At 46.0% G+C, this 288,358-nt stretch overlaps 1 protein-coding gene across 2 annotated transcripts; it reads right to left on the reverse strand.

The window, feature by feature from the left end:
- Window positions 1-27,581: 27,581 nt before the first annotated feature.
- CENPE (centromere protein E) lies at window positions 27,582-234,200 on the reverse strand. 2 transcript variants are annotated; one of them, XM_069743664.1, is made up of 61 exons: window positions 234,107-234,200; window positions 225,327-225,412; window positions 210,784-210,873; window positions 210,586-210,704; window positions 202,821-202,940; window positions 202,590-202,671; window positions 190,920-190,987; window positions 189,806-189,880; window positions 189,545-189,684; window positions 189,296-189,425; window positions 186,688-186,813; window positions 186,413-186,568; window positions 186,131-186,290; window positions 185,881-186,034; window positions 180,554-181,037; window positions 177,397-177,456; window positions 177,138-177,305; window positions 171,551-171,625; window positions 170,577-170,696; window positions 170,365-170,499; window positions 169,098-169,275; window positions 165,919-166,073; window positions 165,487-165,768; window positions 164,142-164,228; window positions 163,198-163,506; window positions 162,471-162,617; window positions 158,085-158,360; window positions 157,814-157,954; window positions 157,616-157,726; window positions 137,421-137,529; window positions 137,221-137,342; window positions 136,905-137,150; window positions 131,815-131,964; window positions 129,947-130,153; window positions 129,181-129,285; window positions 128,813-129,085; window positions 124,876-124,980; window positions 107,900-108,106; window positions 107,134-107,238; window positions 106,766-107,038; window positions 100,567-100,644; window positions 97,551-97,655; window positions 80,559-80,765; window positions 77,297-77,401; window positions 76,924-77,196; window positions 72,408-72,512; window positions 72,032-72,304; window positions 55,156-55,470; window positions 54,127-54,291; window positions 53,140-53,304; window positions 52,817-53,032; window positions 52,333-52,557; window positions 52,040-52,249; window positions 46,822-47,022; window positions 41,536-41,739; window positions 40,652-40,764; window positions 40,449-40,546; window positions 40,203-40,359; window positions 37,624-38,138; window positions 29,996-30,040; window positions 27,582-27,923 (listed from the first exon to the last, which is right to left on the reverse strand). In XM_069743664.1, exons 1-61 carry the CDS (start codon window positions 234,160-234,162, stop codon window positions 27,823-27,825), a joined length of 10,068 nt encoding a protein of 3,355 aa, XP_069599765.1. In that variant the 5' UTR covers window positions 234,163-234,200; the 3' UTR covers window positions 27,582-27,822. The 2 variants fall into 2 exon arrangements, with proteins under 2 accessions (XP_069599765.1, XP_069599769.1); XM_069743668.1 differs by lacking the exon at window positions 100,567-100,644.
- Between the last annotated feature and the right edge of the window lie 54,158 nt (window positions 234,201-288,358).

A 288,358-nucleotide genomic window follows, 5' to 3' on the forward strand; every position in this document is an offset into this window, starting at 1 on the left:
CATGCGAGTGAGATCGCTTGAAATATTGGATGAGTACCGTATATACTCGAGTACAAGCCGAGATTTTCAGCCCAAATTTTTGGGCTGAAAGTGCCCCTCTCGGCTTACACTCGAGTCACGGTGGGTGGCAGGGTCATACTCACCTAGTCCTGGCGCTCCTGGCGCTCCCCCTGCCGTCCCACGGTCTTCGGGTGCTGCAGCTCTTCCCCTCTTCAGCGGTCACGTGGGACCGCTCATTAGAAAAATGAATATGGACTCCACTCCCATAGGGGTGGAGCCACATATTCATTTCTCTAATCAGCGGTAACGGTGACCGCTGATAGAGGAAGAGGCTGCGGCACCGAAGACCAGCTGTCCGGGAGAAGGAGCGGGACGCCGGGAGCAGGTTAGTATGCAATATTTACCTATCCCCGTTCCACACGCCGGGCGTCGCTCCATCTTCCCGGCGCCTCTCCGCTCTGACTGTGCAGGTCAGAGGGCGCGATGACGCATATAGTGTGCGCGCCACCCTCTGCCTGAACAGTCAGTGCGGAGAGACGCCGGGACCGGACGCTGAAGAGCTGCAAGCAAGAGAGGTGAGTATGGCTTTTTTTTTTTTATTGCAGCAGCAGCAATGGCAGAGCTTTCTATGGTACATCAATGGGGCAATAATGAACGGTGCAGAGCACTATATGGCACAGCTATGGGGCAATAATGAACGGTGCAGAGCACTATATGGCAGAGCTATGGGACAATTATGAACGGTGCAGAGCACTATATGGCACAGCTATGGGGCAAGAATGAACGGTGCAGAGCACTATATGGCACAGCTATGGGACAATAATGAACGGTGCAGAGCACTATATGGCGCAGCTATGCGGCAATAATGAACGGTGCAGAGCACTATATGGCACAGCTATGGGGCAAGAATGAACGGTGCAGAGCACTATATGGCACAGCTATGGGGCAAGAATGAATGGTGCAGAGCACTATATGGCACAGCTATGGGGCAAGAATGAACGGTGCAGAGCACTATATGGCACAGCTATGGGGCAAGAATGAACGGTGCAGAGCACTATATGGCACAGCTATGGGGCAAGAATGAACGGTGCAGAGCACTATATGGCACAGCTATGGGGAAATAATGAACGGCGCAGAGCACTATATGGCACAGCTATGGGGCAATAATGAATGATGCAGAGCACTATATGGCACAGCTATGGGGCAAGAATGAACGGTGCAGAGCATTGTATATGGGGCACAGCTTTATATGGAGCATCTATGGGGCAATAATGAACTGTATGGAGCATTATATGGGGCTCCTGATTCAATATGGATATTCAAAAACACTTAACCTACTGATGTCTCAATTAATTTTACTTTTATTGGTATCTATTTTTATTTTTGACATTAACCGGTAGCTGCTGCATTTTCCACCCTAGGCTTATACTCGAGTCAATAAGTTTTCCCAGTTTTTTGTGGCAAAATTAGGGGGGTCGGCTTATACTCGGGTCGGCTTATACTCGAGTATATACGGGTATGTATTTTTTTTTGGGGGGATTAGTTATGGCCTTGAGAATTAGGAATTTGAGGGGTTTACCTTTGTTGATTTCCACCTCCAAGTCGAGCCATGCATGCTCATTCTGGTCTGACCACCAGGACGAGCTCTGTTTTAATAAAAGCGTGTTATAATGGGCAGTGATATTCGGAAGATCCATTCCTACGTGTATTTTTGTTTTGTAAAGGGATCTGGTGTTTGTTCTGGGTTTTTTGTTGTTCCAGATAAAGTTGTTCAATCGTGTTTGGATCTTCATCAGGGAGGATGTGGGGATGGGAAGGGGTATGCATCTAAGGAAATATAGAATTTTAGGTAGTGTAAACATTTTAACTGTCATATTTCTCCCCCACCAAGATAAGCTTCTGTCATTGAAAGTGGTGCAGTCTTTTATAAGTAACTCGTCGAGTTTTTCCAAATTTGATGAAGCAGTTTTATCAAGATTTTTGTTAATAATAATCCCTAAGTAGGGAAATTCCTCGTTACACCAATTAAATGATGTTGAGTTCTTCAAGAGGATGATTTCTTTTTTGCTGACATGAATGGGCAAAATATTTGATTTCAGGTTGTTAATCTTGAATTTGGAGAGGCCTGCAAAGCATTCCAATTCTTTAATGGTTTCCAATGTGGAGATTACTGGGTTGGTAAGAGTTAAGATTATGTCGTCGGCAAATAAGCTAAGTTTGTGGTGGCGTTTATTAGAATTTATGCCCGAGATGGAAATATTTGGTCTAATACGTTCTACTAGGGGCTCAAGAGCCAAATTAAAGAGCAATGGGGAGAGGGGGCATCCCTGTCTAGTACCGTTGTTGATTTCAAACGGATCTGAAATATGATTGTTGCAGATGATTTTAGCTGTGGGGCCTTTATATAGTGACATAAATGTGGAGATGAGGTTGTCGTTAAAGCCGAATTTTTGAAGGGTCTGTTTAAGGAAGATCCAATCGATACGATTGAAGGCTTTCTCAGCATCAAGGGAAATAAAGACTGTCGGGGTTTTAGATTCGTTAGTGAGCTTAATTGAGTTCAGAATCCTTCTAGTGGCGTCTGCTGGTTGTCTGTTTTTAATGAAGCCCATTTGATCATTAGCTATTAACCTAGGTAGGAAGAAATTGAGTCTATTGGCTAGTATTTTTGAAAATATCTTTATATCTGAATTCAGGAGAGATATTGGCCTATAGCTACCAGGGGATGTGGGATCACCTGATTGCTTAGGAATGAGGACGATAGATGCCTCCAACATCTCTGGTGGAAAGGAGCCCGATTCAGTGGCATAGTTGAACAGTTTTACCAGATGGGGGGTTAAGTTCTTCCCGAAGGCTTCATAATATGCATTGCAAAATCCGTCTGGCCCAGGAGATTTTTGCACTTTGAGGTGGTTGATGACTTCTTCAACCTCTGAGGAGAAGGGGGCTGATAAGGATTCTACTTCTTCTTTCGATAGAAAGGGAAGATTAACGCTAGCAAGGTAGGATTTGATGTCCGATTCTTTTGGAGGGGAAGAAGATGGGTCTAAGTTTAAGTTATAAAGTTTAGAGTAATATTTAGAAAATTCATTGGCTATGTCTTGGGGATGGGATAAAATAGTGTTATCTGTCAGGGAGGAGATTCTGTTTATTTTGTTGTGGATTCTAAATTTTTTTATTCTATTTGCCATGTACTTAGTAGGCTTGTTCAAGGAGTATACCTTATACTTAGAAGAGCTGAGAGCTGCTTCGTATGGGGAGAAGAGAAGGGTTCTTAAGTCTTGTCTGAGGGAATTTAGGTCAGATTGGATTTTAGGCGAAGGGGAGGGGAGACCGATTAAGGTTTTTTCCATGTCTCGTATATCTTTCTGAAGCTTTTGTATTTTTACCCTCTTTTCTTTTTTGATTTTTGTGGAGATATTTATTAAGGTGCCTCTGATGACAGCCTTATGGGCACACCAATTGATTGAAGGGTTAGTGGTTTCAGGGGGATTTTCATTGAAGAAATTGGTTATGGCGTTTTGGACTGTGGCCGCATGGATGGAATCAGTTTTTTAGGGAAGGGCCAAGGAGAATTTCTCCAGTGACGGGGGAATGGTCTGACAGAGTCCTGTCTCCGATACTTACCCTTTTTGAATTTCTCGAGAGAGAAGATATCTGAAAGTATCAGATCGATCCTTGATGCTGATTGGTGGACTGAAGAAAAATGGGTATATTCTCTAAATGTGGAATTGAGACATCTGAAGGTGTCATAAAGCTCATTCTTGTCCAGCCACCAATTCAGGTCCTCTGAGGCTGGTCTAAGGCCAGAAGAGGAGTCTAGAGATTTGTCTGGAGTGGCGTTAAAATCTCCCGGGAAAATGAGGTTACCCTTTTTTACCTTATTAATTTTCCTCAAAAGCTTAGACAGGAAACCAACCTGTTTTTTTGTTTGGGGTATATGTATTGATCAAGGTACAAGCTTGGCCATTGATATTGCAAACCAATATGTGATATCTGCCTTTGGGATCACCATTTTCCTCAAGGAACTTGAATGGGACTGTATTTCTGATCAGGGTAATCACCCCCGCTTTTTTACTGGAGTTGCAGGCTTCAAAAATATGGGGGAAGCTGCGGTGTTTAAAGTAGGGGTGGTTTCCTGCCAGATTTGACTCTTGGATACATGCAATATCTGCTTGTAGTTTAATCAATTCTCTCCATAGTGCATGCCTTTTTTGGGGACTGTTTAGTCCTCTGACATTATAAGATAAAACTTTAAACGACATTTTAAAGAAACAAAACAACTTAAACACTAAGAGTCTTGATGTTGCTGTGACTTAAGGTAGAACACATGCAAATGAGGAGATAGCCGCAGCAAAGACTCAAGGTCCTTAATGTAACTTTTCCCTAGGAAATCTTTGAGTCAATCGAATCTTAGTAGATACCTAAGGAGGAAACTATACCGGTAGGTCGGCTGAGCTACCTGGAAAGAAAAAAGGGGGGTTAATACAAGTGGACGGGAATAGGGGATATATCCCAATATGAGTCGAAAAAAGGAGACCCCTAACATTACGAAAGTGAAAAAAGAGAAAGTGAAAAAAGAGAGGTATCCATATGTTGGATACGTAGTTGTTCAGCGGTCCAACGATCTGATGAAGTCCATGCCTTCTTCGACTGAAAAAATCGGGGGTTTTTCCTCAATGAGAGATTAAGAGTTAAAGTGAGAAGCCCCATTTGTAGTTGACGCCCTTGTCATGGAGGGCTGAAGTAACTGGCCTAAATTCTCTGCGACCCTCCAGGGTGTCTTTTGAGAAGTCAGGAAAGACTTTTAAATTTTTGTAGGGCTCCAGGAAGGATTTCCTATCTCTCAGGTAGGAAAGTATAGCTTCCTTTTGTTTTGAAAAAGTGAACTTTAAGTATAGTGTCCCTTGGTAGATCTGCGGGGACTTTGGCGGGGGCTTGGGCAGCCGATGGGCCCTATCAATTGTTAAATCCAAGTCCGAGAGGTCGGGCAAGGCTGATTTGAATATGTTTTTGATGTGTAGTGACAACTGATTTTGGGGCATGTAAAGAAGCTGCGGAGACACCATCACGTGTTTCTCGACGCAAGCAGTGAATAGCCAGGCCTTTCCCCGGGAAGGAACAACCACGGGAAGGGCAGCATCCTATGAAGGAAAGCCACCTATGCCAAGCATGGTATCCATCCACAGACAGCTGTTCCGGGGTTTTTGCCCCTCATCAGTGTGGAGTAGGAATCTGGCTATTAGGAGCAGTGCCTAGTAAAAAGGCTATAAAGGCACAGATGATTGGCCTCGGGGAGACCAAAACATCCAACACCGCGGAGACACCATCACGTGTTTCTCAACGCAGTGATTCCAGAACACTGCCCCCATCCCTTATGGGAAATATGCAGATGCATGTAAAGAAGCTGCGGAGACACCATCACATGTTTCTCGACGCAAGCAGTGAATAGCCAGGCCTTTCCCCGGGAAGGAACAACCACGGGAAGGGCAGCATCCTATGAAGGAAAGCCACCTATGCCAAGCATGGTATCCATCCACAGACAGCTGTTTCGGGGTTTTTGCCCCTCATCAGTGTGGAGTAGGAATCTGGCTATTAGGAGCAGTGCCTAGTAAAAAGGCTATAAAGGCACAGATGATTGGCCTCGGGGAGACCAAAACATCCAACACTGCGGAGACACCATCACGTGTTTCTCAAAGCAGTGATTCTAGAACACTGCCACCATCCCTGGAAGTGTTCTGGAATCACTGCGTTGAGAAACACGTGATGGTGTCTCCGCGGTGTTGGATGTTTTGGTCTCCCCGAGGCCAATCATCTGTGTCTTTATAACTGATTTTGGGGTACATCCTCTGGGATTCCCCTTATTTTCAGGTTATTCCTCCTACTTCTGTCCTATAGATCAGCCATCTTGGAGCGTAGGTGTCTCATCTCCATATTAACTCGATCTAGTTCGTCAAAGGAGATTGATGACCTATGCTCAAGTCTCTTAATCCTCTCTTCATGCTTAGACAATTGTCTATCAATGTTATCTAGTTTGTCACAATATTTCTGGAAATTGTTATCCATTTCCGTTTTCAATGTTTTGACAAGAAAATTTAGTTTTTCGTCCATTTTGGTCGTTAATTTGTTAAGCAGGTCTTCATAGTCTGGCGGGTTAGAACCTGCATGAAGGACTGGGCTATCATATTTTGTTTTGCTCTTTAAGGGAGTTGGATTAGGAGAAGTGTCGCTGGAGTCGACCTCCTCCTCAGTTTCCGAGTAGTTTTCCGGAGAGGTGTATTTTTCACTTGTTGCTCCTGGGCTTGGTCTCTTTAAACTGGAAGATGAGTCCATCTTAATAGGAGAGGATTTGCTGATTGGGGATTTGGTAAATGACTCATATTCCAATAAGTTAGGTAGGTCTCTCCTGGGGGATCTGGATCTACGTCTAGAGGAGGAGAGAGTATTATGTCTGACTCTTTCCTGATCCCTGCGGCTTTGGGTCTTGTCTTGTTTTTGGCTATATTGGGATTTTGTTGAGGTAGTGGGGGCTACTCTCCCTTTAAGACTTGTGTTATTCATAGTTGTAGTTGAGAAATGTAAGGAGAGCAGATTCTTTAGAGTTGAGCTGAAGGAGGTGTAATACCCCGTTTGTTACGTACAGCTGGGATATAAGGACAAGTTCCTTCTCCTCAACACGTGTCGGTTTTTGTGTAAATAATAAGGGGTGTACGCTTTTTTAACCCCTTAGCGACCGCCGATACGCCTTTTAACGGCGGCCGCTAAGGGTACTTAAACCACAGCGCCGTTAATTAACGGCGCTGTGGAAAAAGTAAATAGCGCCCCCCAGAGTCGGATTTTCTCCGGGGTCTCGGCTGCCGAGGGTAGCCGAGACCCCAGAGAACATGATTCGGGTTTTTTTTAACCCACCCTGCATTTGCGATCGCCGGTAATTAACCGTTTACTGGCGATCGCAAAAAAAAACAAAACGCGATCTCTTTTTAATTTCTCTGTCCTCCGATGTGATCGCACATTGGAGGACAGAGAAAAGGGGTCCCAGGTGGCCCCCCAATACTCATCTATCTCCCCCGATGCTCCTCGTGTCTCCCGGTGGGCGTCGCCATCTTCAAAATGGCGGGCGCATGCGCAGTGCGCCCGCCGGCCGGCCCCGCGAGAATCTTTGGGGTCTCGGCTGCCGGGGGTAGCCGAGACCCCAAAGAGCATGATCGGGGTCGGTTTTAGCGACCCCTGTTTTGCGATCGCAGGTAATTAACTGTTTACCGGCGACCGCAAAAAAAAAAAAAAGTCAAAGTGTAATTCTCTGTCCTCTGATGTGATCGCACACATACTCACCTGTGTCCCTGGGTCCTCCTGCTGCTCCTCCTGGCCGCCGGCTTCTTCCTCCGGTAAGAAAATGGCGGGCGCATGCGCAGTGCGCCCGCCATCTGTCTCCATCTGCCGGCCGGCAGGAGAAGAGCAGTTGGAGCTAAAATTAGGGTTAGGGGTAGGGTTAGGGGTAGGGTTAGGGGTAGGGTTAGGGCTAGGGTTAGGGGTAGGGCTAGGGTTAGGGTTAGGGGTAGGGCTAGGGGTAGGGTTAGGGGTAGGGTTAGGGCTAGGATTAGGGTTAGGGCTAAATTTAGGGTTAGGGTTGGGGCTAAATTTAGAGTTAGGGTTGGCGCTAAATTTAGGGTTAGGCTTCTTTCACACTTACGTCGGTACGGGGCCGTCGCAATGCATCGGCCCGACATACCGACGCACGTTGTGAAAATTGTGCACAACGTGGGCAGCGGATGAAGTTTTTCAATGCATCCGCTGCCCAATCTATGTCCTGGGGAGGAGGGGGCGGAGTTACGGCCACGCATGCGCGGTCAGAAATGGCGGATGCGACGTACAAAAAAACGTTACATTGAACGTTTTTTTGTGCTGACGGTCCGCCAAAACACTGATCCAGTGCACGACGGACGTGACGTGTGGCCATCCGTCACGATCCGTCGGCAATACAAGTCTATGGGCAAAAAACGCATCCTGCGGGCACATTTGCAGGATCCGTTTCTTGTCCAAAACGACGGATTGCGACGGATGCCAAACAACGCAAGTGTGAAAGTAGCCTTAGGGCTAGGGTTAGGGTTGGGGCTAAAGTTAGGGCTAGGGTTGGGGCTAAAGTTAGGGTTAGAGTTGGGATTAGGGTTACGGTTTGGATTAGGGTTGGTATTAGGGTTAGGGTTGGCATTAGGGTTACGCTTGGGATTAGGGTTAGGTTTGGGATTAGGGTTAAGGTTAGGGTTGTGATTAGGGGTGTATTGGGATTAGGGTTAGGTTTGAGGTTAGGGTTGAGATTAGGATTAGGGGTGTGTTGGATTTAGGATTTTGATTAGGGTTATGGTTAGGGTTGACATTAGGGTTGTTTTGGGGTAAGGGTTGTGATTATGGTTAGGGTTAGTGATTAGGATTATGGATCAGGTTGGGATTAGGGTTAGGGGTGTGTTGGGGTTAGGGTTGGAGCTAGAATTGGGGGGTTTCCACTGTTCAGGTACATCAGGTGGTCTCAAAACACGACAGCCAATTTTGCGCTCAAAAAGTCAAATGGTGCTCCCTCCCTTCTGAGCTCTGCCGTGCGCCCAAACAGTGGGTTACCCCCACATATGGGGCATCAGCATACTCGGGATAAATTGGACAACAACTTCTGGGGTCCAATTTCTCTTGTTACTCTTGTGAAAATAAAAACTTGGGGGCTACAAAATCCTTTTTGTGGAAATATATATATATATATATATATATATTTTTTATGACTCTGCAATATAAACTTCTGTGAAGCACTTGGGCATTCAAAGTTCTCACCACACATCTATATAAGTTCCTTGGGGGGTCTAGTTTCCAAAACGGGGTCACTTGTGGGGGGTTACTACTGTTTAGGTACATCAGGGGCTCTGCAAACGCAACATAACGCCCACAGACCATTCTATCTAAGTCTGCATTCCAAAACGGCGCTCCTTCCCTTCCGAGCTTTGCCGTGCGCCAAAACAGTGGTTTACCCCCACATATGGGGCATCAGCCTACTCAGGATAAATTGGACAACAACTTTAGTGGTCCAATTTCTCCTGTTACCCTTGTGAAAATAAAAACTTGGGGGCTACAATATCTTTTTTGTGAAAAAAAAAATATTTTTTATTTTCACGACTCTGCATTCTAAACTTCTGTGAAGCACTTGGGCATTCAAAGTTCTCACCACACATCTAGATAAGTTCCTTGGGGGGTCTAGTTTCCAAAATGGGGTCACTTGTGGGGGGTTACTACAGTTTAGGTACATCAGGGGCTCTGCAATCGCAACATAATGCCCACAGACCATTCTATCAAAGTCTGCATTCCAAAAAGGCGCTCCTTCCCTTCCGAGCTCTGCCGTGCGCCCAATCAGTGGTTTACCCCCATATATGGTGCATCAGCGTACTCGGGATAAATTGGACAACAACTATTGCAGTCCAATTTCTCCTGTTACCCTTGTGAAAATAAAAACTTGGGGGCTACAATATCTTTTTTTGTGGAAAAAAAATATTTTTTATTTTCACGACTCTGCATTCTAAACTTCTGTGAAGCACTTGGGCATTCAAAGTTCTCACCACACATCTAGATAAGTTCCTTGGGGGGTCTAGTTTCCAAAATGGGGTCACTTGTGGAGGGTTTCTACTGGTTAGGTAAATCAGGGGCTCTGCAAACGCAACATAATGCCCGCAGACCATTCTATCAAAGTCTGCATTCCAAAATGGCGCTCCTTCCTTCCGAGCTCTGCCGTGCGCCCAAACAGTGGTTTACCCCCACATATGGGGTACCAGCATACTCAGGACAAATTGGACAACAACTTTTGGGGTCCAATTTCTCTTGTTACCCTTGTGAAAATAAAAACTTGGGGGCTAAAAAATCTTTTTTGTGAAAAAAAAATATTTTTTTATTTTCACGACTCTGCATTATAAACTTCTGTGAAGCACTTGGGCATTCAAAGTTCTCACCACACATCTAGATAAGTTCCTTAAGGGGTCTAGTTTCCAAAATGGGGTCACTTGTGGGGGGTTTCTACTGTTTAGGCACATCAGGGGCTCTCCAAACGCGACATGGCGTCCAATCTCAATTCCAGCCAATTCTACATTGAAAAAATAAAACGGCGCTCCTTCACTTCCAAGCTCTGCGGTGCGCCCAAACAGTAGTTTACCCTCACATATGGGGTATCGACGTATTCAGGAGAAATCGCACAACAACTTTTATGGTCTAATTTCTCCTGTTACCCTTGTGAAAATAAGAATTTGTGGGCGAAAAGATCATTTTTGTGTAAACAAAAGCGATTTTTTTATTTTCACGGCTCTACGTTATAAACTTCTGTGAAGCACTTGGGGGTTCAAAGTGCTCACCACACATCTAGATAAGTTCCTTAAGGGGTCTAGTTTCCAAAATGGTGTCACTTGTGGGGGGTTTCCACTGTTAAGGCACATCAGGGGCTCTCCAAACGGGACATGGCGTCCAATCTCAATTCCAGCCAATTCTACATTGAAAAAGTAAAACGGCACTCCTTCTCTTCCAAGCTCTGCGGTGCGCCCAAACAGTGGTTTACCCCCACATATTGGGTATCGACGTACTCAGGAGCAATTGCACAACAACTTTTGTGATCTAATTTCTCCTGTTACCCTTGTGAAAATAAAAATTTGTGGGCAAAAAGATCATTTTTGTAGAAAAAATGCGATTTTTTTTTCATGGCTCTACATTATAAACTTCTGTGAAGCACATGGGGGTTCAAAGTGCTCACCACACATCTAGATAAGTTCCTTAAGGGGTCTAGTTTCCAAAATGGGGTCACTTGTGGGGGGTTTCTACTGTTTAGGCACATCAGGGACTCTCCAAACGCGACATGGCGTCCAATCTCAATTCCAGCCAATTCTACATTGAAAAAGTAAAACGGCGCTCCTTCACTTCCAAGCTCTGCGGTGCGCCCAAACAGTAGTTTACCCTCACATATGGGGTATCGACGTATTCAGGAGAAATCGCACAACAACTTTTGTGGTCTAATTTCTCCTGTTACCCTTGTGAAAATAAGAATTTGTGGGCGAAAAGATCATTTTTGTGTAAACAAAAGCGATTTTTTTATTTTCACGGCTCTACGTTATAAACTTCTGTGAAGCACTTGGGGGTTCAAAGTGCTCACCACACATCTAGATAAGTTCCTTAAGGGGTCTAGTTTCCAAAATGGTGTCACTTGTGGGGAGTTTCCACTGTTTAGGCACATCAGGGGCTCTCTAAACGTGACATGGCGTCCAATCTCAATTCCAGCCAATTCTGCATTGAAAAAGTCAAACGGCGCTCCTTCACTTCGAAGTTCTGCGGTGCGCCCAAAAAGTGGTTTACCCCCACATATGGGGTATTGGCGTATTCAGGAGAAATTGCATAACAAAATTTATGGTTACATTTCTGTTTTTACACTTGTGAAAATAAAAAAAATGGTTCTGAATTAAGATGTTTGCAAAAAAAGTTAAATGTTCATTTTTTCTTTCCACATTGTTTCAGTTCCTGTGAAGCACGTAAAGGGTTAATAAACTTCTTGAATGTGGTTTTGAGAACCTTGAGGGGTGTAGTTTTTAGAATGGTGTCACACTTCATTATTTTCTATCATATAGACCCCTCAAAATGACTTCAAATGTGATGTGGTCCCTAAAAAAAAATGGTGTTGTAAAAATGAGAAATTGCTGGTCAACTTTTAACCCTTATAACTCCCTAACAAAAAAAAATTTTGTTTCCAAGATTGTGCTGATGTAAAGTAGACATGTTGGAAATGTTATTTATTAACTATTTTTCATGACATATCTCTCTGATTTAAGGGCATAAAAATACAAAGTTTGAAAATTGCAAAATTTTAAAAATTTTCACCATATTTCCGTTTTTTTCATAAATAATCGCAAGTAATATCGAAGAAATGTTACCACTAACATGAAGTACAATATGTCACGAAAAAACAATCTCAGAATCAGCGGTATCCGTTGAAGCGTTCCAGAGTTATAACCTCATAAAGTGACAGTGGTCAGAATTGCAAAAATTGGCTCGGTCATTAAGTACCAAATTGGCTCTGTCACTAATTATAAACCTTCTAAGAGATTAGTTACAGTTTATTTTTGACTTGAGTGTGATAATACCGTATTTAGTTTTCTGCTCTCTGTTATCTGTACACTTATTCACCTACTTTCGGGTGTTTGGGATTATTCCTGAAGAGAATGCACCCTATTTTTAGTTGAGAGTTATGAGAGCAATATTAATAGACTCTTATAAGGCTATGTTTTATTGTTTTTAAGGCAAAGACTTAGTTCTTCGGCTTTTGATTTCTGTTATCTACAGCTTGAGGTAAACAAGATAAACAAGATGGCTCTGGCGTAGTGATTCTTAGTTGGTACGGCCGGAACTACTTCCCATAGATGTCTGTTTAATGAGCTTGGGAATTTTATAATATGGCAAAGTTATTGCTGCTATCACCAATTGTTATAGAGGAGGTTTTAAGCAGGGAGCTGCTGTGTGGGTCTTCTTATTATAATCCTAGTTGTCCCTGTGTTTTAATGAATGCAGAGGGACCTACTTTTTGTAAGCTTCCAATATGGATGTCCAAGAAGAGAGGGGCTGTGGGGGGGTTCGATCCGGCGACCTACCAGCCTCTCTGCTGAGCGTAGCGGGGAATACCCGTCAGAGTCGGGGCAGCCGTGGAGAGGAGGATTAGGCTAAGGGCGGTCAATGTCGGTGCTCGGCAGAGCCGCTGACCGCCATTCCGCCGGTGCAGGGAGGAAGGACCTGCCGATCCTAGTGTGTCAGCGCCTGGGTAGATGAGAGCCTAGGTGGTTACCTGTTGAGCGGCAGCGCCGCTGCGGCTCCGTACTCGTTGTCCGCGCCTGACAGGCGCTGGTGATGAAGTCCCAGCGGCGCTGCTCCTGGTAGGGGAGGAGTCTTAGGTCCCGGTCTGCCGCCAACACTCCGGTGCCGGCTGTATGAGGCTAAGGGCCGGGTCTTCTTTCTTGGAACGGTCGGCCAGGAGTCCTCCGTTTTTGGCAGTGATCTTCTTGGCTGGTTGACGGTGCCGCTGCAGCTCCGCTCTCACCGCCCTTGGATAGCGGCCGCTGAGGGTGGATCTCCGGCGGCGCTGCGTGCCTGGGGGAAGGGATTCTTGAGCCGCGGTACTCGGCGAGTGCTCAGGTCCCAGAAGCTTGGGGCTGTAGTCTGCACCTTCCTGTACGGGGTGGTCAGTCAGAGGAACCTTGGAGGGGGGGGATGAGCCTGTTCTGGGATTTATCCCGGTGAGCAGCAGGCAGAGAAGGGGAATCTTCCTGTGCACAGCGCGGATGGATCTTCCGGTCAGTGGGCCTCCAGGTTCAGTCAGGCTGGTGCAGCTTTGGAGCCCAAGGTGTGGTAAAATTGCCCCAAATCCTGGTTGGAGGGGTTCCCAGATGTATCAGGGGTTGATAGAAGGGGTCTGTGTGGCAGGGGGTCTCCTTAAAGTGTGGTGAAAGTCGCTTTTTTGGGATTATTCCCCAGGAGCTCCCTCATCAGCACTGAAGCCACGCCCCCCCCACCATCTGGTTTTTAATTACATCTATTCACACTTGGTTCCGGCCAACCCATATGTAGGCTTTGCTGAGAGAGGTGTCCATATTCACCCAAGCATGCAGACATTAGCCTTCGGTAAGTGTTCACATTTGGACAGGGAGGTCAGGTACCCATCAGTTTTTTAATGAGACCTACTTGACGATGGTTGATGGGCTCACACTATTTGGCCAAATTCTGTGCTAAGCGTCTCAAAAATTTTTTTCCTAATGTTCAAAAAGCAAGTTTGCAATTCATATTTCATGTATTTCATATTTGACGTGTTTTGGCACGATAGAGTGCAACCTTTTTTTGTATATTATATATGGAGGTAGCTGCTCCTGGTATGCACCTATTCACACTAGTTTGGATGTGCCAGTCTTTTTTCTGTCATATTCAGTAGGACTATCAGCTGTGTATCCACCAGACTTCTGCACAACACAACTGATGGTCCCAACCCCATATACAGGTCCTTCTCAAAAAATTAGCATATAGTGTTAAATTTCATTATTTACCATAATGTAATGATTACAATTAAACTTTCATATATTATAGATTCATTATCCACCAACTGAAATTTGTCAGGTCTTTTATTGTTTTAATACTGATGATTTTGGCATACAACTCCCGATAACCCAAAAAACCTGTCTCAATAAATTAGCATATTTCACCCATCCAATCAAATAAAAGTGTTTTTTAATAACAAACAAAAAAACCAACAAATAATAATGTTCAGTTATGCACTCAATACTTGGTCGGGAATCCTTTGGCAGAAATGACTGCTTCAATGCGGCGTGGCATGGAGGCAATCAGCCTGTGACACTGCTGAGATGTTATGGAGGCCCAGGATGCTTCAATAGCGGCCTTAAGCTCATCCAGAGTGTTGGGTCTTGCGTCTCTCAGCTTTCTCTTCACAATATCCCACAGATTCTCTATGGGGTTCAGGTCAGGAGAGTTGGCAGGCCAATTGAGCACAGTAATACCATGGTCAGTAAACCATTTACCAGTGGTTTTGGCACTGTGAGCAGGTGCCAGGTCGTGCTGAAAAATGAAATCTTCATCTCCATAAAGCATTTCAGCCGATGGAAGCATGAAGTGCTCCAAAATCTCCTGATAGCTAGCTGCATTGACCCTGCCCTTGATGAAACACAGTGGACCAACACCAGCAGCTGACATGGCACCCCACACCATCACTGACTGTGGGTACTTGACACTGGACTTCAGGCATTTTGGCATTTCCTTCTCCCCAGTCTTCCTCCAGACTCTGGCACCTTGATTTCCGAATGACATGCAAAATTTGCTTTCATCAGAAAAAAGTACTTGGGACCACTTAGCAACAGTCCAGTGCTGCTTCTCTGTAGCCCAGGTCAGGCGCCTCTGCCGCTGTTTATGGTTCAAAAGTGGCTTTACCTGGGGAATGCGGCACCTGTAGCCCATTTCCTGCACACGCCTGTGCACGGTGGCTCTGGATGTTTCCACACCAGACTCAGTCCACTGCTTCCTCAGGTTCCCCAAGGTCTGGAATCGGTCCTTCTCCACAATCTTCCTCAGGGTCCGGTCTCCTCTTCTCGTTGTACAGCGTTTTCTGCCACATTGTTTCCTTCCAACAGACTTACCATTGAGGTGCCTTGATACAGCACTCTGGGAACAGCCTATTTGTTGAGAAATTTCTTTCTGGGTCTTACCCTCTTGCTTGAGGGTGTCAATGATGGCCTTCTTGACATCTGTCAGGTCGCTAGTCATACCCATGATGGGGGTTTTGAGTAATGAACCAGGCAGGGAGTTTATAAAAGCCTCAGGTATCTTTTGCATGTGTTTAGAGTTAATTAGTTGATTCAGAAGATTAGGGTAATAGGTCGTTTAGAGAACCTTTTCTTGATATGCTAATTTATTGAGACAGGTTTTTTGGGTTATCAGGAGTTGTATGCCAAAATCATCAGTATTAAAACAATAAAAGACCTGACAAATTTCAGTTGGTGGATAATGAATCTATAATATATGAAAGTTTAATTGTAATCATTACATTATGGTAAATAATGAAATTTAACACTATATGCTAATTTTTTGAGAAGGACCTGTATAAGGCAAGAAATCCCACTTATTAAACCTGACAGGGCACACCTGTGAACTGAAAACCATTCCCGGTGACTACCTCTTGAAGCTCATCAAGAGAATGCCAAGAGTGTGCAAAGCAGTCATCAAAGCAAAAGGTGGCTACTTTGAAGAACCTAGAATATAAGATATAATTTCAGTTGTTTCACACTTCTTTATTAAGTATATAATTCCACATGTGTTAATTCATAGTTTTGATGACTTCAGTGTGAATGTACAATTTTCATAGTCATGAAAATACAGAAAAATCTTTAAATGAGGTGTGTCCAAACTTTTGGTCTGTACTATATATAGTAGAGTATATTTCCTTCTCGCTCCCATGCGGATTCCAACGGCAGCTCTGCTCTGATGTCCGGAGCTGCGCTGCAGTGGGCCTGGCACACAGCAGGTACGCGGTAAAGTGACATCATCGCGCACCCGCTGTGGCAGAGGGGAATGATGGGAGAGTGAGCATCATCTGACGCTCTGTTCCATAAGAATGTGGCATGCACTGGGGGGCGGCGCTGACACCACGTCTGCCTGGCTTATGGCCCCATAGCGGCCACGATAGTGGACAGTGTTAGCTGCAGCCTGCGGCAAACACTGCCTGCTATTAAAGTGAAAAGAAGTCATTTCTCTCCACGCCCATGGGGGCGTGGGGAAGCTTGAATATTCATTTTCTTTAGCAGTGGGAACAGGCTTCGGCTTCCTGTCACCCGATGCTGCTCCGCTGGCACCGGGGGCCCCTATAGAAGTTGCGTGGTTTGCCGCTGTTAGCGACACACCCCTGGCTGGAGACACCTGGAGCAGCGGGGGCCTTAGGCAGCTGCTGGCCCTGTATGCCAGCAGGTGTCAGTGCCTGGGCCCACCGGAGAGTCCTCCGGTGGCCCAGACCAACCCTGCTTACAATCCATGTGTCTTATTGCTTACCAGGGGTGGTGGCTGTGGTGAAGTGGGTCCCAAGGTCGCTGGTGGCAGAGGCAGGAGTGGGGAGATGCTGCGGACCCCAGACTGGAAGGAGTGTTCAGATGTGTGATGTTGCGGGTGTTTGGTGTTGCGGAGCCCCTGTACTTCCATGGTTTACTTTGTGATGGACTCTGAGAAAATGCAGCCAGGGCGGGGCATGTGCAGATGGAGATCTTGGTGCCGAGATGTCCTTCTCTGCATGCACTGCCCCCGGCAGCCATTTTCCTGAAGTCCACCACAATGTAAACCATGGAAATGCGGGGGTCATAGTAACATAGTTAGTAAGGCCGAAAAAAGACATTTGTCCATCCAGTTCAGCCTATATTCCATCATAATAAATCCCCAGATCTACGTCCTTCTACAGAACCTAATAATTGTATGATATAATATTGTTCTGCTCCAGGAAGACATCCAGGCCTCTCTTGAACCCCTCGACTGAGTTCGCCATCACCACCTCCTCAGGCAAGCAATTCCAGATTCTCACTGCCCTAACAGTAAAGAATCCTCTTCTATGTTGGTGGAAAAACCTTCTCTCCTCCAGACGCAAAGAATGCCCCCTTGTGCCCGTCACTTTCCTTGGTATAAACAGATCCTCAGCGAGATATTTGTATTGTCCCCTTATATACTTATACATGGTTATTACATCGCCCCTCAGTCGTCTTTTTTCTAGACTAAATAATCCTAATTTCGCTAATCTATCTGGGTATTGTAGTTCTCCCATCCCCTTTATTAATTTTGTTGCCCTCCTTTGTACTCTCTCTAGTTCCATTATATCCTTCCTGAGCACCGGTGCCCAAAACTGGACACAGTACTCCATGTGCGGTCTAACTAGGGATTTGTACAGAGGCAGTATAATGCTCTCATCATGTGTATCCAGACCTCTTTTAATGCACCCCATGATCCTGTTTGCCTTGGCAGCTGCTGCCTGGCACAGGCTGCTCCAGGTAAGTTTATCATTAACTAGGATCCCCAAGTCCTTCTCCCTGTCAGATTTACCCAGTGGTTTCCCATTCAGTGTGTAATGGTGATATTGATTCCTTCTTCCCATGTGTATAACCTTACATTTATCATTGTTAAACCTCATCTGCCACCTTTCAGCCCAAGTTTCCAACTTATCCAGATCCATCTGTAGCAGAATACTATCTTCTCTTGTATTAACTGCTTTACATAGTTTTGTATCATCTGCAAATATCGATATTTTACGGTGTAAACCTTCTAACAGATCATTAATGAATATGTTGAAGAGAACAGGTCCCAATACTGACCCCTGCGGTACCCCACTGGTCACAGCGACCCAGTTAGAGACTATACCATTTATAACCACCCTCTGCTTTCTATCACTAAGCCAGTTACTAACCCATTTACACACATTTTCCCCCAGACCAAGCATTCTCATTTTGTGTACCAACCTCTTGTGCGGCACGGTATCAAACGCTTTGGAAAAATCGAGATATACCACGTCCAATGACTCACCATGGTCCAGCCTAAAGCTTACCTCTTCATAAAAACTGATTAGATTGGTTTGACAGGAGCGATTTCTCATAAACCCATGCTGATATGGAGTTAAACAGTTATTCTCATTGAGATAATCCAGAATAACATCCCTCAGAAACCCTTCAAATATTTTACCAACAATAGAGGTTAGACTTACTGGCCTATAATTTCCAGGTTAACTTTTAGAGCCCTTTTTGAATATTGGCACCACATTTGCTATGCGCCAGTCCTGCGGAACAGACCCCGTCACTATAGAGTCCCTAAAAATAAGAAATAATGGTTTATCTATTACATTACTTAGTTCTCTTAGTACTCGTGGGTGTATGCCTTCCGGACCCGGAGATTTATCTATTTTGATCTTATTTAGCCGGTTTCGCACCTCTTCTTGGGTTAGATTGGTGACCCTTAATATAGGGTTTTCAGTGTTTCTTGGGATTTCACCTAGCATTTCATTTTCCACCGTGAATACCGTGGAGAAGAAGGTGTTTAATATGTTAGCTTTTTCCTCGTCATCTACAACCATTCTTTCCTCACTATTTTTTAAGGGGCCTACATTTTCAGTTTTTATTCTTTTACTATTGATATAGTTGAAGAACAGTTTGGGATTAGTTTTACTCTCCTTAGCAATGTGCTTCTCTGTTTCCTTTTTGGCAGCTTTAATTAGTTTTTTAGATAAAGTATTTTTCTCCCTATAGTTTTTTAGAGCTTCAATGGTGCCATCCTGCTTTAGTAGTGCAAATGCTTTCTTTTTACTGTTAATTGCCTGTCTTACTTCTTTGTTTAGCCACATTGGGTTTTTCCTATTTCTAGTCCTTTTATTCCCACAAGGTATAAACCGCTTACACTGCCTATTTAGGATGTTCTTAAACATTTCCCATTTATTATCTGTATTCTTATTTCTGAGGATATTGTCCCAGTCTACCAGATTAAGGGCATCTCTAAGCTGGTCAAACTTTGCCTTCCTAAAGTTCAGTGTTTTTGTGACTCCCTGACAAGTCCCCCTAGTGAAAGACAGGTGAAACTGCACAATATTGTGGTCGCTATTTCCTAGATGCCCAACCACCTGCAGATTTGTTATTCTGTCAGGTCTATTAGATAGTATTAGGTCTAAAAGTGCTGCTCCTCTGGTTGGATTCTGCACCAATTGTGAAAGATAATTTTTCTTGGTTATTAGCAGAAACCTGTTGCCTTTATGGGTTTCACAGGTTTCTGTTTCCCAGTTAATATCCGGGTAGTTAAAGTCCCCCATAACCAGGACCTCATTATGGGTTGCAGCTTCATCTATCTGCTTTAGAAGTAGACTTTCCATGGTTTCTGTTATATTTGGTGGTTTGTAACAGACCCCAATGAGAATTTTGTTACCATTTTTCCCTCCATGAATTTCGACCCATATGGACTCGACATCCTCATTTCCTTCGCTAATATCCTCCCTTAAAGTGGACTTTAGACAAGATCCTGGGCTTTCACAAAATGTCGGAGGGGCCCCAGCACCACCGAACACTTGCAGTGTCACACCTCCAAACACCCCCTCATCTCAGGCTGCGGCAACGCTCCACTCTTGCCTACTCCAGCAGCGACCCTGCTCTATTGCGGCCTGTAAGGTATATTTGTAGTATAAGACGCACCCCCATTTTCTCTATCGCTTCATTGGGGGACAGAGGAACCATGGGTGTATGCTGCTGCCACTAGGAGGCTGACACTATGCAAATAAAAGTTAGCTCCTCCTCTGCAGTGTACACCTTACCGACAGGAAGTAGGATATTCAGTTTAGCTTAGTGTCAGTAGGAGGCAGACACGGTTCTTCCATTAGACCCATATTTACCTCAGTGTGCGTCGTTTCTTTTCAGGTTTCCGGAGGGATACAGTGCGAACGGTCACAACTGTACTCCCACGCAGAGACTATGTGTACGGCGTGTACTGCCACCCCGTACCCTTAAAAGTCTGTTCGGCAGGACCCCAGCCCTTAACACAGAAGCGTGTTCAGGTGATCCAGACTCGGTCCTGCCTCTGTCCCCCTACCCTCTCACCCACCAGAGCCTGTCGGTCTGAGGAGACGCGGACATCCCACATCACAGGATTTCGGACGTCCGACTTATGCTAGATGGGGAGGTACCTTTCTCTTTTCACCCCAGGTTATGGCGAAGTCAGGAAGAAGATAAGAAGATGAGAAGATAAGAAGTTCAGGAAAAATCCTTTATTTGTTTCATACCTTTGCGGCGCCCTTCAGCCCTCCGTCCTGTAATTTTTATAGAGGTTTTTAGCTTGGTGTCATTTCCAATGGAAGTGGGGGCACTGGTATTCCACCGTGGCTTTTGAGGCCTCCGCGCTGTGCCCCCCCCATGCTCCGGCGGTCACTTACTGCAAATCTAGGTCCCAGCTTCTCTCGGGCCTAGTTACAGTGTTGGCTCCACCCCCATCCTAAACTTCCAGGCGGGCATTTCTCCCGCCCGCCATTCTCTCCCTGCCTATTCCTGCGCAGGGTGGCTAGCTCCACCCACTACTCCCAGCCTCCCCAGTCGGCCTGGGATCGCCGCAATCTAGCTGCTCTGAACCCGGTGGCTAACCCCGCCCCCCTTTCCAACCTCAGAGCGGGTCCTTTTTCACCAGCGTGCGCTTTCACCAGCTGGGTCCCTTGCATCCTCCTTAAGGTCGCCATCTTCCTGCTGGTGCCCTGATGCCTGTCACAGCTACAGCATGGGAGCAGACTACAGGACACTACACCTGCTGTGAGTAGCTCTGCTTAATAATCTTTATTTTATTTATTCAGCAGTCTGGCGCTCCCCTCTGCATCTCTCCTGTTCCCCTAACCTTCTGGCATCTGTTAGTAGGTCGGCTCACCATGCCTAATCCTAAAGGGGAGTGTTCTCGTCCTCCTGTTTCCTCTTCTCTTGCCAGACACTGTGTGCTCTCTGGGCAATGGCAGGCTCCCTTTAGGTCAGTCCTCTTCCCTCTGTCAGGGCTGCAGCAACTCCACTGTACCCACCGCCCAGGAGTCCCTTCCTACCCCGGGTGAGACCGAGACCCCCATCCCTGGGTGGGCTTCCTTTCTGTCACAGTCTGTAGTGGACCTCACCAGGGTATTGCAGACCCTGATGTCTGTGCTTGACAAATTGTCCCTTCCAGCTCCCGCAGTTGCCAGTGGGTCACAGGATTCTCCGTCCGGCCCTTTCAACACAGGCCGCAAGAAATCCAGACAGTAGCGCCATTCTAAGTCATTTTCACGCTCCATCTCGCTCTCCGGTTTGGCAAGGCGAGATCCCTCTTCCAGATCCTCCTCTCCCACGTCAGGCGAGGCGTACTCGGTCGCGTTTTTTAGAGGATGATCCAGACTTGGAATCAGTACAGGCCTCTAACAGGAGAGATATTCCACAGAGTCATATTGTTGCGGTCACCAGACCTTAGGCATCATGGATACCTCTACGGAACCCGCAGACTAGGCGGTTTTGTTTAGATGGTCAAAACCATCTTCCAAGGTCTTTCCTTCACACAGCGAATTTGTGGAGGTACTTGCCAGGGAAAGGGTGAACCCTACCAGACGCTTTCAGAGAGGGAAGCGACTCGGCATCCTATATCCCTTCTCCCTTGAGCTCACCGCTAACTGGACTACTTCTTGGGCAGTGGACCAGCCAGTCTCCAGACTGTCCACCAACACGGTCTTTCTGCTTTCTAATGCAGCATCCCTCAAGGATTCCAATGATAGATTTATAGAATCGCTGGCAAAGTCAGGTTCTGAAGCTGCTGCTTCTGCATTTTATCCGGCCTTTGCCTCTACCTGGGTCTCAAAGGCCATAGCTAGACGGGCCCAACAGCTTCATAAGGACATCCTGGACAGAGCACCTTTGGGGGAGCTAGCCGACCTGGCGGACCAGATTTCCTATGCAGGGAAATATTTGATATCTGCCTCCCTAGATGTCGTGTATTGTGCAACTCAGGCGTCCAGCAATATGGTGGTCATTCGGCGGAATATTTGGCTTGTCGTCAAAGAAGGCCCTTTCCAGCCTCCCCTTCCAGGGGGGCCCATCTGTTTGGCTCAATGCTGGATCAAATTATTAAGGATGCCAAGGAGGGGCACGAGTTACCTCCTTCAGCCCAACCCTCGCCGGCCTCCCCTGAAAAGGCAGTTCCGCTTAGTTTGTTACTTGCAGTTTTGCGGCAATAGAAGACTCTGCTGGCCAGCACAGACCGCAGTATCGCCAGGTTAGGAACAAAAAAAAAAAGGCAGACCCCTTCCTGGCGTTCCCGAAACTTCCATGGTAGGTCCACCAGGTCAAGACCTGGCAGATCTTCCTCATCCTCGGTATGACTCGTGTCAAGGGCCCAGCGTTTTTCCCAGGTTGGGCGGGCGTCTCCTGTTTTTCAGGGACGTTTGGCTTGCCTCGGCGGAGGAAGCTTAGGTCAAGGAGGTGGTATACTTAGGATACAAGTTAAGGGGTCACTTTGTGGCCCCGGGATCGTTTCTTCAAATGCCGCCCTCCAAAAGATCTTGCTCTGAAGCCAGGTTTCTTTGCGTCCATCGCCGCTCTACTTAGTTCGGGGGTCATCTTTTCCGTCCCAGAGCAGGAACGCTTCACAGGTTTCTATTCAAACCTGTTTGTAGTGCCGAAGAAGGGCGGCGTGGTTCGGCCCATACTGGATCTGAAGTTAGTGAACAGAAGGGTCCGCCTGCGGCATTTCAGAATGAAGTCCCTCCGTTCAGTAATCGCTTCCATGGAACCACAGGAATTCCTGTGCTCCAAGACGCATATCTCCATGTTCTGATTTTCTCAGCACTCCAGAGGTTACTGCGTTTCGTGGTGCAGAAGAATCATTTTCAGTTTGTCGCCCTGCCATTCGGTCTCACGACCGTTCCCAGGGTCTTCACAAAGATCATGGCAACTGATGGCCATTTTGAGGTTCAGGGGCCTAGAGCTCATTCCGTACCGCGAAGACATCCTCATCAAGGCTCCATCCTTTTCTCAGGCCTGATCATTGTCCCCGACTCCCTGTCCTGTTTCGGGTGGCTGGTCAACAGAACAAAGTCTTGCCTTGTCCCGACTCAACGCCTTGTCTTCTTAGGCATGCTGCTTGACACCTGTCAGTCGAGGGGTTTTTCTTCCCGAGAAGCGAGCAATTCTCCAGGACGGAATTCGCTCTCTGCAAGGCCCTCATCTGCCTTCCTTCCGTTCAGCAATTAAGGTCCTGGGACGAATGGTGGCAGGGTCGGAAGCGATCCCTTTTGCGCCATTCCATTCGAGACCAATTCAGCAGGCCATCCTTTCTCAGTGGGACAGGTCTGTGCTGTCTCTGGATTGTCTGATTCAGCTCTCCATCTGTTAAATATTAATTACCGTAATTGAATTATTCTTATTCTGTACTGAGCACATTGAGCTACATACACAGAAATAGCTTTTGATAGTGTCAGCAAGAAGCAGAGTATAAGTTAACACCATTTACAGAGGACACGTGGTCTGTAGGAAACATATATAAACGTCTCTTAGGAGGGTGTGGGGGCCTTTTGTCACGTGTGACTGTCACCCCTGCCTTCACCGTCATTTTCCATGGACGTCGGACAAAGAAGCAACAGCTGTTACCCATGCCATGATTCTACTCCATGCCATGATGACTTCAGACTTCACACAGACAGACTGTTTTACCATTCAGGACTTGGGAAAGATGAGTAACAAGACAAGCGCTGATATTTACACATGGACAATCTGTTCGTAACATTTCATCTACTTTTATGTTTTGCTGCAATGGTGGATAATTCAATTTAAGAGTAAGCACCTGGTGAATAGTCCTGATTAAATATATGTGCGAAATAACCATTTTTAACACCGTCAGAGTCAAACGGTCTCAGCTGGTGGCTGTCATCCCCTCTCTTTAATCAGGGTTGTCCTTACTTCCCGCCCATTGGCAGGTAGTGTCGACGGACACCAGCTTTCCCGGCTGGGGTGTGGTTTTTCGCCATAAGTCAGTGAAAAGGGCGTTGGTCGGAGCAAGAGTCTTCTCAGCCAATCAACATCCTTGAGATAAGAGCCATCCTTCTGTTCCTCCGTCACTGGGAAAGACTTCCCAGAGGTCTGCCAGTCAGAATCCAAACGTCCATTGCCACGGTAGTGGCATACGTCAATCACCAGGGGGGGACTCAGTCTCTTGGCAATGGCTGAGGTATCCAAGATCCTCCTCTAGGCAGAGGCGACGGTTCCGGCGATATCCGCAGTGCATTTTCCCGGCATGGACAACTGGGCCACCGTTTCTCAGCAGCGAGGGTCTCATGGCAGGAGAGTGAACCCTGCTTCAGGAGATATTCCATCAAATTTGCCTTTGACGGGGAACTCTGGACATGGATCTCACGGCGTTCCGACTGATTAGGAAGGTTCCATGGTTCATTTCCTGTGATCCTCTCGTGGTGGCCGCTGATGCTCCGGCCACTCCTGGGTCGCAATTCGTACTTCCCCGTTTCCTCCCCTTCTTCCCAAGCTGTTAAAGATCAATACGGAGGGGGTGCCGGTCATTCTGATCGCACCGGATTGGCCCAGAAGGCTCTGGTTCACAGAGATAATCTCCTCGCGGACACCCCCTGGAGGCTCCCAAACAGGCCAGATCTTCTGTCCCAAGGACCGTTCTGCCACCAGAATTCTCGGTCGCTCAAATTTAACAGCGTTGCTGTTGAAACCGCAGTTTCTAAGAGCATCAGATTTCTCTGATCGGGTGATACGCACCATGATCCAGGCAAGGAAGCCGTTGTCTTCTAGGGTCTATTACTGGAACTGGAAAGCCTATTTTGGCTGGTGTGAGTCCAATTACGTTCCGCTGATGACCCTGTCTCTTCCTTCCATTTTGGCCTTTCTCCAGGTGGGACTTGATGCTGGCCTTGCCCTTAGTTCTCTAAAGGGTCAGGTATCAGACCTTTCCATTCTCTTTCAGAAGTCTTTAGCTTCCCGTTCTCAGGTCAGAACCTTTCTTCAAGGAGTGGCGCATGCGGCTCCCCCGTACCGGACTCCCGTGGATCCCTGGGACCTCAATCTTGTTCCGGAGGCTCAGTGGGGTTCTCCATTTGAACCTCTCCATCAGGCCTCACTGTCTGTTTTGTCCTGGAAGATGGCGTTTTTGGTGGCCATCACTTCCATTAGGTGAATCTCGGAGTTGGCGGCTCTTTCCTGCCGCCCCCATTTCTTGGTTCTTTAACAGGATGAGGTGGTTTGTGCCCTCCGCCTTCTTTCTTCCCAAGTTGGTGACCTCTTTTCACTTGAATGAGATCGTCCTTCCCTCCTTTTGTCCTGCTCAGACTCATTCTCTGGTGCGTTTGCTGATCAGGCTAGACCTGGTCAGGGCAGTGAGGATGTTTTTGTATAGTACCTCCTCCTTTAGGAAGATGGACCGCTTGTCATTCCAGATAGTGCGCGAAGAGGCCTGCCGGCCCCCAAGGCTACGATTGCTCGCTGGATCAGAACCACTATTCTGGAGCCTTACCGGGTTAAGAACAGAGTGCCTCCTCCTGGGATTAAGGCTCACTCTACCTGGGCAGTGGGCGCCTCCGGGGCGGTACACCATGGGGCATCCGCCCTACATCTTTGCAAAGCGGCAACCTTGTCTTCCACGCATTTCACAAATTTTAAAAGGTCCATACCTATGCTTTGGCAGATGCCAGCTTAGGCAGAAGGATCTTGCAGGTGGCAGTGGCGAGTTCTCCATCCTGAATGGAGTTTTCTGCTGTTCCCTCCCCAGGGACTGCTTTGGGATGTCCCATGGTTCCCGTGTCCCCCAATGAAGTGATAGAGAAAACAGGATTTTTGGTTGCTTACCGTAAAATCTGTTTCTCGGAGCCTTCACTGGGGGAAACAGCACCCTACCAAGTTGAACAGCTCTATTTATTATGTTATATTGTTACAGTTTGAGTTTTCTGTCTCTTTTACATGTTGCTTCTCCTACTGCTTTCTCACTAACTGAATATCCTACTTCCTGTCGGTGGGGTGTACACTGCAGAGGAGGAGCTAACTTATTTGCATAGTGTCAGCCTCCTAGAGGCAGCAGCATAAACCCATGGTTCCTGTGTCCCCCAATGAAGGCTCCAAGAAACAGATTTTACGGTAAGCAACCAAAAATCCTGTTTTCCCCGCACCGGACCATATTCACGGAAAATGCACACTCTGGATCTCAGTGTAAAAGAACCTCTTTTCTCCCCCATCCCCTTTATCTCCCCTGATATTGAAAATGAAACGCGTCAGGAGTCTATGGGGATATGGTCACTAAGGGACACCTGGAAACCATTACGGTTGGTGGGGTATGATGTAAATGGGTTTTTACCTTTCTCCTTTGGGCAACCAGGACCTTATTGATAAATTTGGAACGTAACCTGGCCACATCTATGAACGAACTGGGCGATTGTTCCATTTATTATAAAAGGTTTCTTATTTCCTAAATAAGTACGAACAATGATGTACTAACATTTATTGCACTATGAAGTATTACACTGTGTCCTACTACACAGGTATGAAAATAGTGACAGCTAAACTATTACAAGCATTGGCTTCTTTGTTGGGACACATTAGTATGGTCTTATTCATGTGGGTTCAGAGACAGTTAGGCACTATAAGGGTAAACCTTTCAGAACTGGCTGTATAGGTCTCCCTAGTGGAGTTATTCAGTGTCTATACACAATTTCGGAGTCCCAGACTAAGCCTTGAATATTTGCTTATAGGTTTGTTTGTCATTTATTTACCAGAGACCAAGGGTCCATTTTAAAAAGGATTATTAAAACTTCTATTTTAATTTTTCACCACTACCTTGCTATATACTACTCCTGGATTGGTAGTTCTGGCAGATCTTACAGGATTGCTATAGGTCCTCCTGACTGTTCATGCAGTCTAAGACCATGTGCCCGTCACAATAAAAAACACTGCGTCTAAAATGCAGGTTTTGCTATGTTGCAGCATTTTTAGCGGTGTTTCTTGGTGTAGATTACATGTGCGTTTTGTCCACAATACATGTTTATTAAAGTTAGTTTTATTCACCAAAAACACAGCAAACACCTCAGGAAAAGCTGTCCTGTGATTTTTTTTTTCCCACCTTTTCAGTACTGACCGAGTTGGACAGCTGCAGCAATTTTGAAATCTGTCAATTCTTTCCATGTTATGTCACCCATAGAAAGTGAGAGCGTATGCATTAGATTTCCGAAATCTCATAGCTTCTGCAACTACTGTTAAAAAAAAAAAAAAAAAAAAAAAAAGTCAACTTATAGGCACCCCCTCCCAAAAAACAAAACAACTATATGTGAGCATAGCCTTAGCTCCACCTCATTATATTACCTCCTACTTCTCCTGGCAATGGCATGGCGCTACACTGAGCACCTCAACGTTTACCCAAGCCAATGCCAGGCCAAAGATTTTCTAGGCCTGGCACATTGTTTAAAAGGAAGACTTCTGAAGAAACAAAAAGTGTGCTGTAGTGCAGAATGTAATAAAATAAGAGCCATATTCAGACATTGCTTTTTTATTAAACATTAATATAACATTAGAAAAGACAGACAAAATCTAAAAGATATTTACCAATGTGGAAAACATATTTACAGATTCCTATATTTAAAGACCATTACTTTCTGCAATGATTAGTAATAAAATCATGATTGAGGTTACAGGGCACAAACGTCACACGTATGCAGCACATGTCTGTTGTAATCAGACACTAAACGTCTGGGTATGGCTCGTGGAAAGAAGTTCAAGATGTTTTACAGTCATTTGGTTTTTCATTTTTTCCAGTTCTATCCCACCAGTCATTGATGGCACTATCAGCAGTAGTTCCAGCAGAAAAATCTATGTCTACAAAAGAAAAAGGACACGTGTCAGCTTATAAAGGATGGCAGAGCGAGAATTAAAAAAAACACACAAATTTCCAGACTGGTGCCATTCCAGTGCCAGTGATGACGGTACGCTCCAACACACAACACCACCATCACTGGAACGGCACAAGTTGGGAGGAAAGCTTGTGCCCAATTCATGAAAGCTATTACGCCCATATTCTGGTGTTAAAAGCTCTGAAAAAGCATTGAGTTTTGACAAAACTTGATTTATGACTTTGGATTAGCTCTGAAAAAGTGGGAGAAGCTAAAGCGGTGGCATGGATCCCCTGGTCAAAATCATAACAAGTGGTGGCAACAACTAATCCACAAATCTTACACCATTGGGTACTGGAATAGGACTTGTTGCCTTATGTCAAGGCACACGCCAATCATCCAACGCTCCCGATTCGTTAAGAGCCATACACCTCTTCATGACTCCAGCACATCTCATGCAGGTCTTGATGATTTGGGGCCCCAAGTGTTGGTCTGTCCTGTAGTGGATAGCTCACAAATGGAGGAAGCAATTGCCTTTGTAACAGAACCTTTATCAGACACTTGGACCCCCAAGTGATCATTGCCTTTGCGTCGGTTTTGTGTTTAACTCTGTTTTGCACCTTTTTTTCCACCCAATTTTCGCACCTTTTTTGAAGTCTATTTTGTGTGTGCTGTTTTTTTTTTCCACTTTCTGGGCGGAGTCTATCAATTCCAGATGTTTTAGCCCAATTCATCAATTGCCGAATTTGGTGCAGTTTCACTCCAGTATTCCCCTGGTGTATTTTTGAATACACAAGATTTTTGTGTGCATTTTATGCTACTTAAGACCGTAAAAAAGCCCATTTTTTAAATTTTGCACCAAATTCATAAACCAACTGCGACATCGTGCCAAATTTGGCGCAAAAACAGCAACCAACACAAGACATAAAAGGAAAGGAACAGATGAATGATGAATTGGGGCCTTGATTTATGGACCCCAAATAAGTAAAGCTACATGTTTCTCCAATTTTTTTTTTTTCAGAATTCCTTTTTAGAGGCTTCATGTTTCGGTAGTTTTTTTATTTTTCTCTACAACTTTGCTTATCCAAATATTTTAAACACATGCAGTAAATAAAATGCGACTTCTACCACGTGTCACTTTGGTGCATCTCACTTCAGTGCTTGCCTGGAGTGAGGTTTCTGTAACAGTGTTCAATTTGGTGCAAATTTTTGGACAAAACGATCGACTTCAGGATTTGTGGACTTCGTTCAAAAAAAGTTGCAAATAAATTGGCAACAAATAAAACTAAAGAGCATTGTTGATTTTGTGCCAATTTCATGAAGGAAATTTGTCATTTTAAAGAGTTTGTCGGAAAAAAGTCAGGGAATACCAGAAAACAAGATTTAGAAGAGGGACATCAATAAATCGCAAAATGATGAATTGTTGGCTCTATTACAACTGCTCATATTTTCATTAATATGTGCTCAAAAAGTGTAAGAAAAGCCACTCCACCTACACAATACACCCAAACATGAAGTGGTAAAACTTGCCTTATGTCAAGACCAAACCTTCTGCAACATTGAAAACAATAAGGCATCAGAAACGATTGGATCCACATATGTGGGACTGCACAACTGAGATATCAGACCGGTGCCAGTAATACACCCAGTTACACCCTTTTCTGAGCCAGTTACTCATGTTCAATACAAAATAACTAGTAGTATTACAATTAAAAAAAAAACTACATTTTTTACAAATGTGTAATCAGTGTCCTCCATTTGGCGACTAGTTATTAGACTACATTCACATCTGCATTCGTTCCTCCATCAACAATGACTCTCAGCAAAGAATCAGTCAAAATGGATAAAACAGACGATAAAGGTGGTCATCTATTTTTAATGGATCTCCATAGATTAATGGCCCAGATTGATCTGCAAAACAGATGAGAATTAGTCTCAAGGATCAGTTTTTAAAAAACCGTGTGGATAAAAAACTATGGGTGTGTGTATGCAGCCTTAGAGTTTCAGCATGGGTGAGGTCTTGACAGAGTGCAAGGTAAACTATCTGACAACCATTACCAGATTCTTCGCTAGTATTACTTTCTGAAGGTGGCATACAGAGACCTGTCAATGACACAGGGAATCCATTTTTAATATAAATCGGATACATAACCCTCCGTCTTAATAAAATTGTATTCCTATAACCCTAGATTTTTGTGTACTCACCATAAAATCTTTTTCTTAGCCTCTAATTGGGGGACACAGGACCATGGGTTTTATGCTGCTGTCCACTAGGAGGCGACACTATGCATAATCTGAAAAAGATTAACTGTGGCTCCTCCTCTGCAGTATACACCCCTGGACGGCGTCAACTTTCTCCAGTTTTGTGCAAAAGCATTAGGAGGAACGTAACATGAACAACCATGCCTATAAGAATTCAACTATGTACGAGCTCAAGAAAACAAATATGAGAACTCAACAGTAACAGCGGCCCGGAAAGGGCAACAGGGTGGGAGCTGTGTCCCCCAATTAGAGGCTAAGAGAAAGATTTTACGGTGAGTACACAAAAATCTCCTTTACTCTGTCGCCTCATTGGGGGACACAGGACCATGGGACGACACAAAGCAGTTCCTGGGTGGGAAGCAATGGACTAATATTGTGTAGACAGGCCCCTACACTTGGGGCACCGCCGCCTGCAGAACACATCTACTCAGGCTCGCGTCCACTGAGCACTGGGTATGAACTCTGTAGTGTTTAGTAAACGTGTGTAGGCTAGTCAAAGTGGCCGCCTTACACACCTGTTGTGCCGAAGCCTGGTGCCGAAAGGCCCAGGAGGCCCCTACCGCCCATGTAGAGTGTGCCGTAATACCAGCTGGAAGAGGAGAATTTTTAAGGCGGTAGGCCTCTTGTATGGTGGATTTGATCCACCTGGAAAGGGTAGCTTTGGAAGCTGGCAGACCCTTGCGGCTGCGATTCGGAAGAAGGAAAAGAGAATCAGACTTCCGGAAGGATGCAGTCCTAGACCCATATATACGCAATGCCCTGACAAGGTCAAGCATATGCAGAGCCTTCTCCATTATGAACCAGGACCAGGCAAAGGGAATTCAGAGAAATTTCCTCATTGAGGTGGAAGTTGGACACACCCTTCGGAAGGAAGGGACCGTACGGAGAACTACCTTGTCCTGGTGAAAAGCCAGAAAGGGCCGTCTGCAGGACAGTGCTGTCAGTTCAGACACCCTGCGTAGCGAGGTAATTGCCACCAGGAAAACCACCTTCTGGGATAGAAGGCAGAGCGGGACCTTCTTAAGGGGTTCGAAGGGTGGTTCCCGCAATGCTGTCAGGACCAGATTGAGGTCCCAGTTTCTAGTGGTCGTCTGTAGGGGGGAACCAATCAGGAAACCCCCTGAATGAATGTCCATACTTGGGGCTTGGTAGCAATGCGCCTTTGAAAAAGCACTGAGGGCTGACACCTGGCTCTTTAGCGAGCCCAGGGACAGCCTGGCTTCCAGACCCAATTGGAGAAAACCAAGTAGCTTGGGGAGGGAATAAGGGAATGGGGTCTGGCCACGAGATTCGCACCAGGTAAAGAAAGCTTTCCAGGTACGGTAAGAGATCTTGGCAGAGGCTGGCTTCCGTGCCCTGATCATGGTCCTAATAACGTCCGGCGAGAGCCCTGCCTGGGTTAGAACTCCGGTTTCAAGGGCCACGCCGTCAAATTGAGGGCCCCTGAGTTCTGGTGGTAGAACAGGCCTTGTGATAGAAGATCCGGGCGGTCGGGGAGGCAACAGGGGGCGTCTGCTGTAAGTTGTACGATGTCGGCATACCACGTACGTCTGGGCCAGTCCGGTGCGATTGGGATGGTTGGAACTCCCTCTTCTTGAAATTCCTCACCACTCTGGATATCAGGGGGAGAGGTGTAAAAATGTACAGAAGCTGGAACTGGGTCCAGTCCTGAACCAGAGCGTCTGCTCCGAGTGACCACGGATCGTGTGTTTTGGCCATGAAGTTAGAGACCTTGGCATTGAAGTGGGATGCCATTAGGTCCACATCCGGGGTCCCCCAGCAATGGTAGATCTGGCAAAAAATTTCGGGATGGAGAGATCACTCTCCCGAGTCTATTCCTTGTTGGCCAAGGAAGCCTGCTTCCCAGTTGTCCACACCCGGAATGTGGAACGCCGAGAGAACCGACCCTGTGTCTTCCGCCCAGTGGAGGATGTGTGACACTTCTCGCATCGCCTGGGTGCTGCGGATCCCCCCTTGGTGGCTCACATATGCCATGGCCGTGGCATTGTCCGACTGTATTCTGATGTGAGAGGCTGCGCTGCCAGTAAGTGATGGAAGGCCCTCAATGCCAGGAGGATGGCACGAATTTCCAGGATGTTGATGGGCATGGTCGCTTCCACTGGGGACCACTTGCCCTGTGGTGTAGGTGCACCGCACCCCAACCAGTCAGGCTCGCATCGGTGGTCAGAACCTTCCATTGACCTGTGAGAAAGGATTTCCCCTTTGCTAGTGAGGTTGGCTTGAGCCATCAGTGCAGGGACATCCTGGTTGACGACGTTAGCTGGAACTCCCTGTCGAGAGAAAAGGGGTTCCTGTCCCAGGACTTGAGAATGGCTAGTTGGAGAGGTCAGAGGTGAAACTGGGCAAATAGGACCGCTTCTATTGCTGTCCCCATCCTGCCGAGGACTCATGGCAAACCGGTGAGATCGAGGGAATTTGCAGAGGAGGGTGCGAACTCCTAGGTGGAGAGCCAGTGCCTTGTCCTTGGAAGGAGCACTAGACCCCTGGAGGTGTTGATTAGCATTCCCAGGAAGGTCAGAGACTGACTCGGGGTTGGTGATGACTTTTGTAGGTTGACTAACCAGCCCATGTGACTCAGTGTCGATTGTGATTGAGACGCCGAGCTCGCAGTCCTTGAAGGTGGGAGCCTTGAGGAGATCATCAAAGTATGGAACGACTACTATGCCTCTGGAGTGCAGGACGTCCATGGTGGCTGCCATGACTTTGGTAAACACTCTGGGAGTCATGGCGAGTCCGAACGGAAGAGCCACGAACTGGTAGTGGTCCTGGTCGATTGCGAACCTGAGAAATCTCTGATGCGCAGGTGCAATCGGTATATGCAGGTATGCGCCTTGTATGTCTATGGAGGCAAGATATTCTCCCTTCTCCACGGACACAATGATGGACCGAAGGGACTCCATGCGGAAGTGACGAACCCGTACATATTTGTTGAGTTGTTTTAGGTCCAGTATGGGCCGTACGCTGCCTCCTTTCTTGGGGACTACGAATAGATTGGAGTAGAACCCTCGGCCGTGGGGAACGGTACTATGACTCCTGCTTGAAAAAGCGAGGAGACCGCTTGTTGGAAGGCACAAGCCTTGGCTGGCGGTTTTGGGGGGACAGAGGAAGAATCGGTCCAGGGGGTTGGAGGTGAACTCTATCTTGTATCCAGAAGACACTAGTTCCTTGACCCCCCGTCTTCTGTAATAGGCAGCCAGACTTGATGAAAGAGCAAAAGTCGTCCGCCTACAGGTGTGGTGTCTTCCAGAGTCCATGAGTCATGATGAGGAGAAAGTCTGAGATTTTCCCCCTCTGGGCTTAGACTGGCCTGCTTTTGACTGCCAGGTCTTGTCCGACCTTTGCGTCGATCGCGAGTTGTCCCTGCATGGGGAATGGTTACAATTTTGTGCTGGACGCAAGACGGACCAGCCCGAGGAGTTCCGAAAGGATCGGAATAGAGTTTGGTTACGCTTCTTGTAGGTGCGTTTAGGATTCAATTGGGGAGGAGAAGTACGCTTACCCCCGATGGCGGTGGATATCATCGTGTCCAACTGTTCACCGAAAATTCTCCCCCTGAAGTAGGGGAGGTGCGTGAGGGACTTTGAGGCTGCGTCTGCTTTCCATTCCCGCAGCCAGAGGATACGCCAAAATATGATGGGGTTTGATGCTATCCCCGCTACACCCCTTGCTGAATCCAGAGCTGCATGAAGCATGTAATCTGCTACAACTGCTAATTGAACCGCTTGGTCGGACAGCTCAGGAGCGGATGCTTGGAGGCCAGCTTGTAAATTTTGGACCCAGGCCAGAATGGCCTTGGCAGCCCAAACTGAAGCGAACGCGGGAGCCAGGGATGCCCCTGCAGCCTTGAAAATTGAACGAGCCATGCGTTCTACCTGCCGGTCTGCTGCGTCCCTGAGGGTTGAGCTATCTGGCAGTGAAAGGAGGGTCTGTGCTGCTAGTCTAGAGACTGGAGGGTCCACTTCTCAGGCTGTGAGGGCGGCTTTTTAAGGATCGCCTTAAACTCTGGGTGGTTAGAGAAAACCTTAGGCAGCTTCAGAGGTCCTTCAAAGGAAATCTTGTGTTCTGGGGCCTCTGGTGGCGGATCAGAAATGTCCAGCACCCGATGGATGGAAGAGATTATGTCCTCAACTAGCACTGTATTGCTAGGGGGGGATGGGATCAGGGACCCCTCCATTTCCTTGTCTGAGTCGGAGTCACAGATTCCTTCCGAATCCTGTGCATCACTGAGGCGTCCCCTGCTGGGTGAGCTGGGGCGGAGGCCTTCTCTGGTCAGGGATTGCAGAGATCTGGATTGTCTGCCCCTGGAAGGGGATGGTCTAGATGACCTGGAACTACGGTGTCTCGCCCTAGATGGGGATGACCGTGTGCTATGGGATGACGCAGATGGACTTGACCTATGGGTCCGCTTGAATCCTGACCTAGACGTGGATGTGCCAGGGTCGTCCTGTTCCTGGAGCCAAGCTCTCCCTTTGCTGGGTAACAGTCATAGCCTAGGCATGACTCTGCAGAGCCTGAAGCAATGTGGAGGTTAAGTTATCTATAGACTGCGTCATAGATTGCGACATCTGAGTGACCCATTCTGGCGTGGCATTAGACACCGAAGCATTGGCAGGGGTTTCTTGGGGCTCTGACACAGTAGTCTGGATGCAGTCCTGGCAGTGCGGGTACATGCTGCCACTGGGGAGAGCGGTCCTGCAGGCTGTGCAGAATGCATAATAGCAGTCCCGCCTGGTTCTCTTGGACCTTGAGCCCGGCATGGTGCACAGAGTGCAGAAGGGCTGGCTATGCAGAGGACCCTATAGGGGTGGCTATGCAGAGGAACCTATAGGGGAGCCTTATAGGGAATATGGATTCACAACCGAGTAAAAAACCCAGCTGTGATCTTACCCCACCAGCTTGCCCCTAGGTCCAGCGCCGAAGATCCACAGTCCTGTGCCCCCCGGAGACTCGCTCGCCTGGTCCTGCTGACTGGGAGATGCAGGGTTAATCCTTGTTGCAGCAGACATGGCCGCCGTGAAGAAGAGGAACGGGGAGAAGGGGCGGAGAGCTAAGAAAGGGCAGCAGAGTTGTGTAAAAACGCGCCCTGTTTCGATCCGCCCTTTCTATGACACTGTAGAGTGTCATATTTGCCATCCGGGGGCGGGCTGGGGGAGGCTTGGGGTGAGGCAGGGGCTGAGAGGAGGCGGCAGCTTCAGCCTAAATTAGGCTAAATTAAGCCGCAGCCTAAATTAGATGCCTGATGCCTAGAAAGGCTCCAGGCCGGAGCGGAAGTCCGGGAGGGGGTCGGATCTGAACCGGACCCCCCGAATTTAAAGCCAGGATAGCGGTGGGGCTATAAGCGGAAGGTGGGGGCTCGGTGAGGGGTCCCCCTGAGGCAGTATAGAGTCGGTGCTGCCGCAGAGACACGGGCGCCCTGTGTCTCAGATGTGTCATGCCTGCCTGTACTCACCCCGGCCCCGACTGGAGCCCGCAGCTGGGCTGGGGTCCCTGGATGCAGGCGCAGAGTGCTGCCTGTATACGCCCTACCTGAGGCGTCGTCTCAACCTAATGCCCCCAAAGGGGGATTAGGGAGGGTGCTGCTGTCACCATCAGGGGGCTTTATCCTCACCTCGACCTCAACCCAGAAACCAAAAGGAATTGGGGAAGGAGGGGGGGGGGGGGTCTCGACTTCGAACAAGCACCCGAGGGACTGGGAAAGGAGCGACATGGGGAATAGCCATCTCGACTTCAACCGGGTATCCCGTAATAGGGGGCCGAGGAAAGAGCCATGCTGGCAGTCTCGCAGGAGACCCACTTTTCTTCATCTGTAATCCGTCGGAAAAAAACGGAGTAAAAAAAAAAAATTTTAGGTGTGCCTCCTATGCAACACTAAGCAAAAACTGGAGAAGGCCGATGCCGACTAGGGGTGTATACTGCAGAGGAGGAGCCTCTATGCATAGTGTCGCCTCCTAGTGGACAGCAGCATAACACCCATGGTCCTGTGTCCCCCAATGAGGCGACAGAGTAAGAGGACCATTCACCAAATGTTTTATGCTCAATTGGAAACAGGCTGCAGAGCGGAATGGAGATTTTAGAGACCAAAGTATTGGGTACCTAATGAGTTAACACTCACTTGGAACAAAAAGTTATTTTTACTTACTAGATCCTGGAATAACACCAAGTTCCACAATTGGATGTGTTTAAAAAAATGTTCCTGTGCTGAGATAATCTTATAAATGTGCCCCTGCTGTGTGATTGTTGTTTCTGACTGTACAGGAACATGGTCTGATCATACCACAGCTCCTTTACCTCACAGAAAAGAATCAGCTGTGATCCCGTGCTGTAATGTCTGTATACTCTTTTGCTTCCCCCCCTGCTCAGGAGATGTGGTATGATTAGACCATGTCCCTGTACGGTCAGACACAGACATTTCACAGTACACAACAGGGGCACATTTATAAGATTCTCAGCAAAGGATTTTTTTTTTTTTTTAAACACATCCAATTGTGAATATTATTATTCCAACATCTAATGATTATAATTAACTTAATTCATGGGAAAACCCCTTTATTTAACATAAGTTATCAGATGGTTTCACTGGGGACTGTACTTTGTACACAGGCTAAACCACAAGTAAGCAGCAACTTGGCAGAAACAGACCTCGCCCCCATAATATCTTCATGAGTAAGTACATGCCCCCAAATTAAAAGAGAAACCTACCTGATAACTCATTAGGTGCCAAATACTAATATCTGCAGCAGAAAGGTGAAATAAAAACGGTGTGCGAGATTGCACACATGCACTTTATATACCTGCGGTCACAAGTGAGTAGGACCCTGTGCTTCTCTCAAGTCTCTACTGCGAGAGGCTGGGCAGCATGTGACCGCAGGTACACAAATCGCATTCATGTGTCCAGTAAGTGTCATGATTCCCCTGTATTACCAGTGAGAGTGGGCAGTGCGCACATGGTCACGATTCGGCACAGAGTAACAGCAGACTTCCTTTGAGACAGTACACGAAGAACTTTCCCTTGTATTAAAAGACAACCTTTGCTGTACTTCCCTATAGTGGCTAAATGAAGCTGCAGTTTTCCATCATATGGCATGTATATATACCCATATCAAAAGCCAGCTTGTATACTCAAAAGTGATCACGTTAGGCTGTCCTAAAGTTGGGAAAAGTTTAGTACAAGGTTTAACTTGGATTCTCAGGTCAGCTACGAATACACTTTAGTCACACTAGGGAAGCCTACATAAGTCAATAATTCTCTTACTGCCCAATCAGACAGCTTTTTACACATCTAAAAAATTTCTGACTAAACCTGCCTATACAATTAATGGATCCCAGTGGTATAAAGAGAAGACCACATATTGTACATAAAACCATATTATCAAAGACATAACCGGCTCAGACATCACAATTACCTGGGAAAGTGCCAAGGGCGGAGTTATCAAAAAACTTGCTTGGGCAGTACGGTAAAGATTTCGATCTCACATCAAAAAATTTTTCTTTAGGAGAGTCTACTTTTTCCGGCATGGTATGTTTTTTGGGGGGCGATTCAGTTAAAGTGCTGAGCAAGGGGCCATCGGTCTTCAGTGGAGAAAAAGGCCGCTTTCCATAAAGCCTGGTTTTATCTGGAGACATGACCGGGGCACTGTGCCGCTCCATCTTATTTGGAGACATTGGTTGAAGTTTGTGGACATCAATCTTACTTAGAAGATGTTGATTGTCTCCATGTATCGCTGTTTTGGCCTGGGAAGCTATATGGCCGCTTGGCATCTCAGACTTGCGTGGAGGAGACATTAGTGTTGTTCTATAAGGGTCAGTATTGCTGTGACACATGACTTCATCACTATGTAATGAACTAAGGAGGGGAGTAGGGGTCTCTGGGGATGGTTCCTTCCGCTTTTTAACTTCATCTTCACAAGAGGATATAGTCCTGTAAAAGGAGGGAATACAGAAGAAAAAAAACATTTAAATATCTAAATTGTGGTTTCCACAGAAAATGCAACTTGCTACTGTCCTCAGTGAGTAACCCTTTATAAAATCAGGCCCTAACTACAAGGCCAGAATTAGACTCTAAAGACTGCAGGCTGTTAAAGGGAACCTGTCACCCCGTTTTTTGAGATTGAGATATAAATACTGTTAAATAGGGCCTGCGCTGTGTGTTACTATAGTGTATGTAGTGTACCCCGATTCCCCACCTATGCTGAGAAATAACTTACCAAAGTCGCCGTTTTCGCCTGTCAATCAGGCTGGTCAGGTCGGGAGGGCGTGTTCACAGCGCTGGTTCTTCCTCAGCTTTACGTTGGTGGTGTAGTGGTGTCCGCATGTTGAGGTGACTAATCCACTGTGGGCACGTGAACAAGCAGCGCGCGATCTGCGCTGTCATCCCTTTCGTCGGTGGGGGCGGCCATCTTCCTAGGGCCGCGCGTGCGCAGATCGAGTGCTCTGCTGCACGGGGCTTCAGGAAAATGGCCGCGCGTGCGCATTAGAGATCGCGGCGGCCATTTTCACAAAGCCGAGATGCAAACTCGGCTTTGGGAAAATGGCCGCCGCGATCTCTAATGCGCACGCGCGGCATCCCGCGGCCATTTTCCTGAAGCCCCGTGCAGCAGAGCACTCGATCTGCGCACGCGCGGCCCTAGGAAGATGGCTGCCCCCACCGACGAAAGGGATGACAGCGCAGATCGCGTGCTGCTTGTTCACGTGCCCACAGTGGATTAGTCACCTCAACGTGCGGACACCACTACGCCACCAACGTAAAGCTGAGGAAGAACCAGCGCTGTGAACACGCCCTCCCGACCTGACCAGCCTGATTGACAGGCGAAAACGGCGACTTTGGTAAGTTATTTCTCAGCATAGGTGGGGAATCGGGGTACACTACATACACTATAGTAACACACAGCGCAGGCCCTATTTAACAGTATTTATATCTCAATCTCAAAAAACGGGGTGACAGGTTCCTTTTAAGACGAAAAATATCAGCCAGCTGTTTTTATGCTGAGGTGGAGCGATAAAACCTCAATTTCACATTAATGGGCCTTTTTAAACCATCTTTGGCAGTTCCCCTGAAATCTTAAATGGAGCACAGGAAGACTTTACAACCATTTTCTGTAGACAATAAATAACGGAACATAAGCCCTGCTGTTAGGTTCAGAGAAAGCACAGCTGAATAAGCAGAAATTACACAGCTCTGCTGTGGAACAGATTGTGTCAGCCATTTCTAGAACATACTAATATACCCTCGCTCCTCCAATTTAAAGTACTGGGCAGAGTGGTTGCAAAGTGGAAGCTTTGCGGAAATGTGGTTGCATGTCATATAGTGGTCCAATTAGGGGTGTTGGTGGCAGAGTGATGTGACAGGCTACTCTAAAAACACCTCGTTTCCTATAAGCAGGGTAAATTGGCTGATCTTCCTATGGAACCAAAAAAAAAAAAAAAAAAAAAAAGATTGCACGCAGTGAGTCACTACCAGACACTTCTGACAACCATTCATCTACCAGGATTGGGTAGACGAAATTCAACATGCCCAATCCTCATCTTCATTGACATCCGCTGCCAGAAAAAAAGCTTTGAGTTCTGTCTTAATATCAGATAATTGTTGGGTATCTCTCCCAACTTCTCCCACACAGCTCAGCTAAATGTCCATACATGTAGGAGGAAGAGGGGGATTAAGACACTGCCATAGGAGAGTCTGGAGGACCCCATAAATATTAGATGGTCAGCCAATCCCGCCAAAATCATTGGGTTTGAAGTACATATGGGTAACAACTTCAGACTTGTGTAATGAAGGAAGTGCACATTAGGAGTGTGACTGTATCAGTGATATTCGTGCTCCTTCCTGTGGCACTGCCTTTGGATATAATGCGTCCTAAGGACAGTTTAGTGGAAATATTTTTTGCATTTTAGAAACACTCCTGATCTATGGTTGGAGAACAAGTCCCCAGCTCCAACCAGACTTACCAGGTAGATGAATGAGCATGAGACATAGCAGCCATACCTTGAAAGCTGGTGGACCTTTTTCTTGTACTGTCCAATTTCTCGCTTTAATGCAGCATTTTGTGACTGAAGCATAAGCATAGCCGTGCTCTGCACAATGCCACTTCCACCCCCACATGTCAGAGGGTATTGAGGGGAAGTTGAACTGGTGGAACAAACTGAGGGAAAAACATTTATTAGAGTATTGCACATTTTTCAGGCATTATAAAGCCACGTCCACGGCAAGTATCAAGCTCTGTCTACATACTGGACGTATCGGTGTCTTTTTGGGTTCGTCTGAGCTCTTCTTTTAGCTTTCGTAAGCGCGTTTCTTTGTCTTCAACAGAAGCTTTTAAAGAGGATATTCTAGAGGGCACACACATTTAGTCTAAGTTATTGAAAGCGAAAGGGTATTTAAGAAGTAAATATGTACAACCAACACATCAAGATGTTTTAGTCTACAGTACTTACTGCTGTTCTGTAGATTTTGAGAATTTCACCCTTTCCATCTCCACCCATACGACTCGGGATTTGAGGTTTTCTATTTCTTCTTTGTATGGTGCTGCACCTTTGGAGATCTTTTCCTTATGAAAAAAAAAAAAAAAAAAAAAAAAAAAAAAAACACAAAAAGTCCACAACTGTAAATTAACTTTTCTCAAGATATCTAAAAGACAGATGAAGCAAAATTACCTGAAAAAACAAACTTGTTGTATTTACCTGCAGATTAGCTATATGCTGCAGGTAAACAGCATTTTTTAAATGTGCATTAGTCTAACTGGAAGTGCGGCTGCAAGGATAAAATTATGTTGTATTCTCCCTGCAGCCTCACGCTTTAATACACCATGTGCACACTGATCATGCCCACCACTGTACACCAGGACTAATTTCTGTTAAAGAGGTTCCACTACTTTATCATTGATGACTTCTACTTCGGATCGGTGGGCATCCGACACCCAGCACCCTCAGAAGTTGTCAATTACTATCAGTAGACTGAGCAGCTACGTGTCTGCAGCCAAGTACTGCACTTCTGCTCCTTATTGATTTGAATAGGGGGAAGATATGTGATACTTGGCCGCGGACACCATCAGTAGAAGGAGCAGGTTTGTAAATTGTGCATTTTCGGCCGCTGCCAACCTAGAGAACAACTAGTCGGTAGACATTGATGACCTATCCCAAGGATAAAGTCGTCAATGTTAAAGTACTGGATAACCTCTAAAGGAAAACTAGGTCTTCCGCTCCTTATATAAGCACAATCTTAAAGCTCATACTGCTTATAATTTGTGCCTCAAACAATACAGCTAAGCAATAATTAATGAAGCAGCTATTAAAATACATTCCGATAATGTGGATACTACCTGGAGAATCTGTATTTCCTTCTGTGCTGCTTGGAGAAGCTTCTCTTTTTCTTTCACCGTAACCTGCATCTCCGAAAGCTCCGACACTGCGACCTTGGAGCGCAGCTTGTCTTCGAGCAGTAACGCCCTTTGTTCTTTTTGTTTTGCATCTGATTCAACAGCACTCAGCTGCTTTTCCAAGTCCTGGATCCGGCACTGCATTTTCTGGAAAACCCCAATTAAGACAATTATCTCTAGGGCACCAACAAATGTTGTTGGCAGGCATAATTTAGTTCAAAAAGCTTCTAAATTATGCACTGTAACAGAACCACTCAACGCAAAGCCCCTATGATTCCTAACAGGCAAGTGAGCAGAATTAAGATTAGTGCAATAATAATGCAGTTCGACAAAAACAAGTTCGCCACATTAGCGGTTAATTAGAAATACCATTTAATTTGCATTATAATGAATATAATGGAAACTCCCTTAGGAACCTTATAGAAGTAGCCATAAGGAAAGTATCTTCATGTGTAATTGATACTAATTTAATACAATTATGGTAACTTTACTGACTGCTCAAAAACATCTGCAAGGAGTTTGTATGTTCTCCCTGTGTGTGTGGGTTTCCTCTGGGTTCTCCGGTTTATTCCCACATTCCAAAAAACATACTGATAGGGATTCTAGATTGTCAGCCTCATTGGGGACAGCGATGATAATGTGTGCAAACTGTAAAGCGCTGCAGAATAGGTTAGAGCTATATAAAAATAAAGATTATTATTATTTTTATTATTATTATTTTTATTATTATTGTCATGGAATTGTGGAAATCAATGCATCCTCATGGCACAGATCATATAGTCTCCCAACTAATATTTGGTTATTATTGTGTCCAAGGCAAAAGTAGGACTCATCGGCGAAGAGGATCGACATAAATTGTACATTGCAGCCTCCACTGCCATCTTGCTCCATGATAGACTTTGAGAGCAATGACATAAGGCCAATGGAACATATGTAGCTGGCCTTATGGCTCGTAGCCCAATGTCGTGCAAAAGCCTCCTGATTGTATGGGTAGACATGATTTGCTGCCATAAATTTGGTATACGATGTCCAATTTCACTTGCAGTACAGAATGGGTCAATCATGGAACCAGTGGCACAGCTAATTTTCCAAAATGACAACGCCAGGCCACATGTTGCTTGTGTTACTTTGAGCAGCCTGAATGGCCTGAACATGCTACCTTGGCCTGCAGCATCTCAGAACTTCTCCCTCATCGAGCACATCTGGGATGTCATTGGTCGACAATGCAATAGGAGCTGGCAGCAGAGGATTTTGGCAGAACATTCCTCAGACAACCATTAATAACCTCATTTATAGCATGCCAAGGCGTGCAAGTGCATACATTTCTACCTGTTGAGCTCAAACTCTATGCTGAAGAGATGTGCTAAAACAAGAAAAAATGGCCGACCTGTTTAACAAACAGATAACGAATGCTTCTAATATGACATGCCAAAGAGTAAGGGTACATGCACACTTTACTGTTTGCAGCAGAAAAACCGGCTACTGGAGTGCTGGCAGGAAAAGAAATGCTGCATAAAATACACGTGTTTTTGTATCTATTTTCTCATTCATTTAAATTGGTGAAAAACGATGCAAAAACGCAGAAGGTTGACATGAAATGGCTTCAAATCTGCAAGGAAATTAATAAAAAAGCAGCATCAGCATGAGATTTCAGAAAGCCTTTTTCATTTTGTGGTACAATTAAAAACATTGCAGTTTTTTTTTTTTACAAGCAAAAAAACTTAATGAGTGAACAAACCCTAAGGGGTATTGCTCAGAACACTAACATCTGTTGTGCTTTCTTTCTGCACTTCTACGTTGAATTCCATGCTCCTACAAAATCCACATCATTTAGGTTTTACCTTTGTGAAATATTGCATGCACTAAGCAAAAAAAAAGCAAATTAAAATGTAGCTTCTATTAGAGGTGGGAGAGAATAATAAATGCCCAGTATACAGGGCCGGCGTCAGCACCCGGGCAAGTGCCGGGGCCCTGAGCAGGCAGGGGGCCCACTCGCCATCGGGAACACCGGCACGCTATAGTGCCGGCCACCACGAGTGCAACCCCCGCCTGCTCCGGCACTTGCGATACTTGCCTCTCCCTGTTCCAGTGCTGCGGTGTCTTCCATCCTCTGACTATGACGTTCAGGTCAGAGGGCGAGATGACGTCACCAGTACGCACCCGCTGCCTGAGCAGCCGCAGCACAGAGCGTAGGAAGACGCAGACGCTGAGGAGTCCAGAGCAGAGCAGCTTCAAGTAACGAGGGGTGAGTATTTCATTTTTTTTTTTTTATATTTGGAGCAATATATGGGGACCATCAGAAGGGGCCCATATATGGAGCATTATATGGGGCTAGTTCTATATGGAGCATCTTATGGTGCCAATAATATAGGGAGCATCTTATGGAGCCATTTCTATAGGGAGCATCTTATGGGGCCAATTCTATATGGAGCTTCATAATGGGGCCAATTCTATATGGAGCATCTTATGGGGCCAATTCTATATGGAGCTTCCTAATGGGGCCAATTTAATATGGAGCATCTTATGGGGCCAATTCCATATGGAGCTTCTTAATGGGGTCAATTCTATATGGAGCATTATATGGGGCTAATTCTATATGGAGTATCTTATGGGGCCAATAATATAGGGAGCATCTTATGAAGCCAATTCTATAGGGAGCATTATATGGGGCCAATTCATATTATTGGCCCCATATACTGCTACATATTGAAGCATCTTATAGCACTAATTATATATGGAGCATTTTATATGGCCAATTATATATGGAGCATTATATGGGGCCCATTATACATGGAGCATCTTATGGGGCCAATTATTTTTGGAGCATTATATGGGACCAATCATACTGTAAGGAGCATTATATGGGCCCCATTCTGTAAGGAGTATTATATGGGGCCCATTCTGTATGGAGCATCATATGGGGCCCATTCTGTATGGAGCAATATATGGGACTCAGTATACTGTATGGGGCCGATCATATACTGTATGGAGCATTATATGGGGTCAATTCCGTATGGAGTAATATATGCGGCTCATTCTGTATGGAGTACTCTGTGGTGCCCATTATACTGTATGAAGCATTATATGAGGCTCATTATTCTGTATGGAGCATAATATTGGGCTCACTGTTTGGGGCAATATATGGGGCTCATTCTGTTTGGAGCAATAAATGGGGCTCATTATTCTGTATAGAGGACTATACTGTCCGGTTTCTGAGCCAATATAGAATGCACAATAGATATCACTCATGTAATGTAAGAAGTGAAATCTTTGGCATTGTACTATACCTACAGGTCCTTCTCAAAAAATTAGCATATAGTGTTAAATTTCATTATTTACCATAATGTAATGATTACAATTAAACTTTCATATATTATAGATTCATTATCCACCAACTGAAATTTGTCAGGTCTTTTATTGTTTTAATACTGATGATTTTGGCATACAACTCCTGATAACCCAAAAAACCTGTCTCAATAAATTAGCATATTTCACCCATCCAATCAAATAAAAGTGTTTTTTAATAACAAACAAAAAAACCAACAAATAATAATGTTCAGTTATGCACTCAATACTTGGTCGGGAATCCTTTGGCAGAAATGACTGCTTCAATGCGGCGTGGCATGGAGGCAATCAGCCTGTGACACTGCTGAGATGTTATGGAGGCCCAGGATGCTTCAATAGCGGCCTTAAGCTCATCCAGAGTGTTGGGTCTTGCGTCTCTCAACTTTCTCTTCACAATATCCCACAGATTCTCTATGGGGTTCAGGTCAGGAGAGTTGGCAGGCCAATTGAGCACAGTAATACCATGGTCAGTAAACCATTTACCAGTGGTTTTGGCACTGTGAGCAGGTGCCAGGTCGTGCTGAAAAATGAAATCTTCATCTCCATAAAGCATTTCAGCCGATGGAAGCATGAAGTGCTCCAAAATCTCCTGATAGCTAGCTGCATTGACCCTGCCCTTGATGAAACACAGTGGACCAACACCAGCAGCTGACATGGCACCCCACACCATCACTGACTGTGGGTACTTGACACTGGACTTCAGGCATTTTGGCATTTCCTTCTCCCCAGTCTTCCTCCAGACTCTGGCACCTTGATTTCCGAATGACATGCAAAATTTGCTTTCATCAGAAAAAGTACTTGGGACCACTTAGCAACAGTCCAGTGCTGCTTCTCTGTAGCTCAAAAGTGGCTTTACCTGGGGAATGCGGCACCTGTAGCCCATTTCCTGCACACGCCTGTGGACGGTGGCTCTGGATGTTTCCACACCAGACTCAGTCCACTGCTTCCTCAGGTTCCCCAAGGTCTGGAATCGGTCCTTCTCCACAATCTTCCTCAGGGTCCGGTCTCTTCTCGTTGTACAGCGTTTTCTGCCACATTGTTTCCTTCCAACAGACTTACCATTGAGGTGCCTTGATACAGCACTCTGGGAACAGCCTATTTGTTGAGAAATTTCTTTCTGGGTCTTACCCTCTTGCTTGAGGGTGTCAATGATGGCCTTCTTGACATCTGTCAGGTCGCTAGTCTTACCCATGATGGGGGTTTTGAGTAATGAACCAGGCAGGGAGTTTATAAAAGCCTCAGGTATCTTTTGCATGTGTTTAGAGTTAATTAGTTGATTCAGAAGATTAGGGTAATAGGTCGTTTAGAGAACCTTTTCTTTATATGCTAATTTATTGAGACAGGTTTTTTGGGTTATCAGGAGTTGCATGCCAAAATCATCAGTATTAAAACAATAAAAGACCTGACAAATTTCAGTTGGTGGATAATGAATCTATAATATATGAAAGTTTAATTGTAATCATTACATTATGGTAAATAATGAAATTTAACACTATATGCTAATTTTTTGAGAAGGACCTGTATATTTCTCTGCCGTATCGGTGCATTATGAATTGTAGTATGTGTTAAAGGGGCCCACCGGGACTCTTTCGCCCAGGGCCAATGAAAACCTGAAGCCGGCCCTGCCAGTATACAACCAATTCTGTAGAATATAAATGGATTAGCATAAAGTTTCACAAATATTTTAATTTCAAAAGTTTCACTAATATTTCAATTGCACCTAAACAATCCTTGAGTTTTGAGGCTATGGCGTAGGGTCAGGACACCTGAAGAAACTAACCATTGATGACATGTGTAACCCATGCACTGTCCAGTAAAGGCTTGCACAAGCAGTGCCCAGGTAAAAAAAAAAATCCTCTTTACTAGTGGTTATAAATACTATACCTTTAATTCCCCCTGAACATTTTTCAGAGTTTCACACAAACGTGCGTTTTCCTCCTCCAACATGCTAGAATCACCAGATGGGGCAATTTTCTGCATCCTTTGCAACAAATCCATATTTTTTTCTTTCTTTTCATGCAATTCTGCTTTCAGAGAATTGAGGTATAGCATGGTGTCATGCTTGGTTTTAGATTGAGCAATTATCTGCAAACAAAATAAATGGTCACCATTCATGAGACAAATAGTAAAGAGTAGTTGACTCCACAATCTACATGACCAAGTTAGTTTCTGTCTATGGACATCAACAACAAGCTTGTGCGGTACTCTGCAATCTCCGGCAGTCCCATAGACAATGAATTAAGCGGTGGTGTGCAGGTTTGGTCACCCACTCCATTCTGTCTGGGCATTTCAGAACCCTCTTCTAGTGATCGGTGGGGGTGTCCCACAGGAACATTGATAACTGAAGAGGAGAATAACCCTACAGCCAGTGTCACACATTCATGAAAAAACAATGCAATGGTTAAAAAAGGGATTTTTGTGTACTCACCGTAAAATCCTTTTCTCCGAGCCACTCATTGGGGGACACAGGAACATGGGTGTATGCTGCTGCCACTAGGAGGCTGACACTAAGTAAATAAAGAAAGATAGCTCCTCCTCTGCAGTATACACCGCCCACTGGCTCCAGATAGAATTAATTCAGTGACCAAGCAGTAGATCAACAAAAAAATTCACCGTAGGTACAACATGTCAAAACTATAGCACTCAAAGGCAACAGGCCAAAAAAGGTGGGTGCTATGTCCTCCAATGAGTGACTGAGAAAAGGATTTTATGGCGAGTACACAAAAATCCCTATTTCTCCATCACCACATTGGGGGACACAGGACCGTGTGACATCCCAAAGCAGTCCCTGGGTGGGAAATTACAACATAACAGAGTAAACTCAGGCCGATCGTTCCCCTGCTGTAGGGGAATTTTTTAAGACAGGCGGATTAATGGTCCCGATTCTGGATGGATCCTGGAGGGGCTCAATCACTTTAGTCAAGTAAGCCATAGATTGCAAGAGTGACAAAGCCCATTCAGGGGGACTGGTCACCATGGGCTCGGTCACGGTGGGGGGCTCCTGAGCGCATTTAGGGTCACTAGCATGACAGAGCTGAGCAGTATGCCCGCTTGGTAGCGCAGCCTGACAGGAGGTGCAAGAAGTGAAAAACACTGTTTTTGAGGACTTTTTGGAGCTTTTAAGTAGAGACAGGTTCTACCCTGTTAACCTCCAAAAATACTGCAGGGATATGCTGCAAGGTTAGCAAGGCACTTTGTGTGCGGCCAAAAAATTAGCAGAGCAATTTGTGTGCGGCTGTAATGTCCGCAAAGCCCGTCTCAGCGGAGCGTCTGGTGGCTATATGAATCGGGGACCTGCGGCAGTGTGCAGAGCACTTACCCAGGTCCTGTGCCCATGTCCCCAGCGGTGCAGCGCTGTCCCTTCAGCATTAGGGGGGCTGAAGATGGCCGCCGCCGAGATTAGGAGACCAGTGGGCAGGGCCTCAGGCGTGACGGTGTTTGGGGAGATCGGACCCTTGAAAGGGTCCGTCGCCCCAGTCTTCCTCTTGCCCCCAAAGCGGTTAAAAATATAAGAATAAAGATAAAAAAGCATGGTCTGAATAACAGACCCCAGTGTGCCTCCTACGGACACTAAGCATAAGCTGGTTCTATCCGGAGCCAGTGGGAAGTGTATACTGCAGAGGAGGAGCCAGTTCTTTTTGTATTTAGTGTCAGCCTTTTAGTGGCAGCAGCATACACCCACAGTCCTGTGTCCCCCAATGTGGGAATGGAGAAATTGGCATCTATAAGGCAGTTCACTGACGTTAGGAGACAGGGCGGTCAGGCCAGGTTTTGTAATCTAAAAACGATGTCAATTTTGGCCTTGAAAAATCAGAGCAATATTTAGAATGTTTTTTTTCTACTTTGCATTCTAGCAGATTTAATACTTACAAATAAAGCAAGCATCAAGTCTGCCAAAATACAAAATGGGGACATTTTTAAAAATCACTCATTTTTCAAGACCAAAACTTGCTTCGTGCGTCATGGTTGTGTTTAACCGGCCTTAAAGACTGACTTTGCTCAGATCTCAATAAGCGAGTTGACGTAGCTGTAAGCAAGTGTGTGTATGGTTTTTAATCTTGTGTCTTCATTAATTTTTCATAAGAAAAAAAAAAAAAAGCATTAAAGAAAACTGCTCCAACCCCTTACCCCACTCTCTTACAAAATACATAGAGAGCAAACTGTGCATTACAATACACAAAAAGACCAGGAGAATCATCGAGGCAAGAATTGTCAGACATATAAGCATTTCCCAACCTCTTCTCAGGTTTAATTTACTGCGACTTCATTATTCACACCAGAGAGCCCCATGGTTCATTGCTAAACACTCTAGAAGTGGTATACAGACAGTCAGACTTAAGGGATGCACAGAAAGCATAGGCTAATCTTCATCAGCTTTTGAGGCCATGACTCCTTATTTCTTTTAGATATACTGCCCTCTCCATGACCAATAGTGAGCATGTTTTATTAACAAATTCTTCAGTCGGTACATTCTGAGCCAGGGCTTTGCAATTAGTTTCCTTGCCATATAAACCTGCTCTAGCCCGCATGTTGTATATGCTCTTTATCCTGGGACATAATTTCTCCCTTTAAGGTGGCAGTTCATCATGACAGACGCTGGCCTGCTTGAGTGGAGAGCAGTGTTTCATCAGTTCCCAGTCTAGGGGCACTGGAAATCTTGGGAGTCCTCATTTCCCATCAACATTCTTAAGCTCAGGAATATCTATGCTGCTCTCCTACATTGGCAAGAACTCCTAGTGGGCCAGCCAGTGTTCATCCAGTCCGACAATGCCATGGCCATCACTTATATCAAACATCAGGGTGGAACTCGAAGCAGATCGGTCCTGTCTGAGGTCCCTCATATTCTGCCATGTGCAGAGCAGAAAGTTGCAACGATATCAGCAGTACACATTCCCGGTTTGGACAACTGGGCAGATGAGTTTCTAAGTCGCAAGGGCCTTTCCTTGGACAGACAGGCAGACCTGTCAAAAGGTGGGGCACACCAGACTTTGACCTGATGGCATTCAGGGTGAATAAAGTTCTTTGCTTCATGCCCAGGTCCCGTGACCCTCAGATGCCCTAGTTGCCTTGTGGTCTCAGTTCAGCCTTCCCTATCAGTTTCCACCTCTGATCCCCAGGCTTAAAGATCAAGGCGGAATGGGTACCAGTCATCCTCAGGGCTTCCGACTGGCCCAGAAGAGCTTGGTATGCATAAGTGGTCAACCTCATCGCAGATGCCCCATGGAAGCTTCCAGGTCGACCAGACATTTTTTCCCCAGGGTCCCCTCTTCCACCAGAATTCACGGTCAATTTAATGGCATGGCTGTAAAGCAGCTGTCCTAACAGATGTCGGTTTTCCAGCCAGATTATTCAGACCACGATTAAAGCAAGGAAGCACAGTTCCTTCCTATTTTGCTGGTACAAAGACAACCCCCATCTCCTCCTCCTCTCCCTTCCCTCCTGGCATTTCTTATGTCAGGTCTTTCTCAACTCTCAAGAGTTAGATCTCTGCTCTTTCTATACCATTTCAGAGGAATCTAGCTTCCCGCTCCCAAGTCAGAACCTTCTTGCATGGAGTCGCTCATTCGGTTCCTCCACATCATCCTCATGTAGATCCTTGGGACCTCAATCTGGTCCTCAACGCACTTCAAGGCCCCCCTTTAGAGCCCGTTTCTGATGTTTCTCTGTCCTGGAAGGTTGATTTTATGGTGGGGATCATCTCCATTAGGTGTGTCTTAGAGCCGATGGCCTTATCCGACTGTTCGCCCTTTTCCTCCATCAGAACAAAGTAGTGAGCATCCTGGTCCCTCCTTTCTCCCCTCAAAGTGGTCTCCCCCTTCCACTTTAATGAGGACATAGTCCTAGCATCCTTCTGTCCATCTTGGGAAGAGTTCCTCCACAAATTGGATCTGGTTAGAGCTCGGTGTCTCTATTTTCCTTAACAGCATATTTCAAACAGCCAGATTCTTTTTTGCGATTGATGTGGGTAACTGCAGGGGACTTACAGCCCCCAATACCACAGTCGCTCATTAGATCCTCTCTGCCATCCTGGAGTATCAAACACAAAATACACAGCCTTCACCCACGCAGTGGGTGCTTCCTTGGCTGCTTGAAGGACCACATTCCATATGTATGCCTTGGCTGACAAGCTTAGGTAGAGGTAGCAAAGTTCTGTTAGCGGAAGTCACCCAGTATTAGACCTGTTCTGAGTGTTCTCTCCCACCCTTGGGACTGCTTTAGGACATCCTATGGTCTACAGTGTCCCTCAATGAAGCGATAGAGATAAGAGGAATTTGGGTACTCACCTTAAAAATCTCTCACTCCATTGTTGTGCCAATGTTGGACCTTTTTGAATTTCTCTTTTTGCTTCTCCTACTGCTTAGCTTTATGCCAGTTGGTGGGTGTAACCTGATTTGGAAGAGCTAACTTTACATCAAGTCAGCCTCTTAGTGGCAGCAGCATACACACACACACACACACACGGTCTACTGTGTCCCCCAGAGAAGGCTCCAAAGTGCCAAGCCTTGGAGGAAAAGTAAGACCCAAAGAAGTAGACTCCAGCAGATATATAGCCGAGAGATGTTTTAATGGGCCTGGATTTTTTGATACGGGATTTAGAAGGGGACATTACAGCTGGGAGGGATTGGCTGCTCCCTTATCTCCAGTTCCAGGACTTGGAATGGACTATTTAAGGCAGCGGGGGTTTCCTCACTGGGGGCTGTGTGCGTGGAAGGATGAATAAAGTTGTCTTATGAAAAGTCTGACCAGAAGTTACTGTGCTTTAATGGCGCAGCCTGTCTGTTGTACCGAGGACTGTTTTAATTTTACTTTTGTGCCAAGGAAAGGCTGTTTCTTTTCTGTGAGGATTTATGGACATTGATGCAAAACAACGGAGATTTATTAAACTACATCCAGTCTGTACCCACCTCAATTGTTGCCAGTGAGGAATCCCTACAGAATACAATATATATATATATATATATATATATATATATATATATATATATATATATATATATATATATATATATATATATATATATATATATATATATATATATATATATATATATATATATATATATATATATTTGAAAGATAGTTTCAGTAAATTCAGATTTACCTTCAGTTTCTTTGTTAAATTCTGAATTACTCCAGCAATCCGCCTGTTCTCCTGAAGTACGCCGTCGTTGAGCTTTTTGGCATCAAAATGTAAGCTTTGAAATTCACTTAGCCATTCAATAAATTCTTCTTTGCATTTCTTTTCTTGTTTTAGCTCATTTTCTATACTGTTTAGAACAACCTGGACTTCAGAAAAGCCACCTTCAACATTCTAGACATGGAAAGAATTAACTAGCAAAATATCCCAAAGTGGCAAACCTTAGCTTGTAAAACATTGTCAAGCGGCATACACACCTTTAGCACATCTACTTTCTTGGATATCATTTGATTCATAAATTCGATTTCACAGAACTTAAGCTCCTCCGCCACGGTCTCTGACCATTTTGAGCCACATTGCTCAAGCGATTGGCACTGTAGAAGGAGCTGATCGTTTTTCTTTTGCAGTACACACAATTCATTTTCAAAGTCTTCAGCTGAACTGTAATGTTCTTCCTTGACCGCAGCACTTTTATATAGAACCTACAAAATAAATAAGTTACAAAACTATCTGTAGACCAACTTCATTTAGCTGCTCAGTGTGTAACCTACATATTCTGGCAGTGTAAAAGCTGGATGTGACTTTACAGCACTCAAAATCTGGGCTGCCTGTGAATAGTGCACAAATAAAAGGCTTTTCCCAAAAAAACACTCCTGTGTCAGCTGAATCTCTGCAAGGACAATCCGTACCTCCCGAGACTGGCATAACAACCCTTAGATCTCAAACCATTGTAGACCATACCTTAAACTTATTGAGCAGCATTTGCATTTGAGAATTTAGCTTGACATGTTCAGTTTGCAGATTTCCAAACGTCCTAGAGAAAGTTGATGAGAGAGATTCTTTTACAGTGCTCATGGATTGATTTTGAGCTTGGGTCATAGTTTGGAGCTCCCAGGAGACGTTATTCAGTGAGCTGTGATGATCTGAATAAACTGTGTAAATTTTAACCATGAGATCCTTTAAAAAAAAATTTATTTATTTTTTTTCAAATAGAGATAAATTGTTACATTTAATTTAGCCAACTCCTAGTAAATAATGTCTTACAACCCAACCTGTTATATTACCTTCCATTCTTTATTCTTTTCTTCCAAAATTTCAGTACACCCAGCTAGTTCATCCACTTCTTGTACAGGCTCATTTTGCATTAGACGCAGAGCTCTGACTTCTTTCTCCAGAAGATCCACATCTTCTAACAAGTCAAAGTTCTTCCTCTTTTCGGCTTTCACCTCCTGGATTAAAAGTATTAAATTATCAGCACAACAAATGCAATCCAATATAGCAGATTTAATTCTGTTCTAACAAATCGCAGTAATTTTGGAATTACTGTTGTGCAAACATAATTAACCTGAAGAAGGGGGGGTATTCCAACCTGAAGAAGTGATGGCGTACTGTTATTGCATGCAATTACTCTATGATCATGGGAGTAAAGTCTATGGGAAACCCAACAATCTCAATTATGAATGGGTCACAGTGCAGATTCAACTCTGGGGGCTCATACAGTCTTTTCCTGCAGAGCAGCACCCTGGCCGCACTGTGCAGGGAGACTGCAGCACAGCTCCATTCAAGCAAAGGGACAGCAGCACTGAAGCCTCATCATTCTGAGGATCAGCAAGATCCCAGAAGTTGTACTCCCACAGATTGTAAAGTGATATGCCATACTAATAGGATGAAACTTTACAGGAAGAAACTACTGCACTACAGACATAGATATACATCCAGTCCAATCTATAAACAGCATGGTATGGAGAAAAGCTGAGCAGAATGATCTATAGGTTTGTCAGGAAAGAGTCCATTTAACTTACTTTATGCATTGAAATCCCTGGCATTTGTGAAGAGATTAGTCCACTGGGTGGTCCTATTTAGTCTTTTCTGTGCGTCAGTGCATGTAGAACGGCTGTCAATCACCGAATAGGACCCATTGGACTTATATGCTCACAAAATACTTAGGATTTCAATGAATGGTTTACTGAAGCTTTTCCTACAAAAATGTTTAAAATAGATCTCATCAGTTCCACCAGTTCTATAGGATTTTCAACATGCAACAGAATTACCTCGTGCAGTTGCTGCATTTGTTCTTGCAAAGAAGAGATTTCTTGTAACCTTTCTTTTACTTCATTGACCTTCTCAAGTAGATGCTCACGGCTCTCATCACGCTCCTTTATCACTGTTTGGAGTTTTTTCTGAGAAGTAATCAGCTCATCTTGCACCTCTGCAACCTAACAAGCAGTTAAGACAGTTAACATGGCATCTTTGCATCAGAAAAACAATGATTTCATAGGAAAAGCCAGAAGAGTTAGGTTAGCTTCCATCCATTCACAAAAATCTTCACTCTGTATTCCAGAAATGTAGAAGTTGTGCATGAATTCATCTACATGAGGTCATGTTTACATCGTTTTAAAAATAGTAGGTTTGCAAAATGTACACACTATTAGCATGTGAACTTAATGAAATATAATTTAGTTCTTTTTTTTCTATTAAGAAAAAAGCTGCTACAAACCAAAACAGAAATGGGTGAAAGCAAAGACTGAAAGAGGACCCAATTTGTATTATCTTCATCTGGGCATTACCACAGATGTCCCTAGGGGGTGTGTACTTCTTTCCACTGCTTGATGTTGACCAATTGTAACCAGACAGTGTCATGCAGAGGAGAAAAGAACACGCCCTTAGAGACAAATCTCTGGTAACCCAGGGTGAACTACAACAAATTCTATCCTAAACTTTACAAGCTGAGAAATTAAAAATAAAAGTTTAATCAGCTCTGCAACCACTATGCCATGATGTGGCCTGTTGAACATGCTCAAACTGGTGAAAGGTCCTCTTTAAGCATGGGCACTCACTGGGGGGACAGCTCAACCCAGCAACTACAGTGAAGTTTAAACACTTCAAATTTAAAAAAAGGTGTAAAATTGGTAACTTCGTAAAAACGTAATATGTAGTAGCATTACTTAATTTCCTTATGCAACCAATGACCTTTTAAATTTAGTTCATAAAAGTAAGGAAAAAATGCATATTTATTCCATTTGTGGTAGATAATCATTTTTTACCATGGAGGTAGTAACTTGGATGGCTGGTATACTTACTGCTTTTTCTTGATCTTGCAAGGTGCTATATATATTTTCCTTTTCACTTCGTGCTCTCTGGAGCAACTGCTGGAACTGCTCATGTTCTTGGTGAAGAGATGCTACGTTCAGTTCACACTGCTGCAGCTGCTCGCGTAGTGCAATGTTATCAGTCTTCATTTGTTCGGTGGAGGCCTCACTGAGACGCATCTTCTCCTGTAGCTGTTGGAGCTCAGTTTCTAGTTCATTTAATTGGTTAGTCTTCCTAACTTGTTCAGCGGTGAGCAGGTTACGCTCATGTCTTAGCTGCTGTATTTCCTCTCTTAATTTCTCAGCCTGATGTTTACAGAAAAAGTCAGATTTCAGAACTCAAAAAAATCCATGACTGTACATTTTGGGATACGGTGTTAAAGAGCCAAGAACATCTCAACATTTAAAAGAGGACTTTGCTCCGCTTATAATAAACACCGATGGTTTTATGGAAAACTGCAGAAATTGCATTAAAACAGTAGCTAATGAGAAAATTACGATCATACTACAAAACCTTATATTTTGCTTGTTTTTTGTTTTTCAGAAAGAAGTTGGTGCATGTTAACCCCCGAGGGTTGTTTGCATGTTAATGACTGGGCCAATTTTTACAATTCTGACCACTGTCCCTTTATAAGGTAATAACTCGGGAACAGTTCAATGGATCCCAGTGATACCGAGACAGTTTTCTCGTGACATTTTACTTCATAATAGTGAGAACATTTATTTTATAAACAAAATAGTTAATAAATAACATTTCCCACATATCTACTTTACATCAGCACAATTTTGGAACCAATATATATATTTTTTTGTTAGGATGTTATAAGGGTTAAAAGTTGAACAGCAAGTTTTTATTTTTCCCAACACATTTTTATTTATTTATTTTTTTAGGGACCACATCTCATTTGAAGCCACTTTGTGAGGTCTATACGATAAGAGATACCCAAAAGTGACACCATTCTAAAAATTGCAAACCTCAAGGTGCTCAAAACCACATTCAAGAAATTTATTAACCCTTTAGGTGCTTCACAGGAACTTTTGGAATGTAAAAAAAAAAAAAAAAGTGAACATTTACATTTTTTCACAAAAAAGGTCCTTCAGATCCAATTTTTTTTTATATTCCCAAGGGTAGCAGGAGAAATTGGACCCAAAACATTGTTGTGCAATTTGTCCTGAGTACACCGATACCTCATATGGGGGTAAACCACTGTTTGGACGCATGGCAGAGCACTGAAGAAGCACCGTTTGACTTTTTCCAAAGCAAAATTGGCTGGAACTGAGATCAGATGCCATATTACGTTTGGAGAGCCCTTGATGTGCCTAAACAGTGGAAACCCCCCACAAGTGACCCCATTTTGGAATTTATCTAGATGTGTGGTGAGCACTTTGAACCCCCAGGTCCTTCACAGAAGTTTATAATGTTGAGCCATGAAAAAAAAAAAAAATAATAAACCAGAGAAATTGCACCATACAGTTTGTTGTGCAATTTCTCATGAGTCCGCCGATACCCCATATGTGGGGGGAAAACTACTTTTGAGGCACAGTGCAAAGCTCAGAAGGGAAGGGGCACCATATTGGAGTTCAGCTTTTGCTGGAATGGTTTAGGGGTGCCACGTCACATTGGCGGAGCCCAGGAGGCGCCAGAACAACAGAAACCCCCTATATGTGAACTCATTTTACAAACTACACTCCCCAATGAATTCATCTAGGGGTGCAGTGATCATAATGACACCACTTGTGCCTCACAGAATTTTATACCACTGAGTGGTAAAGAAAGAATAAATTACATTTTTACCACTAAAATGTTGTTTTAGCCCCATGTTTTAATTTTTTTAAGGGCTAATAGGATTTTTTTTTTAATACAACAAACTGAGGTCCATATTTTCCTGAGTGCGCCAATACCATACATGTAAATCAGGAAATATTTTTCAGACAGTGCAAGGCTCAGAAGGCAAGGAGCGCCAGATTTTACGGTTATGGTTCGCAGGTGCCATGATCCACTGGGAGAGCCCATGAGGTGCCAGAACAGCAGAATCCCCCATAAGTGACCCCATTTTCTGAACTACGAGAGAGAGAGAGAGAGAGAGAGAGAGAGAGAGAGAGAGAGAGAGAGAGAGAGAGAGACAGTGATTTTAAGACAGATCCAGCGCACGACGGATGAAACGGAAGGGGATCCGTTTTTTCACAAAAACGACGGATTTTGATGGAAACCGCAGTAGAGAGACTCGGGAGGAACAGAGCGCTATTTGCCTCCTGGAGCGCAAATTTTATAAGGCATCATAGAGGTGACATCATAGAGGTTCACCTCCAGTCACTGAGGCTCCGGTTCCCAACCGAGCTGCACTGCGGTGAGATACCCGCTATCACCGTGAGCTAGTAGAGTAATAGTTTAATCAGCCATAGCCTGCTGTCTCATCACTCATTCTCCCCTGCTTGAGCCGATCGCTGGCAGAGGAGGGGAGACTGATGAGAGCAGTGTTCAGCCCCCAGACACCGGGGAACAGCGCTTACTGTAACACTTCTTCCTTGGAGCCAATCTGTGTGGTACTGATGTGGCACACGCATGCCATACATGTGCCGCAAGGCTTACACACACGAACACTGACATCTCCAGTATCGGAAATATCAGCACGTGTGAAAGAGGCGTTATAGCGGGTTTTTATGTTTGGCTGCTGTCACAGTAAAAGATGCCTTTTACTGCAAAAATAGTTTTTTGCATCACCACATTTTGAGAGCTATATTTTTTCCATATATTGGCCCACAGAGTCATGTGAGATCTTGTTTAATGCGGAACGAGTTAACGTTTTTATTGGTACCATTTTCAGGCACATAACATTTTTTGATCGCTTTCTATTCCGATTTTGAATGAACAAAAACCAGCAATTCATTTTGTGGGGATTTATGCCTTTCCGTGTGGGGTAAAACTGATAAGCCAGTTTTATTCTTCTGGTCAGTATGATTACAGCGATACCTCTTTTTTTATGTTTTGTCGCTTTTATACAATAAAAACTATCTTTAGAAAAAATATTTATTTTTGCATTCCTTTATTCTGAGAGCTATAACTGTTTATTTTTCTGATGAAGGAGCAGTATGGCAGCTTGTTCTTTGCAGGACAAGATGATGTTTTCAGAGGTGACATGTTTATTTATATCCATCCTTTTGATCACGTGTTATTCCACTTTGTTTGGCGGTATGATAAAGCTTTGTTTTTAGCCTTGTTTATTTTTTTTTTGGTGTTCACTAAAGGAGTCATCTATAGTGGGACAGTTTTATATGTCGGGTTGTTGCAGATGCTACAATACCAAATATTTATTCAAGTATTTATAAAGAGAAAGAAAAAAAAAATCAATATATATTCTATTTAAAAATATTTTTACAATTTAAACTTTAACTTTAATTAATTTTAACTTCTTTTTTACTTTGTCCCAATATGGGACAATCATTTTTTTGCAGGCTGATCGCTGCTATAGCATGCAGATGTAGCAGCCTCTCCATGCTATAGAAACTGATAGCTCTGCACTGACAGTGAGACTTGCTTATCATGCACTGCGCATGATCAGCAAGTTTCCTAGCTCTAGTGACTCGGATGTCATGACATCGAGTCACCATGGCAACGATCAGGACCCCGCGTCACGCAGCGGGGTGTCCAATCCAAAGGCAGAGGGGCTGTCAGCATTTCGAGGGTTAAAGTGCCGGGAGCGGTCTGTGACCTCTACTGGCACCAAGTGCTGGGTGTCAGCTATCAAAATCAGCTGACACCCGGCAGCAATCACCCGTGCAGCCCCCGTGTGCACGGGAGCGATCGTGGTGACTTAATATTTCGTCCATGGTCAAATCGGTCCAGGACACGTGGACTGAATATTACAATGTCAGAGAGGGGTTAAATGGGATAATTACAAATTAAACTTTAAATTAAAGGGACTCTGTCACCTGAATTTGGAGGGAACAATTTTCAGCCATAGAGGCGGGGTTTTCGGGTGTTTGATTCACCCTTTCCTTACCCGCTGGCTGCAATATTGGATTGAAGTTCATTCTCTGTCCTCCGTAGTACATGCCTGCACAAGGCAATCTTGCCTTGCACAGGCGTGTACTATGGAGGACAGAGAATGAACTTCAACGACCACGCCGTCAAAGACAGGGCCCCGGAGTTCTGGTGGTAAATTGGGCCCTGTGATAGGAGATCCATGCGATCTGGAAGCCGCCAGGGGATGTCGGCGACGAGCTGAACCAGTTCCGCGTACCATGCCCGGCGCAATTAAGATCACTGGTACCCCCTCTGCCCCGATCTTCTTGATCACCCTCGGTAGCAGGGGAGAGGAGGAAAAACGTACGGAAGGCGGAATTGATGCCACAGTAGAACCAAGGCATCTGCTCTGATGACGCGTAGATCAAGTGATCGGGCAATGAATTGGGGGACCTTGTTGAGCCTTGAGACCATGAGGTCCACATCCGGGGTTCCCCAGCGATTGCAAATCTGCTGGAAAACTTCCGGGTGAAGGGACTACTCTCCCGAGGAGAGACCTTGGCAACTGATGAAGTCCGCCGCCCAATTCTCCACACCTGGTATGTGGATTGCCGACATTGGGGAATGGTTGCACTCAGCCCAGCGGAGGATGTGGGTCACTTTGAGTATGGCCGTCTAGCTGCGGGTTTCCCCCTTGACGGTTGATGTACGCCACCGCTGTGGCGTTGTCAGACTGGATTCTGATGGGTCGACCTGCAAGGAGAAGGTGAAAACTGAGCAAAGCTAGTCTGATCGCTCGTATTTCCAGGATATAGATGGGGAGGCGCACTCTAGAGTGGACCACCGCCCTTGATCTGTGTGGTGACTGAAGACTGCACCCCAGCCCAAAAGGCTGGCATCGGTTCTCAACACCAGCCAGCGCACTGGGAGAAAGGACTTCCCCTGGTTCAGAGAGGACTTCAACATTCACCACCTGAGGGTCTGCCTGACCTGCCAAGACAGACGGAATCGACGGTCGAGAGAAGACTGGTTCCCGTTCCAAACCGACAGCAGCGCATGTTGTAAGGGACGGAGATGGAACTGTGCGAACGGAACCGCTTCCATGGCAGCTACCATTTTGCCGTGAATGCGCAAGCTGAAACCAATGGAGTGAAAGACTGGGCGGGAGAGACTCTGTGCTCCCTGCTGCAAGGCCGAGGCTTTTCTGTAGGGAGAATGACCAAGCCACGGGAAGTGTCCAGGGTCATTCCCAAGAAGGAAATCCGCTAAGCTGGAACTGGGGAAGATTTTTTGAAGTTTATCTTCCAACCCAGGCGAGAGAGTATTCACCGTGATGTCGACGGACTCCTCGCAGGTTGGATATAACAGGCCTTTTATCAGCAGGTCGTCCAGGTACGGAAGTACCACCACTCCCTGAGCATGAAGGATAGCCATGACGGCTACCATGACTTTGGTGAAAACTCTGGGAGCGGTGGCGAGGCCAAAAGGTAAGGACACAAACTGGAAGTGTTCCTCGCAAAAAGCGAAGGAACTGTTGATGAGGGGGAAAAATTGGGATGTGGAGGTAAGCATCCTTGATGTCTATGGATGCTAGGAACTCTCCCTTTTCCATGGACGCGACGACAGAGCGGAGGGATTCCATTCTGAAGCGCCGAATTTTTACAAAGTGGTTTAGAAGCTTTAGGGCAAGTATCGGTCATAGCGATCCGTCCTTCTTTGGGACCATGAATAGGTTTGAGTAAAACTCCTTGAACCTTTGGTCTAGGGGAAGCGGAATGACTCAGTCCCCTTGTAGTGCCCTTATGGCCTGGAGAAAAGCTGTTTTTGTTTCAGGGGACATGACTGAAAGAAACGTGTCAGGTGGGGGGAGGGGGGGGGGGGGGAGGTTTGAGAAAACTATTTTGTATTCGGAGGACACCAGTTCTCTGACCCACTCGTCATGGACAACCGAGAGCCTGGCCTGGAGGAATGAAAATAAACGGCCGCCTACTTGGTCGAAGTCCCCCGGATGTTGCAACGAGTCATTGAGTGGCAGGTCTAAGGGATCTGGATCTCTTCGATCCAGATGCCCTCGGTCTGGGTTCCCAGCTACGGTTAGGTCTGTATGAGACCTGGGAACCTCTGTCTCCGCGCGAAGCTCGTCCTGATCCGGAGGAGGTGGAAGACCAATTGGGATTGTTGCGAAAGGACCAGAATCGAGGTTGTTGTTGATACCGAAACGGCCGGGTAGGCTTTTGTTGAGGAAGAAAACGGTAATTAGTTCTTACCGGTAATTGTATTTCCAGGAATCCACCTGACAGCACCATTGGAGGACGTCCTTCTTACCCTCAGTGGGACAGGAACCACAAGCAGTTAAAAGGACCCTCCCCACTCCACCCACCAGTGATTTTCTAAGTACCACATCTGGATGGATGCAAAAAGAGAGTTTATTTACAATTACACACCAATGTTACATCACATTAGTCAGTAGTATAAGCTTGCAGTGGGAGGGAACTAGTAGTGCTGTCAGGTGGATTCCTGGAAATACAATCACCGGTAAAAACTAATTACCGTTTTCCAGTCCACCACCTGACAGCACCATTGGAGAATACCAAAGGATTTTTAACTAGGGTGGGACTACTGCATGTAAAACTTTTCTACCAAAAGCTAACTGGTCTGATACGACATCTAATTTATAGTGTCTAGCAAAGGTAGAAAGACTAGTCCAAGTCGCCGCCCTACAGATTTGCTCAGCTGAGGCACCCCCCTTCTCTGCCCATGATGTAGAAATAGCTCGTGTTGAGTGGGCCCTAAGAGTGTCAGGGGGATCTTTCCCTTGGTGTGTATATGCTAGGCTAATCATGTTTTTAATCCACCTAGCAATGGTTGATTTTGCTGCTTTACAACCCCTATTTGGACCACCGTATTGTATAAATAGGTTGGTGTCCAGTCTCCAGCTTTCTGTCGCCCCCAGGTATTTTAGAACAGTCTCCCCAACGTCAAGGTTATGGTAGACCCCCTCTTTTGCGTTTTTAGGGTGTTGGCAGAAAGGAGGAAGGATTATCTCCTGATTTATATTGGTAGAGGATACTACTTTGGGGAGGAAAGCTGGGTTAGGTTTGAAGACTATTCTGTTGTCAAAGATTTGAAGATATGGATTCTGGATAGAAAGAGCCTGCATCTCCCCCAGCCTTTTAGCCGATGTTATGGCAATTAGGAAAGCAGTCTTAAAGGAGAGTTTGGCTATGTCCATATCTTCCGACAGTAAGTAAGGGGTTTTACACAAAGTGTTAAGGACCAGGTTTAGGTCCCAAGGAGGAGTGGATTTCCTCACAAGTGGCCTCTTTCTCTGCGTGGCCCTGGAAAATCTCGCTATCCAGGGATGGGAGGCTAGTGATGTATCAAAAAAGACACTAAGTGCTGCAATCTGTACTTTTAGAGTACTAGGCCGAAGGCCCTTGTCAAATCCGAGTTGCAGGAAATCGAGGATTCTGGGGATATCCGGTTTCGAAGTATCCACAGGACCTTCTCCCAGAAAGGAACAATACCGCTTCCAGATCTTGTTGTAAATCGCCGAAGTCACCGGCTTTCTGCTTGCCTGGAGTGTGGTAATGACATCTTCTGACAGGCCTCTGGATCTTAAGGTTTGCCGTTCAGGATCCAAGCAGATAGGTGAAGAGAATCTGGATTCTTGTGGAACACCGGACCTTGAAGTAGAAGGTCCTGCCTGTTCGGTAGTAAGACTGGTTCCTCTGTTGACATCCTGGATAGTAGAGAAAACCAGCTTTTCGGCCAAAAAGGAACCACCAGGATTACGGTTGCTTTCTCGTCTCGTATCTTCCCGAGTGTCTTCGGTATCAGAGGAAGAGGCGGAAATGCGTACAGGAGACCTTCTCCCCAATACTGAGACTAGGCGTCTACTCCTGTGGCTCCATCTAGAGGATTCAGAGAGAAAAATGCTCTGATCTTTGTGTTCGACCTGGTGGCAAAGAGGTCCACCTGAGGTGTTCCCTATTTCTGGCATAGACTGCTGAATACTTCCGGGTTCAGTTCCCATTCTCCGGGATGTACCAACTTTCGGCTCAAGAAATCTGCTACCTGATTCTTGGCACCTTCCAGGTGAACTGCCGAGATGGATTTGACAGATCTTTCTGCCCACCTGAAAATCTGGTCTGCTAAGTGTTGCAGTGGTGGATGTCTCGGACCTCCCTGGTGTCTCAAATGCCACTGCTGTGACATTGCCGGACAGTATTCTCACGTGTCTGCCTCGGACCAATGACTGGGCCTGGCGCAACACTTTCCAGATCGCATATAGCTCCCTGAAATTTGACGATTTTGCGGCAATCTGAGGAGTCCATTCTCCCTGGTAGTATGTTCTTCCTATATGACCGCCCCATCCGTATTGACTGGCGTCTGTGGTCACCGTAACACAGGGATCGAGTATCCATGGAACTCCCTCTTTCAGATTTCCCGGTGTGGTCCACCAGGTTAGGGATCTCTCTACCAACGGAGACACAACCATCTTCCTGTCTAGAGAACTCTGTTTCCTGTTCCAGGATCCTAGAACTTCTCTTTGCAACTCCCGCGAGTGGAATTGGCTCCATTTCACACAGGATATGCATGCTGTCATGAAGCAGAGTATCCTCATTGCCTCTCTTATGGAGGGGGTACTTTTTCTGAACGGATGAATGTTCCTGATCAAGGCCTCTTGCCTGTCTTCTGGTAAAAAAAGATGTTCTTAGGTTGGAATCCAACATCACACCCAAAAATTTTATTCTGGAATTTGGGACCAGGCAGGACTTCTTCCAGTTCACAATCCACCCCAGCTCCTGTAGGATGGAAAGAGTGAAAGTGCCCTGGATGAAGCTGCTCCTCCTATACATAAAACAACTCGGCACAGACGGCAACAACCGTGGCACACGCTGCAAACACGTTTCCTGCAGCGGTGCTCCAGGTGCGCAGAACGTCTGTGGAGAAAATCTAATCTACCCGAAGATTTCATCCATTATAAGTTCATGCTAAAGACATACAATTCTGCCCTTCACCTCTCCAAACAAACCTACTTCAACACCCTCATCACCTCCCTGTCCAATAACCCTAAACGTCTCTTTGACACGTTCCAGTCCCTACTCAACCCAAGAGCGCAGGCCCCAACCACGGATCTCCGTGCTGACAATCTGGCCAATTACTTCAAAGAAAAAATTGACCATATTCGACAGGAAATCATCTCCCAATCTCTTCATACCATGCACTGTCCTCCCTCCCCCACTGCATCTAGTTCACTCTCTGACTTTGAACCAGTTACAGAAGAAGAAGTAAGCAGGCTCCTTGCATCTTCTCGCCCGACCACTTGCACCAGTGACCCCATTCCGTCACATTTCCTCCAGTCCCTTTCCCCGGCTGTCACCTCTCACCTAACAAAAATATTCAACCTTTCCCTCACTTCCGGTATTTTTCCCTCCTCATTTAAGCATGCCATCATACATCCATTACTTAAAAAACCATCCCTCGACCAAAACTGTGCCGCTAATTATAGACCTGTCTCTAATCTTCCATTCATCTCTAAACTCCTCGAACGCCTGGTCCACTCCCGTCTTACCCGCTATCTCTCAGATAACTCTCTTCTCGACCCTCTTCAATCTGGTTTCCGCTCTTTACACTCTACTGAAACTGCCCTCACTAAAGTCTCTAATGACCTACTAACAGCTAAATCTAATGGTCACTACTCCATGCTAATTCTCTTGGATCTCTCTGCAGCATTTGACACTGTGGATCATCAGCTCCTCCTCACTATGCTCCGCTCCATCGGCCTCAAGGACACCGTTCTCTCCTGGTTCTCCTCCTATCTCTCTGACCGATCCTTCACTGTATGTTTCGCTGGTTCCTCCTCCTCTCACCTTCCCCTTACTGTTGGGGTTCCTCAAGGATCAGTCCTAGGCCCCCTCCTCTTCTCTTTGTATACTGCCCCTATTGGACAAACAATCAGTAGATTTGGCTTCCAGTACCATCTCTATGCTGACGACACCCAACTATACACTTCTTCTCCTGATCTCACGCCTGCCTTATTAGAAAACACCAGTGATTGTCTTACCGCTGTCTCTAGCATCATGTCCTCCCTCTATCTGAAACTAAACCTGTCAAAAACTGAACTCCTCGTGTTTTCTCCCTCTACTAACCTACCTTTGCCTGACATTGCCATCTCCGTGTGCGGTTCCACCATTACTCCAAAGCAACATGCCCGCTGCCTTGGGGTCATCCTTGATTCTGACCTTTCATTCACCCCCCACATCCGATCACTGGCTCGCTCTTCTTACCTGCATCTCAAAAACATTTCTAGAATTCGCCCTTTTCTTACTTTCGACTCTGCAAAAACTCTTACTGTTTCACTTATTCATTCTCGTCTGGACTATTGTAACTCTCTACTAATCGGCCTCCCTCTTACCAAACTCTCCCCGCTCCAATCTGTCCTGAATGCTGCTGCCAGGATCATATTCCTCACCAACCGTTACACCGATGCCTCTACCTTGTGCCAGTCATTACACTGGTTACCCATCCACTCAAGAATCCAGTACAAAACTACTACCCTCATCCACAAAGCACTCCATGGCTCAGCACCACCCTACATCTCCTCTCTGGTCTCAGTCTACCACCCTACCCGTGCCCTCCGCTCCGCTGATGACCTCAGGTTAGCATCCTCAATAATCAGAACCTCCCACTCCCGTCTCCAAGACTTTACACGTGCTGCGCCGATTCTTTGGAATGCACTACCTAGGATAATACGATTAATCCCCAATCCCCACAGTTTTAAGCGTGCCCTAAAAACTCATTTGTTCAGACTGGCCTACCGCCTCAATGCATTAACCTAACGATCCCTGTGTGGCCTATATTAAAAAAATAAAAATAAAAATAAATTAATTAACTGGTTCATGCAGCTTTACATGAACACCCAAGCCTTACACTATGGCTGGTCCGAATAACTATAGCAATTGTTACCATCCACCTCTCGTGTCTCCCCTTTTCCTCATAGTTTGTAAGCTTACGAGCAGGGCCCTCACTCCTCTTGGTATCTGTTTTGAACTGTATTTCTGTTATGCTGTAATGTCTATTGTATGTACAAGTCCCCTCTATAATTTGTAAAGCGCTGCGGAATATGTTGGCGCTATATAAATAAAAATTATTATTATTTATTATTAAAGTGCAGTCTATTTTGAGGAGTTTCTGTGATTTCGCCATTATCAGGAAGTCGTCCAGGTATGGGACAATGGTCACATTCTGGTTCCTTAGATAGGCCACAACTTCCGACATCAGCTTGGTAAAAATCCTTGGCGCTGAAGCCAGCCCGAAGGGGAGACATCTGGACTGGAAGTGATGTACTATCCCCTTGTTCATTATGGCAAATCTCAGGAATCTTTGGTAGGAGATGCGTATCGGGACATGATAGTATGCGTTGCTTAGGTCTAGGGTACACATTACCATGTCTTTGTCTATTATAGGCATTGTGGACTTTATAGATTCCATCCGGAATCTTTTGTACCGGACCCATTTGTTTAGTGGTTTTAAATTTATAATCGTCCAGGAGTCCCCGGACGGTTTCTTTATTGAAAACAAATGGGAATAATGGCCCTTGCCTCTTTCTGAGATGGGAACTGGCACAATCGCCTCTAAATCCAACAGCTCCTGGATGTTTGTCCACATGGAGGAGTCGGAGAGCGGGCAGGGTCGGGTTACTACAAATCTTTCTGGGGGACTGCTGGAGAACTCTAATTTGTATCCCTGCGCAATCACCTGTAGAATCCAAGGATTCTGGGACACCTTCTGCCAACCCCCTAGAAATTTTTGTAAGCGACCTCCCACCTTTATGTCATTTATTTGACTTTGGTGTACCTGCACTTGGGAAGATGGAGTCTCTACCTTTTCCACCCTTTGGATAAGACCACCTCCCAGTCTTCCTTTTCCCCCTGTAGTCTGTCTTCTGACTAGGTCGGGACCTACGAAAGGGCTGATACCTTTTGGTATTCTCCTCAGGGAATCCCTTTTTGTCTGAGGCTTTTTCTAGGATATCGTCTAGAATAGGCCCAAATACTTTATTCCCTGAGAATGGGATTCCACACAATTTATTTTTTGACTGGAGATCCCCCGACCAGGTTTTTAGCCATATGGCTCTTCTGGCCGCGTTAGACAAAGATTCGCTTCTAGCCGCAAAACGTACAGATTCGGCCGAAGCGTCCGCCATAAAGCCTGTTGCGAGTTTGAGCAACGGCAGGGATTTAAGGATAACATCTCTGGAAGTTTTGGCTTTGAGATGATCCTCTAAATCGTCAATCCATAAATGCATTGACCGGGCTACGGATGTTGCAGCTATATTGGCCCGTATTATTGCCGCGGAGGACTCCCAAGTTCTCCTTAGCAAACCGTCCGCTTTACGATCCATAGGATCTTTTAATGCGGAAGAGTCCTCAAATGGGATTGAGGTTTTCTTCGCCACTTTTGCTAGTGGCACATCGATCTTGGGAACTTCATCCCACACTTTAATGTCCTCTGGATTGTAGGGCAGTCGAAGTCTAAAATCCCTGGGAATCACCAGTTTTTTCTCCGCTTCCTGCCACTCTTCCAGGATCATGGAACGGATGTGGTTGTTGACGGGGAAGACTGGTCACCTGGGCATGTAATCCGCCAAACATCTCGTCCTGGATCGAGGTCTCCTCTGGCGTATCCTGTAGCTGCATGGTGTTGCGCACAGCATAAAGAAGCTAGTCTGTGTCTGCTGCAGAGAAGAGATATCTCTTCCCTTTGCCTAAAGATCCGTCTTTTTCTTCCTGGTCAGAATCCTCTGAAACCTCAGCCCGGAAGAGGGGCTAGACTCCCTTGGCCTCTTCCGTGAAGTCTTCGGTTCTGACTGAGTTGCCTGGGAAAGATTCAAGCTTGAGATAGAAGCCTGAACCTCCTGTCGAATCATGGTCCTCATACTGGATAGTAGCGTCGTCTGCTCATCACCCACAATCTTGGATGTGCACGATTTGCACAATGGTTTCCGCCAATTTTCCGGAAACTTAGTGGCACATATCGGACATTTATTTTTCCCCGATTTTTTCCTTTCGGCTGTGGGGATGGGAGGGTCAGCCTAGGATAAATAGACATGTGTGGGGTACGTAAGTAGGGAAGCAGGGGGAGGGGTGAGCTTTGTGGTATGGCTTTAACATAGCCCACTCATGTGCCCCTGAAGCTGGTCAGTCCCCTCAGGTCTGGCAGTCTCCTCCATAGCAGATAACAATCTGGACGTATAGCCGAGTGCTCCTTTTGTCAGGATGGTCGGCGGCATACAGACCCCCCTAGTGAGTTTATATAGGTTTTACCTGGTTGATCCTGCCCTCCTTACCACCGCTGCGGTGACCGCGCTGTGCCCCTCACCGAGGCCGGCGCTGCTGCCGGCGCCATCCTCCACGCTGGTCGCGACTGGAAGTGACGCGGCCGTCGCAACCGGAAGTGACGCGGCCGCTGGACCCGGAAGCTGCGGTCGCATGCTGGAGCCGGCAGCTGCTGGAAGCGGCCGCCGCACTCACCCCCCGGCAGACAGGCACCCGGACCGAGAGCCCCCACGAGGAGGAAGCGGACCCGACCCCAGGAGCAGCGCTACACTGGGGAGGCTGAGGGACCCCCCATAGCAGGTATCAGCCGCAGATATCTTGCGGCGGGGAAGGGAAAGGCTGGGCCCCCGATCCCCACCATCTGCACAGCACCGTCGGAGGACATGCTTGCCGTTCCTATCCGCAGTGGGACAGGAAACACACTGGTGGGTGGAGTGGGGAGGGTCCTTTTAACTGCTTGTGGTTCCTGTCCCACTGAGGGTAAGAAGGACGTCCTCCAATGGTGCTGTCAGGTGGTGGACTGGAAATTTACTCTTTCCTCCGGTGACGTCAGAGATAATTTTAGCTTTTCACCGAACAGGCGACTGCTTGGTATGGCAGATGTGTCAAAGATTTTTTGGAAGCCGAATCTGCTCGTCAATCTCTGAGCCACAGGACTCTTCTGATAGAAACTGCATTTGCGACTGCTTGTGCAGCGCAATTGGCCGCGTCTATTGAGGCGTTAACTACGAAGTCCCCGGCTTGAGCGATCTGGTTGGCCAGGTTGATCGCCTCTGGGGGGAGATTACTGTCGTGGATGGTTGTGGTCAGTACCTCAGCCCAAGGACCATAGCCTTAGCCACCCAAGTAGCGGCGAAAGATGGAAAGAGCGACACTCCTGTCACCTCAAAGACCGATCGAGCCAGGTAGTCAATTTGGAGGTCAGAGGGATTTTTGACTATAGAATCGTTAGACAAAGAAAGGAGCGTCTTGGAGGTGAGATGCGATACTGCAGGGTCCACTGAAGGAGACTGCAGCCAGTTCTTCATTAGTTCCTGAGTGAAGGGGTATTTGGACTCAATCGGCTTTTGACCTGTGAAAAGTTTATCGGACCGGTCCCTGTGTTTCTGGACAATGTCCTTAAATTCAGGATGAGTGACAAATACCCTTTGGACACGTTTTGACTTTTTGAAAGACCACGTGTTCCCGAGTGGAAACGGATTCCTCATCCACCTTCAGGGTCTTGTTGTCTGCCTCAATAAGAGAATCAAACGTCTATTGAAAAGTCGAGGAATCCTGAACTAAAGATGCATCGGACTCCTATTCAGAGTCATGTGCATTGCGGTTCTCAGGAGAAGGGGAACGAGACATTGAACTCTAAGGCTAAAGCACAAGCACAGCCATGGACAGGGGCCGCGACATGGGTCCGTTTTCTGGCACCCTGAGCTCTTAGTGACAGGGTGCGTCCCCTGCTGGTGAACGGATCTGTACCAACGCCCCAGTCCTCTGCGGTAGACAACATGGCGTTCTGACTTAGAGAGGGACCCCGGAGGGAATCTATTGCCTTGGCCAGTGAAGTCATAGAACGTGACAGGGAAGCGGCCCACTCAGGGGAACTAGGCTCTGCAGGGTCAGAGGTGGCATTGGTGGCGGCGGGAGCTGACTGCACACAGGCCGGATCACAATCCGCACATAACGGGGTATTGTGAGCTCGAGGCAAGGCAGTATGACAAGTGGCACATGTGGTAAAAAACACAGTGTGCTTTTTGTTAATCTTTTTGGCCTCTTTAGGGTGAGATATAGTGTGCCTTTAAAGATGAGGGCCAGATATGCAGGGTATGTGCTCGCAGGGAATGGTTAAGCTCTCCTGTACAGCTTACCCCACGGTCCTGTGCCTGTGTCCCCAGGGAGGAATAGGAGAAGATTGGCACCTTCAGAGCAGTCAGGTCAGCGTTTTCGGCCAGTTTCCCCGCAGAAGTGGAGTCCCAAGATGGCCCCCGAGATTTGCAGGGCACTTCTCGTTCCAAACGAGAAGCGCCTGGATAGTGAGCGGGGCTCCAGCGGTGGGTGGGGAATTAAGCTTGCGGCCTAGTCCGGCTGAAAAGCCGGGGACTACATTTCTGGAGCCTGCCAGCGGTGCGCGCCGGAGCGCCAATTGACCACGGCTGGGGTCCAGCCAGCGGCACTTTTCCCCAGGGACCAGAACCACACCTTCCCACGCAGGCAGCGTGAAGAAGGGAACTACTCACCGCCATCGAGTAGGAATGCAGCCTCCATTGCGAGGGTATGAGCTCAATCCATCCTGCTTTTGTCGGGGGATGGAGAGCACCCTCCGGTCATCTTCATCAGTGCCTGCCGCAGGGGACTTACAGCTGTCGTGGGGACTACATGATGCCATCATGTGAGGGCCTTGACATGCGGTGGAGCCCAGGAGAGGCACATAAGAGCCAGAACTCTATGTGCTCGCCATCTTACAGGGGGGAGATCGGAACCGTATAGGAACCGTCGCCCCAAGCGTAGATTAGGCGTGCCCTAGTCGTCGCAGGAGAGGGTACGGGGAGGTATACTCCACGTGCTCGCCTGTTGATGGTTCAGGGGAGGGTGGACCCTTGAAAGGAATCAGTCGCCCCCTTCACTCCGTTAATTAAAAAATAAAAATTTACAGAAAATCAAAAAGAAAATAAAAACGTTGGGGTCTGAAACAGACCCAAGTGCCTCCTACAGACACTAAGCAAGAATTGGTTGAATATTGCCCAGTGAGGGTGTATACTGCAGGGGAGGCGTTAAATCTTTCAATGTTAACGTAGTGTCCTAGTGGCAGCAGCATAACACCCATGGTCCTGTGTCCCCCAATGAGGCGTAGGAGAAGAGATGACCAAGCTTCCAAAAGGCAAAGATTTACTGATTAAAAGATTTCATCATGGGTGTAGACACAGCTACGCACTTCAAACATCTATTGCATTCTTTAACAAAGATTTAAGAAAGCATGGATGTTCAAAATGCGTAGCTGTGTCTACACCCATCTTTTAATCAGTAAATCTTTGCTTTTTGGAAGCAGGATCATCTTTGTCATCTTCAGTGCACCCTTGGCGTGGCCAAGGATGCAGTACCCAATTACACCTCTTTAATTTGCATACTGAGCACTTAAAATCAAGCATTCAAGAGTGTGTTACCATAACTCAGCCAGTGGCTCTGTACCTCCACTTAATGTCATTACCGCCGCTGGTTTGCGGCCTTCATTCTGTACAGTCTTACAGACAGGGGTTGTGCCAACACTGAGTGGTTCTAAGCTCCTGCAATGTCTATGCAGAGGTGCAGCGCTGCTGACTCAGTTTGGGCAAGATGTGACCAAGTGCTCAGAATGCAAATTGAGGGGGATACAGCATTGCACCTGCCCGTAGCCACACAGAGTTCATATCAAGGTACATATAAAATACAATTTTCATTTTCCTTCTGGCAACTAAAACTTAATTAAATGCTGACCTAGTCAGGGAGGCCAACATGTAGTGCGTAAACGGGACAGTCTGCATAAAGGTTATATATCCCCTTTTCGTCCAAATTGCAGTTCTATAAAACATACCTCCTCCTCCAGTTTTTGTCTGGAATTCTGCAGGTCATCCCTTTCTTGTGCAACACTTTTTATTTCTTTGGTGAGTTCAAGTAATATCTGAGAAGTTGCCGCTTTTTCTTTCTCAGCTTCTTTCAATTCAAAGTCCTTGCTCTTTAAGGCCTCCGCAGCCTGCTCCAATTCAGTAGTCAAATTTTGTTTAGACATATCAAAAACACATCTGTCTTCAGCAGCTTTGTCCAGGATATAATTTTTTTCTTCTAATTCTCTCTCTAGCGAAGAGGACTTTGTGGAGATTAAATATAAATATAAAAACACAACAAAAACAAGTGAGACATCCCTGCAAATATGGCTGCTATTTAGTGATTTACAATGGGGAAATTCATACCTTTTCTTCAAGTAATGAAATATCATTTGTCAGCTTTTCCACTCTATGCTTCTGCTGCTGAAGTTCTTCTTGAGCCTTTAGAAGATCATCTTGGATTTCTGTAGACTGAAGGGTGAAAAATGCCATTAAACATCATTCCTATAAAAAGATGGAAACAGCCACTCTTAAAATCAGGCAACCTATACTAAAAGTGGGGAGTTTAGATGCACTTCTAGTCAACCCTGCAACTAAAGGGCATTTTTTTGATTCAGTAACTTGAATGGCTACAGGTATACTCCAGATTTACATATTTGAGGATTAGACACCTATACGCCCTGTGAGGCAGTGAGGACAATCGTATACGACGGTTGTTAGATGACCCCAGGTTGTATACTGAACCCACAGGAGAGCTTTGTAATTACAACCACAGCTGTGGTTACAACACAAAATAAAAGTGAGTGTGGACTTGGTCAAGCTAATTGATGAAGTCAGATTTAGGAAAACAGGACATGGGCTTTAATTTTTGAAGAAATCTGTAGGAAGGTAGTGAGACAGATCGATCACTCAACTTTCAGGTAAGGGTTGGGTGTGTGTGTGTGTGTGTGATGGTGTGCAAGAAGCAGAGCAGGAGTTTGTGTATGCCTGTCTGTGTGAAATTGAACACAAACCAGAGCCAAAGACTAGAGCAAAGCCATTACCACACCCGTCAGTTATACGGTGGTGCAGTTGCTAACAGATTGATATGGACGTTCTGGCTGTGAACTGGATGATAAAGGTTTGGATTTATTTTGCAAGTTGGCAAATAAAGACATTTTACTATACGTTACTATATACAATTATTAGGTTCTGTAGAAGGATATAGATCTGGGGATTTATTGTGATGGAATATAGGCTGAACTCGATGGACAAATGTCTTTTTTCGGCCTAACTGTTACTATTTAAGCTGAACTTTCTTGGGTCACTGTCTCATTACCGCACGAACGTGAAAGTCGCTGCCTTACATATGGTGGAGAATGCGGGGCAGTGTGAATTGATGCATACCCATAATAAAACTGCATGTCTGTGATTAAGCTGGCTATGCTGCAACTCAGGCACGCAGAGATGGAGGAACCACTGAAGTATCTGATCCTCAATGCGCAGCAGAAGTTTCAGCAGCAACAGCAGACTAACAACTTGATTCTACCACCGATTGAGACTCTGCGAGAGATGCCCCCCACCACCGACAGTCCAGGACAAGGCCAGGTCGGCGCTGAGGAATATTAGTCCGAAGGATGACATGGAAGCCTTTCTCATTGTGTTAAAGAGAAATACGGATCAGGACAGTTAGCCGATCTCCCAGTGAGCTGAAGCAGTGGCCCCGTTCCTGATGGGAGATGCTCAGAAGGCCTATATTGACCGCAGACAGGATGACACCCAGGACTACGGGAAGCTCAAAAAAGGCAAGATCCTAGCCCAGATGGGTGTTAATACTCATGAATGGTCAGAGTATTCTGGTGTGGAGGCCAGACCCGATAGATCTCACACATATGACTAGTTGCATTTAGTTAAAAAAAAAGTTTCAAGCCAGAGACCTTGAGTCCAACCCAGATGGTAGAGAGGGTAAAAGTCGACCGGTTGGTGTGAACACCGCTGCTACCCATACAGAGCTGGGTAGACAAGGGAACCCAGGCAATCTAGATCAGGTGATTAGCCTGATATAACGTTATATGACCATCCAGGACTTGGTATGGGACTCTGCCCCATTGCTGGCATCACGTCAGCTCCATCAAGCTCAGAAGCCTGGAAAAGGTACACAACCCTCTGTTGGGGTCAGTCAGAACCGAGCCCATAATGAGGGTGGCAGGAGAACAGTTTCCCTTAAAGCGGTCTCACAGATTTGCAGTACCAAGGGATAGGGAAGTGTGGCTGCCAACTGACCCCTGACTGCTGAACCTAGATACCGGATGAGTCAACTCGCAGTCCATATGTATGCCCAAGTCTACACCACAGATGCATCTGTGGCAGGTGCGCATCAATAGACACCAGGTGGATGCTCTTTTGGACTCTCGGACACTAGTGACACTTGTCAATGGGTTATTGACTTCCGGGTTAGAACCCACTGTTGGGGGAAGAGTCAGGGTAATTAGTATACACGACAAACATTGGGAATATCTGAAGGAGGAGGTTGCCTTTTCCACCCCGGGATGAGGAAGCGCAAGCAACTATATCATGTAAATCTGTTAAAAGCATGAACATAATGGGAATGTATGGTTACAGATGAGACTCCATCATATCTACTTTGGACCTTCTGACACCAGTCCACAAGGAGGCCAGGAATGAGGTGAAGATAAGCAACAACCTCTCTAAACAGTAGTGATGAAGGATGAGCTGGCAAAAATAGTTCCGGTACATGAGCCGGAAGTACGTGTCGGCGCATGCGCACTTATGTTTTTCGCCTTTGCCCACAGTAGGGCAAAGCATACTGCGCAGGCGCAAAAAGCTATATTTCTGAGCAGGCGCAAGATGTTGCACAGGACAAGAGGTGTTATCTGTGATGTATGATGGCGACCAACAGCCGATGGGCGTGATGTAGAGACCCGAAACCACGCCCATCAGACCAGACTGGTAAATTAACATACAGCGTGGGACACATTAAAAAACGTTTTTGTGAGTATACAAGGGGAGTCAGGGGGTTCTATAACTATGTAAGGAATGCACAGCAGACACTTAATAAGGTGATATTTTTAGCTGCTATGCCATAAAACTGGTGACAGATTCCCTTTAAGAGGAACATAAAGTCACCTACTTGAGTAGGAAACTTACCCCGGCAGAGAAACTATAGCGTTCTGGAGAAGAAGGAGTGTTTGGACACCAACTGGGCCTTGAAATCCCTACGCTATTACTTACTTGGTTGGTAACAGACCATTCACCCCTAGTCTGGATGAGATCTGCCAAGGAGAGGAATGCTCAGGTCACCAGATGGTTTTTGTCATTGCAAAATGTTTCTCGGTGGAACATCAAGATGGGAAGTTGTAAGCAAATGTGGATGCCTTGTCACCAGCACCCTGTATGGTAACTGGTGTTCAACCCCACAACTTGGAACAGATGGGGTGGGGGGGATGTGAGGGAAATCATATACAAGGGCATTTATGTGTCCCCCAGGATGTGCATAGAAATACACTGAACCCGCTGAAGAGCTTTGTAATTACAGCCACAGCGGTGATTAAACGCAAAATAAGAGTGTGGACTTGATCAAGCCATTTCATGAAGGCACATTTAGCAAACCTGTCAAAGGGTTTTATTTTTGGAGAGATCTGTAGGAAGATAGTGGAATGGCTTTCTCTTTCTCCACGCAGCATCTTGGAAGTGGCCCATGTTCATGATTTCCAATTAAAACTTTCAAGCAAGGATTGGGTGTGTCAGTGTTGGTTTGCAAGCAGCAGAGCTGGAAGCTCTGTGTATGCCTGTGTGTGAGACTGAACACAGAATAGAGCCAGAGACTATAGAAAAGCCATTACCGCACCCATGAGTTATATGGCAGTGCAGTCGCCAACAGCAATGGACTGATAAGTGCATTCCGGCTGTGAACTGGATGATAGTGTTTGCATTAATTGTGTAAGTTGGCAAATAAATTTAAAAGTTGATCTTTCTTGGGTTACGGCCTTATTTTCCTTCCCCCGGGTGTTGAGAGTCTCTGGCTCTTGTGTCAGCCTTTTTTTGTGTTTCTTTTTTTAATATCAATTTACTTTTTTGTCTTATGGTAGAGGCTATTTTTGGCACCAAAGTCATCAAAACGCTGAACGCAATTCGTGAATTTAACGCAAAGCCAAAAACCGGAATTCCTGCCTTGAACTGTATTTTGAGACTTGCGTAATGAAAACTAAAAACATACACCAGTCGAGCACATATAGTAATGACTTTAAAGAGGCTAAAACTTTGCGAGTGCTTCTTTATCCACTGCAATCATATTATACAGCACTGTGTACTTACAGTTGCTTATTTTGCCTTTACCCAGCTAATTCTTTTCTCTGCTCTATGTAGAAACAGGAAGTCTCTTTTCTCTGCATTTATCATTCCCCTCTTCAACTCCTGACTCAGGTGCTCTTTTCCTCCCCATCTGGGATTTTTCCAGCGACTCATGACTCATACAGGGAAAGGTGACCTCCTGCTTCTGCATAGAGCTTAGGATTCAGCTAGTCCGTTTTTAATCATGTGAGGTCATAGACCTAATGGAAAACAGAAGAATAAACAGGTAAAAGGGCAAAATGAGCAATTGTAAGTACACAGTGCTATATAACATGATGATTGCAATATATTAAGGGGATAAAAATGGTGATGGGATGAGTGCTTCTTTAAAAAAACAACAATGAATTGGGGTCCATGTTTTCATGCAAAACTTTCAGAGCTTTTCAGGTGATATATTAGTGTGGGAGCATAACTTGATTTTACTCTATTATTCGTGGGGAGAGGGGGTGTTTATGTCAAGTGTGAAAATTGTCCTGGTAGCAAAACGGTTAAAGCAACATTGCAATAAGTTTAGCTTCATTTTGTCCTTTACCAGTTTTTGCAATTCTTCATTTCTCAGCTCCATTTTGTTCCGCTCCTCGGACGCAGCTTTCAGTTGTGCAGTTAGGTCAGATATTTTTTGGCCAGCTTCAGATCCCTCTTTTTCACACTTATCCAGAGCCAATTTTTTGGTCTCAATTTCATTGTGAAGATCTTCCCGTTCTAATAGCAGTTTCTCCTTTGACAGCTCAATAAGCTCTCGCTCACTATTGGCTTCCTTCAAAAGCAAAACGGTTTCCTGCAATTGGTTCTCAACTGAAGCCAACTGGTAGAGAAAAAAAAACAACAAATAAAAACAGACAAAGATGCTATATCATATCTGTGGAATATGAACAGAAAATATAGTATTGATACCAACACCATACCTTTTGTTCTAAAGATGTAGTTTTACATGTTAGCTCTTCTACCATCTGTATCTGCTGCTGAAGATCGTCTTGTGCCTTTCTAAGATCATCCTGAGTTTCTATAGACTAAGGAAGAAGACACAAGACGACTCAGAAACTGCTCACAATTCATAAGGCAACTTGCTGTAATTAAAGGCACCATGTCAAGATCGTTTGCCTCATTAAATAAACACTACTAATTCATAGGAGCTCAGGAGGTTACTGAACATAATGCAGAAATACAAAATCTGTATAGCTTCATATCTTATGGAGGTAGTTTATCATTGGTATACGACATCCCTCAGGCAGAGACGCGTAATCCCGAAGCAGGTCCATCTGCATCCCACACGTGTAATAACATGGCCTCAGCTTCATGGGTGTGCTGCACATACACGTGAGCTCTTCAGAGTTGCCTTGAGATTACGTATTTCAGCCAGAAAGGGGAAACCACATCTGTAGTATTTGAAGAAAATAATGCAAAACACACAAAGAAATGCATATAGGTGCATAATCAGAAAGGTTAAACTTATGAAGAACTTGCAGTCCTCATTGGCCCCAATCTTCTCCATCTCATGTCCTGATTCTGCTCTGCAGCATTACAATGAAACCCTGCAAAGTGCTCTGGATGAAGCTGCTCCTCCTATACATAAAACAATTCAGCACAGACGGCAACAACCGTGGCACACGCTGCAAACACGTTTCCTGCAGCGGTGCTCCAGGTGCGCAGAACGTCTGTGGAGAAAATCTAATCTACCAGAAGATTTCATCCATTATAAGTTCATGCTAAAGACATACAATTCTGCCCTTCACCTCTCCAAACAAACCTACTTTAACACCCTCATCACCTCCCTGTCCAATAACCCTAAACGTCTCTTTGACACGTTCCAGTCCCTACTCAACCCAAGAGAGCAGGCCCCAACCACGGATCTCCATGCTGACGATCTGGCCAATTACTTCAAAGAAAAAAATTGACCACATTCGACAGGAAATCATCTCCCAATCTCTTCATACCATGCACTGTCCTCCCTCCCCCACTGCATCTAGTTCACTTTCTGACTTTGAAGCAGTTACAGAAGAAGAAGTAAGCAGGCTCCTTGCATCTTCTCGCCCGACCACTTGCACCAGTGACCCCATTCCATCACATCTCCTCCAGTCCCTTTCCCCGGCTGTCACCTCTTACCTAACAAAAATATTCAACCTTTCCCTCACTTCCGGTATTTTTCCCTCCTCATTTAAGCATGCCATCATACATCCATTACTTAAAAAACCATCCCTCGATCAAAACTGTGCCGCTAATTATAGACCTGTCTCTAATCTTCCCTTCATCTCTAAACTCCTCGAACGCCTGGTCCACTCCCGTCTTACCCGCTATCTCTCAGAGAACTCTTCTCGACCCTCTTCAATCTGGCTTCCGCTCTTTACACTCTACTGAAACTGCCCTCACTAAAGTCTCTAATGACCTACTAACAGCTAAATCTAATGGTCACTACTCCATGCTAATTCTCTTGGATCTCTCTGCAGCATTCAATACTGTGGATCACCAGCTCCTCCTCACTATGCTCCGCTCCATCGGCCTCAAGGACACCGTTCTCTCCTGGTTCTCCTCCTATCTCTGACCGATCCTTCACTGTATGTTTTGCTGGTTCCTCCTCCTCCTCTCACCTTCCCCTTACTGTTGGGGTTCCTCAAGGATCAGTCCTAGCCCCCTCCTCTTCTCGTTGTATACTGCCTCTATTGGACAAACAATCAGTAGATTTGGTTTCCAGTACCATCTCTATGCTGACGACACCCAATTATACACCTCTTCTCCTGTTGTCACGCCGACCTTTTTAGAAAACACCAGTGATTGTCTTACTGCTGTCTCTAACATCATGTCCTCCCTCTATCTGAAACTAAACCTGTCAAAAACTGAACTTCTCGTGTTCTCTCCCTCTACTAACCTACCTTTGCCTGACATTGCCATCTCCGTGTGCGGTTCCACCATTACTCCAAAGCAACATGCCCGCTGCCTTGGGGTCATCCTTGATTCTGACCTTTCATTCACCCCCCCCCACATTCGCTCTTCTTACCTGCATCTCAAAAACATTTCTAGAATTCGCCCTTTTCTTACTTTCGACTCTGCAAAAACTCTTACGGTTTCACTTATTCATTCTCGTCTGGACTATTGTAACTCTCTACTAATCGGCCTCCCTCTTACCAAACTGTCCCCGCTCCAATCTGTCCTGAATGCTGCTGCCAGGATCATATTCCTCACCAACCGTTACTCCGATGCCTCTACCTTGTGCCAGTCATTACACTGGCTACCCATCCACTCCAGAATCCAGTACAAAACTACTACCCTCATCCACAAAGCACTCCATGGCTCTGCACCACCCTACATCTCCTCTCTGGTCTCAGTCTACCACCCTACCCGTGCCCTCAGCTCCGCTAATGACCTCAGGTTAGCATCCTCAATAATCAGAACCTCCCACTCCCGTCTCCAAGAATTTACATGTGCTGCGCCGATTCTTTGGAATGCACTACCTAGGTTAATACGATTAATCCCCAATCCCCACAGTTTTAAGCGTACCCTAAAAACTCACTTGTTCAGACTGGCCTACCGCCTCAATGCATTAACCTAACAATCCCTGTGTGGCCTATTTATATTAAAAAAAAAAAAAAAGGTCCCTCGCATTATGTTCTCATTCACTTTATGCAGTTAATAGCCCTCTGTGTCTGTACTGCTACATACTTAGGCAGTTAACTGGTTCATGCAGCTTTACATGAACACCCGAGCCTTACACTATGGCCGGTCCGAATAACTAAAGCAATTGTTACCATCCACCTCTCGTGTCTCCCCTTTTCCTCATAGTCTGTAAGCTTGTGAGCAGGGCCCTCATTCCTCCTGGTATCTGTTTTGAACTGTATTTCTGTTATGCTGTAATGTCTATTGTCTGTACAAGTCCCCTCTATAATTTGTAAAGCGCTGCGGAATATGTTGGCGCTATATAAATAAAAATTATTATTATTATAAAGGTTATCCCCATAATATAAACTAGCAGGGGACATTTAGTGGGGTAAAAACTGCCGACAGGTTGCAGTGATTGGAAGAATCATCCTTAATTATTAATGAACTGTACAATGTCACAAGCTCCTGAGGGAGCGATATTAAAACGCTTACACAAAGTTTAAAAATAAACAAACCACCACAAGTAACAAACCCCCCAACCTTTTAATAAGAGATCATTCAAAAACCAATACTTGCCATTTGTACATTCTCTCCAAGGTCTTCCTTCAGTTGGTCCCTTTCTGACTGCAGACTCTGAATTGTGACCCTCAGCTCATTGCTTTCATTTGTCATCATTTCCATGTGTTGCTGAAGATGGAGAAGCTTTTCCTCAATCTTTGATTTCTCATTACTCAAGGATGCAAACTGCGCTTCCATGTCTTGCAAGTTGCCATCTTCAGTGTTCTGCAACATTTTTTAATAAAAAGGTATAAAAAGGGAAATTGACATCTTGGGGATATCCTTGATGTATTGCTCCGCTTATTTGGACATTTTGTTTTTAGAGTCCTCGCTCTTGGATTCTAATAATCTTTTACCCCCAGTTATGTGTTATATATTATACTAGCTGAAGAGCCCGGCGTTGCCTGGGCATAGTAAATATCTGTGGTTAGTTATAGCACCTCACTTCTCTTATTTTCCCATCACGCCTCTCATTTTCCCAATCACATCTTTCATTTTCTCCCTTACACCTCTCATTTTCTCCCTCACTCCTCTCATTCCCCCCCTAACACTTGTCATTTCGACCTCACATCTGTCATTTTCCGATCACTCCACTATTTTCCCTCACTCCTCTCATTTTGCACTCACACCTTTTCATTTTCACCTCAGTATATACATGTTTGTCATCTCCCTTATATATAGTATACACCTGTATGTCATCTCCTGTATATAGTATATACCTGTATGTCATCTCCCCTGTATATATAATATACCTGCTGTGTGTCATCTCCCCTGTATATAGTATATACCTGTATGTCATCTCCTCCTATACAGGTCCTTCTCAAAAAATTAGCATATAGTGTTAAATTTCATTATTTACCATAATGTAATGATTACAATTAAACTTTCATATATTATAGATTCATTATCCACCAACTGAAATTTGTCAGGTCTTTTATGGTTTTAATACTGATGATTTTGGCATACAACTCCTGATAACCCAAAAAACCTGTCTCAATAAATTAGCAAATCAAGAAAAGGTTCTCTAAACGACCTATTACCCTAATCTTCTGAATCAACTAATTAACTCTAAACACATGCAAAAGATACCTGAGGCTTTTATAAACTCCCTGCCTGGTTCATTACTCAAAACCCCCATCATGGGTAAAGGTACCTTCACACATAACGATATTGTTAACGATATCGTTGCTATTTGTGACGTAGCAACGATATCGTTAATGAAATCGTTATGTGTGACAGCGGCCAACGATCAGGCGCCTGCTGGGAGATCGTTGGTCGCTGAATAAAGTCCAGAACTTTATTTCGTCGCTGGATCTCCCGCAGACATCGCTGGATCGGCGTGTGTGACACCGATCCAGCGATGTCTTCACTGGTAACCAGGGTAAACATCGGGTAACTAAGCGCAGGGCCGCGCTTAGTAACCCGATGTTTACCCTGGTTACCATGCTAAAAGTAAAAAAAAACAAACAGTACATACTTACCTACCGCTGTCTGTCCTCCAGCGCTGTGCTCTGCTCTCCTCCTGTACTGGCTGTGAGCCGGAAAGCAGAGCGGTGACGTCACCGCTCTGCTTTCCGGCTCCCAGACAGTACAAGAGGAGAGCAGAGAAGCAGAGCGCAGCGCTGGAGGACAGACAGCGTTAGGCAAGTATGTACGTTTTTTTTTTTTTTTTTTTTTTACTTTTAGCATGGTAACCAGGGTAAACATCGGGTTACTAAGCGCGGCCCTGCGCTTAGTTACCCGATGTTTACCCTGGTTACCGGCATCGTTGGTCGCTGGAGAGCGGTCTGTGTGACAGCTCTCCAGCGACCAAACAGCGACGCTGCAGCGATCCGGATCGTTGTCGGTATCGCTGCAGCGTCGCTAAATGTGAAGGGGCCTTAAGACTAGCGACCTGACATATGTCAAGAAGGCCATCATTGACACCCTCAAGCAAGAGGGTAAGACCCAGAAAGAAATTTCTCAACAAATAGGCTGTTCCCAGAGTGCTGTATCAAGGCACCTCAATGGTAAGTCTGTTGGAAGGAAACAATGTGGCAGAAAACGCTGTACAACGAGAAGAGGAGACCGGACCCTGAGGAAGATTGTGGAGAAGGACCGATTCCAGACCTTGGGGAACCTGAGGAAGCAGTGGACTGAGTCTGGTGTGGAAACATCCAGAGCCACCGTGCACAGGCGTGTGCAGGAAATGGGCTACAGGTGCCGCATTCCCCAGGTAAAGCCACTTTTGAACCATAAACAGCGGCAGAGGCGCCTGACCTGGGCTACAGAGAAGCAGCACTGGACTGTTGCTAAGTGGTCCAAAGTACTTTTTTCTGATGAAAGCAAATTTTGCATGTCATTCGGAAATCAAGGTGCCAGAGTCTGGAGGAAGACTGGGGAGAAGGAAATGCCAAAATGCCTGAAGTCCAGTGTCAAGTACCCACAGTCAGTGATGGTGTGGGGTGCCATGTCAGCTGCTGATGTTGGTCCACTGTGTTTCATCAAGGGCAGGGTCAATGCAGCTAGCTATCAGGAGATTTTGGAGCACTTCATGCTTCCATCGGCTGAAATGCTTTATGGAGATGAAGATTTCATTTTTCAGCACGACCTGGCACCTGCTCACAGTGCCAAAACCACTGGTAAATGGTTTACCGACCATGGTATTACTGTGCTCAATTGGCCTGCCAACTCTCCTGACCTGAACCCCATAGAGAATCTGTGGGATATTGTGAAGAGAAAGTTGAGAGACGCAAGACCCAACACTCTGGATGAGCTTAAGGCCGCTATTGAAGCATCCTGGGCCTCCAGAACATCTCAGCAGTGTCACAGGCTGATTGCCTCCATGCCACGCCGCATTGAAGCAGTCATTTCTGCCAAAGGATTCCCGACCAAGTATTGAGTGCATAACTGAACATTATTATTTGATGGTTTTTTTGTTTGTTATTAAAAAACACTTTTATTTGATTGGATGGGTGAAATATGCTAATTTATTGAGACAGGTTTTTTGGGTTATCAGGAGTTGTATGCCAAAATCATCAGTATTAAAACAATAAAAGACCTGACAAATTTCAGTTGGTGGATAATGAATCTATAATATATGAAAGTTTAATTGTAATCATTACATTATGGTAAATAATGAAATTTAACACTATATGCTAATTTTTTGAGAAGGACCTGTATATAGTATATACCTGTATGTCATCTCCTTCTATATATAGTATATATCTGTATGTCATCTCCTCCTGTATATAGTATATACCTGTGTGTCATCTCCCCTGTATATAGTATATATCTGTGTGTCATCTCCTCCTGTATATAGTATGCGCGTGGCGAGTTTTGAGCGGCGACTTTTATGTTTCGACTTATGTGGCGAGGTTGGTGTATTTGTGGTGAAATGTGTGCTGAGGGTAATATGTGTTCAAGCACGTGGTAGTGTGTGGCGCATTTTGTGTGTGTTCATATCCCCGTGTGTGGCGAGTATCCCATGTCGGGGCCCCACCTTAGCAACTGTACGGTATATACTCTTTGGCGCCATCGCTCTCATTCTTTAAGTCCCCCTTGTTCACATCTGGCAGCTGTCAATTTGCCTCCAACACTTTTCCTTTCACTTTTTTCCCCATTATGTAGATAGGGGCAAAATTGTTTGGTGAATTGGAACGCGCGGGGTTAAAATTTCGCCTCACAATATAGCCTATGACGCTCTCGGGGTCCAGACGTGTGACTGTGCAAAATTTTGTGGCTGTAGCTGCGACGGTGCAGATGCCAATCCCGGACATACACACACACATTCAGCTTTATATAGTAGACTAGCTGAAGAGCCCGGCGTTGCCTGGGCATAGTAAATATCTGTGGTTAGTTATAGCACCTCACTTCTCTCATTTTCTCCCTCACACCTCATTTTCTCCCTCACACCTCATTTTCTCCCTCACACCTCTCATTCCCCCCTAACACTTGTCATTTCGACCTCACATCTGTCATTTTCCGATCACTCCACTATTTTCCCTCACTCCTCTCATTTTGCACTCACACCTTTTCATTTTCACCTCACACCTCTCATTTTCACCTCAGTATATACATGTTTGTCATCTCCCATATATATAGTATACACCTGTATATCATCTCCTGTATATAGTATATACCTGTGTGTCATCTCCTCCTGTATATAGTATATACCTGCATGTCATCTCCTCCTCTATATAGTATATACTTGTGTGTCATCTCCCCTGTATATAGTATATACCTGTGTGTCATCTCCTCCTGTATTAGACCTCGTTCACACGTTATTTGCTCAGTATTTTCACCTCAGTATATACATGTTTGTCATCTCCCTTATATATAGTATACACCTGTATATCATCTCCTGTATATAGTATATACCTGTGTGTGTCATCTCCTCCTGTATATAGTATATACCTGCATGTCATCTCCTCCTCTATATAGTATATACTTGTGTGTCATCTCCCCTGTATATAGTATATACCTGTATGACATAAAACAACTCGGCACAGACGGCAACAACCGTGGCACACGCTGCAAACACGTTTCCTGCAGCGGTGCTCCAGGTGCGCAGAACGTCTGTGGAGAAAATCTAATCTACCCGAAGATTTCATCCATTATAAGTTCATGCTAAAGACATACAATTCTGCCCTTCACCTCTCCAAACAAACCTACTTCAACACCCTCATCACCTCCCTGTCCAATAACCCTAAACGTCTCTTTGACACGTTCCAGTCCCTACTCAACCCAAGAGCGCAGGCCCCAACCACGGATCTCCGTGCTGACAATCTGGCCAATTACTTCAAAGAAAAAATTGACCATATTCGACAGGAAATCATCTCCCAATCTCTTCATACCATGCACTGTCCTCCCTCCCCCACTGCATCTAGTTCACTCTCTGACTTTGAACCAGTTACAGAAGAAGAAGTAAGCAGGCTCCTTGCATCTTCTCGCCCGACCACTTGCACCAGTGACCCCATTCCGTCACATTTCCTCCAGTCCCTTTCCCCGGCTGTCACCTCTCACCTAACAAAAATATTCAACCTTTCCCTCACTTCCGGTATTTTTCCCTCCTCATTTAAGCATGCCATCATACATCCATTACTTAAAAAACCATCCCTCGACCAAAACTGTGCCGCTAATTATAGACCTGTCTCTAATCTTCCCTTCATCTCTAAACTCCTCGAACGCCTGGTCCACTCCCGTCTTACCCGCTATCTCTCAGATAACTCTCTTCTCGACCCTCTTCAATCTGGTTTCCGCTCTTTACACTCTACTGAAACTGCCCTCACTAAAGTCTCTAATGACCTACTAACAGCTAAATCTAATGGTCACTACTCCATGCTAATTCTCTTGGATCTCTCTGCAGCATTTGATACTGTGGATCATCAGCTCCTCCTCACTATGCTCCGCTCCATCGGCCTCAAGGACACCGTTCTCTCCTGGTTCTCCTCCTATCTCTCTGACCGATCCTTCACTGTATGTTTCGCTGGTTCCTCCTCCTCTCACCTTCCCCTTACTGTTGGGGTTCCTCAAGGATCAGTCCTAGGCCCCCTCCTCTTCTCTTTGTATACTGCCCCTATTGGACAAACAATCAGTAGATTTGGTTTCCAGTACCATCTCTATGCTGACGACACCCAACTATACACTTCTTCTCCTGATCTCACGCCTGCCTTATTAGAAAACACCAGTGATTGTCTTACCGCTGTCTCTAGCATCATGTCCTCCCTCTATCTGAAACTAAACCTGTCAAAAACTGAACTCCTCGTGTTTTCTCCCTCTACTAACCTACCTTTGCCTGACATTGCCATCTCCGTTTGCGGTTCCACCATTACTCCAAAGCAACATGCCCGCTGCCTTGGGGTCATCCTTGATTCTGACCTTTCATTCACCCCCCACATCCGATCACTGGCTCGCTCTTCTTACCTGCATCTCAAAAACATTTCTAGAATTCGCCCTTTTCTTACTTTCGACTCTGCAAAAACTCTTACTGTTTCACTTATTCATTCTCGTCTGGACTATTGTAACTCTCTACTAATCGGCCTCCCTCTTACCAAACTCTCCCCGCTCCAATCTGTCCTGAATGCTGCTGCCAGGATCATATTCCTCACCAACCGTTACACCGATGCCTCTACCTTGTGCCAGTCATTACACTGGTTACCCATCCACTCAAGAATCCAGTACAAAACTACTACCCTCATCCACAAAGCACTCCATGGCTCAGCACCACCCTACATCTCCTCTCTGGTCTCAGTCTACCACCCTACCCGTGCCCTCCGCTCCGCTGATGACCTCAGGTTAGCATCCTCAATAATCAGAACCTCCCACTCCCGTCTCCAAGACTTTACACGTGCTGCGCCGATTCTTTGGAATGCACTACCTAGGATAATACGATTAATCCCCAATCCCCACAGTTTTAAGCGTGCCCTAAAAACTCATTTGTTCAGACTGGCCTACCGCCTCAATGCATTAACCTAACGATCCCTGTGTGGCCTATATTAAAAAAAAAAAAAAAAAAATTAATTAACTGGTTCATGCAGCTTTACATGAACACCCAAGCCTTACACTATGGCTGGTCCGAATAACTATAGCAATTGTTACCATCCACCTCTCGTGTCTCCCCTTTTCCTCATAGTTTGTAAGCTTACGAGCAGGGCCCTCACTCCTCTTGGTATCTGTTTTGAACTGTATTTCTGTTATGCTGTAATGTCTATTGTATGTACAAGTCCCCTCTATAATTTGTAAAGCGCTGCGGAATATGTTGGCGCTATATAAATAAAAATTATTATTATTATTATTATTATATGTATGTCATCTCCCCTGTATATAGTATATACCTGCTGTGTGTCATCTCCCCTATATATAGTATATACCTGTATGTCATCTCCTCCTGTATATAGTATATACCTGTGTGTCATCTCCCCTTTATATAGTATATATCTGTATGTCATCTTCTATATATAGCATATACCTGTATATCATCTCCTCCTGTATATAGTATATACCTGTAGGTCATCTCCTCCTGTATATAGCATATACCTGCATGTCATCTCCTCCTCTATATAGTATATACTTGTGTGTCATCTCCCCTGTATATAGTATATACCTGTGTGTCATCTCCTCCTGTATTAGACCTCGTTCACACGTTATTTGCTCAGTATTTGTAAGCTAAATTGGCAGCCTGATAAATCCCCAGCCAACAGGAAGGCCTCCCCCTGGCAGTATATATTAGCTCACACATACACATAATAGACAGATCATGTGACGGATAGCTGCCATATTTCCTATATGGTACATTTGTTGCTCTTGTAGTTTGTCTGCTTAATCAGATTTTTATTTTTGAAGGATAATACCAGACTTGTGTGTGTTTTAGGGCGAGTTTTGTTTGTCAAGTTGTGTGTGTTGAGTTGTGTGTGGCGACATGCATGTAGCGACTTTTGTGAGATGAGTTGTGTGGCAACATGCGTGTAGCCACTTTTTGTGTGTCGAGTTGCATGTGACAGGTTAGCGTAACAAGTTGTGTGCAGCAAGTTTTGCGCATGGCGAGTTTTGCGCGTGGCGAGTTATGTGTGGTGCGTTTTGAGTATGTGCAAGTTGTGTGAGGCAACTTTTGCATGTGTTGCAACTTTTGTGCATGTGGCAATTTTTCCGCATGTGCAAGTTTTGCGTGTGGCGAGTTTTTCATGAGGTGAGTTTTGCACTTGTGGCGAGTTTTGCAAGAGCCTAGTTTTTGCATGTGGCGAGTTCTGCGCGTGGCGAGTTTTGAGTGGTGACTTGTGTTTCAACTTATGTGGCGAGGTTGGTGTATCTGTGGTGAAATGTGTGCTGAGGGTAATATGTGTTCAAGCACATGGTAGTGTGTGGCGCATTTTGTGTGTTGATATCCCCGTGTGTGGTGAGTATCCCATGTCGGGGCCCCACCTTAGCAACTGTACGGTATATACTCTTTGGCGCCATCGCTCTCATTCTTTAAGTCCCCCTTGTTCACATCTGGCAGCGGTCAATTTGCCTCCTACAATTTTCCTTTCACTTTTTCCCCATTATGTAGATAGGGGCAAAATTGTTTGGTGAATTGGAAAGCGCGGGGTTAAAATTTCACCTCACAACATAGCCTATGACGCTCTCGGGGTCCAGACGTGTGACTGTGCAAAATTTTGTGGCTGTAGCTGCGACGGTGCAGATGCCAATCCCGGACATACATACACACACACACACACTCAGCTTTATATAGTAGATAATTATCTAGGGGTAAAACTGTCATTAGAATCCATGCGCTTGGACTCTGAAAACAAAATGCCCAAATAAGCAGAACAATAGATCAAAAAATGATTTAGGAAGCAGTTTAGCAGATCAATGAAGACCCTCTAAATTCAAAAAGCAATAACTAATATATACCCCACTAAAACGACAAACTACCCAAGAAAATTTTTTTTTTTTTTACATCAGTTTCTAAAATAAAATTCCATTTTACCACCAAAACTTATTTAAAGCCATAACATAAAAATATTCCCCTTCTGTCAGACTGCTCAGATGCAGTTATTGTGCTATTGACCGAGTCATCTAACGGGGTTAAAATTGCTACTCCATTGTATCACCTATACACCCTATGACAACTCTGGGGAAAGTTGAAGAATTAAGTTAGGCTATGTGCCCACATTGCAGAATATAAGTACTGTATATACTCGAGTATAAGCCGACCCCCTTAATTTTGCAACAAAAAACTGGCAAAACTTATTGACTCGAGTATAAGCCTAGGGTGGAAAACGCAGCAGCTACTGGTAAATGTCAAAAATAAAAATACCAGTACCAATAAAAGTAAAATTAATTGAGACATCAGTAGGTTGTGTTTTTGAATATCCATATTGAAATCAGGAGGCCCATATAATGCTCCATACAGTTCATGATGGGCCCCATAAGATGCTCCATACAAAATACGCCCCATATAATGCTCCATAAAATTTATGATGGGCACCATAAGATGCTCCATATTAAAAATATGCCCCATATAATGCTGCACAAATGCTGATTATGGCCCTATAAGATGCTCCATATAACAATGTGCCAGATATAATGCTCCATACAGTTCACTATGGCCCCATAGATGCTCCATATAACAATGTGCCCCATATAATGCTCCATACAGTTCATTATGGCTCCATAAGATGCTCCATATAACAATGTGCCACATATGCTCCATGCAGTTCATTATGGCCCTATAAGATGCTTCATATAACAATGTGCCCCATATAATGCTCCATGCAGTTCATTATGGCCCCATAAGATGCTCCATATAACAATGTACCACATATAATGCTGCTGCAATAAAAAAAAAAAAAAAAAAACAAAACAAAAAAAAAAAAAACCCGACATACTCCCCTCTCGTTGATGCCCGCTGCTCCTCAGCGTCCCGTCTCTCCGCACTGACTGTTCAGGCAGAGGGCGGCGCACACTAATAAGTCATCGCGCCCTCTGATATGAACAGTCAGTGCAGAGGACGCAAAAGACGGGGCAGCGGTGGAACGAGGGAAGGTAAATATTAAATACTCACCTGCTTCAGGCACGGTCCCTGGCAGCTTCTCCCAGACAGATAGTCTCCGGCAGCTTCTTCCTCTGTTCAGGAGTCACTGGTACCGCTCATTACAGTAATGAATATGCGGCCCCACCCCTATGGGAATGGAGTCCATATTCATTATTTTAACGAGCGGTACCACGTGACCACTAAAAAGGGGGAGAAGCTGCCGGCGCCGGAGACCATGGGACACGCAGGGACCGCATCAGGAGTGCCAGGAGCAGGTGAGAATGTGACAATCATCGCTCCCCCTCACCCGTCGACCATGACTCTAGTATAAGCAGAGAGGGGCACTTTCAGCCCATTTTTTTTGGCTGAAAATCTCGGCTTATACTCAAGTATAAAAGGTAGATTTTTTCATCATCAAATCCGCACACCCTTGCCAAGAAAAACGCAAGGGTGTGCGTCGTTTTTGACGCGCTTTTTTTCCTATACAAGTCTATGGCTGCTTATTTTTCCGCGATGCGTTTACGTGGCGGAAAAAAAAAACGCAGCATGGGCACAGCAATTGCGAAATGCAATTAAAGGGAAGCGTTTTGTTAGCGTTTTTAAGTGTTTCCACATTGAAAAATGCAGCAGAAACGCTTAAAAATGCAGTGTGGGCACACAGCCTTAAAGGGATCCTGTCACCAGGTTTGGCCATCACCTTTCAGGGCTGATATACGGCATTCTATAATGCTGTAAATTTGCCCCCAACCCAATCTGCAAGAGAAGAAAAAGAGGGACTTTTGGTACTCCCCATGTAATCTCATTCTTGGAGCCTTCATTGGGGGACACAGGTAACCATGGGTGTATGCTGCTGTCGGTAGGAGGCTGACACTATGCAAAAATAGGAATACACCCACTGACAGGCACCACGTACCTCAGTTAGTGTAAAAGCAGTAGGAGAAGCAACCAAACAACATACGTACCAACATAAGAACAAAGGCACGCAGGCAAAAAGTGGTACAAACAATTAGGGAAGGTGCTGTATCCCCCAATGAAGGCTCCAAGAAAGATTTTGCGGTGAGTACCAAAAATCCCTCTTTCTTTATAGCTTCATTGGGGGACACAGGTAACCATGGGACGTCCCAAAAGCAGCCCCCCAAGGGTGGGAAACAGAATGAATGCAAAGAAAAAACATACTTTAGCTGCCTGGCGCGCAACAGCCGCCTGAAGCACCTTCCTTCCCAGGCCTGCATCAGACGATGCATGGGCCGAAGTCTGGTGATGAACTGCCCAGGAAGCTCCATTGGCCCGAGTGGAGTGAGCGTTCACCCCCGGAGGAGGCAGTTTGTTCTGAAAACGGTATGTCTCCAGTATTGCTGATCGAATGCAATGGGCAATAGAGGACTTAGAAGATGGGAGCCCCTTAAGACAACCTTTAGAGAGGACGAAAAGGGCATCGGATTGACGAAAGGAAGCAGTCCTTCAGAGGTAGACCAGGGAAGGACATCGAGAAGGAAGGACAATGTCTTCATTGATGTGAAATGAAGAGACCACCTTAGGCAGGAAGGAAGAAACCGGCCTGAGAACTACCTTGTCCTGATGTAGAATCAGGAACGGTGGAACAGCAGGACAATGCCACTAACTCAAACTCTCCTGATGGACGTAAAGGCGACTAAGAAGGCAACTTTCCAAGAAATGAGAGAAAAGAGGGATTTTTGGTTCTTACCGTAAAATCTTTCTTGGAGCCTTAATTGGGGGACACAGGTAACCATGGGTGTATGCTGTTGTCACTAGGAGGCTGACACTATGCAAATAAAGAAGTAGTAACTACTCCCCGGCAGTATACACCCTCCGACAGGCACCAGGCAACTCAGTTGGTGCAAAAGCAGTAGTAAGAACAGGTAATATAAAACTCAACCTATGTACCAACCCACAACAACAGCACGTTAGCCAACACGGTACAACTTCAAGGGAGGGTGCTGTGTCCCCCAATGAAGGCTCCAAGAAAGATTTTACGGTAAGAACCAAAAATCCCCCTTTCTTGCTCGCCTCATTGGGGGACACAGGTAACCATGGGACGTCCAAAACAGTCCCTAGGGCGGGATATTCTGCAGAAAAAGAGGAGTTAGGTCGGCCGGTCAGAAACCGCCGACTGCAGTATCCTCCTACCCAGGCTCGCATCCGCAGAAGCCTGGGTATGCACCTTGTAGAATTTGACAAAGGTGTGAATGGATGACCACGTTGCGGCCTTGCAAACCTGCGAGGCTGAAGCTTGGTGACGAACTGCCCAGGAAGCTCCCACAGCCCGGGTAGAGAGCTCACTCCCGATGGAGGCCGATTGTCTTGAACACGGTATGCCTCCAGAAACGCTGAACGGATCCAACGACCAATTGTGGACTTGGAGGCGGGGAGACCCTTTCGTCGCCCTTCCGAGACGATGAACAGAGAATCGGCCTGACAAGAGGCAGTTCTGGCGAGAAATTCAGATAGCCCTGACCACATCCAACTTGTGAAGAGATTTCTCCAAGGGATGAACCGGGGAAGGACACAAGGAAGGGAGGACAATGTCCTCATTGATGTGAAAAGCCGAAACCACCTTTGGTAGAAAGGAAGGAACCGGACGAAGAACCACTTTGTCCTGATGCAGGACTACAAAGGGAGAACGACAGGATAAAGCCAACAGCTCCGACACTCTTCTAATGGAGGTGATGGTGACCAAAAAGGCCACCTTCTAGGATAGAAATGGGAAGGAAATGTCCTGAATCGGTTCAAAGGGCGCACGCTGGAGGGCGTCCAAAACGAGGTTGAGGTCCCAAGGCTCGACAGGAGGCCGATAAGGGGGAGCTATGCGAGTGACCCCCTGGATGAAGGCCCTCACCGGAGGCAGGGAGGCCAGGTCTCTGAAAAAGAATGGACAGAGCGGAAATCTGACCCTTCAAGGTGCTAAAGGAAAGACCCGAATCTAGACCCGCTTGAAGGAAACTGAGAAGAGATGGAAGGGAAAAGGTCATAGGAAACAGATTGTTGTCCTGACATCATTTGGAAAAAGGCCTTCCAACACCTGTGATAAATACGCAAGGAAGCCGGTTTTCTCGCCCTTATAGTCTGGATGACTCTATGAGAAAAACCCGCGTCCTTCAGGACCGCGGCCTCAACGGCCATACCGTTAAATTCAGAGACCGAGAATTCGGGTGGAAGAGGGGTCCCTGCGAAAGAAGGTTCGGACGATCCGGAAGCCTCCACGGAACGTCCGGAAGCCCCACGGAACGTCCGATAGCATGTTTACCAGTTCCGCATACCAGGTCCTGCGAGGCCAATCTGGAGCTACTAAGTACGGGGACCCCTTCTGTCTTGATCTTTTTTACGACCCTTGGGATCAAGGGGAGGGGTGGGAACAGTTAGGGCATCTGGAACTGAGTCCACGGGATCACGAGTGCGTCGCATCCGACGGCAATCAGATCCCGAGATCTGGAGATGTACTGGGGAACCTTGTGGCTTGCCTGGGAGGCCATCAAGTCGACATCTGGGACGCCCCACCGCTGGCAAATCTGGCTGAAGATTGAGGGGGAGAAGAGACCACTCGCCCGCCACGATGCCCTGGCGATTGAGAAAGTTGGCTTCCCAATTGTCCACCCCTGGGATGTGGACGGCTGACAGAGGGAACGTGATCCTCCGTCCAACGCAGAATTTTTGCCACTACCGCCATGACTTGTGTGCTGCGAGTCCCTCCCTGAAGGTTTATGTAAGCCACGGCCGTGGCGTTGTCCGACTGAATGCGGACCGGTTTCCTTGAATGGAGAGACTCCCAGCGGATGAGGGCTAGGAAGATGGCTCTGATTTTCAAGAGGTTGATAGGGAGGCATGCCTCCTGAGCAGTCCAGCAGCACTGGGCCGTGAGGTGGAGAAAAACTGCCCCCCAACCTTGGAGACCGGCATCAGTGGTGATCACCTGCCAGCGGGGAGGGAGGAATGACCTCCCGCGCAGCATGGAGGTGGACAGCGTCCACCAAGAGAGAGAGACTTTCACTCTGGGGGAGAGGCGAAAGGGGCGATCCAGGGAAAGTGGATTCCTGTCCCAGGCCGACAGAAGGGCCAGCTGGAGGGGACGAGAGTGGAACTGGGCATAGGGGACCGCTTCCATGGAGGCGACCATCTTTCCCAGAACCCTCATGGCAAGGCGGAGAGACTGAGGTTTCGGGCTCTTTAGTGCCCTGACCCCCCGACGAAGAGAAAGGAACTTCTCTTTGGGAAGAAAGACCTGAGCCTGAGAGGTGTCGAATTCCACGCCCAGGAACTCCAGCCGCTAAGTTGAAATGAGGGAAGACTTCTGGTAATTGATTATCCAGCCGAGGCGAAGAAGCGTGTCCAGAGTAAGCTGGAGGCTCTGGCTGCAATCCTGACGGGATGGACCCTTGATCAAGAGGTCGAGGTGTGGGATTACCAGAATCCCCTTTGAACGTAGGATGGTCATGACAGCTGCCATGACCTTTATAAAGACCCTGGGCGCAGACGCCAGACCGAAAGGGAGGGCCGTGAACTGATAGTGATGACCTTGGATCGCGAACCGGAGGAATCTCTGATGTCGTACGCAAATAGGGACATGAAGGTACGCATCTCAGATACCCACGGAACACAGAAACTCTCCCGGTTCCATGGACGCGATCAACGAGCGTAGCGATTCCATCCTGAAACGCCGAATCCGGAGATGGTGGTTCAGCCGCTTGAGGTCCAAAATTGGACGGAGAGAACCGTCCTTTTTTGGAACCACGAACAGGTTTGAGTAGAACCCAAAAAACGCTCGTGATGAGGCACCGGAACTACGACTCCTGAGGCGAGGAGCGAATCGACGGCCTGGAGAAGTCCTGAGAGGTGGGAGGGCTGTTTGGCAGGACAAGAGAGCAGGAAACGTCTTCCTGGGGGCGAAGAAAATTCTAGCTTGTAGCCCGAAGTGACGATCTCCCTGACCCAGGCGTCGTAGACTACCGAAAGCCACACCTCTGAGAACAGGAGAAGCCGGCCTCCCACCCTGGAGGGATTTCCAGGTGGGGGCGACCCATCATTTGAGAACCTGTGGCCCCGAGATCCAGATGGTCTTGCGGGGTGGCTCTTAGCCCTCCAGCGTGGTGGATGCCTGAAAAGGTTTTCTTCGGTCTCCGTGCGAGGAAGAACGGTCCTGGTTGGGGTTTCCTGAGGAGGCGAAGGACGAAAGGACTGGGGGCCCCTCCGGTTGAAGGGACGTTTCGGCTTGGATTGGGGTAAGGAGGTACTCTTATCATTTGATCCAGCTGTGTGCCGAAGAGTCTAGAACCCTGGAAGGGCTGAAACTCCGGGTGAATGGCGAATGTTCTATGAGGACGATAAGCTGTTTTTTTTTTTTGAAGCATACAGAGTGATCAGGTAAAGAGCCAGAATCTTCATCAACCTTCAGAGTTTGGTTGACTGCCTCAGAGAATTGACCGTCCTCAGTCTGGCGAATCCAGATCTAAGGAGATGTCCGATTCATACTCAGAATAGAGTTAGCTATCAACGACTGGAGAGGGAGAGCGAGAGACGGGGCTCACGGATGCCAGGGCACGTGACTGTACGGGAGACGTACGCCGTATCCTTTTCGTGGACACTTGTACGTTTCTAGATTGTGTGCGGTCCCTGCTAGCTGACTGTTCCCGTGTGTGGGGGGGAAGGGGGGTCCCTCTGCGTCAGATGTGCGAACGCCACGATCCCCAGAAGGCAATCTGAAGGTTTCAAGCGCTTTGGCCAGAGAAGTCATAGATTGTGTCAGAGACGAGACCCACTCAGGGGGACCAACGACACTGGGCTCAGTGTCAGCTGGGGGCTCCTGAGCGCATTTGGGGTCACAGGCTTTGCAGAGCGGCGAACTCTGAGCTTTTGGAAACACCGACTGGCAGGAGTTACATGAAGTTCAAAAGACCGTAAGTCTTATGGGGCTTTTTAGGTGCCCGAGGCTGGGGCATGATGTACTCCTATGTGCCCCCTTAATCAGGGTTCCTACAGAGGAAAGGATACTGAAAGGGAAAGGGAGAGGGAGAGAGAGAGCAAAAATGAGAGCGCTAATGCAGTGCTCTTTACCCAGGTCCTGTTTTCCAGCCATGAAAATCACACTCCACGTCGCTATCTGGGCAAGCAGGAGGCTTCCTGAGCATCCGGAGGACCTGTCAGCTTGCAACAGGGTGTAGGAAGATGGCCGACGAGTTTTCAAGGGCAACTCTCGCTTAGAACAAGAAGCACCTAAAAAGTGGGTGGGGCCACCAAAACGCATAATAGTGGGGGAGGAGACTGCCTGCACAAGGTCAAAACCAGGGACTAAATTTTTACCCAGGCCTGAAAAACACCCCCTCCCCAGGAAAAGTGTGCTGCCTGTGCCCGGACTGCTTAGAGCCCCCCTCCTTCTCAGCACTTACTCGGAGAGGCTGGAGAGGTCCTGGAGATGTCCTTCGGACGATACTGCAGGTACATTTGCCGAAGTGCAGGTACCTCCGTTGTGCAGCTGCTGTCGCTGGTGATTTTTGGACGGTGCAGGGATAAGGATAAAAAACCCTCAATCCACAATCCCTTCCACAGGGAGATGGAGAGAAACCGTCCACCTCCTTGCTACATTCGCTAGACAGTGGTGGAGCAGTGGGGCTGCACGGACGCCAAAACGAAGAGTGCCTCTGTGCGTCCAAGGGGTTTAATCCTGGTAGACAGGGCTGGTTGTCCGGCTTTAAGCCTAGCTGCAGAAGAGGAAACATGGAGGCGACACTCCATGTGCTGGTCTGTTGAAGGAGCGGGGAGATCGGTGCCCTTTAAGAGAGACCCTCCGCCTCTAAAAATCAGCCCAGGCATGGCATCCTATGTCGCAGGAAAGGATACTTGGAGGCCACACTCCACGTGCTCGCATGTTGTTGGTTTGGGGAGATTGGAGCCTTCATCCAGATAAAAAATCTTAAGAATTAAAAAAAAAAAAAAAAAAAAAGTTTTTGGTCTGAATAGCAGACCCGTGTGCCTCCTACGGACACTAAGCAAGAACTGGTTCTCTGGGAGCCAGCATGAGGGTGTATACTGCAGGGGAGAAGCCAACTTTCTTTGTATTAACTTAGTGTCAGCAGCATACACCCATGGTCCTGTGTTCCCCCAATGAGGCGAAGGAGAAAGTTATTTTTCTTCTGTTGCAGGTTGGGTTGGGGGCAGTTACACAGCAGTATAGAATGCTGTATATTAGCCCTGAAAGGTGATGGCCGTATCGCTTATCGGTCAATCCTGGTGACAGGTTCAGTTTAAGTTTTTGAAGACCCTAAAAAATACACAGTTGGTCTGCAAGCAAAGATTTCACATACTGCACACCAAAAACACATCTGTCTTCAGCAGCTTATCCAGGATATGAATTTTTTCTTCTAATTCTCCCTCTAGCGAAGAGGTCTTTGTGGAGATAGATAGATAGATATATAGATAAATATATATGTACCCCAACAAAAACAAATGAGACATCCCTGCAAACATGGCTGCTATTCAGAGACTTACAATGGGGAAAGTCATACCTTTTCTTCAAGTAATGAAATCTCATTTGTCAGCTTTTCCACTCTATGCTTCTGCTGCTGAAGTTCTTCTTGAGCCTTTTGAAGATCATCTTGGATTTCTGTAGACTGAAGGGTGAAAAATGCCATTAAACATCATTCCTATAAAAAGATGGAAACAGCCACTCTTAAAATCAGGCAACCTATACTAAAAGTGGGGAGTTTAGATGCACTTCTAATGAACCCTGCAATTAAGAAGGGCATGTTTTGATTCAGTAACCCGAATGGCTACAGGTATAGTCCAGATTTACATAATTGAGGATTATGTGAGGTTTCTCGCCTAGACTCCTATACGCCCTGTGAGGCAGTGAGGTCAATCGTATACGACAGTTGTTAGGTGACCCCAGGTTCTACATAGAAATATACTGAACCCACATGAGAGCTTTGTAATTACAACCATAGCCGTGGTTACAATGTAAAATAAGAGTGAATGTGGACTTGGTCAAGCTATTTGATGAAACCGCTAAATCTAATGGTCACTGCTCCCTGCGAATTCTCTTGGATCTCTCTGCAGCATTCGACACTGTAGATCATCAGCTCCTCCTCACTATGCTCCGCTCCATCAGCCTCAAGGATACCGTTCTCTCCTGGTTCTCCTCCTATCTCTCGGACAGCTCCTTCACTGTATCTTTAGCTGGCTCCTCATTCTCTCAACTTCCTCTTACTGTTGGGGTTCCTCAAGGATCGGTTCTAGGCCCCCCTCTTCTCTTTGTATACTGTCCCTATTGGTAAAACAATCAGTAGATTTGGTTTCCAGTAGCATCTCTATGCTGATGACCCAAATATACACTTCTCCTGATATCACGCCTGCCTTTTTAGAAAACACCAGTAATTGTCTTACCGCTGTCCCTAACATCATGTCCTCCCTCTATTTGAAACAACTTGTCAAAAACTGAACTCCTTGCGTTTCCTCCCTCTACTAACCTACCTATGCCCAACATTGCCATTTCCGTTTGGGTTTCCACCCTTAGCCCCCAGCAACATGCCCGCTGTCGTGGGGTCATACTTTATTCCGAGGTTTCATTCATCCCCCACATCTAATCACTGGCTCGCTCATGTTATCTGCAACTCAAAAACATTTATAGCATTTTGACGCTTTCTTACTTTCGACTCGGCAAAAACTCATTGTTTCTCTTATTCATTCTTCTCCGGACTATTGTAATTCTCTACTAATTGGTCTCCCGCTTACCAAACTCTCCCCACTCCAATCTGTCTTTAATGCTGCAGCCAGGATCATATTCCTCACCCATCGTTACACCGATGCCTCTACCTTGTGCCAATAATTACACTGGTTACCCATCCACTCCAGAATCCAGTACAAACTTATTACCCTCACCCACAAAGCACTCCATGGCTTAGCACCACCTACTACATCTCCTCCCTGGTCTCAGACTACCACCCTACCCGTGCCCGCAGTTCTGCTAATGAGCTGAGGTTAGCATCCTCAATAATTAGAACCTCCCACTCCCGTCTCCAAGACTTTTCAGGTGCTGCGCCAATTCTATGGAATGCACTATCCAGGTGTATATGATTAATCCCCAATTCCCACAGTTTTAAGCGTGCCCTAAAAACGCACTTGTTCAGACTGGCCTACCGTTCACCACATTATCCCAACTATCCCTGTGCTGCCCATTCAAAATTTTTACCATAACCAGGTTCCTCTCATCATGTTCTAACACGCTTTATGCATTTAATAGCCCTGTGTCTGTACTGCTACATACTTAGGCTGATAACCAGTTCATGCAGCATTACATGAACACACGATTCTTACACTGGCTAGTCCGAACAACGAAAGCAATTGTTACCATCCACCTTTTGTGTCTCCCCTTTTCCTCATAGATAGTAAGCTTGCGAGCAGGGCCCTCATTCCTCTTGGTATCGGTTTTGATCTATGTGTTTATTGTTTTGCTGTAATGTCTATTGTATGTAGAAGTCTCCTCTAAAATGTAAAGTGCTGCGGAATATGATTATCATCATATTTTAACAATAATAAAGTCAGATTTAGGACAACAGGACATGGGCTTTTATCTTTGAAGAGATCTGTTGGAAGGTAGTGGGACATGTCTCTCACTCCGCTTTGGGTCTTGGAGTGGCCCATGTCCACGATTTCCATTTAAACTTTCAGGTAAGGGTTGGGTGTGTCTGTTGGTTTGCAAGAAGCAGAGCAAAAGTTTGTGTATGCCTGCCTCTGAAATTGAACACAGACCTGATCCAGAGACTAGAGCAAAGCCATTACCGCACCCGTGAGTCATACGGTGGTGCAGTTGCCAACAGATTGATATGGACGTTCTGGCTGTGAACTTGATGATAATGTTTGGATTTATTTTACAAGTTGGTAAATAAAGACATTTAAGTTGAACTTTCTTGCTTCACTGTCTCATTACCGCAAGAACGTGAAAGCCACTGCCTTACATATGGTGGAGAATGCGGGCAGTGTGAATTGATGCATACTCCAAAGAAAACCGCATGTCTGATTAAACCGGCTATGCTGCAACTCAGGCCCGCAGAGAAGAAGGAACTACTGAAGTAGCTGATCCTCAATGCGCAGCAGTAATTTCAGCAGCAACAGCAGACTGACAACCCGATTCTACAACCTCTCTGCGAGATTCCCCACCACCACCGACTGTCCAGAGGCCCAGGACAAGGGCAGGTCGGCACCAAGGAAGATTAGTCCGAAGGATGACATGGAAGCCTCTCTCACTGTTAGAGAGAAAAGCGGAGCAGGACAGTTAGCCGATCTCCCAGTGGGCTGAAGTCGCGCCCCTGTTCCTGATGGAGATGCTGAGAAGGCCCATTTTAACCACACCCAGAAGGACGCCCAGGACTATGGGAAGCTCAAAAAAGGAGAGATCCTTGCCCAGATGGGGTTTAATCTGAGTATTCCAGTGTGGAGGCACGATCCGCTAGGTCTTAAACATATGACTGGTTTATTTATTTATTTATTTTTTTTTTTACTAAAAAGGGATTTTTGTGTACTCACCGTAAAATCCCTTTCTCCGAGCCATTCATTGGGGGACACAGACCGTGGGTGTATGCTGCTGCCACTAGGAGGCTGACACTAAGTGATACAAAGAAAGTTAGCTCCTCCCCTGCAGTATGCACCCTCTTGCTGGCTCTCACCTAACCAGTTCGGTGCAAAAGCAGTAGGAGATCAATAACAATATATGAGCATATAGCATGTCACATTATGAGAGTATGGCATTTCAAATTATATAACAAGCACAAGCTAATAATAGGGTGGGAGCTGTGTCCACCCCCCCCCCCCTGAATGGCTCGGAGAAAAGGATCTTACTTTGAGTACACAAAAATCCCTATTTCTCCTTCGCCTCATTGGGGTGACAGACCGTGGGACGTCCCAAAGCAGTCCCTGGGTGGGGACAACATCAGATCAGGCCTTGTGAAACTGTTACTTACAAGTAAGCCACCGTGGCCTGCAGAGTCCGCCTGCACACATTCACATCTGTGAAAGTCTGGGAATTCTAGTGCATCAAGAATGCATGCGGACTAGACAAACCCGCAAGCTAGCAGGCGTGCTTTGGAACCCAAGAAACCTCGATAGACAGGGAGATGGGCTGACATCTAACACGGAAAGACTCCTGGATGGTGTAACGAATCCACCAGGCTAAACATGGCCGATGAAACGGTTAAACCCTTCCTGTAGGCGTCAGGAAGCCGACCTCTTACCGTGAGGAATTCCAAATAAAGTGTCCAACCTTCGGAAGGACGCCATCCTCGAGACGTACCTACTCAGAGCACTCACCTCGTCCAGAAAATGGGGAACCCATTACGTTTTGTGGACTGGTGCCGAAAGATGAGGGAAGAACAATGCCCTCATAACTGTGGAAATACAATACCACCTTGGTTACAAGGGACAGGGATGGCCTGAAGACAACCTTGCCTTGAAGGTAATAAGGGAAGTAAAGTAAAAAAATAAGTCCGAAAGAACAGAGCAGCTTGCTCTGAAGAGTCATCAGGATGACGAGATCGTAGAGAAAAAAGGGCGACCTTCCCTGATAGTAAAGTCTGTCCGGATCAAAAGGAGTCTACTGTAAGACTCCCAGGACCATTAAGGTCCCAAATATCTAACTGTATGCGATAGGGAAGAACCACATGTGAAAATTCCCTGCGAGGAAGTTCCTACTTTAGTTTTGTTTCAATAAGACGGAAAAATACTAGTTCCGCAAATGAAAAAATTCTGGCGTGATCAGTGCGGATCTCCGAGGATCACTGGGGCCCTTCCTGCTTCCGAAAGGCTCTCAGAAGTCGTGGAAGAGGGGTTATGGAAATTGGTATCATGGAAGAACCAGAGCATGCACTGCGATGGCTTTTGGATCTCGAGGCCAAACTATGAACTAGAGTACATTGGCGTTCAGTCTGGAAGCCATCCGACCTACATCTGGAGTGCTCCAGAGAAGGCAGATCTGATGGAAAACTTCTGGGTGAAGCTACCACTCACATGAGGCGGGACCCTGACGGCATCTGCCGCCCAGAGTTCTACTCCTGAGATATGTAGTGCAGAGATCACCGAATGATAGAGTGTGGCCCAACAGAGAATGTACCTGCTAGATGATTGACGTATGGCAAAGACGTAGGATTTTCCGATTGAATCGGATGGGGTCACCCACCAGAAGCAGTGGACCTGCTGTAGAACTAGCCATACCGTTCGGATGCCCAGAACAATGATCAAGAGAACAGGACTGGCATCGGTAGTCACTAATAACCATTGAACTGGGAGAAAGGATCTCTCCTGGATGAGGAAGGAGCTCAGAAACTACCCTTTGAAAGCCCGTTTGACCTGCAGAAAGCGAGAGGAGTGAAGGAAACCACTTCCATTGTCACCAAATTTCCTCAGAAACCTCCTACAAAATCGAATGGAATGAGGGGGATGAGTGAAGTGCGCGAGCTCCCTGTTAAAGAGCCACAGCCTTGTCTCAAGGGAGAAATCACCAACCTTCTGGAAGATTCCAGGATCATCCTCAAAAACGCCTTTATGGTGCAAGAGGAACAGGACAGCCGCCATAACCCTCTGGGTGCGGTAGCAAGGCTGAAGGACAAGGTCGTGATTTGAAAATGCTGTTCGCGAAAGGGAAAGCGAAGGAATTTTTGAAGAGGGGAAAACCTAGGAATGTGAAGGTAAGCATCCCGAATGTCGGTGGATGCCAGAAACTCCACCTTTTTCCGTTGAAGTAATGGCTGAGCGGAGGAACTGTATCCGAAGAAGGGGGACCGTGTCAAGCTTGGTAGAAGTTTGAGGTTTAGGGTCAGTCACTCTTCAGTCCCCTTTTAGGAACCAAGATCCCTTAGATCTAGACCGACCTGGACAACTGATCCACTGCTGGTTGGGTCTATGGGAAACATGCGATCCTTTGTTCCTGCGTGGGGAACACTCCCAAATTCTCACCGAATAACTGATTACTCTGGTAAGGGAGTGATGTCAGACCTTTCGAACGCAGAGTACGCTTCCATTCTCTGAGCTATTATGTCCTTCTGAGTGTAATGGCATTTGCTGCTGACAGCGCCACGCAAGTAGACTCATCCGAGAGGCATGAAGCAGCTAGTCTCCTCGCTCAAGAAATTTGATTGACCAGCTGTACCGTCTTCAGGAGAAGGTTACTGTTGGAAATCAACATAGTTAAGGTCTCTGACCAGGAGACCATTGCTCTAGCAACACATGCGGCGGCTTAGGAAGGGTAGAGCGCTGAAAGGGAGGGGTGACAAGATGGAACGAACCAGATTTGCCATCTGACAGTTCGTTGTATTTTTAATTGATGACCCATCGGGCAGGGATACTGGTAGGTATACCACAGAATATTCTACCCGGTTAATATGCCAAGTGGCAGAATGCGCGGCTGCATGCAGAAGGTCAGGAAAAGCAGTCTCTTATTATCGCCGCTCTCTTTTGATGGTGCAGAGGTAAAAATGATGAACCCTGGATCCACCATCCTCTTAACAGGGAAGTAAAGAGGGATCGTCCGCCTTCTTGCATCATCTGCTAAATAGTGGAGATGCAGAGGGGGGTGTTCGGATGCCAAAAAGTTGCCTCTGTACATCCACGGAGTTCAGGTCCCTGGGTGGACAGGGCTGGTTGTCTGGCATTAGGCCTGGCTGCAGAAGAGGATACATGGAGGCAACACTCCATGTGCTCGTCTATTGATGGTGTGGGGAGATCGGTGCCCTTTAAAAGGACCCGTCGCCCCTAAGAGTCAGACCAGGCATGGCACCTCACGCCTTAGGTGGGTATACGTGGAGGGGACACCCCACGTGTTGGCATATTGGCTGAAAAAGGATACCGCGCTTGCAGAGGTTTCTATCCAGTGGATCGCTTATCCGGACGCTCCCTGTCTGGGTGAATGGCAAATGCCATGCTGGGAGTTTAGATCATGCAGTGTCCCTCATGAGGAGACTAGAGTAGAACCGAAGTCGTCGTCAATCTCCAGAGATTGGTTGATGATATTAACAGGACAATCCATCCTGTTCTGGAGTTCAGAACCAAGACAATATCCGATCCATATTCAGAGACTTGTTCACAGCAAATCATTGGTGAGGGATCAGGAAATGAAACTTCCGTTTTCTAGGCACGTGTACATTTCTAGACGCCTGTACGTTTCTAGAAAACTTGGAGGGATTCAGTCTCTTGTCAGAGAATCCATGGGTTGTGGCAGTGATGAAGCCCACTCAGGGAACTAGGTACTCTGGGATAAGTTGCGATCGGCAGCGGAGGGCTCCTGGGCTGGTTATGTGCCCTTAAGACCAGGGAATAGTGGTGATGCGCCTTTAAGACCAGGCATACTGGTCCTGTGCCTTTAAGACCAGGGAATACTGGTCATGTGCCATTAAGACCAGGGAATACTGGTTGTGTACCTTTAAGACCAGGCAGGAGATACTGGACATGTGTCTTTAAGCACAGGGGGAAGATGCAGGGGAAGAGAGCAGTACTTCCTCACCCGGTTGCAGAGTCATTGTGCTCCTTTAATGCAAAACCATAGCACCTGTGTGTGGCGGCAGGGTGGACCAAGATGGCCACAGGGAGATGCAGAGGTGGTAAAGTCTTGCAGAGGGCGAGAGGCGCCAATTCTGGGGGTGGAGCCACAGATGTGATGTGGGCAGAACCTAGTGACTTCCATGAATAGGCCCAAGCCTGGGCCTAAATTTCTGCAGCCGGCGTGAGCAATACCATGGGTAGAATAGAGAAGCGTTGAAGAGAAGCGATCGCTCCCGTGCCAGGGAAGAAGTGCCAGAAAAAGTGGGTGGAGCTGTTCTAGCACGCCATAGTGAGGGCGCGGTTTCCAGGATACGGCCTACACATTGGCCAAAGCCGGGGGCTAAATTTTTGCAGCCGTACGGAGCGTTACCTAAGAGAGGTGGGCCACAGGGAAGCCTGAGGCTGGCTGTGAGTATGTGAATATCCCAGTCAGCGGTGGCCTCTGCAGTGGATCTACTCACCATCGGTGCGCGTCCCGGCAAGGAGCCGCCGCGGATGACTGGGTTTCAGTGCCCAGGAAAGCACACGCACTACTGTTCTTCTTGCGGGTCAGGTATTGCAGCATGGACGGTGCAGAGAGAGGAATAAACCTCAATCCACAATCCCTTTGTTAGGGAGGTGGAGAGGAACCGTCCGCCTCCTTGTGCCATCTGCTTTAACAGTGATGGGACAGTGGGGGCTGCTCGGACGCCAAAGGGAGTAGCCTCTGTACATCCACGGAGTTCAGCCCCCGGGTGGTCAGGGCCAGTTGTCTGGCAATAGACCTGGTTGCAGAAGAGGGTACATGGAGGCGACACTCCATGTGCTCGTCCGTTCAGTGTGCGGGGAGATCGGTGCCCTTAAAGGGGCCCGTCGCCCCTAAGAATCAGCCCAGGCATGGCATCCCACGTCGCAGGAGAAGATACGGAGAGGCGACACTCACCGTGCTCGCCTGTTGATGGTTCGGGGAAATAGGAGCATTGAAAGGATTTGTCGCCCCTTCGTTGTAGAAAGTAAAATCAAAAATGTAAAAAGGTAAAAATAAAATAAAGAGTTTTGGGTCTGAATAGTAGACCCATCCGTGTGCCTCCTACGGACTCTAAGCAAGAACTGGTTAGCTGAGGGCCAGCAGGAGGGTGTATACTGCAGGGGAGGAGCAAACTTTCTTTGAATCACTTAGGCTGTGTGCACACGTTGCTGATTTCGCGTTTTTTTGCTATAAAACCGCAAAAAAACAGCATACATTATGCATCCCATCACTTAGAATGAATTCCGCAATCGCGGTAAAAAACGCAGCATGTTCATTAATTTTGCGGATTTCCCACTATATAATGCATTGGGAAATGTCCGGAAAAATCAGCGCAAAAAACGCATGCAGATTTCTTGCAGAAAATTTCAGATTTTTCTCAAGAAATTTCTGCAAGAAATCCTGAACGTGTGCACATAGCCTTAGTGTCAGCCTCCTAGTGGCAGCAGCATCCACCCACGGTCTGTGTCCCCCAATGAGGCGAAGGAGAAAAATAAATAGTTCTAGACCGAGACCTTTAGTCCAGCCCAGATGGTAGAGAGGGTAATCATTTTAAGAGGATAAAACTTTGGGAGTGCTTCTTTATTTATTACAATCACTATACAGCACTCTGCACTTACAATTGCTTATTTTGCCTTTACCCAGCTAATTCTTTTCTCTGCTCTATGTAGAAACAGGAAGTCTCTTTTCTCTGCATTTATCATTCCCCTCTTCAACTCCTGACTCAGCTGCTCCTTTCCTCCCCATCTGGGATTTTTCCAGCGACTCACGACTCATACAGGGAAAGGTGACCTCCTGCTTCTGCATAGAGCATAGAAGGATTCAGCTAGTCCGTTTTTAATCATGTGATGTCATAGACCTAATTGAAAACAGAAGCATTACCAGGTAAAAGGGCAAAATGAGCAATTGTAAGTACACAGTGCTATATGACATGATGATTGCAATATATTAAGAGGATAAAAATGCTGATGGGAGGAGTGCTTCTTTAGAAAAACAACAATGAATTGGGGCCCATGTTTTCATGCAAAACTTTCAGAGCTTTTCAGGTGATATATTAGTGTGGGAGCATAACTTGATTTTACTCTACTATTCATGGGGAGAGGGGGTGTTTATGTCAAGTGTGAAAATTGTCCTGGTAGCAAAACGGTTAAAGCAACATTGCAATAAGTTTAGCTTCATTTTGTCCTTTACCAGTTTTTGCAATTCTTCATTTCTCAGCTCCATTTTGTTCCGCTCCTCGGACGCAGCTTTCAGTTGTGCAGTTAGGTCAGATATTTTTTGGCCAGCTTCAGATCCCTCTTTTTCACACTTATCCAGAGCCAATTTTTTGGTCTCTATTTCATTGTGAAGATCTTCCCGTTCTAATAGCAGTTTCTCCTTCGACAGCTCAATAAGCTCTCGCTCACTATTGGCTTCCTTCAAAAGCAAAACGGTTTCCCGCAATTGGTTCTCAACTGAAGCCAACTGGTAAAGAAAAAAAACAAATAAAACAGACAAAGATGCTATATCATATCTGTGGAATATGAACAGAAAATATAGTATTGATACCAACACCATACCTTTTGTTCTAAAGATGTAGTTTTACATGTTAGCTCTTCTACCATCTGTATCTGCTGCTGAAGATCGTCTTGTGCCTTTCTAAGATCATCCCGAGTTTCTATAGACTAAGGAAGAAGACACAAGACGACTCAGAAACTGCTCACAATTCATAAGGCAACTTGCTGTAATTAAAGGCACCATGTCAAGATCGTTTGCCTCATTAAATAAACACTACTAATTCATAGGAGCTCAGGAGGTTACTGAACATAATGCAGAAATACAAAATCTGTATAGCTTCATATCTTATGGAGGTAGTTTATCATTGGTATACGACATCCCTCAGGCAGAGACACGTAATCCCAAAACAGGTCCATCTGCATCCCACACGTGTAATAACATGGCCTCAGCTTCATGGGTGTGCTGCACATACACGTGAGCTCTTCAGAGTTGCCTTGAGATTACGTATTTCAGCCAGAAAGGGGAAACCACATCTGTAGTATTTGAAGAAAATAATGCAAAACACACAAAGAAATGCATATAGGTGCATAATCAGAAAGGTTATCCCCATAATATAAACTAGCAGGGGACATTTAGTGGGGTAAAAACTGCCGACAGGTTGCCGTGATTGGAAGAATCATCCTTAATTATTAATGAACTGTACAATGTCACAAGCTCCTGAGGCAGCGATATTAAAACGCTTACACAAAGTTTAAAAATAAACAAACCACCACAAGTAACAAACCCCCCAACCTTTTAATAAGAGATCATTCAAAAACCAATACTTGCCATTTGTACATTCTCTCCAAGGTCTTCCTTCAGTTGGTCCCTTTCTGACTGCAGACTCTGAATTGTGACCCTCAGCTCATTGCTTTCATTTGTCATCATTTCCATGTGTTGCTGAAGATGGAGAAGCTTTTCCTCAATCTTTGATTTCTCATTACTCAAGGATGCAAACTGCGCTTCCATGTCTTGCAAGTTGCCATCTTCAGTGTTCTGCAACATTTTTTAATAAAAAGGTATAAAAAGGGAAATGGACATCTTGGGGATATCCTTGATGTATTGCTCCGCTTATTTGGACATTTTGTTTTTAGAGTCCTCGCTCTTGGATTCTAATAATCTTTTACCCCCAGTTATGTTATATTATATAATTATCTGGGGGTAAAATGTCATTAGAATCCATGCGCTTGGACTCTGAAAACAAAATGTCCAAATAAGCAGAACAATGAGGCCCCTCTGAACTCAAAAAGCAATAACTGACATACCCACTAAAAAGACAAACTACCCAAGAAAAAAATGTTTTTACATCAGAGTTTCTAAAATAAATTCCGTTTTACCACCAAAACTTATTTACAGCCATAACATGAAAATATTCCAGTTCTGTCAGACTGCTCAGATGCCGTTATTGTGCTATTGACCAAGTCATCTAACAGGGTTAAAATTGCTACTCCATTGCATCACCTATACACCCTTTGACAACTCTGGGGAAAGTTGAAGAATTAAATTAGGCTATGTGCCCACATTGCAGAATATAAATAGATTTTTTCCTCATCAAATCTGCACACCCTTGCCATGAAAAACGCCTGCAGATTTTAATGCGTTTTTGGCGCACTTTTTTACCAATACAAGTCTATGGCTGCGGAGTCGCCGCAATTCTGCAAAATTAATGAACATGCTGCGTATTTTTCCACGATGCGTTTCCGTTGCGGAAAAATACGCAGCATGGGCACAGGAATTGCAAAATGCAATGAAAATTAAGGGGATACATTTTGTTAGCGTTTTTAAGCGTTTCCACAGCGGAAAAATGCGGCAGAAACCCTTAAAAATGCACTGTGGGCAAACAGCCTTAAAGAGATCATGTCACCAGGTTTGGCCATCACCTTTCAGGGCTGATATACGGCATTCTATAATGCTGTAAATTTGCCCCCAACCCAATCTGCAAGAGAAGAAAAAGAGGAACTTTTGGTACTCACCATAAAATCTGTTTATTGGAGCCTTCATTGGGGGACACAGGTAACCATGGCTATATGCTGCTGTCGCTAGGAGGCTGACACTATGCAAAAAAATGAAAATAGCTCGTCCTCCGCAGTATTACACCCACTGACAGGCACCACGTACCTCAGTGTAAAAGCAGTAGGAGAAGCAACCAAACGCAACATATGTACCAACACAACAACAAAGGCACGTAGGCCAAAAAAGTGGTACAGGCAATTAGGGAAGGTGCTGTATCTCCCAGTGAAGGCTCCAAGAAAGATTTTACGGTGAGTACCAAAAATCCCTCTTTCTTTATAGCTTCATTGGGGGACACAGGTAACCATGGGACATCACAAAGCAGTCCCCAAGGGTGGGAAACAGAAAAAACGCAAAGAAAAAAATAGAATCAGACTTACGGGTAATTCGGTTTCTAGGAACCTTCCACGACGGCACTAATTAAATTAGTGCTGTCGTGGAAGGTTCCTAGAAACCGAATTACCCGTAAGTCTAATTCTATTTTCTCCAGTCACCTTCCACGACAGCAGTATCGGAGGATGTCTCTCCGCCCTAATAGGGGACAGGAAACAAAAGGTTAAATACCCCTCCCCTTCCTGCAACCACCAGTATTTTTTCTGGACACATTAGCATGTATAGTTACCACTTAAGTGCAGGAATCATCCAATAAGAATATCAGATAGGGAGGGAAATTAGTGCGGTCGTGGAAGGTTTCTAGAAACCGAATTACCGGTAAGTCTAATTCTATTTTCTCCAGTCACCTTCCACGACAGCAGTATCTGAGCGATACCAACAGCTAATTTCTTTAGGGAGGGACAACCGCCTGCAGAACGCGTCTGCCAAACGATAGGTCACTATTGAAATTTAGCCTGTAATGCCTGGTGAATGTATGGACTGACGACCAGGTGGCAGCTCTACATATCTGCTCAGACGATGCGTTCCCTCTCTCTGCCCAGGAAGTCGAGACTGAACGGGTGGAGAGAGCTTTTCAGATGCCAGAGGTGCAAGCTTCCAGGATGAATATGCAAGTCAAATAGCCTGTTTGACAGGACTGTGGAGTCGGAGAGTCGGAGTTAGTTTTGGTTGGAGTCGGTAGAAATGTACCGACTCTGGCTTTTAAAAAAAATGTATTAATATTTCATAATTGAACTTTCATATTAATTTTATGTTACTCAAATATATATGTTCTATCAAACTATGAACAGTGATAAGCAGTTCTGCTGGAGATAGAGACATTTACTTCTTGGGTGTCACTGTTCTCCACTGCCCTCATCTAATCTTATACTTGGTTAACCTCATGCTGCCCCAACCCCCAATGTATGAAAAAGTAAAAATGTGTTGCAAATTCTTAGTAGTAAAGCTCCTCCTCTAGACTAGATGTTTGATCTCACAGCTGATACTCAGAAGAGGAAGACTAAAGGTACCGTCACACTTAGCGACGCTGCAGCGATACCGACAACGATCCGGATCGCTGCAGCGTCGCTGTTTGGTCGCTGGAGAGCTGTCACACAGACAGCTCTCCAGCGACCAACGATCCCGAGGTCCCCGGTAACCAGGGTAAACATCGGGTAACTAAGCGCAGGGCCGCGCTTAGTAACCCGCTGTTTACCCTGGTTACCAGCGTAAAAAAACAAACAGTACATACTTACATTCAGCTGTCTGTCCCTTGCCGTCTGGTTCCTGCAATGACTGCTGGCCGTAAAGTGAAAGTGAAAGCACAGCACAGCGGTGAGTCACACAGCGGTGACTCACCGCTGTGGCTGTGCTCTGCTTTCACTTTACGGCCAGCAGTCATTGCAGGAACCAGACGGCAAGGGACAGACAGCTGAATGTAAGTATGTACTGTTTGTTTTTTTACGCTGGTAACCAGGGTAAACAGCGGGTTACTAAGCGCGGCCCTGCGCTTAGTTACCCGATGTTTACCCTGGTTACCAGTGAAGACATCGCTGAATCGGTGTCACACACACCGATTCAGCGATGTCTACGGGGAGTCCAGCGACCAAATAAAGTTCTGGACTTTCTTCCCCGACCAGCGATCTCCCAGCAGGGGCCTGATCGCTGCTGCCTGTCACACTGGACGATATCGCTAGCGAGGACGCTGCAACGTCACGGATCGCTAGCGCTATCGTCTAGTGTGACAGTACCTTAAGAAGTATTATCCTTTCAACAAACTTTGCATCAGTTAACTGAGTACATGAGGAATAACAGTATTACTGACCACTATATCAGTTGTACAACCTGGCAATAATTTTGTACAATTGTTTTTAGGAAAAACAATTGTCATTTGGATTGTGAATGCAGAATTAAAAACCTGAGAATGTCAAAGAAGCGTCACATTAAATCAGCTGTATTTGAACATTTCACCATCACTCAAGATAGAAAACATTATGTATGTCAGTGTATGACAAATGATCCAGACGAAAACAAATGCTGTGAAGCCAAGATCAGTGCATATTCAGGCAAAGATAAAAATGCTCCTACCAGAGCTTGTAATCTAAATAGACATTTACAGCGCTTTCATCCAGAAGTACTGAAAGCAGCAGATGAGAAAGACTGCATCCAAACTAATGAACCATTGCCCAGCTCTTCCAGCCAAATAAAGGAGCAGAGAACTTTGCCGCCATCAGTTGCAAGATATTTTGTCATTGACAAAGTTACTGTGACAATGACAGTAGATACATTTAAAAAACAGATCATAGAGCTTGTTGTAAAGGATAGTGTGCCCATTTCATTATTTTCATGACCAGTTTTTGTGTGTCTGAATGGGGAAATGGCCCGCAAGCTTGGTGCTTCTCTGGAGAGAGAGTATTAGAAAATTAGTAATCAAAGAAGCTTTTAAACAAAAGGAAGAGCTTAAAAAACTCTCAAGGGACGCTTTCTGTTTCTTAAAATGGATGCCTGCACACGTCACAGAGTGAACTATTTTGCCATCAATGTCCGATTTGTTGGTGACAAAAATGAAATAGTTACCAAGACATTGGCAGTAAAAGACACCAAAGCTCATCACACCAGTGAGTTTCTCCAGGTCTTTTTGGAAAAGGTTCTGCAAGACTATGAACTTAAAGAGCAAGTTCTGTCGTAACTGACAATACTTCAAATATGAACAAAAAAAAAAAAAATAAGAGCATGAACCGCACATCCCAAAATCAAACGTTGATCTAAAGCCGCTAGGCAAAAATTATAGAACTGAATATGAGGTTTTCAGTTTAACATTCTGATCAGAATGTTAAACTGAAAACCTCATATTCAGTTATATAAAGTTTTGCCTAGCGGCTTTAGATCAACGTATGATTTTGGGATGTGCAGTTCATGCTCTTTTTTTTCTTTTTTGCAAAGAATGCTTCAAATATGATAAGTACTATTAAGCTAATGAATGATAGTAATGGTGACCAGCAGCTAGAAGAACATTCTGGGTCCACAGACACAAATGTTTGAAATAGAGGAACACAGTATTGTAACTGAGGAGCAAACTGAAGTTGCTTCAGATGAACAGCAACATGATAGTTTAGATGATCTTGTTGAAACTGTCAATACGTTATTTCATTCATCACATGCGATGTGTTGTGAATACGCTACAGCTGGCTATAAGACAGTCTGCAAGAAGGATATGCTGCTGCACTGATTGGCAAGGTGAAAAAATTGGCTACTGTTGCCAGAACCCCTAGAGTTGACTCAATTTTGAAGAGACGTGCTGGAAAAGGGGCAATTATTGATCAAGCCACACGATGGGGCAGTACTTAATGATTCAGCGCTTGGCTGAACTGAAAACCTCTCTTGTAGACATGGCTAACCCTCAACTGGCGCTAAATGAAAGTCAGTGGAATCAGGTGACCGAGCTGGAAAAATTGCTAGAGCACCCATTGACAGTGACAAAAAAAAAAATTACACCCAGAGGACTTAACTCCAGGTATTTTCTTAAGGTACCGTCACACTAAGCGACGCTGCAGCGATACCGATAACGATCCGGATCGCTGCAGCGTCGCTGTTTTGGTCGCTGGAGAGCTGTCACACAGACAGCTCTCCAGCGACCAACGATGCCGGTAACCAGGGTAAACATCGGGTTACTAAGCGCAGGGACGCGCTTAGTAACCTGATGTTTACCCTGGTTACCATCGTTAAAGTAAAAAAAACAACCACTACATACTTACCTACCGCTGTCTGTCCCCGGCGCTGTGCTTCTCTGCTCTGGCTGTGAGCACCGGTCAGCCGGAAAGCAGAGCGGTGACGTCACCGCTCTGCTTTCCGGCCGCTGTGCTCACAGTCAGTGCAGGTGGAGTGCAGAGAAGCAGAGCGCCGGTGACAGACAGCGGTAGGTAAGTATGTAGTGGTTGTTTTTTTTACTTTTACGCTGGTAACCAGGGTAAACATCGGGTTACTAAGCGTGGCCCTGCGCTTAGTAACCCGATGTTTACCCTGGTTACCAGCGAAGACATCGCTGAATCGGCGTCACACACGCCGATTCAGCGATGTCAGCGGGAGATCCAGCGACGAAATAAAGTTCTGGACTTTCTTCCCCGACCAGCGACATCACAGCAGGGGCCTGATCGCTGCTGCCTGTCACACTGGACGATATCGCTAGCCAGGACGCTGCAACGTCACGGATCGCTAGCGATATCGTCTAGTGTGACGGTACCTTTAAAGGAGTGGAAGAACCTGATGTTTCGCCTGTCCCAAAGAGGAGGGTTAATTGCAAGTGGCATTGCTACATCAATGAAACGGAGAGAGGAGCTACTATTACAAAATAACATTCTTTTGGCAGCTGTTTATGTAGACCCAATGCATCGGATTCTTCTAGATGATCAACAGCTAACTAAAGGAAAATAAGCCCTTTTTGAAATAGTAAGGGTGAATGGGTTGCAGAACAGTCAGGAGGAACAAGAAGAATTTGGTCGTCCTGCCACATCTTCATCCTCATCAACTGATTAAGAATTTAATTTCGAAAAATATTTGGATCACAAGGACCATGCAAAGCGTTCCCGCATAGAAGAGTCATCCCCATCAAAGAACACAGCCAGTACATTTCAGCAGAATTGTTCATGTGCAACAAGCGATTCCTCTGTATCCTGACATTGTCAGAGATGTTGCCCGAGTGGTTACTGCTTTGCCACCAACCCAAGTTAGTGTAGAGAGGTTGTTCTCTGCTCTCAAAATAATTAGATCAGATTTGAGGGCATCCATGAAGGAGGATCTGACAGAGGCAATACTTTTTCTGAGGACAAATTCATAGATTTCTTCTTATTAACTGCATAACAGTGTTTATTGCATATTTACTTACAAGAGTTTATAAAAGTTTATAAAAGTTATTTGCTATATTCTAATTGTATTCTAATAAATATAGTTTTTGCTCTAAGTGGTCTGATTAGTTGTAGGATGGTGACAAACTGAATAAGCACGATGTTAATATTTGACAACAGTAAACTTATTGTTACGAAATGGCCATTTATGAAGGAGTCGGAACCTGATAAAATTCAGGAGTCGGAGTCGCAACTGAGGCTTACCGACTCCACAGCCCTGCTTGGAAGCCGGCAGGCTTCTACACGTGCCATCAGGAATGACGAAAAGAGAATCAGTCTTCCGGAAAGCGGCCATTCTAGCAAGGTAGATCCTCACTGCCCTGACAAGGTCCAGCTTGTTCAACGATCGCTCCAGAAAATGTCAGAGCTGGACAAAAGGAAGGTGGAACGATGTCCTTGTTGAAGTGGAAACCATCTTAGGAAGGAAGACGGTTATCCACCAGGACAAGGTGGTCCTCAGGCCTCCAAGAAAGGAGGTCGTCAAGAAAGGGCCGCCAACTCAGAAACGCGGGGGATAGAAGTGATGGCCACAAGAAAAGCCACCTTCCAAGATAGAACTGACAGGGAAACCTCCCTGAGAGGCTCAAATGGGGAACCCCTCAGAGCGTCCAGCGCAAGATTTAAATCCCATGAATCCACAGGGGCCAGGAACGGAGGGACAGCATGGGCTACTCCTTGAAGGAAGGTCTTAACCTGTGGCCGAGAAGATAACATCTTCTGAAAAAGGATAGAGAGTGCAGAAACCGGGCCCTTTAGGGAACTAAGAGCAAGGCCCGAATCCAGTCCTGCCTAAAGGAAGGCCAAGATGGAAGGCAGGGAAAAGGACATAGGTGAAACGCGGTTGGACTCACACCAACAGAAGTAAGCCTTCCAGGTACGATAGATCCTGGAAGACGAAGGCTTCCGAGCCTGGATGATGGTGTGAATCACCCGATCCGAAAGGCCAGACGCTCTTAGAACTGCGGTCTCAACAGCCACGCCATTAAAATGAGCGACCGAGAATCCGGGTGGCAGATCGGACCCAGATACTGCAGATAGGGTCTGTCTGGAAGGCGCCAGGGGGCGTCCGCGAGAAGATTGACAATCTCCGCAAACCAAGCTCTCCTGGGCCAATCCGGGGCGATCAGAATGACCGGCACCCCTTCCGCTTTGATCTTTTCAACAGCTTGGGAAGCAAGGGAAGGGGTGGGAACAGATAGGGCAGCAAGAACTGCGACCAAGGAATGGCCAGAGTGTCGACGTCCACTGCGAGAGGGTCGTGAGACCTGGATACGAACCGAGGAACCTTCCTGTTCATTCGGGACGCCGTGAGGTCCACATCTGGAGTCCCCCATCGAAGACAAATCTGATGGAAGACCTCCTGATACAAGGACCATTTCCCTGCCGCGAGACCCTTGCGTCTGAGGAAGTCGGCGGCCCACTTGTCCACACCGGGGATATGCACCGCGGATATCACCGTTGCCTCTGCCCAGAGTAGAATCTTTGATACCTCGGCCAGGGCCAAGGAGCTCAGAGTTTCCCCCCTGATGGTTGACATATGCCACCACAGTGGCATTGTCCGTCTGGATTCGGATTGGTAGACCCCTGAGAATCCTTTCCCAGTGACGAAGGGACAGAAAGATGGCCCGAATCTCGAGGACATTGATCAGCAGAGTTGACTCCTGCGCCGACCAACGACCCTGAACAGTCAGGTGTCGAAAAACCGCACCCCAGCCGAGCAGGCTGGCGTCAGTCGTCACCATTTGCCAGTGAACTGGAAGGAAGGACTTGCCCTAGGAGATGAGAGGGGAGGTCAGCCACCAGTTAAGAGACAGTTTGACCCAGGGAGAGAGTCGGATTGGACGATCCATGGAGAAGACAGACCTGTCCCAAAGAGACAAGATGGCTTGCTGAACAGGTCGCGAGTGAAATTGGGCGAAGGGAATCGCTCCAATGTTGCTACCATCCTCCCCAGAACCTTCATGGCCGATCGGAAGGAGGGAATCCGAGGACCCTGGAGCAAGCGTACGTCCCAACGAAGGATGGATTTCTTGTCTTTGGGAAGGAAGACTTTGGTCTGACGAGTGTTGAAGAGCATGCCCAGAAAAACAATGCACTGAGAAGCAGGGTAGATTTGATTCAAATCTAACTGATTTAAATCACGATTTAAATCACTAGTCAGGTAGAAACTTTGATTTAAATCAAGCCTTACTAACTGAATTTGACTCCGCAGAGGTCCCAGCCTCTTCTTCACGGCAAAAATGTTACAACATGAACAGAGTTGAGAAAAAGACCTTAATCCTATTGTTCTACAAACCTATGAATACAGAATCAACCCCTTCAGTGCCAAGTCCAAGAAGTTAGACAATAGGTTTTTGATTGTTTGGAGGGGAATAGATCTGCACAACACAAGAAGAATGTGAATCTAAGTGTGAGGAGGAGGAAGGGCAAGCAGACAAGAAAATGAAAGTGAAACTTTGAGCACAATACTGCAGCATAGCCACAGACAGACAAGTCTGGATCTGTTTGTGTGTACGATCTGAGGTTTATTACATTCTTTCCTTATAATGGCAGCAGGCCGTAAAAGAGACCCAGTTTGGGAATATTTTAATGAAGCTCCTTCACCTATCGGTAAGGCAGGCATGCGTGCAAAATGCAAACGATGCAAGGCCTGGTGGCGCGAATGAGGCAACATCATGAGAAGTGCGGTGATGAAGATGACTCATTCCCAAACTGGGTCTCTTTTACGGCCTGCTGCCATTATAAGGAAAGAATGTAATAAACCTCAGATCGTACACACAAACAGATCCAGACTTGTCTGTCTGTGGCTATGCTGCAGTATTGTGCTCAAAGTTTCATTTTCTTGTCTGCTTGCCCTTCCTCCTCCTCACACTTAGATTCACATTCTTCTAGTGTTGTGCAGATCTATTCCACTCCAAACAATCACAAACATTGTTTAACTTCTTGGACTTGGCACTGAAGGGGTTGATTCTGTATTGATAGGTTTGTAGAACAATAGGATTAAGGTCTTTTTCTCAACTCTGTTCATGTTGTAACATTTTTGCCATGAAGAAGAGGCTGGGACCTCTGCGGAGTCAAATTCAGTTTTGAGAACTGCGTAAGTAAAGCGAGCGTCTGTGATAATATAGGAGAATCCTACAGAAACCTCTGGAAGAGCATGGCATTGTGAATGTTACATATATACAGCATTTATTCTACCGAGTTAAACAACTCTGCTTTATCTCATGATGGAAGAACCTTTGGATGGTAAAATATTTTCCTCAAAAAGCAGTTTATTGAAAAAAATCCGATTTTTTTTTTTTTTTTTTAAATATTGATTTTTATCCACCCTGCTGAGAAGGAATAAGGCAGGACTTCTTCCGGTTGACCAGCCACCCAAAGCGGGCTAGGGTGTCGAGGATGATGGACAGACTTTTGTGAGCCTGAGAAAAAGACGGAGCCTTGATGAGAATGTCGTCGAGGTATGGAAACAGAACCAGGCCTCTGACCCTCAAGATGGCCATCAGCGCCACCATGATCTTCGTGAAAACCCTGGGAGCAGTTGCAAGCCGAACGGCAGGGCGACAAACTGAAAATGGTCCTGGAGCACCACAAAGCGCAGGAATCTGATGTCCTGGGAATATCGGAACATTGAGGTAGGCGTCCTGAATATCTATGGAACACAGAATTTCCTGAGCCTCCATGGAAGCAATTACTGAACGAAGGGATTCCATCCTGAAGTGATTCAGACAAACTCTCTTGTTCAGCAATTTGAGATCCAGAAAGGGACGAACCCTGCCGCCTTTTTTCGGTACCACAAAGATTTGAATAGGAACCTGTGAACTTTTCTTTTTCTGGGACGGGAACGATCACCCCCGGCTTTGAGGAGAGAAGCGATGGCTGCGAAGAAGCCCAGAACTAGAGTGGGGTCTCTTGGAGGTCGGGATTCGAAGAAACGATCCCGGGGTCGTGAAACGAACTCTATTTTGTAACCCGAGGATACAACTTCCCTGACCCATGCGTCCTCTACTGAGGAGATCCAGACGTCCCTGAAGAAGAGGAGACGGCCGCCCAGCCTGGGAAGTGGTCTGGGGTCTTGCCGAGAGTCATGCCGAGGTGGATCTTCCAGTCCTGGAGGATCTACCCTAGGAGTAGCAAGAACGCCAGGAAGGAGTGGGCCTAAGGGATACTGTGTTCTCTTGGCGTGCCTGTGGCCTCTGTTGCTGCTGGGAAAAGGAGTTTGACGCTGCGAAGCGACGAACAGGCTGAAAGGACCGAAATTGCCGTCTAGGAGGAGGGCGGTGAGGTTTAGTCTGTGGAAGAAGAGAACTTGTACCCCCGGTGGCATCCTTAATGATTTGGTCCAGCTTAGAAACAAAGACGTGAGCATTGAAAAGGCAGGCTGGTAAGGGACTTTTGGAAGACAAGTCCGCCTGCCAGGCCTTGAGTCAAATGGTCCGGCGGATGGCAACAGGATTGCTGGATGCCTGAGCCGCACAAGATGCGGCATCCAGAGAAGCGGAGACCAGGTATTCACCCGCGTGAGAAATCTGGTTGGCAAACTGCCAGCTGTCCGGGTGCAGCCCCGTCCAAGAACCCTCGACCGAGTTGTTTGACCCATTTGGATATGGATTTTGAAACCCACGTGGAAGCGAAAGCAGGGCATAGAGTAGCTGCAGCCACTTCAAAGGCTGACTTCGCAAAGGATTTTATGACTATCGTTAGAATCCATCAGAGATGCTCCGCTGGAAAGTGGGAGCACCGTGTTGGTGGAGAGCCTGGAAACTGGGGGATCCACCGAGGGAAAAACAGTCCAATTGGTGGCAAGTTCTGGAGAAAGGATATAAAACGCCAAGGCGTTTTCCCCTCTGAAAACATCTGGTCGGATTCTCTCTTTCTCTGTTCATAATCTCCTCGAATTCAGGGTGAGGAGCGAAAAACTTGAAAGGTGGTTTAGCCCGTCTAAACGAAACTGCCTGATCTGCGGGTTCCGTAGAGAAATCCTTAATGCCACAGGTTTGATTTAATCGCTCCGATGAGATTCTGAACCATATCCCTCATGGTAGCGATTTGGTTAGAATCCAGCTCCGAAATATCCTCCGAGGGCGCATCAGAGAACGCCTCGCCTGACTCAGGGGAGGAGGATCAGGAGGAAGCCGACCGCAGAGGAAGACCGTGTGGTGAGATAGAGCGAGAAGAGGACTCAGACCGGCATTCCAGTCTGGACCTTTGTTGCTTATAATGGAGGGCTCGGACGGAGGCTCCTGCGACCCGCTGGCAACTACGGGAGCCTGCAGGGGAAAAACGATCGAGCACGGACACCAGAGTTTGGGACACCAGAGTTAGATCCGCTACCGATTGTGGCAGAGAGGAAGCCCAGCCTGGGGTAGGGGTATCACTCAAGCGGAGCGGCCAGGGGATCCTGGGTGGTGGGCACGATCGGGTTGCTGCAGGCCTGAGAGTGGAGAGGACTGACCTGAGGGAAGTTTGCAGTTACAAGACGAACATGCAAAGTATTTGACTAAGGCAGATTAAGAAGAGGAAGAAGTAGGAGGACGAGAGCAGCCTCCTTTAGAGGAAGACATCTTGAAGGGTCCCTGAAGAAAATGCCAGAGGGTTAGGGGACAGGGGGGCAGAAGGGAGTGTCAGTCTGCAGTGCAGAGCTACTCACGGCAGACGAAAACGGATTCCAAGTGGCGGAAGCGGTCCGGCTTGCGGGACGGACCTCCGGTGAGAAGTAGCCCTTTAGGCAGGAAAGTGGTATGAGCTCCGAAGTTATCCCCTTTCAACAACAGCTGAAGACTGTGATAGACCAGTTTGAGAAAGATCATTCAGAGGAAAAGAGAAATTTCAGAGAGACAAAATTGACTATAGTAGGGGGCGTGCCTATAAATGGTCCCATCGAGGGAATAAACGTTTTGCCACCAGAGAGGTACAACAGACAACTACTTTGTTATCAAGAACAGACATGTCATCCAGTGATTTTTTATCCTCCGACCCCAGCGACGCAGAAGGCGCCGCCGGAGGGTCAGGAGAAAGAACAGACATCTACAAAAGGAAGAATCGCCCACAGAGAAATTGGTCCCCCACATTCAAGCGAGTAACCTGCCACAACAAGAGACAATAACTGGTTCAAGAAACATCTCGAATGGCGATTTACAAATCATAAATCTTTCAACTTATGAATTGTCTGATGTGGAGAGACGTGTCCTATCCAAGGGCTTGTCTTTTTCACCCATGAATAGACTCAAAAAATTCATTTTAATCAAGGATCTTTATCTTTTTTGTTGTCAACTAACATTTAAATTGTTGTACTATCAACCCTCTTCTAGAATCTTTTTCAGCTGGTGACAGACAAGTGTTTACAGATCTCCTTGAACTATTACAAGAAAATGAGGGCTCATCAACAGGGAACCATTTCTCCAGGCGATTACCTTCACAGGCCACCCCATAGTTTTCCCTTTTTCTGGCTGTTCAGATTTTTTTGGTAAGGTATATTCCGATATTAACCATCTGAAATTGGACCCACATAGGCACAATAATTTTAGTGAGGTTGAAAGAAGGGCTCTTGAGAACTTAAACAATAAAGACTTTGTAGTGCATGAGGCCGATAAAGGGGGCAATGTGGTTCTCTGGCCTCATGAATTGTATATGGGTGAAGTACTGCGTCAACTCCAGGAGGTTAGAATGTTGTGTGTTACCTTCTGACCCTACTGATTTTTTTAAGGATAAAATTGACCATCTCATCAACAGGGCCTTTCATGAGAACATTTTGACGAAAAAGGAAGTTCATTTCTTGACCTCGCCTTCACCATTATTCCAACGTTTTATGCACTTCCTAAAGTGCACAAGTCTCTCACTGCACCACCAGGTAGGCCCATTGTCTCTGGCATCGGCAGTCTCTTCGACTATCACTAACTTTTTTTTGTACGACACCCGCGCACCTGTTGATTAGCGCATCACATTTCTGGCCATTTCGGCGCCTTTATAGTTGCGACGAACACCTCTGTCCTTAATATATAAATTTATGCGTCTCCATACAGCGCATGCGCATGGATCAGGTCTGCTTTTGCCCGCACTATTCAGCTTCCAGCCGTCCTGGTTCTGGGGCCATTATAATGGCTGTATTCCTCTGACTGGCGCACGCGCAAGCAGGACTACAACTCAATATGACCTCTCTGATGCGTGCGCAGCCGAGATATCTGTTTAAGTGTTCGGCACCTGCGCACTAGGGTACGCGGACTTGATCAGCTGGCCACGTTTCCGAACATTTCGGCGCTCCTGCAGCTGATGCAAATCTCTGACTCCGGTATGTGTTTCCATTTGCATTTGTATATAAATAGACACCTGTGCTGTGCCACAGACATACTTTCTCTGCCCCTGACGAAGCCACCTTTGTGTGGTGATACGCGTTGGGCTTCGGTCCCCCCACCTCCCTCTCTCCTGCTCTACATTGTGGCTCCTGTTATCTGGTATAGGATCACCCAGCAGCCTGCAGGCTTCTACCATCTTGTGTAACATATTACTCTTCCCTATTTTCTTGTTTTCCCCTTGTTTGGTTCTGCATTGGTCGTGCTTTATGTTGACTATTTATCTGCCAGGGGTATATGTGTGAATTGTTTACATCTCATGTTTATTCATGTTCAAGGTTACAGTTCTTGGTGTGTTGGTATCTTTCCACCATTAAGGTACCGTCACACTCAGCAACTTTGCAACGAGAACGACAATGATCCGTGACGTTGCAGCGTCCTGGATAGTGATCTCGTTGTGTTTGACACGCAGCAGCGATCTGGATCCTGCTGTGCCATCGCTGGTCGGAGCTAGAAGTCCAGAACTTTATTTCGTCGTCAGGTCGGCGTGTATCGTCATGTTTGACATCAAAAGCAACGATGCCAGCAACGTTTTACATGGAGCTAACAACCAGCGAGAACGATAAGTGAGTCGCCGTTACGTCACTGGATCGCTCCTGCATCGTTCTGGAGTTGCCGTGTTTGACGTCTCTACAACGACCTAAACAGCGACGCTCCAGCAATCGGCTCGTTGTCTATATTGCTGCAGCGTCGCTGAGTGTGACGGTACCTTTAGCCTCCTTAGGCCTCATATTGCTACTGCAGGCTGGGTCGTTTGTTATGCCTCATGGTGGTTTTCTGAGACATAGAGGACATAGTTTATGTACTGGTTAATATTCTTTGTAATCACAACCTTAATGTTGATTATTTGCCATTTTGTTTGATTGATCGGGGAAGAAGGTGTAGGGGGGGGGGGGGTGTGGAGGAGCAGGGGGAAATTTACATCTAAGAGTACTGTTTTTATATTTATATTGTAGGTCTGTGTGCACTTTTTTCTAAATAAAAATAATTTCATTATATTATGGTGGTCTCCCTATCAGCGCATTTTTTTTTTTTTGTGTATTTACCAGTTTCTCTGTATGCTGTGGGATTGATCCCGTTCCAGTATTTGATGTTTGTTTCATGTGCCCTCCACACTTTGCAAATATATGGTATGAGCTCCTGCCGCAATCCGAAAAGGTGGGAACCGAATGACCCCGAGATGTGGCGCCAAACAGCGGTACAGAGTAGAGAGGACTCGTGCACTCAGGAGTCCCAAAATGGTGCCGGTGGGCGAAGAAAAAGGTGGTGACCACTGTGGGAGATTGTCGGGCGGGAGAAAAGCCCGCCCGATCAAAGACTGAAGTGGGTGGAGTCACAGCACCGGAAATAGGCCCGGGCAGAAACCGGGGCCTAAATTAGAGGCCGGCGACCGCGAGTGCAAGACCGCGGCGCCGGAACCGTGCCTCGCAGGTAGGAAGCGGCGCGGCAGCCTGCCAAGGCTGCCGCGCTGGAACAATGGCATCGCAGCCGCTGAGAGCGGCTGGAAGAGAGCGGCCGCAGGGGCTCGAAGCGGCGCGCCGGCCTGCCAAGGCCGCTGCGCTGGCACAGATGGCAGGCCAGCCGCTAAGGGCGGCCGGAACTGCGCGGTCGCAGGGGCAAGAAGTTGCACGGTAGCCTGTAAAGGCCGCCGCGTCGGAACAGGAGGCAGAACGGCCGCAGCCACGGAAGCGGCGCAGCAGACAGAAAGAAGCGCGGCCGCCGCACGACAACGCGATCCCAGCCCGTGCGGCTGAAAAAGGCCCCTACATCTGCGTGCAGCTGCCCGCATGCAACAGGCGGTGACCAGTGAGATCCCCTCAATAAAGCGCCCCATTTGAAGATCTGGGATGGGATGGAATGGGGAAAACATTCACCTTAAACATCCCACGCCGTTACTAACCTGAAGAGGAATGAGACGTCCAGGGAGCAGATGGACGTCCTCATTTCCGCAACCGAAAGGCTCTGGTGGGCGAGAGGGTAGGGGACGGATGCAGGACCGGATTTCTGAGCACGCTTGTGTGCTAGGATCTTGGTCCTGCTGAGGGATCTATGAGGATATGGGGTGGCAGTAGACGCTGTACTCACAGTCCGTATTGTGGGATTACAGGTGTGACTGTTCACCCTGTATCCCTCCGGAAAACCTGTAAGAAAACGACGCACATTGAGGTAGATAAGGGTCTAATAAAAGACCCGTGTCCACCTCCTACTGACACTAAGCTAATCTGAAGTACATAATGCCAGTTGGTGGGGTGTACACTGCAGAGGAGGAGCTAACTTTTTTTGTGCAGTGTCAGCCTCCTAGTGGCAGCAGCATACACCCATGGTTCCTGTGTCCCCCAATGAGAGGCGATAGAGAAACATGGGGGCGACACTCCATGTGCTGGTCTGTTGAAGGAGCAGGGAGATCGGTGCCCTTTAAGAGACTCTTCGCCTCTAAAAATCAGCCTAGGCATGGCATCCCATGTCGCAGGAGAGGATACTTCGAGGCAACACTCCACATGCTCGCCTGTTGTTGGTTTGGGGAGATTGGAGCCTTCATCCAGGTAAAAAAAAAAAATCTTAAAAATTAAAATAAAGAAAAAAAAAAGCTTTTGGTCTGAATAGCAGACCAGTGTGCCTCCTATGGACACACTAAGTAAGAACTGGTTCTCTAGAAGCCAGCATGAGGGTGTATACTGCAGGGGAGAAGCTAAATTTCTTTGTATTAACTTAGTGTCAGCCTCCTAGTGGCAACAGCATACACCCATGGTCCTGTGTCCCCCCAATGAGGCGAAAGAAAGTTATTTTTCTTCTGTTGCAGGTCGGGTTGGGGGCAGTATAGAATGCTGCATATCAGTCCTGAAAGGTGATGGCCGTATCAAACCTAGTGACAGGTTCAGTTTAAGTTTTAGAAGACCCTAAAGAAAAACCCAGTTGGTCTGCAAGCAGAGAACTCACATACTGCACACCAAAAACACATCTGTCTTCAGCAGTTTATCCAGGAAATGAATTTTTTTCTTCTAATTCTCCCTCTAGCGAAGGTCTTTGTGGAGATAGATATATAGATAAATATATATGTACCCCAACAAAAACAAGTGAGACATCCCTGCAAACATGGCTGCTATTCAGCGACTTACAATGGGGAAAGTCATACCTTTTCTTCAAGTAATGAAATATCATTTGTCAGCTTTTCCACTCTATGCTTCTGCTGCTGAAGTTCTTCTTGAGCCTTTAGAAGATCATCTTGGATTTCTGTAGACTGAAGGGTGAAAAATGCCATTAAACCTCATTCCTATAAAAAGATGGAAACAGCCACTCTTAAAATCAGGCAACCTATACTAAAAGTGGGGAGTTTAGATGCACTTCTAATGAACCCTTCAACTAAGAAGGGCATGTTTTGATTCAGTAACTCGAATGGCTACAGGTATAGTCCAGATTTACATAATTGAGGATTATGTGAGGTTTTTTGCCTAGACTCCTATACGCCCTGTGAGGCAGTGATGTCAATCGTATACTGTACAACAGTTAGGTGACCCCAGGTTCTACATAGAAACATACTGAACCCACAGGAGAGCTTTGTAATTACAACCACAGATGTGGTTACAATGTAAAATAAGAATGAGTGTGGACTTGGTCAAGCTATTTGATGATGAAACCACTAAATCTAATGGTCACTGCTCCCTGCGAATTCTCCTGGATCTCTCTGCAGCATTCGACACTGTAGATCATCAGCTCCTCCTTACTATGCTCCGCTCCATCGGCCTCAAGGATACCGTTCTCTCCTGGTTCTCCTCCTATCTCTCTGACAGCTCCTTCACCATCTTTTGCTGGCTCCTCCTCCTCCTCCTCATCTTCTCCTAAAGGTACCGTCACATTTAGCGACGCTGCAGCGATATAGACAACGATGCCGATCACTGCAGCGTCGCTGTTTAGGTCGTTGTGTGGTCGCTGGAGAGCTGTCACATAGACCACTCTCCAGCGACCAACGATGCCGAAATCCCCGGGTAACCAGGGTAAACATTGGGTTACTAAGCGCGGCCCTGCGCTTAGTAACCCGATATTTACCCTGGTTACCAGTGAACACATCGCTGGATCGGCGTCACACACGCCGATTCAGCGATGACAGCGGGTGATCAGCGATTAAAAAAAAAAAAGGTCCTGATCACTCCCAGCGACCAACGATCTCCCAGCAGGGGACTGATCGTTGGTCGCTGTCACGCATAATGATTTCGTTAACGATATCGTTGCTACGTCACAAAAAGCAACGATATCGTTAACGAAATCGTTATGTGTGAAGGTACCTTTACTGTTGGGGTTCCTCAAGGATCAGTCCTAGGCACCATCCTCTTCTCTTTGTTTGACCAATAGGGGCAGTAAACAATCAGTAGATTTGGTTTTCAGCACCATCTCTACCTTGATGACACACAATTATACACTTCTCCAGATATCACGCCTGCCTTTTTAGAAAACACCAGTAATTGTCAACTCCTTGTGTTTCCTCCCTCTACTAACCTACCTATGACCGACATTGCCATTTCCATGTGTGGTTCCACCATTACTCCCAAGCTACATGCCCGCTGCCTTGGGGGGGTCATACTTTATTCCAAGCTTTCATTCACCCCCCACATCCGATCACTGGCTCGCTCTTGTTACCTGCATCTCAAAAACATTTCTAGAATGCGGCCTTTTCTTACTTTCGACTCTGGACGAGAATGAATGATAGCAACAGTAAGAGTTTTTCCAGACTATTGTAATTCTCTACTAATCAGTCACCCTCTTACCAAACTCTCCCCGCTCCAATCTGTCTTTAATGCTGCAGCGAGGATAATATTCCTCAACAACCGTTACACCGATGCCTCTACCTTGTGCCAGTCATTACACTGGTTACCCATCCACTCCAGAATCCAGTACAAACTTATTACCCTCACCCACAAAGCACTCCATGGCTCAGTACCACCCTACATCTCCTCCCTGGTCTCAGTCTACCATCCTACCCGTACCCTGCGTTCTGCTAATGACCTCAGGTTAGCATCCTCAATAATCAGAACCTCCCACTCCCGTCTCCAAGACTTCACAAGTGCTGTGCCAATTCTTTGCAATGCACTACCCAGGTTAATACGATTAATCCCCACAATTTTAAGTGTGCCATAAAAACACTTGTTCAGACTGGCCTACCGTCTCAACACATTAATCTAACTATCCCCGTGTTGCCCATTCAAAATTTTTACCATAACCAGGTTCCTCTCATCATGTTCTCATACACTTTATACAGTTAATAGCCCTCTGTGTCTGTACTGTTACATACTTAGGCTGATAACCGCTTCATGCAGCATTACATTAACACCCGATTTTTACACACTGGCTAGTCCGACTAACTAAAGCAATTGTTACCATCCACCTTTTGGGTCTCCCCTTTTCCTCATAGATAGTAAGCTTGCGAGCAGGGCCCTCATTCCTCTTGGTATCGGTTTTGATCTATGTGTTTATTGTTGTGCTGTAATGTCTATTGTACGTACAAGTCCCCTCTAAAATGTAAAGTGCTGCGGAATATGTTGGCGCTATAGAAATAAAAATTAATAATAATAATAAATAATTATTATAAGTCAGATTTAGGACAACAGGACATGGGCTTTTATTTTTGAAGAGATCTGTAGGAAGGTAGTGGGACAGGTCTCTCACTCCGCTTTGGGTCTTGGAGTGGCCCATGTCCACAATTTCCATTTAAACTTTCAGGTAAAGGATGGGTGTGTGTGTTGGTTTGCAAGAAGCAGAGCAAAAGTTTGTGTATGCCTGCCTCTGAAATTGAACACAGACCTGATCCAGAGACTAGAGCAAAGCCATTACCGCACCCGTGAGTCAAACGGTGGTGCAGTTGCTAACAGATTGATATGGACGTTCTGGCTGTGAACTTGATGATAATGTTTGGATTTATTTTGCAAGTTGGTAAATAAAGACATTTAAGTTGAACTTTCTTGCTTCACTGTCTCATTACCGCACAAACGTGAAAGCCGCTGCCTTACACATGGTGGAGAATGCGGCCAGTGTGAATTGATGCATACTCCAAAGAAAACCGCATGTCTGATTAAACCGGCTATGCTGCAACTCAGGCCCGCAGAGAAGAAGGAACTACTGAAGTAGCTGATCCTCAAAGTACAGCACAAGTTTCAGCAGCAACAGCAGACTGACAACCCAATTCTACAACCTCTCTCTGCGAGAGATGCCCCCCACCACCCAGAAGCCCAGGACAAGGGCAGGTAGGCCCCAAGGAAGATTAGTCCGAAGGACGATATGGAAGCCTTGCTCACTGTGTTAGAGAGAAAAGCGGAGCGGTACAGTTAGCTGATCTCCCAGTGGGCTGAAGTCGTGGCCCCCTTCCTGATGGAGATGCCTATTTTGACCGCACCCAGGAGGATACCCAAGACTATGGGAAGCTCATAAAAGGCGAGATCCTTGCCCAGATGGTGGTTAATACTCATGAATGGGCAGAGAGTATTCCAGTGTGGAGGCCCGACCCGCTAGGTCTTAAACATATGACTTGTTGAATTTAGTAAAAAAAAAAAAAAATATATATAAATAAATGGTTCTAGACCGAGACCTTTAGTCCAGCCCAGATGGTAGAGAGGGTAATCACTTTAAGAGGATAAAACTTTGGGAGTGCTTCTTTATCTATTACAATCATATTATACAGCACTGTGTACTTACAGTTGCTTATTTTGCCTCTACCCAGCTAATTCTTTTCTCTGCTCTAGAAGGGCAAAATGAGCAACTGTAAGTACACAGTGCTATATAACATGATGATTGCAATATAGTAAGAGGATAAAAATGCTGATGGGAGGAGTGCTTCTTTAAAAAAACAACAATGAATTGGGGCCCATGTTTTCATGCAAAACTAAATGAATGTGCCCTTGGAAGTAAAGTGTGAGGTGGCACTTTCATTGCTTTTCAGGTGATATATTAGTGTGGGAGCATAACTTGATTTTACTCTACTAGTCGTGGGGAGAGGGGGTGTTTATGTCAAGTGTGAAAATTGTCCTGGTAGCAAAACGGTTAAAGCAACATTGCAATAAGTTTAGCTTCATTTTGTCCTTTACCAGTTTTTGCAATTCTTCATTTCTCAGCTCCATTTTGTTCCGCTCCTCGGACGCAGCTTTCAGTTGTGCAGTTAGGTCAGATATTTTTTGGCCAGCTTCAGATCCCTCTTTTTCACACTTATCCAGAGCCAATTTTTTGGTCTCTATTTCATTGTGAAGATCTTCCCGTTCTAATAGCAGTTTCTCCTTCGACAGCTCAATAAGCTCTCGCTCACTATTTGCTTCCTTCAAAAGCAAAACTGTTTCCCGCAATTGGTTCTCAACTGAAGCCAACTGGTAGAGAAAAAAAACAAATAAAACAGACAAAAATGCTACATCATATCTGTGGAATATGAACAGAAAATATAGTATTGATACCAACACCATACCTTTTGTTCTAAAGATGTAGTTTTACATGTTAGCTCTTCTACCATCTGTATCTGCTGCTGAAGATCGTCTTGTGCCTTTCTAAGATCATCCCGAGTTTCTATAGACTAAGGAAGAAGACACAAGACGACTCAGAAACTGCTCACAATTCATAAGGCAACTTGCTGTAATTAAAGGCACCATGTCAAGATCGTTTGCCTCATTAAATAAACACTACTAATTCATAGGAGCTCAGGAGGTTACTGAACATAATGCAGAAATACAAAATCTGTATAGCTTCATATCTTATGGAGGTAGTTTATCATTGGTATACGACATCCCTCAGGCAGAGACGCGTAATCCCAAGGCAGGTCCATCTGCATCCCGCACGTGTAATCGCATGGCCTCAGCTTCATGGGTGTGCTGCACATACACGTGAGCTCTTCAGAGTTGCCTTGAGATTACGTATTTCAGCCAGAAAGGGGAAACCACATCTGTAGTATTTGAAGAAAATAATGCAAAACACACAAAGAAATGCATATAGGTGCATAATCAGAAAGGTTATCCCCATAATATAAACTAGCAGGGGACATTTAGTGGGGTAAAAACTGCCGACAGGTTGCAGTGATTGGAAGAATCATCCTTAATTATTAATGAACTGTACAATGTCACAAGCTCCTGAGGCAGCGATATTAAAACGCTTACACAAAGTTTAAAAATAAACAAACCACCACAAGTAACAAACCCCCCAACCTTTTAATAAGAGATCATTCAAAAACCAATACTTGCCATTTGTACATTCTCTCCAAGGTCTTCCTTCAGTTGGTCCCTTTCTGACTGCAGACTCTGAATTGTGACCCTCAGCTCATTGCTTTCATTTGTCATCATTTCCATGTGTTGCTGAAGATGGAGAAGCTTTTCCTCAATCTTTGATTTCTCATTACTCAAGAATGCAAACTGCGCTTCCATGTCTTGCAAGTTGCCATCTTCAGTGTTCTGCAACATTTTTTAATAAAAAAGGTATAAAAAGGGAAATGGACATCTTGGGGATATCCTTGATGCATTGCTCCGCTTATTTGGACATTTTGTTTTTTAGAGTCCTCGCTCTTGGATTCTAATGATTTCTTACCCCCAGTTATCTACTATACAATTGTCTAAGGGTCACTTCAGTCTGTGTCTGTCACGGATATTCATTGGTTGCGGCCTCTGTCATGGAAATCCAAGTGGCTGATTGGTCGTGGAAAAACGCCCACGACGATTCAGCGACGGCCATAGTCGCTGCTTTAGTGCCCTGCAGTCAGCGCTGAGCGCTCACACAGGGTTAATGCCAGTGTTATCGGACCGTGGTGTAACGCACTCTGTTACCGCAGCTATTAACCCTGTGTGCCCAACTTTTTACTATTGATGCTGCGTATATGTAGTACATTGGTCAGCGTACACTACGTCGCTGACCAATATACTACATAGCTGTGAAATACACTATGTGACTGTTATATACTACGTGGCTCTACAATATACTACGTGGCTCTACAATATACTACGTGGCTCTACAATATACTACGTGGCTCTACAATATACTACGTGGCTCTACAATATACTACGTGGCTCTACAATATACTACGTGGCTCTACAATATACTACGTGGCTCTACAATATACTACGTGGCTCTACAATATACTACGTGGCTCTACAATATACTACGTGGCACATTGAGGTAGATAAGCGTCTAATGAAAGACCCGTGTCCACCTCCTACTGACACTAAGCTAAACTGAATATCCTACTTCCTGTCGGTAGGGTGTACACTGCAGAGGAGGAGCTAACTTTTTTTATTTGCATAGTGTCAGCCTCCTAGTGGCAGCAGCATACACCCATGGTTCCTGTGTCCCCCAATGAAAGGCGATAGAGAAATACTACGTGGCTCTACAATATACTACGTGGCTCTACAATATACTACATACCTGTGCAATACACTAATGGCTATGTTATATACTACGTGGCTGTGTTATATACTACGTAGCTCTGTTATATACTACGTCACTGTGCAATATAGTACGTAGCCTGTGCTATATACTACATACATATTCTAGAATACCCGATACGTTAGAATCGGGCCACCATCTAGTATTATATAATTAGCTGGGGGTAAAATGTCATTAGAATCCATGCGCTTGGACTCTGAAAGCAAAATGTCCAAATAAGCAGAACAATAGATCAAAAAAACTATTTAGGAAGCAGTTTAGCAGATCAACGATCGCTGAATTCATAAAGCAATAACTGATATATACCCCATATATTTTTTTTTCTCTAGTTCCCTTAACAGCAATCCACATGGCTGCTCAATGCACTGCTGAAGAACAACAAGTTGCATTTCAGCTTCCAGATTTTCATTTTGCAAGGAAACAACTTTTGACTGAGTTTCCTTAACGTCCATAAGGCCTTTTACTTCTGAGCTTAAATTGTTTTTTTCCAGCTCAAGTGTTTTTCTTTTTTAGAAGCTGTTGATATTGAGGGTTTTCTTTTAAGTCAAGTACCTAAAAGAACAGTAGTCCATATGCAAAACTATTAAATCTGCTCAAAAAGTCACAATAAAATATACAATCAGTCCTATTACATCCAATACATAATTCTGGTCATACAAAAAGGGGTTAAATCTACCTCTTCCAAGGATGGAGTCAAGTCTGTTATTGTTTCCTTTTCTACTTTCGGGGTACTGCAGGAAGCCTCCATTCTCAGATTAGTAACCAAAGTGATGTGCTGGTGTAATTCTTCTTGGCATCTCTGTAGCTCTTCCTGGGTTCTAGTAGACTAGATTAAAAGAATAAAATAGCTTTACTTTCTGGTAAGGGCATATTTTAAATATTCAAATCTAATTTATAATGTGCGGCTTTGTAAGTATACATTTGGCCCCACAGAAAGAATGAGAGACTGGTTAGTGGTCTCATATTGCTCCTCTCCGATCTGCAGAGTCCTTTAACCCCAAGGGTGGTTTGCACGTTATGGACCGGGCCAATTATTACAATTCTGACCACTGTCCCTTTATGAGGTTATAACTCTGGAACGCTTCAACGGATCCTGGTGATTCTGACATTGTTTTCTCGTGACATATTGTACTTCATGATAGTGGTAAAATTTCTTTGATATTACTTGCGATTATTTGTGAAAAAAACGGAAATATAGCGAAAATTTTTGAAAATTTCGCAATTTTCCAACTTTGAATTTTTATGCAATTAAAATCACAGAGATATGTCACACAAAATACTTAATAAGTAACATTTCCCACATGTCTACTTTACATCAGCACAATTTTGGAACCAAAATTTTTTTTTTTGTTAGGGAGTTATAAGGGTTAAAAGTTGACCAGCAATTTCTCATTTTTACAACACCATTTTATTTTAGGGGCCACATCTCATTTGAAGTCATTTTGAGGGGTCTATATGATATGATAGAAAATACCCACGTGTGACACCATTCTAAAAACTGCACCCCTCAAGGTTCTCAAAACCACATTCAAGAAGTTTATTAACCCTTCAGGTGCTTCACAGGAATTTTTGGAATGTTTAAATAAAAATTAACATTTAACTTTTTTTCACAAAAAATTTACTTCAGCTCCAATTTGTTTTATTTTGCCAAGAGTTACAGGAGAAAATGGACCCCAAACCTTGTTGTACAATTTGTCCTGAGTACGCTGATACCACATAAGTGGAGGTAAACCACTGTTTGGGCGCATGACAGAGCTTGGAAGCGAAGGAGCACCATTTGACTATTTAATGCAAAATTGACTGGAATTGAGATTGGACGCCATGTTGCGTTTGGAGAGCCACTGATGTGCCTAAACATTGAAACCCCCCACAAGTGACACCATTTTGGAAAGTAGACCCCCTAAGGAACTTATCTAGAGGTGTGGTGAGCACTTTGACCCACCAAGTGCTTCACAGAAGTTTATAATGCAGAACCGTAAAAATAAAAAATATTTTTTGTGAAAAAAAATGATCTTTTCGCCCCCAATTTTTTATTTTCCCAATGGTAAGAGAAGAAATTGGAACCAAAAAGTTGTACAATTTGTCCTGAGTACGCCGATACCCCATATGTGGGGGTAAACCACTGTTTGGGCGCATGGGAGAGCTCGGAAGGGAAGGAGCGCCGTTTGACTTTTCAATGAAAAATTCACAGGAATTGAGATGAGACGCCATGTTGCGTTTGGAGAGCCACTGATGTGCCTAAACATTGAAACCCCCCACAAGTGACACAATTTTGGAAAGTAGACCCCCTAAGGAACTTATCTAGATGTGTTGTGAGCACTTTGACCCACCAAGAGCTTCACAGAAGTTTATAATGCAGAGCCGTAAAAATAAAACTAATTTTTTTCCCACAAATATTTTTTAGCCCCCAGTTTTGTATTTTCCCGAGGGGAACAGGAGAAATTGGACCCCAAAATTTGTTGTGCAATTTGTCCTGAGTGCGCTGATACCCCATATGTGGGGGGGAACCACCGTTTGGGCGCATGGGAAGGCTCGGAAGGGAAGGAGCACCATTTGGAATGCAGACTTAGATGGAATGGTCTGCAGGCGTCACATTGCGTTTGCAGAGCCCCTAATGTACCTAAACAGTAGAAACCCCCAACAAGTGACCCCATATTGGAGACTAGACCCCCCCATGAACTTATCTAGATGTGTTGTGAGAACTTTGAGCCCACACGTATTTCACTACAGTTTATAACGCAGAGCCGTGAAAATTAAAAAAATCTTTTTTTTCCCCACAAAACTTATCTTTTAGCCCCCAGTTTTGTATTTTCCCAAGGGTAACAGGAGAAATTGGACCCTAAAAGTTGTTGTCCTATTTGTCCTGAGTACGCTGATACCCCATATATTGGGGTAAACTCCTGTTTGGGCACACGGGAGAGCTCGGAAATATTGCGGCGACATCCGTGGCGAGAGCTATGCATCTGTGGGTTGATGATTTAAAGGATCAATTGTCAGCCAAAACTTCTAGGGAGTCTATCATTAGTGCTATTCCCTTACTTAAACTAGCCACAGGGTTTCTTGCAGATGCTACGGCAGAATCTGTCAGGTTCACAGCCAGAGGGCAATCGCTATCTAATGCAGCCCGTAGGGCCATTTGGTTAAAAAGCTGGTCGGGGGATGTTCCCTCTAAGAACAAACTATGTTCCATTCCCTTTTCGGGTGGCCGAGTTTTTGGCCCTGTATTGGATGACATTCTGGAAAAAGCTTCTGATGAAAAGAAGGGGTTTCCAGAAGAGAAAAAGAAAAAATTCCAGCCCTTTCGTAGACCCTATTACAGTCAGAGATCAGACTATAGGGGTAAGGGTAAACAAGGGAGATGGAGTTACCAGAAAGGGGGGGATAATAGGAACCGAAATAGAGATCCAGGTCCCTCAAATCCTAGAGCTGAGTTCCGGAGAAAGTGACGCCACCAGAATAGGGGGTCGGTTGTTGAATTACCTGAGGGAATGGGAAAAAATTACCTCAAATCCGTGGGTCCTTCAGGTTATATCTCGGGGCTACAGGATAGAGTTTGTATCTGGTCCCCCAGAAAGATTTTTCATCTCCAACGCCCGTCTCTCTTCAGTCTCCCCAATGTGGTCAGACATTCAGGATCTCCTCCGGATGGAGGCAATAACTCCCGTACCTCCTCCCTTGCCGCCCACCCTTGGATCGCTCGTTTTTCTAGAGCAGTCTCGAGGCTGAAGCCTCCAATCAAAAAATCTGTGCCCCCATGGGACCTAAATTTAGTCCTTAATGTTCTATGCAAAGAGCCCTTTGATATAAACAAGGATATAAATATCGCTAATCTGTCCCTAAAAGCAGTGTTTTTAGTAGCTATTACATCAGCCAAAAGATTGGGGGAGCTTCAGGCCCTTTCCATCAAAAACCCTTATCTACAGATTTTTGATGATAGGTTGGTTTTGAGGCTTGACCCAGGGTTTCTTCCCAAAGTAGCCTCTGTATCAAACATTAACCAAGAGGTCGTTCTTCCGTCTTTTTGCCAATCTCCTAGAAACCAGAAAGAAGCCTTCTTCCATAACTTAGATGTCAGGGAGACGATACTGAAATACTTGGACATAACTAGGGCCTGGAGACAAGATAGTAATCTCTTTGTCCTGTACGGGGGTCCTAATAAGGGAAAAAAGGCATCAAAATCCACTATTGCCAGGTGGATTAGATCCACTATTTCCACGGCCTATCAGATACAGGGAAAGGATCCTCCAGATAGCCTTAAAGCTCATTCATCTAGGGCTATGGCCACATCTTGGGCCAAAAAAGGGGGGGCCTCAGTAGATCAGATTTGTAATGCAGCATCTTGGTCTAGCATTAGCACTTTTTCAAAACACTACAAATTGGATGTAGTTTCTTCTCAGTTAGCCTTTGGCAGGAAAGTGCTTCAGGCGGTAGTCCCACCCTAGGTCTAGGAAGTTTCCTTTGGTACTTCTCCATGGTGCTGTCAGGTGGTGACCTGGAAAACGGTAATTAATCTTACCGATAATTGTATTTCCAGGAATCCATCCTGACAGCACGGATAGTTCCCTCCCTAATGTAAACATGTATCATACTTATGTGAAGTAACATTGATGTTGATCTTGTTATGTTCAAAATAAATTTTTCTGTTTGCATCCATCCAGATGTGTTACTTTGGAAAACCACTGAAGGGTGGAAAGGGGAGGGTCCTTTTAAACTCTCGTGTTTCCTGTCCCACTGTGTATAAGAAGGACGTCCTCCATGGTGCTGTCAGGATGGATTCCTGGAAATACAATTATCGGTAAGATTAATTACCTTTTTTTTCTTTTCATTATTTAGGATTTTTTTTTATTTACTTTTTTACTTTGTCCCAGGGGGGGGGGGGGGGGGGGGAGACAATACAGATCGGTGATCTGCCAGTTTGCACAGCACTCTGACAGATCACCGATCTGTGAAACAGCTCTGCAGCGTTACCAAGTGCCTGCTCAGAGCAGGCACTTGGTAAGCCACCTCCCTCCCTGCAGGACCCGGATCCGCGGCCATATTGGATCCGGGACTTGATGCAGGGAGGGAGGTAGGAGACCCCCGGAGCAACGCGATCACATCGCGTTGCTGCGGGGGTCTCAGGGAGCCCCCTCCCTGCGCGATGCTTCCCTGCACCGCCGGCACATCGCGATCATGTTTGATCGCGGTGTGCCGGGGGTTAATGTGTCGGGGGCGGTCCGTGACTGCTCCTGGCACATAGTGCCGGATGTCAGCTGCGATAAGCAGCTGACACCCGGCCGCGATCGGCCGCGCTCCCCCCGTGAGCGCGGCCGATCGGCTATGACGTACTATTCCGTCCTTGGGAAGTAAAGCCCACCCCACATGGACGGAATAGTACGTCTAATGGCAGAAAGGGGTTAAGGCCTGTTTTACACTTCCGTCGGTACAGGTCCGTCGCAATGCGTCGTACCGACGGACGTTGTGAAAGTTTTGCACGACGTGGGCAGCGGACGCAGTTTTTCGGCGCATCCGCTGCCAATTCTGCAGTCCGGAGAGGAGGGGGCAGAGTTTCATACACGCATGCATACCTGTGAATCAGCACTGGGGTGAGAAAACACATACTGGAAGCCTCCATACCTCCAGTTTTTCTGGTCTCTTCTCACCTTCCCATAGACTTCAATAAGCAGCCATAGTTTGATCCCTCAGCAAGCTGGCACGTAGAATTTAAGCTACACAAAGTCCTTTTGATTAAACTAGCAACGTTCCAAATTAATAATTCCCACTTACATTCTCTGCATATCTCTGCAGATTAGTCAAGAGTTCACATCTCTCGGCCTTAAAAGTATCGATTGACTGCTGAAGTTCCTCTTTCTCTTGAGAAATTAGGTTGAGTTGCTGCTGCAGTTGACTGAGGGTCTCTTTCAGCTCATTTCTTTCAGTTTCAATCTCTTCCTGTCTGGTTGCAGTATCAACCTGATCATTTGTGGGCATCTCAATAGATACCTGTAATCCACAGTCTTGCGTCGATTTGTCCTTGAAAATAGATAAAATTTAAAATTCTGAAAAAAACAAAAACACACATGCTCCATTTCCCCAAATTTACCTGTTTACACATTGCAAGATCATTAACCAAATTGTTGTTGACGACAGTCAAGGAGGATATTAAATTGTCCTTTTCCTTTGTGATCAATTCGAGCGTTTCTACCATGTTCTCATACTTTAACTCTAGATTGATGGAGATCAGAGTAAATGTGAGAGTATAAGAATTGCATGTTCACATACAGATTGGACTATTGCAGTTACCAGCGTCTTGGAGGTTTCTGAGAACATCTTCCACTTTAGTTTCAAGCGCCTCGATGATCTTGCTCTTTTCTTCCATCTCACCTTGGAGCGCAGATCTGTTGGATTCTCTCTAAAAGGGAATTTGATATTACCAGAATTCATGACATTTTGCCTATGTGCAAAATTATGCTGCTTTTGGAGGAGAAAAAAAATTAACATTTTCTGCTCAACTCAAGGTCTCCGTGACCGGCGTGGGGGCGGTGGTTTAAAGTTTTTTTTTTTTTTTTAAATTATGTTAACTAAGCATGCTATATTATTTTCATGCACTATTGCTGTTTATTTACTGCAGGGTATTTGCATATAATGTTTTTTATCTTTGGTTTGACTGTTTAGGGGCCTGTGTGAACATGCACCTACACCTCAACTTATATTCCAGTTCATCTCTAGGTTTTTTGTTTTAATTCTTTTATCTTGTTTCTTTTCCCTCCATCTTATCAGAACACTTCAAATCAGTATTAGATTTTGGTTTACTTATAAAAGTATATCTCAAAAATAAAAAAATAAAAAACAAACAAACAAAAAAAAACCTACTTTAAAGTCCCCAAACTTCTGATCAGGATACACTGACGGAGCAGTACACTACCACGGTTTTCTTTCCTGGCGACCAATTTTTTTTTTTTTTAAAACAAGCACATATTGAAAAAAGATGACGCTAAATAAGGAAAGATCATCTTCTAATGTTTTTGAAGAAAAGTCAAACAGTTGTCCAGAACTAGAAAACGCAGCTGCTCAATGCCAAAAAACAGGATTTTTGGTTGCTTACCGTAAAATCTGTTTCTTGGAGCCTCCATTGGGGGACACAGGAACCATGGGTGTATGCTGCTGCCACTAGGAGGCTGACACTATGCAAATAAAAAAAGTTAGCTCCTCCTCTGCAGTGTACACCCCACCGACTGGCATAATACTCTTCAGTTAGTGAGAAAGCAGTAGGAGATAAATAACAAGGTTGAAAACCAAAACCACAAACTTGAGAACTGTAAACGTGATAACAGTCATAGAACATATAACCAAAACATTGGGAGGGAGCTGTGTCCCCCAATGGAGGCTCCAAGAAACAGATTTTACGGTAAGCAACCAAAAATCCTGTTTTCTTTATCGCCTCTCATTGGGGGACACAGGAACCATGGGACGTCCCAAAGTAGTCCCAAGGGCGGGTAAAACAGACTTCCATCAGGTCACAGGACTCACCCCTGCCGCCTGCAAGATCCTTCTGCCTAGGCTGGCGTCCGCCGAAGCGTAGGTATGGACCTTGTAAAATTTGGCGAACGTGTGGATGGAAGACCAGGTTGCCGCTTTGCAAAGCCGTAGGGAGGAAGCCCTGTGGTGCACCGCTCAGGAGGCGCCGACTGCCCGGGCAGAGTGAGCCTTGATCCCAGGAGGAGGCACTCTGTTCTTGACCCAGTAAGCCTCCAGAATAGCCGTTCTGATCCAGCGAGCAATAGTCGCCTTAGAAGCTGGCTGGCCTCTGCGCGAGCCATCAGGAATGACGAAAAGAGAATCCGTCTTCCGGGAAGTGGACGTTCTATCCAGATAGATCATCACTGCCCTGACAAGGTCCAGCTTGTTCAACGATCGCTCCAGAAGATGAGTCGGAGCTGGACAAAAGAAGGTAGAACGATGTCCTCGTTGATGTGGAATGTGGAAACCACCATAGGAAGAAAGGAAGGCGGAGGTCTGAAGACCACCTTGTCCTGGTGGATAACCAAGAAAGGAGGTCGGCGAGAGAGCCGCCAACTCGGAGACGCGGCGGATAGAAGTGATGGCCACAAGAAAGGCCACCTTCCAAGATAGGGGAACCTCTTTGAGAGGTTCAAAGGGGAAAACCCTCAGAACGTCCGGTACCAGGTTTAAATCCCATGAATCCACAGGGGCCCTGAACGGAGGGACCGCGAGGGCTACTCCTTGAAGGAAGGTCTCAACCTGTGGTCTGGAAGCTAAAGTCTTTTGAAAAAGGATGGAAAGCGCAGAAACCTGGCCCTTTAGGGAAATAAGAGAAAGGCCCGAATCCAGTCCTGCCTGAAGGAAAGCCAAGATGGAAGGCAGGGAAAAGGACATAGGTGAAACGCGACTGAACTCTACTATCGTAAGCCTTCCAGGTACGATAGTAGATCCTGGAAGACGAAGGCTTCCGAGCCTGAATCATGGTGTGAATCACCCGAGCCGAAAGGCTGGACGCTCTTAGAACCGCGGTCTCAACAGCCACGCCGTCAAACTGAGCGACCGTGAACTCGGGTGGCAGATCGGACCCCGAGACAGCAGATCCGGCCTGTCTGAAAGGCGTCAGGGAGCGTCCGCGAGAAGATTGACGAGCTCCGCGAACCAAGCTCTCCTGGGCCAATCCGGGGCGATTAGAATGATCGGCACCCCTTCCGCTTTGATCTTTTTCAGCAGTTTGGGAAGCAAGGGAAGGGGTGGGAACAGGTAGGGCAGCACGAACTGTGACCAAGGAATGGCCAGAGCGTCGACGCCCACTGCGAGAGGATCGCGAGACCTGGAGACGAACCGCGGAACCTTCCTGTTCATTCGAAACGCCGTGATGTCCACGTCCGGAGTCCCCCCTCGAAGGCAAATCTGATGGAGGACCTTCGGATGTAAGGACCATTCCCCTGCCGCGAGACCCTCGCGGCTGAGGAAGTCGGCGGCCCAATTGTCCACGCCGGGGATATGCACCGCGGATATCACCGGAATCGTTGCCTCTACCCAAAGGAGGATCTTGGATACCTCGTCCAAGGCCAAGGAGCTCCGAGTTCACCCCCGATGGTTGACATATGCCACCGCCGTGGCATTGTCCGTCTGGATTCGGATAGGAAGGCCCCTGAGAATCCTTTCCCAGTGACGAAGGGACAGAAAAATGGCCCGGATCTCGAGAACATTGATCGGCAAGGGTGACTCTTGCGCCGACCAACGTCCCTGTACAGTCAGTTGGCGAATCACTGCACCCCAGCCGAGCAGGCTGGCATCCGTTGTCACCACTTGTCAGTGAACTGGAAGGAAGGACCTGCCCTGGGAGATGAGAGGTGACGTGAGCCACCAGTTGAGACACCGTTTGACTCGGGGAGAGAGTCGGATCGGGCGGTCCAGGGAGAAGACAGACCTGTTCCACTGAGACAGGATGGCTTGCAGAAGAGGTCGAGAGTGAAATTGGGCGAAGGGAATCGCTTCCAATGATGCTACCATCCTCCCCAAAACCTTCATGGCCGATCGGAAGGAGGGAGACCGAGGGCCCTGGAGCAAGCGTATGTCCCGACGAAGAATGGATCTCTTGTCTTCGGGAAGAAAGACCTTGGTCTGACGAGTGTCGAAGAGCATGCCCAGAAAGATGATGCGCTGAGAAGGAATAAGGCAGGACTTCTTCCGGTTGACCAGCCACCCGAAACGGGCGAGGGTGTCGAGAACGATGGACAGGCTTTCGTGGGCCTGAGAAAAAGACGGAGCCTTGATGAGGAGGTCGTCGAGGTATGGAAACAGAACCAGACCTCTGACCCTCAAGATGGCCATCAGTGCCGCCATGATCTTCGTGAAGACTCTTGGGGCGGTTGCAAGACCGAATGGCAGGGCGACGAACTGAAAGTGTTCCTGGAGCACCGCAAAGCGCAGGAAATCGGTGATGTCCGGGGAATATTGGGACATGGAGGTAGGTGTCCTGAATGTCTATGGAACACAGAAATTCCTGAGCCTCCATAGAAGCAATTACTGAACGAAGGGATTCCATCCTGAAGAGCTTTAGGCGGACTCTCCTGTTCAGTAATTTTGAGATCCAGAATGGGACGCACTCTGCTGTCTTTTTTCGGTACCTCAAAAAGGTTTGAGTAGAAACCTGTGAACCGTTCTTTCTCCGGGACGGGAACGATTACCCCGGCTTTGAGGAGAGACGCGATGGCTGCGAAGAAACCCGGAACTAGAGCGGGATCTCTTGGAGGTCGGGATTCGAAGAAACGATCCCGGGGTCGTGAAAGGAACTCTATCTTGTATCCCGAGGATACAACTTCCCTGACCCAAGCGTCCTCTACCGAGGAGATCCAATGTCCCTGAAGAAGAGAAGACGGCTGCAAAGCCTGGGAGGTGGACTGGCTACTAGTCGAGAGTCATGCCGAGGAGGTCCTTCCAGTCCTGGACCTGGAGGATCTACCCTGGGAGTAGCGAGCACGCCAGGAAGGAGTGGGCCTAAAGGATACCAACTTCTTTTCTTGACGGGCCTGTGGCCTCTGTTGCCGCTAGAAGGAATTAGATGCCGCGAAAAGACCGAAATTGACGTCTAGGAGGAGGGCGTCGAGGCTTAGCCTGGGGAAGAAGGGAACTCGTGCCCCCTGTAGCGTCCTTAATAATTTGGTCTAGCTTAGAACCAAAGAGACGAGACCCCTGAAAAGGCAGGCTGGTAAGGGACTTTTTAGAAGACAAATCCGCCTGCCAGGCCTTAAGCCAAACTGTTCGGCGGATGGCAACTGCGTTGCTGGACGCCTGAGCCGCACAAGACGCGGCGTCCAGGGAGGCGGAGACCAGATATTCACCCGCGTGAGAAATCTGGTTGGCAAGTTCCGCTAGGTGTCCGGGCGGAGCCCCGTCCAGAAGACCCCGACGGAGTTGCTTGGCCCATTTGGATATAGATTTTGAAACCCAAGTGGAAGCGAAGGCCGGGCAAAGACTAGCTGAGGCCGCTTCAAAGGCTGATTTTGCGGAAGATTCTATGACCCTATCGTTAGAATCCTTCAGAGATGCTCCGCCGGACAGTGGAAGAACCGTGCTGGTGGACAGTCGGAAACTGAAGGGTCCACCGAAGGGGAGGCAGTCCAATTAGCGGTGAGCTCCGGAGAGAAGGGATATAACACGCCAAGTCGCTTTCCTCTCTGAAAGCGTCTGGTCAGGTTCTCTCTTTCTCTAGTCATAATCTCCTCAAATTCCGGGTGAGGAGCGAAAAAACTTGGAAGGTGGTTTAGCCCGTCTAAACGAAACCGCCTGATCTGCGGGATCCGTAGAGGACTCTTTGATGCCACGGGTTTGATTTATTGCTCCAATGAGATTCTGAACCATATCCCTCATGGTAGCGATTTGGTTCGAATCCAGCTCCGAAACATCCTCCGAGGGCGCATCAGAGAAAGCCTCGCCAGACTCAGGGGAGGAGGATCGGGAGGACGCCGACCGCAGAGGGGGACCGAGTGGCGAGATGGAACGAGAAGAGGACTCAGACCGTCGTTCCTGTCTGGACCTTTGCGGCTAGCCATGAAGGGTTCGGACGGAGCTTCCTGCGACCCGCTGGCTACTGCGGGAGTCTGCAGGGGTAACTGATTCAGCGCGGACACTGAGGGAAGTTTGGTGTTACAGGACGAACATGTAACGTACTTGACTAAGGTAGAAGAGGAAGAAGTAGGAGGGCGAGAGCGGCCCCCTTTAGAATTACATTTTAGAAAGGTCCCTGAAGAAAATGCCGGTGGGTTAGGGGACAGTGGGGCAGAGGGGGGGTGTCGGTCTGCAGTGCAGAGCTACTCACGGCAGACGAAAAACCCGGATACCAGTATGCTGCAGGCCTGTAGGAATGCTGTGGATCTCCGGCGCAGATGGCGTGCTGTGTTGTGTCCCCAGGAAGGAGCGCTCTGTGGAGTTTTAGAAGGTGCGTGGCACGATGCAGGAATCACGTGCCCTGAGTGTCCAGCAGCAGCGTGGAAGGGGCGGAGCCAGACGAGATGGCACCGGTGGGTGGGGAAAGCAGGGCACAGTTTGTCGGGCGGGAGAAAGCCCGCCCGAAGAGAAGGGAAGTGGGCGGAGCGCGGCCCGGAAGTAGGCCCCGGGAAAAGCCGGGGCCTAAATTAGAAGCCGGTGGCCGGTGCTTGTGGTAGACAGCGGTGCGGCGCTAATAATGTGCGGGCGCCGCCCGGCTGATAGGTGCGGGAGCCGCCGCATGGAATAAAGGATTCTGGTGCCGGCGTCGGAAGTAGGCCCCGAAAAAAAGCCGGGGCCTAAATTAGAAGGCTGAGACCACTGCGCTGCCTCCGGCGGGCGTATAGCCAGAAGTAGGCCCCGGGAAAAACTGGGGCCTAAATTAGAAGGCTGCGACCGCTGCGCTGCCTCCGGCGGGCGTATCGCCGGAAGTAGGCCCTGGGAACAGCCGGGGCCTAAATTAGGAGCCGGAGGGAAAACCGCAGCGGCGATAACAGCGGCGCGGCAGCCTGCGAGGCCGCCGCCTAGAGTGGAGGGGAACTGCTGCGATGTCAGGTGTGGGCGCAGGAAAGGTACCGCACATGGGATGGGGAGTGCTGCAAAAGCAGCCATGACCCCTGCTGAATCCTGGGCCCCTTTTAGGAACGCCGATCAGGCCCAAAAAGGTGGCCTGGAGTACTTAAAACAAGGAACCCCCACTGGGAATACTCACCTAAAAACATCCCACGTCGTCCGTTACTAACCTTGGGGAAGGTATCAGACGTCCATGGGAGCTGCTGATGGACGTCCTCGTCTCCTCCAACCGACAGGCTCTGGTGGGCGAGTGGGTGGGGGACGGAGCCAGGACCGGACTTCTGAGCACGCTTGTGTGCTAGGCTCTTGGTCCTGGAGAGGGATCTATGAGGATACGGGGTGGCAGTACACGCCGTACTCATAGTCCGTAAAGTGGGACTACAGGTGTGACTGCTCACCCTGTATCCCTTCCGGGGAAACCTGAAAAGAAACGACGCACATTGAGGTAGATAAGGGTCTAATGAAAGACCCGTGTCCACTTCCTACTGACACTAAGCTAAACTGAAGAGTATTATGCCAGTCGGTGGGGTGTACACTGCAGAGGAGGAGCTAACTTTTTTTATTTGCATAGTGTCAGCCTCCTAGTGGCAGCAGCATACACCCATGGTTCCTGTGTCCCCCAATGAGAGGCGATAAAGAAACAGCGTTATCTGATCACGCCGTCTGTTGTGGCTACTCCAGACGGAAAAAAACAGACTTATTCTTTTTAGATCCGATACAACCACTGAGGAAATTGTGTCTTTTGCTGAAGCAATTACAGTTTTACAAAACATAAAAACTAATTAAAAAGCAGATCACAAGACCCAATTCTTTAAGGCCAGAGTTTTGTATGACAGGTTTAAAGGGAATCCATCGGCAGGTTTGCCATGTAATCCGAGAGAAGCATAATATAAGGGCATAGACCGATTCCAACGATGCATCACTTACTGGACTGTTAGGTGTAGTCTGCATATAAATCTGTTTTCTCTGCTGTAGATGTAGCAGTGGTCAAAATACGACATTGTGTACAACTTCGTCCCCACCAGTGATTGGCAGCTTTGAGTATATAACGTACATTGTCAGCAAGAGGGCAGTGGTGGAGGCAGATTAGCTGGCCATCCAGTCTGGAAGAGATGATCTCCAGCTGATAAAACCATGATTGTACTGAAAAAAGGAGATTTTGGTGTACTCACCGTAAAATCTCTTAGCCTCCAATTGGGGTACATAGGACCATGGGTGTTATGCTGCTGTCCACTAGGAGGCGACACTATGCATAATCTGAAGAAGATTAACCATGGCTCCTCCTCTGCAGTACACACCCCTGCATGGCTTCGCCTTCTCCAGTTTTGTGCAAAAGCATGAGGAGGAACGTAACATGAATAACAAACCATGCCTATAAGGCCACTATGTAAGAGCTCAAAGAACAATATGAAAACTCAACAGTAACAACGGCCCGCAAAGGGCAACAGGGTGGGAGCTGTGTCCCCCAATTAGAGGCTAAGAGGAAGATTTTACGGTGAGTACACAAGTCTATTTTACTTTTTACTCTGTCGCCTTTTTGGGGGACACAGGACCATGGGACGTCCCAAAGCAGTCCCTGGGTGGGAAGCAATGGACAAATATTGTGCAGACAGGCCCCAAAACTTGGGGCACCGCCGCCTGCAGAACCCATCTACCCAGGCTTGCGTCCGCTGAGGACTGGGTATGAACCCTTTAGTGTTTAGTAAACGTGTGTAGGCTAGTCCAAGTGGCCGCCTTACACACTTGTTGTGCCGAATAGCCCAGGAGGCCCCTACCGCGTGTGTAGAGTGTGCCGTAATACCAGCCGGAAGGGGAGAAATTTTAAGGCGGTAGGCCTCTTGTATGGTGGATTTGATCCACCTGGCAAGAGTAGCTTTGGAAGCCGGCAGAACCTGGTAGTCACCTTCCAGAAGAAGTAAAAAAGAATCAAGACTTCCGGAACTTCCCTTACTTGAGGCTTGTTAGCAATACGTCTCTGAAAAAGCACTGAGAGAGCGGACACCTGGCTCTTAAGCGAGCTCAGGGACAGCCTGGCCTCCAGACCGAATTGGAGAAAACCAAGTACTTTGGGGAGGGAATAGGGGAGTGGGGTCTGGCCACGAAATTCGCACCAGGTAAAGAAAGCTTTCCAGGTATGGTAATAAATCTTGGCAGAGGCTGGCTTCCGTGCCCTGACCATAGTTCCAATGACGTCCGGCAAGAGCCCTGCCTGGGTTAGAACCCAGGTTTCAAGGGCCAAGCCTTCAAATTGAGAGCCCCGGGGGGCGTGACCGGATGTGGAGCTGAACGGACGTGCGAGGCTCGAGCTCCCTAACCACCAGCTATCATAAGCGGCCCAAAGCACAGTGAGGTGACCGGAGGAGGTCAGATCCGAAGATAAGATAAGCCAGGCGGTGGTGCACTCCAGGAATGAAGCGAGGGAGAAGGAGGGGGCAGGCGCCCAGCAGGGTCCAGGTCTTTGAAGCGGTGGGTAACTGGATCCAAGATGGCGACCGCAGCTCTTACCACGCGGCCGCCGGAAGCAGCAGGAGTAATGGCAGTGTGAAGCAAAGGTCAGAGCTGCACAGTGAATCACTCCACCAGCCCCAAACTCCCAGCAAAACTGTAAGATCCCTGAGCACACAGAGCTATTCACCAACGCTGCAGTCCCTGCTTTCCCCCCCTGCTAGGAATGCTGAAGGTTCAGAGCCTGAAGATTTACAGCCACTAAACAGCCCTGACCGTCTCCTCAGACTCTCCTATTACAGACTCCAATTCTGCCCCTGTCACTGTAGCTACACTCAGATCCCTGCTGGGAGACCTGAAGCAAGCCATTCACACTGATATCACAACGGCTTTCACTGAGCTACATAAAGAAATAACGCAGATTGGCGACAGAACCTCACACAGGGGAAACTGGAGGAATATACTACAGCGCACAACCAACTAGTAGATGCGCATAATGAAGCGGACGAAGAAATCAAGGCCCTAAAACTGAAGCTTGCAGACCTAGAAGACCGATCCAGGCGCAATAACCTACGTTTCAGAGGAATCCCTGAGAGTGTGTCAGCGGATACACTAAAGGAGTTTCTAATGGACTTCTTCACAGTTCTGGTGCCGTCAGCAGAACAGAGGGACCTGCTGATTGACAGGGCACATCGGATCCCCAAACCAAAGTCTGCTCCCAGCTCCGCACCGCGAGACGTGATAGCCAGGCTGCACTTCTACCACTTCAAGGAGCAGTGACCAAGTCAGCAAAGCAAGAACTTCCAGAAAGATTCCGGAACATTCTGGTGTTCACCGACTTGTCTGCGACAACCCTGAACAGGAGGCGAGAATTCTCATCCGCAACCAAGATTCTACGGGACAACAGTATTGTCTACAAGTGGGGATATCCAGTAAAGCTCATCGTGACGAAAAATGGAACTTCACACGTCCTTGCGTCTCCCAGAGAGGCCATGACCCTGCTCCAGGATTGGTCCCTGACATCAGTGGATGAAGATACCAGCTCCCCACTAAAGAAAAGACCCGACGCTGAACAAAGAATGGACCTGATTCTCACGCAAGTACTCTGTTACCATATATATCCCCTGTGTGCCTATGCCGGGACACCACACTGTTATTTTTTTTTGCCTGGCAGGTTGAAGGGGCATGAGAATATTGCTTTCGTTTTTTCTATTCTCTCCCCCCTTTAATACTGGATAGGAACGACTATCCAGTTGGTTCACATAGAACCGAACTCTGAGTTGTACAAGTTGTACTTGTTCTGGTTGTTGTTAATTACTTTAACCCCTTTGTTTTCCTTATTATTATCCTGTATCCGGTGACTGATTGAATTTTTTTTTCTTTTTTGTAACTGATGGTATTTCAAATATCTTGCATTAATGTGAAAGGCCTAAACAGCCCTTTCAAGAGATCGTTATTATGGAAAGAAGCCCAGGCACTCAAAGCGGACATACTATGTGTCCAAGAAACTCATTTAAATCGTGACGATACACAGACTACAACATAAAAATTACCCCCATATCTATGTGTCATATGCGGCGAAAAAGAAGAGAGGGGTAGCGATTGCAATAAAAGACACTGTAGCGTTCCAGCTTGTTGATAGCGTTCTGGATGATGAAGGCAGATATGTAATATTGATATGCAATATCAATAATAAGGTGTATACAATTGCATCTATATATGCACCCAATACAGGTCAAATCACTTTTATTAAAGACCTCATAACTAAATTATCCAAAATAAAACAAGGATCCCTGCTAATCTGTGGAGATTTTAACATTGTCCCGATCCCCAATATAGACAAATCTTGGTGCTCAAAGAAAAAAAGTCCCAATCCCATGCGTTGTCCCAGTGTCTTATATCAGAAGAACTGTATGACACGTGGAGGGTCCTTCATGCTTCTGAAAGGGATTATACATATTACTCCCACCCACACAAAGTATATTCAAGAATAGATCTAATAGTAGTGGATAAATGGCTCCTTCAAAATATACAATCAGCAAAAATTGGGAACATAACCTGGTCGGACCACGCTCCTGTAACATGCCAAATTAAAGAGACGTACAATAATTTAACTTATTCTCCGTGGAGAATTAATAACTTCTTAATAGCCTCAGATAATATTAAATCCCAACTTAACGACCTTCTCCAGGAATTTTTTGATATCAATAGTACCCCTGACATATCCCCGACCACAGTGTGGTGCGCCCACAAGGCCTATATAAGAGGGCGGCTAATACAGATAGCAGCGCAACACAAAAAATGGAGAATGCGACAAATAGAAGAGCTCAATAAAAATATAGCAACATTGGAAAACATCCATAAACATAGCCCATCACCCACGGTATATAGAAAACTACAAAAGGCAAGATACGAACTATATCAGCTATTCCAATATAAATATGAGCATAATTTGAGGCGGAATAAAGCGAAATATTATTGGCAGGGGAATAAGGTGAGTAAAATACTTGCCAATAAGATTAAAGCGAGATTAACAAAGCAAAAAATAGCTCACATACAAGATGATCAAAAGAACAAAATATACAACCCTAAAGAAATTGCGAATACTTTCGCAAGATATTACTCCTCACTCTATAATCTCAAGACCGACAACCTTATCCCACAACCCAACGCTGAGCTAATTAATAATTTCCTGAATAGCATATCCCTACCCCAAATCCCAGAGGATAAATTGATGGCAATAAATCAACCTATAAGCCAAAAAGAAATCCAACAAACCATTCAGGCAACAAAAAATAATAAATCCCCAGGACCGGATGGTATAACTAATGAATACTTGAAGCTATTCAACCAAATATTGTCCCCACATCTATTATTAGTCTTCCAAAATATATTTGAAACAGGCAAAATACGAGAAGAAATGTTACAAGCGACTATAGTCCCCCTCCCCAAGCCAGGAAAAACGCCCGACCATCCAAGTAATTTCAGGCCAATATCCCTTCTAAATACTGACCTCAAGCTGTACTCAAAAATAGACTCTCCGATGTAATCCCCTCCCTGGTGCACAGAGACCAGGTTGGATTTATCAAATCTAGACAGACATTGGACGGCACCAGACGAATGATTGACCTCATCCATGTGGCGGGGAGGGACCAGACGCCTTCTCTGCTCCTATCCCTGGACGCGGAGAAGGCATTCGATCGGGTGCATTGGGGATACCTGTTTGAGGTTCTGGCCAGATTCGGATTTGCGGGTAATATTGCTAAAGCAATCACTGCTATATTCTCACCCATCAGCGTCGGTTTCTGTCTCTGGAATGATGTCGGACAGGTTTACTATTACTAACGGGACGAGACAGGGGTGTCTGCTATCACCCCTTATATTCGCTTTGGTGATTGAGCCTCTGGCGCAGAAAATTAGATCACACTCGATGATATCAGGAATTCAGGTGAATAAAACGGAACACAAAATAGGTTTATTTGCTGACGACATCATTCTAGCGTTAACAAACCCGACAGAATCATTACCGGCAGCAATGCAAGTAATTGATTCATATACTAAAATATCATATTATAAGCTGAACGTGTCTAAATGCCAGGTATTAAACCTAACCCCTCTCGCAAAACACCCCAAAAACTTTGAGAATAAGTACCCTTTTAAGTGGGAAAATGACCATATTGAGTATTTAGGTATTCGGCTGACTCTCTCGGCAGATAAAATGCTATCATTGAATTATGAGTCTCGGAGGAAGAAAATCCAAACTGACATGTTACGTATGAAGAAACATGAACTGTCATGGCTGGGCAGGATTGCTTCGGTGAAAATGTTCATTCTCCCACAAATACTGTATTTGTTCCGCAATCTCCCCATCATATTCCCAATGAAAATATTAAAAGAGATTGCGAACAATGGTGATGGCGAACTCAGTCGAGGGGTTCAAGAGAGGCCTGGATGTCTTCCTGGAGCAGAACAATATTGTATCATACAATTATTAGGTTCTGTAGAAGGACGTAGATCTGGGTATTTATTATGATGGAATATAGGCTGAACTGGATGGACAAATGTCTTTTTTCGGCCTTACTAACTATGTTACTATGTTACTAGATTCAAGCAATGATTTTAAAATACATTTGGTAAGAGAGAAAACCCAGAGTCCAAGCGGACACACTTTACATCCCTATGAGCAAGGGCGGCCTGGGTTGCCCCTCAGTGGTCCGGTACTACAGGGCCGCATTATTCGAACAGTTACGATTCATGTGGAATAATGATGATGATCGGCACTGGATAGCAATTGAAAAACATTTGATGAGAACCTCCAATGTCTCAGCTTTTTACCATGCACAAACTAAAGTCCCTAATAGAAACCTAAAAATGCCCCCAACAATAGACGCGGCTCTGGAGCTATGGAGTGTGTTGACTAATAAATTAGGCCCTATACACACTGCATTCCTCAAGGCTCCTATAGAGACACTGGAGCATTGTATCCCGGACCTCAAACTTAAAATTGGAATTTACCCAAAACCACCTCAATTGGGAACTTGTGTGATGGGGAGGAAATAATTACTTTTACATCATTACGAGATAAATACAATGTTCCTCAAAGGGATTTTTACAAATATTTGCAGATCCGGCATTTCCTAACTGAAAGGAAAAAACAGATGCCTGCACTGCCATCTAAACTTTACTCTATGCTGATGAACCCGACATCACAGATTAGGGCGCTGTCCACAAGCTACGACTGTATGTTGGAGAATACCCTGCCCTCTCTAACTACATACCTGCAAAAGTGGGAAAAAGACCTAAACTGCACATTCACACCGGATCAGTGGAGGGCATCCTTCTTAGTTATTGGAAGCCAATCTAAATGTACTAACCACATAGAAAACGCAAGGAAATTGTTATATAGATGGTATTTCACTCCCAGTAGATTGTCTAGGATGTTCCGCAGTTCCCCAGACACGTGCTGGAGGTGTGGAGACCCCTGTGCAGACATGCTACATATATGGTGGAGTTGTGACAGAATTAGACGTCTGTGGGAAGCCATAGATCATCTGATGTTCCAGATTTGTGGTATACCGGTGAATCTTAATGCACAGCAGGCGTTACTCGCTATTGATTTGGACTCGTTTCCCTATGAGTTCCGTACAGTGATTGTACATATTATTGTAGCAACAAGAATCAAAATTGCTAGTTACTGGAAAAACTCCAGGTGCCCCTCACTGCCCGAGGTCGTATCACTGATCAACGAAAATTGCCTATCAGAAAAAATAATCGCTACATCTAATATAGCTCAATTTCATAAAAAAATGGAACAATTGGTTATCTTTCCGTTTAAATACCGTTCTTAAATAACTTTGCAAATTTGCATATAGAGAATGTGATTGGATAGTTATTGTAATGTCACCATTTCCCCTATCCTCATCCCTATTCCCCATAACGTTGTGTTAATTATTAAGAATTTAATGTCAATAAGATGTAATGCTTGACACAATTTGTAAATAAATAAAAATTTATGTTTCAAATTGAGAGCCCCTGATGGTAGAACGGGCCTTGTGATAGAAGATCGGGGAGATGCCAGGTGGCGTCTGCTGTAAGTTGTAAGATGTCGGCGTACCATGTACGTCTGGGCCAGTCCGGTGCGATTAGGATGGTTGGAACTCTCTCTTGCTTGATATTCCTCTTCACTCTGGATATCAGAGGGAGAGGTGCAAAAATGTACAGAAGCTGGAACTGGGTCAAGTCCTGAACCAGGCCATCTGCTCCGAGCGACCAGCGATCGTATGTTCTGGCCATGAAGTTGGAGACCTTGGCATTGAAGTGGGATGCCATTAGGTCCACGTCCAGAGTCCCCCAGCGATGGCAGATCTGGCAAAAAATTTTGGGATGGAGAGACCACTCTCCATTCCTTGTCGGCTGAGGAAGTCGGCTTCCCAGTTGTCTACACCCGGAATGTGGACCGCAGAGAGCACCGACCCTGTGTCTTCCGCCCAGTGGAGGATGTGTGTCACCTCTCGCATCGCCTGGGTACTGCGGGTCCCTCCTTGGTGGTTCACATATGCCACAGCCATGGCATTGTCCGACTGTACTCTGATGTGAGAGGCTGCCAGTAAGTGAGGGAACGCTCTCAACGACAGGAGGATGGCACGAAGTTCCAGGATGTTGATGGTCATGGTCGTTTCCACTGGTGACCACTTGCCCTGTGGTGTAGGTGCACCACACCCCAACCAGTCAGGCTCGCGTCGGTGGTCAGGACCTTCCATTGACCTGTGAAAAAGGATTTCCCCGTTGCTAGCGAGGTTGACTTGAGCCACCAGTGCAGGGACCTCCTTGTTGACTGTTAGCTGGAACTCCCTGTCGAGAGAAAGGATTCATGTCCCAGGTCTTGAGACCGCTTCTATTGCTGCCCCCATCCTGCCGAGGACTCTCATGGGAAACCGGAGAGATCGGGGGGGAGGGGGTGGGGGGTTCGGAGGAGGGTGAGAACTCCTAGGCCGAGAGCCAGTGCCTTGTCCTTGGGAAGGAGCACCAGACCCCTGGAGGTGTCGAATAGCATTCCCAGGAAGGTCAGAGACTGACTCGGGGTTGGTGATGACTTTTGTAGGTTGACTAACCAGCCCATGCGACTCAGTGTCGATTGTGATTGAGACGCTGTGCTCGCAGTCCTTGAAGGTGGAAGCTTTGATGAGGAGATCGTCCAGGTATGGAACGTCTACTATGCCTCTGGAGTGCAGGACGTCCATGGTGGCTAACATGACCTTGGTAAACACTCTGGGAGCCGTGGCGAGTTCAAACGGGAGAGCCATGAACTGGTAGTGGTCATGGTCGATTGCGAACCTGAGAAATCTCTGATGGGCGGGTGCAAATCGGTACATGTTCTCTCCCTCTACTAACCTATCTTTGCCTGACATTGCCATCTCCGTGTGCGGTTCCACCATTACTCCAAAGCAACATGTCCGCTGCCTTGGGGTCATCCTTGATTCTGACCTTTCATTCACCCCCCACATCCGATCACTGGCTTGCTCTTACCTGCACCTCAAAAACATTTCTAGAATTCGCCCTTTTCTTACTTTCGACTCTGCAAAAACTCTTACTGTTTCACTTATTCATTCTCGTCTGGACTATTGTAACCCTCTACTAATCGGCCTCCCTCTTACCAAACTTTCCCCGCTCCAATCTGTCCTGAATGCTGCTGCCAGGATCATATTCCTCACCAACCGTTACCTCTACCTTGTGCCAGTCATTACACTGGCCACCCATCCACTCCAGAATCCAGTAAAAAACTACTACCCTCATCCACAAAGCACTCCATGGCTCAGCACCACCCTGCATCTCCTCCCTGGTCTCAGTCTACCACCCTACCCGTGCCCTCCGCTCCGCTAATGACCTCAGGTTAGCATCCTCAATAATCAGAACCTCCCACTCCCGTCTCCAAGACTTTACACGTGCTGCGCCGATTCTTTGGAATGCACTACCTAGGTTAATACGATTAATCCCCAATCCCCACAGTTTTAAGCGTACCCTAAAAACTCACTTGTTCAGACTGGCCTACCGCCTCAATGCATTAACCTAACGATCCCTGTGTGGCCCATTTATAAAAAAAAAAACAAAAAAAACAAACAAACAAACCAATCAGGTTCCTCGCATCATGTTCTCATTCACTTTATGCAGTTAATAGCCCTCTGTGTCTGTACTGCTACATACTTAGGCAGTTAACTGGTTCATGCAGCTTTACATGAACACCCGAGCCTTACACTATGGCCGGTCCGAATAACTAAAGCAATTGTTACCATCCACCTCTCGTGTCTCCCCTTTTCCCCATAGTCTAAGCTTGCGAGCAGGGCCCTCATTCCTCCTGGTATCTGTTTTGAACTGTATTTCTGTTATGCTGTAATGTCCATTGTCTGTACAAGTCCCCTCTATAATTTGTAAAGCGCTGCGGAATATGTTGGCGCTATATAAATAAAAATTATTATATTATTATTATGCAGGTATGCGTCTTATATGTCTATGGAGGTAAGATATTCTCCCTTCTCCATGGATGCAATGATGGACCGAAGGGATTCCATGCGGAAGTGACGATCCCGTACATATTTGTTGAGTTGTTTTAGGTCCAGTATGGGCTGTACGCTGCCTCCTTTCTTCGGGACTACGAATAGATTGGAGAAGAACCCTCGGAAGCGCTCGGCCACGGGAACCAGTACTATGACTCCTGCTTGAAGAAGCGAGGAAAAAGCTTGGTGCAAGGTACGAGCCTTGGCTGGCGGTTTTGGGGAAACAGAGGAAGAATCAGTTCGGAGGGTTGAAAGTGAACTATCTTGTATCCGGAAGACACTAGTTCCCTGACCCACCTGTCTTCTGTAATAGGCAGCCAGACTTGATGAAAGCGCAAATGTCGGCCGCCTACCGGTGGGATGTCTTCCGGAGTCCGTGAGTCATGATGAGGAGAAAGTTGAGATTTTCCTCCTGAGCTTAGACTGGCCTGCTTTTGACTGCCAGGTCTTGTCAGACCTTTGCGTCGACCGTGAGTTGTCCCTGCGTGGGGAACGGTTACGATTTTGTGCTGGACGAGAGACGGACCAGCCCGAGGAGTTCCGTAAGGATCGGAATCGAGCTTGGTTACGCTTCTTGTAGGTGCGTTTAGGTTTCAGTTGAGGGAGAAGAGTACTCTTACCCCTGGTGGCGTTGGATATCATTGTGTCCAACTTTTCACCTTAAAGTCGCCCACTGAGATACGGGAGGTGCGTGTGGGACTTCTTTGAGGCTGCGTCCGCTTTCCATTTCCGCAGCCAGGGGATATGCCGAATCGTGTTGGCGTTTGATGCTATCCCCGCTACACCCCTTGCTGAATCAGAGGCTGCATGAAGCATGTAATCTGCTACAACAACTATTTGAACCGCTTGGACCGACAGCTCAGGAGCGGATGCTTGGAGGCCAGCTTGTAAATTTTGGGTCCAAGCCAGGATGGCCTTGGCAGCCCAAACTGAAGCGAACGCGGGAGCCAGGGAGGCCCCTGTAGCCTCGAAAATTGAACGAGCCATGCGTTTTACCTGCCGGTCTGCTGCATCCCTGAGGGTTGAGCTATCTGGCAGTGAAAGGAGGGTCTGTGCTGCTAGTCTAGAGACTGGAGGGTCCACTTCGGGTGGATCTGTCCATTCTTTGGTGTCCTTCTGCGGGAAGGGGTACCTCGACTCCAGATATTTGCGATTAGCGAACTTCATAACTCCTTCAAAGGAAATCTTGTGTTCTGGGGCCTCCGGGGGCGGATCAGAAAAGTCCAGCATCCGATGGATGGAAGAGATCATGTCCTCAACTAGCGCTGTATTGCTAGGGGGAATTGGGATCAGGGACCCCTCCGTTTCCTTGTCTGAGTCGGAGTCACAGATGCCTTCCGAATCCTGTGTATCGCTGAGGCATCCCCTGGTGGGTGAACTGGGGCGAAGGTCTTCTCTGGTTGGGGATCGCTGCGGAGATCAGCATTGTCTGTCCCTGGTAGGGGACGGTGTAGGTGACCTGGAACTACGGTGTCTCTCCCTAGAGGGGGATGACCGTGTGCTATAGTATGACGCAGATGAACGTGACCTGTGGGTCAGCTTACGTCCTGACCTAGACATGATGTGCCTGGGACATCATATCCCTGAGTCGAGCTCTCCCGTTGCTGGGTAACGTTCATAGCTGAGGCATGACCCTGCAGAACCTTAAGCAATGTGGAGGTTAGGTTATCTATAGACTGTCATAGATTGCGACATCTGAGTAGCCCATTCCGGCGGGGCATTAGACACTGAAGAATTGGTAGGGGCTTCTTGGGGCTCTGACACAGTCTGGATACAGTCCCAGCAGTGCGGGTACGTGCTGCCAGTGGGGAGAGTGGTCCTGCAGGCTGTGCAGAATGCATAAAAGCAGTCCTGCCTGGTTTTCATGGACCTTGAGCCCGGCATAGTGTACGAGAGGGGTGGCTATGCAGAGGGCCCTACAGGTGTGGAGGAACCTATAGGGGATCTTATAGGAATATGGAATCACAGCCGAGTAAGAACCCCAGCTGTGATCTTACCCCACCAGTTTGCCCCTAGGTCCAGCGCCGAAGACCCACAGTCCTGTGCACCCCGGAGACTGGCTGGCCTGGATGCCGGGAGATGCAGGGTTATTTTTGTCCTGCAGCAGAAATGGCCACCGAGGAGAAGAGGAAGAAGGAGAAAGGGGGCAGAGAGCTGAGAAAAAGGCGCGGGGCTGTGTAAAAATGCACCCTTTCAGTCTCGATCCGCCCACTCTATGACACTGTAGAGTGTCATATTTGTCATCCGGTGGGGGGGGGGGGGCGGGCCGGGGGCAGAAACAAGGCGGCGGCCTCGGCAAGGCCGAAGTCACGCCTAAAGTAGATGCCTGATGCCCAAGAGGGCTCCAGGCCAGCGCGGAAGTCCGGGAGGGGATCGGATCTGAACCGGACCCTCCTGGATTTGAAAAGCAGGAGAGCGGTGGGGCTATAAGTGGTGGTGGTGGGGGGAGGGTGGGGGTTGACGGGTCCCCCTCCCCTGCTGCTGCCGCGAAGACAGGGCGCAGGGAGCCCTGTGTCTCAGATGTGCCATGCCTGCCCGCACTCCCCCCGGCCCCGACAGGATCCTGCAGCTGGGCTGGGGTCCCTAGATGCAGGCACAGTGTGCTGCCCCATGCTGCTGGGAGCTGCAGAGTGCTGCCTGTACAGGCCCTACCTGAGGCATCTCAACCTAATGCCCCCAGAGGGGGATTAGGGAGGGTGCTGCTGTCACCTTCAGGGGGCTTTATCCTCGCCTTGACCTCAACCCAGAAACCAGAAGGAATTGGGGAAGGAGGGTCTCGACTTCGAACCAGCACCCGAGGGACTGGGGAAGGAGCGACATGGGGAATAGCCATCTCGACTTCAACCGGGCACCCTATAATAGGGGGCCGAGGAAGGAGCCATGCCGGGAGTCTCGCAGGAGACCCACTTTTCTTCATCTGTAATCCCATCGTGGAAAAATACGTAGTACGAAATTTTAGGCGTGCCTCCTATGCGACACTAAGCAAAAACTGGAGAAGGCCAACACCGTCCAGGGGTGTATACTGCAGAGGAAAAGCCATGATTAATCAATTTCAGATTATGCATAGTGTCGCCTCCTAGTGGATAGCAACATAACACCCATGGTCCTGTGTCCCCCAATGAGGCGACAGAGTAAGCACATAGCCTAATAAGTGACTGACGGAATCAGGCTCTCTGCCCCTACATTATACTGCTCTCTGAATAGCAAAAACCTGCTGAAAGATTCCCTTTAACGAGAGACGTGCAAGAATACAATATGTGGAATTCATTAAACAGGCACATGCCACTCCATAAATTTAGTGCCAACCTCTCAGTGACGTAGCCATCTTATTAATCGGCACGTGCTTCAGAGATTTCCTGACACATCTGATCTAAAATCATTGGAGTAGATTCTCTTTAAATTGAAAGATACTTAGAATTGTAACAAAGTTCTTACATTTTCTCCAACCTTGATTTCATTCATTTGTGCGCTCAGGGAGTCCAATAACTGAGTTTTGACCTTCAGTTCATCTAGGGCGCTTCTTAATTCTTCCTGTATATCTATGGACTGCAACAGAATAAAAATACCCATAAAGCACGAACACTGGGACAACCTATAGAATCCCGAAGGAATCTGTTTCTCTGTAGCCCTTACCATTTCTATGTTCTCCTGCAAGTCCAGTTTCAGTTGGTCTCTTTCAGTCGTTAGGTCCTTCATGGTTTGATGCAATTCATCTTTTTCTTGAAGCATGGCTGAAATCTGTCCTTGAAGCTGGAGGCCTTCTCCCTCCTCTTCCTGTAACATATAGGTATCCCTATAACTGCACCAATACTCACATTATGCATGCTACAGATTAACACATTACAGAGAAGGAAAAAGCACACTTGTTAAAGCCTTTTAAAAACTTATGACATATGTTACAAACCTGTTTCACTTGTTTACTGGGATCACTTGCCAGATTTCCAATATTCGGCATCTCATCCAGTTCGCAGGATTTTAGCAGTTCCTTAAAATTCTGCTTGAGCTCAGCATTTTCTTCTTCCACCTTAGACAGCGCCAGCTCTGCAGAGTGCATACGTTCCTGGAGAAGCTTCATCTCAGAAACCAGGTTCTGATGCTTTCTTTCAAGCTCTAGTTTCTCATTGGTAAGACTTTCACACTTGGTTTCATTTTCGTGTAGTTTTTCAGTCATCGCAGACAGCTTAAAGAATAAAAGCATAAAAAGTAATGTTAAACAAAAACAGTTACAACGTTGCACCCAGTTTTTGGTTGTGAAGGTACAGCCAAGTTACCTCGATGATGGGTAAATTATCTGCTCCTTTGGAACAAGTCATAAGAGCTTAGATTGCATTGTACTAGAATCCAGTAAATTACATGGGGAGAGATGGCACCATTGGAAGATTTCAGTACGGAAGCCAACTATTACACAAAATGTGGTGGTTCTGTAGGAAGGTCCAATGGATCAATGGCAATACGCAAAATAGGCCAATCTGTCGCAATTTTCCTTCTATAGGATATCTCCTAGAGGGGTTTCAAGACTAGGAAATTAAAAGGGTAAAGTATAGATCTCAAATGGTTTCTTGGAAAGGTCTAAGGGGCAGATTCAATAAGACAGGCGCTCCATACACAAGTCTTAATGCATGAGCCTGCTAGAGCACCCAATTCAGTAAGAGGTGCACTCCACTGAATGAATTGGACGCATCTCAAGTAGTACGTGCCTCCAGGGGACTGGATTACATTGCTCAAATAAGATACGCCACTTTTCATGATTTTGGCAGGCAGTCGTAGGGAAAGCCACGCTCTCCTCATATTGAATACATCTAGAAGTGGAGAACAAACACCATGGAGGGAGAAGGGCTGGTTACGCTCATCTGGAGGAGTTGTAGCAGGCACAACTTCTGTGTAGGCATGAAGGAAAACAACAACTGCTCCATGGCTGGTGGATAAATCCTACAGGAGATATTAGATCCAACAGGTAAGGTGCACAGTGTTGAAGAATCCATAAACTCCAGCAGCTCCACTCACATTGGCATAGGTAGCTGAGACCAAGAAGAGAACGCCAAAAGTCACAATATTTTTGTGCAATTTGGGAGATGTTAAGGAGTATTACGGTATTTTTAAACTACAATCCTGACAAACCCCATAAATTAAAAACAAAAAAAAAGTGTTTTTGCCATAATTATGCTCGACTGATCCCTCCAACAGTGCAGGTTAGATAAGCTAATTTACATACATTTTTTCAGCAGTTATAGATCTTTTGCTAAAATTAAAATCCTAGAGCTAGCATTCTTTCAAGCAATGGAAATTAGCTGGCCACATGGGGGACATATGGTCACCCATTAGGCTTATTCCAGCTCTACCAACTTTTGTCCCATCATTAGAAAAAAAAAAAAAAAGGGGAGGTGCACAATACCTGCCACTCACACATGCAACTCCGCTTTCTCACCTTCCGGTGCACAAGTGAGGGGAACAGGAATACCCCATTAAAGAGGAGGAAAGCCAAGGAGATGGAAAGAATAAGGTGATTGACTCAGTCAGTTTTTTTTCCTTTCTTCCATTGTTGGAAATCATCTCCCAATCTCTTCATACCATGCACTGTCCTCCCTCCCCCACTGCATCTAGTTCACTCTCTGACTTTGAAGCAGTTACAGAAGAAGAAGTAAGCAGGCTCCTTGCATCTTCGCGCCCGACCACTTGCACCAGTGACCCCATTCCGTCACATCTCCTCCAGTCCCTTTCCCCGGCTATCACCTCTCACCTAACAAAAATATTCAACCTTTCCCTCACTTCCGGTATTTTTCCCTCCTCATTTAAGCATGCCATCATACATCCATTACTTAAAAAACCATCCCTCGATCAAAACTGTGCCGCTAATTATAGACCTGTCTCTAATCTTCCCTTCATCTCTAAACTCCTCGAACGCCTGGTCCACTCCCGTCTTACCCGCTATCTCTCAGATAACTCTCTTCTCGACCCTCTTCAATCTGGCTTCCGCTCTTTACACTCTACTGAAACTGCCCTCATTAAAGTCTCTAATGACCTACTAACAGCTAAATCTAATGGTCACTACTCCATGCTAATTCTCTTGGATCTCTCTGCAGCATTTGACACTGTGGATCATCAGCTCCTCCTCACTATGCTCCGCTCCATCGGCCTCAAAGACACCGTTCTCTCCTGGTTCTCCTCCTATCTCTCTGACCGATCCTTCACTGTATGTTTTGCTGGTTCCTCCTCCTCTCACCTTCCCCTTACTGTTGGGGTTCCTCAAGGATCAGTCCTAGGCCCCCTACTCTTCTCGTTGTATACTGCCCCTATTGGACAAACAATCAGTAGATTTGGTTTCCAGTACCATCTCTATGCTGACGACACCCAATTATACACTTCTGCTCCCGATATCACACCGACCTTTTTAGAAAACACCAGTGATTGTCTTACCGCTGTCTCTAACATCATGTCCTCCCTCTATCTGAAACTAAACCTGTCAAAAACTGAACTCCTCGTGTTCTCTCCCTCTACTAACCTACCTTTGCCTGACATTGCCATCTCCGTGTGCGGTTCCACCATTACTCCAAAGCAACATGCCCGCTGCCTTGGGGTCATCCTTGATTCTGACCTTTCATTCACCCCCTACATCCGATCACTGGCTCGCTCTTCTTACCTGCATCTCAAAAACATTTCTAGAATTCGCCCTTTTCTTAATTTCGACTCTGCAAAAACTCTGACTGTTTCACTTATTCATTCTCGTCTGGACTATTGTAACTCTCTACTAATCGGTCTCCCTCTTGCAAAACTCTCCCCGCTCCAATCTGTCCTGAATGCTGCAGCCAGGATCATATTCCTCACCAACCGTTACACCGATGCCTCTACCCTGTGCCAGTCATTACACTGGCTACCCATCCACTCCAGAATCCAGTACAAAACTACTACCCTCATCCACAAAGCACTCCATGGCTCAGCACCACCCTAGATCTCCTCCCTGGTATCAGTCTACCACCCTACCCGTGCCCTCCGCTCCGCTAATGACCTCAGGTTAGCATCCTCAATAATCAGAACCTCCCACTCCCGTCTCCAAGACTTTACACGTGCTGCGCCGATTCTTTGGAATTCACTACCTAGGTTAATACGATTAATCCCCAATCCCCACAGTTTTAAGCGTGCCCTAAAAACTCATTTGTTCAGACTGGCCTACCGCCTCAATGCATTAACCTAACGATCCCTGTGTGGCCTATTTATAATAAAAAAAAAAAAAAAAAAAAAAAAAAAAAGGTTCCTCGCATCATGTTCTCATACACTTTATGCAGTATTAGCCCTCTGTGTCTGTACTGCTACATACTTAGGCAGGTAACTGGTTCATGCAGCTTTACATGAACACCTGAGCCTTACACTATGGCCGGTCCGAATAACTAAAGCAATTGTTACCATCCACCTTTCGTGTCTCCCCTTTTCCTCATAGTTTGTAAGCTTGCGAGCAGGGCCCTCACTCCTCCTGGTATCTGTTTTGAACTGTATTTCTGTTATGCTGTAATGTTTATTGTCTGTACAAGTCCCCTCTATAATTTGTAAAGCGCTGCGGAATATGTTGGCGCTATATAAATAAAATTATTATTATTATTATTATTATTGTTGCAACCTAAGAGCCATACTTGGTTTTTTTTTTTTATAAACATAAAAAGCTGTAGTTTTGGGTACATAGTGTGGATAGTGTTTTTTTTGTAAGGTGGGATGAACATAAACACCAAATCTGTGTTTGTTTTTAACCATATTTGTTACTTGCAAATTGTTTGATTGTAGAGAGTGTCATTGGTCTCTAGTTAGATTCTGCTGGAAGCGGGAACAAATAGGCTATGGGGTACAACAGGCACAAAGCCCTCCTTAGACCCGCAGCCTAATGACACTCCGTGATCTCACTGCAAAGAGATTGACAGAGCGTGCAATCTCCTTCTGTCAACTACTTAAATGCATTGGTTGCTATTAACGGCAGCAACTCAGAGGTTAACGTGTCAGGATGAAAGCTAGCTCCAGTCCCAGCAGATATTATATTACAGCCAGCTCCTGCAGATGCTAGAATGCCCACCTCATTCATGGGTCATAAGGTTTTCGCATTAAGATCCATGTTTGAAAATTGACGATCATCAATATTGTGCATTGAATACGCACTATATAAAGTGATGTCTGCGGGATGACAGGTAGAAAATGCAGGGGGACCCAAAAGCAACTTACAGTTTACTGAAAGGAGAAGTGGAGATGGCACTGGGCAGGAGGAAGACATTGTACATTGCAAGGAGTTGTGGGGGACATTACTGTAGCTGACCTTTTCCGCTAGAATGTCTTTTTGGTCTTCTGCTTGTGGTGGAGAGTCTCCAGTGTCAGCAAGTTGTTGTCTTAGGTCAGCAACAAGTTTCTTCTGCTGCTCGAGTTCCTCCTGTGTAGTCCTCAACTCCTCCTGCGTCTCAATGGACTATTCATGGTAGAAAACAGAAATGGTAAAGATATAAAACACTATTGAGCATGAAAAACTAAACAGGAGAGATAGTCAGATGGCCGCTGCTCCGCACACTTAAGGCTTCTTTCACACTAGCGTCGGAATCTCCCCGTCGCAATGCGTCGGGGAGAGATTTCGACGCTAGCGTTTAGCACAATGCACAGTGGAGGCAGCGGATGCATTTCTCCGGCGCATCCGCTGCCCCATTGTAAGGTGCGGGGAGGTGGGGGCGGAGTTCCAGCCGCGCATGCGCAGTCGGAAAAAGCGGTCCGTCAGGAGCAAAAAACGTTACATGTAGCGTTTTTTGCTCCCGTCGGTCCGCAGAAGCACGACGCATCCATCGCTTGACGGATGCGACGTGTGGCAATCCGTCGCAAATGCGTCGTCAATGCAAGTCTATGGGGAAAAAAAACGCATCCTGCAAGCACTTTTGCAGGATGTGTTTTTTTCTGCAAAACGACGCATTGTGACGGATTGCAGAAAACGCTAGTGTGAAAGTAGCCCAAGTTTAATAATAACCGCCCATTTGTAAAAGCAAATAATAGCAAGTCATCACCAGCTCAATGTTGTCACTTAAGTCTTGCTTTAAGTTGTTCTTCTCAGCTTCCAGGTCTTCCATCTTAACAAGAAGCTCATCTCGATGCTGAATGATAACATTTAACTCATCTTGGAGTTCTTGCAGTTTGCTCGAAGGCTCAGCATTTTCTGGTTGCAGAACACTCAAAGAATAGACATGTAATTGCTCCTGAAGCTGTTCCTTTACAGACAACAATACATTGTACTTTTCTTCCAAATCTTGTTTCTCCTTGCACAGCTCAGATTGCTTTTCTGATAGGTGCTGAAGGGAAGTAACTTCTGAGAGCAGCTAAGTGGGGGGAAAGGAAAGAAAATGTAAACATTACACAAGATGAGAAAAATAAGGAGAGCGTAAAGTGATTAGTAGAAAGCTAGTGCAGAACTTTTGCCTAAAATTTACTCCTTTCCCTTAATGGTATGTTGCGTCATAATGCAATTAAAACTGAGAAATATGTCCTAGGAGACCAGCCATATCCCCTCAATCTCTTCAGGGTCCAGTGAATGGCAGAATTAAATACGCTGCACAAGTTTAAAATCCCTTTTACTCTCCTACAGTTTAGTGTTTTTATGAGTAATAAGTCTCTTTATATAAAACCAAGCCATTCAAGATATAGATGGACTTGGGCATTTATGTGCAATGCTCTTATAAAGGACCTTCGCCAGGTATATTGTGGCCAGGTTCTGTTCCCAAGGTTATTCCCGCTGCACCCAAATATTTTATTTATTGTAAATCTGCCATACAGTGGCACCATGCACTTTAAAATTCTCTCGTCAATCTATACAAGTTCGGTCTTTGGGGTTTACATGATGCTGCACTTTCTGTAGGTTTTACTTCAGGCTAGCCAGGAGCACTACTGGACCTTTTCCTTGAATCACTTTTCTGTGTTTTGATATTATATAGGAATTCCATAGAATTGAACTTACATGGTCCACTTGACCTTGGAGTTTGTGATTCTCCATGCAAGAAGATTTGTACAATTCATCCAATTCTTTAAGACGAGTTTCCATTCCCTTTAGAAAAATATAACGGAAGTTGAAAAATCAATGATGGCGACCGTTTCAGTCAAATGATCTTAAAACACAATTACCTGTTTAACCTGAAGCAGATCAGGTTTCTTCTCCAGTATGGCTGAAAGCTACATTTGGAGGATGAAACCATAAATTAGTAGAAATTATATAGGTCAGGGGTGAGCAAAGTGCGGCCCTTGGACTATGGCAGCTAAAGCCCTGCAAACAGTGGCCCGCAGCACGCAGCCAACACCAGTCAGCTTCTTAATTTCACTGGTATCTGCATCCTGATAACGTACACAATGGTGAGAGTGCGGCTGGATGGAGCAGGGGCTATGACCACACTAAATCGCACCAGTTGCGAGGAACCTCACTCCACAGACTGGAGCAGTGCAACGAAGGGAACGCAGTTGGACAATCGTTTTTTTTTTTTTTATTTATGGACTTGTGTGAAGACTCATGTTCTCATACACTTTATGCAGTTAATAGCCCTCTGTCTGTACTGCTACATACTTAGGCAGGTAACTGGTTCATGCAGCTTTACATGAACACCCGAGCCTTACACTATGGCCGGTCCGAATAACTAAAGCAATTGTTACCATCCACCTCTCGTGTCTCCCCTTTTCAATCATAGTCTGTAAGCTTGCGAGCAGGGCCCTCATTCCTCCTGGTATCTATTTTGAACTGTGATTTCTGTTATGCTGTAACGTCTATTGTCTGTACAAGTCCCCTCTATAATTTGTAAAGCGCTGCGGAATATGTTGGCGCTATATAAATAAAAATTATTATTATTATTATAAGACTGCATTGGCTACAATACTGGGAAACTCATTGCGGACTCTACTAGTCTGGGTGAGTCCATCATATTGTGTAGGGTAGCCATGAGGGCCATCATACCATGTGTGTGGGATGCTATGGGAGCAACTTACTGAGTGAAGTGTGAGGGCAGCTGTTGATACAAGAGCTGAATAATAGGCGCAGAATGATTTATAACCTGTATAAAAAGCAGTAAATTTGATGGTGTGAATTGGCTGCTACAAGTAAGAACACATTATAAGCCCTATAGTAACATGTTATAGCAGTAGCAGATAATCTGCATACTTAACTCCTCAATATTAAGGGATATAAATTAATACAATAACCAGAATTAAGTTCTGCCTGTCGGTACCACTGTCACAGTCTCATGGGCCACTTAAAATTATTTGCCCACCGCTAGTCTAGGTGGACAATACACACTTCATGCACATTTGGAAAATCTTACTTGTCGCTCCGCACACTCTACTTCCATCAATAAGCATTGTGCTTCACTGTCATTTTTATTTTGGTCGACGACTGTAAGTGAACATCTTTCATGCTGCATCTTCAGTTCAGAGTATTGCTGTTCGGCTTGTTGGTATTTCACCTGCAGTTGTGTTACCTCCCCTGTTAGTTTCTCAAGCTGTTCACTTTGTTCTTCCAACTTGTGCTCCTGGTCGTTTATTATAGAAGCAGACTGTTCTGTTCCAGACTTTAATAAAACTAGTTCCTCTGAGGTTCTCTGTGCCTAATTAGTGAAATATTAAGATTGTCTTAGTCTGATGCACACACCGAGAGTCCGAGACGGACCTTTTATAAACATTTGGCATCAAATTCGGAGAATTTGTACTTTGCATCAAACAAGAATCGAGGTATTGTGTTAGTGGAGTAAACTCACCTGGTCCCTAAGGTTTTCGACTTCACTACATAAATGCAAGGATTCTGAAAAGCTGGCAATTTTCTGCTCCAGCTCATTCTTCTCCTCCAAAATATTAGCCATCTGCTTTGAGTAATCTTCAACCTTTTTCTCAAGCTCTATGCGAGACAGGAGCTCTGCAAATACAAAGGGAAAACACATGCAATTATGTGCCATTTCGCACAGACCGCTTCTATACGCCCAACACTCTTCGCATTGACATGTGCACATTTTTGTATTAGACACTGCATATAAGAATTTCTCACAAAAAAAAAATAAAAAAAAAATGACTCAATTGTTCTGCTATTCTTTAAAGGGAACCTGTCACCTGATTTGGCGGGACCGGTTTTCGGTCACATATGGGCGGCGTTTTCGGGTGTTTGATTCACCCTTTCCTTACTCGCTGGCTGCATGCTGGCCGCAATATTGGATTGAAGTTCATTCTATGTCCTCCGTAGTACACGCCTGTGCAAGGCAATCTTGCCTTGCGCAGGCGTGTACTATGGAGGACATAGAATGAACTTCAATCCAATATTGCGGCCAGCATGCAGCCAGCGAGTAAGGAAAGGGTGAATCAAACACCCGAAAACTCCGCCCATATGACCGAAAACCGGTCCCGCCAAATCAGGTGACAGGTTCCCTTTAAGCAGAGAAGCTGCCACCAGAGATGGCAGCGTGGGAGCTTCTGTGTATGGGAGAGCTTGGTGAGACAGCTGCCAGCCCAACTATCATGTAATAACATGCACACACACAGGGCCGTATTTGCCTAGGGCGCCAGGATGCGGCACCTGAGCGAGGTTGTTTTTTTTTTTTTTTTTTAAGGCGGGGGGTCCGCCCACCACCCTCAACTCTCGCCATCGCCTTGAAGACGATATACTCCCCCTCCTCCAGCGGTGCCTGGTCTCAGCGCCGGCAGCAAGTCCTGTGCTCACAGTGGTCACGTGGTACCGCTCATTAAGGTGATGAATATGGACGCATATTTATTACCTTAATGAGCGGTACCATGTGACCGCTCACACAGGAAGAAGCTTTGGCGCCGGGACAGAGGTGCAGGAGGAAGAGTCCATTCAGCGCGCTGTGAGGAGGGTGAGTATGACGGACAGGGGAGGAGAAGGAGGATGGGGGAGCCACACATACAAGGATGGGAGGGGGGAGGGAAACGGAGCCACGCATACAAAGATGGGAGGAGGGGAGAGCAGAGCCACGCCTACAAAGATGGGAGGAGGGGGGAGCAGAGCCACGCATACAGAGATGGGAGGAGGGGGGAGCAGAGTCACGCATACAAAGATGGGAGGAGGGGAGAGCAGAGCCACGCCTACAAGGATGGGAGGAGGGGGGAGCAGAGCCACGCATACAAAGATGGGAGGAGGGGGGAGCAGAGCCACGCATACAAAGATGGGAGGAGGGGGGGAGCAGAGCCACGCATACAAAGATGGGAGGAGGGGGGGGAGCAGAGCCACGCATACAAAGATGGGAGGAGGGGGGGAGCAGAGCCACGCATACAGGATGGGAGGAGGGGGGTGAGATGAGCCATGCATACAGGATGGGAGGGGGAGATGAGCCATGTATACAGGATGGGGGAGATGAGCCATGCATACAAGATGGGAGGGGGGGCATTATACAGTATGGAGCATCATGTGGGGTCATTATACAGTATAGAGCACTAAGTGGCCATTATAAAGTATGGAGCATCATGTGTGGCCATTACACAGTATAGTGTACTGTGTGGCCATTATACTGTATAGAGTACTGTGTGGCCATACAGTATGGAGCATCATGTGTGGCCATTATACAGTATAGAGCACTGTGTGGCCATACAGTATGGAGCACTGTGTGGCCATTATATAGTATGGAGCATCACGTGTGGCCATTACACAGTATAGAGCACTGTGTGGCCATTATACTGTACGCAACATCACGTGTGGCCATTATACAGTATGGAGCATCATGTGTGGCCATTATACAACATAGAGCACTGTGTGGCCATTATACAGCATAGAGCACTGTGTGGCCATTATACAGTATGGAGCATCATGTGTGGCCATTATACAGTATAGAGCACTGTGTGGCCATTATACAGTATGGAGCATCATGTGTGGCCATTATACAGTATGGAGCATCATGTGTGGCCATTATACAGTATAGAGTACTGTGTGGCCATTATACAGTATGGAGCATCATGTGTGGCCATTATACAGTATGGAGCATCATGTGTGGCCATTATACAGTATGGAGCATCATGTGTGGCCATTATACAGTATAGAGTACTGTGTGGCCATTATACAGTATAGAGCACTGTGTGGCCATTATACAGTATGGAGCATCATGTGTGGCCATTATACAGTATGGAGCATCATGTGTGGCCATTATACAGTATGGAGCATCATGTGTGGCCATTATACAGTATAGAGTACTGTGTGGCCATTATACAGTATGGAGCATCATGTGTTGCCATCATACAGTATAGAGCACTGTGTGGTCACACAGTATGGAGCACTGTGTGGCCATTATACTGTACGCAACATCATGTGGGGCCATTATACAGTATTGAGCATCATGTGGGGTCGTTCTACAGTATGGAGCACTGTGTGGCCATATTTTTTTGTTTATGAAAGTGCGATCAGCGGTACTAAATGGGTGTGGTTGCGGTGTGGATATGGGTGTAACTAGTTGTGAAATGGGTGTGGTCAGAGGCATGGCCTAAAATTTGCAGCGGCGCACATAGCGCGCCACAAACTTTGTCCCTCTTTCCCTTCTTCAAAAGTTGGGAGGCATGATACCGCATTTGCCAGATCGCGGCAAGTGCTGCAAATGTCCACAAATCCCATAGGGAATGAATGAGGCCGAACGCAGTGTTGCCGTAAGTGATCCGTTATGCGGCAAAACTGTCGGATCTGCTGTAAAAGGCTACTTTCACATCAACGATTTTTGCCAAAGTCACTGCCGATCGTGTCATACTCACCAAAGGGGGAGGCAGCACTAAAAGTGCCTAGGGCAGCAGAAACTCTAAATATGGCCCTGCACACACAAATCCTAAGAGTCAAAAATGCCTATATCTACCCAGACCTTAAGGTTTATGTAGTCTTGTATGTTTTAATACATAGATAGAAATGATAAAAAAAAAATAAATAAAAAAAATTAAAAATGATGACCTGACCAACCTTTGGGAACTTTTCCAGCCATGAGGCCATTGAGGTGGTTAACTTCATTGAAGGCATGTTGCAATTCCTTCTGCAAGTCAGACAGCATCATTTTGTATTTTGACTTCTCAAATTCCAGTTTCTTCTCGTAATCGGAGGCGTCTTTCTCCCCTTTTTCACAGCGAACCAAGAGCTCTTCCTAAGCAACACACATTTGCAAAACGCATTAAAGAAAGGCAAAATCCGCAGCCTTCTCCATAGACACACGGATAGCGGCCCTGTGTGTGGACAGGGTAAGAAGGACTCGAGTCCTGTCAGGGGCTATTCGGCCTACAGCAGCAACTCATTCACTTTTTTGTATATCAAGGCTCAACTTCTCTCAAATCAGGAACAAAAAACAAAAAAAAAAAAACCACAACAACAACCCCCATCTGGACTGGTTAGCTTTAACAGAGAATGGGTCAGTAACACTACCTCTGTGAAAAAGAATGCAGGGAATTGAGTAAAACACTATGAAAGATACCTCTGCTGGGCTAAAACATGGCTTTTATTTATGTGCAAATTATGGCTGCAAGTGCACTGGTGGGCGTATGCACTTGCAGTTCATGGTTCCCATTTACCTTTTCCAGCCAGTACTGCCCAATACTTTTGATTGAGAGTAGAAAGCAGAGGCGACTATGCAGCAGAGTCTTAGTCTCTGCTGTCAATCAATAAGTGAGAAGAAGAGTAAGGCTGCCATCACACTAGCAGTATTTGGGTCAGTATTTTACATCAGTATTTGTAAGCCAAAACCAGGAGTGGAACAATTAGAGGAAAAGTATAATAGAAACATATGCACCACTTCTGCATTTATCACCCACTCCTGGTTTTGGCTTACAAATACTGATGTAAAATACTGACCAAATACTGATAGTGTGACGGCAGCCTAATTCTTCAAGTGCACTGATCTGCACAGTGGCTAGAATGGTTGCTTTGCAGTGTTGGGGTCCTGGGTTCAATCCCACCAATGAGATCATCTGCATGCTTTCCCATGCTTGCGTTTCCTCCCACACTTTAAAGACATAATAGGGAATTTAAATTGTGAGTCACAATGGAGACAGTGATGACGACAACTAAAGCACGGTGGAATTAGTGGCACAGGAACAGGCCTCTTCCATTATTTACACTGCCCTATGCGGCATCACCACTGCTTGCGTAAGGATAGCGTTACTGTCCGATGCTCTTCGAAGTGTCCGACAACTGCACTATTGCTGCATTCATCTACATTAATGTAATGATCTGTCTTTACCATCCTTTCTTTTAGCTCCAGATTCTCGCTTCTTAGAAAGGCGGCTTCTCTCTGAGCATCACGGGTCACTGTTTCAGCATCAGTAAGAGATTTCTGCATCTGGAACACTTCTTCACACAGCTTTTCACCGCTGCCCTAAAAAGAGACGCCAAGTATTATGCAGACAATCATGACCTGGAGTATTTTATAGCTTGGAATGGAGATCTCCATACCATGGATGCCATGAGATCAGAATATCTGACTTTCTTCTGTAGGATTTCAGATTCTCTCTTTAATTCTGTTATTTGCTGCTCTTGTTCTAACAATAGTTTGGATTTGCTTTCCACTTCATTCTGAAATATTAAGAATAAGAACATACTATTATGCTGGGCTCACAGCAGGACTTATTATGGCATTTCAGCTAATTTATTAACGGTGTAAAGAGTAAACAAGGGAAAAAAAAAAAAAAAGGGACTTAACACTCTAAAATCTCTCATTGTGGGCAAAACAGCCACAAACTACGGGCTTCTGCAAGTACAAACTGAACACTAAGCAAAAAGGTCTGACATGACCTATACCCAGTTGCCGGTAGGGAGCTAAGCACTAAAAGGTAACCCCAACAGTGAAACACCACCATCAAATCTAGGGAACCATAAACTTGGGTCAATTCAGGAGAGAGAGAACAAACACGGCATTTATTTGCCCCATGAAAGCAACTAGTGAAATATTTTCCAGCAAGCAATATAAAAATTCATTGCAAGGTACTGATGGAAGACGTGGGACTCTTGCTGGGCGACATCTCATGCAGCATGATCCTAGTCTACCGTTACATCAGCTCTTGGTTGGCTCGTGTACAGTTTGGGCTACGGTCACATTTTAAGGAACACCACATGTTTGTCCTATTTAGCTAAAATGTTTGCAGCTCATTCAAACTAAGCGTGACAAAATATGACTAATTTTGCCAAATCGTAAATTTACATCAATGCTTTATTCTTTGGAGGCCTTCCTCTCTCCTCTGTGTATGGAGTTGGTTTTTCCCTCAAAAAGACTTTCTATAACATTTGAGGAATGAGGTGGGGATGTGAATCTTGTGACAATGCAAAGAAAAACTGCTTACATTACGTGCTCATTCTTTTTGATATTTGATAAGGCCGAATATCACTTTAGTTGCCATAAGTATTAATAGATCGATACAAGGAAAGCTCACCTCAAGTTCTTTATTGTACACCTCGCTATTGTCAATTAACGCCTTTAAGTTGGAATTTTCATACATTAGTTGTGCCTGGAAAGCAATTAGCAATAGGGCAGGAAGCATTAGCAAGCATCTTGCTGATTGGATAGCCATCACCACAAGAAAAACAAAATAAAATGACAAGAACCCCATCACAAGATTAATTTAAGCAAGATTAAGTGAAATTATTCCAGCGTCCCAGTAATTCAGCCACCAGTTATATACCATTCACTTTCTTCATAGAAAAAAAATGTATTCAGATTTTGAGTCAAGAAGATTCTTAGCCCTTTTAGTAATGTAGACACTTGCAGTCGTAGGCTGGGTTCACAGGGCGTTTTAGTCTACACTCAGGGGCTCCATTGACCCTGGAAAAGGAGATTCAGAAGTATGCACTGATGGGCCATTGACAGTAATGATGCAGACACTGTGTACTCTGTCAGACATCATTTTCGGCCATATGCACCAACTTGAGGCGCCTACAAAATATAGTCAATTGACTTGAAGCCGGCATCAAATAGACGGATAAGAAAGAAAGTGATGTCAGGCAGAGGCTATGGACTCCATCTGCATCATTACAGGCAATGGCACATATGCTCTAATCCCATTTTCCAGACCCATGGAGCCACTGAGGCTTAGGCTGCTTTCCCACATCAGGTTTTTTGTTTCAGGCTAAATCCGGCTCTTTGGAGAAAAACCGGAACCAGAAAAAATAAAAACCTGGAACCGGTTCTTCCACCATTGACTTGTATTAGCGCCGGATGGCCCAGCGTTCCTTCCGGTTTGTTGCCGGATCCGGGAAACAATCGATTCTGGCGTCTGGAAAAAACGTCTACTGTAACGTTATTTTTTCTGTGGCGAAAGCCTGAAGCGCAAGATCCGGCACTTCCGGCTGTTTCCTACAATGGAAGCCGGATCCGGAAAAAGGTGGATCCGGCGGCCTGATCCGGTTTTTTTAAACTGAGCATGCTCCAAATTTTTTTTTTTTTTTTTTTATCCAATAACCTAGATAGGCTAGCCGGATCCGTCAAAAAAACGGATCCGTCGCATCAGTTTTTCACAATCTGCGCCAGATCCAGTTTTTCCAACATTCGCCGGATTTAGCCTGACACTGAAAACCTGATGTGTGAAAGTAGCCTTAAACAAAATGTGAACTCAGCCTTAAGGTACAGTCACATTTAGCGACGCTGCAGCGATCCAGACAACGATCCCGATCGCTGCAGCGTCGCTGGAGAGCTGTCACACAGACAGCTCTCCAGCGACCAACGATGCCGGTCCCCTGGTAACCAGGGTAAACATCGGGTTACTAAGCGCAGGACCGTGCTTAGTAACCCGATGTTTACCCTGGTTACCAGCGTAAAAGTAAAAAAAAACCAAAACACTACATACTTACCTTCCGCTGTCTGTCCTCCGGCGCTGTGCTTCTCTGCACTGACTAAGCGCCAGCCGGAAAGCACAGCGGTGACGTCACCGCTGTGCTCTGCTTTCCGGCTGGCCGCTGCTCGCAGTGCAGAGAAGCACAGCGCCGGAGGACAGACAGCAGAAGGTAACATAGTAACATAGTTAGTAAGGCCGAAAAAAGACATTTGTCCATCCAGTTCAGCCTATATTCCATCATAATAAATCCCCAGATCTACGTCCTTCTACAGAACCTAATTGTATGATACAATATTGTTCTGCTCCAGGAAGACATCCAGGCCTCTCTTGAACCCCTCGACTGAGTTCGCCATCACCACCTCCTCAGGCAAGCAATTCCAGATTCTCACTGCCCTAACAGTAAAGAATCCTCTTCTATGTTGGTGGAAAAACCTTCTCTCCTCCAGACGCAAAGAATGCCCCCTTGTGCCCGTCACCTTCCTTGGTATAAACAGATCCTCAGCGAGATATTTGTATTGTCCCCTTATATACTTATACATGGTTATTAGATCGCCCCTCAGTCGTCTTTTTTCTAGACTAAATAATCCTAATTTCGCTAATCTATCTGGGTATTGTAGTTCTCCCATCCCCTTTATTAATTTTGTTGCCCTCCTTTGTACTCTCTCTAGTTCCATTATATCCTTCCTGAGCACCGCTGCCCAAAACTGGACACAGTACTCCATGTGCGGTCTAACTAGGGATTTGTACAGAGGCAGTATAATGCTCTCATCATGTGTATCCAGACCTCTTTTAATGCACCCCATGATCCTGTTTGCCTTGGCAGCTGCTGCCTGGCACTGGCTGCTCCAGGTAAGTTTATCATTAACTAGGATCCCCAAGTCCTTCTCCCTGTCAGATTTACCCAGTGGTTTCCCCAGATTTACCCAGTGGTAAGTATGTAGTGTTTGTTTTTTTTACTTTTACGCTGGTAACCAGGGTAAACATTGGGTTACTAAGCGCGTCCCTGCGCTTAGTAACCCGATGTTTACCCTGGTTACCAGTGAAGACATCGCTGAATCAGCGTCACACACGCCGATTCAGCGATGTCTGCAGGAGGTCTAGCGACGAAATAAAGTTCTGGACTTTCTGCACCGACCAACGATGGCCTGATCACTGCTGCCTGTCAAACTGAACGATATCGCTAGCCAGGACGCTGCAACGTCACGGATCGCTAGCGATATCGTTCAGTGTGAAGGTACCTTTAGAGGACCGTTCTAGAAACATAAGTGTGTGTTTGGGTTGTCAGACAATCTGATGCTAAACAAACAATTAAAGTTTTAACCATGCAGAAAGTGGACAGATTTTTTTGGTGCACATGCAGAAGAGAATCTTGTATGTAGCCTTGGCTCTGATTGCTGGGACCAGAGTGATCCAAAGTAGAAGAATGCACAGTAATCACTATCAGATGAAAATCAGTGCATTCACACTCCATAGCAGAACATACTATATCTATCTATATCTATCTATATCTATATATATATATATTATGGAGTGTATGTATACACACATATCCTTCTGACTAACGTAGTCGAATGGGAGGGAAGTGTATATAAAGTGAAAGCCCTTATTTTATATTTAACAGGGCACCTCCTCAGTGTAACCATGCAGATATTTTATCAGCCTACAGAATACTCTGATAATTAACTTTAATTTCATTTGCTTCACACTGCCATTACTCCTGCTGCTGCCGACGGCCGCCATCTTGGATCCAGCTACCCACCGCTTCAAAGACCTGGACACTGCTGGGCGCCTGCCCCCTACTTCTCCCTCGCTTCATTCCTGGAGTGCACCCCCACCTGGCTTATCTTATCTTCGGATTTGACCTCCTCCAGTCACCTCACTGTGCTTTGGGCCGCTTATGATAGCTGGTGGTTAGGGAGCTCCAGCCTCGCACATCCGGCCACCCCCCCCCCCCCCCCACGTCTGTATGCTATCTCTAAAATCATGTCCTTTATTTGAAACTGATTCTCTCCAAAATTCCTTGGGTTTCCTCCCTTTACTAACCCCATCTATACCAGACTTTGCAATTTCCTTGGGTTGTGCAACCATAACTCCCAAACTGCAAGCTCACTTTCTTGGGGTCAGATTTGACACAGAACTTTCCTTTATTCCCCATATCCAATCACTCACTTGTGTCACCTGCACTTTTAAAACAGCTCCAGAATCAGACCTTTTCTCACCTTTGATACGGCAAACACACTTACTGTCGCTCTTGTCTTGACTACTGCAAATCTCTTTTGATCGATCTCCCTCTAACCAAATTCTCTCCAGTCAGTCCAGAGTGCAGCAGCCAGGGTCGTATTTCTATCCGGTCATTACACCGATGCCTCTACCCTATGCCAGCCATTGCACTGGTTACCCATTCTCTACAGAATACAATACAAACTCATATCTCACCCACAAAGCTCTCCACAGTTCTGCACCAACTTATATCTCCTCCCTCATCTCTGTCTATCACCTTACAGGTGCTCTCTGTTCTGGAACTGATCCACGACCAACAACCTCCACAATTCGAACCTCACACCTCTGTGTCCAAGACTTCCCTACTGCGGTGTCAATTTTCTGGAATGCAATACCCCAAAATGATCTGGCTAACATCTAGCCAGTATGTTTTTAAGAACACTTTAAAAACACATTGTTCAAACAAGCCTAACTCTCCCCTATTCCCTCATTAATGTTTAGCATAATCTGCTCCTGCCTATTCATCTGCCTCCACACACCCAATAGCACACGGTAACTGCACTCCTGACATATCCTGGCTGATGACCGGATCATGCAGCTTAAAATGAAAACCTTTATTATACTGATGGCTGGATCTATTGTAGAATGTCCTTATGATATTGTAAACTTATGAGCAGGACCATCAACTATCTGTAACTGTAGAAATGTGTTACATTGTAATTGTAAAGTGATGCAGGACACATTGGCGCTCTATAAATAAAAATTATTAAGGCTCTCCTTGCCTGATTTTCTTGCCTTTTGTGGATTTATACAAAAGAAACAGATCTACAGTAATTGCACATGGTGGGTGCTACAGGTTTCTTAGGTTCTCTGCCACAATTAAGTCCTTCAAAGAGTCCTGTGCGAGAAACTAAGCACCAGTAGTAATTACCGGTGTAGGGAACATGCAGAAGGTGATCCACACATCTAAATAGGTAGTGCAGTGAATCTCTGACTTATTAAAAGGGAATCTGCCACCAGAGTTTTCCTAACAAATCTCAAAGTAGCAGGATATTGGGGCAGAGACACCTGATTCCAGTGTTGTATCACTTAATTTGCTGATTACAGTAGTTTTGTATAAAAAAAAAATTAAATAAAATCACCTTTATCTGCTGCAGAAATACCAGTTCTGAATGTTGTGCTCTATATAATCCCACCCACATCACTGATTTCTGTGTACACTGTGCATAGGCAGAAAGCTGACAATCAGTGGTGAGGGTAGGGTTCTATAGAGCTCATGAACATGGAAGACTACATGGCAGCAGGTTCACTAGCCCCCTAGTAATAAAAAAAAAATAAATAAAGCTAAACCATTGTCAAATTGCCATTAAAAGGGGTACATCTTTCTTCTTTAGCCCTGCTTCTGTCACCCATGGTCTACCACTGTTTATATTCTGAACTTCATGCCGGCTCTTCCTGCGAGCTTCTAGGCTACATTTCCCCAAGAAGCTATTGAGCCCGACTTCATAGTTCACCCACTCCCAAAAACTTAAAAGCACTCCCCCCACCAAGCATTGTGAACAATCTGAAGACCGGTATAAAAAAAAAAAAAAACAATTTGAAAAGCAGAAGTGGTTTGAATAGGATTCTTTTGAGCATTTGAGTTTAGGTGTTGAGGTAAGTACGCTCTCAAACCCCTGTGTGCACAATACGCCACCTGACTGAATACAATCAGAAAAAAAAAAAAAAAAATTTAAAAAAGGGAATTTGGCAGCAGGTCTTTGCCATGTTATCTAAAGGCGGCATGAGGTCGCGACAGAAACCCATATTTCAGTGATGTGGAAAGGAAACCTTCTTGTATCACAACTTCTGCACCCAGCAGACTGATTGACATCACTGGATTCAGGGTCTCTCTTTAATAGGACACAAAGTATCCATTTAACACCCAGTGCACCTTTCCATACGGTGTCCCTGTGCCCGCAGTATTCACCTCATGCTCTTTTTGAGCAGCCTTCTCCAGCATTTCAAATTCAGTGGTTTCATTCTTCTCCTCGAGACGGTTTTCCATGTCAGCAAGTTCTCTTTTCAGGCTTTCGTTCTCGGCTATTAGATGGTCAAAGTCATGTTGCATACTCCCCAGTTGCTCATGAGCGCATTGCTAAGGGAAAAAAAAAATAAAAATAAAGTTCGTTTTGTAGAATTAAACAGTGCGTAGCGTGCTCAAATAAAGACAACGAAATGTCACTTACTTTCTCTGCCATAAGAGCTTCACATATTTGAAGACTTTCTATCAAGTCATTTTGGCTATTCTGTAAGGAAATCATATACAGCTAGTTACATCATCTTAGCTTTCAGAAGAAAAAAAAAAAAAGACATTTCAACCCTAATTTTCAGAAGATTCCAATTCCACTTTGCCTGAACAGTGGTAGATTCACACTAGTGGGAACATTCTATAACGAGGATGACAGGACTTCATAACTTTGCAATATAACAAAGTTGCCGTAGATTTTCTATAGTTTAGCAGCGAAAAATTTAATCTCAATAGAACAATTAACCAAAAAAAACAACCCTCCCACAACGCTGGAGTTGTGCAGTAAAATCAATGGCCCCATCCAATGCAAAATGTCTGAATGCCATTATTCAGGGCTTCAGACTTAAAGGGAAGGTGCGGCATTTTATTTTTTGTATTAAAAATGATTATATAAACAATCATTTTTAATACAAATTTACTTTTTTTAACTTTAACATTTTTATTATTAATTTTTTTTTCAGCTACTGGGCGCCGCCATTTTCCTTTGCAGGAGTGTAAGTGTAGCTGCACGACACTTACACTCTGCAAATAGGCAGCCCTGGACATAGGACTCAGCAGTCGGCCTCCGACCGTATAGTTTTCATTGTGCTGCTCCCTGCTCTGATGTGGCCACGCCCCCTGAGCCGTCCACATCACAGCAGAGGCAGGAGATCGGCACCATCTTCCTGGAGCTAACAGTGCATCTGTGAGCTCCGGTTTCCCAGTATAATCGCAGGAGCCCTGTGGTTATAGGAGGAGGAGAAGACCAAGGACGGGAGGGAGAAAGGACAAGCAGTGAAGTATCAGTGGGGAGGGGGAGAGGTAATCTAATCCTATCCTTTGTGGTGCTGACTGAGCAGTTATCTCCTCCCATGTGTGTAAAGGTACCTTCACACTGAACGATATCGCTAGCGATTCGTGACGTCGCAGCGTCCTGGCTAGCGATATCGTTCAGTTTGACAGGCAGCAGCGATCAGGATCCTGCTGTGCCATCGTTGGTCGGTGCAGAAAGTCCAGCACTTTATTTCGTTGCTGGACTCCCTGTAGACATCGCTGAATCGGCGTGTGACACGCCGATTCAGCGATGTCTTCACTGGTAACCAGGGTAAACATCGGGTTACTAAGCGCAGGGCTGCGCTTAGTAACCAGATGTTTACCCTGGTTACCAGCGTAAAAGTAAAAAAACAAACTACATTCTTACCTTCCGCTGTCTGTCCCCCGGCGCTGTGCTTCTCTGCACTGAGCGCTGGCCAGCCGGAAAGCAGAGCACAGCGGTGACGTCACCACTCTGCTTTCCGGCTGGCCGGCGCTGACAGTGCAGGAAAGCACAGCGCCGGGGACAGACAGCGGAAGGCAAGTATGTAGTGTTTGTTTTTTACTTTTACGCTGGTAACGAGGGTAAACATCGGGTTACTAAGCGCGGCCCTGCGCTTAGTAACCCAATGTTTACCCTGGTTACCAGCATAGTTGGTCGCTGGAGAGCTGTCTGTGTGACAGCTCTCCAGCGACCAAACAGCGACGCTGCAGCAATTGGGATCGTTGTCTGGATCGCTGCAGCGTCGCTAAATGTGACGGTACCTTTACTGTGCTGAGCCCTGAATCTAATCCTCTCCTGTGTGATACTGTCTGCTGAGCCATGCATCTAATCCTATCCTGTGTGATACTAACTGGACTGTGCATCTAATCCTCTCCTGTGTGATACTGTCTGCTGAGCATCTAATCCTATCCTGTGTTATACTGTCTGCTGAGCCGTGTATCTAATCCTACACTGTGTGATACTGTGCTGAGATGTGTATCTAATCCTCTCTCGTGTGATACTGACTGCTGAGCCATGTATCTAATCCTACCCTGTGTGATCTTGACTGCTGAGCTGTGTATCTAATGCTAAAGGATAGTGATACTGACGGCTGAGCCACGTATCTAATCCTATCCTGTATGATACTGACTGAGCTGTGTATCTAATCCTCTCCTATGCACTCCTCTCCCCCGTTATGTGTGATCTATATGGCGGTATTATGAGAGAACACTGGTGGTATTATGTGAGATCTATATGGCGGTATTATGTGTGAAGTATATGGCGGTATTGTGTGCTCTATATGGCGGTATTATGAGTGATCTATATGGCGATATTATGTGAGATCTATATGGCGGTATTATGCGAGAACACTATGGCAGTATTATCTTCATAAAAGGGGACCCATTCTAGGGTTGTTCTGGTTGAGCAGCTGCACACGGGTCTGGGGTAATAGAGGGGGCAGCATGACCTCCAGTTAGGTGCAGTCAGAGGAGGGCTGGTGAGGCAGCTGAAGAGAGGGGTCTCATGGTTATCGTTACTATATGGCTACATTTCTTTCTCAGCGTCACCTCGCTTTCACACATTGCCAGGACAGGATGGAGAAGACAGAATCTGAGGAGGGGAATGGGGTCTGCATGCAAAGTCTGGATCAGAACAGGCCATCAATCCACAGAAATGTTTCCTGGATTTCTGAGGAGATGGTCCATCCATGTATAGAAAAGACAGCGCTCTATGTACAATCCCTGGCTGCTCTGCGCACTGAACATGGTGCGCCCCATAAACCAGCACACTGCTCTCCTGAAATACTCTGTGCTGCTGTCACCCTGCTCCCTCCACCATATATCTCCCAGAATCCTTGCTGCCTGCCATCCTTGGTGACTGTCTACTTGTCAGTATAACTCTGCAGTCACCAACAAAATGGCTGCTCACTGGGTTCCTGAATATCATCCTCTTATCCTTTAGCAAACACCCAGAAGGGGAGGAGAGGAATGATATCACACGTCAGCAGACTCCGCCCAAAACTGCTTGTACACTAGGTTTTTGTCAAATTTCAGCAGCTGCTCCCCCTAGTGTTTAAAAGTGGAAATGCCAAACATTTTTAAAATAATTTTTCATAGTTTACTAAATTATAAACAAATGATAATATTTTCTAAGAAAATGTAAACATTAATTCTTTACATTTTTTCAATCGCTGGAAAATTTTTTTTTTTTTGATGGCACCTTCCCTTAAGCCAAGATGGAGGCCCTGACGAATGGAAAAAAAACGTAGGGTGAACACACTCTGTAGATACTCTTCACATACAAACCCTGTGCTTCTTACATTTTCAGGACATGCACTTCCTTCCAAGTCGGCTATCTTTTGTTCAAGCATTCGGATATGTTCCCAGCACATATCATGAACACTGCTGGAAGGGGCTTCTTTATCAGGACCCTGGTAAAGTGCATCTATTTGGGTGAGAAGGGGCGAATCCTGTAAGGTTTCCTGCTCCTGGAAATCAGCAGTCTTCAGGGACAGCTTTTCTTGGACCTCCACGTGGCCTCCGGTCACTGGACTTTGCTGGCCATCCTCGGGCTGGGCATCAGTCTGGTCTTTTACACTGGTGTCTTCCAGCTCTGGGGTTTGCACATCTTTATCAGCATGTGATTTAGCTTGCTTTAATTCGGCCACTTCTTTCTCAAGACTCTCTCGCTTCCCAGCTTCCACCTCGTATTCTTCGGTCAGCTTCTTTAACTGGTTTTCCAACACGGCAACTTTCTGCTCAGTTTTACATTTTTGCTGCATAGAATGGTCTTTTATCACAGCACTGAGTAGATTGGAAAGAAATAGGAAATACTTCTGGATAATTTGTAAAAACACACACAATATAAATATCTATCTATATATTATTGCTCTATATGGACAGAAGTATTGAGACACTTCTTATTCTGTGAATTCAGTCCCGTTACCACAGGTATATGAGTGCCAGCCCCCACCTATGGAGTCTGCCCGTACCAACGTGTGACAGAAGGTCGTTCTGAAGGGGGAGGGGGGTCACTGAATTCCAGTGTGGTACTGTAATAGGGGGTTACAAGTGGGTGCATGACATTTCTTCCCTCCTAAATATTCTATGGTTTACCATGTCTGGTGTTATTGGAAAGGAGGCGCGCTTAGTAACCAGATCAACTCAGCCCCGTAAAGTTAGAGAGGGTCACATCCTCTGGCATTAAGAGCACAAAGATGGATCTAAAAGCTTCATAGCATGGTTTCCATGGCTGAGCAACTGCATCATTTGGAGTGGTATAGAGCATGCCACCATTGGACTTGGGAGCAGAATGGTGTTCTGTGGAGAGACGGATCATGTGTCCATCTGGCAGACTGATGGAGTCTCGGCTGTGTGAATGCTACCTGCCCGACTGCACCAGCTGTAAAGTTTGGTGGTGAAAAGATAATGCTGTTTGGCTGGTCTTCAGAAGGTTGGCCGAGGGCCCGTATATTCTGTGAAAGGAAATATTAACCCCCTTCACAACAGCTGAGATACATGTACGGCGCAAGTTGAAAGCGGGTGTATGCATCGGACTCAAAGGGTGAGCCAGTCACATACCTGGCAGATTATGTCTGTGTTACAGACAATAAACATAAGGATGAATGACCTCGGGGAGATCAAAACATGCAACACCGCGGAGACACCATCACGTGTTTCTCAACGCAGTGATCCAGAACACTGCCCCCATCCCTTCCCAGGGAAAGACCTGGCTATTTATTGCTTGCGGTGAGAAACACGTGATGGTGTCTCTGCGGCTTTTCTACATGTGTCACAGACAAGACCTGCCTCCAACAATCGTGGGTTGCCGATGGGTAACTGACAGCGGAGGGTCTGCTGAAGACCCCCCATGCTTATCAGTATGGAGCTCCTTTGCAACCCAGCCTGTGGGTTTACTATATGCAGTGATGCTGTGACATGACTGTATACAACACAAGCGATCAGATTCAAGTACTGAGGGACTAAAGAACAGTAAAGAATAAAAAAAAGTTACAGCTCTGGGAAAAAGGAGAAAAACACGCACAAACGGAAATTGGCCCCGTTGTGGAGGGGGTTAATCTTTCAGGATGCCACCACATTTTAGACCATTCTTTGCGTGAACAGCTCAGGAAAGGCTTTCTTCCAGCAGAACTGTGCCCCAATGTACAAAGCAAGGTCCATAAAGGCAGGGTCGGGCAAGTTTACGGTGGATCATACCGGCTTAGGCCGGTTTCACATTAGTGCTTTGAGGAGCTGCGGACTTACTCCGTGAAGCCCCGCCCTGGGCCGCACCTCCGCTGCTAGCTCCGCCTACTTCCACATGCGGCCAGCGTACCCATCTTTAACATTAGGTACACAGGTCGTGCGGCTGTATGCGGATGCCTCCGCATGCGTCGTTTTGATGATGCGGCGACCAGCGTAGGACACAGCTGGTTGAAATTTGTTTCTCCGCATCGTCAAAACCACGCAAGAGGAAGCATCCGCATACAGCCGCACGACCTGCGTACCTAATGTTAAAGATAGGTACGCATGCTGAAGTAGGCGGAGCTAGCAGCAGAGATGCGCCCGAGGTTGGGGCTTCACAGGGAAAGTCTGCAGCTCCTCAAAACGCTAGTGTGAAACTAGCCTATCTGTATAGAGCCCAGACATCCACCCCATCAAACACCTTTGGTACAAACTAGAACAGAGCCAATTCCGCTCAGCAACATCAGGGTCTGACCTCACAATTGTTCTCAGGAGTTAATTGGCACAAATTTCCTCAGACATTTTAATGTCCTTATATAATGTTTTTTGCAGAAGAGCAGAAGCTGTTACAGCTGCAAAGGGGGAAACCAACTCCATACTACTGGCCTCTATATTAGGACTCGTTTACACATCCTGATATTTCCAGTACCGGAAATATCAGTGTTGTGTGTGTGGTGTGTGAATGGCAGACATTTGCTTAATCACCACATGTGTCGTCCCAGCGCCTGGGAAGCAGCGTTCCTGTTCGCGCTGTTCCCTGCGCTGAAGACAGCTGTCATCATTCTGCACTATAAAGAACAGATATAAAAAATGATGACCAACCAGCCAAAACTGATAGCTGAGGGCTGCAACCCACAGGTGTCAGCTTTCGCAGGGTTGGATGTATAGAATAGAGGGGTCCACAAGCTGTATTCTTCAATTATTTAATGGTCCCACCCTCATGGAGGTTACCATGGGTCACCAAGGCTGCGTTCCCAGCCAGGTTGAAACGCGTTGACCTCACGGTAATCTGCGGTGAATTGATTTTCTCACGGTGCTGAAGTCAAAGCAGTTCAGCCCAGCTGGGAACGCAGCCTCAGGAGGAGAGGTGTTCAGTGGAATTAATAATCTTTATTTTTATATAGCGCTAACATATTCCGCAGCGCTTTACAGTTTGCACACATTATCATCACTGTCCCCGTTGGGGCTCACACTCTAAATTCCCTCTTAGTATTTCTTTGGAATGTGGGAGGAAACCCACGCAAACACGGAGAGAACATACAAACGCTTTGCAGATGTTGTCCTTGGTGGGGTTTGAACCCAGGACTCCAGGCATTAGGCGATTATAACTGTGGTATTTTTAAATAAAAAAAAAAAAAAAAAAAAAAAAAAAAAAGGATAATGGTTTTGTTTTTATTTCAAATAAAAGACTTCATTCTGGCGGTGTGTCTATTTACAATACAATCCTAGGATTAGTAAGGCCATGTTCACACAATGCGTTTTTTACTGCGGAACCGCCGCGATTTTGCCGCTGCGGTTCCGCAGCCGTTTTCCATGCAGGGTACAGTACAATGTACCCTATGGAAAACAGGAACCACTGTGCACATGATGCGGAAATTCACTAAAAAAGCCGCGCTGAATAGCTGCGGTAAAAAAGAAGGACCATGTCACTTTGTGCGGAACTGCAGCGGTTCTGCACCCATTGACCTCCATTGTGAGGGTCAAACCCGCAGACGAAAAAAATATCTGCGGGTTTTCTGCGGTTTGTGGTGCAGAATCGCTGCAGCAGGAAGTGCGTGGGCGGAGTGTGGCTGCCCCCCCGTGCTCCAATCCCACCTCCCCATGCTCCGATGCCACCCCCCCCGTGCTCCGACGCCCCCCCTCCCCCCCGTGCCCTCATCTCCCCCCCTTATACTTACCGGGCCTCCCGGTGTCCGTCCGTCTTCTCCCTGGGCGCCGCCATCTTCCAAAATGGCGGGCGCATGCGCAGTGCGCCTGCCGAATCTGCCGGCCAGCAGATTCGTTCCAGGCACATTTTGATCACTGCGATAACCCCCCCCCCCCCCCCCTTTATCACCCCCCCCCCCCCTTTATCACCCCCATAGGTAGTAAATTCTTTATTTTATTATTGTTATTTATTTTTTTCCCCCACTACAGTTAGAACTAGGGTTAAGGTTAGGGTTAGGGTATTTTCAGCCATTTTAACCCTAAAAAAAACTTCCTAGAAAACACAGACTCTGCAGAGAAAACTGCATAAAAAAACCGCACCAAAAAACGTACCTGCGTTTTCTGCCAAGAGATGCGGGTTTTAGTGCAGAAAAAACAGCAGGGAAATCAGGAACGTGTGAACATTGCCTAAGGGTATGTGCACACGATGCAGATTTAGTGCAGAACTGCAGCAGATTTTTCTTCAGCAGAAACGCTGCAGAACTGCACTGTGATCACAGTACAATGTAAATCAATGTGAAAAAAAAAAGCTGTGCACATGGTGCAGAAAAATCTGCGCAGAAACGATGCAGATTTCAAAGCAGTGCATGTCACTTTTGTGCAGTTCTGCAGCGTTTCTGCACCCCTCCATAATAGAAATCTGCAGGTGCGTTTTTGATGCGTTTTTTGTGCAGATCAAAAACGCATCAAAGATGCACCTGCAGATTCTGCCAGGAGATGCAGATTTAGTGCAGAACTGCAGCAGATTTTTCTGCACCAAATCTGCATCCTGTGCACACAGCCTAATAGAGAAGTTCTCACAGACTTGATGTCACCAGACCATACAAAGCCGACATCAACCCCTCCTGTTACCGCAAGTGGAAATAGGCAAAGCGCCAGAATTAAGGCATCTAATAGATGAGCCTTTTCGGGCAGCTGCAGGCTGCTATTTTGAGGCTGGGGGAAGGGGAGGTACATCCATGGCCCCTTACTAGCTTGAGAATACCAGTCCCCCAGCTGTCTGCTTTAGCTTAACTGTTTTTTAAAAATGGGGGAGAACCCCGTTTTTTTTTTTTTTTTAAGTTTAAATTTAATTATTTCATTTACTTATATGCAATACAAGCAGGGGAGAATGATGATAGTTGCTTCAGCACCCGGCGCAAATGGAACTGCGTGAACAGTACCGTTGATTCCCAGGTGCCGGTACATGTCACAGGGATGTCATCTGGGTGCACGTGTCCAGAACATTTTACGGCCCATGCTGCTGTTAAAAAGTCCATCGAAACACATTGACATGTGCACAGACTGATTCACTTGCATGGGTCTAGGTGTGTAAGTATTTCCGGTACGTGTGAAAACTGTCACGTACCGGAAACACTAACTTGTTAAAGAGCCCTTAAAAGGGATGTCAAATGCTCCGGATGGTGTAATGTATAGGTGTCCCAATACTTCTGCCCATACAATCTGTATATATCTATTTAACAAAACCTCCACAAACCTTGTGCTTTCTGCAGAAAAATCCATCATTGAATAAGAAAGAGCCGTTCGCTCCCTGTATGCAACGTTGTTTCCAGAATTCCAATCTGCATCCATAGCAAGATCATCAAGTACTCTGCCTGTGTCATCAAATTCTGAAAACTCTGTGCAAGTTGCTGGAGAGAACATGCAAAACAAAACACTTTAACGAACATGATTAATAAACATTCAAGCAGCAAGAAGTTCTGACTACTCGGTCACAAATCACTCACACTCATCAATCTCTGGGATTGTTGAAAACTCAGAAAGCTTTGGTCTCTTGGCAACGTGCGCAGTTACTTTAGAGGCTATATCGAAGTGCGAGATCCCGGCAGAGTGCAAGCTATCCTGAAGTTTTCCAGGAGCCCATGTGACTCTCCTCCTTTTCTTAAACTTTAAGATATTAAGGGAAATAAATTGGGAAGAATTATAAGCCAAAGAGAAGTGGAAAGATGTTGAAAATAAATCTTGAAATTATACAACTGAGAAAAAAATTAAAAAAAAAAAAAGTTTACCCTTTGATCTTCATGAGACTGTTGTGTAGACGCAACCATCATGTTTCCCAAGTTACATATCCTGTCTTCCTTTTCCTTTTGAAGCTCTTTGATCTCTGATAGTAGTTGGTTATATTCTTCCATAGCCATAGCGTGTGTTTTTATATTAGTTGAAGCCTGTGTAAGAGGGAATGGTGTAGGTGATCATGTCCAACGGGAAATGCATACAGTCCATATTAAACACTACTGACATACATCCAGAAAGGACTGAGCTAGCAGGTCAAGAACACACTTACTTCCAACCCTTCTAGTTGTTTTTTCAGGTCCAGGATTTCTTTCCTGTACCTTTTAAGAAGAGCATGGTCGTCAAGTACCTCATTAACATGAGGAGTATTTTTAACATGCTTTGCTGTACTTGCAAACTGAAAAAAAAAAAAAAAAAAAAAATATTAAAAAGTGCATTTGGTCACAAGGCCATTTCCTACGTTCACACGATCCTTTTCGGTCATTCGGGGTCTGCACAGCACTGTCACTAGAAAGAATGAGCGCGATGATTCCTCCCTGATGTCCATCAGAACAGATTTGAAAAGGCATCATGCACAAGAGAGACTCATACTTTCAGTACCTCAATTATGAAAGATGTGGTAAAATGGCTGTAGCAGAAATGTATAAACTGAAGTGATATTATAAAACGGTAAATTGAATCCTTTGTCAATGGTCCCAAGATTTGACCCGTCAAAACAAAGCAGTCAGTAGAAATTTTAATCAAGTTAGTATAAACCCCTTCCCGCCACATTATTTTTTGCTACTACTTCCTGCAAAAGAGTCCGTCAACATACCCATGAGAGTGAAAAAAACAAAACAAAACACAGAACTACTGGAGTAGCCATAAACCATCAAGCAGCGTAAAACTATATTTGAACATTTTAAAAATTATCAAATAACGTGTACATATAAAAAAAAAAAAAAAAAAAAAAAAAAGGTATAACAAGGAGGAAAGGAGAATGAAGGAGGGCTATCAATACATTGCATCGTTTATGGAAATAGTTCAAATCGCAAACTACCGATGCCTTAAAAAAAAAAAAAAAAAAAAAAAGAAATAGTCAAATGCCCAATGCATTGCTTACTCATGGTGTGCAAGATAGACTCAACGCTACCCCGACGCGCTTTTCACCTTTTTGCATTAAGGGGAGGTGCCAAGTTGTATTATCCTGCACAAAATTTATTTTCATAATTCATATGAGTACTCCACCTGGGAGAACTTGGCACTTCTTTTGTTCCCAGTCTAATAGATTATGTGCTATACGAATATTTTGTTTATAAAAGCCACAAGTGTGAGAGATTATATAGCTATTACACACAAATATTTTATTTTTGATTTTCATTATGTGGTAAAAGTAACCTGGCAACATGATTATCAGTACAATTAATGCGATTCCAGACTCATAGTTCTTTCTTTTGAACATATACGAGGGGCGATCCAAAAGTAATGATAATCGGTTATTTCTATTGCACACACAAATTAAAATAAAATGTTTTCTTCTCTTAGGTACCCACTAGTCCAGGAAAAAAAAAATTACTTAAATAGACCACGATTCCCGGGAGCTCATTTGAATATGAACTGCCGAGGAGTGAACATCAAAACGGAAAAAAACGGAGCTCAGAGCTGTCAAATACCTCTGCTTGAAAAAAAATGACTACCAAAGACATACACAGCGACTTGGTGGAAACATTGGGGGACTCTTCTCCTCCATATTCCACAGTTGCACGCTCGGCCAAGGAATTTAAGCTGGGAAGAACATCGACGGAAAATGAACATCGTGAAGGACGCCCATCCACGTCCCTCAATGAAGAAAACGTGAAAAAAGTTGAAGAAGTTGTATTGGCAGATTGAAGAGCGACTATCAGGCATGTAGCTGAGGTCCCAGGGATCTCATATGGCAGTATTCAAAGAATCCTTGCAAAAGAATTGCATATGAGAAAGGTCTCCGCGCGTTGGGTGCCAAAAATGTTAACCGATGAACAAAAGAAGAAACGAGTTGACATTTCAATAGCAAATCTCGAAAAGTTCCAACCAGACAAGGAAACTTTTGTCACTTTTTTGACCATGGACGAGACCTGGATCCACCACTTTGATCCCAAAACTAAACAACAATCGATGACATGGAAACGAGCCGACGCCGAAGAAATTCAAAGTGTCAAGCTCAGCAGGGAAGGTTATGGCGTCCGTTTTTTGGGACGATGAAGGAATTATGGTGGACTATTTGGAGAAGGGAGCCACTATTACGGGCTCCTACTACGCAGAACAAATAAGAAGATTGCGGGAGGCTATCAAGGAGAAAAGGCACGGCAAACTGCAGGCTGGAGTGCTGTTTCACCAAGATAACGCGCCGGCTCACAAAGCTGCAGTTGCCATGGCTACCATTCAAGAAGCGGGCTTTGAACTGGTGGAACACCCCCCCTATTCACCAGATCTAGCCCCCAGTGACTTTCTCTTTCCTCGGCTCAAGGAACACCTCCGGGGCAAGAAATTTGACGACAATAGCGACGTGATAACCACTGTTGGGGATTTTTTTGAGGGTCAAGATCAAGAATTATTTTTGAAGGGAATTCTAAGTTTAGAAAAGAGATGGACTAAATGTATAGACTTGTTAGGAGACTATGTAGAAAAATAAATTTATTTTTTGACTATATTCATTGTGTTTAGTATTGATCATCATTACTTTTGGATCGCCCCTCGTATGAGTGTGTTTCCCCATAGCGATCGAAGCTCGCTCTGGTTGCTGACAGCCAGGTATGATGCAGGCTTCACTTCCAAACCAGCTCCATACACTTGCACCCAATGTAGGACATACTTTGGGAAGGGTTAATGAGAGTAAAACAAAAAATACAACTATTGCTTACCTGCAAAGTACTCAGGGTCTCATCCAAAGAAATGGGTGTAATAGTACAGATGATTACAGTTTTTGTATTTCCACCTAATGAATTCTGAAGAATTCTTGTTAACTTGCTGTCTCTATAATTGATAAATCCACTGTTGGCAAAAAAAAAAAAAAACACATGTTAACCAATGAATCACAAAAAAAAGTTACATACAATCTGCTTCTTAATAAAAAGAAAAAACAAACAAAGAAAATGTCAATACACACTTACCCAACCTGGCCGTCACTAAGTTTTTTAATGACTTGTCCAAGTATAAACAAGCTGCGGTTGATATTGCATCCTTCTTTCAACCTAACGCCTTCTGCCCCAGTCTGGCTTGCCCGTTCACTGCCAGCCAAATCAACAAGATTCTGAAGAAATAAAGGTGGACAAGAGAACCGAACTCAACTCAGAAAGTATTGGGGGGGAACATTTGTCACCAGTCCTGTGTATTTATTGGGAAAAGCTCTGGTCTCTAAATACATTACTTACCAGATGAGACACCATAATCGCTCCATCACAGTTTTCAGAATTCCCTGGGTCATTTCTTTCACGGCTTTCAACAATCTATTGCAAGAAAAAAACTATTAAAAAAAAAAAATAAACAAAAAACCAACGACTACCTAATCAGAGAGGGATGCGGGCTAGTAGTTGGCATAGGAATGGGAACTTGGGCAATCTTTATCTCAGAGTGGGGAAAGTATGTGTGTAAATAGAAAGCCTATCAATCGCTTGTCCTGCCCAGGGAGAGAACTATAAAACTACTACAAGATGGTATCATTATCCCTCAAAATGGCATGCTATTTTTCCATCTGTTCCTAACATGTTGGCGATGTGGAAGAGATAGAGGTAATATGATAAACATATGGTGGGACTGCTGTAGAATCAAGCCATTCTGGGAAAAGGTTTTTTTTAAATTACTCTTTGGTTATGGGTAGGAGTTTGGAGTTCAGCCCCAAGATTGCTCTTCTTTCCATTTTTCCCCCCTTTTCAATTAGTTCCCAAAAGAAAAATATAGTCTCCGGTTTTATTTAACAGCAGCGCGGTAGGCATTCACTACAATTCTGTAGCATAGGCACCTGTAAATGATTCCGGGTACGTGCACACGTTGCGGATTCGTGTGCGGATTTTTCTGCGCACATTCTGAATAATCCACAGGATTTACATGCGTTTTTTTACACCTGCGGATTCCAAATATGGAACAGGTGTAAAACGCTGCGGAATCCGCACAAAGAATTGACATGCTGCGGAAAATAAACCGCTGTGTTTCCGTGCGGTATTTTTCTGCACCATGTGCACTGTAGATTTTGTTTTCCATAGGTTTACATGGTACTGCACAACGCATGGAAAACTGCTGCAGATCCGCAGCATCAAATCCGCTGTGGATCCGCAGCCAAATCTGCAACGTGTGCACATAGCCTCAGAATCTTAGAGTAACAAAACAGACTTCACATGGATGACAAGTGAGAAAAAAAAAGAAACCAAAACAAAAAAAATCCCACTTTTCTGGATGAAAAATTTAACCCATTACTTGCATGCATCTGTGACCCCAAGCCACAATCAGTCTCTTGCTCTTGGGAAAATTAGTTGCACACTCAATGCTTACCATCCTAAAAATAGTGTGGGAGCGGCTGCTGTGGTCATTCATTTTTGTCTCTCCATAGTGTCTGTGTTCTGCAAGAGAATACAACGGTGACAACTCTCCAAGCCGTTCTGTAACAGTAATGTATAAGAGGTGCTCAACATCAAGATATTTTATTGGTCTTTGATAAACTGAAATGTGTGTCCTGTTATGCTGCCCCCATACAAAACTTTTGTCCATATCCCCATCATTTGCTAGTTTGTTGGCTGTGGCCAGCAGCAACAGATGTTATCAGAGTCACTAATATGCAAGTATTTAAAAGGGAATCCGTCAGTAGGATCAGTACTCCAAAGTAGTAATGAGTGAACGTACTCAACACCCGAGCATGCTTGGATGACACCTTATCAGAGCATTTTGGGCGTGTTGCGGCTGCATGTTTTACAGCTGTTAGCCGCAAAATGTGCAGCCGCAGGGTCTCGAATATGTTATCCGAGTACGTTCGCTCATCACTACTCTTAAGCCATATGTGCATGTAGGTCATAGGAAGCTGAATAAAACGGATACCTCGATATCTGATCTTTTATTCTAGACAAATCCACATTTCTCTAATATGTAAATGAGCTATTCCAGGCTATGGCCCAGACACAAATCTGCCTCCAGAGATTCTGTTAAATAAGAGGGGAGTTACCAGTGTGAGACATGTAACTAACAGAACAGGAGAACTGAACTTTGTCTCATTACAAACATACTGTATTTGCTGCAGCTCTCACAGCTCTGCTATATAGGAACAATATTACAACCCTGTGAGATGGAACTTACAGATGTGTCAGTCAAATCACACACCTCTGCAGTGAGATCAGGAGAGCGACCATTACACATCACACCGGTAACTCGCCCCCTTTTATTTATAATAATCGCTGGAGGCAAATCCTAACCCAGGTCAGAGTCAGGCCCATAGCCTGGAAAATGGTAGTTACCTGCCGATAACGGTATTTCTCTGATCCCATGATGGCACCACGGAGAGAGGGGTCCGCCCCCAGGGACAGGAAACCTACAGATGAAAAAGGGCGTACCTCTCTCCCACATCAGTTGGATTACAGAGCCTTATACAGAACTTCAGCTGCAACTCAATATTTACACAAATTAAACTTAGCCAAATTTAACTTAACAGAGGCACCGTGACTAAAACTAATTACTGGTACATTACCAAGTGCACACCTGTGTGTGAAAAGGGAGGGAATATACGGGTGCCATCATGGGATCAGAGAAATACCGTTATCGGCAGGTAACTACCATTTTCTCTATCCCCATGATGGCACCACGGAGAGATTTGAATAGATAGCTCTTAGGGAGGGACCACTGCCTCTAGAACCCTTCGCCCAAAGGTAGTATCAGAGGAGGTCAAGTCTAAGCGGTAATGCTTGAAAAATGTAGACTGGGAAGACCAAGTGGCCGCTCTACATATCTGTTGTATCGAAGCGCCCGCTCTCTCCGCCCAGGATGATGCCACTGCTCTGGTCGAATGAGCCTTTATATTCTCCGGGATGGCTGTTCCGCAGGATGAGTAGGATAGGGCGATGGCATCTCTTATCCACCTTGCTAACGTGGCTTTCGATGCTTTTTTCCCCCTTCCGTGGACCCTGGAAGCAGACAAACAAAGCCCTATCCTTCCTGCACTCCCTAGTGGCTGACAGATATTGGATCAGGCATCTTTTTACGTCTAGGGTATGCAGTGTTCTTTCCCCCTCATTTTTAGGGTTGGGACAAAAGGAGGGCAAAGAAATTTCTTGCGTTCTATGAAACTGACGATATTTTAGGGAGGTAAGCCGGGTCAGTTTTAAGAATGAATGTCATCAAGTATCTGAATAAAGGGTAGACATGAGGATAACGCTTGTATATCGCTGACACGACGAGCCGAGGTTAGGGCCACTAGGAGTGTGGTTTTTAGGGATAAGATCTTTAAAGGAACTTCTGTCAGGGGCTCAAAGGGAGGTTTGGTTAGAGCGTTTAATACAAGGTTTAGATCCCATGGAGGCGAGTTGTGGAGGGGAATGGGTCTGGATCTAGATGAGGCTTTAATGAAACGCATGACCCATCGATTTTTGGCCAAGTCGTAATTATACAGTGCTCCTAAGGCTGCCACCTGGACCTTTAGAGTGCTTGTAGCTAAACCTCTTTCCAGACCTTTCTGTAAGAACTCAAGTATTTTCCCTATTGGGATCTCCCCGGACGGGTCTGCCCCTGATACCGACAAACTTTTTCCACACTTTCCCATATATTCTAGTGGTTACGGGTTTTCTACTCTGTAATAGAGTGGACACCAAGTTGGGAGAGAACCCTTTATCCTTCAGCAACCTCCTTTCAAAAGCCATGCTGTCATGTGTAAATTTTTTACATTGGGGTGAAATACTGGACCCTGGGACAGAAGTTTTGGAGAGTCTGGTAGAACCCAAGGACTCGATATGGACAGGTTTCTTAGCCAAGAAAACCATATTCTGCGGGGCCAAAATGGCGCTATTACTATCACTGTAGCTCTCTCCTCCCGAATTTTCCTCAACACTAAGGGGATGAGCGACATTGGAGGGAACGCATAGGCGAGACGATAGTTCCAAGGAATTGTTAGTGCGTCTAGAGCTACAGGGTTCCCCCGGGGATCTATTGAGCAGAATGTTTTCACTTTGTGGTTTTGGCTGTTCGCGAATAGGTCTATTTCTGGTAGACCCCAGAGATTCACGATTTGATCGAAGACCAACTGATTTAGCTCCCACGCTCCCTGCTTTAAGCATGTCCTGCTCAGGAAGTCTGCAGTCTGGTTTTCTGAGCCCTTTAAGTGGAGAGCTGTCAAGGACTTTAGACTGTGTTCCGCTATGTGGAAGATGGATTGGGTTACCTCCATCAGAGCTCGACACCTGGTGCCCCCTTGGTGGTTTAGATATGCGACCACTACTTGGTTGTCCGAGAAGACTTTTACATGATGCCCGTGAAGGAGATATAGAAAATGTGTTAGGGCCAGCTTTACCGCTAACAGTTCTTTCATGTTGGAAGAGTCTAGCTTTTGACTTCTGTTCCAATTCCCCTGTGCCACTTGATCGTCTATGTGTGCTCCCCAACCCCAGGGGCTTGCATCTGTCGTTAGAATTTTTTCTGTCGGTAGAGCCCAAGGAACCCCTTTGGTTAGATTCCCTGGGTCCGCCCACCATGCTAGGGAGTGTATTGTGTTTGGTGATAGACGAGCAGTTAAGTATAAATTCCCGTGCAGAGATATGCCTGAATCTAAAGTCTCCCATTGTAGATCCCGGGAATGACATTGTGCCCACTGTACGGCCAGGATACAGGCAGTCATGGAGCCCAACAGAGACATTGCTTTCCTCAGGGTAGTGACTGGGGATACCGTCAGCTGCAACACTGCCTGTGTCATTTTCTGAATCTTCTCCTGAGGAAGATAGCATGTTTGCGTGATCGAGTCTAGGACTATCCCTAAGTACATCTGTACCTGGGATGGCACCATCTTGGACTTGGCTATGTTTAGTAGCCACCCTAGACTCGACAGTGAAGTCATGACCTGATTCAACTGTTGTTCGCAATGTTGGAACGAGTTCCCTACTACAAGGAGGTCGTCCAGATAGGGAACTATTAGGATGTTCTGCTCCCGTATGTGGGCCATTACTTCTGCCATTATTTTCGTGAATACCCGAGGAGCAATAGCTATCTCGAAGGGGAGAGCCCGGAATTGGAAGTGTTTTACCTCCCCCTGGATATTCACTGCCAGTCTGAGATATTTTTGATAATCTCTGTGGATGGGCACATGGTAATATGCGTCTCGTAAATCTAGAACAGTCATGAAACACAAGGCAAAGTATTCTTACGCAAGATTTTATTGTCTCCATTTTGAAATGTTGTAACTCTAGGAAACTGTTTAATTTTTTTAGATTGATGATCGTTCTGTATGATCCGTCCGGCTTCTTGCGGAGGAAGAGGGGAGAATAGAAACCTGTGCCTCTTTCCTGGTATGGGACTTCTTGCAATACCCCTTTCTGGACTAGGTTCAGAATTTCCTTCTGGAGAGCTGACTGTTCGTGTGACTATTTTTGAGGCGTTATCCTGAAGAAGTTGCCGGGAGGGACACGAAATTTGAATTTGAGGCCTTCTCGTATAATGCCTAAGATCCAGGGGCTGTTTGAAATTCTTTCCCAGGCTGGAAGAAACTCGGCTAGTCTCCCTCCAACCTGGGGAATACCTTCATTGGGATTTTTTATTATCAGGAGGGGGGGTTTGTTGAACAAGAAGCCCCTATTTTTATTTCTTCTGTCTTCCCATCCATCCTTATTTCCTTTTGGGGGTCTTCTCCGCATAAACTTTCTGTTCCGAAAGGAACGTCTATATGACTGGTTAGGGAACCCGGGGAAAGATTTCTTTTTATCCCCCGCTTTGTCGAGGAGGTCATCTAATGTTGATCCAAACAGGAATTCCCCTTCGCAAGGTATTGAGCATAACTTGGTCTTCGTTTGCAAGTCTCCCGGCCAGCACTTTAGCCACAGGGCACGTCTTGCTGCGTTGGAAAAAGAGGCCGACCTGGCTGCTAATCTCACTGAGTCCACCGAAGCGTCCGCCAGAAAAGCTGCTGCCCCTTTCATCATGGACACTGACTTTTGTATTGTGTCTCTTGAGACTTTTCCCTTTAGCTGGGAATCCAAATGTTCAAGCCATACCATTCGAGCACGGGCTGTGCAAGTGGCTGCGATGGCTGGTTTTAGACCACCTCCTGCTGCTTCCCATGAGTGTTTTAAGAAAGTGTCTGCTTTTTTGTCCATCGGCTCTTTTAGAGTGCCCATGTCCTCGAAGGGCAGGGCAAATTTTTTGGAGGCCTTTGCTATGGCCACATCCAGTTTGGGTGCCTTGCTCCAGGATGAGCAGGCTGGGTCGTCGAACGGGTATTTTCTCTTGGGAGTCAAGAGAACTTTTTTATCCGTTTTTTTTCCATTCTTTCTTGATTAAAGAATGAATCTTCTTTCAATAAGTTCCTGGCAATTATTGTGTTGTGTCCAGATGTTCTGCTGCAGTTAGATAGGTCCTATGTTAGTATATTGTTAATGGGCCGATCCCCCTGGCCGGATAGGCGGACATACTGGCGGCCTGCCATGGGGGTCTGGCTCAAGTTCTGAACCTTTAAATTTATGGTATCGCGAATGTTATTAATGTTTTACAACTCTGTCAATAAGCGAGACACCTTGACCTTATTAGATATGCTATTAATATTACTATTATTCTGCTTTGCTTGAATATCATATGCATGTAGATTCTTGATCGTAGGACCTATCAAGTTCATGGGGAAGTGGGGGGGTCGGTGTTCTCCTCGGCTTCCTTTTTCCATTTGAGGTGCACGGTTCGGGGACGGGGGGGGGGGGGGAGGGGGGGAGCTCTCTCTTCCCCTTCTGGTTGCCTCCGCCATACTGATGCGAGACCAGACTTGGTGCGTCAATCTCAACGCACCTTTTCCTATGTTCTTCACATATTTCTACCTTTTTCCTACCCTGTCTTTCTTCCCTCTTTCCCATTGTTTTTCCCCTACCACACCTGGCTATCCCGTGTCCCGGCGGGTGGGGCGCACGATGTCGCGAGAAACTGTCAAAATTTTAGATTATGGATAAAATAAAACTCTGCTCCTTTAACGTAAAGGGGCTAAATATTCCAGAGAAAAGGAGGCGGATCCTGTTCGATAGTCATAAACAACGGGTCTCTGTGCTATTGCTCCAGGAGACTCACTTCAAAACTGGAGTGATACCGCATTGTGTCACGAAAAATTATCCCAAATGGTATCACAGCTCTAAACCGTATTCCAAATCAAAAGGTGTTTCAATAGCTTTCCACAAATCCTTCATGCCTGAAATTCTAGATTCTTTAATCGACAAAAATGGCAGATATATCTTCCTACTCATCTCATGGGCAACGTATAAACTTGTAATAGCCAATGTTTATTTTCCAAACCAAGGGCAACAGACTTTTGGAGCTGAATGCAAGAGGCGTCTTGGGGAGTTTGCTGGCTCCTCTCCTGTGATACTTGGAGGCGACTAACATTCCAATGGACCCTGCGGTGGACGTCTCTTCAGGTAGGTCCTCCTATTCTTCATCTTCTATCAACAAAATTAGATCCCAACTACGCAGCCTGAGACTAGTAGATGTCTGGAGAGTTCTAAATCCTACAGTCAGGGATTATAGCTTCTTCTCGAAAATCCATAACACATACAGCAGAATAGATTACTTCTTTATTTCACATAGGTTACTGGACTTACAGATGGAGGCGGACGTGGGGTCGATACTGTGGTCGGATCATGCACCTATTTACTTCTCTTTCACTTCATTCCGCCTTGGGATCGGGATTCTCCTGGCGTTTGAATGAAAATCTGCTCCTGGATCCATTATGTAAATCCGAGATTGAACAGACAATCGCGAATTTCGCGGCCGACCATGGTGGGGACACCACGTCTCCCACTATGAGATGGGAGGCTTTGAAATGTGTAGTGAGAGGCGTTCTCATTTCCCACGGCGCCCGGTTGAAAAAAGAGAGAGCGGCGGAAATAATTATCCTAACAGATCAAATCCACCAATTAGAAAATCAGCATAAACGAGATCTCGACGCCAGTACATTTGCTCGGCTTACTTCAGTTAGGCAGAAATTATTGACCATCAGATCAAAAGTCCAAGTGTCTCAGGGAGAGACTCAGAAGCCGCTTTTACCAACTCGGCAATAAAAGTGGTAAACTTTTAGCCAGAGCCCTTAACAAACACAGCCCTAATACCTACATTCCCTTTATCAAAAACAAAGAAGGGAATAAAGTGTTCAACACTAAAGATATCCTTTCCAACTTTAGTAGATATTACGAATCTCTGTACAATATAGCAGGACATTATAAAGATGCACCTCCACAATTTCTTCATAATAAAATTAAATCATACTTGCAGGAACACAAATTGCCCATATTGCCTGAAGGCGACCTAGCCGACCTCGAAAAGGAATTCTCTACAGAAGAGGTATCCGAAACCATTAGCGCCCTAAAACAAGGGAAAAGCCCGGGCCCGGATGGGTTCTCAGCGGGCTTCTATAAATCATTTACTACATCACTGTGCCCACTGTTTCTGGAGGCCTGCAATTTTGTCTCTTCGGGAGGTTCTTTCCCTGCTCAATCACTCGCCGCCCACATTACAGTGCTTCCCAAACCTGGTAAAGACCTTTCTACATGTAATAATTATCGGCCGATTTCTTTGATAAACGTTGATATTAAAATATACGCTAAAATGTTAGCAAATAGATTATGCCCCCTCTTACCTAAACTAATAAACCAGGACCAGGTAGGCTTCGTTCCAGGGCGAGAGGCGAGAGACAACACAATCAGAACTGTCTCTCTACTCGACAGAGCGAGCAGGGAGGGGGACCCCCTGTGTATCATGTCAATTGACGCTGAAAAAGCTTTTGACCGGGTTCACTGGGAATTTATCTTTCAAACCCTGGAAGAAATTGGCTTAAAAGAAAATATGATGCACAGAATTTCTGCTCTATATACCTCTCCTAGTGCCCAGGTCAAGGTCAACGGCAAACTTTCAGACGTGTTTCCGGTCAGGAATGGTACAAGGCAGGGGTGCCCGCTCTCTCCCCTCTTATATATACTAACAATGGAGCATTTGGCTGTGGCATTGAGAAATAACCCCTCAATCAAAGGGATAAAACTGCGTTCCGAAGAACATAAGATAGCACTTTTTGCAGACGATATTCTGCTATACATCACGTCCCCATCTACGAGCCTACCAAACATTATCTCGGAACTGCACAAATTCGGCCTCCTAAGTAATTTTAAAATGAACTCCCACAAATCCGAAATCTTAAACATCTCATTACAACTTCCCTTGGTCGAACAACTAAAGTCCACCTTTCCATTTAAATGGCGCTTTGACTCCATCACTTACTTAGGCGTTAAAATAACCAGCCAGATATCCAAATTGTTTGAGACCAATTTTACAACAGCCCTACAAAAGGTTAATCTAGATTTAGAAAAATGGCATAGGCTCCAGTTGTCTTGGCTAGGCAGGATCAACGCAGTAAAAATGGACCTCTTACCGCGCCTTTTATACCTTTTCCAAACAATACCTCTATACTTGCCAGCTTCCTTTTTTTCTCGCCTTAAACAAATAATCACCAGGTTTATATGGTCTCATAATCGGGCACGCATTTCCTACACGTTATTAAGCAGATCAAAACTGACAGGCGGTCTAGGCCTCCCGGATCTTGCGACCTATAGTTACGCCTCATTAGGAACATGTATACTAGACCTCTATCACAACATAAATAGTAAAAAATGGGTAAAGCTAGAGAATGATCTGAATGGCTGTGACTCAGATTATTCTCTGGTCCGGGGGTGGATCGGGAGCGGGCGCCCACCTACCCTTCCTTACACGAAACATATCGCTTCTCATTAAAAATAGAAACTCAGACCTCAAGATCACAACTCTCCCAGGACCTTTGATCCCAATCTACGACAACCCTGCCTTCCCTGCGGGGCTAAAAAGAGAGATGTATTTAAACAAGAGAAAAGATTCCAAACCCATTCTCCATGACTATCTAAATGAGACTAGGATGAAATCCCTCCAGGAATTATTTCCAGAGGAGGAAGCACCCTTTGCTGATTGGTTTTTTTATGAACAACTCAAAAGTTTCATTTACGCAATCTCTAAACAAACCAATATTGGCAGACCGCTAACTCCTTTTGAGACGCTTTGCACATCAACATGCCCTCCAGACCATACTGTCTCGCTGCTGTATAAAATCTTCCAGGGGGGGAAGGGCTCCACTGCAGGGATCACCAGCATTCTTCTCGAAATGGGAAGGTGATCTGGGAAAGCCTTTACTGCCTGAGGATAGAGAAAAAATTCTTCTCTTCACGTTTAGATCGTCATTATACGCGGTATCACAGGAGAGGAGCTACAAGATCTTGGCAAGATGGTATAGATGTCCCTCTATGGTACATGCCGTGTTCCCCACTACTCCTGACACTTGTTGGAGATGCTTAAAGGAGACTGGCTCTTATATGCACATTTGGTGGGATTGCCCCCCCATAAAAGCCTTATGGTTGGCTGTCTTTGAGCTTTATAACAAGATGTCTATCATTCAGATTCAACCTTCTCCATGCATAGCATTACTATCCCTATGTGATTTGTCGATTTCCCGATATAAAAAGAGCATCCTCAGACACTTCCTCACCGCGGTTAGGAACTTGATTCCACGCTTTTGGAAACAGGAAAAATTTCCCTCACGTGCGGAGTTTGTGGCGGAACTCAATGACATCTATAGGATGGAGCAGTTAATAAATCAATCTCTAGGCAATGTAAATAAAACCTATATCACATGGGCCCCCTGGATAGCTTTCAGGGAAACCCCTGACCTGGATCTCTGGATTTCTGAAGCCCGATGTAATACATGACTCGCTCTCGCTTATCATTAGATCATTCATCAGTTTACGTCCTGACAACTGGGACGGGATGATGGCCGCGCCTTTCCCCACCCTGCCCCATTACCCTACCCAATCCTCTCTTCTTCTTTCTACCCCTCTATCTCTTCTCTACTCTAATCTCTTTGTTTGTTTTCCACCCCTTCTTTAGTTTGAATATGCATTGCGATTACTGAATAGTCATAATGAGAATTAATATAGGTTATTATTCACTTCAATTGTTCTTTACTGTCAACATATTATAATATCAATCAGTAGTATTACTTTTTAGAATGTTAAGTGCAAGATACATGATGTTGCTGTAATGCATTTCTTGTCTAACGTGTAATTTTACCTGGTATTTTGCTGATATACTAGAGTGCATCGTTTACTTTTATTCTTCTTGCTTCACTCAAACATGATTTAAACAAAAAAGAATGAATCTTCTCATTTATCGGGAATACCCTCCTTTTCTTCTGTTCTAATCCGCTGAACATTATGTCCTGTGCTGTTCTTTTGGGACGTTCATCTACCAGACCCATGGTTGTTCTAATGGCCTTTACCAGTGCGTCTGTCTCTTCGATGGGAAAGCAACTGCGTCCCCCTTCTGACGATAGTGAAGAGGTCTCGGATGTTGCTGAATCATTAGAGTCAGATGTTTCACTTTCTGATTCGTTTATGCTGGGTTCAGGAGATTTATGACCTGATCTATGTCTTTCCTTCGGAATTTTAATGCCTTTGAGGGCACTCTCCACCTGATTTTTTGTTAATGTTTTCAGGTCTGATGCGAACGCCGGGGACTCCTCCTGAATGGTTTTTTCTATGCAAGACCCGCATAGCTTTTTTTCCCAGGAGGAAGGTAGTTCTTCCGAACATATCGCACAAACTTTGTGCTTTGATTTAGTTGTACACTTTCTTCCCTAGAAGAAAAAGTAATCTCGTATTACATTATTACTTTCGCGTAGATCACTCACCCCTTGTGAATGAGAGATACCGTCTCTGGCCTCGGGACTACATCCACTGGATTAGTCGCCGGTCGTGTAGATTTCCCAGAGACTTGGCTGCGTTGTGACCCTGAGCGACCACTGCTGCTGCGCTGCTGGGACGAAGCATTTCCCTTCCGCTGGTGCTGTGAACGCGGGTGCCGCTGCACCTGTAATTGCTCAGGTGACAGTTGTGCACACTCCTGTGCCTCTTGCTCCTCTCTACCACTCATAGTGGCTCCACTCTGCAGTTTTTTAACAAAGAGGGGATTTCCACGCTTACACCTTAGGGAACGCTGTTTTTGAATCTGCCGCCGGCAGAAGCGACCATCTGCGCAGGCGCACGCGTCACTTCCAGTTCGCGGCACAGGCGTCCTATAGGGAAGGTATTATTGGGGACGCCTGTGCGCGCGATTTCTCGTTCCGCCTGCCCCCGCACTTCCGGTTTGGGCGGCGGTGATCGGCGGTGCTGTGGGGCGCTTCCGCTCTAGCGCTCCTGTGCCCGCCATGAAAAGATAGCCACCGCTACCTCCATGTACCGACTAGCGGTACAGAGGCTGAATCGGTGACCGCCGTCACCTGCCTCCCCCCTTTTTTTTTTTTTTCTTCACTGCCTTCCCCTGGCACACTCACCCACAGGGCCCGCCGACCCCAGCGGTGGTGCTTCAGGGTCGGAATAAAAGGGGGGAGAAAACCCGCTGCAACCAGCCGTGACAGGGCGCCCCCTGTCAGGAACCGACCGGCCAGCTCCCTGGAATCCCACGAAGAATCCTTCAGGTACGTGCTGTAGGTTCCCCGTCAGGGACAGGAAACCAACTGATGTGGGAGAGAGGTACGCCCTTTTTCATCTGTAGGTTTCCTGTCCCTGGGGGCGGACCCCTCTCTCCGTGGTGCCATCATGGGGATAGAGAAAGGCTTATTTTCATATATGAAAAAGGTGGCTTTCTCTGGAATAAGATATCAAATTGCAGACATCACTTTATTCAGCTTCCTATGACCTACATGCCCATATAGGCGGCTTAAGAGGGTTGATCCTATGAACAGATTCCCTTTAAAAGCTCATCTCCAAGGTACAGTTCAGCATTTAGTTTTCCCTTTACTCTGGTCATGTTAACCAGTTTGGTGCCTGTATGAGGTGGTTCTGTCTGCATGGAAGGATGTAGTGTATGTTCTACCCAGTGTCTTCTCGTGGTAAGCGGCTTTAGGGTCCCCCATACAAACAATAAGATTCTTACTTTCTCCCTTTTTAATCCATTGCATCACTTGCTCAGGTATAGTGACAACCTCTTCAGTCAAGTCCGCAACATACACTGTATGCTGCAAAAAATCAGCAATGACAAGAAAATAGGTTTAGCTTAGCCATTCTGCAAGGAAAGTAAACTACAAAAACTTACAATAATTATGCCAGAATTTTTAGCTTTCATAAGATTTGGCAAAGTAAAAAGTGATTTTTAGTTTCCACTTACATTGAAATCTTCACGTACTTCCAAAGGTTTCTTTTTTCTGTTGTCACACAGAAGATCTGTGACAGATTCATTATAAATTTCCATATAGGAGACTCGCAATAAGAATTCTCTGTTTGGGATCTAAGAACAACAAATCAAGTCCTCATCAATTCATACGGTTAGGCTACGGTCACACGAAGAGATGATGTGGAGGTTACAACCAGATGTGCCAGAGAAAAGCTGTAATAGCAACGTTCAGCATTCCCTTCAGTTATGTCAGCTGCTCTTGTAGATTGCACGGAAGACAGGTTTTAAGGTCCTTGCTCAGCTTTCCAATCTCAACAGCTTCATAGGCATATGTGAAGCTGTCAAGATCCGGTCAGGAGGCCTGTGGCCAATCCAATCATTGGGGCCTGTACACAGACATTGAAGCCAACCTAGCACATGTGGCTTTAGCCACAAGCTGAAACCTGTAACAGATACATCTGTCTGGTAATAGTGTGGCGAGTAATGGTTCCAGGACATCTGCATGAATCTGTAATATAGCGTTATAATACATGAACACATAGGACAAGCCATTAGGATTGGTGTTGTGCACGCCACTCTTAATGAAGAGTACCTGGAGTAGGATTTAACCAATTCACTAAAGTTCCATCTTTATGGGAAACTTTTTTCTAATTTAAATGCATGTAATTGGGGGTTAAAAAATTTTTTTTGTTGCAATGGGTTGCATTAAGAAAATTAGCATTCTATAGCCTGTGTTACACGGTCTAAGGGTATGTGCACACGTCAGGATTACTTGCAGAAATTTTCCTGACAAAAAAAAAAAAAAAAAAAAAGGGACATTTCTGTTAGAAATCGGCATGAGTTTTTAACCGCTATTTTGATGCGTTTTTTCCCAAATGCATAGAATTGCGGGAAAAACGCAGAAAATCCACAAAAATAATGAACATGCTGATTTTTACCGCGATGCGTTTTTTTCACGGAAAAAAAACGCATCCATAGGCACAAAACATGCAGAGTGCATTCTAAATGATAGAATGCATAATGTATGCGTTTTTAATGAGTTTTTATAGCGCTTTTAGTGCGAAAAAACGTGAAAAAAAAACCTGAACGTGTGCACATGGCCTAAGGCTGGCTGCAGAAAGTTGTCAGGGAAGCTTCCCTCACATAGCACAGATGTCCTGTCCACACAATGGCTAGTGGTGGCGGAGCCCGCGACCAGACCAGTCCACCAGAAAGCCAGTTAAACTGACGATGGGTGCGGTGTTCACTTTTTTGTGAATATTCCCATTCAATTGCTGCATTTATTTTTGGATTATAGGAAATCGTTCCAAATAAAGACCTACCCTAAAAGGAAGAACCGCACTGTATATTCTGCATCTGCCCAAATGGGAGCCAAATTACTTAATCATGGGTCACGGCCAGGTGGTTCGGAGCTGCTGTGTGTGCGCGCCTTCTTATGAGTGCTATAAATATATCTTTTTCTGTGAATATTATAAAAGTTCTGGATTTTGCTGGGTATAGTGTGCTCTATGGGAGTATAGCTATATCTGTTGGAAGCCAACATGGACCGTATCTATTATACATTTAATATGGAACGGACAATTGCATCCACAAACGTTGGGTAACACCGAAGGCCTACATCAAAGACAGACTATGAGCCTGACTGGCCTCCATTCCATTTAGCTGGGCTTGTTGCTCTGGATCAGTGGGGGCCATGGAGGGTCAAACCCCCTATCAGAAACGTATCACCTATTCCATGGATAGAGGATAACTTTTAAACTTGAGAAAAGTACTTTAAGAGGGTTGACCACTTTATGTTTAATTTCACAAGTGTGGTGGAAATAGTATACAAGTGTTGATTTCTTCTTTTGTGAAGGATTTCCCCCTTATTAGTGCAGTCCTCTACAGTCTGCACGGTGCTCCTGGCAGTTATTGCACAGGGGAGACTTCTGTGTGCAAAGCAGGGGCTACTTCTGGATGTCGGTTCACAAACAACCCCATCAGTGACCATATTTAGGATGAAGTCCATGGAAAATACTACCAACAAGAAATAAGCACTGATCTGCTAATAACATCACCAAGTGGCATATAATTTGTTTGTTTTTTGAGTATATTTTTGAAAATAAACAGTGGCCAACCTCTTTAGGGTGTGGGCACATGTTAAGTGTTTGGTGCAGAAAAGAGGGATTTTTGGTACTTACCGTAAAATCTCTTTCTTGGAGCCTTCATTGGGGACACACAGATAACCGTGGGTGTATGCTGCTGCTAGGAGGCTGACACTATGCAGTAAAGGAAAAGGGTAGCTCCTCCCTGGCAGTATACACCCACGACAGGCACCAAGTACCTCAGTTGGTGTAAAGCAGTAGGAGAAGCGACAGAACTCAGAAACATATAAGTACCAACTCAACTAGGGCTTTTAGGCCCAAAACGGTACCAAAAGACAAGCAGGGAGGGTGCTGTGTCCCCCAATGAAGGCTCCAAGAAAGATTTTACAGTAAGTACCAAAAATCCCTCTCTATCGCCTCATTGGGGGACACAATCATGGGAAGTCCAAAAGCAGTCCCAGATAAGGGTGGGTAGAAAAGGACTAAGAAAAGGCTCCGGTCGGCCACTGCGCAACAGTCGCCTGCAGTACCTTCCTACCAAGACCTGCATCAGACGAGGCCTGGGTATGAACCCTATAGAACCTCGTAAAAGTGTGCAAGGATGACCAAGTTGCAGCCTTGCAGACTTGCAAGGCGGAAGCCTGGTGGCGAACAGCCCAAGAGGCACCGACAGCTCTGGTGGAGTGGGCCCGCACCCTTGGAGGTGGTAGTTTCTCACAAATGCGGTAGGCTTCAGTTATAGCTGAGCGAATCCAACAGGAGATCGTGGACTTTGACTCCTGAAGACCCTTTTGGCGGCCTTCAGAGATGACAATCGGATTGGCGAAAAGAGGCAGTTCTAGAAAGCTAGATCTGGATGGCTCTGACTACGTCCAGTTTGTGAAGAGACTTTTCCAGGGGATGAACCGGGAAAGGACAGAAATAGTGAAGGGTGATGTCCTCATTGATGTGGAAAGCGGACACCACCTTGGGAAGGAACAGGTCTAAGAACTACCTTGTCCTGGTGTAGGACGAGAAACGGAGGTCGGCAGGATAAAGCTGCCAACTCAGAGACTCTCCTGATTGATGTAATAGCAATCAGAAAAGCCACCTTCCAGGAAAGAAGGGAAAACGGAGTGTCCTGAAGAGGTTCGAAGGGGGCCGCCTGTAGAACACCCAGAACCAGGTTGAGATCCCAAGGTTCCAAACGGGGGCTAGAAGGGAGAAGTAAGGTGTGCAACTCCTTGGAGAAAGGTCCTCACCTGAGGGATGGAAGATAGGTCCCACTGAAAGAATGGACAGAGTGGAGACCTGGCCCTTCAGGGTACTGAGGGAGAGTCCCGACTCGAGACCCGCCTGAAGGAAACCAAGAAAATCCGGAAGGGGAAAAAAAGACAGTGGCGTTGTCTGACTGAATGCGGACGGGCGCGCCTGTAAGGAGAGACTGCCAGTGTAATAGAGCAAGGAAGATTGCACTGATTTCCAGAAGGTTGATGGGAAGAGCCTCCTGGGTGGACCAGCGAACCTGCACTGTGTCGTTGGAAGGCTGCTCCCCAACTGAGGAGACTCGTGTTGGTGGTGATGACTTGCCACCAAAGGGGGAGAAAGGACCTCCCCGTCAGGACAGAGGAGGACAGGGTGCACCAGGTTAGGGACTGCAGCACATGGAAAGGCAGACGAACTGGACGGTCGAGGGAAGTCGAGGACCTGTTCCAGATGGACAGAAGGAAGAGCTGGAGGGGGCGAGTATGGAACTGGGCGAAAGGCACGGCTTCCATGGAAGCAACCATCTTTCCCAGAACTCCCATACAGAATCGTAGGGGACGGGGGATGGATGTTTTAGAGACTGGACTGCCTTGCAGAGAACAGAAAACTTGTACTTCGGGAGAAATACCCGAGCCAAGTGTAAATTCCATGCCCAGGAATGTCAGATGCTGAGAGGGAGTCAGAGGACTTTTCTCGGTTGATGATCCAGCCGAGACGGGTCAGAGTGTCCATAGAAATTTAAAGACTCCGTGCAGTGTCTTGATGAGAAGATCCCTTGATCAGCAAATCGTTCAGGTAAGGGATAATGAGAATCCCCTGGAACGAAGAATGGCCATGACAGCCGCCATGACCTTGGTGAAAACCCTCGGGGCAGATGCCAGGCCAAAAGGGAGGGCCGTGAATTGGTAGTGATTGTCCTGAATTGCAAACCGAAGGAATCTCTGGTGCCTCAGACATATAGGGACATTTAGGTAAGCACCCTGAATGTCTACAGAGCAGAGAAATTCCCCCGGCTCCATGGCGGCTATCACTGACCGTAGGGATTCCATCCTGAAGTGGCGGAGACGAACGTGACGATTCAGCAATTTCAGGTCCAGAATAGGAAGGAGAGCGCAGTCTTTTTTCGGGACTACGAAGAGATTCGAGTAGAATCCGGAAAACTTTCGTTTGAAGGGACGGGAACAACTACACCCACGGCGACCAGAGAAGATACTGCTCGAAGAAAGCCGGGTAATTGGGAAGGCTGTCTTGGTGGAAAAGAAAGAAGAGATTTACTGGGAGGGAAGAAAACTCGATCTTGTAACCGGAGGTGATGATCTCCCTGACCCAGGCATCGCTGACCACTGACAACCAGGCGTCCTTGAAAGTAAGAAGTCTGCCTCCCACCCTGGAAAGGTTTTCAGGTGGGGGCAACCATCACTGAGAACGGTATCTGTTGGAATGGGACCCAGAGATCCTTGAAGGTTGGCTCTTAGGCCTTCTGCTGGGGGCTGGCTTGTAAGAGGGTTTCCGTCGTTCGCCCGAGGGGCGCTCCTGTTGCGATGAGGAATCAGAGGCTGCAAATGAGCAAAACGGCCAAAAGCCCCTTTCTGTTGAAAGAGCGTTTGGGCCTAGATTGAGGGAGAGGTGCTTTTGCCTTCGGTGGGGTCTGAAATTATCTGGTCTAGGCGAGATCCAAACAGCCTGGAACCCTGGAAGGCCAAGTTGGTAAGGGAATTTTTGGAAGTTGTATCTGCGCTCCACGTCTTCAGCCAAAGGATGCTGCGAATAGCCACGATGCTGCTACTTGCTCTTCCCACACAAGCTGCTGCATCCAGGGAGGAAGTTAGAAGGTATTTGCCAGTGTGGTTAATCTGGTCTGCAAGTTCAGCTAGGTCGTAATGGAGAAGCCGAAGCTAAAATGCCCTGGCGAAGAATCTTTGCCCAGAGATGGCCTTTGCCACCTAAGTGGAGGCGAAACTGGGGCAGAGGGAAGCGCCCGTTGCCTAAAAGGCTGATTTGGCTAGTGCCTCAATCTGTCTGTCCATCGCGTCCTTGAGAGACGCACTATCCGGTAAGGACAGAACCGTCTCGGAAGACAGACAAGAAACCGGCAGGTCCACTTCGGGGGACTCTGCCCACCTGGAAAGAAGATCGGCACTAAAAGGGTACAGAACGTCCAGATGTTTTCTGCATGTAAAATGCTTTTTGGGATGCTCCCAGTGCTTAGACAGGGTAGACTCAAACTCCTCGTGGTAGGGAAAAGAGCGAGAGTGCCGTTTTACTCACTTAAAGGAAACGGAAGGATCCTGGGAAGGAGCCTCGTCCCGCTTAAGTCTGAGGGTTTGAGAGATAGCCGAGATAAGACTATCAACGATTGCCTGCATACTAGAAGTCTGGTCTGAATCAGAGTCAGACCCGGACTGGGAATCCAAGGTCCACCTCCGAAGAGGGGAATTGGGAAGAGTTGAGCAGCTTTGGTGGTGCAGAGGGACCCGGAGAGGTGGATGAAGAGCCAGACGAGTCCCCTTCCTAGAACGGCTGGCTGGTCTGTCTCTTTGAGGGTCGATATCAGGTGCTTGCAAAATCGCTATGAGGGACGTTTGGAGCACTGGTGGCTGCAGACAGCTGTGGAAATCGTACAAGCGCCAGGACCAGAGACTGCGATATCTTAGTCAGGTCACTGACCGACTGGGACATAGCAACGGCCCACTCTGGGGGAGGGGGAGTGCACTCCTCCCAAGAGTCGGAGGCTTCCTGCGGAGCAGACATGGCAGGAGGACTGGCAGAAAGGCGATAATTGGCCAGCTGACCACTTTCTTGCTGCGAGCGCAAGCGTAATGTATTATAGTGGGCTTGGAAAGAGAAGCCCCTGCAGAGCTGGACATATGTAGAGTCTGATACGCTTATGCCAGAGAGGGCTAGAGGATATACTGGCAGAGAGGAGCTAGCCTGAAGATAGGGCCTACCGGATCCAGCGATAGCGGCAGAGAGTAGCTGTGTCCCCAGGGCGAAGAATCCGTCCGCGGCAGAGCGGCACACGAGGAGCTGTGCTGTTTCCAAGATAGAGGAACGCAGAGCCGGCCGTGAGAAGGGAGGCGTGGCATATTCGAAAAGGCAAAGCGATAGGACGACTGAAAAGGAGCGTGTCCCTGCAAGGCGATAGGACCAGCGGCCAGAGATAGACAACGCTGGAAGGACACATGCAGGGAGGGGGTGTGGCCAGCCCAGCTGCACGAAAGTGAAAGTGCGGGGAAGCGCGCCTGCCAGGGAAAGGTATGGCGCGACCGCACTTAGCAATGGAGCGGCACTGAGCGATTGAGTCGGGAGATTTGAAATAGTGTGACTCTTCTGTACCTGACTGTCCGTAGTATGCTAGGCTCGTCCAGGGCCCCCCCGAGAGTGGGAGGGTCGCTGGATAAACGAAACCTTCGTCCCACACAGACTCCAGAACGGTGTAGAAGACTGCATCAACCCCCTAGGAGAGGGGTGAGGAGGGACATGGCGAGGACTGGCCAAAAAAAAAACCAACCCTGGAGCACCTGTGAGGGTGACAGGGGATCTAGTCCTGCCAGCAGTCCTGAGAGACAGAGTGGGTGACACCACACTGGTCGCTCAGCCGCCTATCAGGAGGAAGGCAGAATGAAATGAACCACAAAGTTCGGTAATCCAGCTCCAGGAAAAAGGGAAAATTCTGATGTATTAAAATCCAATAAACTTTATTGAAACATCCATAAAATAGTCGGCTAGGCATAGGATCACATATCAGGCTGATATGTGATCCTATGCCTAGCCACCTATTGGGATCGACTATTTTATGGATTTGTTTCAATAAAGTTTATTGGATTTTAATACATCAGAATTTTCCCTTTTTCCTGGAGCTGGATTACCGAACTCTTTGTGCTTCTACCACGTCCTGGGCTGGACGTTTTCCCTGCTCGGATGTCTGTATCGCTTGTGGATCCCTGTTGGGTGAGCTGAAAAAATGTTTTTCTTTTTTTGCAGAATGAAATGAACACCCTGTTTCCCAGAAGCTTTAATATCTGAAAAACAAAAGAAATAAAAACACAACAAACCTGTAGAAAGAAAGGTTAGCTGTGGATCTGGGGAGATCCAGGTCCGCCTCCTACAGACACTAAGCACTAACTGAGGTACTTGGTGCCTGTCGGTGGGTGTACACTGCCAGGGAGCAGCTACCCTTTTCCTTTTCTGCATAGTGTCCGCCTCCTAGCAGAAGCATACACCCACGGTTATCTGTGTCCCCCAATGAGGCGATAAAGAAATTCTGCATCTCTTGGCAGGAAAAATGCTGCATAAAGTGGGGGCCTTTTAGATGCAGATTTTTTTCTTCTCATTAGGAGGAGTGAAATCTTCCGCAAAAACACTGAAAATTTAAATCTGCAAGGAAAAAAAATAACGCAAGTGATGCAACGAGCGGCCAATAAACTTACCTCCTGAATGATTTTAAAAACCTCTCCAACAGCTTGAGGGATTATTCCCAAGTTATTTGGTGCACCCATCATGGTGTATGTTTTTCCCGAAGAGGTTTGTCCATAGGCAAAAATAGTGCCTAATAGAAAAACAAACAGCATTATCACCAACTCAACACCTCCTGTAATCACGCTGGATCAGAGGCAGAAGCTACTCACCATTGTAACCATGTAAAGCCGAACGGATAATGGGAACCGCTACTTCCTGATAAACCTGAGCTGTTGTTTCATGAGAATGAAAGACACGATCTGAAGAATGAAATAGAAGACTTTACACGTCTTTTTTTTTTAATAAGCCAAGATAATGACATTAGGGCATTAGGGCCATGTATTGTAAATTAAGCAGGCAATAAATAGGATTATTGTACCCTCCTGATAAGGCTCTATAGAACGGCCCTCAGGACAAGTGCAAACAAGGGCCCCCGATTCATCAAAAAGGCCCCACCAGAAGACAAATGTAAAAAAGTTGTGTGACTTTTCAAAACTTAAGGTACCTTCACACATAACGATATTGTTAACGATATCGTTGCTATTTGTGACGTAGCAACGATATCGTTAATGAAATCGTTATGTGTGACAGCGACCAACGATCAGGCCCCTGCTGGGAGATCGTTGGTCGCTGAATAAAGTCCAGAACTTTATTTCGTCGCTGGACTCCTGCTGACATCGCTGGATCGGCGTGTGTGACACCGATCCAGCGATGTCTTCACTGGTAACCAGGGTAAACATCGGGTAACTAAGCGCAGGGCCGCACTTAGTAACCCGATGTTTACCCTGGTTACCATGCTAAAAGTAAAAAAAAAAAACACTACATGCTTACCTACAGCCGTCTGTCCTCCAGTGCTGTGCTCTGCACTCCTCCTGTACTGGCTGTGAGCCGGAAAGCAGAGCGGTGATGTCACCGCTCTGCTTTCCGGCTCACAGCCAGTACAGGAGGAGTGCAGAGAAGCAGAGCGCAGCGCTGGAGGACAGACGGCTGTAGGTAAGTATCTAGTGTTTGTTTTTTTTTACTTTTAGCATGGTAACCAGGGTAAACATCGGGTTACTAAGCGCGGCCCTGCGCTTAGTTACCCGATGATTACCCTGGTTACCGGCATCGTTGGTCGCTGGAGAGCGGTCTGTGTGACAGCTCTCCAGCGACCAAACAGCGACGCTGCAGCGATCCGGATCGTTGTCGGTATCGCTGCAGCGTCGCTTAATGTGAAGGGGCCTTTAGGTGCAACTAGGAGCTGCACAAAAATCTGGCAACTTTTGGCATTTCAACGTCAGTTTGTCATTCTGGCTGTGCCAGGGCAGGACGCCACAGCTCGTCTAATTCGCGATGTGTGGCAGCACTCCCTACACCCGAAATCTCACTGAGATTTCTGCAAAGCCCAGGAAATGAGCTGAAGGATAAGTTGACATATGTGCATGTGTAAGAGCACGCTCACACCACAACAATTCCACAGACAAAACCCAAGAGAGGGAAGAAGACAAAAAAAAAAAAAAAAACACAGTGGGCACATACCCTATAGTAAGTAAATAACATTGGGTACTTTGTTAACAGTTTTACTTAAAAAGCATAAAAGCCTTCCCGCAGCAACATAGCGTACCACGTTGCGATGGTCCTATGCTGTCCCTAGTATAAAACGTTACCTTTGTCAGCTAACCGCAATGTGAATAAGCTCAGAGCAGGATAGAGGCCTAGCTGTCTAGCAATCTGTCCATGGGAAGCTATATAGATGAAATGCACAGCTCAGAAAGGAAAGGGTGAGGAAGGGGGGGTGTATGGTATGGCATGGCATGGCATGGGTGTCACAGCAGTTTGTAAAAAAAAAAAAACAAACAAAAAAAAAAAAAACAAACAAACACTACAGCAAAACCAAAGTATTGAGCCAGAGCACAAGTTAGCATACATGCATGTGCAAGAGCATGCTCACACCACGGCCATTCCACAGGCAAAACCCTATAGAGAAATTACATGTAAATAACATAAGGGACTTTGTTAACACTATTTTGCTCAAAGAGTGTAAGGTTTTAATACTAGAGACAGGAAAGGATGTCCTGATTGGGTACACCTTGTGGTGGGACAGTTAAGCTTGTTTGATCAAAACAGTTTTATTTACACTATGAGGTTATGCTCATTTTGCTTTTTCTAGGTTTTGAATGAAAAATTTGAATGAATCTATGCATTTCTATGTAAAGACGATTTGCTGTTCATATCTTCAGTCATGTGTCTTAGGCCTCTTTCACACTTCCATTTTTTGTAGTCCCGTCGAGATACGTTTTTTGAGAAAACAGAATCCTGCACTTGTATTAGCGACGTATCGCGACGGATGACCACACGTTTCGTCCGTCGTGCAAACGGACCCAAGCAAAATGTGCACATCACTCACTTGCACATAGCACTTTTTAGTAAGTCATAACGTGACTTTTTTTTTTAAGTTAAATAAAAAAGTTATTTTTACCCATTTGCCATTTCCGTCTTATTACTGGGTTGAATTACCTAGCTAAACAAGTAGTGGATCTTAAGTGGCAAAGTTAGGGGTCTCCTCTGCCATTGTCTGTTCTACGCAGGATTGAAATAGCCTTTTCCGATAGGAGCTGGGCAATAAGAATTAGAAAGAGCACACTCCTTAGGGTATGTGTCCACGTTCAGGATTGCATCAGGATTTGGTCAGGATTTTACGTCAGTATTTGTAAGCCAAAACCAGGAGTGGGTGATAAATACAGGAGTGGTGCTTATGTTTCTATTATACTTTTCCTCTAATTGTTCCACTCCTGGTTTTGGCTTACAAATACAGGTCCTTCTCAAAAAATTAGCATATAGTGTTAAATTTCATTATTTACCATAATGTAATGATTACAATTAAACTTTCATATATTATAGATTCATTATCCACCAACTGAAATTTGTCAGGTCTTTTATTGTTTTAATACTGATGATTTTGGCATACAACTCCTGATAACCCAAAAAACCTGTCTCAATAAATTAGCATATTTCACCCATCCAATCAAATAAAAGTGTTTTTTAATAACAAACAAAAAAAACAACAAATAATAATGTTCAGTTATGCACTCAATACTTGGTCGGGAATCCTTTGGCAGAAATGACTGCTTCAATGCGGCGTGGCATGGAGGCAATCAGCCTGTGACACTGCTGAGATGTTATGGAGGCCCAGGATGCTTCAATAGCGGCCTTAAGCTCATCCAGAGTGTTGGGTCTTGCGTCTCTCAACTTTCTCTTCACAATATCCCACAGATTCTCTATGGGGTTCAGGTCAGGAGAGTTGGCAGGCCAATTGAGCACAGTAATACCATGGTCAGTAAACCATTTACCAGTGGTTTTGGCACTGTGAGCAGGTGCCAGGTCGTGCTGAAAAATGAAATCTTCATCTCCATAAAGCATTTCAGCCAATGGAAGCATGAAGTGCTCCAAAATCTCCTGATAGCTAGCTGCATTGACCCTGCCCTTGATGAAACACAGTGGACCAACACCAGCAGCTGACATGGCACCCCACACCATCACTGACTGTGGGTACTTGACACTGGACTTCAGGCATTTTGGCATTTCCTTCTCCCCAGTCTTCCTCCAGACTCTGGCACCTTGATTTCCGAATGACATGCAAAATTTGCTTTCATCAGAAAAAAGTACTTGGGACCACTTAGCAACAGTCCAGTGCTGCTTCTCTGTAGCTCAAAAGTGGCTTTACCTGGGGAATGCGGCACCTGTAGCCCATTTCCTGCACACGCCTGTGCACGGTGGCTCTGGATGTTTCCACACCAGACTCAGTCCACTGCTTCCTCAGGTTCCCCAAGGTCTGGAATCGGTCCTTCTCCACAATCTTCCTCAGGGTCCGGTCTCCTCTTCTCGTTGTACAGCGTTTTCTGCCACATTGTTTCCTTCCAACAGACTTACCATTGAGGTGCCTTGATACAGCACTCTGGGAACAGCCTATTTGTTGAGAAATTTCTTTCTGGGTCTTACCCTCTTGCTTGAGGGTGTCAATGATGGCCTTCTTGACATCTGTCAGGTCGCTAGTCTTACCCATGATGGGGGTTTTGAGTAATGAACCAGGCAGGGAGTTTATAAAAGCCTCAGGTATCTTTTGCATGTGTTTAGAGTTAATTAGTTGATTCAGAAGATTAGGGTAATAGGTCGTTTAGAGAACCTTTTCTTGATATGCTAATTTATTGAGACAGGTTTTTTGGGTTATCAGGAGTTGTATGCCAAAATCATCAGTATTAAAACAATAAAAGACCTGACAAATTTCAGTTGGTGGATAATGAATCTATAATATATGAAAGTTTAATTGTAATCATTACATTATGGTAAATAATGAAATTTAACACTATATGCTAATTTTTTGAGAAGGACCTGTACTGATGTAAAATACTGACCAAATCCTGAACGTGGACACATACCCTTATGCTTGGCTTTAGCCACACACTTTTCTGTCTAAAAGGAAGGACGGCTCTCAGCTGGGAGATCATCTCTCAAGGCTGCACATTTGTCCACCTTGCTGGAGCTTCACTGACGGGATCTGCCGTCTCTTGCAGAACCCCCATCTGAGGTCCTGCTGCCCCCCACACTGGCACGGGATGCCACCGAACGTGCTCCTGCTGCCGCCCTGGATCAGTCTCCATTTTCATGAAGGGACAGGCAAGCTGGGAAGCACCAGAGCAGAGGCGCCAGCTTCTTTATATATTGGCCTCTGTGCTCACTCCGGTACCCTAGATACATCCGCCCACCTCCTGGCACCTGCCAGTCAAAGCAGGCACGCTCCCCTTCTTACTGAACATGATTCCTTAGATGAGCCCACCCTTCGGACGCATCATTGGTCGTAATAGCCGCCACACCCCTGCCATGCCAGAACTGCCAGTCACCTGCCTGGGTATGCCGCTCACTTTGCGCCCGCATAGGACCCCGCACCGGCAAAAGCAGAGACGGGATCCCTGCCTGAACCAGCCGGCCAGGAATGGGATACAATCTTCATCTTCACCTTTTCCACAGATACAGGTAAGACGAGGACAAGAAACCATCTGATGCGAAGGAGAGCTGTTGCTCTTTTCAGTCTGTAGATTTCCTGTCCTTAGTGGGTGGATCCCATCTCTCGTGGTGCCCTCATGGGTGATTGATAAAATAAAATTAAGACTGGAGTGACTTAAAGGGAACATGTCACCCCGAAAATCGCGGGTGAGGTAAGCCCACCGGCATCAGGGGCTTATCTGCAACATTCTGTAATGCTGTAGATAAGCCCCCGATGTTATCGCCTCCCATCTTCATTACAAGACGTCCTCTTCTGATCTTCAGCCACGGCCGGAAAGGTCAGAGGCCCGGCGCACTGCAGTACTATACTCTGCCCTCAAGAGGGCAGAGCAAAGTACGCCTGCGCCGGAGCCGTGGCTGAAGATCAGAAGAGGACGTCTTGTAATGAAGATGGGAGGCGCCGCAGCGGACCAGAGACGCCCATCTGACCTGACCAGCAGCGGGACCGCCTCTGGGTGAGTATAATCTAACGTCTTTTTCTCCTTTTTCAGGTAACATTGGGGGCTTATCTACAGCATTACAGAATGCTGCAGATAAGCCCCTGATGCCGGTGGGCTTCCCTCACCCGCGATTTTCGGGGTGACCGGTTCCCTTTAAGATACATTCACACTCAGCGACGCTGCAGCGATCCAGACAGCGATCCCGATCGCTGCAGCGTCGCTGTTTGGTCGCTGGAGAGCTGTCACACAGACAGATCTCCGGCGACCAACGATGCCGGTAACCAGGGTAAACATCGGGTTACTAAGCGCAGGTTTGCGCTTAGTAACCCGATGTATACCCTGGTTACCAGCATAAAAGTAAAAAACACCACACACTACATACTTACCTTCCGCTGTCTGTCCCCCGGCACTGTGCTTCTCTGCACTGTGTAAGCACAGCGGCCGGAAAGCACAGCGGTGACGTCACTGCTGTGCTCTGCTTTCTGGCTGGCCGGCGCTCACAATGCAGAGAAGCACAGCGGGGGACAGACAGCGGAATGCAAGTATGTAGTTTTTTTTTTTTTTTTTTTTTACTTTTACGCTGGTAACCAGGGTAAACATCGGGTTACTAAGCGCGGCCCTGCGCTTAGTAACCCGATGTTTACCCTGGTTACCAGTGAAGACATCGCTGAATCGGCGTCACACGCCGATTCAGCGACGAAATAAAGTTCTGGCCTTCTAGCTCCAACCAGCGATCTCACAGCAGGATCCTGATCGCTGCTACATGTCAAACTGAACGATATCGCTAGCCAGGACGCTGCAACGTCACGGATCGCTAGCGATATCGTTCACTGTGAAGGTACCTTTAGTCAGAGTCCTGACCTTAATCCGATTGAGACCTTAAAAAAAAGTTGGTTCATGCTTGGAGGGTACCCTCCAATGTGGCTGAATTACATTTCTGCAAAGATGAGTGGGCCAATGATTGACAAGAGCAATGTAAAAGACTTATTGCCAATGCTTGACAGCAGTTGTGTTGCTAAAGGTGGCCCAACCAGTTATTAGGTTTAGGGGTAAATCACTTTTTTCCACAGTGCCCTGTAGGTTTGGATTTCTTTTTCCCCTTAATAAAGAACATTTAAAAACTGCATTTTGTGATTACTTGTGTTATCTTTGTCTTAATATTTTAATTTGTTTGGTGATCGGAAACATTTAAGTGACAAACTTGCAAAAGAATAGGAAATCAGGAAGGGGGCAAACACTAAGGGCTCCTCCTCACTTGCGAGAAATACGTCCGAGTCTCGCAGGTTAAAACCCTGCTCTGGCACTCCAGAGCGGAGCCGGGTTTTAACATGTGAGACTCGGACGTATTTCTCGCAAGTGAGAAGGCGCCCTTATTCTCACAAAACAAAGATTGCACACATCCTTAGCAAACAATGGCACTAATTGAAGGGAATCTGTCACCAGTATTTTTGGCACCTAATATGAGCGCAACGATGTGTCACTAAGGGTACCGTCACACAGTGGCACTTTGGTCGCTACGACGGCACGATTCGTGACGTTACAGCGATATACTTACGATCTCGCTGTGTGACACGGTACTGAGATCAGGGACCCTGCTGAGAATCGTACGTCGTAGCAGATCGTTTGAAACTTTCTTTCGTCGTCACGTGTCCCGCTGTGGCGGCACGATCGCATCATGTAACAAAGGTGTGCACGATATTGTATACGATGTGCGCATAGTAACCAACGGCTTCTACATCGCAAGCACGTCATGAAATTATCGCTCCAGCGTCGTGCATTGCAAAGTGTGACAGCAGTGTACGACGCTGGAGCGATAATGGTGCGATGCTGGAGCGTCACGGATCGTGCCGTCGTAGCGACCAAAGTGCCACTGAGACGGTACCTTTACTGAACCCGCTTGTTGCAGGGTTCTCAGCAGGAGATTAGCAGACTAGTAAACGTACTGCCAGGTAGCCCTCCATATTCATGAGCTTTGTATAATCCCACCACGGATTGACAGATTTCTGTGTACACTGTGCATTGGGAGAAACCTGCCAATCAGTGATGTGGGTGGGGTTATACAGAGCTCAGCATTCAGAGAAGCGGTAGATCTGCAGCACAGAAGAGGGATTTTTGGTTCTTACCGTAAAATCTCTTTCTTGGAGCCTTCATTGGGGGACACAGGTAACCGTGGGTGTATGCTGCTGTTGCTAGGAGGCTGACACTATGCAAATAAAGTAGTAACTCCTCCCCGGCAGTATACACCCTCCGACAGGCACCAGGCAACTCGGTTGGTGCAAAAGCAGTAGTGGGAGCCAGTATACACAAACTCAACCTATGTACCAACCCAAAACAACGGCCCGTTGGCCAACACTGTACAAAATTAAGGGAGGGTGCCCCCAATGAAGGCTCCGCCTCCAAGAAAGATTGTATGGTAAGAACCCCAAAAAATCCCTCTCTCTCTTCATTGGGGGGACACAGGTAACCATGGGACGTCCAAAAGCTGTCCCAAGGGCAGGATAATATAAAAGTTAGGTCGGCCGGTGCGAAACCGCCACCTGCAGCATCTTCCTACCCAGGCCTGCATCAGCAGAAGCCTGAGTGTGCACCTTGTAGAATTTTACAAAGGTGTTGAAGGAGGACGATGTTGTGGCCTTGCAAAACTGCGAGGCCGAAGCTTGGTGATAAACTGCCCAGGAAGCTCCCACAGCCCGGGTAGAGTGAGCTCTCAACCCTGGGGGAGGCTGTTTATTTTGAACCCGGTATGCCTCCAGGACCGCCGAACTGATCCACCAAGCAATTGTGGATTTTGAGGCGGGGAGCCCCTTCTGAGACGACAAACAGGATCAGACTTACGAAAAGGAGCAGCTCTGAAACTCGGATAGCCCTGACCACATCTAAATTGTGGAGAGATTTCTCCAAAGGATGAACTGGAGAAGGGCACAACGAAGGAAGGACGATGTCTTCATTGATGTGAAAAGCCGAAACCACCTTTGGCAGAAAGGAAGGAACAGGCCGAAGGACAGCTTTGTCCTGGTGTAGGATCAGGAAGGGAGAACAACAGGACAGTGCCGCCAACTAAGAAACTCTCCTGATTGAGGTGATGGCGACCAAGAAAACTACTTTCCAAGAAAGAAGCGGGAAAGAAATGTCCCGAATCGGTTCAAAAGGCGCACACTGGAGGGCGCTGAGCACAAGGTTGAGGTCCCAGGGATCAACCCGGAGGATGGTAAGGTGGTGATATATGAGCAATACCTTAAGGATGGTTCTCACCTGGGGAAGAGAAGCTAGGTCTCTTTGAAAAAGAATTGACAGAGCTGAGACTTGACCCTTTAACGTGCTCAGAGAGGCTCGAATTGAGACCCGATTGGAGAAAGCCAAGAAGTGAAGGCAGGGAAAAAAACCATAGGAGACAGACCGTTGTCGCACCATCGGAAAAAGGCCTTCCAACACCTATGGTAGATACGGGAAGATGCCGGTTTTCTAGCCCTTATCATGGTCTGTATGACACGTTGAGAAAAACCTGCATCCTTTAGGACTGCAGCCTCAACGGCCATACCATTAAATTCAGAAACCGAGAATTCGGGTGGAAGAGAGGACCTTGCGATAGAAGATCCGAACGGTCCGAGTCTCCAGGACACATCCGATAACATGTTCACCAGCTCCGCATACCAGGCCCTGCAGGGCCAATCTGGAGCTACTAAGAACGGGAACTCCCTCTGACAATCTTTTTGGCGACCCTTGGAAGCAAGGGGAGAGGAGGGAACAGATAAGGCATCTGAAACTGGGCCCACAAAATCACGAGGGCGTCGCAGCAGACGGCCATCAGATCCCGAGATCTGGATACGTACTGGGGAACCTTGTGGTTTGTTCGGGAGGACATGAGGTCGACGTCCGGCATGCCCCACCTTTGACAAATCTGGTCGAAGACAGAGGGGAGAAGAGCCCACTCGCCTGACATGAGCCCCTGACGGCTGAGGAAATCGGCTTCCCAATTGTCCACCCCTAGTATGTGGACAGCTGAAATGGAGGGGACGTGGTTCTCTGCCCACCGTAGAATTTTTGCCACTTCCCTCATTACCTGCGTGCTGTGAGTCCCTCCCTGGCGGTTTATGCAAGCCACAGCTGTGGCGTTGTCCGACTGAAACCGGATTGATTTTTCCCGACAGGAGGGACTGCCAGCAGAGGAGGGCTAGAAAGATGGCCCTGATCTCCAAGAGATTGATCAGGAGACATGCCTCTTAAGCAGTCCAGCGACCGTGGTCTGAGAGGCGGAAAAAAGACTGCACCCCACCCCTGGAGACTGGCGTCGGTGGTGATGACCTGCCAGCGGAGAGGGAGAAACGACCTCCCGCACAGAACGGAGGTGGATAGCATCCATCAAGTGAGAGTGCCTCACATTGAGAGGGAGGAGAAAGGGGCGGTCAAGGGAAAGTGAACTCCTGTCCCAAATGGACAGAAGGGCCTGTTGGAGAGGGTGAGAATGCAACTGAGCATAAGTGACCATCTATCCCAGAACCCTCATGCCGAGCCGTAGAGGTAGAGGAGTAGGACTCTTTAGGGCTTTGATGCCCCTCCGAAGAGAAAGCAACTTCTCCCTCGGGAGGAAGACCTGGGCCTGAATGGTGTCGAATTCCATGCCCAGGAATTCTAGACTTTGGGTCGGAATCAAGGTGGACTTCTGGATGTTGATTATCCAACCGAGGTGGGTCAACGTGTCCAGAGTGATCTGGAGGTTCGGACTACAGTCCCGGCGAGACGGACCTTTCACGAGGTCATCGAGTTAGGGGATTACAAGAATCCCTTTCGATCCAAGGATAGCCATGACTGCTGCCATTACCTTCGTAAAGACCATGGGAGCGGACGCCAGGCCGAACGGAAGGGCCGTGAATTGGAAATGTTGGTCCTGGATCGCGAAACGAAGGAACCTTTGGTGCTGAACACAAATCAGGATGTGTAGGTACGCATCCCGAATGTCCACAGAGCAGAAATTCCCCCGGTTCCATGGAAGCGATCACCGAGCGCAGAGACTCCATCTTGAAATGCCGAATCCGGAGGTGGCGGTTCAACTGTTTGAGATCCAAAATCGGGCAAAGAGCCGCCTTTTTTTTTTGGGAATTACGAAAAGATTCGAATGCTGGAAAACTGCTGGTTGGAAGGGACTGGGACGATTACCCCGGAGGTGAGGAGGGAAATCGACAGCCTGGAGAAGCCCTGGGACATGGGAGGGCTGTTTGGGTGGACGAGAGAGGAAGAAACGTCTTCCTGGGGGCGAAGAAAATTCTATTTTGTAGCCTGATGTAACGATCTCCCTGACCCAGGCATCGTCGACCACCGATAACCAAGCCTCTGAAGCGAAGAAGCCTGCCTCCCACCCTGGAAAGATTTCCAGGTGGGGTGACCAGTCATTTAGAAGAAAATCTGTGGTTGTGAGGACCGGAAGACTTGGAGGAGCGGCTTTTAGCTGTCCAGTGAGGGGTAGGTCGGAAAGAAGGCTTCCTTTGTTCCCTTTGAGAGGAGAGAGGAGGGCCGGTCTTGCTGAGAGGCACCACCCGATGAAACGAAGGAGCGAAAGCATTGGGGACCCTTTCTATTGAAGGGACGCCTAGGCTTAGATTGCGGCAGAGAAGTGCTCTTACCACCAGTGGCGTCTGAAATCATTTGGTCTAGCTGTGTGCCAAAAAGCCTGGATCCTTGGAAAGGCAGACCTGTGAGGGATTTTTTGGAAGCGGGATCTGCGTTCCACGTTTTCAGCCAAAGGACACGGCGAATGGCGACAATGTTGCTGTTTGCCCTACCGGAGCAAGCATCCGCATCCAGAGAGGCATTCAAGAGGAATTTCCCAGCAAGTGAAATCTGATCTGCTAAATCAGCTAGCTCCTGTGCGGGAGCTGAAGCTATAATGCCTTTGCGTAGGGTCTTGGCCCATGCCAACACCGCTTTTGCCACCCAAGAAAAGGCGAAATTGGGGCAGAGCGAGGCGCCAGTAGCTTCAAAGGCCGATTTGCCTGTCTGTGGGGTCCTTCAGAGACGCCGCGTCAGGTATGGACACTGTCTGGGAGGATAATCTAGACACATGCGGATCTACCTTAGGTGATTCGGACCATTTCTTAACCAGGTCTGAATCAAAAGGGTATAGAATGTCCAGACTTTTCCTTCCCAGAAAGCGATTACCGGGATGTTTCCAGTGTCTAGACGTAATGTTGTCAAATTCCTTGTGATTGGGAAAAACTCTAGAAGGACGCTTCATCCGTTTGAAAGAAACGGAGATGTGCTGAGAAACTGCTTCTTCCTTAAGCTCAAGCGTTTGAATAATGGCCGAGATAAGGCTGTCAACCATATCCTGCGTCTCAAAAGTCTGATCTGCATCTGAGTCAGATTACAACTGAGAAGATACATCTGACCCGACGTCCGCCTGCGAGGAGGGGGAACGGGCAGAGAGGGGTACTCCGGCTGACGCAGTGGGGTTCGGAGAAGTGGATGAAATAGACAGAAACCTCTTTCTGGTTCTTTTCTCAAGTCTGTCCCTATGAGGGTCTTGGATAGGTGCGAGCGAATTGCTGTGTGAAGCGTTCGTGGCACTGGTGGCAGTAGTCAGCAGTGGAATACGTTCTAGTACCTGAACCAGGGACAGAGATACTTTAGTCAAGTCCGAGACTGACAGACATCGCAACAGCCCACTCTGGGGGAGGGTGAGTGCACTCATCCCGAGCATTAGGGGCCTCCTGAGAGACAGACATGATGGAAGGACTGCAGGACGTACAGAAAGGAGACGGCTGGCCTGAAGCCCACTTTTTCTTACAGCGGGCACAAGCGTAGTGAATCACCGTGGGAATATAGCCGGTGGCACCTGTGGGGTTGGGCATAGGTAGAGAGTGAAAAATACCAGGAGCAGAATGCCAGCATGCAATGCTACTTCGGGAAGTAGCGGCTGGGGAAGGAGTATAGCAAAGCGTACAGACCTGGCGATCAGCGCAGTGCAGGAAAGGCTGGGTCCCCCGCCTAGAAGAGGTCCTGGAGGGCAAGCGACACACTGGAAGTAATTAGCTGGAAAGACGCGGTATGATGTGCCATGCTTGTGAAGAGAGCGCGCCAGAGAAGGGGTGTGGTCGAGCGAATAGAAACCAGCGACCTGATAGGATGGTGGTATAGAGGAGCGTGGCTCGCCTGAGCATGACCAATACCAGCGCTGGGTTCCATGGAGAGACGTGCCCAGTGCTGAGAAGATCAAGAGAGGGAGCGCTGAAAAGCATGGGGGCGTGACCTTACGGAGCGAAGCCCGCCAGAAGCAGCGGCAGGGAAGTGCACGCTGCAGGGAAGAAAAGTGGCGCATTTCAAATAAAGGAGCGTCCGCCATGTCCCCCCAAACGTGCCCCCATAAAAGGAGCGCCTGAAACTGTGGAGAGCGCTGCACAAGGTAGCGCTGCGGAGGCTGTGCTTAAAGAAGCTAAGTCCCTATGAAAAGGCAGGATGGACTGACAGAGGACGGACTGACGGGGGGAGAAAAGATTAGTTTCTCTGTACCCGATCTTGTCCCAGTCGAGGATCACATCAGGAGCCCTTGGGGAGTAGAAAGGGTCTTGGAAGAGGGGATCCTCCTTCCCACGCTGTGTTATGGTGCAGAAGACTGCGTGAACCCCTGAAAAGGGGGAGGCCACCGAAGGTGACCGCCGTCTTCCTGTGAGCCCTCTCCGAGGAGAGTGATGAGGAGGGGATAGGGCGAGGACTGTCCACCAAGATAGCCACCCTGAAACACCCATAAGGGTGACAGGGGACAGAGTCCTGCCCAGCGGGTCCGAGAGGGTGCAATGTGGATGATACCACACTGCTCTCTCGGTTGCATAATGAAGGGAAAACAGGGTGAGAAAAAACTGCACCCTGTTACCCAGAAGAGAAATCTGAAAAAGGGGAAATGATTAATAACACAAAACCCTGTAAGGAAAAATAAAGCGGATCTGGTGTTAGATCCAGGTCCGCCTCCTACAGACACTAAGCAAAAACTGAGTTGCCTGGTGCCTGTCAGTGTGTATACTGCCCGGGAGGAGTTATCTTTATTTGCATCGTGTCAGCCTCCTAGCGACAGCATCATACACCCATGGTTAGGCTACTTTCACACTTCCGTCTTTTCAGATCTGTCACAATCCGTCAATTTTTGAGAATGCAGGATCCTGCATTTTCCCATATACTTGTATTAAGCTACTTTCAAACTAGCATCGGATTCGGCCCGTCGCAGTGCGTCGGGCCGAGACTCCGACGCTAGCGGTGAATGCGCCGCACAATGGAGGCAGCGGATGCATTTTTCCGGTGCATCCGCTGCCCCATTGTGAGGTGCGGGGAGGTGGGGGTGGAGTTCCGGCCGCGCATGCGGTCGGAAAAAGCAGTCCGTCGGCAGCAAAAAACGTTACATGTAAAGTTTTTTGCTCCCGGCGGTCCGCCACGGCACAACCGTCGCACGACGGTTGCGACGTGTGTCAATATGTCGCAATGCGTTGGTAGTGTTACTCTATGGGGCAAAAATGCATCCTGCAAACAACTTTGCAAGATGCGTTTTTCCCCCCTAAACGACGCATTGCGACGTATTAAAAAAAACGCTAGTGTGAAAGTAGACTTAGCGACGGATAGCCATCCGTTTCATCCGTCGTGCACTGGATCCGTCGTAAAATAGCAGTCCGTCGTGCTGATAAAATGTTCATTGTAACTTTTTTTTGCACGTCGGAAAATCGTTCAGCGACACATCCTGCGCTGCCCGTCATCGGCTATAATGAAAGCCTATGGACGCAGGATCCGTCACACACTGGAATCCAGCGACGGATCCAGTTTTTCTTTGCCGAGCATGCCCAGAAGGAGTCTCTCGTCCCAAAACATTAAATTCCCGGAATTTCTGTACGACGGATCAGGCATTACACTGGATCCGTCGCACACGTTTTTACCTATTTTCGTGATGTCCATCGATACGTCATTTTGCTGCACCACGACGGACCCCAGAAAACAGAAGTGTGAAAGTAGCCTTACCTGTGCCCCCCAATGAAGCGAGACAGAAACAGTGATTATCAAAACTGCGGCAAGGAGCTCAGTAAGTGATACATCACTGAAATCAGGGTCTCTGCCCCTACATAATGTTGCTCTCAGATTACTTAGCAAAAATCTAGTGACAGATTCAATTTAAATCAGAAAGTACAGTAGGTTTATACAGAGCATCCAATATTGCCTTAAAAACAGCAAGATATCAAATATCAAGAACTACATGTGCTTACCAAAATTGAAAGACCGCGAGCCATCAAACTGACTAATGGTGTTGTGCTCAGCTGTCCATATTAGATTCACTTGGTCTCCTTGTTCTCTGAAAATTAGAGGATAGACGTTAGTACAATACAGATCACTGCGCCCATCATGATACCAAAGGGATTTACTGTAAAGTGAATAAAATATTGATGGACTCCGGGCTGTTGCAGCGCTATGGCCACTTGTAAGGCCGGGGGTCACACTTGCGCGTTTGGCACTGCCGCCGACACTCGGACCAGAGTTTGTGGCTGCATGTATTTCTATGCAGTCGCACGCTCCGGTCCAAGTGTCGGGTATTGATGCGAGTTTATTACGTTTACACGGGAGGAGGGTTGGCCTGATTAAGCTATAGAATACAATGGAGATAAGAAATATTTGGAGTGTGACCCAACTCTACTACATTGCACACCGACACTCCCTTCTAAGGGGGATAACTTTCTGGTGCTTGGTGGGATCCAGCGATCTAAAAGTCATAGCCTTTCCTGTGAGTAAGTGACACTTTGCTCCAGCTAAAATAAAGGGAACCTGTCACAATGAAAAAATCTAATCTGAATGCCACATAGTATAGAGCAGGGGGACCTGAGAAGATTCATGCATAGTTTTTCGGAAGAGATCCAGTATAACTTGTGTTTTCATCATTTTAAAGGGCTATCCAGGACTTTATTATTGTATATGGGGCCAAGAACCAACAGGCAGGTGCCAACTACCTGATGTTCGGCCCAGGGACTCGCTCTGCTGGCATCTCCCCTGCTTTATTTCACCTTACATCAACATAGAGCAGCCTAGAAGAGCTGCTATCGATGGAGATGTGATGCCGATATTATCCTGATTGACAGCCGACTTCCCGCAATTAGGCAGTGGAGGAGCAGCTGTCAATCAGCATGACATCAGTAGAGATGCTCCTTCAGCAGAGTAGTGGAAGAAAAGGAGCTGCTCTGTCACCAGGATGTCAGCAGAAACAGAAGAGTCGCTGGCAGGCGCTATCTGTGATCGCTCTAAGCTAGCAGAAATAGTCGCCGGGTAAAATAGCAGGTATTTAGGAACCACCTGCCCGTCAGTCCTCATCCCGATATGCAACGCTAAGAGTGCTGGGTAACTGCTTTAGCTCTGCCCTTCCTGGGATCTACAGGCTAGTGTCCTATCTGATGACGGATCTCGTGTCATGTCTCAGTCAGATGTCTGATTTTCATGGACACAGCCTGTATGGCAGTGGTCACACGAGCGTACAACACAGCCGAGTGCTATGCGATAACACTGCCCAGCGCTCGGACCAATGTAATGCTACAGGACACGGCAGATCTGCCACCATGTTCTCACGCCGACTTCAGAAGATGGAGAAATTATTTTCTCTGTCTCCTCTGCTGCGATTCCCTCATGGAAGAGATCCGGAGCACTGACACTCGCACCAGAGCTGGGACAGAGAGTCATTAGCATACAACATATTATTCCTACCTGTGATAGTCTATGGGGCAAGTCACATCTATCACACAGCAAGCGGTGCCTGCAGAGACAGCTGTCAATCACTGATGGGACTTAGTCCCCTGCTAGGACCGCTCACTGGACTAAGGACTCATACTCACTTGCGAGCAACTCGTATGAGTCTCGCATGTTAATACCCGGCACTGCACCCAGCACTCAGATCGGAGCGTGCGGCCGCATAGCAATACATGCAGCCGTACGCTCTGCTCCTGAGTGCCGGCAGCAGCGCCGGGTATTGACGTGCGAGACTCAGAGTTGCTCGCAAGTGAGTATGAGCCCTTAAAGGGGTTGTTTGGGACTTTTAACATGAATGGTCTGTTCTTATGATAGGTCATCAGTCTGATCGGTAGAAGTGACATATGGCCACCCCACCGATCAGCTGTCCCTGGTGACTGGACCTGCACAGCTACGTCAACGGAATAGGGGCTGCGGCTGGGCACTGCACACCTACCCCTTACTGATGTGAGCAGGGGGTGCTCAGCTGCAACCACCATTCCATTGAGGAAGCGGTGCAAGTCCAGCCACAGGTAACAGCTAATAAGACAGGGGGGCCTGGTGTCACCCCCACCAAACAGACAATGACATATCCTAAGGACAGCCATTAAAGGGAATCTGTCGCCCCATTTTTCGCCTATAAGCTGCGGCCATCGCCATCAGTGGCTTATCTATAGCATTCTGTAATGCTGTAGATAAGCCACCGATGTATCCTGAAGGATGAGAAAAAGAGGTTAGATTATACTCACACAGGGGTGGTCCGATGGGCGTTGCGGTCCGATCCAGCGCCTCCCATCTTCTTACGATGACATCCTCTTCTTGTCTTCACTCTGCGGCTCCGGCGTACTTTGTCTGCCCTGTTGAGGGCAGAGCAAAGTACTGCAGTGTGCAGGCGCCGGGCCTCTCTGACCTTTCCCAGCGCCTGCGCACTGCAGTACCTAGCTCTGCCCTCAACAGGGCAGATAAAGTACACCTGCGCCAGAGCGTGAATACAAGAAGAGGACGTCATCGTAAGAAGATGGGTGTCACGGGCCTCCCATCGGACCGGACCACCCCTGGGTGAGTATAATCTAACCTATATTTCTCATCTTCCAGGATATATCGGGGGCTTATCTACAGCATTACAGAATGTGGAGATAAGCCCCTGATACCGGTGGCCGCTGCTCATATACGATTTTGGGGCGACAGGTTCCCTTTAATAGTAAAGTCCCGGATAACCCCTTTAATTATGAAAGCAGCGGTTTCCTCACAGCCCCATCCAGGCTCGGACTGGCCCACAGGGTAACAGGGCAATCCCCTGGTGGGCCCCTGTGTAGACCTGGGACCCCAACCCCATTGTATGAACAACAACAACAACTATTATTATATAGAGACTAGATGGTGGCCCGATTCTAACGCAATGGGTATTCTAGAATATGTATGCAGTTTATTTATGAAGTTTTCAGAATAATGCAATTTATACACAGGATTCGGCCAGCTGCGACCAATTAGCGAAGCGTGGTTCAAATTCCACGCCAATTCGCGGGCGGACAGCGCCTGTCGCTGATTGGTCACGCCCAGCCGCGAACAATCAGTGAAGCCAGGGCCGGCTCCAGGTTTTTGAGGGCCCCGGGCGAAAGAAGTCTCAGTCCCCCCCCCCCCCTCTTTAACACATACCACGATTCATGATGCACAGATACAGCCCACGCAGTATATAGCACAGCCCGCGCAGTATATTGCACAGTGATGTAGAATATTTCCCAGCCATGTAATATATACCACAGCCACGTAGTATATAGCACAGCCCATATAGTATATAGCACAGAGATGTAGTATATAACGCAGCCCACGCAGTATCTAACACAGCATACGTAGCATATAGCAATGTGGGCACCATATCCCTGTTAAAAAAAAGAATTAAAATAAAAAATAGTTATATACTCATCCTCCGTCAGCCCCCGGATCCAGCTGAGGCGTTTACCGATGCTCCTCACAACGCTCCGATCCCAAGAGTGCATTGCGGTCTCGCGAGATGATGACATAGCGGTCTCGTGAGACCGCAATGCATGGACTGGTCACCGGAGCGTCACGAGGAGCAGGAAAGGCCTGGGCTGGATCCGGAAGGTGAGTATAATGATTTTTTATTATTTTTAACATTAGATCTTTTTACTATTGATGCTGCATAGGCAGCATCACTAGTAAAAAGTTGGTCACACAGGGTTAATAGCAGCATTAACGGACTGCAGCATAACGTGGTCTGTTAACGCTGCCATTAACCCTTTGTGAGCACTGACTAGAGGGGAGTATGGAGCGGGCACTGATGGCAGAGGAGTAGGGAGCGGCCGTTTTGCCGCGACCAATCAGCTACTTGGGATTTCCGTTACAGACAGACAGAGCTGAAGTTTGTTTCTTAGGGTACCGTCACACAGTGCAATTTTCATCGCTACGACGGCACGATTCGTGACGTTCGAGCGATATAGTTACGAGATCGCAGTGTCTGACACGCTCCTGCGATCAGGGACCCCGCTGAGAATCGTACGTCGTAGCAGATCGTTTGAAACTTTCTTTCGTCGTCTAGTGTCCCGCTGTGGCGGCATGATCGCATGGTGTAACATATATTGTATACGATGTGCGCATAGTAACCAACGGCTTCTACATCGCACATATGTCATGAAATTATCGCTCCAGCGTCGTAGATTGCAAAGTGTGACAGCAGTCTACGACGCTGGAGCGATATTGTTACGATGCTGGAGCGTCACGGATCGTACCATCGTAGCGATGAAAATTGCACTGTGTGACGGTACCCTTATTCATCAGTTTCTTAATCGGCTGTTACAGAACCCCCCAGCACCAAGAATGTTATGCAGTATATGTATGTATAATAGTTTCCATGTCAAATGCATCAGTCTACAGGCTGCGCCCCTGGACAAGATATTCTTTCTGACCTCCCCCCACCTTTGTAATTCCCTCAGTAAATATCAGCAGGCTCCGGCCCCCTGCGGCTATTGTAATGCATGTCTGGCCAGCTGTTTTCCTATTGGCCTGCCCTGTGTATCTGTTATATATTCTGTGTGATGTAAATAAAGGTTGTTCTTAGACTGAAAATACGTGGGGTAGCAGTCAGCTTTTATACGCTCTCATGTAATCAAGAAATTTCTGCCAGCGTCCTTCATTCAGAATGTAGCAAAAGCGGATTGGACCTCCTGAAACATGGGATGGTACTGAAAGAGGTACCCCAGCTTGGTAGACCCCGTTACATCGGCAATTTTTTCTTTTCTGTTTTTTTTTTATAGGTTTAAACAAAAAAAATGCATCACAATAATAAAAGACAATGCAGTGAGGTGCCCCGATGTGAATACACTTAAAACGAGCTACAAAAACAATAAAACTGGCACAAAAATGGGCATCAAAGTGGACACCAAAGAGCGCCGAGGGTTAAATGCCTTTGGGCCACTGATCTCACACTGCAGACATATAGAACAGGGCATCCCACATCAAAACCAGTTATCTCCAGCCTTGCCTAAATGGGTTCTGGGCATCAGAACTGTCAAAGTGGGCAGACAGTCAATTTTGTCCATTTGAATAATTAACTGATGTTTTAAGGGGTTAAATGCCTTTGGGCCACTGATCTGACACTTAAAATACACAGATATTGATGCCCTGCAACAAACCCAGGTCCCTCCAGCCTGGCTCAAATGGGTTCTGGGCACCAGAACTGGCATCAAAGTGAGCAAACGGCCCATTTTCACACATTTGAATAAGTAACTGATGGTTTTAAGGGGCTAAAGGGAACCTGTCACCAGTTTTTTTGCCTATCAACTAAAAATATCATGTAATAGAGTGTGAGCTATACATTCCCCAATTACTTGTGAACCCCCCCCCATAAGAACCTCTTATATTTCTCCCGCACTGTTTTGAAATATCCTCGGTTCGGTCCGATGGGCGTTGGTTCTGGCCCTTCTCCCCACCCCAAATCTGCGTGCTGTACGCATTCCGTTCTGTGAATAGAGTGGTTCGCATACAGGTCCCATGCGTGCGCCTTCAAATTGCCTCCTGCGCAGTATGCTTTGCCCACCTGCGAGCAAAGCCGAAAAGAATCAGAGTGCATGCTCCGGAATTACTATGTCCCTGAAGTCTTTCGCTGTGTTCCGAGACGTAGTTTACCGATGCATGCCAACTAATGCTTTTAGGCTTTGCAATTTGAAGGAATGCATGATTTGGGGGAATGTATAGCTCACACTATTAGATGATATTTTTAGTTGATAGGCAAAAAAAACTGGTGACAGGTTCCCTTTAACCCCTTAAAAACCATCAGTTACTTTTTCAAATCTGTGAAAATGGGCTGTTTGCCCACTTTGATGACAGTTCTGGTGCCCAGAACCCATTTGGGCCAGGCTGGAGGGACCTGGGTTTGATGCAGGGCATCACTATCTGTGTATTTTGTGTATCAGATCAGTGGCCCAAAGTCATGTAACTCCTTAAAAACATCAGTTACTTATTCAAATGGCCAAAATTGACTGTCTGCCCACTTTGATGCCAGTTCTGATGCCCAGAACCCATTTGGGCCAGGCTGGAGATAACTGGTTTTGATGTGGGGTGCCCTGTTCTATATGCCTGCAGTGTGAGATCAGTGGCCCAAAGGCATTTAACCCTTTCTTCAGCGCTTTTTGGTGCCCACTTTGATGCCCATTTTTATGCAGTTTTTAAGTGTATTCACATCGGGGCACCTCACTGCATTGTCTTTTATTATTGTGATGCTTATTTTTTGTTCTTAAACCTATAAAAAACAGAAAAGAAAAAATTGCCGAATAAGAAACCAACTTCAGCCTCGTGACAGACAGAAAGACGGAAGTGACCCTTAGGCTGGGTTCACACTGCGTTGTGTCTCCGTTAAACGGACTACGTTACACCGCGGTATAGCGTAGTCCGTTAGTGCTGCCATTGAATGCAATGTCGGACGCATCGCTAGCACACAATGGCCATGCGCTAGCGATGTGCCGTCATTGAGTGATGGACCCGAGACGCGGGCTGCAGCGTTTCCGGGTCAGTCACTGCTAGCGCAGATGGAGCTAGCAGATGCTCCATCTGCGCTAGCGCTGTGCCAAAGTCGGCACTTGTGTTAGCGCAGTCCGTTTAACGTATGCGTTGAACGGACTGCACTAACGCAATGTGAACCTTTAGACAATTATATAGTAGACTAGATGGTGGCTCGATTCTAACGCATCGGGTATTCTAGAATATGTATGTATATAGCAGCCACATACTATATAGCACAGGCCACATAGTATATAAAAGCCATGTAGTATAGGGCATACAAATAGTACGTGGCCTGTGCTATATAGTATGTGGCTGATACATACATACATACATATTGTAGAATACCCGATGCGTTGTATATAACGCAGCCCACGAAGTATCTAACACAGGACACGTAGTATACAGCAGCCATGTAGTATATAACACTGCCCACGTAGTATATAGCAGCCATGTAGTATACAACACTGCCCACGTAGTATATAGCAGCCATGTAGTATACAACACTGCCCACGTAGTATATAGCAGCCATGTGGTATATAGTACTGCCCACGTAGTATATAGCAGCCATGTAGTATATAGCAGCCATGTAGTATATAGTACTGTCCTCGTAGTATATAGCAGCCATGTAGTATATAGTACTGCCCACATAGTGTATGTAGCAGCCATGTAGTGTATATAACACTGCCCACGTAGTATATAGCAGCCATGTGGTATATAGTACTGCCCACGTAGTATATAGCAGCCATGTAGTATATAGTACTGTCCACGTAGTATATAGCAGCCATGTAGTATATAGTACTGCCCACGTAGTATATAGCAGCCATGTAGTATATAGCAGCCATGTAGTATATAGCAGCCATGTAGTATATAGTACTGTCCTCGTAGTATATAGCAGCCATGTAGTATATAGTACTGCCCACATAGTGTATGTAGCAGCCATGTAGTGTATATAACACTGCCCACGTAGTATATAGCAGCCATGTGGTATATAGTACTGCCCACGTAGTATATAGCAGCCATGTAGTATATAGTACTGTCCACGTAGTATATAGCAGCCATGTAGTATATAGTACTGTCCACGTAGTATATAGCAGCCATGTAGTATATAGTACTGCCCACATAGTGTATGTAGCAGCCATGTAGTGTATATAACACTGCCCACGTAGTATATAGCAGCCATGTAGTATATAGTACTGTCCACGTAGTATATAGCAGCCATGTAGTATATAGTACTGCCCACATAGTGTATGTAGCAGCCATGTAGTGTATATAACACTGCCCACGTAGTATATAGCAGCCATGTAGTATATAGTACTGCCCACGTAGTATATAGCAGCCATGTAGCCCACTCAGTATTTAGCAGTGTGGGCACCATATCCCTGTAAAAAAAAAAAAAAAAAAAAAAAAAGAATTAAAATAAAATAGTTACATACTCACCCTCTGGGATCCAACGGCGCTGTGGCGATGGGCGCGCGGCTGCCGCCATCTTCCGTTCCCAGGATGCATTGCGAAATTACCCAGGAGACTTAGCGGTCTCGTGAGACCGCCAAGTCTTCTGGGTAATTTCGCAATGCATCGCCGGGAACGGAAGATGGCGGCCGGTGCTAGCAGCTCGGCGGACTATGGAGAGTGAGAATAGCATGTTTTTTTTTTTTTTTTACTATTGATGCTGCGAAGGCAGCATCAATAGTAAAAGGTTGGAGACACACAGGGTTAATAGCGGCGGTTACGGAGTGCGTTACCCGCGGCATAACGTGGTCCGTTACCGCCGACATTAACCCTGTGTGAGCGGTGACTGGAGGGGAGTATGCGGGCGCTGGGCACTGACTGCGGGGAGTAAGGAGCGGCCATTTTCTTCCAGACTGTGCTCGTCGTTGATTGGTCTCGGCAAAACAGCCACGACCAATCAGCGACTTGGATTCCATGACAGACAGAGGCCGCGACCAATGAATATCCGTGACAGACAGAAGGACAGAAGTGACCCTTAGACAATGATATAGTAGATGTAGGTATTTGTGAGTGAGGGTAGCGTAATATCACTATGCAGGTGAAAACTGGGCCCCCTAAAGTCAATGTTACTGGTGAGCCCTTGTCACCCCAGTCCGACACTGTCCCCATCACTCCCGGCAGAGCGGACGCCATTCCTCCGGTGACAGGACCCCTTACAGCAGGAGGAGGGCAGGGCCGCGCTGGGTGTCCTCTCCCCGGCCGCAGCCCACCCTAGTCCCACATACACGGAGCTGGAGCCATTGCTGGCGGTTACCTGAGGATGAGCGGCCGGACCCTCAGGCACACTTTCACCGCGTCCTCCACCGACATGCCGCCACCAGGTACAGCTGCTGCTATCTTCACCCTCGCGTCCCAGCTGCCAGCGACGCTATGAATTTGAATTTCCCTGGAACGAAGCGCTGATTGGTTACTCTCCCCAGTGTCGTCATCCGGGCCGGACTATACCATTCGGAGCTTATAGCATTTCCTGCCTTAGATAAAGCATGACACATTCTACTCATTCATTAGCTGTCGTTGACCCGGAGGACACAACATACTTAGATAAGTGATAGTTACAGACTTAGATCTAATTGCAGTACAAACATGCCGCACATTGTTTCCCCCGGCATAAGGTGAAAATGGTATGTTCCATTGTGCCTGTGTACTACGGAACGCTGAGAGGGACAAACCACTTAGCATTGCGAAATTCGACTATTGACGTGCTGAAGTAGTTGCTCTGGTTTCTATGTGGGCGGGCAGTGCGGGTCACGGCTCGGGAGATTCATCTGCAGGTGTCAGTCCTTGTTTTCACCTGCAGGCGGCAGTGCATGACTGAGTGTGAAGCACATGCCTGACTGTGGGCCCCAGAGCTTACACAGGGGCCCAGGGGCTTCACAGCCCAGTGCTTTCCAGTTGGGGAGGAGCGCATACCGCAGCGGGGCGTTCTAGGGGTCGCCCATCTATTGGAGACTACCTTGTTTTTATCTAATTTTATGTATTTGGGGCTTAACATCATTTTTCCAATTGGGTTTCATTACAAATTTTGCCCTAGTTTTGCGTTTACCTCAGGCGCAGTGTTTCTCTGCACGTTATGTGGTCTGTGGCCATAAATCATCGTCTCTAGACTCTGTCTTAAGCCGTTAAACCATTTGTCTCCTTTTTATTGTGTCCCTGGGCGCTGTTTGGTGTGAGAAACCAACCGCACTAACTCGCGGCCACCGCCAACGCTCCACCGCTGCTCCCAATGTCTGCCAATGGCTTTACTGCTAACATCACACCGAAAGCGGGGCAACCAATCAGTGAGCTCAGCAGTGCTGAGAGGGGCGGAGGCTCTGAGCATACTGATTGGCTACAGGGCTGTCAATGTGACGTCCGCACAATGCCATACACGAGAGCAACAGCGATTCTGGTGGACCTGGGTAAGGTGAGTAGAGCTTTGTTTTTTTTTAATACTAAACTGCGCCCAGGGATAAACCCTTTAAGTCTGTGAGAACGAGCTCACTGATGGATTCTCAGTTAACTCAGGGCAGGGGCAGTGGCCTCTCCGCACTATAACCTTGCACTGGGGTCCTGGGTTCAAATCCCACCAAGGACAACATCTGTAAGGAGTCTGTATGTCTCCCCGTGTTTGGTGGGTTCCTCCCAGACATACCGGTACTGGATTTAGATTGTGAGCCCCAATGGGGACAGTGCCAATAATGTCTGTAAAGCGCTGTGGAATTAATGGCCCTATATAAGTGAGCAAAATCAATAACTCATTCTTTACCAGTCATAGACAGTGCAGCACACAGGCTAGAAAAGGCATTTTTTTTTATTGAAACCCAATTTCAAAAATTGTTTTCAGCCCAAAAAACAAGTATTAATTGGATTTCTGCGGATCAGGGAGTATATTGTTTGTTTATTAGTTTAATATTTTTTACAGGTGAGCAATGGCTTTGGGGATCAAGGTGATGGTGAGTATGTACTCTATGTTGTATGTACTGTATGTGTATATGTATGTGTTGTATGTACTGTTGTATGTACTGTATGTCATATGTTGTATGTACTGTATGTTATATGTTGTATGTACTGTTGTATGTTCTGTTTGTTCTGTTATATGTACTGTATGTCATATGTTGTATGTACTGCATGTCTATATGTATGTGTTGTATGTACTGTATGTCATGTATGCACTGTATGTCATATGTTGTATGTACTGTTGTATGTTCTGTGGCATGTACTGTATGTTGTATGTTCTGTTGTATGCACTGTATGTCATATGTTGTATGTACTGTTGTATGTTGTGTGTATTGTATGCCATATGTTGCATGTACTGTATGTTGTATGTTCTGTTGTATGTACTGTATGTTGTATGTACTGTATGTTGTATGTTCTGTTGTATGTACTGTATGTACTGTATGTCATATGTTGTATGTACTGTATGTCATATGTTGTATGTACTGTATGTTATATGTTGTATGTACTGTTGTATGTTCTGTTTGTTCTGTTATATGTACTGTATGTCATATGTTGTATGTACTGCATGTCTATATGTATGTGTTGTATGTACTGTATGTCATGTATGCACTGTATGTCATATGTTGTATGTACTGTTGTATGTTCTGTGGCATGTACTGTATGTTGTATGTTCTGTTGTATGCACTGTATGTCATATGTTGTATGTACTATATACTAATGAACCACCTGCGCTCATGAACCAAGTGGAATGCAGAGGCTTGGACAGAACCACTGGCGTACAGTTAAGTACAGTAAGTATAAGAGGCCAAAGAGTGAATAGTATACTGGAAGTCTCCTATTACGGTGACATGAGGATATGTCCACTATGGACCGACAGCAATGGAGTGCCTGCAATGAGTGTAACATCCACTTACTGGTATAGAAGGTCCGAGTGGCTGTGGAGAGCAGTGGGGGTCCCAGACTAACGTCGGCTGATGTGCTGGGCTGCGATATGAGATAGCCGTAGAGTCCTGGGACCGGCTGTTTCCAGAACAAGCGCTGAACGCTGGGGCGTCTGGATAGGTAAGAACCGCCGACTCCTGGCGTGCCCCGGCCGGAAGCAACGCCGGAGCGATAGCGGTGTGTGGAGGGGGCGTGGCTAGGATCGTGACGTCACGGATAGGGCGGGCTTGGCAACAGGGGGAACCAATCCAACGCGTTTCGAAGGAGGTACTCCTTCTTCGTCAGGGCTGGAGTTCCCTGAAAGATCCGTCCTAATATAGCCTCCGCCCCCCCTTTAGGTCAGACCTGCCCCTATGGGTGCCGGACAGTACCATCTACATGCTGAGATAAGGCCTCATAATAATAGAACGTTCTAAAGTGAATGTGTGAATGGGGACATATGTAAATCTAAAATACAGGAACACTAAAAGGTGATGAGTATCCTGGTGATAATACCTAAGTGGTGTGTGTATGTAACCATAAACGCACTAAAGAAAAGAGGGGGGGGGAAGAGGGGGGGGGGAGGGGGAAAAGGGGGGGAGGAAAAAAATAATAAAATAAAAATAAAAAATAAATTATTTATAATAAATGAAAAATAATGAATAAACATAAAAATAATAATAATAAAAATAAATAAAAGACGAAAAAAAAAAAAAAAAAAAAGGGGGGGATTAGAGGAAGGGAGGAAAGGTTACAAATGTGCAAAAGTTAAAACCACTATTTAATAGTCCTTTATTAAAATTACGCTATATGATTAAAAGGCCAGATAGGTATATATTAATTCTAAACCAGGAAAAGACCTATAGTTAAATGGGTCTATATTAATGTATAAAATATAGGAACTAAAATAGGAATTAAAATAAACTCAATAAAGGTGATCCATCGGGGTCACTAAGATATTAGCTAAAAGACGTGTATCTCAGTACCTATAAACAAAATAAAGCAAAATCCATAATGTACTATATAATACATAAGATAACGACTAGTACGCTAATGTAGTGCATAAAGGGTTAAAAGGATAATCATACTGTTAGAATGCATATAGCTCAATCTCATGGTTGAGCCCTTTAGGGGCCAGACTGTCCAGGGTAAAAATCCACTTGGATTCCACCCTGGACATCAATTTTATGAAATCACCTCCCCTGGGATTTTGTTGAACTACTTGTATGCCGCAAAACGAAACATTCGTGCAGGATCGGTTATGTTGTTCTAAAAAATGGCGCGATAGGGGGTGTCCTTTAAAGCCTTTCTGAATGTTGTCCAGATGTTCTTTAATCCTAACTTTCAAAGGCCTCTTAGTTCGGCCTACATATATTTTCTTGCAAGGGCAAATAAGAATGTAAATGACCCCAACTGTTGCACAAGAGATCGATTCCTTTATGGAAAAACTTTTGATGCCACTGGAATCTTTAAATGTAGTTTGAGTACATTTTTTACGGAATGTACGTATACAGCAAGAGCACTGTCCACATGATGTAAATCCCACAGGGCGGTGGTTTGCTATTGGTGTGGATGTACCCTTTCTTAAGATCGATTTTGTTGTGGGTGCTACAAGGAGGCCCAGATTTGGTGCCCTCGTATAGACAAATCTGGGATTCTTAGATAGGAGATCCCCAATAATCTTGTCCCCTTGTAAAATGGGCCAATGTTTCCTCACTATATTCGTAAATTTCTTATATCCTGAATGAAACTGAGTTATTATCGATAATTTATTAATCTGTTGATGTATATCTTCGGGAGGGTTATTATTGCCCATTTTATGGATCAAATTTTCCCTGGGTATTTGGCTCACTGCCCGTCTAGCTTCATTCAAGATTTGTGGGTCATATCCTTTGGCTTCGAAATATTTGGTGACGTGTGACGTTTCATCAATATAGTCCTTGAGATCAGTGCAATTCCTTCTAATACGGGTATATTGGCCCCTAGGAATGTTGGTGAGCCAGATTGGGAGGTGACAGCTTTGAATGTGTATGTAACTGTTTGAATCTACCTCCTTGTGGAAACATTTAGTTTTTAATGTATTGTTTTCCACGTAAATTGTAAGATCTAGAAAATTGATTTGAGAATGGCTTACCGTAGGTGTAAACTCCAGACCAAAGGAATTATTGTTTAGTTTGGAGATGAACACATCTAGATCAGCAGTCGTACCCTCCCAGATAAACAAAATGTCGTCGATGAATCGACGCCACAGTATAAGACCCGTATGTAGTGAACCTTCTTTAAAGATGTATTGTTGCTCCCAGTTGCCTACATAGAGGTTTGCATAACTTGGCGCAAACCGCGTGCCCATTGCGGTGCCCCACGTTTGCAAATAGTGTTGGTTCTCATACTGGAAGTGGTTATGTTTGAGTATGAACTCTATACTCTCCAAAATGAATTGGATTTGAGATTCTTTGTATGCGCCCAGGGCCTGAAGGAATAGCTGTGCTGATTTACAACCCAGTTCATGATTAATGACGGTGTATAGTGACTTAATGTCGAGGGTACCTAAAATGAAGTGGTTTTGCCAAACGATAGATTCTAAAATTTGTATGGTATGGGTGGTGTCCTTAAGGTAGGCTGGAATCAATGGCATACATTTTTGAAGATGTAAATCCACATATTTCGAAAGGTTGGCCGTGAGGCAGTTTATGCCTGATATAATGGGGCGGCCTGGTGGATTTGCACTATCCTTGTGGATTTTGGGTATATGATAAAAAATAGCTAATGTGGGAGTTTTGTTATTAACAAAATAAAATTCCTTTTTATTAAGGATACCTAAAGATTTGCCTTTCAGGGCTAAACAATTAAGCTTATGTGTGTATTTGATAGTCGGGTCGGACGACAATTTTTTATATGTTATGGTATCACTAAGAAGTCTAAGTGCTTCATTGTGATATGCAGCACGATCTAGCACAACAATGCCTCCCCCTTTATCCGCAGGGCGGATGACAATGTTGTGATTGGCTTGTAGATCCACAATTGCTCTCTTTTCATTAGTACTAAGGTTATGTGGCATGTATTTGGAATGATTTATGTTAAGTTTTTTAATATCTGCAGTAACCAAGGTCTCAAAGGACCGGAAGGAGTTTGAATATTCATTGATAGGGTTAAACTTAGACTGAGGGGCCAAATCGGTGTGGATAAATTCCGTAGTGGTGGTAGAATAGGACCTAGTTGTGTTATATGCATTAGTACCCTTTTTTAAAAAATATTTTTTTAAAGCCAAATTACGCATAAATTTTTTGATGCTAATAAATAGATTAAATGGGTTGGCTTGAGTTGTAGGTGCAAATTTGAGGCCTTTTTGCAATAGGTTCTCCTCGCTTGTAGTGAGCTGATATGAACTCAGATTGAAGATTTTTTGAGTGTAGGCTTGGGGTTTATTCTTTATGTTTTTCTTTTGGGCGAGTTTCCCACCCCTCTTACCTCTTTTGGTTTTGAACTGTGAGGATGGAAAAAATCCCGTTTAATTGTTGAATGTACAGTGGGTTTTAAATTCTTTCTCTTGACTATAGGATTTTTGTTAGTAAGCCTATTTGGAATCCTCCTCATACAGGTGTTGGGATTTGTGCCTCCCACTTGTTTATTTTTCATATTTGTTTGATTAGGAAGCTTACTATTCATTTTACTCACTACAGTTGAATATGATATGTGATTCTGTTTGCTTGTGGTGGGGATGGGATCTTCCCATTCTGTGGTAGTTTCCACATCCTCCCCCATATTCGAAAGCTGGGAAAAATGATTAGAAGTGGGGATTTGAATATGATCCACAGTACTAGGTGCTCCTGATGGGGGGGTGAGGACTTGATTAATATAGACATCAGGAGAGTCAATGTTCGTTAAAGGTTCTATTTGTATCGCCCCACCATTAGTTCTAGTTCGAATAGACACAGGAGTGTACTGGGTCGAGTTGGTATTCGTGTAAGTAGAAAAAACTAAAGATATGTCCTCCAGATGATGGGTTGGGGAAAGATTGTATTCGTCAACTGTGACCAGTTCATTACTGGGGCTGGATAAAGGTTCGTTCAGACAATTATTAGGCACAATGTTTTCAAACGGTAGGTTGTCCCTAGCAAATTTTTTCATTTTTTTATTAATAATATCCTTTTCTTTTTCTTTAATTCTATACATAATCCTAGGGATAAGATCATGTAGTTCTTCAATATGGTTATACATTTTCAATTGGTCAAATAGCTCAGTAATAGACTGGTTGATTTTAGCCAGATTAACGCGGCGTTTTTCTATTATGAAGTGAAGGGCTTTATTAGAAAACATTTTGAATAGGGCATCCCATTCTCTTTGGATTTCTGGTTCTCCAAAATCACCTGCCAGGGTTTTCTGAATAACCAACCCCTTTGGGACAATATCTGCTTCTGCATATTTCTCCAATGAAGCAATCTCCCAGAGGTTACGCATTTCGTTTACTAGCTGTTTTTCCAATGATCTCAGTAGAGATTTGACCTGATCTAGTTCATTAATAGACAATTTGTATTGGGAGAATTGGGTCTGGATGAATCTGCGTCGGACATCTCTATCAGTTTTGAGTGCATCTAGTGCCATGGTGTAGCTGCCTAAGTGTGAATGCACAGGAGAAGAAATACAAAGTAATAAACACTGGCGCTGTACACTACGGACGATGGAGGGAATAGGGGAATAGGCTAATAAAGGAGGATGAGGGGAAAAAACGAGGGAGGGGGAGAGAGAGAAGAGGACAGAGCTGCTGGTGGGGTGGCAGGGTGTGTGCTATACCCTGTCTGAAAGAAAAAACTATATACTAATGAACCACCTGCGCTCATGAACCAAGTGGAATGCAGAGGCTTGGACAGAACCACTGGCGTACAGTTAAGTACAGTAAGTATAAGAGGCCAAAGAGTGAATAGTATACTGGAAGTCTCCTATTACGGTGACATGAGGATATGTCCACTATGGACCGACAGCAATGGAGTGCCTGCAATGAGTGTAACATCCACTTACTGGTATAGAAGGTCCGAGTGGCTGTGGAGAGCAGTGGGGGTCCCAGACTAACGTCGGCTGATGTGCTGGGCTGCGATATGAGATAGCCGTAGAGTCCTGGGACCGGCTGTTTCCAGAACAAGCGCTGAACGCTGGGGCGTCTGGATAGGTAAGAACCGCCGACTCCTGGCGTGCCCCGGCCGGAAGCAACGCCGGAGCGATAGCGGTGTGTGGAGGGGGCGTGGCTAGGATCGTGACGTCACGGATAGGGCGGGCTTGGCAACAGGGGGAACCAATCCAACGCGTTTCGAAACCCTGGCAGGTGATTTTGGAGAACCAGAAATCCAAAGAGAATGGGATGCCCTATTCAAAATGTTTTCTAATAAAGCCCTTCACTTCATAATAGAAAAACGCCGCGTTAATCTGGCTAAAATCAACCAGTCTATTACTGAGCTATTTGACCAATTGAAAATGTATAACCATATTGAAGAACTACATGATCTTATCCCTAGGATTATGTATAGAATTAAAGAAAAAGAAAAGGATATTATTAATAAAAAAATGAAAAAATTTGCTAGGGACAACCTACCGTTTGAAAACATTGTGCCTAATAATTGTCTGAACGAACCTTTATCCAGCCCCAGTAATGAACTGGTCACAGTTGACGAATACAATCTTTCCCCAACCCATCATCTGGAGGACATATCTTTAGTTTTTTCTACTTACACGAATACCAACTCGACCCAGTACACTCCTGTGTCTATTCGAACTAGAACTAATGGTGGGGCGATACAAATAGAACCTTTAACGAACATTGACTCTCCTGATGTCTATATTAATCAAGTCCTCACCCCCCCATCAGGAGCACCTAGTACTGTGGATCATATTCAAATCCCCACTTCTAATCATTTTTCCCAGCTTTCGAATATGGGGGAGGATGTGGAAACTACCACAGAATGGGAAGATCCCATCCCCACCACAAGCAAACAGAATCACATATCATATTCAACTGTAGTGAGTAAAATGAATAGTAAGCTTCCTAATCAAACAAATATGAAAAATAAACAAGTGGGAGGCACAAATCCCAACACCTGTATGAGGAGGATTCCAAATAGGCTTACTAACAAAAATCCTATAGTCAAGAGAAAGAATTTAAAACCCACTGTACATTCAACAATTAAACGGGATTTTTTCCATCCTCACAGTTCAAAACCAAAAGAGGTAAGAGGGGTGGGAAACTCGCCCAAAAGAAAAACATAAAGAATAAACCCCAAGCCTACACTCAAAAAATCTTCAATCTGAGTTCATATCAGCTCACTACAAGCGAGGAGAACCTATTGCAAAAAGGCCTCAAATTTGCACCTACAACTCAAGCCAACCCATTTAATCTATTTATTAGCATCAAAAAATTTATGCGTAATTTGGCTTTAAAAAAATATTTTTTAAAAAAGGGTACTAATGCATATAACACAACTAGGTCCTATTCTACCACCACTACGGAATTTATCCACACCGATTTGGCCCCTCAGTCTAAGTTTAACCCTATCAATGAATATTCAAACTCCTTCCGGTCCTTTGAGACCTTGGTTACTGCAGATATTAAAAAACTTAACATAAATCATTCCAAATACATGCCACATAACCTTAGTACTAATGAAAAGAGAGCAATTGTGGATCTACAAGCCAATCACAACATTGTCATCCGCCCTGCGGATAAAGGGGGAGGCATTGTTGTGCTAGATCGTGCTGCATATCACAATGAAGCACTTAGACTTCTTAGTGATACCATAACATATAAAAAATTGTCGTCCGACCCGACTATCAAATACACACATAAGCTTAATTGTTTAGCCCTGAAAGGCAAATCTTTAGGTATCCTTAATAAAAAGGAATTTTATTTTGTTAATAACAAAACTCCCACATTAGCTATTTTTTATCATATACCCAAAATCCACAAGGATAGTGCAAATCCACCAGGCCGCCCCATTATATCAGGCATAAACTGCCTCACGGCCAACCTTTCGAAATATGTGGATTTACATCTTCAAAAATGTATGCCATTGATTCCAGCCTACCTTAAGGACACCACCCATACCATACAAATTTTAGAATCTATCGTTTGGCAAAACCACTTCATTTTAGGTACCCTCGACATTAAGTCACTATACACCGTCATTAATCATGAACTGGGTTGTAAATCAGCACAGCTATTCCTTCAGGCCCTGGGCGCATACAAAGAATCTCAAATCCAATTCATTTTGGAGAGTATAGAGTTCATACTCAAACATAACCACTTCCAGTATGAGAACCAACACTATTTGCAAACGTGGGGCACCGCAATGGGCACGCGGTTTGCGCCAAGTTATGCAAACCTCTATGTAGGCAACTGGGAGCAACAATACATCTTTAAAGAAGGTTCACTACATACGGGTCTTATACTGTGGCGTCGATTCATCGACGACATTTTGTTTATCTGGGAGGGTACGACTGCTGATCTAGATGTGTTCATCTCCAAACTAAACAATAATTCCTTTGGTCTGGAGTTTACACCTACGGTAAGCCATTCTCAAATCAATTTTCTAGATCTTACAATTTACGTGGAAAACAATACATTAAAAACTAAATGTTTCCACAAGGAGGTAGATTCAAACAGTTACATACACATTCAAAGCTGTCACCTCCCAATCTGGCTCACCAACATTCCTAGGGGCCAATATACCCGTATTAGAAGGAATTGCACTGATCTCAAGGACTATATTGATGAAACGTCACACGTCACCAAATATTTCGAAGCCAAAGGATATGACCCACAAATTTGAATGAAGCTAGACGGGCAGTGAGCCAAATACCCAGGGAAAACTTGATCCATAAAATGGGCAATAATAACCCTCCCGAAGATATACATCAACAGATTAATAAATTATCGATAATAACTCAGTTTCATTCAGGATATAAGAAATTTACGAATATAGTGAGGAAACATTGGCCCATTTTACAAGGGGACAAGATTATTGGGGATCTCCTATCTAAGAATCCCAGATTTGTCTATACGAGGGCACCAAATCTGGGCCTCCTTGTAGCACCCACAACAAAATCGATCTTAAGAAAGGGTACATCCACACCAATAGCAAACCACCGCCCTGTGGGATTTACATCATGTGGACAGTGCTCTTGCTGTATACGTACATTCCGTAAAAAATGTACTCAAACTACATTTAAAGATTCCAGTGGCATCAAAAGTTTTTCCATAAAGGAATCGATCTCTTGTGCAACAGTTGGGGTCATTTACATTCTTATTTGCCCTTGCAAGAAAATATATGTAGGCCGAACTAAGAGGCCTTTGAAAGTTAGGATTAAAGAACATCTGGACAACATTCAGAAAGGCTTTAAAGGACACCCCCTATCGCGCCATTTTTTAGAACAACATAACCGATCCTGCACGAATGTTTCGTTTTGCGGCATACAAGTAGTTCAACAAAATCCCAGGGGAGGTGATTTCATAAAATTGATGTCCAGGGTGGAATCCAAGTGGATTTTTACCCTGGACAGTCTGGCCTCTAAAGGGCTCAACCATGAGATTGAGCTATATGCATTCTAACAGTATGATTATCCTTTTAACCCTTTATGCACTACATTAGCGTACTAGTCGTTATCTTATGTATTATATAGTACATTATGGATTTTGCTTTATTTTGTTTATAGGTACTGAGATACACGTCTTTTAGCTAATATCTTAGTGACCCCGATGGATCACCTTTATTGAGTTTATTTTAATTCCTATTTTAGTTCCTATATTTTATACATTAATATAGACCCATTTAACTATAGGTCTTTTCCTGGTTTAGAATTAATATATACCTATCTGGCCTTTTAATCATATAGCGTAATTTTAATAAAGGACTATTAAATAGTGGTTTTAACTTTTGCACATTTGTAACCTTTCCTCCCTTCCTCTAATCCCCCCCTTTTTTTTTTTTTTTTTTTTTTTTCGTCTTTTATTTATTTTTATTATTATTATTTTTATGTTTATTCATTATTTTTCATTTATTATAAATAATTTATTTTTTATTTTTATTTTATTATTTTTTTCCTCCCCCCCTTTTCCCCCTCCCCCCCCCCCTCTTCCCCCCCCCCTCTTTTCTTTAGTGCGTTTATGGTTACATACACACACCACTTAGGTATTATCACCAGGATACTCATCACCTTTTAGTGTTCCTGTATTTTAGATTTACATATGTCCCCATTCACACATTCACTTTAGAACGTTCTATTATTATGAGGCCTTATCTCAGCATGTAGATGGTACTGTCCGGCACCCATAGGGGCAGGTCTGACCTAAAGGGGGGGCGGAGGCTATATTAGGACGGATCTTTCAGGGAACTCCAGCCCTGACGAAGAAGGAGTACCTCCTTCGAAACGCGTTGGATTGGTTCCCCCTGTTGCCAAGCCCGCCCTATCCGTGACGTCACGATCCTAGCCACGCCCCCTCCACACACCGCTATCGCTCCGGCGTTGCTTCCGGCCGGGGCACGCCAGGAGTCGGCGGTTCTTACCTATCCAGACGCCCCAGCGTTCAGCGCTTGTTCTGGAAACAGCCGGTCCCAGGACTCTACGGCTATCTCATATCGCAGCCCAGCACATCAGCCGACGTTAGTCTGGGACCCCCACTGCTCTCCACAGCCACTCGGACCTTCTATACCAGTAAGTGGATGTTACACTCATTGCAGGCACTCCATTGCTGTCGGTCCATAGTGGACATATCCTCATGTCACCGTAATAGGAGACTTCCAGTATACTATTCACTCTTTGGCCTCTTATACTTACTGTACTTAACTGTACGCCAGTGGTTCTGTCCAAGCCTCTGCATTCCACTTGGTTCATGAGCGCAGGTGGTTCATTAGTATATAGTTTTTTCTTTCAGACAGGGTATAGCACACACCCTGCCACCCCACCAGCAGCTCTGTCCTCTTCTCTCTCTCCCCCTCCCTCGTTTTTTCCCCTCATCCTCCTTTATTAGCCTATTCCCCTATTCCCTCCATCGTCCGTAGTGTACAGCGCCAGTGTTTATTACTTTTTATGTTGTATGTACTGTTGTATGTTGTGTGTATTGTATGTCATATGTTGCATGTACTGTATGTTGTATGTTCTGTTGTATGTACTGTATGTTGTATGTACTGTATGTTGTATGTTCTGTTGTATGTACTGTATGTCATATGTTGTATGTACTGTATGTCATATGTTGTATGTGCTGTTGTATTTTCTGTTGTATACTGTATGTTATGTATGTTGTATGTACTGTATGTGTGTATTATTATTTTTTTTTTTTTTTACATTCAACACATTAACCGGATGATGGGACTACTACTGTCCCATCATTGACTAATGTGTCATTCACTGTCACTGTAGCAAGCATAGCTCGATGGGACTTGTAGTCCCATCGGACGATGCCTGCACACACACACACACCCAAAGACCCCCCCGACAGCCCCTTACAGACTCCCGACAGCCCGCACAGACCCCTGACAGGACAGCCCCGTACAGCCCTGCACAGACCACTGACAGCCCCGCGCAAACTCCCGACAACCCCACACAGACCCCCGGCAGCCCCACACAGACCCCCGGCAGCCCCGCACAGACACCTGGCAGCCCCGCACAGACCCCCGGCAGCCCCGCACAGACTCCTGACAGCCCCGCACAGACCCCCGGCAGCCCCGCACAGACCCTCGGCAGCCCCGCAGACGCCCCGGCAGACCCTTGCAGACCCATGGACAGCCCGCCTGCACACACAGACACGCACAGTCTCCGCCCACATTCCGCCCACACACTTCCCTCCTCCCGATCTGCAGCGTTTTCCCCGCAGCTAAACCACAGATCTTTTTTACATCTGCAGTTTTGCTGCGGATGTGCCTGACTCAATGCAAGTCAATGGGTGCAGAAACTCTGCAGATCCGCACAAATAGATGACCTGCTCCTTCTTTTGATCCGCAGCATTTTCCGTGCAGAATTTTCTGCACCATTAGCACAGCCATTTTTTTTCCATTGATTTACATTGTACTGTAAATCACTTGCAGATCTGCAGCGTTTCTGCACGGAAAAAAACGCTGCGGATCTGCAGTAAATCTTCAACGTGTGCACATAGCCTAAAGGAAGTATGTATTTTTCTGCCACATTTAGTGCGTAGGCAGCCGGGGCATTTGCCACATGGTATAAAACCAGTGATTTTGGCTATTGGTAGTTTATTATTGTTGTTGTGGTTAGTTGCTACTGGTTTTGTGGTCGGGGCCAGTAGGAGCCCCAAATTCTGTGCTTTAGTATACACAAATTTGGGTTGATGTGGTAATAGGTCAACAATATTTTTATCCCCCTGCAGTATTGGCCAATGTTTATGTATTATATTTCAAACATTTTTGTAATCAGAATGAAATTGGATTATAATTGGTGGTTGGGATATCTGTTCTTGGAGAGTATTTTCTTTTGTTTTATGGATCAATGACTCCCTAGTGACATTGGCTGTTTCTAGTCTGGATTGTTTCAGAGCTAATGGGTAATACCCTTTTGCCACAATTCTGCATTTAGTTGGTTGGTTTCAGTGCGATAATCTTCAATATTTGTGCAATTGCATCTAATACGCATATATTGTCCCTTTGGGATGTGTAACAGGGTCTACCAAGCTGGGGTACCTCTTTCAGTACCACCCCGTGTTTCAGGAGGTCCACTTTGCTTTTGCTTGATTCTGAATGAAGGACGCTGGCTGGAATTCCTTGATTACGTGAGAGCATATGAAAGCTGACTGCTACTCCACGTATTTCCAGTCTAAAAGAACATACTTTATTCACAGCACACAGAATATATAACACAGACACACAGGGCAGGCCAATAGAAAAAGCAGGCCAGACATACATTACAATAGCCGCAGGGGGCCGGAGCCTGCTGATATTTACTGTGGGAATTACAAAGGTGGGGGAGGACAAAAGGGGAATTTCGTGTCCCCTCTGCCCAGGGGTGCAGCCTGTGGACTGATGCATTTCACATGGAACCCACTTTACACAACATATACTGCATAACATATTCTTGGTGTTGGGGATTCTGTAACACGGCTCCCCTTTTCAGCGACGCGATCGGCATACACAGTCTGATCCTTAACGGATCGGTTTGGGGATGACCGAAGTTTATGGGGTGGGTACAAGTTCCGTTTGTCGACTTAGTCCATCGGCATTACCGTTTTGTTTGCCGGGTCTGTAGTGGATGGTGAAGTCCAGAGGTTGTAGGGCTAAACTCCACCGCAGTAATCTGGCGTTGTCTCTGGAGACCCGATTAAGCCAGACTAGGGGATTATGGTCCGTTAGGAGGGAAAACCGTCGTCCATACAAATATGGTTGTAACTTTTTGAGTGCCCATACTATTGCCAGGCACTCCTTCTCGATGGCCGCATAGCTTACTTCACGGGGCAGTAGTTTCCGACTCAGGTAAGCTACCGGGTGTTCTTGGCCGTCCGGCCCGACTTGGCTTAGTACTGCCCCCAATCCAAACATAGAAGCGTCTGTGTGAACAAGGAAACGTTTAGTTGGATCGGGTGCGGCCAATACAGGAGTATTGGTGAGGGCGTCCTTTAGCTGGCGGAAGGCTTCCTCACACTCTGGGGTCCAGGTTACCTGGCGGGGTTGGTTCTTATGGGTCAGATCAGTGAGGGGCTTGGCCACGCTGCTGTAATTGGGAACGAATTTCCTATAATACCCCGCTGTCCCTAGAAACGCCATGACCTGGGTTTTGGTGCGTGGGGTGGGCCATTTGGCTATGGCCTCAATCTTGGCTGGTTCTGGTCTCTGTTTCCCATTTCCCACCCAATGCCCTAAATACTGAACCTCTGCTTTTTGCCCACGTGACACTTGTTTGGTTTCAGGGTGATTCCGGCCTGGTGGATCCTGTCCAATACTGTCTCTAGGTGATTTCGATGCTCTTCCCATGTTGCGCTGTAGATGGCGATGTCATCTAGGTAGGCACACGCATAGTCCTGGAGACCATCCAGAAGCCGGTCAGCCAGCCTCTGGAAGGTCGCCGGGGCAGTTTTCATCCCGAATGGCATATCTCGAAACTGGAATAAGCCAAACGGGGTGACAAATGCCGACTTGGGAATAGCATCAGGACTAAAGGGAATCTGCCAGTAGCCTTTGCATAGATCGATGGTGGTCAAATACTTTGCCCCTGCTGTTATGGACCTGGTGGTTAGGAGCACTGGGAACGACCTGATGGGTAAACTCACACAGGACAAGCTCTGGGAAGTGGGAACTCTGCTGACCGCAACCCCTAATCCTATCACACAACTAGAAATAGCCGTGGAGCGTACCTAACTCTACCTAGACGCCTCTTCACAGCCTAAGAGCTAACTAGCCCTAGAGATAGAAAATAAAGCCTACCTTGCCTCAGAGAAATTCCCCAAAGGAAAAGGCAGCCCCCCACATATATTGACTGTGAGTAAAGATGAAAGTCACAAACACAGAAATGAAACAGGTTTCAGCAAAGGAAGGCCAGACTTACTAAACAGACTGAGGATAGGAAAGGTAACTTTGCGGTCAGCACAAAAACTACAAAAAGACCACGCAGAGTGTGCAAAAAGACCTCCGCACCGACTCACGGTGCGGAGGTGCCACTCTGCATCCCAGAGCTTCCAGCTAGCAAGGCAAAATCATAATAGCCAGCTGGACAAGGAAACAATGAACAAATAATAACTAGCAGGGACTTAGCTTCTGCTGGAGTAGACAGGTCACCAGAAAGATCCAAGAGCGAACTGAACCAGTACAAGAACATTGACAGCTGGCATGGAGTAACGATCAGAGTGGAGTTAAATAGAGCAGCCAGCCTAAAACTAAACTAGGTCACCTGTGGAAGGAACTTCAGAACCAGCAGCTCCACTCACAGCCACCAGAGGGAGTCCATGGACAGAACTCGCCGAAGTACCATTCATGACCACAGGAGGGAGTTCGATAACAGAATTCACAACACCCTGCCAGCCGGTCTAACAAGTCATCCACACGCGGCATGGGATACGCATCCGTCACTGTTTTCTCATTGAGCATACGATAGTCTACACAAAACCGTGTAGTCCCATCCTTCTTGGGCACTAACACTACGGGGGATGCCCAGGGACTATCTGACTCTTCAATGACCCCTAAACGCAACATCTCTTGTATCTCTTGTCGCATCCCTTCTCGTACGGACTCGGGGACGCGGAAGGGGGGTTGTCGCAGGGGGGTCTGATCCTGGGTCTCAACCTTGTGTTGTGCCAGGTGAGTGTACCCGGGTTTTCCTGAAAACATCCTCTGTCGCTGCCTCAACAACTCCTCCGCCAGCTGTCTCTCCCGGGGACCTAAGTCTTCACCCCAGTGTACCTGGTCCCATGTTTTAGACTGAGTCCTCTCCCCTAAGACATCAGGCAAGGGAAGTCCGGCTAAATCCTCTGCTACAGGTGCACAGATGGCCACTACCTCTTCAGGGCGCTCCCGATAGGGCTTCAGCATATTCACGTGGAACATGCGGATAACCCTGGGGTCGTCACAATCGGCGACATTATAGGTGGTGTCGACTATTTTCCCCACTACCTGGTAGAGCCCCTGCCATGCAGCTTGGAACTTGTTCTGCCTAGCGGGCTCTAACACCAGGACCTTCTGCCCTATTTCCAAGGTGCGCTCTCTGGCCCTCCGATCGTACCATACGCGCTGGCGCCGCTGGGCCACCTGCATGTTCCCACGTACAGCCTGGGTCAGCTCCTGTAGGCGAGAATAGAAGAAAGACAGCGCCACAACGGTCAGTGATGAAGACCTTACGTGTTTAATCTGCCTCATGCGGCGACGTTTCGGTACAATAATCTATCAAGGTTATTGTACCGAAACGTTGCCGCAGGAGGCAGATTAAACACGTAAGGTCTTCATCACTGACCGTTGTGGCGCTGTCTTTCTTCTATTCTGGGATATGGACTTGCAGCCGGGCTGGACCCCTTGGCATTGACTTGCGCCAATATGCGTATGGAAGCTGTATGGACATAGGGTGCGGTTTTTCTCTTTTTGGATTTCAGCTCCTGTAGGCGGTCCCGGAATTCCAGCATATAGGGTACAATAGGTACCCCTTCTATGATGCCCTCCCCTTCCCAGTGTTCTAGCACTAAGTCTAGGGGTCCCCTTGCCCGTCTCCCGTATACCAGTTCGAATGGGGAGAACCCCGTGGATTCTTGGGGCACCTCTCGATAGGCAAACAGGAGGTGAGGCAAGAATTTCTCCCAGTCCCTGTAGGTCCTTGTAAAAGTCCCAATGAGTTGTTTTAACGTCCCGTTAAAGCGTTCACACAACCCATTGGTTTGCGGGTAGTACGGGGCACTTCTAATGGACTTTACGCTGCACAGCTTCCACAGTTGGTAGGTCACCTCTGCTGTAAACTGGGTACCCTGGTCTGAGATAATCTCCCGGGGAAATCCAACCCGTGAGAAAACCTGGAGCAGGGCAGCCGCCACCGTCTCTGCCAGTATGTTAGGTAACCGCCTCTGGATATCGTGTGGCATAATCTACCACTGTTAATATATACCTTTTCCCTGACGGACTGGGTTTGGCTAACGGCCCTATCAGATCGACCGCTACTCGGCTAAATGGTTCCTCCACAATGGGGAGGGGGCGTAATTTGGCCGTGCATCAATCTCCCCTCTTGCCAATGCGCTGGCAACTGTCACAGGTCTGGCAGTATTGACGAACATCATAGGTTACCCCCGGCCAAAAGAAGTTTTGTGTCAGACGATGCCTGGTGCGACTGACGCCGAAGTGCCTGGCCAAGGGTATGTCATGAGAGATTCGCAGTAACTCCTGCCTATACTTCTTGGGAACTACCAGCTGTCGTTTGATAGTGGGGCTCGTCGCTGTGTGGTGCTGCTCTGTGATCCGGTAGAGGAGTCCCTGCTTCCATATAAACTGTTCCCCTTCCAGTACCCCTCTCCCCTCCTGTGCCTTCCCACGATATCCCTCCAATGAAGGATCCTCAAGTAACTCCCTCTTAAATTCATCTGGGGTGGCCCAAGAAATGTGTCTGGCTATGGGAATACGTGTAGGGCTGGGATGTCTTACCTGGGCCTCCTCTGAGTGTGATTCCGCCTCTGCAGCTCAAGCTTGTCTCCGGGTGGTCACAGGATATGTCTCAGCCAGAGGGGCAACTGAGAAGGCAGACAACATGGGCCCCAAGTAATTTCCCAGCAAAACGTATGCAGGCAAATCGTCCATCAAGCCGACCTCAACAAAGGCCATCCCCAACTCCCCAGTTCAGGTGAATCCTGGCAGTGGGCAGTCGATGCATGGCTCCCCCTGCTACACGGACTGCCACTGTCCGGTCTGTCTTCTCTTGGTCCTGGACGAGATGAGGCTTCACAAGGGTCAAAGTTGCTCCGGAATCTCTTAGTCCCTGCATGCGTTTCCCATTAACCCACACGACCTGTCGATGCTGTTGTCGATTATCTGCCCGGGCTGCCTGCATGGGGTCTACTTCATGCAGCACTTCCTCCATGTCTTCCACCCCTTGGTTAGTTGTAGCCCCCAATGCCGGGTCAGCTTCGCCTTGGTAGCAGTGTACAGCGGCCCGGCGGAAGGTAGCTGTTCCCGCCTTTGGCCACTGGGTATGCTGAGTCCGGTTGGGACATTGTCTTTGTAGGTGGCCCAGCTGACAGCAGTTGTGGCATCGCGCCCCAGGGGAACTGTGGTAGGCCGGGTTTCTAGCTGGTCCCCCTACAATCTTCGGTGGTTTGGGGCCCTCCAGGTCCATGGGCGGACCCCTAGTGAGCATCTTTGATCCGGACAACTGAGGCCTCCTGGCGTCATGATGTTAATCGGCCAGACGAGCGGCTTCCTCAAGAGTCATTGGCCGCCTGTCCCGAAGCCATTCCTGTGTCTCGGGGTTTAGTCCATTAAAGAATCGTTCTAACAAGAAGAGCTGGAGGACGTCCTCCTTAGTGGTTGCTTGGCTCCCTTGTACACACTGTAGCAGTGACCGCCGTAATTTACAGGCCCATTCAGCGTGGGTATCGGTTACTCGTTTTATAAGTCCGCAGAACTTTTGGCGGTATGCCTCTGGTGTCAACGCATACCGGTCCAAGATCACTTCTTTGATCCGCTCATAGTCCATACAGTCCTCATCAGGTACTGTGCGATAGGCGTCCGCTGCCCGGCCTGTCAGCTTGCTGGCCAGAATCTGAACCCCTTCCTCCGGCTTCACTTGATGAAGTGCACACTGCCGCTCAAAGTCCTGCAGAAAGCCATCAACGTCTTCCTCTGCCTCCCCCAACTGTCGGAAGGCATTATACTGGATCTTTTTGTGGCTTACTGTTGAAGGTACCTGGGCGGAGGCCAGAGCTCCCCTTGCTCGCTGACTCTCCTCTCTCCGCTCTGCCATCTCCATCTTGGCCAGCTCCACTTTGGTCCGCTCTGCCATCTCCATCTTGGCTAGCTCTATCCTGGTCCGCTCGGCCATCTTTTCCTTCAGATCAGTACGTACATCAGCCATCACCTCTCGTTTGATCTCTACTGCAGGGCTTGGGCCATAGAACGCCAGTCTGTTCTTGACCTCCCTCTGGAATTCAGTCTCCTCCGCGTTCACATTGGAGGGCGCTGCACTGTCGTGTTCCATGATGGCTGCTATCAAATCCGTTTTTGTTTTGTTGCTGGCGATTAACCCTCGGGCTTCCACCAGATCTTTTAATGTAGTCCTCTTTAACTTCTGGTAGTTGTCTTCCATTCATTCCTTTTTTATCCTGTAGAAGGGATATCACATCCCACTGCTGCCACCAGTGTAACGGTAACGGAGTCTACCAAGCTGGGGTACCTCTTTCAGTACCACCCCGTGTTTCAGGAGGTCCACTCTACTTTTGCTGGATTCTGAATGAAGGACGCTGGCTGGAATTCCTTGATTACGTGAGAGCATATAAAAGCTGACTGCTACTCCACGTATTTCCAGTCTAAAAGAACACACTTTATTCACAGCACACAGAATATATAACACAGATACACAGGGCAGGCCAATAGAAAAAGCAAGCCAGACATACATTACAATAGCCGCAGGGGGTCGGAGCCTGCTGATATTTACTGTGGGAATTACAAAGGTGGGGGAGGACAAAAGGGGAATATCGTGTCCCCTCTGCCCAGGGGCGCAGCCTGTGGACTGATGCATTTTACATGGAACCCACTTTACACAACATATACTGCATAACATATTCTTGGTGTTGGGGGTTCTGTAACAGGATGGATGTGAGCCAGATGGGTAGGTGACAACTAGTCATGTGTATAAAAACTGTTTGAGTCAGTATCTTTACGATAACACTTTGTAACTAATTTATCATTTTCCACACAAATGGTTAAATCCAAGAAGTTGACGCTAGTTTTACTGTTAGTAGGTATAAATTCTAACCCATAATCGTTGTTGTTTAGATTTGAAATGAAAGATTGTAAGGCTGTGGATGAGCCATTCCAAATAAAGAGGATGTCATCAATGAAACGGCGCCATAATACTAGTCCTGCTCGTAATTTCTCATTTATGTATATATGGTCATGCTCCCACTTGCCTACATAGATGTTTGCGTAGCTGAGCGCAAAGCGAGTACCCATCACGGTCCCATGTGTTTGTGTTAAATATTAATTATTACCGTAATTGAACTATTCTTGTTCTGTACTGAGCACATTGCTTCTTGCTGACACTACCAAAAGCTATTTCTGTGTATGTAGCTCAGAGTATAAGTTAACTCCATATACAGAGGACACGTGGTCTGTAGGAAACATATATAAACGTCTCTTAGGTGGGTGTGGGGGCTTTTGGTCACGTGGGACTGTCACCCCTGCCTTTACCATGGACGTCGGACAAAGAAGGAACAACAGCTGATAGCTATAATTCTACTCCATGCCATGATGACTTCAGACTTCACATAGACAGACGGTTTTACCATTCAGGACCTTGGCAAAGATGAGTAACAAGACAAGCACTGATATTTACACATGGACAATCTGTTCGTAACTATTTCATCTACTTTTATGTTTTTGCTGCAATGGTGGATAATTCAATAAACCACTATACTTTTCATCAGAATATCCTGACATTTTTCTTTTAAGAATAACACACCTGGTTAAGTCTTGATTAAATATTTTTGGGAAATAATCATTTTTAACAGTTTGAAGATAATTTTGTTTTTCATACTTGAAGTAGGTATGTTATAATATGAAGTCAATGCTCCTTACAATGAAACTGATTTGTGGTTCTTTATATAGCTCCAATGAATGAAGGTAGAAATCTGCTGCTTGGCAACCTTTTCTGTGGTCGATCACCATATAGAGTGATTTTATGTCGAGCGTACCTAAAATGAAATTTATGTTCCATTCCATTTGATCTAGGATTTGTAGGGTATGATTAGCGTCCTTTAGGTATGCTGGTAATAGAGGCATACATTTTTGCAGGTGTGAATCGACGTACCTTGACAGATTCGCAGTTAAACAGTTGATGCCGGAAATAATGGGTCTACCAGGGGGATTGGCTTTGTTTTTATGCATTTTGGGGATATATTAGAAAATTGAGATACTGGGAGTTTTGTTGTTAATGAATTGAAATTCTTTCTTGGTGAGAATGCCTAATGATTTGCCATTAGTGTCTAATGCATTGAGCTTTACTAGATAGTCTGAAGTCGGATCTGACTTGATTTTAGTATAGTCAGGATTCTTAATGACTTATTGTGGTACATTGAGCTGTCCAGCACCACAATTCCGCCTCCCTTATCTGCAGGGCGGATTATAATGTTGTTATTTCCTTGAAGGTCTATTATGGCTTTTTTCTCCTGAGGATTTAGATTACGGGGGTATATTTAGAGGTTCTGTTATATAATTTTTTAATATCTTTAGTGACCATACATTCAAATGCCCTGAAGGAGTTAGAATATTCCTGGACAGGGTTAAAAGTAAATGGTAACGATAAATTGGTGTGAATGTATTCTGAGGTGGTTGTATTAAGAGTAGAATATTGGTTGTCAGGATTAGTACTATTTTTCTTCAAAAAATATTTTTTTAATACAAGGTTGCGTAGAAATTTTATAACGCTTATGTACAGGTTGAATGGTTTGGCAGAGGAGGTGGGAGCGAATTTGAGGCCCTTACGTAAGAGGGATTCCTCATTGGAAGTTAATTGATATGAGCTTAGGTTGAAAATGTTTTGATTGTTTGAGCTGTTTATTGTTTTCTTTTTGGTGAGTTTCCCTCTCCTTTTACCTCTTTTGGTCTTGAGCTTCGTACTCGGAAAAAATCTCGATTGGTGACGTCACCCAAAAACTCCGCCCACTCCATTTCCACCACGTCCTCAGCGTTGCTTCTGGCCAGGGCACGCGAGGACTTGCCGGCTTTCAGTTTAGCGGTTACTCAGTTACAGCTTAGCGGTCTTCCTCTACAGCACAGCTGCTATCTCACTGGACCCGAGATATATCACACGCTCCCTAACACCAGCGCATAAACCAGTGAGTATAACCAATCCACTTTTTCCTTATAATATTATTCATATACTCACTGTTATATTACTCTTTTTTCCAAAATCCGCTGCTGTAGTCTAATGCTGAACATACTCACATCTATATGAGTATATAGATATATATACTACATCCTCAACAAAATCAGCAGTAAGTACACTGACTACATAATGCATTCTATTTCGATCAAGACCACCTAGAGTGAATACTATCTTGCTCAAATAAGGGAAATTTCACAGATTACTACATCTTCTACCATCACGATCCCTACTAGTGAAGTCCATACAGATCCATGGACTATACTATCTATTATAATATATCAACACAGATCATCAATATATCACAGCGTCTACTGTGACCCCAGTAAGTCCATCTGGATATTTACTATCTCGCCCCCTGAATTAGTGGTGCCATTCAGCCTCACTAAGCCCTGTCAACAAAATTCTTCCCTAAACAGTGGAGAACGCATCCCATTAAACCTCGGGACTACTACATCTACCAACGAGCACCTAGAATCTAATCCGGATCGATGGCTCAACTACAGTAAGTTTCTCTTCTTATACACATCTGATACAATCACGGAATCATTCAGATTTATCATTCATGATATCATATGTATATAGAGTAGCGCGGTGATTATTATTGTCTTATACTAGTTCTTGAATTTTAGCAGGTGTACACAGAACCTGCTTTAACCACCAGCAGCTCTCTATATCAGTTCAAAAGAGCTCAAAATAGCAGTGCATGCAAGACGACCCAGGAATCTCAAGGAACTGGAAGAATGGTTGAAAATCTCTCAAACAAGAATTGAAAGACTCTTGGTTGGCTGCAAAAAGCATTTACAGTTTGTTATGCTTTCAAAAGTGGGTGCTGCTAGGTACTAACCATGCATGGAGCCCAAGCTGTTACATCAACCCGTTTCCTTTTTTGTTTTTCTAATTTTTAAAATGTATAAAATAACTATATATATATATATATATATATATATATATATATATATATATATATATATATATATATATATATATATATACAGTACAGACCAAAAGTTTGGACACACCATCTCATTTAAAGATTTTTTTGTATTGTCATGACTATGAAAATTGTACATTCACACTGAAGGCATCAAAACTGTGGAATTATATACTTAACAGAAAAGTGTGAAACAACTGAAATTATGTCTTATATTCTAGGTTCTTCAAAGTAGCCACCATTTGCTTTGATGACTGCTTTGCAAAGCAGTCATCAAAGCAAAAGGTGGCTACTTTGAAGAACCTAGAATATAAGACATAATTTCAGTTGTTTCACACTTTTTTGTTAAGTACATAATTCCACATCTGTTAATTCATAGTTTTGATGCCTTCAGTGTGAAAGTACAATTTTCGTAGTCATGAAAATACAGAAAAACCTTTAAATGAGATGGCGTGTCCAAACTTTTGGTCTGTACTGTATATATATATATATATATATATATATATGTATGTGTGTGTGTGTGTATATATATATATATATATATATATATATATATATATATATATATATATATATATATATATATATTAGATTGTGGCCCGATTCTAACGCATCGGGTATTCTAGAATATGCATGTCCCCGTAGTATATGGACAATGATGATTCCAGAATTCGCGGCAGACTGTGCCCGTCGCTGATTGGTCGAGGCAACCTTTATGACATCATCTTCGCTATGGCAACCATTATGACATCTACGTCGATACTGTGCCCGTCGCTGAATCAGAAACGTGGGATTTCTACGTCCTTTATGACATCATTGTCGCTGTGCCCGTTGCTGATTGGTCGAGGCCTGGCGGCCTCGACCAATCGGAGACGTGGGATGTCTACGTCCTTTATGACATCATCGTCGCTGTGCCCGTCGCTGATTGGTCGAGGCCTGGCGGCCTCGACCAATCAGAGGCGCGGGATTTCTACGTCGATGCTGTGCCCGTCGCTGATTGGTCGAGGCCTGGCGGCCTCGACCAATCAGAGACGTGGGATTTCCAGGACAGACAGAAAGACAGACAGACAGACAGACAGACAGACGGAAAAACCCTTAGACAATTATATATATAGATATATATATATATATATATATAAATATACAGTACAGACCAAAAGTTTGGACACACCTCACTTAAATATTTTTCAGTATTTTCATGACTATGAAAATTGTACACCCTGAAGGCATCAAAACTATGAATTAACACATGTGGAATTATACACTTAATTTCAGTTGCTTCACACTTTTTTGTTATGTCTTATATTCTAGGTTCTTCAAAGGAGCCACCTGTTGCTTTGATGACTGCTTTGCACACTCTTGGCATTCTCTTGATGAGCTTCAAGAGGTAGTCTCCAGGAATGGTCTTCCAACAATCTTGAAGGAGTTCCCAGAGATGCTTAGCACTTGTTGGCCCTTTTGACTTTACTCTGCGGTACAGCTCTCCCCAAACCATCTCGATTGGGTTCAGGTCTGGTGACTGTGGAGGCCAGGTCATCTGGGGTAGCACCCCATCACTCTCCTTCTTGGTCAAATAGCCCTTACACAGCCTGGAGGTGTGTTTGGGATCATTGTCCTGTTGAAAAATAAATGATGGTCCGACTAAACGCAAACCGGACGGAATAGCACGCCGTTGCAAGATGCAGTGTGAATCTACAATTTTCATAGTCATGAAAATACAGAGAAATCTTTAAATGAGAAGGTGTGTCCACACCTCGTCTGGACTGTATGTATGTATATATATATATATATATATATATATATATATATATATATATATATATATATATATATATAAAATTTTGTCTAAAGTATAAAGGAAATGTGTCATCTATAATTTTAGGCCTTTTAGAGATCATTTCATCTTCAACTTGCTTAATTGTTCACAATAACAGTATTTTGACCAGGGGTGCCCAAACATTTACATGCCACTGTATAAATATCTACATGTTTATTTACTATTGGATACTTTGTAAGATGGCCGCCGAACAGGTCCTCAATGGGAGATATTTATCATCGAGATTAGTAGCCTCAGTGATGTCAGCTCGGGAAAGCAGGCTCTAGCAAGTAGAATGCCGAAAGAGTTAATATGGTGTGTCAGGGCCGGGTTTATGAGCAGTCAGAAAGATGTATATGTATAATGTAAAGTGCTGCGGAATACATTGGCGGTATATAAATAAATATTATTATATTATTATTATGAGTGGGACTGGCTGCTCACATATCCCCACCCTGGGGACGTGGTAGGGAATATAAAAAGGAGACTAGCTGTCTCATTCAATGTCTGTGTGCAGACCTCCAGTATTGCTTGTGTTTGCTAATGACTCAAGAGCTGGATGCTAATCCAAGCGGGCGAACCCGCACTACTGTATTTACTATTTACTTTGTGTTTTCACTTTGTGCCATAAGAGATTGTTTTTGTTTGGTTATCCTGAGCAGTTTATGAAGTATTTAATAAACCAGCCTGGACATTTTTATTGAAACCAATTTCTGTGCCTACCTCAAGCGCAACTGAGTAAGTAGAAACCCTACAATTTATTTGTATATACAGTATATTGTTAAATTATAATGCAACTAATATTTAACTATTTATAGTTGGGGTTCCCTCTGTTGGTCACCCACCAATTTTTAGCTTTTGTCTGCACTGTCGGATTTATGTGTATTTAATTGTTTTTTATGGTTTTACTTAATAAAGTTTATTATATTTTTGTTAATCTGTATCATTACATTTTGTCCTGGAACATATTTTTCTTTTTGGTTACATTTGCTGTTCCAGTGCCCTGTGGGAACATCAATATTATTATGCTCCAGGAAAAAATTAATTTGTTCATTGTTTACTTTTTCACATTGGTAGGGCATTGAGTTGGTATAGCACACATATCAGGTCATGCATGGTTTCCTTTACAAATATCACAAATTTAATTAAACCGTACTAATACTTACATCCATGCTAATGTGAAGATACCAAGACATTACAGTTTAATTTTGGAAAAATCACAAAAATAAATGTGTTTCACATTCTGCTGAACCTGCGTTTTTTTTTCACCAAAACACTGCAAAAGGTAAAAGCAAGTGTTTCTGCACTTATTGCTTTCTTTCTTTCTTTCTGAAAACTGCTAAAAGAATTGACATGTTGCACTTTTCAAAAATACAGCAATTTTCCAATTCAGTCAGGAAAATAAAAGCAAGCATTTGCTTGAGATTTCTGAAATTTCATAGCTTTTGCTGGTATTGTAAACAGCTGCTTTTAATTTTCATAAAATAATGCAGCACAAAATCGCAGACAAAAACACTAAGCGTGAACATAGCCTTAAATGTGTTTTCCATCCTGGGCCGGACTGGCCATCTGGCTATTCTGGCAAATGCCAGAAGGGCCTGTCTGGTCATGGACTACCTTGTCTGCTATGTTGTTAAAAGAATCAGTGATCTCAAGACATCTATACTGTTAAGAGTAGTGTTGAGCCACCTCCCTAGTGTTCGGGTTCGGTTAGTTGAACAGGGAGGTGTTCGCCGAACGTTCGACAAACACTGTCGAACCCCATTGAAACCAATGGCAGGCAAATACAAACACATGGAAAACACATAGAAAACACCTTAAAAGGTGTCCAAAAGCTGACAAACTGCTCAGAAGACACAACAAACACATGGAAAAGTCACAACTACATATAGTCATGCGAAAAGAAAAGAGGTGGAGAAGTAAAAGGAGGAGGAGACACAGATATAGGCATGTCGTGCCCTTCTAAAATCAAGAAAGGCTGGAGTAAAAATCTAAAATCACTCTACCAACACCCAGACGTCTGACAAAAAAAAATAAAAAAGGAATATCTTTAGGTAGAATGGCGGCGGGTCCATTCAGAACACTTTCCTTAGAAGACGTAGTGGTACCCCCGTTGGGAGTTGTGCCAAAAAATGAACCCAATACATTCAGACTAATCCACCATTTGTCATATCCAAGGGGCAGGTCAGTAAACGACAACATCGACGCGGAACCAAGTACAGTACTATGTACTGTACCTCCTTTGACGAGGCAATCAGGCGGGTCAGGAAGTTGGTAAGGGGCACCCTAATGGCCAAAACAGACATTGAGGGGGCGTTCCGGTTACTACCTGTGCCTCCGAATAGTGTCCTCCCATTGGGCTGCTTCTGTGAAGGAGCATACTACATAGATCGCTGTTTGCACATGGGGTGCTCCATATCCTGCTCACTATTTGAGGCGTTTAGTTGCTTCCTCGAATGTGTCGTCATGGACGTTTGTAAGGCGGCACATATTATCCATTACCTCGACGACTTCTTATGCCTGGGCCCAAAAGATTTGCCACAGTGTGAAAACACGCGGTAGTCCACCTGTGAGAAGGAGAGAGCTGGAGGGAGAGTGGACACCCCAGAGCCGAGGGGTTAGATTGAGAAAGGAAGAAGGCGGTGTAGCTTGCTTCATGGGTGGGGTACTCTGCTGAGTAGCAGAAATTGCTACTAGGCCCAAAAGGATTTCCTGGGCTAGATGCCGTTAAAAAATAGTATTTAGGTAAACAGGCAGTGTAGCTTGCTTTATGGGTGGGGTACGCTGCTGAGTTGCACCAAATTCTACTAGGCCCAAAAAGATTTCCTGGGCTAGATGCCGTTAAATAATAGTACTTGGGTAACAGGAGGTGTAGCATGCTTCATGCGTGGGGTACGCTGCTGAGTAGCAGAAATTGCTACTAGGCCCAAAAGGATTTCCTGGGCCAGATGCTGTTAAAAAATAGTACTTAGGTAAACAGGCGGTGTAGCTTGCTTCATGGGTGGGGTACGCTGCTGAGTAGCACTAAATTCTACTAGGCCCAAAAGGATTTCCTGGGCCAGATGCCATTAAAAATAGTACTTAGGTAAACAAGCGGTGGGTGGCTGAGCTACTCTGCTGACTAGCAGACACTGAAGCTTTGGAGCAGACCTCTGAATCCCAGGCCATAGTATGAGTAAACAACTCTGCAGACGACCCCACCCACCTGGAATTGACGATGGCAACGTCATGTAAAACTCAGCAAGGGGAATAAATAAAGAGTCTCCATTTTATCCAAAAAATCGGCCACAGACACCACTTAAGTGGCATAAATTTCACCAGAGTTTTTTAAAACGGTGAGGTGATTTTCAAAAATCATCAAGCTTTTAGTCTCCTCAAGATGACACAGCAGTAGAAAAGTCCTTGTGGATCCAGGATTTGTTCATCTTGATGAACGTTAGTCTGTCTACATTGTCACTGGACAGCCGCGTGCGCTTATCTGTCAGCACACCACCAGCAGCGCTGAACACACGTTCAGAGAGAACGCTGGCTGCGGGGCACGACAAGATCTCCAAGGCGTGAGTGGTGAGCTCAGGCCATTTTTCAAGATTGGAAGCCCAAAATGAGCAAGGGTCCAGTTCCACAGTCATGGCATCGATGTTAACTTGGAGATACTCTTGTACCATCCTCTCTAGGCGTTGGCTGTGCGTCAGACTTCTTGTCTCCTGTGGCCTTGCAAAGGATGGTCTAAAAAAATCTTGAAAAGATTGGAAAAAATTGCTGTTACCACCAGATACGATGTTACTGTTACGGTTTGAGTGATGACTCGATAGTCCCACGGTTGGCAAGTTAGAACTCAGAGATTCACTTCGTGCACCACTGGTGTTTTGTGGAAAAGCAGATGTTAGATTCTGTAACAGTCTCTGCTGATACTCCTGCATGCGTGAATCCCTTTCTATGGCAGGAATTATTTCGCCAAATTTGCTTTTGTACCGCGGATCTAAGAGTGTGGCAACCCAGTAGTTGGCTTTACTTCGGATTCTGAGAATCCGAGGGTCATGTTGCAGGTAGTGCAGCAAGAAGGCACTCATGTGTCTTGCGCATCCAGGAGGACCAAGTCCTTGTTTTCTTGGTGGTAGCGAGGCGAGAATCATGCTTCCTTCGTCTGCCCTCTCCCCCCAACCTCGCACAACAGAAATTTGATCAAGGTCTCCTTCATCTGATGAGTCTTCCATGCCCAGCGCCAGTTCGTCCTCCACTTCTTCCTCGCCTCCTGCACCTTCCTCAACAGTTTGGCTGCTACCATGCGCCCTCAGTAATCCCTCTCCCTCAGGCTCCAATGCCAGCCGCCTTGGTGCTGCCAACCTTCTTGACCTTGGAGATATGATCCCTTCCGCATACTACTCCTGTTCCTCCTCCTCTTGTTCCACCACCTGACTCCGAACACTGTGTAAGGTGTGCTCCAGCATGTAAATCACCGGAATGGTCATGCTGATAATGGCATCGTCAGCACTAAACATCTTCGTCGCTATTTCAAAACTATGCAGAAGGGTGCATAGGTCCCTGATCTGAGACAACTCCTGCAGCGTGATTTGCCCCACCTTTTGATCTCGTTGGCCCAGGCTATATGTCATAACGTATTGCACCAGGGCTCGTCGGTGCTACCACAGTCGCTGCAACATTGAATTCCACCTTGTGGGCACATCACATTTCAGCCGGTGAACTGGCAGGCCCAACGACTTCTGTAGAGATGCAAGTCGTCGAGCTGCCGAACGGTGGAAGTGAGCACGCCCCGACCGTGCCCTCTGCAGAAGCCCATCTAGTCCGGGATAGTGGGATAAAAATTGCTGGACAACCAGGTTCAAAACGTGAGCCATACAAGGCACGTGTGTGACATTGCCCCAGCGAAGGGCCGCACCCAGGTTTGCAGCATTGTCGCACACAGCCTTCCCTGGCTCCAGGTTGAGTGGAGAAAACCATTGATGGAACTCGGTCTCCAGAGCTGACCACAACTCCTCAGCTGTGTGACTCACATTTCCCAGACATTTCAATGTAAACACCGCCTGATGCCGTTGAGCCCTGGTGACAACATAGTGAGGTGTGCAAGATTCCTTCTGCCCAGTTACAACGCAGGTGGCATTGCCAGACAAGCTTTGGGTGCAGGTGGAGGACCGAGAGGAGGTTGAGGAGGCAGAAGCAGTGGAGGAACTTCTAGATACAGAGGATCGACGAGCAACTCGTGGGGACGGCAAGAATCGGACAGCAGCCGCTTCTCCTGATGTCGCCATAGTTACCCTGTGCCCAGTCACTGACATGTAATGCCCCTGTCCATGTCTACTCGTCCAAGTGTCTGTGGTGAAATGCACCCTGTCACACACAGAGTTTCTCAAGGAAGCGGTGATGTGTGCGACATGCTGGTGTAGCGCAGGCACAGCTTTCTTTGAGAAGTAGTGGCAACTGGGCATCTGGTACTGGGGCACTGCGACAGACATAAGGTGTCGAAAATCCTCTGTGTCCACCAGGCGGAAAGGCAGCATTTCTGTAGCCAACAGCTTGCAGATGGAGAAATTCAACCTTTTAGCTTTGTCATGGCTAGGAGGAAATGCTCTTTTACTGGTCCACGTCTAAGGGACTGAGGGCTGGCTGCTGTGCTTAGACGGAGTTGAGTAGGGTGTCCCCAGCAAACTGCTGGTCTGTGAGGAAGGTGCAGGCGGAGATGTTATGTTGCCTTGATCAAAATGGCGCTCAACACCAGCAGGTGTTTACACGTGCAAATGTCCTCACGACCTGCTAATCACACTGGCTGTTGCGGGTAAAGAGGCTGAAGGTTTGCATCCAAAACCATGTGCGACTGCTGTCCCCACAGTCACAGAGGATGAAGAGGACGCGAATGCACTTGATGGGGCAGACAGTGGTTGACCCGGCCCACTAGGCCGCATTGTAATACAGTGAGCTTCCCACTGCAACTTATGCCTCATATCCATGTGACGGTTCATGCATGAAGTACTCAAGCTAGTGATTTTTTTGGCCTCTACTGAGATTTTGTTGACAAATCTTACAGACAACATGAGTTGGGTCATCCTTTGCGATGTCAAAAAATGCCCAGGCTATGCAAGGCTTAGAGCCCGTACGACCTGAAGAGCCACCACGACTTCCGGTCTGAAGCACAGTTGGGGTTGAGGATGCAGTTGTTGACGTGCTTCCAGTACTCTGTCTCTTTCCAAGAAGGCGCACCGTTACCTCGTCGTCAGACTCGTCACTAGCATCCTCCTCCACCTCCTCTGTTGACCTCATTGACTGGCGGACTGGGGGTTGACAGTAAGTGGGGTCTACAAACTCGTCATCATCCTGTGTGTTCTCACGCCCGTCGTCCTCAGAGCCAACCTCTTCCTGCCCTGACCGAAAAGTCAAGTTTTCGTTCCAATCAGGTATCTCAGTCTCATCATCATCTTCCTCATTGTCTCCACCAACAGGAGTTACAGTTTGGGAACGAGGGTCTACATTATGCTCAGAACCTTCTTCATCTGGGCCTGGATCCGACTCACAAAGATTCTGGGCATCAGTGCAGATCATTTCCTCGTCTGGATTCACAGAAACTCTGGAGCAGACCTCTGATTCCCAGGCTATAGTATGCATAAACAGCTCTACAGACTCAACCATGTGTGTTACTCCATGCTCAGACGGGCAGCTGGAGACTTGGGAGCTGTGAGGAAGCAGGTGCGATTGGGGTGACAACTTTGAGGACTGGAGTAGTTGTGATGTTGAAGCTGACATGGAGGAGAGCCCACTTGAACGAGCACTTGATATCCGTTCAAACACCTGCTGTTTTTGTGCCTCATCTGGAATTTTACTGCTCCTAGGCCCTAAACTATCAACTGGATTAGATGCAGTGAAAATTGAGATACACAGGCGGTATAGTTTGTTTCACAGGCAGGATACTCTGCTGACGTTCAGACACTGCTCCTAGGCCCTAAACTATCAACTGGATTAGATGCAGTGAAAATTGAGATACACAGGCGGTATAGTTTGTTTCACAGGCAGGCTACTCTGCTGACGTGCAGACACTGCTCCTAGGCCCTAAACTATCAACTGGATTAGATGCAGTGAAAATTGAGATACACAGGCGGTATAGTTTGTTTCACAGGCAGGCTACTCTGCAAACGTGCAGACACTGCTCCTAGGCCCTAAACTATCAACTGGATTAGATGCAGTGAAAATTGAGATACACAGGCGGTATAGTTTGTTTCACAGGCAGGCTACTCTGCTGACGTGCAGACACTGCTCATAGGCCCTAAACTATCAGCTGGATTAGATGCAGTGAAAATTGAGATACACAGGCGGTATAGCTAGCTTCACAGGCGGGCTACTCAGATGACTATCAGACAATGCTACTAGCCCAAAAGGATTGGCTGAGCTAGATTACACCAAATGCTGTGACAAACACTTGCACAGCATGGCACAGACCTGCCTGGCAATCAGTGTTATGAACTGCTGTAACCTACCCTGAAAAGGGCTGATATTACAACTTGTCCCGACTCCTCCCGACTCGCTAAACCTATCTCTCTGACAATTTGCTCCAAAAAAACACTATTAGTCTGTATAATGCCCACAGCAGCAGCGGTGCCGTCTAACACTAAGCTGCAGCAGTGAGGAAATGGTGGTGACGGGGCAAATGGCTGGTTCTTATAGGGCAAGGACATGTGACATACACAGCCAATGACACATGCCCTTGCTTGTGTGCATCACATGCACATTGCTGTGTGTGTGTGTGCACTGCTGATAGGCTGAGAGACTGCACCGCCCCACTGTAAATGCGGGAAAGAAAAAAAAAATGGAGATCGGCGTTATTTCAGCACAGATCTACCCCCCCCACCCACTATACACTGAAACAGTCTATTAACAATGATAAGCAATTTTAATGTGCAAATCAAGCGAGGCTTTTGCTGAACGAACAGTTATCGAACAGAAACTCGAACAGCCGAATTTTAAGCAAATTGTTCGGGTTCGTCGAACAACTCGAACACCGCCCAAAACAGCTCGAATTTGAGATCGGCGAACAGTTCGACTCGAACAGCGCTCATCTCTAGTGTAATATATCCCATCTAGTGCTTAGGGACGGGGACGGCACGGGTCTGTGTGTTTTCAAATGCCAGGGCTGAATTTCAGCCCCAGTCCGTACCTGTTTCCATCATTAACTTTTTTATAGCCAAAACTTGACTAGTTTAAAAATAACAAAGTGAGCTTGACTCACTTTTCCAGCATTGCGTCTCCCACTGGTGGCCACAGTCTCTGCTAATATGGTGACATCATGACTAACGCATGTGACATTTACAACCAATCACTGGGCTTAACGAACATGGTGCTTGGGACCTCTGAATCGTTAGTCCATGAAAACTCTGGTCCAAAAAGAAGGACCAGGTAGGAGTAAAATCAGAGCTAGTTTACCTTTGGTAACAGAGTAATCCAACTATCCCTGTGACTTTTGTTTTTGTGTGCTGTGTAGGGTCACATTGCATTCCTGTGTCACATTGCTCCTAGTGATGATGGTCGTGATTCTCCTAGAGCTGCCCTGCTAACGCTACGACAGTGGCCATACACCATTGTTCAGTCACTTTTCTACCAGTCTCTCCACAATGCAGTAAACTCAGATGGTTATCTTGAATCTGGTGCCCATGTTGACCTATTTTTCCTATACTTACCACTAAAGAACATTACATACTATGTATTTGATTATGTTTCCAACTTTTGTGCCTTTACACATGTGGTCAAAATTGTTGGTACCCCTCGTTTAATGACTGAAAAACCCTCGATGGTCACAGAAATAACTTGAATCTTTCAAAAGTAATAATAAATAAAAGATCTATGAAAATGAACAAATGAACAGAATTAAAAAAATAAAACTCAGGAAATAGGCCTGGACAGAAATGATGGTACACCTGAAAATAATGTGATGAAAGGGACATGTTAAATCAAGGTGTGTCCACTAACTAGCATCACAGTTGTCTACAATCTTGGAATCAGTGAGTGGGCCTGTTTATAGGGCCACAGATACTCACTGTGCTGTTTGCAGACATGGTGTGTATCACACTCAACATGGACCAGAGGAAGAGAAGGAAATAGTTGTCTCAGGAGATTAGAAAGAAAATTATAGACAAACGTGTTAGGGGTCAAGTTCCCGCCTCTGCACAGGGGGAATCTCGGTCCATCTCCGCTGCGGTCTCCCATTCTCCTGCCGCAGTGAAGCTTGCTCAGCGGAGACGTCAGTCCCAGCGTCTCGCTCAGTCTGACTCTGTTCAAAGACTTACTGCTGCTTTTCCTGCTTCTGCCATTGAAGCCAGTGCTGGGCAGCGGCGAGCAGACGCTTCTAGGACTAAGTCCTGCTTTTCTCGTTCTGAGCATGCCCAGAGTAAGATCTCTCAGTGGAGATCGAGGGTCACATGTTCAGATACTGCAGCTAAATCCATTGGTCCTTCAGGAAGGTGCTGTAGGTGCTCAGTGTTATGACCTGGTGGTTAGGAGCACACGGAATGACCTGATAGTTAAACCTCATACAGGACGAGCTCTGAGATGTGGGAGCTCTGCTGACCGCAATCCCTAATCCTATCACACACACTAGAAATAGCCGTGGAGCACTCCTGACGCTCCCTAGGCGCCTCGTCACAGCCTAAGAGCTAGCTAGCCCTAGAGAAAGAAAATAAAGCCTACCTTGCCTCAGAGAAATTCCCCAAAGGAAAAGGCAGCCCCCCACATATATTGACTGTGAGTAAAGATGAAAGTCACAAACGCAGAAATGAAACAGGTTTCAGCACAGGGAGGCCAGACTTACTAAATAGACAGAGGATAGGAAAGGTAACTTTGCGATCAGCACGAAAACCTACAAAAGACCACGCAGAGAGTACAAAAAGACCTCCGCACAGACTCACGGTGCAGAGGGCCACTCTGCATCCCAGAGCTTCCAGCTAGCAAGACAAAATCATGATAACCAGCTGGACAAGAAAACAGTGAACAAATAATGACTATCAGGAACTTAGCTTCTGCAGGAGAAGGCAGGTCACCAGAGAGATCCAGGAGCGAACTGAACCAATGCAAAAACATTGACAGCTGGCATGGAGAACGATCTGAGAGGAGTTAAATAGAGCAGCCAACCAAAGGATAAACCACGTCACCTGGGTAAGGAACCTCAGAAGCAGCAGCTTCACTCATAGCCACCAGAGGGAGCCCATAGACAGAACTCGCCGAAGTACCATTCACGACCACAGGAGGGAGTTCGACAACAGAATTCACAACAGTACCCCCCCTTGAGGAGGGGTCACCGAACCCTCACCAGAGCCCCCAGGCCGATCAGGATGAGCCAAATGAAAGGCACGAACAAGATCGGCAGCATGAACATCAGAGGCAAAAACCCAGGAATTATCTTCCTGACCATAACCCTTCCACTTGACCAGGTACTGGAGTTTTCGTCTCGAAACACGAGAATCCAAAATCTTCTCCACCACATACTCCAACTCCCCCTCGACCAACACCGGGGCAGGAGGATCAACGGAGGGAACCATAGGCGCCACGTATCTCCGCAACAACGACCTATGGAACACATTATGGATGGCAAAAGAAGCTGGAAGGTCCAAACGAAATGACACAGGATTAAGAACTTCAGAAATCTTATATGGTCCAATGAAACGAGGCTTAAACTTAGGAGAGGAAACCTTCATAGGAACGTGACGAGATGACAACCAAACCAAATCCCCAACATGAAGTCGGGGACCAACACAACGCCGGCGGTTAGCGAAATGTTGAGCCTTCTCCTGGGACAATGTCAAATTGTCCACCACATGAGTCCAAATCTGCTGCAACCTGTCCACAACCGCATCCACACCAGGACAGTCCAAAGGCTCAACCTGCCCTGAAGAGAAACGAGGATCGAAACCAGAATTACAGAAAAAAGGAGAAACTAAAGTAGCCGAGCTGGCCCGATTATTAAGGGCGAACTCAGCCAAAGGCAAGAAGGACACCCAATCATCCTGATCCGCAGAAACAAAGCATCTCAGATATGTCTCCAAAGTCTGATTAGTTCGTTCGGTTTGGAAATTAGTCTGAGGATGGAAAGCCGAAGAAAAAGACAAATCAATGCCCTTCTTAGCGCAAAAGGACCGCCAAAACCTCGAAACAAACTGGGAACCTCTGTCCGAGATGATGTTCTCCGGAATGCCATGCAAATGAACCACATGCTGGAAAAACAATGGCACCAAATCAGAGGAGGAAGGCAGTTTAGATAAGGGTACCAAATGTATCATCTTAGAGAACCGATCACAAACCACCCAAATGACCGACATCTTTTGAGAAACAGGGAGATCAGAAATAAAATCCATGGAAATATGCGTCCAGGGCCTCTTCGGGATCGGCAAGGGCAAAAGCAACCCACTGGCACGAGAACAGCAGGGCTTAGCCTGAGCACAAATCCCACAGGACTGCACAAAAGAACGCACATCCCGTGACAAAGAAGGCCACCAAAAGGATCTAGCCACCAAATCTCTGGTACCAAAGATTCCAGGATGACCAGCCAACACTGAACAATGAATCTCCGAGATAACTCTACTAGTCCATCTATCAGGGACAAACAGTTTCTCTGTAGGACAACGGTCAGGTCTATCAGCCTGAAACTTTTGCAGCACACGCCGCAAATCAGGGGAAATGGCAGACAAAATTACCCCTTCTTTAAGAATACCCGTCGGCTCCGGAACACCCGGAGAGTCAGGTACAAAACTCCTTGACAGGGCGTCAGCCTTCACATTCTTAGATCCCGGAAGGTATGAAACCACAAAATCAAAACGGGAAAAAAAGAGCGACCATCGAGCCTGTCTAGGATTCAACCGTTTGGCAGACTCGAGATACGTCAAATTCTTGTGATCCGTCAAGACCACCACGCGATGTTTAGCTCCTTCAAGCCAATGTCGCCACTCCTCGAATGCCCACTTCATGGCCAACAACTCCCGATTGCCCACATCATAATTGCGCTCAGCAGGCGAGAATTTTCTAGAAAAGAAGGCACAGGGTTTCATCACCGAACCATCAGAACTTCTTTGCGACAAAACAGCCCCTGCTCCAATTTCAGAAGCATCAACCTCCACCTGAAAAGGGAGCGAAACATCTGGCTGGCACAACACGGGGGCAGAAGCAAAACGACGCTTCAACTCCAGAAAAGCCTCTACAGCCGCAGAGGACCAATTGACCACATCAGCACCTTTCTTGGTCAAATCAGTCAACGGTTTAGCAATACTGGAAAAGTTAGCGATGAAGCGACGATAAAAATTAGCAAAGCCCAGGAACTTCTGCAAGCTTTTCACAGATGTCGGCTGAGTCCAATCGTAAATGGCCTGAACTTTAACAGGGTCCATCTCGATAGTAGAAGGGGAAAAAATGAAACCCAAAAATGAAACCTTCTGAACTCCAAAGAGACACTTTGACCCCTTCACAAACAAGGAATTCGCACGAAGGACCTGGAACACCATTCTGACCTGCTTCACATGAGACTCCCAATCATCCGAAAAGACCAAAATGTCATCCAAATATACAATCATGAAGCTATCCAGGTACTCTCGTAAGATGTCATGCATAAAGGACTGAAACACAGATGGAGCATTAGAAATGGCATAACCAGGTACTCAAAATGGCCCTCGGGCGTATTAAATGCCGTTTTCCATTCATCACCCTGTTTAATTCGTACAAGATTATACGCACCACGAAAATCTATCTTGGTGAACCAACTAGCCCCCTTAATCCGAGCAAATAAATCAGACAGCAGCGGCAAAGGATACTGAAATTTGACTGTGATCTTATTAAGAAGGCGGTAATCAATACAAGGTCTCAAAGAACCATCCTTCTTGGCCACAAAAAAGAACCCTGCTCCCAATGGTGATGACGACGGACGAATATGACCCTTCTCCAAGGATTCCTTTATATAACTTCGCATAGCGGCGTGCTCTGGCACAGATAAATTAAACAGACGGCCCTTAGGAAACTTACTGCCAGGAATGAAATTAATAGCACGGTCGCAATCCCTATGAGGAGGTAGGGCACCAGATTTGGGCTCTTCAAATACATCCCGGTAATCTGATAAAAACTCAGGGACTTCAGAAGGAGTGGAAGGCGAAATTGACAGCAATGGAACATCACCATGTACCCCCTGACAACACCAGCTGGACACAGACATAGATTTCCAATCCAACACTGGATTATGGACCTGTAGCCATGGCAACCCCAAAACGACCACATCATGCAGATTATGCAACACCAAAAAGCGAATATCCTCCTGATGTGCAGGAGCCATGCACATGGTCAATTGAGTCCAGTACTGAGGCTTATTCTTGGCCAAAGGCGTAGCATCAATTCCTCTCAATGGAATAGGATACTGCAAGGGCTCCAAGAAAAAACCACAGCGCCTGGCAAACTCCAAGTCCATCAAATTCAGGGCAGCACCTGAATCCACAAATGCCATTACAGAATAGGACGACAGAGAGCAAATCAGAGTAACGGACAAAAGAAATTTAGACTGTACCGTACCAATGGTGGCAGACCTAGCGAACCGCTTAGTGCGTTTAGGACAATCGGAGATAGCATGAGTGGATTCACCACAGTAAAAACACAGCCCATTCCGACGTCTGTGTTCTTGCCGTTCAGCTCTGGTCAAAGTCCTATCACACTGCATAGGCTCAGGCCTATGCTCAGAGAATACCGCCCGATGGTGCACAGCTTTGCGCTCACGCATGCGCCGATCGATCTGAATGGCCAAAGACATAGACTCATTCAGACCAGCAGGCGTGGGAAATCCCATCATGACATCCTTAAGGGCTTCAGAAAGACCCTTTCTGAAAATTGCCGCCAGGGCACATTCATTCCACTGAGTAAGCACAGACCACTTTCTAAACTTCTGACAGTACACCTCCGCTTCATCCTGACCCTGACACAAAGCCAGCAAGATTTTCTCTGACTGATCCACTGAATTTGTTTCATCATAAAGCAATCCAAGCGCCAGAAAAAACGCATCAACATCATGCAATGCCGGATCTCCTGGCGCAAGGGAAAATGCCCAGTCTTGAGGGTCACCACGCAACAAAGAAATAATGATTTTTACCTGTTGAACGGGGTCACCAGAGGAGCGGGGTTTCAAAGCTAGAAACAGTTTACAATTATTTTTGAAATTCAAGAACCTAGATCTATCCCCAGAAAATAAGTCAGGAATAGGAATTTTAGGCTCTAACATAGGATTCTGAACCATAAAATCTTGAATGTTTTGTACCCTTGCAGTGAGATGATACACACAAGAGGACAGACCTTGAATGTCCATCTCTACACCTGTGTCCTGAACCACCCAAATGTCTAGGGGAAAAGAAAGACAAAACACAGTGCAAAGAAAAAAAATGGTCTCAGAAGTTCTCTTATCCCTCTATTGAGATGGCCTATTGTGGCCTATTTATAAAAAAAAAAAAAAAAAAAACAATCAGGTTCCTCGCATCATGTTCTAATTCACTTTATGCAGTTAATAGCCCTCTGTGTCTGTACTGCTACATACTTAGGCAGTTAACTGGTTCATGCAGCTTTACATGAACACCCGAGCCTTACACTATGGCCGGTCCGAATAACTAAAGCAATTGTTACCATCCACCTCTCGTGTCTCCCCTTTTCCTCATAGTTTGTAAGCTTGCGAGCAGGGCCCTCATTCCTCCTGGTATCTGTTTTGAACTGTATTTCTGTTATGCTGTAATGTCTATTGTCTGTACAAGTCCCCTCTATAATTTGTAAAGCGCTGCGGAATATGTTGGCGCTATATAAATAAAAATTATTATTATTATTATATTAATACTTTGGGCCAGCTGTACTGTTATGACCTGGTGGTTAGTTGCATCCGGAATGACCTGATAGTTAAACCTCATACAGGACGAGCTCTGGAATGTGGGAGCTCTGCTGACCGCAATCCCTAATCCTATCACACACACTAGAAATAGCCGTGGAGCGCTCCTGACGCTCCCTAGGCGCCTCGTCACAGCCTAAGAGCTAGCTAGCCCTAGAGAAAGAAAATAAAGCCTAGTTTGCCTCAGAGAAATTCCCCAAAGGAAAAGGCAGCCCCCCACATATATTGATTGTGAGTAAAGATGAAAGTCACAAACGCAGAAATGAAACAGGTTTCAGCACAGGGAGGCCAGACTTACTAAATAGGCAGAGGATAGGAAAGGTAACTTTGCGATCAGCACAAAAACCTACAAAAGACCACACAGAGAGTACAAAAAGACCTCCGCACCGACTCACGGTGCGGAGGGCCACTCTGCATCCCAGAGCTTCCAGCTAGCAAGACAAAATCATGATAACCAGCTGGACAAGAAAACCGTGAACAAATAATGACTATCAGGAACTTAGCTTCTGCAGGAGAAGGCAGGTCACCAGAGAGATCCAGGAGCGAACTAAACCAATGCAAAAACATTGACAGCTGGCATGGAGTAACGATCTGAGAGGAGTTAAATAGAGCAGCCAACCAAAGGATAAACCACGTCACCTGTGTAAGGAACCTCAGAAGCAGCAGCTTCACTCATAGCCACCAGAGGGAGCCCATAGACAGAACTCGCCGAAGTACCATTCACGACCACAGGAGGGAGTTCGACAACAGAATTCACAACAGCTCAGGCTCTGTGGCAGCCTCTCATTGGTCCTTCTAGGAAGGTCCTGTACGTGCTGCAACTATTTAAGGCTCGCATGGACGCACGGCGATGCGCTAGTATCTTTCTAAATTGTGTGCTTTGCGCCAGTGTGGTCATGTAAGATTGTGTTCAGGGACCCGGCTGAAATAAGCCCCTAGAATGCTGGCACCTCCGGTGAGGAGATTGTGTTTGTATGTGTTCAGGGACCTGGCTGAAATAAGCCCCTAGAATGTTGGCACCTCCGGCGAGGATTTTGTGTGCATGCATGACCACTGACTGCTCTCACTTGGGTAGTTAACCTGTGCCTCTGTGAAGTCTAACAGGGTGCAGTGCTTTGCTTTCACGGCTACTCTGTGAAAAAACATAGCTAGCTCATACCGCCATATAGTGCCGCTGTTTGCTAGCAGCAGGTTCTCCTGCACGGTGGACCCCGGGCTGCGAACGCATCAATAGCTATAAAACATCTATATTTATTCGGTGCGTTCCGCTAGCCCTAACAGAATAATAGCACCAGGGTCTGGCTAGTAAATGGCGGACGATCAGCGTCTACAGCGTTACATCCAGCAGCTGGAGGGTAGGTTGACGGCTCTAAAGCGTGCAACCTCAGCTGTGGACGTCACTGCTGTCGCTGTTCAGGCTGCAAGTGTAGCTGCAGCCAGTTTGTCCGCTGCCACCCCTGCTCCGACTATATCCCGTGTCCCGCTTCCAGACAAGTTTGCTGGTGACAGTAAGCTATGTTGGGGATTTGTGAGCCAGTGCTCCATACATCTTGAGCTGCTGGCTGCACGTTTTCCTACGGAACGGGCGAAAGTGGGATTCATTTTATCTTTTTTGTCGGGCAGGGCATTGGAGTGGGCAACGCCGCTTTGGGAGCGTGATGATCGTGTGGTACAGAGTGCTTCTCTCTTCCTGGACACTCTGAGGCAGGTCTTTTTAGACCTCGTGTCACCCATGTCACCAATTGTTGGCAATTACTCAGGGTTCGTCCATGGTCAGCCAGTTTGCCATCCAATTCCGGACTCTAGTCTCTGAGCTAGAATGGCCGGATAATGTCCTTATTCCGGTGTTCTGGAAAGGACTGGCAGATCATGTAAAGGACGCCTTGGCCACCAGGGAGATTCCCGCCACACTGGAGGAGCTCATTACTATATCTACCTGCATAGATCTCCGTTTTAACAAGCGGAGGTTGGAGCGGACCCAGTGTAGGCAGAGGTTTCGGCTGGCTCCCACCTTTGCCAAACCTCTAGAATCTCCTGTTCTGGCGTCCGACTCCCATGAGGCCATGGAGGTTTCTCGAGCGGGACCTAGGTCTCAGACCGCTCGAGTACCTGTGGTGTGTAAAAATTGCCAACAACTGGGACATTACGTTAATAAATGTCCACGGCAGTCGGGAAACGATCACGTCTAGTGACCATTGGAGGAGGTTCACTGGACACAGCGGCATTTTCCTCCAAGTTGTCCTTTAAAGGGACAATCCTGTTAAGGTACCGTCACATTAAGCGACGCTGCAGCGATCTAGACAACGATCCCGATCGCTGCAGCGTCGCTGTGTGGTCGCTGGAGAGCTGTCACACAGACAGCTCTCCAGCGACCAACGATGTCGGTCCCCTGGTAACCAGGATAAACATCGGGTTACTAAGCGCAGGGCCGCGCTTAGTAACCCGATGTTTACCCTGGTTACCAGCATAAACGTAAAAAAAACAAACACTACATACTTGCATTCCGGTGTCTGTCCTCCGGCGCTGTGCTTCTCTGCACTGTCAGCGCCGGCCAGCCGTAAAGCAGAGCGGTGACGTCACCACTGTGCTTTACGGCTGGCAGGCGCTCACAGCCAGTGCAGGAAAGCACAGCGCCGGGGGACAGACACCGGAATGTAAGTATGTAGTGTGTTTTTTTTTTTACGTTTACGCTGGTAACCAGGGTAAACATCGGGTTACTAAGCGCGGCCCTGCGCTTAGTAACCCGATGTTTACCCTGGTTACCAGTGAAGACATCGCTGAATCGGCGTCACACACGCCGATTCAGCGATGTCTGCGGGAGGTCCAGCGACGAAATAAAGTGCGGGACTTTCTGTTCTGACCAACGATGGCACAGCAGGATTCAGATCGCTGCTGCGTGTCAAACTGAACGATATCGCTAGCCAGGACGCTGCAACATCACGGATCGCTAGCGATATCGTTCAGTGTGAAGGTACCTTTAGGCTCATCCACTCATACAGTTGAGCTTTGTGTGGATTCAGGAGCAGAGGGAAATTTCATGTCCTCTGCTTTTGCTCTGCGCCACGCAATATCTCTGGTAATGCTTGCCAAACCAGTAACAGAGTGGTGAATTGGTCGACACTTCCGTTACAAATCACACATCAGACTGTCCCTTTCACGTTTGCCATGTCCCCATCCCACCAGGAGATTATTTCCCTTCTTGTCCTTCCCGAGGGAATGGATGAGATTCTGCTGGGAATACCTTGGCTCCGTTTCCACTCCCCACATATTGAGTGGACCTCTGGGAGGATATTGGGTTGGAGTGAATCCTGTAAGGGCAGATGTGTGAGAGAGTGCGTTCAGGTTTCCACCACTGAGATACCCGCAGATCTCTCTTCTCTTCCCAAATGCTATTGGTCCTATGCAGACGTCTTCTCCAAAAAGGCTGCGGAGACCCTTCCGCCTCACCATCCCTATGACTGTCCTATAGATCTCTTGCCTGGAGCAGAACCTAATCGGGGACATGTCTATCCCCTCTCTCTCCCGGAAACGGAGGCTATGTCCCAATACATCCAGGAGAATTTGGCAAAATGGTTCATTAGGAAGTCAACGTCACCAGCAGGGGCGGGGTTCTTCTTCGTGCAGAAGAAGAATGGAGAATTACGTCCTTGCATAGATTACAGGGGTCTTAACGCCATCACCGTTAAGAAAAAGTACCCGCTGCCCCTGATTTCTGAGCTTTTTGATAGGCTACGGGGAGCAAAGGTATTTACCAAATTATATCTGCGGGGTGCTTATAACCTGATTCGCATCCATGAGGGGGACGAATGGAAGACGGCGTTTAACACCAGAGATGGGCACTATGAGTATCTGGTGATGCCCTTCGGGCTCTGTAATGCCCCAGCCGTTTTCCAAGACTTTGTCAATGACATCTTCTGGGATATGCTTTCCACCTCGGTCGTAGTCTATCTGGATGATATTCTCATCTTCTCTCCAGATATTGACTCCCACCGGAGAGATGTTGGCAGAGTCTTCAACCTCTTACGGGCAAACTCTCTTTATGCAAAGTTAGAGAAGTGTATGTTTGAGCAGGAGTCTTTACCTTTCCTGGGCTATATCATCTCAGCCCAGGGATTGGCCATGGATCCTGCCAAACTACAGGCTGTGATGGACTGGCAAGAACCCCATTCTCTTAAAGCGGTGCAGCACTTTATGGGGTTCATTAATTATTACCGCCAGTTCATTCCCCAATTCTCAACTTTGGTAGCTCCCTTGGTAGCCCTTACCAAGAAGGGAGCAAATCCCAAATTGTGGTCTTAAGAGGTCTCCCGGGCCTTTTCTTCTATTAAGTCTCATTTTGCTAGCGCTCCCATCCTACATTGTCCCGATGTGGATAAGCCGTTTATAATGGAGGTGGATGCCTCATCCGTTGGTGCAGGAGCAGTCCTTTTCCAAAAGGATGCTCAAGGTCGGAAGCATCCGTGCTTCTTCTTCTCCAAGACCTTCACACCAGCGGAGACAAATTATTCTATCGGGGACAGGGAGTTGCTAGCGATGAAGTTGGCTTTCTCAGAGTGGAAACATCTCTTGGAGGGGGCTCGTTTTCCCTTTCAAGTCTTCACGGACCACAAAAATTTGATACATTTGCAAACAGCCCAGCAGCTAAATTCTCGCCAGGCCAGATGGTCCTTGTTCTTCTCCCGGTTCCACTTCACCCTCCATTATCTTGCTGGGGAGAAGAACATTTGTGCTGATGCCCTTTCTCGCTCTGTTGTGTCATCTGAGGAGGAGGAAGGAGAGCCTCGGCTCATTGTCCCTTCTGAGAGCCTGAGAACCATAGCTCCGGTGTTGCTAGAGTCTGTGCCTCCGGGCAAGACTTTTGTGCCCATTAATTTGCGACCAGAGGTTCTCTCTTGGGCTCATTCGTCCAGGGTGGGTGGACACTTTGGGACAAAGAGGACATCTGAGCTGCTGGCGAGGACGTCCTGGTGGCCATATATGGTCCGAGATGTCACAGATTATATTCAGGCGTGTGTCTCCTGCACCAAAAATAAGTCTCCTCGACAACGGCCAGCTGGGTTACTCTATCCCTTGCCGGTGGCAGACAGGCCCTGGGAGGTGGTCGGGATGGAGTTTGTAGTGGGTTTGCCCAAGTCTCGTGGCTGTACCATCATTTGGGTTATCACTGATCATTTCTCAAAAATGGTGCATTAGGCGCCGCTTCCACGGTTAACTTCTGCACGGCCCTTGGCAGCGTTGTTCATAAAACACATCTTCCGCCTACATGGTATGCCGGACAAAATTGTCAGTGACCGGGGTCTCCAGTTTGCGTTTTGGTTCTGGAGAGAGCTTTGTCATCTTCTCAGCATTGAGTTAAATCTCTCTTCCGCATATCATCCTGAGACAAATGGGTTGGTAGAGAGGGCCAACCAGACCTTGGTCACATATCTGCGACATTTTGTCTCAGCTAGGCAGGATGACTGGGCATCCTTGCTATCATGGGCGGAGTTTGCACTGAACAACGCCGTAGCCAACTCCACTGGACAAACCCCATTCCTCCTCAACTATGGTCAGCATCCGCGGGTACCTGTGCCTTTCCCGTGTCTTCCGCCGACTCCAGGGTGGCAGACTGGGCTGTGGAGGCACGGGATATTTGGGACCGCACTCAGGATGCCATTCGGGCCTCCAAGGAGAGAATGAGGTCCTCCGCCGATGCACATCGGCGTCCCGCTCCGACGTTTGCTCCTGGCGACTTGGTGTGGCTCTCCGCCCGTAACATCAGGCTGCGAGTTGAGTCCACTAAATTTGCACCTCGCTACTTGGGTACTTTCAAGGTCCTCGAACAGGTTAACCCTGTGGTCTATCGTTTAGCCCTTCCGCCACGCCTGGGTATCACCGACACCTTTCATGTGTCCCTCTTGAAACCCGTATACATGTCCCGGTTTTCCGAGTCATCTGCTGGGACATCAGGTTCGTCTACGGACGATTATGAGGTGAACGCTATTTTGGGGTGCAAGGTTGTACGTGGCAAAAAATTTTATTTGGTGGATTGGAAGGGTTACGGTCCTGAGGATAGGTCCTGGGAGCCTGCTGAGCACATTCAGGCTCCGCAGCTCATTGCTGCCTTCGAGCGTAGTGAGGCTCAAGGAGGGGGGGGGGCCATGTTAGGGGTCGAGTTCCCACCTCTGCACAGGGGGAATCTCGGGCCATCTCCGCTGCGGTCTCCCATTCTTCTCCTGCCGCAGTGGAGCTTGCTCAGCGGAGACGTCGATCCCAGCGTCTCGCTCAGTCTGACTCTGTGTTTAGAGTTACTGCTGCGTTTCCTGCTTCTGCCATTGAAGCCAGTGCTGGACAGCGGCGAGCAGACGCTTCTAGGACTAAGTCCTACTTTTCTCGTTCTGAGCATGCCCAGAGTAAGATCTCTCAGTGGAGATCGAGGGTCACATGTTCAGATACTGCAGCTAAATCCATTGGTAGGTACAGGAAGGTCCTGTAGGTGCTCAGGCTCTGTGGCAGCCTCTCATTGGTCCTTCTAGGAAGGTCCTGTACGTGCTGCAACTATTTAAGGCTCGCATGGCTGCATGGCCATGCGCTAGTATCTTTCTAAATTGTGGGCTTTGCGCCAGTGTGGTCATGTAAGATTGTGTTCAGGGACCCGGCTGAAATAAGTCCCTAGAATGCTGGCACTTCCGGCGAGGAGATTGTTTGTATGTATTCAGGGACCTGGCTGAAATAAGCCCCTAGAATGCTGGCACCTCCGGCGAGGAGTTTTGTGTGCATGCATGACCACTGACTGCTCTCACTTGGGTAGTTAACCTGTGCCTCTGTGAAGTCTAACAGGGTGCAGTGCTTTGCTTTCACGGCTACTCTGTGACGTAAGAGAGCTAGCTCATACCGCCATATAGTGCCGCTGTTTGCTAGCAGCAGGTTTTCCTACACGGTGGACCCCGGGCTGCGAACGCATCAATAACAATAAAACATCTATATTTATTCTGTGCATTCCGCTAGCCCTAACAACATGTTAAAGGTAAAAGTTATAACACCATCTCCAAGCAGCTTGATGCTCCTGTGACTACAGTTGCACATATTATTCAGAAATTTCAGATCCATGGGACTGAAGCCAACCTCCCTGGACGTGGCCGCAGGAGGAAAATTGATGACAAATCAAAGAGACGGATAATACGAATGGTAACAAAAGAACCCAGAAAAACTTCTAAACAGACTAAAGGTGAGCTTCAAGCTCAAGGAACATCAGTGTCAGATCTCACCATCCATCATTGTATGAGCCAAAGTGGATTTCATGGGAGACGACCAAGGAGGACACCATTGTTGAAAAAAAATCATAAAAGAGCCTGACTTGAATTTGCCAAACAACATGTTGTCTAGCCACAAAGCTTCTGTGAGAATGTCCTATAGACAGATGAGACAAAAATGAAACTTTTTGGCATGGCACATCAGCTTTAGGTTCCCAGATGGAAAAATGAAGCATATCAAGAAAGAACACTGCCCCTACTGTGAAACATGGAGGAGGCTCTGTTATGTTCTGGGGCTGCTTTGCTGCATTCGGCACAGGGTGTCTAGAATCTGTGCAGGGTACAATGAAATCTCAAGACCATCAAGGAATTCTAGAGAGAAATGTGCTGCCCAGTGTCAGAAAGCTTGGTCTGTCACAGGTCATGGGCCTTGCAACAGGATAATGACCCAAAACACACAGCTAAAAACACCCAAGAATGGCTAAGAGGAAAACATTGAACCATTCTGAAGTGGCCTTCTATGAGCCCTGACCTAAATCCTATTGAGCATCTTTCGAAAGCGCTGAAACATGCCGTCTGGAAAAGGCAACCTTCTAACACGAGACAACTGGAGCTGTTTGCTATTGAAGAGTGGGCCAAAATACCTGTCAAGAGGTGCAGAAGTCTCATTGACAGTTACAGGAATCATTTAATTGCAGTGATTGCTTCAAAAGGTTGTGCAACAAAATATTAAGTTAACCCCATTACCCCCAAGGGTGGTTTGCACGTTAATGACCGGGCCAATTTTTACAATTCTGACCACTGTCACTTTATGAGGTTATAACTCTGGAACGATTCAAAGGATCCCAGTGATTCTGACATTGTTTTCTTGTGACATATTGTACTTCATGATAGTTGTAAAATTTATTTGGTATTACCTGAGTTTATTTGTGAAAAAAACGGAAATGTGGCAAAAATTTTGAAAATTTTGCAATTTTCCAGCTTTGAATTTTTATGCAATTAAATCACAGAGATATGTCACACAAAATACTTAATAATAACAATTCCCACATGTCTACTTTACATCAGCACTATTTTGGAACCAAATTTTTTTTTTGTTAGGGAGTTATAGGTGTTAAAAGTTGACCAGCAATTTCTAATTTTTACAACACAATTTGTTTTTAGGGACCACATCTTATTTGAAGTCATTTTGAGGGGTCTATTTGATAGAAAATAACCAAGTGTGACACCATTCTAAAAACTGTACCCCTCAAGGTGCTCAAAACCACATTCAAGAAGTTTATTAACCCTTCAGGTGTTTCACTGGAATTTTTGGAATTTTTGTTTAAATAAAAATGAACATTTAACTTTTTTCACAAAAAATTTAATTCAGCTCCAATTTGTTTTATATTACCAAGGGTAACAGGAGAAAATGGACCCCAAAATTTGTTGTACAATTTGTTCCGAGTACGCCGATACCCCATATATGGGGGTAAACCACTGTTTGGGCGCATGGCTGAGCTCGGAATCGAAGGAGCGCCATTTGACTTTTCAATGCAAAATTGACTGGAATTGAGATGGGACGCCATGTTGCGTTTGCAGAGCCCCTGATGTGCCTAAACATTGAAACCTCCCGCAATTGACACCATTTTGGAAAGTAGACCCCCCAAGGAACTTATCTAGATGAGTGGTGAGCACTTCGACCCATTAAGTGATTCACAGAAGTTTATAATGCAGAGCCGTAAAAATAAAAAAATCATATTTTTTCACAAAAATGATCTTTTTGTCCCCAATTTTTTATTTTCCCAAGGGTAAGAGAAGAAATTGGACCCCAAAAGTTGTTCTACAATTTGTCCTGAGTACGCTGATACCCATATGTGGGGGTAAACCACTGTTTGGGCGCATGGGAGACCTCGGAAGGGAAGGAGCGTCATTTGACTTTTCAATGCAAAATTGGCGAATTGAGATGGGACGCTGTTATGAACTGGTGATTCAGAACCACAATGGACCTAGTGGTTAAGAGCACACAAAGTGACCTGACAGTTACTAATAACATAGGACGAGCTCTGAGATGTGGGAACTCTGCTGACCGTAATCCCTAATCCTATCATACCACACTAGAGGTAGCCGTGGAGCGCTCCTGACCAGACCTAGGCGCCTCGGGCACAGCCTGAGAAACTAGCTAGCCCTGAAGATAGAAAAATAAGCCTACCTTGCCTCAGAGAAATTCCCCAAAGGAAAAGGCAGCCCCCCACATATAATGACTGTGAGTAAAGATGAAAATACAAACATAGAGATGAAATAGATTTTAGCAAAGTGAGGCCCGACTTACTGAATAGACCGAGGATAGGAAAGATAGCTTTGCGGTCAGCACAAAAACCTGCAAACAACCACGCAGAGGGCGCAAAAAGACCCTCCGCACCGACTAATGGTACGGAGGTGCTCCCTCTGCGTCTCAGAGCTTCCAGCAAGCAAGAAAAACCAATATAGCAAGCTGGACAGAAAATATAGCAAACAAAAGTAACACAAGCAAAACTTAGCTTATGCAGGGCAGACAGGCCACAAGAAGAGAGAGAGAGCAAGACCAATATTGGAACATTGACTGGAGGCCAGGAACAAAGAACTAGGTGGAGTTAAATAGAGCAGCACCTAACGACTTAACCTCGTCACCTGAGGAAGGAAACTCAGAAGCCGCAGCCCCACTCACATCCACCAGAGGAAGCTCATAGACAGAACCAGCCGAAGTACCACTCATGACCACAGGAGGGAGCTTGACCACAGAATTCACAACAGGACGCCGTGTTGCGTTTGGAGAGCCACTGATGTGCCTAAACATTGAAACCCCCCACAAGTGACACCATTTTGGAAAGTAGACCCCTAAGGAACTCATCTAGATGTGTTGTGAGAGCTTTGCACCCCCAAGTGTTTCACTACAGTTTATAACGCAGAGCCGTGAAAATGAAAATTCTTTTTTTTCCCCACAAAAGTTATTTTTTAGCCCCCAGTTTTGTATTTTCCCAAGGGTAACAGGAGAAATTGGACCCCAGAAGTTGTTGCCCAATGTGTCCTGAGTATGCTGATACCCCATGTGTTGGGGTAAACCCCTGTTTGGGCGCATGGGAGAGCTCGGAAGGGAGGGAGCACTGTTTTACTTTTTCAACACAGAATTGGCTGGAATTGAGATCAGACGCCATGTAGCGTTTGGAGAGCTTCTGATGTGCCTAAACAGTGGAAATCCCCCAATTATAAATGAAACCCTAATCCAAAAACACCCCTAACCCTAATCCCAATGGTAACCCTAACCACACCCCTAACCCTGACACACCCCTAACCCTCATCCCAACCCTATTCCCAACTGTAAATGTAATCCAAACCCTAACCGTAACTTTAGCCCCAACTCTAACCCTAACTTTAGCCCCAACCCTAACCCTAACTTTAGCCCCAACTTTAACTGTAGCCCTAGCCCCAACCCTAACCCTAGCCCTAACCCTAATGGGAAAATGGAAATAAATACATTTTTTTTAATTTTTTAATTTTTCCCTGACTAAGGGGGTGATGAAGGGGGGTTGGATTTACTATTTCTAGCGGGTTTTCTAGCTGATTTTTATGATTGGCAGCCGTCACACACTAAAAGACGCTTTTTATTGCAAAACATTTTTATGCATTGCCACATTTTGAGAGCTAAAATTTTTCTATATTTTGGTCCACAGAGTCATGTGAGGTCTTGTTCACGTTTTTATTGGTAACATTTTCGGGCACGTGACATTTTTTGATCGCTTTCTATTCCGATTTTTTGTGAGGCAGAATGAAAAAAAACAAAAACCAGCTACTCATGAATTTCTTTTGGGGGGCATTTATACCGTTCCGCGTTTGGTAAAATGGATAAAGCACTTTTATTCTACGGGTCGGTACGATTACAGCAATACCTCGTTTATATTTTTTTATGTTTTGGCGCTTTTATACGATAAAAACTATTTTATAGAAAAAATAATTATTTTTGCATCGCTTTACTCTGAGGACTATAACTTTTTTATTTTTTTGCTGATGATGCTGTATGGTGGCTCATTTTTTGCGGGACAAAATGACGTTTTCAGCGGTACCATGGTTATTTATATCTGTCTTTTTGATCGCGTGTTATTCCACTTTTTGTTCGGCGGTATGATAATAAAGCTTTTTTGCCTCATTTTTGTTTTTTACGGTGTTCACTGAAGGGGTTAACTAATGGGACAGTTTTATAGGTCGGGTCGTTACGGACGCCGAGATACTAAATATGTGTACTTTTATTGTTTTTTTTTTTTATTTAGATAAAGAAATGTATTTATGGGAACAATGTTATTATTTTTTTATTTTGGAATTTTTTAAATTTTTTTTACACATCTGAATATTTTTTTTACACTATAACATTGCCCCAGGGGGGGGGGGGGCATCATATATATATGTTGTTAATGAGAATCGGCTGGTTCATTGATCTTTTTTACTTGGATTACATGTGCTCTAACTGCATACCAATACAGTGTTTTCATCTAGACTATTGGGTTAATAGTAGAGTTGAGCGAATATGTTCAGAATAGGTCGCAGAATATGAATTTGCCTATTCGTACCATATTAGTGCCTTATTTGTGCCAAATTTATGTTTGATGATTGGTTCCGAACAAATTCATTCATTCCTACTCCCTTTCACTCCAGTGACGTTCGGCGAATATTGCAAATACAATATTCGCCGCCGATCATAATCGGTACCAAATCTTTAAAAATTGGCTGTACTCTAAGTAATAGCACAGAATAATGATCACTTTGTGCCTCACTTAACTATATTGCCTTCTAAATAGACTATTGCAATCTTATATGTTCAGCAAAACCCCATTACATTTTTTATACATGTAATACTACTATCTTCTTTTATTACCATGGGATTGTATAGTGGTTTATCCTGCATGTCTATTATATGTTTTTACAAATTGTATCATATTACCTCAATGAAAAATACCTTTTATTCATAAAAAAGCACTCCAGTTGTATATTTGTAGGCTATATATTGTATATGGAGATTACTGTTACCAATTATCCAGTGCGTTCCCCCCACTTGGGGATCGCATGTTGCAATAACATGTCGATCCTAATTGATTTTGTATTGTTATATCCTGTGAATTTTATGATACGATTTTCTGTTTTTTTTTATTATGGGAAATGTGGGGTCTAGTCCAAGGGGATCATCGTCTTCACTCCTCGTGAAGGTGGTAGCAGTACAGTGCAGAGTCTTTTGTCTGTACGGTAAAGAGAAATATAAAGCATGTTTCTGCCATCAGGCTGAGCACTGCTTGACAAGTTTTAATGCGTATCTCAGCTGTTTTGTTGCTCATTTTATACCGACGGATGGCACATAACAGCTTTCAGTAGAACACTTTTCCGCCTGAGCTGCCAGACTAGAGCACTGCTGGTGGCTTAACAGCTCTTTGAAAAGGAAATTTGCTTTCTGTCACACACTCTGGGTAAATCCCATTCCTATCATTTACTTTCAAGTATTTGAGGTGTTCAAAGAGAAAAACTTTTTAAATGTACAGACCGCTGTATATCATCTTTTTAGACTCTCTTGTAACAGGTGTGGTGCCACAGGATTGGAGGATGGCTGATGTGGTACCGATATTTAAGAAAGATACGAAGTTAGATCTGTGCACCGCAGTCTCGGACACAGACAGAAAAGGGCCCCTGTGCAAGAACAAAAATACGGGCCCTTTCCAGACCAAAAACTCCTAAATATGCAAAATTACACTTGCTTTGGAAGGAGAAATGGGCCCTCTTACCTCTGGGGCCCCTGTGCGACTGCAAAGGTTGCACCAATGATATGTCCGCCCCTGGTGCACCGCCCATCCGGTAAGTCTGACATCAGTAGTGTGCGTAACTTTTGAAGTTATTGTAAGAGATGATCTACAAAAGTATACTGCAGTGCAGGGTCAGACTGGGGTGTCTGAGGCCCACAGGGGGAATGGACTCTAGGGGCCCACCCTACAGCTATATGCAAACGATGCATCACTTTTTTGGAAGCTTCAGTTTCTATTAAAAACTGTGTTTCTCTGCTGCAGATCTATCAGTTCTCTAAATGCTGAGCCCTGCATAACCCCACCCACACCATTGATTGGTAGACTTGTGTACACTGTGCATAGGAAAAATGCTGCCAGTCAGTGATGTGGGTGTGGTTAGACTACCTGGCAGCAGACCAAGTAGTCCTCTAGTGATAATCTCCTCCTAATAAAATA

Source organism: Ranitomeya imitator, chromosome 1, assembly GCF_032444005.1.
Source record: "Ranitomeya imitator isolate aRanImi1 chromosome 1, aRanImi1.pri, whole genome shotgun sequence".
NCBI lineage: Eukaryota > Metazoa > Chordata > Amphibia > Anura > Dendrobatidae > Ranitomeya > Ranitomeya imitator.

What these genes read in the sequence shown, in the direction of transcription:
- CENPE (XM_069743664.1), bottom strand. Translation starts at nt 234,162, where the DNA reads ATGTCGGTGGAGGACGCGGTGAAAGTGTGCCTGAGGGTCCGGCCGCTC. An exon ending in TTTCATTACTTGAAGAAAAG is followed by an intron (nt 80,766 to 97,550) that starts GTATGACTTTCC and finishes AAAATGTTGCAG; the next exon opens with AACACTGAAGATGGCAACTT. An exon ending in AGGAAATACAGATTCTCCAG is followed by an intron (nt 40,765 to 41,535) that starts GTAGTATCCACA and finishes TTTTTTCATAAG; the next exon opens with GAAAAGATCTCCAAAGGTGC.